Source organism: Fringilla coelebs (assembly GCF_963513975.1).
Source record: "Fringilla coelebs genome assembly, chromosome: 1".
In the NCBI taxonomy this organism is placed as follows: Eukaryota; Metazoa; Chordata; class Aves; order Passeriformes; family Fringillidae; genus Fringilla; species Fringilla coelebs.
Genome location: NC_140028.1, coordinates 95,321,037 through 95,594,805, shown reverse-complemented (window position 1 = coordinate 95,594,805; position 273,769 = coordinate 95,321,037). Strand labels below are relative to the sequence as shown.

The 273,769-nt window shown below is 39.2% G+C and overlaps 4 protein-coding genes across 10 annotated transcripts; 3 read left to right on the top strand and 1 right to left on the bottom strand.

Moving 5' to 3' along the window:
- Nucleotides 1-35,995: 35,995 nt before the first annotated feature.
- On the bottom strand, nucleotides 35,996-62,279 carry BRD9 (bromodomain containing 9). Of its 7 annotated transcripts, none has more exons than XM_084204184.1 (18): nucleotides 62,179-62,279; nucleotides 61,048-61,268; nucleotides 59,297-59,429; nucleotides 57,589-57,649; nucleotides 56,536-56,680; nucleotides 54,540-54,650; nucleotides 53,580-53,755; nucleotides 51,484-51,573; nucleotides 50,494-50,626; nucleotides 48,574-48,649; nucleotides 47,177-47,272; nucleotides 46,284-46,416; nucleotides 45,383-45,494; nucleotides 43,743-43,781; nucleotides 43,242-43,313; nucleotides 41,860-41,962; nucleotides 39,935-40,102; nucleotides 35,996-39,190 (listed from the first exon to the last, which is right to left on the bottom strand). In XM_084204184.1, exons 1-18 carry the CDS (start codon nucleotides 62,249-62,251, stop codon nucleotides 39,090-39,092), a joined length of 2,043 nt encoding a protein of 680 aa, XP_084060310.1. In that variant the 5' UTR covers nucleotides 62,252-62,279; the 3' UTR covers nucleotides 35,996-39,089. The 7 variants fall into 7 exon arrangements, with proteins under 7 accessions (XP_084060310.1, XP_084060311.1, XP_084060312.1 ...); XM_084204185.1 differs by having other exon boundaries at nucleotides 53,580-53,695; XM_084204186.1 differs by having other exon boundaries at nucleotides 53,580-53,692.
- Nucleotides 62,280-62,725: 446 nt separating this feature from the next.
- Nucleotides 62,726-75,009, top strand: TRIP13 (thyroid hormone receptor interactor 13; the record flags this gene model as incomplete). Its single annotated transcript, XM_084213663.1, has 13 exons — nucleotides 62,726-62,817; nucleotides 64,375-64,540; nucleotides 64,842-64,971; nucleotides 66,675-66,730; nucleotides 68,426-68,516; nucleotides 69,738-69,810; nucleotides 70,743-70,806; nucleotides 71,061-71,147; nucleotides 71,928-72,034; nucleotides 72,675-72,828; nucleotides 73,010-73,122; nucleotides 74,257-74,326; nucleotides 74,896-75,009. The coding sequence occupies 13 exons, from the start codon at nucleotides 62,726-62,728 to the stop codon at nucleotides 74,989-74,991; spliced, it is 1,299 nt and encodes a 432-aa protein (XP_084069789.1). The 3' UTR covers nucleotides 74,992-75,009.
- A 7,507-nt stretch (nucleotides 75,010-82,516) lies between these two features.
- Nucleotides 82,517-215,935, top strand: LOC311154451 (collagen alpha-1(XV) chain-like; the record flags this gene model as incomplete). Its single annotated transcript, XM_084206981.1, has 43 exons — nucleotides 82,517-82,663; nucleotides 86,027-86,100; nucleotides 101,075-101,157; nucleotides 138,846-139,393; nucleotides 142,972-143,046; nucleotides 143,465-143,557; nucleotides 146,360-146,486; nucleotides 147,748-147,866; nucleotides 150,609-150,737; nucleotides 151,317-151,343; nucleotides 152,571-152,633; nucleotides 156,184-156,261; nucleotides 157,917-157,979; nucleotides 159,707-159,832; nucleotides 163,523-163,585; nucleotides 165,645-165,680; nucleotides 166,755-166,907; nucleotides 170,761-170,829; nucleotides 173,164-173,208; nucleotides 178,234-178,296; nucleotides 179,189-179,224; nucleotides 179,318-179,401; nucleotides 184,394-184,459; nucleotides 186,272-186,307; nucleotides 188,819-188,881; nucleotides 190,853-190,930; nucleotides 191,051-191,086; nucleotides 195,034-195,087; nucleotides 195,211-195,270; nucleotides 197,154-197,222; nucleotides 197,585-197,626; nucleotides 199,962-200,007; nucleotides 200,859-200,948; nucleotides 203,830-203,879; nucleotides 205,593-205,703; nucleotides 207,062-207,206; nucleotides 210,516-210,580; nucleotides 211,591-211,719; nucleotides 211,887-211,946; nucleotides 213,127-213,186; nucleotides 214,091-214,276; nucleotides 215,270-215,385; nucleotides 215,719-215,935. The coding sequence occupies 43 exons, from the start codon at nucleotides 82,517-82,519 to the stop codon at nucleotides 215,933-215,935; spliced, it is 4,080 nt and encodes a 1,359-aa protein (XP_084063107.1).
- Nucleotides 215,936-232,495: 16,560 nt separating this feature from the next.
- Nucleotides 232,496-266,854, top strand: TGFBR1 (transforming growth factor beta receptor 1). The gene is made up of 9 exons (XM_084201070.1): nucleotides 232,496-232,692; nucleotides 239,711-239,962; nucleotides 240,346-240,588; nucleotides 246,573-246,803; nucleotides 253,866-254,033; nucleotides 254,539-254,695; nucleotides 260,332-260,456; nucleotides 261,092-261,222; nucleotides 262,547-266,854. The coding sequence occupies exons 1-9, from the start codon at nucleotides 232,605-232,607 to the stop codon at nucleotides 262,670-262,672; spliced, it is 1,521 nt and encodes a 506-aa protein (XP_084057196.1). The 5' UTR covers nucleotides 232,496-232,604; the 3' UTR covers nucleotides 262,673-266,854.
- The last annotated feature ends 6,915 nt before the right edge of the window (nucleotides 266,855-273,769 follow it).

Sequence of the window (273,769 nt, the reverse complement as noted above, 5' to 3'; positions counted from 1 at the left end):
AATTGTCATCTCTCATAAGAGCAAAATCAATGTCTGCAAATTGATCTGCAAACACCTCCAAGTCCTTCTCCCCAGGGCTGCTCAAAATCCCTTCATCTCCCAGCCTGTATTGGTACTCAGTAGTGAAATGAAAACGTGTTTTTTATTGTATGTTCTTTAACATACAAACTCACTTCTACAATACATATGTGCATACACATATGGACAGCTACGCAGATCAGTACAGCCAGAAACACTCAGCACTCACACAAGCACTCACAGCACCAACAGCCTCATCTTGTTGCCCTTTGGCTAATCAGGATGAAAGTGTATTATTAGGAAATATATGCTCTGTACAATGTGGATTCCTCCAGTAGCTGACCTGAGATACTCAGTCTACCCCTGGATCCACAATGTGCCCCACTGCTGTACCCTGGACAAATGAGCTCCTAAGACTTGCACTCCCGCTGTATTTGCTCTTCGCTCGTCACCCACAGACACTCACCATGGTCTGCTGGAACCTGGATCCGATCTTCTCAGCTGCTGTACCTTCACAAATGAACACCTCTCCAAGGGCTGGTGCAGCCCTTCTCACTCACGTGCACCACGGTTCTCTCAGTAGCTGGGCTCAGACACGTAACTGGCTGTGGATCCCAGGTCACACACTTACTGGCATCTGGACACACTGTTCCCCACAGTCCCACTCCAGCTGCTGGTACAGATTTCCTTGCATGCAGCAGCACATAAACATGCACACTGCTGATCTCTCCTGAGCAAGCACCACCCAGTATCTTAGGCCCTCCTTCCAGCCTGGATCACTGTTGTCCCTAGCTTCTTCCCACACATGTACACACACACACACAGAGACACATGCAGTCTCTCAGCTGACCTTCAGATTTTACATCCTCTCCATCAGTTGACATGGACTTCTTGGTCCCTTTGGAAGTCACCTTCTCCAATTGCCTCACTTTCAGAGACATACTTCCTTCCCAAGCCTCTTAATCTCTTCTCCACCTAGTTTGGCTCGATATTTGCACTTTCACTTGGTCCAATTGCTCACACCACAGACACACATAATCCCTTATCTGCAGGGCAGTTGTTGGTGCTTGTTTTTACTCGCTTCAGTCCCTTCAGTTGATGACTCTGCTGATTTGCAAGCCCTATAATCCCTTGTCCAATTTCAGATGCTGACTCTTAGACATCCATACAATCACATCCACACAGAACAGAGTCCACTCATTTAGGATAATAGTTAGAAATGGAATTTAGGAAGAATGCGGGACAGCAGGTGATCATTGGGTGCAGATCATGGCGAGACAAGTATACTGCCCAGCAGCCTGTTTACACATGGGCAACTGCTTTTGTCCTCCTAGCCCTCTATGACCCATTTTCTCCAAGCCGAGATAAGCCCTCCCTTCCTCTGCCTTTAGTTTTATCCCCTACACCAGCCAAAAGACGTCTTGTGTAATTCTAAGATTCCCTGAATGTCAGGGGAGGTTCAGACTTGATACTTGGAAACATTTCTTTACCAAGAGGATGGTTATTCCCTGGAACAGTCTTCTGTGGAGGTTACTGATGCCCCGTGCCTGTCAGTGTGTGAGGCATTTGGAAAATGTCCTTAAAAACAGTTTTAACTTTGAATCAGCCCTGTCACAACCAGGCAGTTGGACTTGATGAACATTCTATTCTATTCTATTCTATTCTATTCTATTCTATTCTATTCTATTCTATTCTATTCTATTCTATTCTATTCTATTCTATTCTATTCTATTCTATTCCCTTGCATCCCACAGTGTGTGTTATACCCTCTAGATAGTGTTGCCTTTTGCCCAACCTGGAAATGAAACTCAAGATAATTTTAGTAAGGAGATAATATAAAAGGGATCTTTATTTGAAGGCCTTCAGGGGCAGTTATGGAAAGATGCCCACAAAAGCCCACCCACCCTCTCCCAGGGGTGAGTACATTTTTACAGGTCAGTATAATGGATAAAAAATACCAATTAGGAGGGCAAGTGGTGATGCCACTTCTCTGGAGCCCCCCTTCAGCACTACTTGTACTTTGTCCATGAGATGTATCTGGAAGAGTTGTTTTGAGCCTTGGTTCCCAGGAAGAACCAAGATAGCATGGAGCCTTGTACCCCCCAGGGCTTGGAGCTCTGGAATTTGTTTTGTCTTTCTGCTTAGGGAAAAGCCACCGAAAATTACTGGGAAAACCAGCTACTAATACAATAGGTGACATAGTTACAAATATATGTGTGAAGAGTACAGAGAACATGTAAAATAAAAAAAGGCAAAACTCAAATGGCATCAATTGTAGCCCTGACTTCAACTCCTAAGTTTGTCTGGAGGACCTATCCAGAATCATCTGGTGTGTTTCAGAGCTAGATGATGACCATCAGTTCTCTTTTGTGACACTGCTGAGACTGGGACAGGGAATCCTTCTTCTGAGCTCCCCGTAAAGGTGAAGGTTCCCCTCCTTGATATTGTTGTTCTGTGCTAAATTGAGCAAGTCGAGATGAGCTTTTTTATCAAAGAACCTAACAACACTTAATTTCTGGTCACACTTTGAAGGCCTTATATTCTCGGATGGAGAGGATTTTAGAGATTTAATTTAGCAATTTAATTTAACAGAATTTAGTAATTTAGTTCCCAGTCCTGGAGTCCTGCTGTTGAAAATGTGGCATCATGAAGTTTTGGCAAAGACAAATGAGTCACAGAAATAAATCAGTAATACCTCAGGCCATATATGTGCTGCCAACCTAATCCACACCATCCTCCTTTCCATCCTTCAGTTCACAGTCTACCAAGTAGCTCCCTCTCAAGTGGCCAGGATAGGGATGAGACAAAATGTTGGAGCCTTTGTTGAAGATGTTTGTATTTTACACCTCCCAAACTAATTTTTAGAAAATTCTAGTATAAAATCACAAAAGCCCATTTTTGGATTATCCGTATTCGGGTTACATGACAAGTTTTTGGTAGCAAGCAGGCTACAGGGGTGGCTTCTGTGAGAAGATACCAGAAGCTGCCCCTGTGCCAGAAGGAGTCAGCTCCAGCTGGCACTGACAGACCCACTGTTGGCCAAAGCTGAGCCTGGGGGCAGCACACAGTGACCGTGTATTTAACAAGGGGAAAAAGTGCTGCACAACAGCAGCCAGTGGGTGAGAGGATGGTACAGACAACTCTTCAGACCCCGAGGTCTGGAGGGGAAGAAGGAGTAGGAGGAGGTGCTCCAGGCACTGGAGGAGAGATTCCCCTGCAGCCTGTGGAGCAGCCCGTGGTAAGGCAGCTGTGCCCCTGCAGCCCATGGAGCAGACATCCACTGTGCAGCCTGTGGAGGATCCTATGTCCAAGCAGGTGGATGCTCCCTGAAGGAACCTGTGAACCAAAGAAGAAAAAGCCCGTCCTTGAGCTGGCCTCTGACAACACCTGTGACCCATGGAGAGGAGCCCATGATGAAGCAGGTTTTCTGGCAGGACCTGTGACTCCATCTGGGAACCCACACTGGAGCAGTCTGTTCCTGAAGGACTGCACCCTGTGGAAAAGACCCACACTGGAGCAGTTAATGAAGAATTGCAGCCCATGGGAAGGACCTGTGTTATATAATTTTGTGAAAGACTGCCTCCCATGGGAGGTACCCCATGCTGGGGGAAGAGACAAAGCATTAAGAACTGACCTGAACCCCTATTCCCCATCCACTGTTCAGGAGGAAAAAGCAAAGAAGTCAAGAGTGAAGTTGAACCCTTGAAGGAAGGACCAGTGGGAGGAATGTGTTTTAAGATTTTGTTTTTATTTCATATTATCCTACTTTAGATTTGCAATAAATTAAACTAATTTACCCCCACTGAATCTGTTTGGCCCAAGACGGTTATTACTGAGTCATATCCTTACCCTTATCTTGAACCATGAGCCTTCTGTCACATCTCCTGTTGAGGCAGGGAAGTGGTAGTGGGATTGGTGAGCGCCTTGCAGGCTAGCCAAGGTCAACCCAATGTATTTTCACACTGTCTTAATAAAGTAATATAACTTTGGGTTCATCGTAATCCTGTATGGAAATTAATTTCTTCCATATTTTAAAGCAAATTTGGCAGTTCTTCTTTGTCTGCATTTATTTTAATTTTTATCTTGAGAATGCCATGATTGGGTCCTATATGTGTGCCTTGGACATTTTTCAGAAAATGAAATCATGTGAATGCCATCATGTACGTTGTGGATTTCTACAGCACTCAGTACACTTATGTTACATAATCCAATTACACTGTTACGAATAATTCCTGAGAGTTCCCAGAAGCCCTCTCTCATCCTTGCACAAAGAGTGATTTTTCTCAGTCCAGAGAAGAATCTATTCAGTTGTACACTGATGAGACAGTAGTGCTCTGCAACAGAACAGGGCCTTGCAGAAAATCCAGAGAGTAGTCGAGCCCTTGATTATCTCAGTCTCCTCAGGAAGTCTATTCTCTCACAAGAGAAAAGACCCTTGACCACAACCTGGAGATCTCACTATCTTATCCTAAGATTAGCTGCATTTCCCCAGGAGGCTAGTACACAGTACAGCTGTGTTTGTAGGCTGTTGCTGCGGATGAAGGATACCATCTTTTCTTCTCAGCACAGCCAATTGTGTGCATCCCATGAGACCTGACCTGATGATTTTTCAGTGTGACCTAGCATTTTAAATTCTCTTTTGCTCTTCTAAACAGACTAAATGACTGATCAAATGTCATTGTCTCTGACACACTCTCGTTAAATACTCCCAAGCTACTGCAGCAGGAGTAGATATCCTTAGAACCCAGGAATGGAGCAGAGGGCAGGCACTGCATATAATCTGGGTCCCACTGGGACTTTCAGAGTACAAAATTCATATTCCTAGAAACTGGAGTTTAAGGATGAACTTTCTTGCCTCTCGTCTGATGGCAACAGATATCTTTCTACAGAGAGTAGAAAGCTTGCTCTACCTTTTTCCTTTCCAGAGCTACACAGAAAGTAAAGCACAACCAGATTTCGTGTTGAATTCAAGAATATTACTGATTTTAATTAACACTGCAAAAAGAACACAAATCTATTCAAAACAAAACTGTACATATTTCCCTACTTCATTCTCTCCATCAACTAACATGCCAACTCTTCTGTTTCAAGACAAAGTCTTCTGGAAGGGATGCAGATCTCTTTCCTGCATTTGACGCAGCTTCTTTTCAAGCTTCTATACTTACTGCCCATCTCTGTTATTTTTATGTCTAGCGTCATAAGGATTTTTGTTCAAAGGTTTTGTTATTTTAAATTTTTTTTTGCTACTTCTTCCTTTCTTGCCTGGTTCTCCACAAGACACAGAATTCTTTCCTGCTTAGACAGCTTCTTTGCTAATACATTAAGCCAGTTCCACCAGAGTTGGAAAACTTTGCGGGCAACATTAGTTCCCAGATTGAGAGACGTGATGTAACGGTGACAAAATGTTAGATTACATAAATCTTATGGTACTCAGTGAATCAGAAGACACATCCTGTCTTGAGCCAGAACTGGTAAAGAGTAAATAAAAGGATTTCTTGAGCCATCAGGCCTGGATAGGAAAATGTATCACCAAGATCACATAATTATTATTAAAGGTCACTTTAGTTCATTTGTAAATTTCAAGTATGATAAGTTTTAATTAGAAAACTGTGTGAATCAAAGAGCATTAATTTGGTTGAAACTTCCATCAAAATTATGGAGTAATTCTGAAATGCCTAGTCGTCACTTCATTTAGAAAAATAGACGTCGTTCAGATTTTTCCTTGTTTTAATCACTTGGTGGAATAGTTACAGAGACTGAAAATCCATCAAGCCTCCTCCATCTTGTGAGTATTATGTACAGCTTTCCAGGTTATACCAATAGCCATAAATAATGTAATTTGTATATCTAAGTGCAACATACATATTGTCAATATGTTATACTATATTACACACAGTCAGTTTATGTACAACTAAGAGTATAGTCATAGTCACTTTTCAGAAGGGCAAAACTAGCTGCCTGCCAGATACCCACTAGCAGTGCAAATGTGTTTCTAAATATATGAAATTTCAAGGAATATTTAATTGCTTGAAGAGTGGGGCGGAAGTTCAAATTGGTAGGCAAGCATAAAGAGCTATTCTTACACACAGAAAGTTTGATTTAGGACATTCTGTATTTTGCTATTTGCAGTCCTGTAACATTGTATAGAAGCTAATCTGACTATATTTAAGGAATCAGGACTGCTCATCACTTTTACTGAAATATAAATTATTGATAAAATCATGCAGATATGGAAGCTGGACTGCAGGAGATGTGCACATCTATTAATAAAATAACTTGATCACTCTAACAGTACAGAGCATAGTCCTACAAATGACTGACCGTGATAAAATTTTCATTGCTAAGCCTTCCCTCAAAAATTGTAATGAAAAGTTAAGTTGTAATCAGAGCTTCAGAAGCTGTAAGGTTTAAAACACCCTTTCTCACTTAGTCTTCTCTGTTGCACATAAACCCTTTTTGGGAGAACTCATCACATGATCTTTCTCTCAGATGGAATGCTGTTTCAACTTCTCTTACAGTCACTTCCCCAATGCCCTTCCAAAAAGTTAAAAATTAACAGAAAGTAGGACAATGCAGAACAGCTGTAGGAAAGGATAAACTTTGCAGCACATCCAATGCTTTGGATCACGATTTAAGAAACATGGATCCCACTAGTGTATTTTGTACAGGCTTTCCATGGAGAAGCTACCAACATTCTCAGTTTCCCTCTGCAGCTATTTTGCTCACATAAATTTGGGATAGTTCATTTTACAGTAAGGAACTTGAGCAACATAGACTATTGTAGCACAAAGTCATTACGTAAAGGAAAAAAAGTCTTATTAGGAAAGCATTCAGGGATATAAGGGTTAGAGGTTTTAAGGACAAGACAGATCTTTCATCCACTGAATATCTTAACTCTAAGTGACACTGTAGTTAAAGCCACTGACTTTGTAGTTGAAGACAACACATTCAAAAGCCAATACCGCTAAGTATATAGATGTACTAAATATCTATATTCCATATAATTTCATACAATGGACAAAGACTGAAGTACTTGCTGAAGCCTTAGTAATTCTCTGATTTCTTTCTTCCTCAGTTAATCATTGAAAAACATTTTGTTGTCCCTTTTTGGTGGTTTATTCAATTTATCATGTATAGTCCCCTTTTCACTTTATCTTTGTTAACATTTTGTACTCTTTTCAAAGCCCTAAAATACTCTTAGGAGGGCATATAAATCACACTTCTCTTTTTGACAGGAGGGGAAATGGCCAGGAAGTGGAACTGCATAGAGGGTAAGCTGCAGTGAAGCCTTGCAGTTAAGACTTGTAAAAAAGCTTGATGAAATTTATATGGAAATGGCCATGCCATGCTGTTTCTGTAGTGCAAGGCTTTTTCAGCACTTATGTGACCTACATTTTCAAATGTTTCAGGAGGAGCTGGGAAAGTCGAAAGAGGAAAACTTTAGCAAGACTGACCACAGAGCAGAAGCTTTCTGAAGAGGTACTTGCAGCAGTTCAATGCTGGAATCTGAGACACTGAGTATTTTTTTGTTCAGTTTAGCTTTAATTACTTTGTGTCAGCAAATAACAAAATATATGAAGCATAGCTCAAAGTCACCTATTTGTTCATCTCAAATGTTGCTGACTGCCCCTGGCACTAGATTCCACAAGTATTTTCTTTGGGTGAAAGGAAGAATTCTTTTACTGTGACATTTTTTTAACAGACAACTGTTAACAAGTGTTCATTGATTAGGAAATGAATTGATAAGAGATGTAGATTTGTGTTAAAACTAAATGATTGTTATCCAAGCAGCTACCACATGTCATCTTATTTCTTGTCTAGAGAAAATAACATGAGCCTATCCAACAGACTTATTTGTGTTACTTTTTTTTCTACTGGTGTTAAGACAAACAGATCTTTGTCAGAGCTCATCTGATCAGTGTGAATATGTACTGGCACCATAGATGGATTTATTGAAGCTCAACCTAAAATCAACATGTGAAGTTCTAGCCCCATTAAATTTAAGACCCTTATCATTAACATAAAAGGAGATAACATTTGATTTGCAATTCCCTTACTTCTCAGTTACTGTTACTTTAAAAATATTGGAAAACTCAGATTAAAGCCTGAATAAATGAAACCAAAACAAACCACATCAAAACATAATCTTTTCAGTACTGCTTAAGACTGTGGTTCAATGTGAAACAAAGGGTCAAATACAAAAAAGGTTCTCAAATTCTGAGCTGTTTTTGATTTAGGACTAATATCATATTTGGTCACTTGGTGCTTATTCCCCAGAAGCATCTGAATAGTTGCATCCCACTCTTAATTTAGGTCTTCATCTATTGCAAATAAAAACCAAGCAATTAGAAAATATGAAGTAAACAGTCAACTAGAGTAAAATCTGATTACTTTCTGGTCAGTAATTATGATTAATACAACGTTTTCTAATAGTCAGTGGAATTGGAGGCTGTTCTTTCCACACTAAAAGACACAGGCACATGCTCTGTAAACTTTACTGAAGCTGATCAAGTTATCCTTGTATTCAGGTGTTTAGATTAGACTTCTTCAACTTGTCTCACCACTGTAACAGGATGTCTGAGTAGAGTATTTGCCCACATGTCAAACAGTAAATTTTATACTTTGATGTGTCAAAGTACTGCTACAGGTAGGTTATTTTGTGTCAGACTATGAATGGGAATGCCTGAGATAGGAAAAAGCACTCTGCTACTTCTACTCTAGGAATGTAAAACTCTTGTGGTGAACAAGAACAAGTTAGTATAAGGAGGAAAAGAACTCAGGCATTAAAATGGGGTTTAATCAGGCATGCATTGCTGGAGGACATTCAAAGCCTCAAATGCTGAAGTATAGTCCTTGCTTTTTTTTTTTTTGGTGGTGGGGGGAGGCTGCTGTGGTTTTGTTTGTGTTTTGTGTGTGTGTACACATGGAGCAGCCATACAAGTCATGTCAGACAAAAAACAAAGCTACACTGGGGATCGGGCTTCTCCTAGAATAGTAGTCTCAGTTCACATATAAATGCTCATGGTTGAATGATTGCTAAAATCATGTCAGTTGAGTTACTCAGAGCAAACATGATGTGTTTTGTCAGCTTTGCACTTTTACATTGGATGTATATCCTATTTAGGAGAAGAACAGTAACTAGTTCTTTGATTGCATCACAGAGATGCGGAACGAAAATACTTAATGTGCCACAAGGGGAAAAACTCCACAAAAATCAACAGAAACCCATCCATTAGTACTAAATTATCAAACAAAAAGCCCTTCAACACTGGAAATTCATTCAATGCTTCTACACTCTTTTGTTACAGTAGAAGAACTTCTAATATGAGCCAGAATAATTAATTTGTCTCATATGGCAAAGAGATGTGAAAATATCTGGAGTTAAAGGGGCAGCTTCTTCAGGTTTTTAAGGATGTCAAAGTCCCTAAGGCAGTTGACTACAATGTACTCAAAGCTGTGATTTAGCAGCTACCATCTCAACAGAGCTCTAGCTCAGTTTCCAAAGCTCTGGTTCTGTGAATTGTTACATTCATAAATAATTGGCTTAAAATAATATTGATTTGTTTTATTAAGTATAGATGGAAAATATTTTTTCAAAGCACTATTGGTCTACCAGTTGGGTAAAACAGAAAAGTGCTAAGCAAAAAAACAAAATGAAATACAAGTTAAGGGTTAAAAAAAAAGCATCAGGCATGATAGAGAGTAATCTTTGTGAAAATTATTTGGTAAAGGTTTACAATGTGTAACATGGTCTACCTTTATTCCCAACAAAATAAGCCTTCAATAAAGGCACTAAATTTTGCCCTGCCATTCTTCATATATTGAACTACACCCAGAAGCAACTAAAAAAATCTCAGGTTACATAATGACTGTCTCAGAACACCTCTGTCAGTCCATATCCAGAATAGTATTTTATAAAATAAATCAGAGCACTGTGTTTCATGGCCACCAGTCTGATAACCCAGTCTTGTGCTTCCTCTGATGGCAAAAAGTTTTTTAAAGTAAACCACTTCTCTTACCTTTTTTGAGTCAAAGGGGGAAAAAAGCACTGAGTGAAAGAGACAGAATTTTCCACTATACTTCTGGGGGCAAGATACAAAAGCAGCATTGCAGAGAAACAGAAATATTGGGACTAGTATGAATCATGTATGAATGCAAATACATAACTAAACACAGAGAAGCAAAAACAAACAGCGAGTGCTGGTAACACCTAGATCAGTGGGCGTGTTTATCCTGCCTGGGAAACCACTTGCTTTAGGTAGAGGAGCTGGTGATCCACATTGCAGCTTGCATGAGCAGGCACAGAGCTGCACTGTGCTGTGCTGCACGCCCAGCAAAGCCTTCAGGCTGTGCTGTGCTGTGCACACCAGTGTGGCCCCCAGGCTGTGCTGTTCTGTGTGTCCCCATCTCTGCAGGGTCACTTCAGCAGCTGGCCGCAGCAGAGGAGCCTGCAGACAGCTCCTGCTCCACCTGTACATCTTTGCCCATGTCCCACAGTGCAGCCTGAAGTTCTCACCTCAATTACCTTCAGGAGTAGAGTTGCTTATTTGTAAGTATATTATGAATTATCTTGAAGGACCAAACTCTGTCCAGAGACTGTATCTGCACAGCATGCTGTGCCTAAGTCTGCCCAGGGTCCACCTGACACTGTGTGCATGTGTTCTTCTCAGCATCTGAAGGGACAAAAGGTTTACTCCCTATCTATATTCCTGGTTTTATTCTGTCTTATTTATTCTATCTTCTTAAAGCTGCTTTTTTATGTCAGGTCTTTCATACTGAGCTGCAGAAGGTGCCCTGCACCTTCTTTCTAACCTCATCCACACTCCATACCTTGGTGCAGAACAGCAGGTCATCACAGTCTCAGCACATAAGCATGCAGCTTATCAAGATATCTAATTAGGCAAAGAACAGACTATTGTTAGAAAAGGAGGCAAAAGGATAATTAATAAAACTGTAATGCTAATAACACTCAGAGGTAAGACATGATGAAAATAATGAACAACAACAATAACTGTGAACCTAAAAAGGTACAAAAAGTATGTTCAGGAGAATCAGGATATGGTTACTGATAATGAATAATCCAGGACCACACAGGATGTATGCTGAGGACTTAGTAAGCAGTGCCCCTTGTTCTGCTATGTTGTGGTTTAATCCCAGCTGACAACTGAGCACCAAGCAGCCAATCACTCACTCCCCTTCCCCTTACCCCCACACCATGATTGGGAGGACAATCAAAAAAAGATGAAACCCATGGGGTAAGAACAGTTTCATAATAAAAATAAATTTAAGTGTAAGAGTAATTAATAATAATAATGAAAAGCGAGATAACAAAAAGAGGGAGAAGAAATGAGAGAAACAAGTGATGTGCAATACCATTCCTCTCCACCCACTGACTGTTGCCCAGCCCATCTCCTGGCAGTGATCAGCCCCTCCCAGCCAACTCCCCCAGTTTAAATACTGCACATGACATTCTGTGGTCTGGAATATCCCTTTGGCCAGTCTGGGTCAGCTGTTGTGGCCCTGCTCCCTCCCAGGTCCTTGTGCAGCTCCTCACTGGCAGAGCACAGGAACCTGAAAAGCCCCTGGCTCAGGCTGAGCACTGCTGAGCAACAGCTGAGCCACTGGTGTGTTATCAACATCAGCCTCACACTGAATTCAAAACACTGCCCTGTACCAGCTACTAGGAAAATAATTAACTGTATCCCAGCAGAAACCAGGACATGTTGCCAGAAGTAACCCTGGCCACACCACTTGAATATACACAGCTTGGTTCTTCTGACAGAATGAGTGAAATATAAGTGAGTGAGCTAAGTGAGATGAGCTTTAAAATAAAAATCACCATCCCATTCTGTATGGTTGCACACAGAGTTTTCTTACATTATATGCTACCTTAATTGGTCCTCCACTGAAATTTGCCAATTTAGACATAACAAGATATAATAAAAAATTAGCACATATCCCCAGCCATGGAGGTAGGAAAAGAGAACAGATCTAACTGTGCTATACATGAGGGAGTGTCACAATTAGAAAAAACCAAACCGGTTTCAAATCATGGACCAAAATACAGCAACAATGGCTGCACCATTCTCTTCTGGCCAGAAGCGTGCCTGGCCATTCTAGTGAACAAGTATAGATTGGAAATCCCAGGCAGTTATTGCATGATACCAGCCACAGTGCCTATACAGATCTGTTTGAACAAGAAATATAAATATCTCAAGCCATTTCCAACTTACTTCTCTTTTAAATACATAAAAAACCCTTGATAGCAACATGAGAAAGCTGCATTTACAAGAGGATGGATTCCGCCTGGGATGTAATCCCAAATTCATTCTCTCATTTAATTTATGCTGAATTTCATTCCTAATTTACTGGTCAGCTTCCCCATCACCTCTGAACAGTTCACTCCTTTGGATCAAATGGGAATACATTAGGGTACAAAGGAGTATCAGAGCTCTAAACTAAATTTTGGAGGGAAAGCAAAGCTGCAATCAGCACACCAAAGCAATAGAGTACCAAAAATCTTGGCCTGAAATGAGAATGAAAAATGGCATGGAAATTAGCACTTTTAGAAGAGCTTTTTAGCTTCATGTGAGAACACAGAATGGCTAAAAGCTCTGTTCTTGAAAACACTTCCTCCCAGTGCCATATTATCTGCCATTAGAAAAATCTATGCTACTTTCTCATAGGAAACTATGTCAGAGAATATGCTGAGTTGAAAGGGACACACAAGGGTCATGGAGTTCAACTCCTGGTGTATTTAGCTATTTAGCTAATTATGCTGATAATTTAGCATAATTTTGCTAATCAAAAGTTATGAAATAGTAAAATCTTAGCAATGAAGTTGAAAGCTGTTTTACAGAAGAATCTGAGAAATGCAAAGCACCACCCTAGCATTTCTCACAGGAGCTTGATTTCCACAACTGTTTCTCTTTAAAAGTCACAAAAAATTATTTTACAGACATATTGTTAATAGTTGCTGCATTATTTGCAGGGGAATTATGTAATTTCTATTAAAGTTTCTCAGTTGTTCTCTCACACTAAAAATATTCACAAGACTAAGCTTAAAATAGAGTAAAATGAAGTTTTAGGTGAGAACAGACAGGCTTATGGAGCCTGTTCTAGAACCAGTGCCAAAGTGCCCTTTAAATTGGAAATGGAATCCCCTCTTCAGATGTTTTTGTACTACTGGAAAGAAAAAGCCGCAGTCCCACTTATATGTAGGTCAGAGACCCTCAGCAACCTGACAGCAGGCAAATCCTCTCTTTGTGGTTGATCCTTTGGGTTTTTTTTTTCCTTTGACCCAACTCCGAAGTGGTTCGAAAGCACATTATGTCATACTCTAAAGCTGCTGTTCCAACAAACTGTTTGGCTGCCAGTCTGTGACAGTCTGAGTCCTTCCCAAAGGCAACAAAGCAGAGAATATAATCTGCTTCATCATGCCCTCAGCATACTAATGTTCACTAATAAAATAAACATACAAACCCATGCTTATTACTTCCCCACAGAACTCCTAAAAAACCACCCATTAAACCCACAAAGACAACACTGACTGCAAGGAGAAAGCAGCATTTTTCTCTCACACATTGACTTGAAGGGGGTTGACAGACCTCAACAAAGTTTTTCTGTCATTTCTGGGAACAAAGAACATGCAGTGTGGCACAAATCATAATAGTTTTGTCAAAGATAGTGTGAACAAAAATTTTAAGTAAAAAGTGGAGCTGGGAAGTGAAGAAGTATCTCACATGGAAAAAAAATAGAGTGTGCTTTACCACAACAATATCTCTTCAGATAAACCCACTTGAGGGCTTTAGACACTTGTACAAGATTTATACAGTTCTTTATAGAACAACCCTTTATCAGTGGACATTATTATAAGAGCGTTCTTTTGGAAGTCTGCATAATCTTTCCAACCAGTCCTAGAGGGATGCCCATGAATGTGTCTGGAAAATCTTGGGAAAAAAAAGTCAGCAGGTGTGGAGGATAGGAGAGAAGAAAGTAAATTACCATTGTCAAGATTGCTGTATTTTCACCACAAGAAATTAGCAAAAATAATGTGATATGTTCACTTTTCAACCTGGTACAAGTTCTCACCTTGTTTAGTTGGGTAAGTATTGGTGTGAAATAGGATCCACTTCTTCCCCTTTAAAATATGGATAGCTAAAATTTTAGACATCATTTGAAGAAAGATGTCTTGCTCTTTTAGAGCTGTGAACTTGTTCCAAGATGAATTACACAGATCCTGCTTAATCATTTTTGTGCTGTATGTCAGGAAAAATATCAGAACAAGCTTGCTTGTTTAGTTTGACAAACAATTCCTGATAAGACTAAGAACTGGTAATGTCAGCTATTTTTAGCCGCATCTGTACAGACAGGAACTCTTTTGGAATTTAATTTGGTAATTTAACTCCTCTGTTACCATATTATTTGACACAGGATTGGTTTTAAGCAAGTGGACCATTTTAAAGCTAAGGATTTTAAAGCAATTATAAGAACTTAAAACTTCAGTAGCCTTCTTGCAGAATTGCTACTTTTTGATGGTTGTTCTTTCAACTCCACTTTTTCAGAGGAGTATTTTTTCAAAGACTATGACTACTGGTCACTTAAATTTTAAATTTACCTTTATATTGCATACATACAGCTAAGAGAATGTGTGAAGTTCATTTACAGGCATTTTATATTAATCTAAAACAGGAGCTTGATAAGTCACTGATACTGGTGGAAGCTGGACCCTATACTTATCCATTAAAGGGTTTTTCTTTCGAGTCCCCACCGCAACTGGGACCATATGTAGGTCACATTATGACTGTAGCCTGTTATTCATCCCTTCAAATAGGTTTTAGTTGTCCAAACAAATGGAAAATCAAAAGGATCAATGGTGCCCTCTAAATGAAATGTGCCCAGTATGGCAGATGCCCAACTACAAACTTACTAACAGTCTGATACTATCTGTCCTTTAAAGTGATGGTATGGAGGTGATAAACCACCTTAACTCAAGTGAAGAAAGTCACTTCTTGGAAGGTGACCAGCACATGACAGCTGCATCATAGTTTTTCTTTCCTGGCCCCGTGCTTTGACATAAGAAGAAAAAAGAGAAAGCACAGCCAAAGAGGCATAATAAATAAATAAATAAATAAATAAATAAATAAATAAACAAACAAACAAATAAATAAATAATTCTTAACAGCCATTTCTAGAACATTTACTACTCATGTAAAAACACAAGAATAACCCTGAGATTGTCTTGTCACAAATAATTAATTTGGGGCCAGTATGCTCCCAGAACAGAGGAGCACTAGGAAGGTAACTGGATGTTTTTGAAAATCTCTTTTTAAGACAATATCTTTCAAAGAAGGCTAATTTATTGATGAAAATTCTTTATGACAAGGCATCAATGCAATGAAAACTTGAGAAACTCATTAAAGCATTTTTAATCAAAAAATCCAATCTTAAAAAGGCTGATTGCATGTGTATTTCTCAGCTTTATAACAGCCCCAGTCTTGTTACTTCAAAGTTTCAAGTACAGTGCATGTCACTGCACTGAGGGATTATAACAAGCCAGGGAATTTACAGCCCAGACTAACAGCAGTGGGATTTCTTTGGGAGTTTAAAGCCCTTTGAGCTGTTCTGGTCCTGACTGGTGGTAGAAAAAGAAATAACAGCATGTCACATGCATCTAGGCAGCCACATAGCTTAGAATACAGCCAACAGCTGGACTAATGAGGTCAGGGAAGGATTGATTCAGCTCATGGATTGTAAACAAGATTTACCATTGAAAACAATGGGATATAATTACCAAGTAAAGAAAACTAGAAGTGCAAAGGAGTATTTTGGTAACTCGTGAATAAACTTGTGATATTTTCTCCAACCTCTGATTTCTTTTCCTCCAGACACAGGTGTTAGTGTGTTACTTTCTTCCTTTTTGTTGCTTTATTTGTTTAAGATAAAAAGCATCAGGATTTTTGCAGGAAAAACTCTTGCTTTCTTATTTTCTGCCGTTCTTATTAAACCTTTTGACACTAGTTAATCAGTACCAAGGAGATGTTTGAGCCAACTGAGAAGGAGCAGTCTTCTCCCACCTAGTAGCATAGATAAGGGCAATGAGACGTATCATCCAGGTGTCCAGTGACTACATGGTTAAATGGCTCATGCTTTTAATGCAAGACACAAACAGCCAGCCTTGTTCTAAAGAGCAAAAGCTTCCCCTTTCTGCAAAGACATTGTTCTTACAGCAGCAAGTTATCACACTGAAGGACATGTTTCCCCTAATTAAAGTCAATAAAATGAATGCAAGCAAGGCAGGTTTTCATGTCTACCTCTCCAATGAGTCATTCATGGGTTTAGCAGTTCATTAATGAAATCCACCATCCTGATGATTACATGAGCTTCATAAGATCTTTTTCTCTGAGCATTAATTTTCTGAGCTGGTTCTAATCAGATAAGTAATGAGGGTACAGTCTTTAACCTTGTTGTCAAGAAAAGCAAAGATAGGCAGACCGTAACCATGAGACAGGGTTATACGCTGTGATATCAAGCACCCTAGCAACAGGGATCTACAAACAGCAGCTGGAAAACACATTCTCCTTGCTATTTCTCTGAATTATTGTGGGATTTTATACCGAGACTACTGCATTCATTTAGAAGGATTTTTCACCTCCCCTCCCCCATGTAAACAAGTCTCATTACAAAGCTCAAAAGACAAATATTTCAAATATAGATGAACAATTTGCACTTGGACAGCTGCCCTGTAACGATGCAAGAGAACACAAGGCCTTATCTCTCTTGGATAGGGAGTGATGTCAACAGTAGCTGTGTTAACAAAGAGGTCAATAATGACTAGTAAACATAACCCAAACAATTGAGTAAGTGAAGGGTAAGCCATCAAGGGCTGCTGCAGAAGAGAGGCTAGTGCTTTTATAAGGCCTTTTAAAAAATTCCTCATTTATTTGTTTCAGAAACACACAAAGCAGGAGCAGACACTAAGCTGGACTCTATTTTAATATCATAGAGAAATTGTCATTATCTTTGCATACATTGCACAGTGGTCCAGTTCCAGACACTGCTCGGTAGAAAACCCCAACCATTCAGTTGAAAAGACTGTCAAACCGGTCTCTTGGAAGAATAATATCCCCAGCAGCATTTTATGAGAGACAGTATGTGCATACACAAGAGAAAATTAGCATTTCTACTGAGCCAGTAAAGGGCAACTATGTAGAAACATACTACGAGCTAAATAGGTCAAAATACAATGCACCAATAAACAGTTCATTAAAAAATCCAACAAAACTGTAAGCAGTTATTTGTTTGCTTTCAGGTCTCCCTTGAAAATTTTGTGAAAATATTTGTTAGCTGGCAAATTTTACTTCATGATAAATAAATATTTTTTTTACTTCTTGATAAATAAATCTTCCTTCTATGCATATTAAAACTACATATGCTCCCAGAGGGTACAGAGCAAAGGCAACTTTTAAGAACAATGCTAAAAGATGTCAGGGATCCTCATTACTGCTCTGATTATGGGCTACATCTGAAGGCTATGAGAACTATTCATAAGAAAAACTTGATGAGTCTCTATTAAAACAAGTATTAATAAATGTCACAACTGAAAATAACACATCTTCATTTTTAGATTTGTCTGTCTTCTTTAAGGGCTTTATCAATTAAATTGTTCAGTACTGCACTTGCCAGGTGCCTTTCTTTATAAATTAAAAACAACCTCTAACAGTTGCCATGCAAAGATGTTTTGACATCTATATGACACATAGCTTCAAACTGCTGAACACACCTTCTTAATTCAGCTGTTATTTGGGTGGCTGTGGTTTAAACTCATTCTGGAATGATAAAATCTACACTTCAGTGCCTCCATGTTTCTTTACAAGCTCTTCTGCTTTTATCTAGTTTCCAGGCAATATTTCTGAAGCAGAAGTGTACTATGACAAGAAGACTGTGAACCAGCTACCACTAAAAAATAGCCTTTAAAACCAGTATCTACTCCATCTCAGGATTTTTCACCCAAATTCTTTAAAGGTGCTCATTATTTTTTGGGTTGTAGAAAACATGAGTGCTATCAGTTGAACAACAAACTTATGATTCCATTATGTATTTACTTGAGATACTGCCAGAAATCCACACCTTGCACTAACAGATCTGACTCACACAGTACATGGGGAAAAAAAAAAAAAAAACCAAAAAAATGAATGCATGAAAAAAAATTATCAAATAAAATTTCATTCTAGATGTTGAAAACAAACACATTAGTAATTTCTATAAAAATAATTAAAGGAAAAGACATTAGAAAAGGAACTTATATGTTTGTTCTGTTGTTGTTGTTGTTAATTTTTAAAATAAGTTCTTTCCAGTGTAAACTGTGTCCTTAATCTTAGCAGATCCTGCATGAAATACTGCAGTTAACCAACCACCACAGGTGTTTACAGCAAATACTTAGCATATTTAAACAAACATTGACAGCAGTTTTCAGTTCAGTGAATATTCCAGCCACTTAGAGCTTGGCAGAAAGCCCTGTCAAAGCAGATACAAAGGCTACAAAAAGCAGGGCAACACAGAAAGTACAGTTTTTGCTTACATTCCTTTGGCTGTTACATGATCTTAGTCGTGTAGTAATGGTGTAAATATATAAATAGACATCAAAATGGTGACAAAATTAATCCAACTCCAGACCCTTATCCAATCAAAGTGGCTTGAACTGAGAATACTGAAAGCAGTCTGTCACCTGCTGACAAATTCTGTGCACCTCACTAGCACAAAATGTGCAAGTGACTTCTGCACTGATTGTTCCCCAAAACAGCATTTAACTGGGGTTAATTAGGACTTGCTAATCTTATCAGTTTTGGAAAGACAGTAGAACATCAAGGAATTAAACATAAAGGAAAGACCCTGCAAAGTAACCTGTTACTACCTTATTCTTAGTTTGATACCCTCGGATCTTTCTCACTGAAATATCCGCTTGCTCCACCCCATTCCACTCAGCCAGCAGTTCTTGCCCATGTATGTGGCAAAAGTGACTGATGACAGGTAAAGTGTTGCAGAACCCACTAAAACTTTTAATGCTACAAGATAATTTCAGTCAACAGTTGAATGGTCAAAGGAGGACAATTGCTGAGGAGACTTCCCTGTCTGACCATCCAGGAGCCACTCTGGCATCACCTAATCTGGGACCAAGGCCCCTTTGCAATTATACCCCCATACTCCCAGTCAGACCAGGATTCCTTAGGGGCTCAATCCCAGGTTTCCTCTAGCAGAGTCTCTGATGCCCAGATCATTAAAATAATTAAATCTTGGAGCAATAATGAAATAACAGTTCAAGCTGAGTGCCTCCAGGAAGGGACCCTGAACAAAGGAACCCCTGGGCTTTTATACCCTCACAGTCTAAACATGGCAAGTCTGGAGTCATCAGCTCCTGAAGTGTCTCTGAGTGTCCAGTCTCCTGGCTGGGCCACAGGTCCCTGGGCAGGTCATGGCCTCTTGCCTGGGGCTTTGGCAACCCAGAGCCCAGCCTACAGCTCCAGCTGCAGCTGCACTCCGAGCTGTACTCCCTACACGAGCACTAAATGTACTCCTCAACACACTGACCACTAACAGCTCCCCATATTTTAGGCATATTTAACACAGCAAACTCTGCTATTCATCTGGTGGTGGTCTGGCTGCAGACAACAACATTTAACGTGGGAGAAAGATGTACAAATCTATTCCTTCATTCCCACAGCAGTTACTTCCCAAGTTATAGATACTGGAACAGATCGCACATGAGTCCCTTGCTAAGAAAAAGCAAACAGAAATGTCTACTTCTGGTCCCACCAATATTTCATCATGGAAAGAGCATCATTATTAAGGCAACAAAGCTTGTATGGCCCCATGATCACCCTCTCTCTTTTACATGATGTTTTAATGAGGCTCAGGAGAGGCTGAAATGGCTGTGCTGGTACTTAAAGTCAAGCAGAGAAACCCAGTATGTATCCTCATAACACAGAGGTTATGAACCATTCCCCTTGGTTCCATCACCATACGTGTTTGGAATATAACAAGCAGCAGGAAAAATGGCAGACTGAACTACAGGATACTCTCAAAGGTGCCTGATGGCTCCATAGTAATTTTGTAATTGCAAGCTCTCACTACTTTGACAAACCCTCTTCTAAAGTAGTTTACACTTACTCTGATTAACTCTTAATTTATACTCAAGACTGTGAACTGAAAACCAGCAAAGCATGTGGTTCTTGATCGACAGCAAAACAGCCCAAACCAGGGCTCAGGGAAGTGGACCAGTTGCTCCCTAGCCAGCCTTCCTACTATTCAAGTTCTTAATTAATGAAGTGCACTAATTTAAAAGTGCATTTGTACCTGCTCAAAGCTCTTACTCATTGGGAATATCAATCATCAAAGTGCACTCTCATTTCAGTGTGGGCCAAACTACACTCGGTTTAGGTGAGTGTGCATGAGCACACCCACAGCTATCTCAGCACCCTTCAGGCAAAACTGGAGACAGCCAAGACAGTTCTTATCTTTTACAGCAACCCAGGTGACAAGAAACAAGTTTGGCCACTTCTTTACACAGACATTTGTATTCTCCTGGGGGAACAATGCCCCACTCCCCACAAGCCACATGGAATTTACAGGTGAACAAAACAACACTGAACCAGATTGCCGACTACAAAAGGAACCTTTTCCTCTCAGAATTCTGTTTGCACTACAGCAAAATACCTGTGCAAGCACTTGCTGCAACTTCAAAGTTAAAATGACATGGTCTAAATTGAAAGGGCACTTACAAAACTTTATGTGTGGGGTCTCCAGAATGAAGACTTTTTCCCAAATTAAGATTTTAATCTTGAATCGGAGATCTGGGAAGAAAAGAGTTCACTTGTTGCCTTGTAGGAAGACTATGCAAAACCTATTATAGTTCCACTGGTTTAAAATATGTATTTTTAAATGCTGTCATGAAAGCAGAGTTCAATGTTTTGCCACTCCTTACATGGAAGCCTTCTTTGTGGTTGTTTACGTCTCATTTTAAAGCAATTTTTCATTTCTGTATGTCTTGGACCAGGCAAGGTAGGAAAAACTTGATATAAAACATACAATTTCTCTTTCTGAAAAAAAAAAAAAATTGTGAAACATTTCTTCAATTTAACAAAGGAAATTTCAAACATTTGCCAATAACCAGGTGCAAAATAAAGAACTAACAAACAAAAATGTATCTTCTGAGATTAGAAAGATTTTGTTTTGTTGGAATACCTTTGTCATGAAACAGTCACGACAGATCCAAGAACAGTGTTTTGGAAAATACCACTGTAGTTAAGTTGATTGCCAGAGCTTATCAATGCCTTTCACTTTCTGTGGTATGAAGTGATTCCTTTAGGCTGAGAGGCTCACTGAAATCTCTTGCATGGGCTAAAAAAGTGTTTCCAGGCCGTGCTGAACTCAAGGATTCTCTAAATCTTTCCTGTAACACCACAAAATACACATTATTTCCCCTGCAGTGCTGCTACTATTTTTTTTTTCTAGTAAGAATAAAATCTAATCTAAATTTTGAACACAATTTCTGAACTTTGTTCCAATTCTCTTTTGCCAGGATGCAAGAATGCTTTCACATTTTGCCCTCTTCCTCCTGCGCTGCAGATACTGGGACAAACTTCTTTCTAAGCATTGCCCCCCACAAGGCCAGTGCTCATCATCAAGGCAGCCAAGAAGAATATTTATGCTTGCATCAAACCATCTTGGTGCTGTAGGTACAGGGGCAAAAAAGCCCCAGCAGACTTATGTCACTTAATTTTGTGACTGATATGTTCAGCTTCAAGTTCTCTGAAAATGGATTTAACACCTTTCAAACACTTCTGTTAATACCCAGGTGATTTTCCATGTTTCTCTTACCCTTTACCAAGAGTGTTTAATTGAAGATAAGAGTATAGTTTGACAGTTTCAAACCTGTTTTTTAACACAGAAAATGACTAGACATTTTGTCTGCAGTTTTCCTTTGTAGCTGTAGACCTCTAGAAATTATTTTTCAGACAACACCTAACCTATTGAAAAGCAAATCTGTTCTTTTCACCAAAATACGGGTATGTGTCTCATAAAAATGAAGTAATTCTCAGTCTACCAGAGACCCAGTAACATAAAAACTGCCTATCCATTATTTCAATTCTATTACTGTGTCCTCATTAAATTGCCTCCAAACTGGCTCGAGATTTCCCAATGGCCCAGGAGAGATTGAAGGCAGCTGTTCTAAGGATGAGCAGAGTGGGTCTAAATTGCTCCCACAAACAGCAAAAGGAGACAGTGCAATATGGGGCAAACCTGTGGCTAAGACCTGGAATGCTTGGCTTCGTTTTCCTGCTGCTTTTTGGGAGACAAGGATACTAGGACAGCTGGCAACTACTTGCTTTTTCCTTACCCTTTCCTTGCCATGTCCTATTCCTGTGCCACTCATCTCAGCTGTTCTCTCAGCAGCAGCCAAAGGACAGATCCCCAAAGACCAGAAGAGAGAAGGAACAGAAATAAGGTCAGAAATGTTCATTACAAGAAGATATTCAGAGAGGTACACTGCGTTTTTCTTTAAGATTAAACTGTTGAAGAAAGTGTAATGCCCTTTTGTCAAAACCAGTTGCCCACTAAATCTGTTGTAAATATAAAAGTTTCAATGCAAGATCTGGACACTTTCCCTCCAAATACATTTACCTGGTCTCTCCCCCTAGACAAGAAGCTGCAGCATTCTAGGGCTAGGACTAGGCAAGGCTGCTGCTTTACTGAGACATGTATGCTGAATGATAACAATCCAGGACATCACGTCCAGTCTGCAGAAGGCTTTTGTTCTGATTTTTGGATTGCTTCCATGGCAGGAAGTTGATTCAGTTGTTGCATTAGAGTTTTCTCAGAATCACTATAGCAACAGAAATAAAACCTTAAAGCAATTAAGGTTTCTGGTCTTATTAAAAATATTCATTGCATTATTGTTTTGTGCAATGATCACGAAGTTATAATGAGATCATGCACATGTTTCCTACTAGTTTCATTTCAAAATGCTGCATCAGTTTAAGGAAAGAAAATACAGATTGGTTATTTTTCTATGCCATGTAAGGTTTTCCTTTCCTGTAGCACATAGTTGAGAGCAAAATAAAAGCTGAGCTTCATAATCTTGTCAAATGTTGAAAATAGTTATTTTCTTCCTCAAGCCTACTGTAAACTGTATTTACAAAAACAGAGTGCTATACTCTGGAAGTTAAACAAAATCACAGCTTACAAAAAAATTCTACCATCCCTACCAAGAAAAGCAGTATTTGTCTATCTCTGGCTTCAGGTTTTAACAAAGTTAAACCTTTGGAAAACAGAAAATTGAAAGGGATGTATGGGAGTATATTTACTTTTAAGAGTCAAATTTCATTCATTCTGTTTAATGGAAAAGAGAGTACCAGATCAATTCATACAACTGGAACTTTGCTTTAAAGTTACATTTCTATTTAAATATCAACATAAAACCTTCACGTTATCTAACTGAAAAGTAAATGTTTTTGATTTGCATCAAATAACAATGATAATAGCAATGTCAATTTACAGTTAATCTAAGATCTTGCTTTTTCCTCTTCCCATAAAAAATAAACACTAACAAAATAAAATAAAAATGCTCTAAACCCCATTCCTTTTCTGTTTGAAATTTCAAAAATTCTTCTTCTTCTAATTAATGAAGATTAATGAAACACTAATAAGTTAAAAAAGAATATTTTGTTGATATATTTCATATATATATATTTTTAAAATTAAAAATTATATTTTAAAACACACATGTATATGCTGTTTTAGCCACATATTTATATAGAATTCTAAGCTTACATCTTGACTTTTCCTACCAAGTTTGTGTGTTGAGTTTTAGTGTTTTGCCGTACTGCAACTGGAGATTTTCCTGAAAATTTGTCATACCAGCCCCAGATTTAGGTAGCAGTTCAGCAAGGAAGACTTAAAGAGCTTCCAATGCTCCTGTATCTCAAAATCAACAAAATTGGGATGTATCAGCACTCAAGAGCTCTAAAACTCTGATTTCTAGAAGGAAATACAAAATGACAGGGAATTTTTAAAATTATTATTTAATGACAAAATAATCTGGAACTGATGGCATGAAATCCTCAGAACAGAGTGAAAGTCATAACAATTAGGTTTTAAAAGATCATTTAATATTAATACGTTAAACTTGGAAAACAAATGCTTATAGTTATGGTTTCGTGGTTTGTTTTATTCACGTCCTGAAGAAACTGAACACTTTACTACAAAAAGTTTGTTTAAATTCTGATTTGGTTTAGAAATGTAAAAAAAAAGTCATGCTTTCTGCTGAGTTTTCGTACAAGTGTGTGGGACATGTCTAAATCTCATGTTAAATAATTTAATTTATATCTTCTTCTCACTCTCTCACCACAATCTACACCCCACTACCACCCCACTTCCTTAAAAAAATAAGCACTGTCTAAACTGAAACTTCTTTCTTCATGTTCATAGATCAGGAATTGAACAAATTAATTTGATTTTGTTTGCTATAAAATGGAAATTGATATCAACTTATGTAATCCAACAGTCAGCCAGTGAATCTATCCGTTTGGGGAAAATATTAGCAGTGCTTAGTTAGCTTCAAACATCTCCATATCCCGTGTCTAAAATACATTTGTTGCATATTTTCAAATAAAATACTTTTCCCAATTTGGACTGTTCAAGACCATAAAAATACAGAGCTCATTAAGACATCTTAGAAGTAAATAGGATAAAAATTTAAAATAAACTACTGAGGAGCATAAATTACTCAGAATATGGCAAAAGAAATCTGGTGGTAAAATAGAAAATGACACAGGAAAGATGAGCAATATATGACAGTCTGCAGCTGCAGCTTTCAAGATACATATCTGCAGGTTGAAGTATTTTACTTCACTTGAATATTAATGAAAATTATCTTATCTACCTTCAAGCCCTGACATTTTACTCAGTGACCAACTATTCTTCCTTGCTGTTTAGTTTCTCTGACCTTCAACCACTGTAACTGATTCAAACCCTCTGGCAACAGGAGAAGGATCAGAGGACATGACCAAAAGAATAATTATCTCAGGGAGTATATAAATAATGATTATTGTAAAAAAAAAAAAAAAGCTTAGCACAAAGGGCACTGAAAGATATTCTTTGTGTGGACACATGAGTGGATCATCAGGTTATATGCCTTGAGGTGACTCGTGGAGTGCAAAGCCTTCTGTGGCAGCCAGACCAGCCCTGGGGAAGTGGGTTCATGGTTCAGCCCAACAGGAAGTATAAAACCCAAGCAAGTGATAAAAACCTGTTTTAATTTGTGCTCATTTTCTCTTGTCCTGTCAGTAGGGTGAGAAGAATCGGGTCCCTCTTCTTCACTCCCTCCTGTCAGATAATCACACGCATTGATGAGCCTTCTCCAGACCAAAGAGTCCCATCTCTTCCAACCTGAGGTGCTCCTATCCCCTCACCATCCTTGTCAGCCTGTGCTAGGATTGCTCCTGGAAATCCTCCTCTCACTGGTACATGGGGAGACCAGAACTGGACATGGCATTCCAGATGTGTTTCCCCAGCACTGACAGAGATGTTTTATGCAGCCCAGAACACGGATGGCTGATTTAGACATGAGGGTGATTGCTGGCTTATGGGCAACGTGTAGGCCACCAAGGATGCCAGTGTCCCCTCTGCAGAGCTGCTTTCCATCCAGTGGGCTTCCTGCACGTACTGGTGCACGGGGTCATTCCTCCCCAGGCTGCAGGATTTTGCATTTCACCTTGCTGAACCTCATGAAGTTCCTCTCTGCCCAGTTCTCCTGCCTGCCAAGATTCTTCTGATTTGCAGCATATCCTTCTGGTGCATAACCCACTCCTCAGAGCTACTACATATCACCTGCAACACTGCTGAGCTTCTCCCTGTCCCAGCATCCAGACCTTTAATGGAGATATTAAGCAGGACTGGGCCCAGTATTGATCCCTGGGGTGCACCACTAGCAACATGCCTCCAGCTGGACATTGTGCCACTGACCACAACCCTGTTCCAGCACTTCAGGACCTTCCTGTTCACTTTCTCTGTCCATACCATGTCAGTTTGTCTACAAGGATATCATTTGAAAGAGAAGGTGAGCAAAGCTATCCCGGATTATTGCAGAAAATGAGCAATTTTGATTGAAAACCAAAAATTCACTCGTAGGGCAGGCTTGTTCTTAGCTTAATAAAGCTCAGAGCTGAAGAACTTTAGTTTCATCTCATAAGACATTTTCAATAATATGCAGCAACCCTGCACATAAATATTACCAAGTGAATAACCTGAGAACTTGGAGAGAAACCCGTAAAGCAAGCAATGACATTTCTGAAATTTTGGTACAGCTGGCACCGATCTTTTATTTGGAACTGGCTCGATCTTTAAACATTAGAAATTTTCAAGAAACATCTCGTTTCAGTCTGATTTCATACAGCACCCCTAATGGCACATTGGTTTCCCTCAGCTTTCTGCTTAAGGCTACAAGATTGCATTTCTAGGTGGAAAATATTTTTACATAGAAAGCACCATAGTAGTATTATTTTTTGAGTGAGGAGTGGTCCCAGTGTAGTAATAAATACACTATTTGTACAGGCAATTAATTTATGACATGTCACAGCCCAAGAGTGAGTAAATGCCTTTGAAGGACACAACAGCCTTTCTTGATTTCTTAATGATGATTTTAGGGGCTCTAGTCTGCAGGTAGAATATCGATGCAGGGTGCTCCCAGCCAGGGAAATAACATGCTCTGACACCATGATTCAGAAGGCTGAACAATTGCTTTATTAAGCTATACTATTTTACAGTATATACTATACTCTGTGCTAAACTGTATCATACTAAAGAAAAACCCATGACCTTTTCCAGACAGTCACGACACAGCTTTGACCCAATTGGTCAATCAGCCCTAACAACCATCACCAGAGTCCAATTAACAATTCCCTTCTTTGGTAAACAATCTCCAAAACACATTCCACATGGGCCAAACAACAGGACCAGCAAGTAGAGATAAGAATTGTTTTCTCTTCTTTCTCTGAGCTTTCTCACTGCCTTCCCCAGGAGAAATCCTGGGAACATTTTGCCTGCTGCTCTCTGTGGAGAGAGCTGCAGCCACAGTAGAAAACTGAACATTACTGCAACTGCCATGACCCACATTGTAGAGGTCATACTCTTAAGAGACACTAACTGATAAAATTTTCAGGGCCAGAAAACATTAAATATGGCAACATGAGAAAAATACCTGTTGTATTTACCAGAACACTGATAGAGTTCCTAAATTGAAATCTAGTTCAGAAACTGCACTAGTCTTGTTAATTTTCAGATATTCAGTGTACCAGTAGTACCAGCCAAGGGTAGTGAGATGAGGCTGCTTGGCAAATTGCAAAAACCTAAGTAGCTGGGCCTCCAGAAGTACCTGAAGTAAACAGACAATAATTACCTACTATGAGGTGTAAAAAGGTCCCGCTCTAGGAGGCTTGTGTTGTTACTATTCCCTTCCTTTCCTTCACTTTATAAATTAATAGAGCAGTCAATTTAATCAGTGCTACAGTCTGACTACAGAAGTGCCAATCCGCTTCTAGAGAGGAATAAAGAAAAAAGCTTTCATTTTAGAGTAGTATTAATCAAACTCTACCGTACTTATAGTTCGCTTACTTACTGCTCTGCAAGCACATTGCTGTGTTGTCTTCCTCTCAGAATTATCCTAGGAAATCTTTAGCAGCAAACTACAACCTATCATATCATTCAGAAAAAAAGAGGTGTCTCAAATTATCCTTCAGAACTGGATACTGTAAATGAAATAAATCTCCAGCTAAAAACAATCATGTATTTTTTCACAACTGCTACAGTTGTAGGGTTTTTTAATGCACTAGATAGTGCTTGATTGTGTAACAGTGCGAAACAATTTTAAATAAGTGCAGGTGGTGTTTAATTTTTAAGGGGGATTCACAGCTAATACTCTACAAAACACAGCTCAAGTTTACTGAGATACTAATACCTACCTCCTAGGCGTAGGGGTCAAAAAAAAAATAATCTTGTGAGCTTTAAATTAGAAAACAGAATGTGTTTCTCTGATTTATCTGCAAGCCATAAAAAAGGAAGTATGCCTATATTTTTCCATCAACTAAAAAAGCATTAATGGAATACATCTCTACTCCTCTCTCATGAGACTCCATCTTGTGCACTACGTCCAGGTCTGGCGTCCCCAGCATGGGAAGGACATGGAGCTGTTGGGGTGAATCCAGAGGAGGCCACCAAGATGACTGGAGGGATGGAGCACCTCTCCTGTGAGGAAAGGCTGGGACAGTTTGGATTGTCCAGCCTGAAGAAGGCTACAGGGACACCTGACTGGGGCTTTCCAGTACCTAAAGGGAGCCTGCAAGAAAGGTGGAGAGAGACTTTTTACAAGGCCAGGTAGAGATGGGAAAGGGGGAATGGCTTCAAAGTGGAAGCAAGTAGAATTAGATTCTTTGCTGTGGGGGTGGTGAGGCACTGGAAAAGGTTGCTCAGGAAAGATGTGGATGCCCCATCCCTGGTAAGTGTTCAAGGCCAGGTTAGATGCAGCAACCTGGTCTAAGGGGGAGTGTCTCTGCCCATGGCAGGGGGTTTGGAATGAGATTATTTTTAAAGTCTCTTCCAAGCCAAGCCTTTCTAGCATTCTACAATTCTATGAAATTATAGACATATCTAATTTCTTTAAAAAAAACCCCACAAAATACCAAAAAAAAAAAAAAAAAAACCACCCCAAAAAACTAACCAAACGAAAACATGTAAAAACCCCCAATACACAAAACACAAATAAGAGCAGCAAAAGAAGTACTTTAACATAGAGAGTCATTTGCATTATTCTTTGCCTGAAGTCCACACACATATACTGACATATATACTGGCACATACACACACACACATGTACATTGCAGGGTTTCATTTAGAGCGTGAAGATCCACTAACTCAGTCTGTGAGAAATGATGTCTGCAGCTTTATGGTTTAGTGCAAACATCAACAAGCCTTTCTGTGCCCATCACACCCATAGGGTTATAGCTTCTTCAGTTTGTTTCATCCTTAAATCAAGTTACAAGGCTGTCCTGAATCACTATAGGAATACTACTGCACAGCACCACAAGTCACTGCAAGCCAGTTTGTTTAGTAGTCAACTTTGAAAATGCTGTAGTCCCTGTGCATCACTGACCACGAGATGATTTTTTCTGAAGCCTTTCATAGCACTTCTGGCTGCAAAATAGCGTGGTAAGAACAGAATGCTAGAGATAACCTCCTCTGTTATCTCAGTTGCTAAGCTATTGCTTGAGTCATTTAACAATTCAAAGGCCAGTATAAATATTTATATTTTATTAACATTGGCCAAGCCCTAAGACAAAGGAAGCACCTTAAAACAGAGAACCTAGAGAAACAAATAATTTGAAGCAGAAACTTCATATTACTGCTAAAGAAAGGTTGTGCACACATAAACTGTTCATTCATTCATTGTCATCACCCAGAAGATTTTGACTTTGTTTTAAAGGTAAAAGTGAAAGTTAGTTCTCCCAAAGTTAATCACTAATTTTGTCCATCAGAAACAGTGTTACAAGTTTGCTGTACGTCTTACATCAGAAGCAGTTTGACCTGTATTGTGTGAGCTCAGTGGGACAGGTTTCACACTGTAGTTCAATGACCAGGAGATGAGAACAAAACCCTCAGAACTCTGGCTCTGAGACAGCAGTAAAAGAACAAGAAAATGGAAAAGAACAACAACCCAAAAACCTTCAAAAATATTGAAAGCTTCAAACTGATTGTTCTCAAAGCACAAAAGAGCCTTTGTTAGAGCTTCATTTAGTATATAATGGCATGGGGAACTATTGTTTGGAAGATCTGACGCTACTTTCAAAAGGTAGAACTTCTTTCTGCCTGATAAATGGAGTGCAGTGTTTTTTGTTCAGAGATTTCAAAATGCAGCGGAACTATTCCCAGTTTAGGGTGCGGATGTGTAACTTTGGGGTTATTTACCTGGATTAACCAAACTGACAAACAAACAGGTGACCTGGAACCGGCTTTCTCTACCCTCAGTGGTGCCCACCCAGCTTGGCTAAATGTATATATGCAGCAAAAGGCACACACCCAAAGGGTAGAGGTCCAAACATGGCCAAGGAAATATACAAATCCACATGATCTCAAACAAATTTGAGGAGTTATCATTTCCCTTCCAAGTGTCAAAATGCAAATTCCAATAAAATAATTTCAGTTCTGCCTTTACACAACATGGCAGAAAAGGGTGACTGTTCACTGCTATTTTACCAAATACTTACTCTTTTCTCTCTCCCTCCTCCCTACATTTTTTTATAACAGCATGAATTGCTTTCCACAGTTTTACTCTTTATTTGATTTTTCAAATATCAATCCTTTAAATAATGGCCAACCGAGATTTTTATTACTTTAGGCAACTGCTGCTCTCCTTACATGGAGGATGGGCAGTGAGAGAGAAACACCATCTGGCTGTTCACAAGAAAAATTACTCAAACTCTTCTGAAGAGAAGACCAAGGCATATCCTGACCTGTTTTCCATATCAGAGGTTCCTAATACAGCATCTTCTCCTCCTTTCTCTTGCAGATATTTTCAAATTCTTCTGACCAGCTTCCTCATACTGTTCATAGTCTGGCAATAGATAGAACACTCTAGATACCTGCAGCAAATTTTGCCTCTACTTAAATAATTTTCTCTGTGATCAAGATTTTGTCCACCATGTTGTTAGAGAAAAAAGATCTAACAAGATACAGAATATATAAGATACCATTTTCAACTATTTGCTGTTCATACAAATCTTGTCTGTGGACCTTTCACAGAATATTATATTTTTTCTGTATTAGATTAGCATCCTTCAGTAGAGTGAAAAAAAGACAAATATCGCTCTTCAAAAAAAAAATTGCATAAGATATATAACAGATGTTTCAATCAGATTTTAAAGAATGAGTCCTGTAAGCAGAGATTTTTAGATCCAATATCATGCATACTCTCGGTATAGAATACAGAAAATTTTCCAGTTTTCTCTATATAAACCAAATGTATACATGAAGTTACAGGCAGTCAGTTTTAGCTTTGTTACATTACATGCATTCAACATTCAGCTAACTTAACCTTAGAAGTTCAAATGTCATATTTCTTCTGCACCCATGCTAAAGGCAAGATTGAAAGGCAAGTAAAAAAATTATACTTGAAGATTTGCATGGCTCGAGGAGTGCTATTATTATTACTATTATAATTTCAAAAAGACTTCCATATATGTTCGAGAAAATGAGACAGAACAAATATTGTATAGTGCAGGAAAAATGCTGGGGGGGTGAAGGAGGTACATCCCAACCCATGCCTAGTTGATACATTCCATACCATTGTGACTAAACCACACTGCTGAGAACTGGGGCAGGATGAGTGTGATCTCCTGGGGCACAAACCCAGCAGAGTTTGTCCTAGTCTGTGTGTTTTCACAAGGCGCTGGGCTCTGCTTAGCTGGGTAAATGTGAACCCTTGCTAGACAGAAATACAGAGCCTCTTCCTACTTGCAGGACTAGGAGGACCAGGGAAAAGACAAGGCTTTGAATTAAACATTTGCTTGAGAAAACCAATTCCATCAGATCACTTTTGTACTTTCAAGTCCGTTCTGTAGTCCCTGCTTTTCAGAACAATTAACTCCAAATCCTAATGATGAATTAACAGTATTCTAAAACAAATCAAAGCCATTGGTACCTAACTTAATGATATTTACAGATAAACCAGAAACAAACTGGAAGCACTGTAAGAGCTGGAAAATCCTGAAGTTTATGTGGAAGGGAAGTGAAAATTTCAAAGCTGATTTCTTTATAAACTACTGAAAAAAAACACTTGTGAATTTGGCCTTCGTTTAACAAGTATAATAAAAACATGACTAAATTTGAGTCAGTTTCAAGGCAGCTACTGATACCGCAATGGCCTAATTCAACACATAAGAGAGTGTGACAGATTCTAAAAAAATTTGTAGAGATCCATAAAACAGATAGAAGCAGTGCTTTAGCCAATTTTGTACCTTGAAGCAGCAACATTATTTTTAGAAAAGCACTTCTAAGCATTTAATAGCAGAATATCATCTCTCTCCTTGTGAGTATACAAATTGTAGCAAAAGGTTGCTTTAATAAAAGATACGGGATGTTATATATATATAATGATTGTACATGTATGAACAATTAGAATGATTATAAAATTTTATTAATATGGCCAAAAAAAGGATAAAAAAATATAATATCCCTAAAACCTTGAACTTGTTTCCTTAATCTAATAATGTATATATTGTCTTTGCAGAGATAAGTACTGATTCTTGATGACATGTTCATGTTTATTTCTGTCAAAGACTGGAACAGAATAATTCAAGTTTTTCTTAGCACATTTTTCACTGCAGGGTAAACTGTAGCAGAAACAGGGTGAGAAAATAAGGTGATGACTGGAAGACCAGGGATGTGTTAAAAAAAGTTAAGAAAGCATCCAATGTATTAATGACAAAATTGCTCAAAGGAGAACAAACTGTGATCAAGTATGTGTTCCTTCTAGCATAGTTTTCTATCAAATTACTTAAAATGTTTTTTTTATTGGGTAAGAGCTTCAGTATAAAAAGAGAAAATGAAAAAAATTATCCAGCATAGCCTATCTTCTTCTTGTGCAAGTTAGACCTATGTTCATTTTGCACCTTTCCGTCTCACTGGCAAGAGTAGATTTTCAATGTTAAGAAGGGACAATATTTTTTTCAAAATTTTTAATGCATACTGACTGAAAGCTAAATATCACTCTCTACCCTTTCTCAAGTTTTAGGTAGTCTGTGACATGCCACAGAAATGAGTGGGTTGAAAATCAAATTATTAGTATTTGGAATGAATTAATCCTCCATTACAATCTTCTTTCTTCCACATTTTTGAATCCTCCTCCCTGGAATCAAACCTAAATGTGGCAAGGTCAGCATGCTTTCTTCAAAACAGAAAGTAACTCTACACTCTAGAAAACCCCTCATGCTCCATTTTCTTTCCAACTCAGTAGAATTACATGCTAAGAGAATAATTTACTATTAAATGCTCCCTAATATTCAGAAGTAGATGAAGAGCCTTCCTCAGGTCATTTCTGGGCACTCCTTACAATTCTTACAAGTCATTAACTGGTACAACGAAGGCAGAGAAAAAGAAGATGCATGAAATACATTAAATGTTTGCAATAAATTGTTACTGCAAAAGCCCAAGAACAAAGTTACACATGAAAGCTGTGCACTCTTGGTTCATAATTCGCCTCAACTCCTCCAAAAGTGTTCCCTCCCTGTCAGCTTATCTCACCCTCCTTCCCACTGCTTTCTTGGCTCTTTTGCTGCAGCCATCTGAGGAACCTTTTTTCCCTGGAAGTTGCAGCATAACCACAGCTTCCTGTGAATCTCCTTTGGTCATTTTTGCTTGGTTCGTCTTGTGCTAAAGAACACAAGGGCTGGTATTGCCAGAGCCCCCAGAATTCCATTGCCAACCAATCCTGGCTGCAGAGGTGTTCACGAGTCGTGCAAACAGCTCCTAGGAATAAGATGATCACTCTGCAATGGTTGTCCTCTAATTCCCCTCCTACCTTTAAGTCCATCTGCCTGAAAAAACCCAATGTAACAAACCAAACAAAACCAAATCAAAACAAAACACACACACACCTGGAACATTGTTCAGAAAAAAAAAATTAGTCATGCTAGACTTAAACTAGAGGACATCTCTTGTCCTGATTAAAAACTGAAGTGTTTTACAGCCAGGAGAGATAACACATGTGCAAAGCTGAAAATAGTTGCCACACCATGTTTTTGTTTTGTTACCATGACAGCAATTACCAATATTTTGAAGAGAATGACTGCTCACTGACACAACACGAGGACAATGGGAAGGTGTGTTTTCTTCACTTAGTCCAGGAAGTCTCATTGTGTGCCCAAATGCAATTATTTCCTATGATGTCTAGGCAAAGTTATTATTCATCAGAAACAGAACCACAGCTGAGCTGGAGAAAAAAAATCTAATTAAAAAAGGGCCAGTGTAGAGATACAGAAGTTTTAGGATTTTGCCTCTTCAAATATTTGCTAAAAGAGGCAGAAATTTAAGGAAAAAAAGTCACAATATTTCTTGTATTTAAATCCTCTATCAGCTAGAACATAGAAACACTTTGGCAAATAGGTGAGAAATGCCTGTTTTGGCTGCCTTTTCTTTTATGCCTTTGTCAGTGTTAGAATGGAAACCTCTTACTACGCTTTACAGCTACATCATCTGTCATCTCTTCCAAGAATTCCTGAACAAGAAATGCAGCATGCTGCTGGATTTACAGGTCTCTGTCTTCCTTTCCTTGATCTCTCCAGCGTTGTAAATGGTTATGGGACACAACACAGCTGACACACATGTCCTCAGCTGATAATACAGAGAATGCAAATGACAGAAAAAACACAACTGCAGGCAGATCAGAGCTTCAGCAATGGTGTTAATCATCCATAAAGGCATGATAATCATCAGCAACCTGTTTTTTTCCAGGGTATGTTCAAAAGAAGCAAAAACAGGCACACAATTAAGACTGCTTTCTTAAACACATTGCAAAAGACCTTAGGCATTAGATCTACAGCTGTGCTGACTGCTCAACCTCTGTTTCAACAAGAACTACAGTGCTGTCATAAGAGTGCTCCAATGACACCGTACCATTTCCTAGCAACAATCTATGTTTTGTACATAAAAAAACGAATGAAATACTGCCTATCAGTGTTTTCTTTCTCATTATGCTGTTAAACCTTTCTCCCTCTCCCACGTAAAATGAAAAGTCTTATTTGGACATTATGCAGAACTTCAGACTCTGCTCTGTAATGTAATGAACTGCCAAAGAAGCAAACCTAATATAAAACAAGGTATTTCATGTTATCCAAATTGACCCTTCTGAAAATCAGCTTAGTTCATAATTCCATGAGAGATTCACCAAGTTTTAATCCTGCAATGATGGACTTAATACTCCATAAGCAAATGGAGAGCCAGGCATTCTGCTTCTCACAGGGCTGTTCCTGAGGGGTCTTTCCTTGCAGAAGCAGCATCTGGTCTTATTTTCTGAGATTTATAGTAATTTCTGATCATTCTGGGAAAAATCATTCAACTGCAAAGCATCGCCCCCTAGCTTCCAAATATTTGTGGCTCTTCTCACTCTCCCACCCCTTTCCCCTTTACTTGCAGCCACCACTTCGTGTCTTCAAACACACAATTCACATTTACAGTTACATACACGCACACCCTCCCGCAACACAAACCCAACTCATCTACATAAACTGAGTTCTGCAACAGTCAAGTGAAAGTTGAAATGCACTAGGGATAAATGTCATCCCATGGAGACACCCTAGCCTTCCTTGTGAGGTGGATGGGCTTTTTCTCCCCTCCCCTTAGCAGCACACAGACCAGCATTTATAACACATATTCCAAGAAAGATGGTAGAAGGGCAGAAAAAAACAAACCAGAAAAAGCAGCGCATTTCCGTCCATGTGGAAGCAATGGTGCGCAGACTCCAAATCCTGCTGTGGCCAGGTAGACAATCACCAGCAAAGCAACAAACACAAAAACGAGTGCCATGGTAAGAACCAGCCCTTCAGTCTGGAATGTAGGGGTGGAGAAATCAGGTTATTTCTGCTGGTCAGCTGTTCAGGTCTCATCTGCATAAATATCTCATCATAGCAAAGCATCTGGCAGAAAGCAAAAGAACTACATGGCTTTAAAAATGTCTCTGTGCTTTTTCCTTTTTCTTTTCTAATAAAGAGCAAGGAAGGAACAACAGAAAGATTTTTTTATTTTTATTTTTCACCTAACATTTTCAGGTAAATTCTGTCCCTGTACTTGTGTATCTCAGATAATGGAATAAAGTTGCACCATGCTGAATCCTTGTTTACAAAGATGTTTGCTATGTGTGCAATACAGTCTCAACATTCCCTTTGCTGCCACTGAAGATGACTGTGCTAAAACATGAGTTCAATGATAGACATACAAAAGAGAAAAGAAAAATCACAGTTATTTAGACCACTTTACATTTTCATTGACATATTTCGAAGTTGTGGAAGAACTGATCTAAGACTTCTCTTAACATTGCTTACATCTTTAGTGCAATACACTTTTTCATACAGCAGTTATTAGGGGGAAAAATTGAAAAAATGCATTTAATTTTCTCAATTTTTTATAGAAACCCTGGGTTAATTTTACCAAACAGCCTAGGAATTTCCCCTCTGTTTCAATGGCAGCATATTCCAACCAATGGGAACTCAGCATAAAGTTAATTGACATATGGTGCCACCTAGCTAGAAGATGTTACATGTTATGTATTACAGATTTAAACAGGGTGCCAGGGACACAGAGTCGTCTCCCAAATGAACCAAACAGGAAATATCTATACAGGAAGTATCAAATACACTAGAAAGGAATAGTGTTTATCTTGGATTAAATAAATAATGATATATGTTATAAAAACTCACAGAACTAAAACAAGTTTTTCAAATTCTTAGTATTTAAATAGGACCATAAGATTAGAGGCCTTCACTGGTTAGTTCAAAGTTTTTCTGTGTGTATGAATTTACCACCTGCAGAGACAAGAGCAAGTAAGACATGGCTTAGGGAATTTTTTTACCCTTCAATTAAGTAAGGAAAGGACAGGCAGATTTCTTCTTAAGGCTTTTCTTCAAATAAACCAGAATCATTTGGAAGATGCAACAGTGTACCACTGGTACAAGCATAGGCACATACACCAACAACAAAGAGGAGCAAGAGATTCTCTTTTAGCACAAGAATCAGTAAAAATGCACTGCGACAAACAAGTGACTGAAAGACATTACTTCAACCACTTTAAAATTTTAGCCTTTTTTTACCAGAGACTGCAAACTCAAGAGTCCAATCTTTCTATAAAATTTAGAAGAATGAGATTTCTCAAAGAAACATGAAAGCTTTTCTTGTGACATTTAGTGAGCCTAATCATGTGTCTCAGTACATTCAGCAAACAGGTTACAAGTCAATGTCTGCCACTTTTGAGAAGGCACCACAGCAAAAACATTTGTATTTGCTTCCAGGAAGAAGTTTTGTCCTAAAAGCATTTTTCCCCTGGGGAATGGCAGGGGCCTAGTGAAGGGATTGTCCAGCATCCATGGAACAGCAGTTGGAGATTGCTGTGCATAACTAACATTGCTTAAGGGCCAGATAGGCTGAATAAATAAGCAAACCTTCCTCAGGCACAAAGTGCTCTCTGCTACAGTAATGATGCAAACAACATCCAGCCTTTTATACAACCAGCTCATGGAGCCCATAAAGGCTGATCTACAGAAATTCACAGAGTTTGAATGCATTCTGCTTGAAATCCAAGGTGAAGGTATAAAATCAAATACTGCACATTATTTCAGTTTTCAGTAGTAAACACTGCAGCTCAAAAACCAGAACAAACCAGCACATTCTTCTAGAGGGGCATTTTAAACATTCTCCTGTGGAATTTTATTCAAGAGCTAAGGCAGGCAATTCAACAGCAAGTGTTTCAATAAAGATTTTCTCACCAACTGTAACTATAATTTAGAGTCTATTACAGGAATCAATTTATATTTACTGTATGAGAAATCAGACTTACTAGAGATCAAAAGCATGTTAGATTTAAAGACACTTTTCAATTGAAATAGTTTTGGGAAGCTGCAAACCGACACAAGGCTGGGTGTCCATGCAAATCCTCGCCAACAACACTGCCACAGGGCAGCAGACCATGTCACTTCCAAAAACTCACAGCCATGATGCATCAGAACGCAGGAGCGGCAAAGGAGCCCAAGCACAGTGCCACACACATTCCTAACAACTCCCAGACAGAAAAACCTCTCCATGTTCTTTCTTCAGCACTCCCACTTAGAATGAAACGATCCTCCTATTTAGAATTTATCAAGACTTTACTACCAGTTATCTGACTTCCTTAATGTTTCCTAAAAACTGAGAGGTTACTAAAACTAAATGGTTTTTTTGTTTGTAGCTACATGTGGCAGATGAAATTAATCTTTTGAAGCAGCACATGAATTCAACCCAAAACTCTCTAGTATTTCAGACTTAGTATAAGGAAGCAAACTTCTCCCTGGCAAGAACAACAGATTTGCTATACATCAAAACTGCTTTTCTATTTTTATTAATATTTACAAAATAATGTCAATTCATAACATTTGTCTGCTTGCAAATAGCAATAGTACAAAACCCCTCAGTTTCAGTATTGATGTATTATAAAAGTTTTATTTTGGAATTACTGAAAAGCACACCTCATCCAGTGTTTTTTTTTTTTACCCTATGAGATATACACATCATATTAAAAAATACAAGTATTATCTTTTCTTTGTGTTTCAAGATACAAGGGATCACAAAAATGTACATCTTTTTCAAATCCAGGGTAGAAGTTTTGTAAATGAGCATTCTACCAGAACTACCAAGTACTGTTACTCTCAAATTAAATGCTCTCTGCAGTGATTAAAAAAAGATTTTAAAATATGGGGAAATGTTTAAAACAATTTCTACAGATTATTAGCATTTGGAGATGGAAAACACAATAATGATGCCAATTCATGCAGTTCTTTGTGCTTCCTTGGAGACGTTCAGGTCTTAGCCTGAACAGTGGATAACAGAACAATTATCTACAGAACTAGTTGATAATTGTACTGCAAACATTTAACGACTGTTGCCATGATTCTGGGACTATTATCACTTTTCAGTGTCTATAAAATATAAATTTTTCTAACACATTATTTGCTGCTTTTCAGTCAAGATTCACACACCAGTAAATAACACTCTCCCTTAACGAACAAAATGAAAGCAGTTCTTGGCACATTGCTAACAACATGATGCACTAATTAGTTTGGGGTTGGGGTTTTTATATGTTTGCTTGTTTAATCCTGTATACATGATAATATTATACAGCAATCCTCATAGAAAAGAGGACAAAAATGCAGTTTCTGTCATGGACAAAAACTTTATAAAACATAATACAATTAAAATACAAAATAAATATAGTACATGTCAGATTAGTTACTAGTAGCATTTGAGGTTTCTGGAGACTGAAGAAATTCATAGGGATCATGAACCATGTCTTGCTGTTCTCCAACACTCAGATGAGAGGGGCTTCCTGTTGAATGTGGAAAAAAAAATTAAAACTTTAAAAGTACAGAAAAAATTAAGAGATATTTATACATATAAGCAGGATGGTTATTTCACATGTTCCTTTTAGACTTTTAAAGTAAGACAGACATCTAAGTGATATTTAAACAGGAGATTATGAAAAAGAAATCACAAGATTCTTAGGAATTTAAATTATTTTTGGAATAGTAATCATTATGCTATTACTCTGAGTTAATTATACAAAATCCAACTGACTATCATGCATCCAACATCTTCTACCTTCTCAGAAATGGTACCAAATTGTTAAGCAGTATGTTATGCTATCATCCTGTCTTATCACTGAATTTTACAGTTGACAATTAAATGCTGTTGTAGATTCCCACTTGTTACTTGCTGAACACAACTATGCTAAAGTAAAATAATCATTATATACTCCTTAGTGCAACTTGAGGGCATCAAATGCAAGTGCTTATAGGAATTTGCCACTGAATTATCAATTTACTTCACAATTACTTCAATCACATCTAATCAAAAAATAGGAAATGACAATTAGTGGTTTTAGTTCTGGGGTTCAAAGTATGTCTTGTTAGTTATCTCTGCCAGGCATATTTAAAAATTAAAACATGATCAGTCAGCACACTGTTTTATCAGAGCAGTTTTCCACAAAGATTTATATAAATTACAATGTAAGTTTAAACCAATTCCAAATAGAACACAAATACTGGAACTTCTGTGACACAGCTAACTGTACCAAGATGATGTTGGTCTCTTTCAGAGGTATTGGAGAGGGAACTCAAATTGGATGATGGCCGGGATCCCACTCTGTCAGCCTGAGCTTCATGAAGGTCCTGAAGCAGTTTAGTTGTTTCATCTAGATGTAGATGATTATCATCATGATCAAGCTCCTTCTTCACTTTTCCTAAGAGCCACCAACCAAAACCCGTAATTAGCACATGTACATTGACCCATGAATTACCAAGCCGCTATAAAAAAGTTCTAAAGTTAATCAACACAAGCATTGTCTATACCCAAATTACCTCAATCTTGCATTTTCCCTCGCATTTCTAAAAAGCAACAGCTGCAGACCTGTGCAGTATTGGAAGATGAAGGAAAGTGCCAGAAGGAAATGGCTGAAACTGAACTGACTCCCGGTATATAAACAACTGCAAGAGCTTATTTTGTCTCTCTTAGCTGTGAAATGCCAGATATGTACAGACTGGCCTGGGTTGGAAAGGACCTTAAAGGCCATCACGTTCCAATCCCCCTGCCGGGGAGAGACACCTTTCACCAGACCAGGCTGCTCAAAGCCCCATCCAATCTGACCTTGAGCACTTCCAGGGACAGGGAACTCACAACTGACACAACTGTGTCAGTGTCTCACCACCCTCGCAGTAAATAACACATTTAGTTTGTGGCAAAACAGAGTCAGCAAGCAGATAATTTAAATATCTAACTCAAAATACAGTTAAAACAGAACATGGAGGCAAAGACATCCCTATCACAGAAGGTTCTAAGAACAATATCTTCTCCAGCTACATTCATTTTGTAGTAAGTAGAAATAATTTGTGAAACTGGAAAGAACTGGACGTATGTACCAATATATGCTATTCTTTCATATGAAGACCTAAAATTAATATCCTCAACTTTAAACAGGAAGATAAACTCCTTCCCTTCTCTTTCTTTAATGTTAACTTTGCAAGAATTATGATAAGAAGTAATTTCATAAACTCTCTCTGGAAGCCAACTAATCCAGCAGTATGATTATTTACAGAAAGGACAAAGAAGAAAACATAAGCAGCTTTCAGTAGTGCATGAAATTTATAGTCATACTGATATGTCTAAACATTATCTATAAAATGGATATTTATTCCTTTTTTACTGAACTGCAATAAAATTAGAGTGAGACAGCATAATCAGAACTTACAATTGCTTTTCAAACTGCACCTATGTGAGAAATTTGTAGAAATCTATTTTCCCTTTAAGCCTTCAATTAGTTTAGTTGTGTTTTATAATAGATAGCTTGGCCTCTTTCACATTCAGAACTAAAAGTACCTTAAAACATAAGCAAGCTGTTTGCTTGGATGACCATTTTGAAGACATTTGACTAGCTCAGCTGCCTGCAGAAATGGTAACAATACCTGTTGTGGTATTTACAGGATAACTATCAAAGGCATGTATTTGAAACAGTATCCAAATTCTTTCACACAACTGAAGATGAAGTCTATCCAGTGCCAGAATTTTCTTCCCACTTTTGTTTTGGGATATTCCAAGTAGCAATATGATTGGCTTTCACATACTTACCTAATACTTACCAAGTTACTTTAAAAGACATTATATTAAGCAACATAATTTCTGAGTGGAAACTTCACACTGATTCTTAACATTTCTATTACTATGAACACAAGAAATACAAGCAAAGCTATCAAAATAGTGAGGTACAAATACTTTGTTTTCTTCAGTTGTACAGGAAAAGTTAGCTTGTCTAACACCTGGATGTCTCAAAGGAAAAACAGAGCAAGGTTTCATTTATCAGCCCTAGACTTTTACCGTAGTCAAGTGTGTATTTATTACTACTTTTCAAACCCTTTTTCTAATTTTAGCAAATCCTGCTGTCATTTTCTCTAAATGGTACAACTAAATTGTAACATATAATGTCTTGTATATTTAGCTACTTACCTAATGAACTTAACATAGAAATATCAAGAGATACATCTGAATACGGCTTCATGGAGAGAAAATCCAAGTCAGAAGTGTTACTGTCTCCAGCAGATTCTCCAACCTATTAAAATACAAGAAACAGGAAGATTAGCAAGAGTGACAAGCTGTGATGCTAACTTCTCAAAGTTTAATGCACAAATCCATTCTCCCAGAAGTGTCATCTCAACATCTGAGACTGGAGCATCCATACACATCTTGGCTAACCTGAAATTCAGAGACAGCTAAAAAAGATTCCTGGACATGAGTGGCCAGGGATGTGCTCAGTAGTCCAAGTCTTTTATCTCATGATCCAGGACTGCTGAAACTCAATTACACACTCAACTCATCCATGTCTCAAGGTAGAACCCTAGCAGGTGGAAGTATTACCAGTGTGCCTCATCTTCTCTGTATGTGAACCCCGGATTTACTGAAATTTTGCATACAGTGGGCCTCCTTCTTCACAGTATCAGCTGGAACTGGCTGCTCTAGTATTTTTCCTATACATTTGGATAATGAAATATAGCCTACACTCTGCAACTCCTTTTCTTTCCACACCCATTGCAATATTACTAACGTAATGGCACAAAGGGAGAAATCAGAGTCACTAAGCTTCAAAAACTGTTCTAAGGGAAATCTCTGAGGATGCCTGATCTAGCAGGAGAAATGAGACACTCAGGTAAACATACAACCAGATATTATCTTTTAGAAAAATGAAAATGAAACCTAGCATGTACATGAAACAACCAGTCACCTTCTAGAGAAATTAACACCTTTCCACAAAACATAAGGAATATTTATAAAACTATGGTTTTTTTTAGTTGCTATAATGTGATCAGTATAATTTTTATGTGAATTGCATGGAATGTAGTGTGTGTTTTCTGTTGTCACAAATAATTTGCAAGATAAAACCAGTACCACTTACAGAAAGATTTGATTAGTAGCTGTAAAAGCATAAGATATGCGTTATTTACTCATACTTTCTAACAGACATATTCAATGGATATGGTAAAACTGATTAATATTAATGGGTTTTTTCCAATTCTACAGCAGGATAGAATTGGAAACCTCAGATATTGATCAGCAGATCATACTGAACCTCAAATATTGATCAGCAGATCAAGTATCTTTTTCATATTCCTATGTGAACTTTCTGCCTCTGAGACTTAGTTATGCATGCTGAAATAAGCTGAAGAACAACAAAGCCACAAATGAAAACAGACTGAATATCAGAGAATTCATTTTCAGTACTGCAACCTTATTCCAGATAACATAATTTTAATATTCTACCTCAGATTGTGCACTGAAACAAAATAATGTCTCAATACTACCTTTTTGTTTCTGTTCCCCCCCACCCATTTTACCATAATCTGTTTGGAAGAATCCAGACACGTATTGCGCAATTTGTGTTCTTCTTTTATAAGAACTGGCAGAACCTAAATAACAAAGAAATACTTTAGATCTTAGCATTTCATACCTAATATTTACTAAGGATGTTCCCTGAGAATGTTTGTATAATTTATGGTTTTCCACAATGAGGTCCTGGGCCATCACAGAAAACTGGCACATTCTGTGATGTTTGATTAGAACCTTCACAAAAAACTAAACACCAGCTCTTCTCTAGGGCAATCATATACAGTCATGCCAACAATTTATAACTAACCTGGACAGCTTCTCCAGGAATAACCTAAAGCCTCTCCTTTCTCATTTACTCCACTTATCAATCTTTTCTGTATTACCATACAGAACAGAGGCACATTAAATAAAATAAAGAATTGGAATGTTGCAAGCTCAGAGAACGTAACTCTCTCTACTTTAAATGCCAAAACACTTTTCCTGGTTAAAAATCCCAGCAAGTTACTTACTTTAACTTCATCCAGTGGTTTTACTGGGATGTTTCGCCTCTGGAATGAAAGAATACCAATAACTGCTTATACTGAACACATGAGAAAGACATCTTTCTTGTACTATCTCAAGTATATTCAAACCACACACAAAAGGAGGCTAGAGACAGCTAACTTTTTTCACATATCTGTAACATAATTAGAATGTTGTTCTTAAATATTTTAATATTATGCATTTTAACTAATCTTTGAGTCCCCTTATACTATTTCTTCTGCTCATAAACTTTATATTCAAATGCAGCATCTTTGTCATTACTTCAGTAACTTCTGATCACAAATCATTCAAGGCTCTACTTCCAGAGATACTGATTCTTACTCATATGCAGCAGTATATAAATGCTCAAGCATAGAACACCATGTATATGGACCACTGAAACATATGTAATTGTGTAAAATCAGTGTATATCCATATATATCACAACTAAACAGCATTTTCAAGTGTAAATAGCCATTGACCATTTGGAAGGTCCTCAGAAATTCTCACCTGGAACAACACTCATGGAAAAACATGGTAAAAGGCAAAGGCACAGTTTATTTTAATGTTAAATTGACTATGTTGCATACACACATTTCTATATGTAGAAAAGTATTCAAAATATTGGATTTTAACTTTTTGAACTAATCTTTTACATTCCTTCCTGTTATATGTACCATCTTTGTCTGTAGGGAAAAAACACCCAGAAAATTCTAAAGGATCGTCAGTGCTTTTTATTCCACTGTCTCCTTATTTCCAAACACCACCCACCCTACTCCACTTCTAAGTCTGCAAAGATAATCTCATTTCCACCATGTCAGGAATCCTAAGTACTTTCCATCTTCCCAGCCTGCCTCCCTTTCTTTATTCTTCAGTCTTTCAGAGTGTCAGCATTTTAAATAGCAGACAATTCTTTCAAACGAAGACTGTCTTTGAAACTGAAGATAACATGAAATTTATCTTCAGAAAATTTGCTTTTTTTAAGGTTATTTTGTCTTGGGAATGCAAACATTCTCACTAGAACCATACACACTTCTAAGAAAACTCTCTTCTCCAATCTTAGCATGCATCTCTTCAGGAAAGTGCTTTTGGAAATAAGTTAAAAGCTTTTCCTGTAGACACATTACATGAATGCAAAATTTAGCACTGGGGGGTAACACACACCTGGTACAGTGGCAATTACTCCGTTTTTTAACTTTACTTCCATTTTCCAAATAACTAATCCTTCCATGAGAAATATATTTTGCTTTTCAACTAAGAAAAAACCCAAAACTTTAACAAAAAGATTGCAATGTAACTCAGAAGTCTGTATGTAAGTCATGACATTGAGTGACAAGGCTGCCCAAACTCCATCCAGTTGGTTGGACCCTGCTATGCTGCATCTCCTGTTTCCTCCTTTCTACAGTCACATAGTGAACCACATTGGAGAACTGATCTAGCCAGAGGAAAGGATTCCTCCTTCATTGATTAATTCAGTCTCTAATTTGGTTTATGGTTGCTTGAACAGCTAGGCTTGCACTGCTTAAACTGGCAGTGGAAAAGGAAGCATCGCACACAGTACTAAAAAGCCAATAGGTTCATTCTTATTCTGATGAATTTGTGACACTTCAGTGCACCCAGGACACACCTGCTTTAGCTGATAAATAATTTTGGAATGGTCACCACTAGTGATCTGGTCCAGAAGATCATCAACTATTTTCTTGCTGTAACTTCCAGCATCCTTCACAAATTCTTGTAAGCTAGCAGGAATGGAGATAAGCATTACAGAAAACATTTACTTTCATAAAAACTACTTCAACTTAAAATGTTTTCCCAAATACACTGAGTTACATCTACATTTTCTTTTTCCTTTAACTCTTTTATGCTTCTTCAGGAAAGTAATTAAGGTCGCCAGGACATAGAATTTTTCTTTTACTTTAATAGTAAGTAGGTTTACAACTTGTTTTTCACAAGTACCAGTAAATTTTGTCTTGAACTATCATTGATGGTAGAGTAGTGGGTTACAAAACAAAACACAAAAGGATAAAAAGCTTGAGATTATTTCTCTCCCTCTAAGATCAACAATTTAATGATAAATGGCATTTTTCTTTTCAAGTAGCATTAACTCTTTTCAAACCCACTGAAAAACATAATTACTTTAAAGCCACTGAATTATACTGCTTGCCTTTTAAAATTATTTACTGCTGGGTAACACTAAATCTGTGGCAACCTATAACATACTGTGGTTAAAGACCCTAATAACGAGACCCATAATAACCTTGCAATAAAATAGAAAGCTTAAAAGGCCAAATGGGAAAACCCCTGAAAACTTTCCCCACCTCCAAAAACACAAAAGCAAACAACCAACCAGAAAAAAAAATACCATGCCAAGAAGGATGAAAGCTAGCTTCAAATTTTATAGTGATTTATTTTAAAAATAAGTTTTAGAAAAAAATCAGGATTTGGAGGCTCTTAGTTGAGATTTAGTTTAAATTGCTTTGCAAAAAATTGCTATGAGAAATTAGCCTTCCTAATGAGGAAGGCCTTACCTTAAGGCACACTGGATCCCAGTTTCATCACCATATGCTGAGTATAGGAGCTCCATCTCATCTGGTTTCAAATCATGAAATATAGAGTTGTTTTGCAAGGAAGGTGCTGTATTGGCACTGGTAAGAAAGGTTACTACAGAGGTAAAAGAAACAACAAATGATTAGCACAAGTGTCAAAGATCACTTGGGAAAAAGAAAAACCAAAAGATTTTATTTTCTGAAACAGATACAGAAAGTGACATGTATTTTTTCCTCCTACTGAAAGCAAGAGCAGCGTCTCAAAGACACTTCCAGACTCTAAAATCAGCACTATTTTAACCATATAAACAAACATACTTATACTACTGAAAAATCAAGAATTAAGTTATCCACCCCACTCCGAGAAGAAAAAGGTTCACAGTCACATTCCCTTTTATATTTCTACATTTTGTGTGCATCTACATGTTGGTTGCCAGTCAGTTTCTGGACAGCAGATTAGAAACTATTCAAAACTGTCAACAATACCAGGAAAAAAATCCATAGTCTGCAAAATCTTTGTCATATGTTGCAAAAATGGAAATGACTGGAAGTTGTTTTTCAACTGTAAGCGCAATTACTATGGAAAAACTATTTCCCCCAGAGGAAATGGACTACCATTATTGGAAATCTTCTAGTGTGGCTATAACACTAAGGTAAAATATTAATACATAAACTGCTAATTAAATTACGTTTAATAAGCAAAATATTCAATTTAATAAAAGCTGCATTCTGCTGTTAATGGAATTATTATATATTATTAAAATAACCAAGCGAACTTTCATAGTATAAACAGGTATAAACTGAAATTATTTTATATCAAGTAATTGCTTGAACATTAATAAACACAAAGTTATAACACTGTCTTTGGTAATTACCTTTATTTCTTCGTTCATCTTTGAAGCCCAGTGTAGTGAAGCCAGGTAATAATTTGCTTGACAGTGAACTCAGATCCACTGGGTGAGTTTCTTCCTCTAATAATTTGATTTAAAAGAAGGTTTAGAAAAGCATTTCATGTTTACAATTTATGACAAATAATTAGAATTTGCTATTTTAGAGCTGTAATTAACATAAAGACCACATGTTTTTTAAACTATATGTTAAGAATAGGTACTCTAATTCAGGTTCTCCATTTAAATTTCAACCACAAGCTATAAATATACTTCCATGTCATATTCACAAGATCTATGGCTTACTTAAGTAATTTCACTTTTAAAGTATACAGCAGCATCTGTAATTATTTTAGTAGCTGATTCACAAACCTTCAAGAACCAGATATTACTAAAGTGATAAAAGCAGTCTCTGGCAGTCTCTTATGTTGACCAAGTAGTGTTTGTTTATAGAAATCCATTACCATCACTCTTTAAATTTTCAGTAGCATAATTTCAGAGGCATTAAATCCCTTTTTTGCTTTTTTAGAAATAGGTAATAGCCATGAGCAGCCAAAAAGCTAAATTTCATTCCAGAAAAATTTACTACCAGATGAAAAAGAATTTAGCAGGCCTGCGTCTCTCAATGTGATCAGTCAAAAGCATTTATATATTCATCAGTGAAACAACAGGAAAGTTGTGAAAAAATTCTAATCTCAAAAGGTGCAGAGAAGGAAGTGCTAAATCAACGTGACACTCCAAAAAATGATGACATTTTATTCGTTACAAATTTTCAATACTTCTGCATCTTGAGCTTGAAATTAAAGCAAAGGGAAAGCATTAAACAATATAAATAACATAACAGTAACAGAAAAAAAAAGATAAATTATCAAGGAACTAAGGAAAAAAAATTGAGCAAAATCTCAAATTTAAAACTGAAATTTAGCTAATGATTGAAATTAGGTTATAAAGAAGTAAAAGATTATTCTAAATTTGCATCTGTGCATTGCATATTTACATAGAATTGCAGCATCTTCATTCACCTTTTGTCATTAGGTATTAACGCTACAGTGTACTTGCAGTAAAAGCTTGTCTTCCAAGCTCTTTATAAAGTTGTAGCAATGTGTAAGTGCTTATAAGGAGATATTTTATCTTCTCACTATTGGCATCAATAAAACAAAGCCTCTGAAGAGCGAAAATATGGAAGGCAAACAGAAACACCTTTGGGGTGTTTGGGGAAATGGTTTGGAAAGTTAATTCATGAAAATAATAAAAATTTTTGAAAAATTAAAAATAATTTAAAAACTCATCTGTACTATGCAGGATCTGTATCTACAGTTAAGACTTCAAAATCTGTTAGAACATTCAAGACTAGAAATGTTTGCTTGAAAGAGTACGGCTTTTACCTTCTGCTTCTGGATCAGATGAATTTACTACACTAAACAATAAAGTTCCATCTCCATTTTTTTTCAGATAACCAATCTGTGAACAGAACCAGAGAGATACAGGAGGAATCATTCAAAACTGTTCACACTCAAAGAAGGAGCTGCCCATTACAGAGAAAACTATAAAAAGCATTTGTAACTGTATTGCACTGCACTTTGGTATTCCCTTTTTCATACAGAGAACCTTGGGTCACAACTATTTAACACCACGTAGCCAGTGTTTCAAAACAGAACACTTAGGAGGAGAAGGTCATAGATCATATATACAATGCCCTATTCATCTTTCTAAGTCAGATCTAAAGTTTTCACCCAAGAAAACCCAATTCCATTGTCATTAGCACAGAGCCAGCCTTTCTGACTGCGAAGTCCAGAACACACATTCTTTTTAGAAGCAGAGCTCTAACTCCTATCCACAAACTAAGTCACTGCTTTTTTTCAAATATAGATTTAACTGCTTGTTTTCATGTCTCACCCACAACCTTCTCAAATTAGAAGTACTTTTATTAACACACTACCAAATTCTTGAAGAGGAAGAAGTGCTGTGACAGACCTACTGAAGCAGACAAGCACAATGCTAAAGACAGATATGAAAGACAACAGAGCACACCAGGGTCTATAAAGATAGAGCCAGAGCTAGTGCAACAAGCAAAGCTAATGTCAGAAACAAACTACATATGAACTGAGAAAAAAAATCACCATAACCTCTCAATATAAAGGGAAAATGAAAACTGTTCTCTCCCTACACAAGTATTAGTAAATACTTCTGAGGAAATGAACAACAAATCTCTCCTATTGTTTTATATCCCACTCCATCTGAAAAAGTTTAAAACTCTGTCCGTACAGGAGGCCAAAGCTAATATTGGCATATAATAAAAAGAGAGGTGAGAGGTGCTGGAAAGAGAAGGAACAAGAACAATATCTTCAAGTGATGGCAAAAGTGAAAAATGGCTGAATTCCAAGAACATGTCAGGGTTACACAGACTGTGTGGGACACACAGTGGGGCTGTCAAGCTGACTTAACAGCCTTAGCAACTAAGAGCTGCACACCTTGAGAAACTTCCTTGAACAGTGCAAAACTGACTGCATTAGTCAATGGTATTGCTTTGAAGAGATTTAAAAAGCCACTCTTACTTTGGAGGCTTCAAATGGACTTCAATTCTAGCAAGTCCTCTCATTATCCAAAGAAACAGAAATACATTTGAAACGAAGCCTTTACCCTTTACTCTCTGCAGTTTTATTTCATAAGCCAGTTGAGCCTAAATTGACTGCATAATCAGGGCCACTGCTCAAGAAATGGACATTTACGTTTGAAGACACACCACCACTTTTGCTTCAAAGTTTCTTCTTTTTAAAGAGGTGGAAAATGCAGATGTGGACACATCCTGATTCTTTTCTCGACTGCAGTGACCACTAGAGTGACCGATGAGAAATGGGAGCAAAGGTGGGAATAAGTCTCCACAAAATTCAAGGGAAAGAGAGTAAAGGTATCTCAGTACAGACTTCTAGGGAAAGCCTGGAGCATTCACTCCAATCCTAGCACAAGGAAATGAAGGAATTCACCACTATCATCACAGACTTAAAAAACGCACAGCTAAAAAAATTGATCCTTCAGAGAAAACTGCACCAACAGCACCACCAAGCTCGTCCTTGGAAGAGCACAAAACCCAAATACATGGAATAACATCAGCATCACATTTAGGACTGTAAAACCTGCTATCTAAACCTAGTCAATAAAAGATCATTGTATTTGGTACTCATGCTACAGCTGACAGCTATTGCTTGTAAATAGCAGCCTAACAGTAAATCCTGTTTCCTAACGTGAAACAAAGCATTCAACAGTCAGGCACAAACTGGAGCTGCCAACTGCCATGTGCAGTAGACCTTGCTGTTGGGTAGATATCGATTGATCCTATCCCGAGCTTCATCTGCTGCATGTTCCACTAGTGCCAGGACATGTTCTTCAGCAGTGCTGTCTGTCAGGCTGCATGCATTCCCCTCAGGTTCAAAAATGCAGCTAAAAAAGAGAAGAAGAGGAGCTGTAGCAATTAAAAGCTAAAACAAAACAAAGGGCTGAATTCTGGCTTTGCTTAATAGAACAATCAGTCCCACTCTTCTCCCAGTGCCAGTCTACTTCAACATTTAAGTGGAATTATAATCATTATACTCATATAATCATTATAATCATATTATGAAGTTTTGCAGCAGAAGCTGCGAACAACCAAACTACTAACTTCAAAAATTTAATTGTTTCTGTGTCCAAATGAAAAGGAACTATAAAATGAAGTACAAAACAGAGATTGGGAATAAAACTGGCATTAATACAAGGTGAATGCTGTATGCATCCTTAGTCTCCCACATGCATGTATACGTTATCTTCAAAAATTGCAAACAGGAAGATGCAGAAAATAAATTATGTAATGAGAGATAGAAACTGTTGCTTATCAGAGAAAAAACCCAACAGGCTGCATTTATGATGATTATGTCACATAGCTGCTTGCAGAAGTAGGACCCAACTCCCAGTCTAAAAGGGAGTCCTTTAATTCCTATGTTTTTAGTATTGGCAGTTAGCATTCCTAATCTGTATCAATCACAAAACTGCTTGTAACTGAAATTACAGAACTGAACATTTATCTTTTAGTAGATCCCTTTTCGTTAGAGCTCCAAACCAATAAAATCATAGCAAATAAGCATACCCAAGGATGGAACAGGACATAGCTATCACATAAAATCAGAAAAAGGTAGTATCATAAAGAGAAATGTGAAGATATCATAGAATATGGCAGTCTTCATTATATTTTATATATAAAATAAATGTGGTAAATCAAAGTATTTCAGGGCATTATATGGACATTAGACACTAGGGCCAAACACCTTAGGTACTGGGTAGAGCATCTCCTCACACCAAATCCATTTCTCTCTCCTGGGTTATCTTCTTCCATTTGCTTAGCTAAGAATTTCTCTCTGTATAGAGATTCAGATCCGATACACAAGTAAGTTTTGCTATTAAAGACAATAAAAAGATCACAGGATCATACTATTACGAGACAAACGGATTATACTATTTTGTTTCATTGAAACATAAAGAAAGGGTGTACACAGCAGGAAACTCCTCAACAACTGGCACTTTCTATCACACAGTACAGAATACTGAAAGGACAAGAATTTTGAGAGAATGTTCAGAAGATTGTAACATCCTAAAAAAAAATTTTCAAAAACTATTTAAACATTAGGATGTTCAAGTGATCAAGTCACTTTTTCCTCTGTATAGAGGTCTAAGCTGCTTTAACACTTTGCAAGCATTGACTTCAACTCCTTCCCTGTGTGTAACCAGGAAATATGAAGGCAAAAATATCTGCTATTAGGTTTGATTTTCTACTCTAAAGGTCTTATTCTTCATCAAAAAATACAATATCTATCCTACAGATGCAAAAATACAAGTATTTAAAAGTTCACGTTACTTAGGAAAAAACTAATTTCAACTACTAAAGTTACACAGATATTGACAGGAACAGAAAAGTAGATTTATACTACATCTGATTGCTGATAAACTGGTACCAGGATAAAATTAAAGGTCATAATTTTTAACTGTCTGATCTGTATGTAAATGTAGATGGCAGTCTCAATTTCTTGTTCTGTGACAAAGAACAAAGTTACTCCTGTGGCAGAGTTTATGCAAGAAGCAATGTCGGACATCACACATACCAAATTATTTTGTCTTCTAAAAAAAAAGGAACAACCAAAAAGCAAAGCACCTTGTTTACAAAAAGGTGTTTTCAGTTGATTTCTATCCACAATCCATTAAACAAAGGACAAATGATACGTTCTCAATTCTCTATGATACAGTAACAGATTAGTTTTAGAATAGCTTCCACCACAGATAATTACTGTTTAAAATTATTTTTGAAGTTATATGCTGCAGTCTACTACTTCCAAAAAACCCCTCAATTGGAATACCATTTCTTCCATCAGCAATAAGGATTACAAAAATGCTGGAAGTGTAAAAAATGAAAAGTGGCTAATGAGAACTCTAAAGCTCACTTTAAAAAAAACATGAAACAAGATATATTTCACTTTTTTAACTTTGAAGATTTAAAAAGAAACCTGCAGAACATATCTACATGATCAGATTATTTACAACATGACTAGTGATGCTCTGGTGCAATATTTTTTCCCATAAAATTCTAGCTGATATAATGCTTTACAATTTCAATTCACAGTCTATCTTTGGATGCCTATGCAAGAATACTGAAAAATATAAGTTGCTTGTATATCGTGGTTTCTGCTAAAATCTCATAAAATAAATTGACTAAATTCAGATTTTAAAGAAAAATATTAACATTAGATTTTTGCTATAAAAATATGAATTTGTGACATGGGGGTACCCATTAGCTGGAGGATTACTATTGCACTAGCAATGTATTTTACCGAGAAGTTTAATAAGATTTCACTGGGGAGATGCTATCATCTGCTCCATAAATAATCTCCTGTACTTTCATAACCTGCCAGACAAGGTTAAAGTTAAATAAAATCACTCACTGATCTGGGGCCACTTTGCCCTCCTGGGAAGAACCTCTTACATTTTGATGAGGCTACTTTAGGAGAGGAAAAAAAGGAACAAAATGCAAAAGGTATTTGTAGCTATATCCAAAATAACATTTTAAACCATCATGAGAAGAAACCACTCATTATTTAATACAGATATAAAGAAGAATTAAAATATCTCTATAAATATTAATTTTAAGTGTTTGAAAGAATATGCAGTCATCTTTTGAATTGTTTGCTTCAAGTTAGGAATCACTGGGTTATTAAACAAGTTCTATAAATAAACAAAGAAAATACAATAAAATTGCCCATTTATCCTATGGACCTCAAGGAAAAATGCTGAGTTTTTTTCCTCAGTTCTTTCCTGCTGTGTAATACTACAAAAGCTGCAACAAACCAGTAAGCATGCCTATTAAAACCTTTACCTAATAACTTCTTTATTTTGCTTTTTTGATTTCTTGGTAGTCTCTGCTTGTACAGGAACAACTTCAGGAACAGGTTCTTCAACTGCTGTGTCTTCATCACCCAAAAGAGCTGCCTGCTGAGAAAAATCCATGTCCTGCATAAACGACATGCTGCGCTTCAAAGCTAACAGCCGTTCCTAGAATCAGAAAGGACAGAGCGGCAGGGACTTAACCTTTCCCTCATAGCCAAGATGCTATGATAATGGGATGGGATGGGATGGGAATGGCCATGGCCTTATTTTGTTCTTAATGTCTCGTTTCCAATGGCGATGCAACATGATTTGGTCATGGTAGCATGGCATCAGAATTTCTGCAGCCCAACTATCAAGAGAGAAACAAACAAACAAACAAACTGCATATGCAAAAACAACTATTTTACACAAAACTTACCATCACTGTAACACACACGCGCGCGCACACACACACACACACACACACACACACACACACACGTGCACACACAGACCAGCTCACAAAAAACCTTTTTTTGACAAGCCAACAACTGTATCTGAGTAAAAAGGACTTGTGTCACCTCTGAAAACTCCCCAAGACCCAACACCTTCAAAAATTAGTGCTTTCTTGTTCACACAGAAATAAAATTTAAATGAGATCTTGGTTCCAAAGTTTCAGCCAGAAGTAGGATTGTTCCATAAAGTTCAATATATGTGGATTCAACTGCTTCCACTGAAAGAAGCTCATACAGACTTCAGTGATGCAGGTAAGGTTGAGAGAGAAGTAAAAATTACTGGGTTATAACAAAAATGCCATCAAGCCCTTAAATACAGCAGCACTAGCTGGCACTGCTGTAATTCATCACAGATGGATGAAACAACGTTTACCATTGTTACTTTGTTCCTTTTAAGTATGATAACATAAAAAACCCCAACATTTCTGCTTTTTTTTTTTTAATAGGTCTCTTACTTTGCTCATCATCTTAAAGCCTGTGTGCAGTATCTTCTTGGCTAGCTTGTAGTAAACAGTATCTGGTCTGTTGTAAGTCATTGCATTATCACACATCAGTTTAAAATCGGCCTGTAAAATACAAATCAAGAGAACTATAAACATTTCAGGTACTTTGTTAAATGACTGGAAGATACCACTCCATCTTGGCAGCTCTTTGAAGAACACAGTAATATTCTAGGAGCACGCTCATGAACACAAACCAAAAGCAGAATTGCAAAGGTTTAAGCCTCTTCTACCTCTCCGAGATGCTCAGTTTCTTTTGGAACTGGCTTTTGGTTATAAAAAACACTCTCTTTCCTGAATGCCAAACATAACACCTTCTCTTTAACCAAGTGGACCAAATGGACCAAACACTGGACCGATCTACCAAGGTGACATTTTTACAGCATTACAAGCCCTCTGCCTCCAATTACCAAGACTATGGCAAAGACAGAAACTGAGAAGGTGACATGGACGAGCGAACTACGGCCCAAGAAGCAGACAAAGAAGGGCATATCCAGTGACGGCCTTTCAAGTGCTGCAGAAACAGCCAGTCTTTTGCTTGCCCAACTTTGAAGCAGACCCTTTTTTTCCTGTAGCAAAACGAATGAGTGTTCTGCAGAAATTGCCCCTCTTTTAAATGCAGGACAGAGTTCTTTCAGACTCTACTCTTAGACAGATCATTTACTGTCTTGCGACTTGCCTCAGCTAGTTATATCAGACAGGTCACCTTTTGTTTCTGAGATTAAAAACCTACAAACTTCATTTCTGTATTAAGGTTATGGCTCTGTAGTTCTGTGTAATTAGGTACCCTCATGTATCTAGAAAGGGAGTCCAATTCCTTTTCCACTCTAACATGGGCAGACTTTAAGCAAACTACCTTCAACTACCAGAAGAAGCTAAGTCCTTGAGGAAAAAAGAATGTCAGTCTAAAAAATACAGCAATTTTCTTTTTTTTTAGGTTTCTATCCCACCAGTTTCAATACTGCAACCTTGCCTGCTACTTAACAGTCACAGAGCTCCCACCCAAACTTCCCTTTTAAGCTGTTGAATAAGACAACCCAGCAAGACAGAATTTAGAGACCTGAAGGCATTGCTGATGGCAATGCTATCATGAATCCTTTCTCACTATTTCCTATAAATCTCTAGAACATATTTAACAAAACAGAGTAATAATCTTTGTCAAAGTATCTGTAAGAAATGTAAACCATTATTTGCTCACCTTGCTGAACCTTTCAAAAAAAGAGATTAACCCTGAGAAACAAGCCAATGCCTCTCTTGCCGAGACTACCATCTTATCAACATCAGTCTAGGAAAAAGCAATTCCAAAAGCTGCTAATAATTCATGACCTTCACAAATCAGTTAAGGAAAATGCCTCTCCTTCAGGAGCTAGCAATACTATGAAAACATTTCTTACTGCACTGTCTGTAAAACCATGATGCATCTAATAAATTATTACAGCAATAACAATATGATTAATTACTAAGTTAAGCTGCAAATAAACTTGCCAAGTAAGTTTCTGCCAGAAGACAATTTCAAATGAAGTTATATAAAAACCAGAATAATTAAAGATAAAAATATGTAATTGCTATTTACTTGTATACAAGATGCTCTGGTATATCTGCAGGTTTCTTGCAGACAGGGCCAAATTACATTTAAATCAATCTAACAAGGCCTAGATTAAAAAAAAGACAAAAAAAAGAGCTCAGTGGCTTAAGTCTGTGATAACCTTACTCCTGTCGAAGTTTAGCAGCGTAAATTCCACAGAACTTTAGAAGATCATCTTGGTTTCCATAGTAATTTATAGAAGATTGCAGTAGAATTTGACAGATTATTTGTAACACACTGAATATACAAAAAAGTGCTCAGTTCTGAAAAAAATGAGCATTAAATAATGTAACAAAGGCTTCTACAGTTAAAAAGAATCTTCAGTTTCTTACTAGTTGTGAAATATCTAAATCTTTATTAATTCACCTTGAATTCAGTGACTGATTTGTATTCATTTGCTGCAATTTTTTCCTTCATTGTACCAAAATCCATAGGGTGTTTTATTATCATGGAATATCCAGGAGCAATGGCATCCGTGACTGGAAAAGCAAAAAACCCATGAGGATCTTTCCTAAAAATAAAAACAATAAATTTAGATTTACAGCAGCAAACAAAACAATGATTGTTTTTGCATCACATTAATAACACAACAGTACTACTAAAAAAACAAAAACCACTAAAAACATTCTCATAAAACAAATGCATGTTTGAAAAATTTCCTGATAAGGAGAGCATTGTGATTTCACATATGTAGACTTCTTTGAAAAAGAAATTGTTGAAAATTTTCATTAAAATGTCTTTCAATTCAATTCAATGATCAAATGATCAATTCAAGCTAGTTCTTGTATATTTTCTGTGTCTATACACTCCAACTTGGTCTTTTGGCTTCATTGAGGAAAAAAGCTCAATTCTTCTTGTTCATAAGGTCCTCTAAAAGTAAATATGTTTAACTTTTTAAAATTGGTTCCAAAATCAGCTTAATGATACAAAATAAAAAAGGAATGTTTTTTTTTAAACAGGAGGTGCAGGTTTAAGAAAACAATAAAATAAAAAGCCTCTCCCAATTTAGAAGATTATTAAGTAACCAGGTCTAAATTTGCTTTGTATTTGACAGTGGACACTGAATAAAAATTTAACTAAAACAGTACAGTCTTTTAAAGTAATTTAGAATTATAACTGGCTTTTAATCCCTAAACTAAGTCATTAATATCTAATAAATTTATAACGGCAATGTATGACTTGCCCAAAACACTTATTTCCCTGCCCAATGCTAGAATTGCAAACTTGGTAATAATTATCCTCAACTTATCTTCAAAAACAATCAGGTCTGACACAGTTGCAAAGGTTAACAAATCTCTTACAGTCAGTTGCCAGGCACTACTTTCAAACAGAAAACCAGGATAAGAAGTTGCCAGGTAACACATATAAAAATGCACCAGACGTGGCCAACACAGCTGAAGATACAAAAACATTTACTACCTTTGAAGCTGGCGAAGGAAGTGTTCCAGTAATTGCTGGATTGGTGTGCTCTCATTTTCAGCTGCATTTTAAGATGAAAACCCAGATAAGTGCAATGAAACCACATACGCGTATATTTTTAAATTTAAAAATATAAGTACCAGAGAGAAAATCTCACTACAAGAACAGCTTGTACTGATGTGAAGCTGACTGTATGAACACAGATTTCAAAGCAGAAACACATCAGATATCTAAGCACACAATACCTATTTCTTCTTCCTTTATTTTCTGAGCTTTTTTCCTTATCACATTAAAACCCAGTACTCATTAAGTCAGATGTAGTGCTGAGTTTAGCAGCTCTAAGAATATGTATTAATAAGATTAAAATAATTACGCTACATATTTCTGCAGAAGCTGCAGTTGGGAAATCCATATTCTTACAACATGCTTGCTATGCAATTTTCATGGTTTCTTCACCATAAACCCCATGCAATTCTATAAACCTTTCAATCACAGAGTGACAAATAGATGCAGATTTACTGGCAAGAGAGGTAACAATTCAATTTCACTTCCTGTACAGATCAAACAACAAACACTACGTGTAAATGACCTGTTACTTCAGAGAGACTGGCTTTAAGTGACATCTGAAACATTAATGAAGCATCAAGATTTGAAAATCCAACTCTCCATGATAGAGGAAAGAAATTTCCTTTCTTAAACAGAATGGGTCAGGTAATTTATATGCATTTTACAACCAGATGAAAAGAGAACAATAATGGGAATAGTTTTTATCTTACCAGTTTTTAAGGCTCCTGACTACCCAGAGACATAAAACTCTGACCTGAAAATTTCAGTTACCTTCTCAGCTGATGGCCACTATTCCTCAATTTAATGTGTGGTCACAATTATAAAATTCCTTGGGATTACTTGACTAGACAAAGGACAGTGTTCCAAAGACAAGACTTAAATATTCCTAATGATACAATTTCTTGCTACTAGGTTCCATTTTCAGGCTTATGTTTAACTGAGATCATGATGTACTTGAAAATTCTCTAAAGTAAAGGCTTCCTCTGAGCAATGCTGAGTTTTAATTATCAAGCAATGGCTACAGGCAGAAAAAGCGAGGCAAAATCTGAAAGGATCAAACATGCAGAAGTTGCCACATACAACTGACAAATATTTTGGCTGGTAATAAGAATTAAAGAAGCTTTGTAAATGAAAAACATGGCTGGTATGTGGTGTCTACAGTCTTCAGAGATACACTATCACAACTTCCTTTCCATGAGAATAGAGATACTAAAACTCCAGGTAGGTTAGAAAACAAAAAAAGGCAAAAACAACACCTAAGAAGTCTCCACAAGAGTTTTTTCCCTTGAACTAAATGAAACCTAGTTTCAGACACTCTGATCACTATGGTGTAAATGCTAAGGAGAAGGAATTCGGGGAGCACTACGTGCAATAACATGTTTGTAATGAGGTTTACCCTGCAAGGAACAGAGGCCAGCGACAGATGTCCTCGGCAACATCAGTCACCTGAAAAGAAACCTACTAAAACATGGAAGCACCAAGAGGAATATTGACTTTTCAGATAGCAGAAAGTTCTGGATGTTGGAAAAAGTAAAGTTCCTATATTTCAGTAAATCTTCAAGAAAATTTTACCTCTGACAAAAGCTTTGTTTTGTGTGCTTTTAAAAAAAACCAAAATAATTTAATATTTCACACTGTTCACCTGGCTGAGTTCTGCATGCTCTGACAGGACGATCTGGAGGAGGTTCAACCTCCACCTTTTTCCCAGGATCAAAGTCATCAGTTTCTCCTTCAGTGTCACATTGTTCCTTCTCCCTTTTCCTCTTTTTCTCTTCCTAGGACATCAGAGAGAAGACATATTTTAGAGGGATGTACTTGGAATGTGCAATCCCACACATCAAAAGGTAAGAAACAGTGATGTTTTTAATTTGGAATACTCATTCAATATCCAAGTCACAATACAGTTTAAACAATACTGCATAAATTTTCACTATCACTTTTTCAATTTTCTTCTCCAATTAAAATTGTTCATCTTTTGCTACTTTGTATTTGATACAGTATTGTTCTATCATTCCTGCATGTTTATTAAGAAGACAAATTCTGAAGCTATTTATATGTAAAACTGCATGATAATAAGATACACCAGAGAGCAAGGAAAGTTAATTTACTATTGAGTAAAGATCAATCTTTGGCTCTGCTCTCATCAATGTATTTTTGTTGTTTGTCACATTAAACAGAAATGAGTAAAATATATGACAACTCAGCCGACAAAAGAACCATAAAAATCAGTGGTGGCAATTAATGATCTCTTCCTGATTTCGAAAGCAAAGGCACACTTAAGTCATTCCTGAAATTCCACAATCATTATCCACATTTGTCCAGAAAAGCACACTTTCATTAACCTTCCTTAGACTATGGTTTTATTACTTAACTATTCATTAGCTTATTTTGAATACATTAACCATGAAGTTCTGTGAAAAAAATCCAAACAACTCCCATCCCACAACTCAGTAAAGGCAATTGATACTGCAAAATCTTCTATGAAGGACAGCTGGCTTTGCTACATTTCAAGTCCTAGCCTGAAACATCTGCACTAAGAAAATTGTGCACTGTCTGTGCTGTATTTAAGAGCTTCTGAACAATCCTATGAGATCTGTCACTTCCAGATGATTTTTTTGTTAGGCTTGTATTACCTGGACAGATGTTAGCCACAAACACACAAAGTAGCACCAAAAAAACTGTCACACAAGAACAGTAAAACTACGTGACAGGAAAGAATTAAAAAAGCAGAAACGTCAGAGAACCATTATTACACAAAATAAATACTCTTAAAATTGAATTGTACAAGTAACTGTACTGTCAATGCCTCACTGCTGATTTTAAACAAACTCCCACACGTTCAACACAGACAACTAAGGTTACCACCCTACTTGCTACTAACAAAGTCACAAAGCCCAGCACACAGGTTATTCCAAGAGATAACGATTTAATGTACCACAGTATTCAAGAGTTCAGAAGCTGTTTTGAGTAAATATATCAATTTCAACCTCCAGTAACTTAGCACATCTTCAAAATGTAAACACAGCCTGGATTTGAAAAGCTGAAAATACCCTCCCTAAAACGGTAGCAAAACATGTTTGTGACCAGGCTAAAATACAAAAGATCCAACTGAAAAACAGAAACATTCATTCAAATAAGGCAAACAAATAAGGAAAATTAAAAGTAATAAGAAGGAAGCTTTTACTTTGCTCACAGAATCATCACAAAAGGTATCTCCTGTAAATGGCAGAAATACACCAACTCACATACAAGGGTTTTCTACATTTCTGAAGTGCTATCTCCAGACAATAAGCCTCTTGTAACAGTGATTTAAACAAAGTTCTGCACCAGATTTCAGACCTGATTAGCAAGCATGAAGGCTGGTGTGCCTGAATTCTAAAAATCACAGCTTACCTTTCTCTTTCTTCTTTCCTCATCATCTAGATGTTTTTCTTTTTCCTTCTCTGACTTTTTCTTCTTTTTTTTCTTCTTTTCTTTGTGTCGTTCTCGCTCATGATCTGATCTATCATCATAGTAACTAGAGTCATGCCCTGACCCAGAGAGTTCAGTGACTTCACTGCCTCCAACTTTAAGAACCAGCTTTAAGGGTTTTTCCAAAGGCTTGTCCACATAATCTAAATTAAAAAAAAAAAAATTAATAAACGCACAGGGAGCTAACAGCACACAGCAATTACATAATCAGTCTCAATTAGGTCAGAAAAGCCCACTGAGATAAAGTCCAATCCATGACCAAACACTACATGTCAACTAGACCATGGCACTGAGACTCACATTCAGTCTTTTCCTAAGGACCTCTAGGGACAGTAACTCCAACACCTCTCTGGCAGCCCATTCTAATACATAATCCCCCCTTTTGTATAGAAGTTCTTTGCCAATGTTCATCCTGAAGTTCCCCTAGTGCACCTTGAGGCCATGTCCTCTCATCCTGTCAATGGTTCCCTGGGGGAAGAGGCCGAACCCCACCTGGCTACACCCTCCTTTCAGGCAGCTGCAGAGTGACAAGGCCACCCCCGAGCCTCCTTTTCTCCAGGATACACAGTGCCAAAGCTTCTTCTAGAACTATTGTTTATAAGAATTCGCTGCAAATCAAAAATATACACAGTACATTTGGAAAGAAAAACAATAGCTAAGGCTAACAAATCCAAGCTAACAAACAGTCATTCTGCACGCCTTACGTTGTGATGTTCCACAAACCTGGAAAACATAAGGAACCGGCTCTTCGGCCTCCCCTAAAAACGTCGCAAGGTCCTTGCAGAGCAAGGTGAAATTAAGCATCACTAGAGCACCGCGGCGACCGGATCCCCTCGGGAGCGGCCGTGGGAAGCACGGAGAGGCTCCGGCTCACCCCGCACCACCCGCCCCGCGCTCCTCGGGCCGCCCCCGCCGCCGGCAGCTCGGGCACTCGGAGCGAGGTCTCTGCCCAGGCCCCCCAGCCCGCGCAGGGACGCAGGGCCCCGCCGACAGCCGCGCCGGGGGAAGGGGCGGGCCCGTCCCGGCTACAAAGAAGCCCCCCCCGGCCCTTACCGCTGTAGGCGGTGGCGGAGGTAGAGCGCCATTCTGCCTTCTCGGCTTTGTGCTTCTTGTGCTTCTTCCCCATGGCGGAGCCGCGGCCGGCCCCGCCGGAAGCGCTGGGGCGGCCGGCCCCCCCTCCCCGCCCGCCGCAGAGGAAGATCCGGGTGAGGGGCCGGCCCTGCCTCGCCCAGCGCGCCCTTTACAAACTGCGGCTGCCGCAGTCGGTGCCCGTGCCTGCGGCTCGCGATCCCCGGCGCGTCGCTCCCGAGGCCGTGCCTGCCTGAGGTGATTCCCCGTCCCCAGCGCCGAGGCGGGAGCAGCCGCCCGGCCGTCCGTACGCGCGGCCGCGCTCGCGGCGTGTTCCCGAGCCTGCGGTCGCCATCTCCTGAGGGAGGGAAGTGCCCGTCCCGATCCTGGTCCCGATCGCGTACCCGGTCTTTGCGGGGGGCGGTGTGCACCTGGACGGGGCACCGGGAAAGGGCCGTCCGTGCCGTGGGCGTGTAGCAGGCGCTGGAAGTCGCTTCTCTTTGGTATCGCTTTTCCCCTAGGAGCGGGAAAGATGGAAGACGCTGCTGGAGAATTGAAGCAAGCGCTCCCAAACGTGTGTGACAGCGTTCAGATCCATGTGGAAGTTCACCAGAAGTCGAGCAGGTCTCTGATCAGAGCATTGCTTGCTGCCACTTGTGGCTGTTTCCTCTCGGCCGTGTTTCCTCCAAGAGCCCGCGGCTCTGCCTTCTCCGCTCTCCCGGGAGTTTCCTCACCTGTGTCTTTTCCTAAGATTGAACAAATACACTTAACTCAGTTTCATCTTGTGGGTCATGTCATCCAGTCTCATAATGAAGTTGTTGGCCACATTCTGGGTTTGCCCCAGTTTATCCTTGTCTCTTTTGTGTTGGTGCTCACAACTGCTCACAGTACTCCAGATGTGGTCTTACAAGCCAGTGGATGGAAACACTTGCTTTGCCAAATATCTGCAGGCTTGGTAGCACAGCCTCAAATGAGGTTGTCATCATGTATAGCAGGGACACACTTGATTTATTGCCAACTTGCCCACCAGTACCCACATGCCCTTTTCTGCTAAACAGCATGTCATCCAGTTGGCCTCTGATCTGTTCTGTTATCTGGGCAATGGATGGAGAGCTAAGATTTCATGTTTACCTTTGCTGAACATCAAAAGTCTCCAGTCAAACCGTATTGCCAACCTGCAGAGGAGCCTCTGAACAGCAGCCCTGCCCTCCAGAATACTGAAAGCTCTCCCTGCTTTGGTGATATCCATAAACTTGATGCAGTCACTTTCCATCCCATTGTCAAGGATGCAAAAACAGTGCTGGTCCCAATGCTAACAGCACCACACTGCCTTTCCCCAAGTTACTGACAGCTCTGCTTAATCTTTGTACTAATCAGACCTCTGAGTTGGACAGTCCAACCCTCCTTGACCATTTATCGAGTTCTTATCTTGCCACTTTGGATGTCTGAAGGATATGGGACCGCATGTGCGAGGTGTTAGAAAATCAACTTGTAAAAAACTGTACTATTTTTGCCAGGCTTAACAGAGAACTGAGAATTTGCACTGGTTCTAGATGACTGAAATTGCAAAATTAAGTTAAATCTTCAAATGGTATTCCTTTTCCAGTAGTTTTTGTCTCTTCTGGAATTCTCCCTATATTATGTCCCCATCTTGATGTTTCAGCTGTCTAGAAAGTATAATGGAGCTTCCAAGCTAAGCTTACCAAATTCAGTCTGTGGCTTGGCTCTGAGTCTGGGTTTCCTGCTGAAACACAGATTGCATAACTGCTTTCCATTCTTGAAGTCTTCTAGATGTCTCATTCAGTATCCCCTGATATGACCTCAAGCAGAGCAAATGGTATTATTTGGATTATATCTTTTAATGCACAAATTAAAAACAACAGTCCAGCTTGTTGCTTTTGCAGACAGACTGAATCTTGCAGGTTCTTTTTTCCTGTAGGATGTTGGAGGAGGGTTGAGTGGGTTTGGGTGTTTATGGTGTTGGTTTTTTTTAAGGATTGGGGGGTTGGTTGGTTGGTTGGTTGGTTGGTTGGTTGGTTGGTTGGTTGGGTTTTTTGGTATGTGTGAGATAGAAGCTGTTTTCCATGAAAGCCTCATGTATGAAATAATGCTTTCCAACACTAATTCAAATTGCCTTATAAATGTCAATGCCATAAAGTAATGATGTTTCTTTCTTGTTAGTGTGGCCAAGAAAGAAGATGTTAGGATGAGTGTCTTAAAACTGTTGAACAGACACAACATTGTGTTTGGTGATTACAAGTGGACAGAATTTGACGACCCTTTCCTTACCAACAACGTGCAGTCTGTGGCAATTGTGGACACGGAGCTGAAACTGAAGGACAGACAGGTATTCCTGGTCAAGAATGTGCACCTCTGTTTATGTGCCCCTGAACTAGTTGTAGGTGTACTCGTGGTACCCTAAGGGCAGAAGCAAGACAAGGTCTACAGGATGATGTAGTATCTCTTCTTAGGCTGACTAGTATAACTAGGAAAAAGTGGCTAATTTTTTTTTTCACGCTTATTAAGGTCTGAAACAGATGTAGTAGGCTTCAGAGATAAATGCCAGCTGAGAACTGTGACTTTCTTTTGTTCATCTAGCTTTGAATAAGAAATATGACAGGTAACAAATCTTTTTATGTTCATTCTAGCCTATTGACCTGAGCACAAGCAGTCTTTCTCTTCATATTTTTCATCTGAATGAAGAAGGACCGACCTCTGAAAACCTGGAAGAAGAGAATGATGATATCACTGCAGCTCACCACTGGGTGCTACCAGCAGGTACCTGTGTGGCATTTCTCAGAGCTCTAGAGCAATAAATAAAATATTACAAAGGCTAAAAGTGTTTATAGTTACCTATAAAGGTACTATTTGTATTTCTTGTTTGTCTACAAAACAAATATGTTTGGACTTTTTCCTTTGTGGTTTTGACTGTCGTGCTGCAGATGATTCCAAAACACATCCTTTATTTCTGTAATATCTGTGGATGTGTGGAAATAACTGGTCTTGTGGTCTGAAACATATAGTCATAATCAGAAGCATGCACGTTTTTAACACTGGTGGTTGCATTCCAAGTTTTATTTAACTTGAAGACCTACAAGAGGCTTACCACTTAAAATATTCATTTTCCAGAGCCCACTGCTGGGTTCCAGCCCCCATGACAGTACTGCTCTTATACCTGAAACAGACAAACAAAGTAAGGAGATTTAGTCTTTGTCTTCTAGAGAGGAAAAGTCAGGCTTTCCTCTGTGATAGAGCCAGACCTGCCTGTTACTGTCTTGTGCTTGGGGAAGTTGGATTCTCTGCTTGAAAGGAAAAGCACAGGTGTGAGCTTTAGCTCAGAGACACAGTAATTTTGAAACATTTCCTACTCTTTCCATGTTGTGAAATGCCTAATTATCCATTACATTAGTTTTCAGGAAGAATTAAATCTGCTACATTGACATTATTGTCACGGTGTGCTAAAATCAGGGTTACCCGGCTCAGCAACAACGGGTGTGACTGACCCCCTTTCAAGCTCTGCAGAATCCCAGCTACCTGTAGAGGTTCGGTGCAGGAACAAAAAGTTCGGGTCCTGGGGTGGAGCTGGGGTGGCTTTGTTTGGTGGTAATTTCCCTTGAGTTCAGGACTCCAAACACCCAAGACCTGGACTCGAGGTTAAGAGGAGTTTTTATAACATTTCTTGGGAGGAGGGGCAGGGAGTGGCTGGGTAACAGAAGAACTGACACTTAACCAAACTGAATAATAATAAGAGAGCAAATCTGAATTTAGAAACATGAGATACAAAATGGGGAAACTGTGCCACTCCAAAGGCAAGGGGAGGACAACACAAAGGGATTGTAAAATCACAAATTAAATAGTGAGCCTGCCAATAAAAACTAAAGAAAACACACTGCAGCAATTATTGCCACAATTTCATGGTTTATAGTTGTTCAGTCTTTTATGCTTTTCTTTGCTGAAAGTTAGAAGCCAACAGCTAGGAATGGTAGATACTCAAATGACAACTTTATGTTTTTATGCATTATTCAGCTATATGTTTTTCTTGGTCCTCTGCATCTTGATGTTAAAAAAAAGGCAAACTTGAATGATAAAATTTGCCTTAGAACTCTTCTCCTACCATTAGTTTTCATTGCTCCCTTGGTGAAATGTAAGTTCATCCTCTACTGAGAATGGAAGGAATTATATTTTTCATTTCATGTTAAGAAATTAACATTAATTTCTCATCACAGTTATTGGAGGAAATAGAAGCTGGGAAACTGTTGAATTTGTCTGTTAGAAAGTGGTATTTGCATTTTGAGAAAAATAAGTTGAAAAGTTGAAAAACTTTTTTTCCCCCACAGATGCTTTACGTGCTTTCATATATGTGTTCTTAATTCTTAATTAGAGTTGAGCATAATTTGAAAACTGTTTTGCGCTGCAATGATGAGGTACAGGTTTCCAGATTGATTTATACTAAACCAGTATATAATATATTGCTTTTGCAGCTGAATTCCACGGCCTTTGGGAAAGTCTTATCTATGACACTGAAGTAAAATCAAATGTAAGTTGGAAATGAATAACAATTAAAATTACTTAAGGAGAAGTAAGAGTTGAAATTAAACCTTTTCGAAGTTTGCTGCGTTCTGTGGAGATATGGGTGCAGGCTGGGCAGAATGGAATGGGAGTTTAACTTTGTTTCTGCCAGCAGCTAAACAGTTAATGGGCTTGGCAGTAATGTCGGCAAGCACGGTTAATGTTCATGCAAATAATTGTTCAATGATTGGACCAAAGCTGAGTGCCCTTACACTTGAATGCTGGCAAGACATTGGAAAGAAACAAAACACTTCCCCGGGGTCATTTTCTAGCTTGAAGATCCTGTGCATTCATCAGAGGTTGTGATGATAACTGCCAGAGCTTGTAGAACAGTAATACTGTAATATGAAATTTAGTAATTGTGATGCAAATAAAACCCACAAATAGTTTAATTCAGCTTCTAACTGAAGTTCTTGGACACAAATAATTAATTCATTAGCTTATTTGTAATACCATAGATACAGTATTCTCACTTAAGTCTCTACAACCAAATACAGAAAAGCAAACATTCCAGTGATGGTACTTCTTAATTTATAAGGTAAATATCAATTAATACATCCACATTTGTGTAATTTATGGAACAGTTTTCAAAGTCATCTGTGAAAGGACAAGGCTATTTAATTAGACTTGCTGGTGTACTATATAACAGCAAGCTGATCACTGTTGAGTGTAAGTGTATATGGGTAGAAAGAAATGGTTGCTTTTAATGGCTAAAACTTCAACTACTACCATAAACTTGTGATAAATCTTCCTTCTTTAAACCATGGGAATGTCTGAGCATGTTTTGTTCTATGGGTTCTGAAATAGTTGCTGTGAATTTTCAAAATAGCACAGGGAGAATTTTGACAAATAATGTGGATTAAGTTCAATTGTTTTTGCTGTTGTGTGATTGCTCCATCTCAAGCATGAGATATTGCACGAGCATCACTGTATTGTCCCATCAACATGCAGGAATCTAAAGCTCATTACAGGTAGGAGCAACAGAAGATAATGTGGTATTAGGTGCTATAGGTAAAAGTCATGATAGATTCACACCTGAAGTTCATATTCATTTTATTGAAAGAGTTCTCTACTTCCTAATTCTAGATAATTCTAAAATGAAACTGCAGTATTTTTAGAAGCAAGCATTCCAGGAAATAAATGCAATTTCCGTTATTTGGAGCAATGAATTAATCTACGAATTCCTTGTAGGAGTAAAAAGGATTCAGTAATTCAGTAAAAAGGAAATAAATGTGACAGGAAATGCTTTGTTTGGTGGGCTAACTACAACAAACTGTACAAATGTATAGCTGTACAGCATCTAAACAGGATCCAGAATCTGAGTCTTTGATTCTCTGTGCTTAGGCAGCTTGTGTTTTATAGACACATAGTACGTGGGACAATGAAAAATGAAATCCATTTTCCTTCCTTCAAGCATTTAATTTATCCATTTAAAAGTTCCGGAACTTCATTTGTGCCAAGTACATGCTATTCTTATTCTTGAGGGCAGGACAGAAATGAATTCCCATGCTTTGCAGAAATAAATTTCACTAAAAGAGATGAGCTCTTTTTTTTGTTGTTGTTATGAGTACACAATAGACATCATTAAAGATTGATTCTATTTGTGGTTATATTTGCTGTTATGTCTCTAATTTGTGTCTTTCTATCTGTCCTCTTCATTTAGTTACTCGATTATGTGACGACGACATTATTGTTTTCTGACAAAAATGTTGACAGCAACCTGATATCATGGAACAGAGTCGTTTTGCTGCATGGTAAAAATGATCTGTTTTAAACCAAGTAGATACACTGGCCAGCTGTTTATACTTTCCTTCTGAAAAGACTTGTACTGCAGTCCTATGTAGTGAAATGAGGTGATATGAAAGCAGCACCTCAATAATACCAATTTGGATGAAATGTAATGCTAGAGTCAAATCAATGTTCACATATTCTGTTTTGCATGATTTTAAATTCTAAAGCTTACAGTGCAGTGACAACTGGATTTCTTAATTTTAAGTGATATTGTTGCGTTTTTACAGAATGAACAAAAATAATGCAGATACTGAAGATACTAGGAGGCATATATTAGTTAAACTTCTATTACAGTACAAAATATTTTGTTAGCTACAGGTTTTTAAAAACTTTGGGGAAACTGGGTAGGCAATCTGTGTTGTGTTGTTGACACTATGCTCTGTTGCCAACTCTTGCTAGTTTAGTTACTGTTATTTTAGTGAAGCTGAAATCTTCAGTCAGTTCTAGCTTACTGTGGAGGTTATACCACAAACGAGATTAGCATCAACTGAAGCCATTTTCTTGCAAAGTGCATCTTGCATTGATTTTGTCATCAAGACTGGTATTCAAAAATAAAAGGTCATAGTGGAAATATTTGTTTGTTGTACTTAAGTTACAACTGTCAATTTAGAAGCTTCTTTTTTAGATGTTTTTGTTTGAAAGACTTTATTTCAGACTCATACTCTGGTAACTGTGCTTGTACTTGCCTCTTTGGAGGAAGTCTTTGTGGCTCTTCCATGGGATATTAAGTCAGATCCAAAAGGTTTGTCTCAGAGTATAATTCTCAAGATGATCTGGATTTCCCCAAGGAAGAAATTTCTGGGAGAGTGGACAGCTGATCAAACTGATTGTGATATGTTTCTGTTTTCCATGTTAGAAGAGTGTGTTTCAGGAAGATACAAGTTTGAGCATAGCACTGATTATAGAGAATGCTGATGAGGTTTAGCCCTGCAGGGGTGATACTGTTTGCTTCTCTGGCTATTGAGTGTTTTAGCTTTATAGTGTCTGCATACATGTAAAATCCAGCATTAGCTCTAGTCAAGGAAGCAATTTCCTCAAAATACTCTGGTGTAGACAATCATTATCTGCCGTGATTTTACTCTACAATTAGTGCTGTAGTGAAATAAAGTAGTTAAAAATCTGTTAGATGTCATTAACAATCTAATGCAGACTCTGTGTAATGTATGGATCTGATTTCAAATCAGGCCCTCCTGGAACTGGAAAGACTTCTCTCTGTAAAGCATTGGCTCAGAAGCTGACAATTCGACTGTCATACAGGTGATATTTTTTTGGAAATTTTTCACTTCAGCTTACTATACTTGGTTTTTCTTTTTCACTAGCCCAAGTATATCTCATATTTAATTTCAAGTAACTTGTACTTAGTGCTAATGTGTCTTCTTTTTTATAATACACCAGGCTAGCAATAAAATTGATCTGCTGGACTGATTAGGATATTTTAAGGCCTTTTGAAATGTCTAATTATTTGTCCTGGGTGTGTAAAAGACATTCCAGTGGCAGTACAGTAATTTTTGCCCACTTTGTACATCATGAGTAGTAAAGGGCAGAGGATCAAGGAGTATTTTGGTTTTTGTAACTTCATGTTTGACAGAGCCTGGTTTTATTAGGCAGTGATTTTTTTAAACTAATTCTTTTGTGCTTGGATTGTCTGAATGCTGCAATCTGCAGAGGTCAGTTTGTATATCAGACAGGTCATAAGAAATAGCCTAAAAGTTCATAGCAATTTAACAAATCTATATTTAAAAACAAAGTCATATAAAATAAATGGTGTAGCATAAATAATGTGTAATTATTGGCATGATCTGACTCTAGTCCAAACTGAACATATGAAAATCATAGGCTGTATAATGTGTGGTTGAGATACTTTGTCACTTCTTGCTATACTGAAGAAAATCTTACACAAAGTGAAGAATGAGGCAATTATCATGGTAAGAGTTACTTACCTGTTCTAATGAAGAAATTCTAATAGCAGTTTAATATAAGAATTCTAGTTACATTTTCAGCAATGTGACAAGTTCCAACAACAAAAATAATATTAGTAAAACATGTATTATATTTTGAAAGGTAAGTAATTTAAAGTACTAATCCAATTCCAGGGTCAGAATGTCAGGAAGAAGACTTACAGAAGTTAATGATATCTCTGATTTTTATTTAGAATGGAGTTGATACTTCTTTTTCTCTTCCTACTTTAGGTATAGGTATGGACAGTTAATTGAGATAAACAGCCATAGCCTTTTCTCTAAATGGTTTTCTGAGGTATGTATTGATGTACCTAATAAAATAAACTTCGTATTTTAGAAATTACACTGTAACTATTCTTTTTAGCTTGTTTCCTAAATATGTGCACCAGAGATGGTTCACAGTAATTAATATGTTTGAGAGTGCTTAAAGAGAAGTTTTATTAGAAAGTTGTTTTAAAACAACCCAGGCATTTACACCTTTGAATATGGTAAGCCCTATAAAGTTGTGTGGTAAGGAAATAGTTACATATGCATATGGTGTCTTTCTAGAGTGGCAAGCTTGTAACCAAGATGTTCCAGAAGATCCAAGAGTTAGTTGATGACAGAGATGCCCTTGTATTTGTACTGATTGATGAGGTATGATTCTAATAGCATCGTTGTACATAAAATATAGCAGAAAGGAGATTGATGGGAAGGAGCTGCAATAGTGCTCATTCATAGAGAACAATAAAAGCACATTTACGCTATTTCATAAGCTACATGATTGTGCAGATTAGTCTTGACTGCTGCAGATTTGAGAGGTTTGGAAGGACCACAGTGCAATTTAGCATGCAAATTCCAGCTGAAAATGAATTGAAACCTTTCTTGGTGGAATTTCCCTTCCTGCTGTATGTTTACAAGTGGAATATTGTTTTAAACTTCAAAGTAGCCCAGATTTGTATTATTTACATTTTTTGTAAAGCTCTAAAAACCGTGAATATGGTTCAGTTCATTGTTGTTAGATTTTTTTCAAACTTGCATACAAAAGCAATTTAGTATGTATGTACCTTATTAGCTTTTTCATATTGGAGTTCCTGTGGGGAATCTCACTCTAAATTCAACCTATTCATTATTCTGGTGGTGTCCCATTCCTCCACCCCCAAAATTTAAAATGCAAACCAGCCTCCATTCTGCTGTCCAAAAAGGAATTCCCCTCACTACACTTTGCTTCCTTAAGATGCCTTTCTTTCTCCCTGGAAATTCCTACCTCACAAAAGATTTTGGAGAAGTTTTACATAGTAGGCACAGGAATCTGAAGGTGTGTTGTGTGGGTTACCTGTTTGCTGCCAGGACTCCGAAAGTGCAATCTTTTTGGGTTTTTTGCTGTTTGGTGATTTTGTTGTTGTTGTTTTGGTTGACTGGTTTGGGTTTTTGTAGGTGGAAAGCCTCACAGCAGCTCGCAGTGCCTTCAAGGCAGGCACAGAGCCTTCAGATGCTATTCGTGTGGTCAATGCTGTACTGACACAAATAGACCAGATTAAAAGGTATTGTTTGCATATTATTGCAACAGCAAAAGGTAATTGACGGTTTCAGTATTCCTATTCCTGCTAAATTTCAATTCCTACTTGAAATACTAAACCAAATTAATTAGTGAATTCTTTGTTCGTGATGCTAATCTTGAAAAGAAATAGGAGTAATTCAGCAGAATATTTTACGTGTACCTGGGTGGACAATTAAATCTATGGACAGTATGCTTCCCCTAAAGACAGGGAGAGAAAAAGGACAGACATCATGATGTCTGCTTGGAGAACAGACATCAAAATTGAAATGTAAAATGTTGATTAAAGGTTCACATTTACAATTCTTTTCATAGTCTTTTTTGGGTGTGTCAGAAACTATGCCAGTAGGTTCTAGGTAGTTACCATCTATCACTTCTGAAATAAAATTAGAGGAACTGTAGACACTTGAGAAACAGCTGAAGGAAAGAGACTATGCATTGAAATAGTCTGGTGATAACTGGCCAATAGCTTCAGATCATTTAATGTAATTCCTGATTGACAAGAATGATGTGACAGTTTATCACATAAGATTATTTGAAGCATAAGAAGGAAGGTATCAACTTGCCAGTCACAAAAGGAGATAAATCTTTTACATGTGACCTAAAAATCTATTTTTGTCTTGAAGGTATCCCAATGTAGTTATCCTGACTACTTCAAATATTACAGAGAAAATTGACATGGCCTTTGTAGACAGGGCTGACATAAAACAATACATTGGACCTCCATCTACTGCAGCAATATTTAGAATATATCTTTCTTGCCTGGAAGAACTGATGAAGGTAATCCTTGAAAGCAGAACTGTAAAATGCCATGTTTTAGTAAATTTTGCGTTTTAATCATACTTCCTAAGTAACAAAAATACGTAAATTTAATTCCTTTTTTGTATTTCCACTCTTACTGTAAAATTTAATTTTGAATGCATTTATTTTTTATACAACAGTGTGTAACTCTTGTTTCTAGTGTCAAATAATATATCCTCGACAGCAGCTTCTGACACTCAGAGAGCTTGAGATGATCGGCTTCATAGAAAACAATGTGTCAAGGTTAAGCCTTGTACTGAAAGAAATCTCAAGGTAAGATTCTGAAATGCTACTTTTTCATACATATATACTGAGTTATGGAATGATGTGTAAAAGCAACCAAATTTCCTAACAACTGGAGATCTGAAACAACTCAATTTTCTTCTGTTTGGGGTAGTGCAAAAACCTTCAGGGGACAAAAAGTGGAAGCAATCACAGTTTACTAACATTTCTTAGTCTCAGATCCGGCTTGGCCTAGTGCTGCTTCTGGTTTGTGCTCTGCCATTTGAAGTCCCCTTGACAAGCTGCTAGCTGGATTAGCCTTAGTTTTCAGTGGATGTTGGGAATTGTAATGTGCCCTAGCAGAAATAGCATGTGCCTTAGGTCCTGCTAAGAAAGTGTGTTGAAATGCCTTGCCATCTGCTAGATCAGTATTTAGCTTGGAAATATAAGTGGATAGAAACAAGGGGGAAAGGAGTAAAGTGTAAATAGATAGTGTTGTGGTTTGCTGAGTATGCTGGTAGAGCAAATGGTCTTTCACTGCAGCATAACAGTTCTTGAAAGAACAAAAAATATGTTCACATTATCAAGCAATGTTTTTTTCCAAAGTGCTGGTCTCTATGGAACAAAATAATATTCATAAAGTCTGCAAAGTGTGGTTTTTTTCTGTTCCTGAATTATGCAGTCTTAACCAGTGAGGAGTGAAGTAAAAGCAAGTAAGTTTTTCCAGGCACAGAGGTTTGCATCTTATGTACACAGAGCAGTGCTTGGAGAAGATGCTAACAGATACAGAGTGGGTGCAGTGAAGGAAACTGTAATGGTGGGTAGAAGCAATACCCTTAATGTTCTGCACTCAAACCAGTTTTTTTCCCAGTCCTTCCAAAAGTGGTTGTGTCCATACCACCCCCCAAACTCATGAGATTGGCACAACGATGTGAAGGGCCTGACATAAGCATTGGCAGGCAGCTGTGCCTGTGCTGGTGCTGTGTACTATGCTGTGTAGCCTCCCACAAACAGAATTTGTCTGTTCACTCCCTGCTCCTGCTAAAAGAGCTGCAGGTGACCTCTTGAATTGTCATCTGAAGTTCTTTTAGAGCAACTTAATGGAGAAACACAGAAAAAAGAAAGGCCGCCTTTTAAGAGTGGATATTTAGCATTTAAGCAGCACTTGTCTCTCTTTTACTGCAGAAAAAGTGAAGGTCTTGGCGGCCGGGTCCTGAGAAAGCTTCCTTTCCTAGCACACGCACTTTATATTCAAGTAAGTTTATTATATTTAAGTGAGTTTATTCTGTTCATTATATTTTGGGTTGAGTTTGAGACAGGCAGGAAGACATCTGAACACTGCCTGAAGTGAAAGATTGGTCCAAACCTCTCTTTTAATCTAAACTGCACTTGTTTCTGCAGCTTTGTAGACTGAGACAATTATGTGTTGTCCATAATTTAGAATGGGATTGAAGAAGACAGGTGGGATTGATCTGTCCAAGAGCATTCTACTTTTAATTAAGTAAATGAACATTAATATTGGTGCTCTTATAATTTCTTGCTGGGAAAAAAACCCCAAACCTCTACCACTTTATAAATAATAATCTGTTAAAAACCCTTTTCTAAGCAAATATGCAGTATTGTGACTGAAGACTTTGCACAGGTTGATTTTGACTTTATTGTGCTAGCTGATTTTAAATAAACTTGCAGTTTGGTTTATAGCATTTTGCAATTTTTGTAACATGAAATTAAAATATTTCTCTTTTAAATACTGTGATTTGTATGTAAGATACTATGTCTGCCTATTGCTGTGGTGTATCTAACAAAATGTTCTCTTATTTTCAGTCCCCCAGTGTCACAATGACAACTTTTCTTCAGGCCCTTTCACTTGCAGTAGACAAACAATTTGAAGAAAAAAAGAATCTTGCAGACTGTGTGTGATACGCTGCTGTTTTGTAGTCCATTGTATTGTTATATTTTTTATAAAAGTTGTGCTATTTTTATGCATTGGTAAAATGAAATGCATTTTTATGCATTTGTAAAATAAAATGCACCTTAAAAACCTGGAATGCCTCATCTGGTTTTTCAAAATATTCATTAATAAACAACTAAGGAAGTTCATAACATATTTTTTGAAACCTTTATTTCAAATGTCAATAAAAGGATTGTAAATGGTTTTTGTTTTAAGTCAGTTTCCATCTTTTGCCATTACTGAAAGTGGGCAGGCTTCTGTTCCCTGTTTTTAATCACCAACTTTCTATCCATGCATCTGAAATTACAGGCATGAAACTGGGAAGAATTCAAAATGCTCAGCGAGAGACCAGATCTTTCATACTGACATCTCTTTATCTTGAAATTGAATATAAATTATTATGGGTTTTAATTACATCAGATTCAAAAATTTAAAATCAGGAGATCATGTAATTGTATTTTGTAAAATTTGGGGTTTTTTTTATGTTTTTGAAAGGATGTGAAGCACAGTGGACCATGTTTTCTCCATGAAGTGTAACTACAATATTTTATCTTTAAATGAAAATATATTTTGGTTTTGTTTTATAAAAAAGAGAGACAGGGACTTTTTTACTGGAGTGTGTAGTGATAGGACAAGGGGGAGTAATTTTAAACTGAAAGAGGGTTGGTGTAGATTAGATATTTGAAAGGAATGTTTTGGTGTGGGGGTGGTGAGGCACTGGCACTGTTGCTCAGAGAAGCTGTGGATGCTTGATCCCTGGAAGTGTTTAAGGCCAGGGTGGATGGGGCTTTAAACAACCTGTACTAATTGGGAGGGCCCTGCCTATGGGAGTGGTGTAAGTTGGAACTAGATGATCAAACCATTCTATGCTTCTGAATGTTAAGGGATCTTCCAGAATAGTTTTTTTAAGAGAAAATGGAGAGATTCAAGTTGGTGGTATCCAGTTCAGAGATGCCTCCTAGCTGTTGGTATTGACATACTTTAGTATTTTATTGCTTCTTTGTTTGTATCTTTTAAATCAATGTTATATTATACATTCATAAAAAAAAGTATTTTTATCCTGAGTTATAGTTATGAATGAACACTGGGTTAAAAAATTGAATTATACCTGTGAAGTTCTATTAATTTTTCTCTCTTAAGCCTAAGTGTCTGTTCATTATACTACTTTTGGAAATAACTTGTTAAATATTATTTGTATCCACCCCACAAAAATAGAAGGGAGGTGGGCAGCAGGAGAGATCTGCTTGGATTGTTTTACAAATTTCCAGGACTGCTATAAGAAAAGACACATTGGACATGAGGAGTCCTCTGCGTAGCCTCCTCCCCTCAGTCAGTGCTACTCCATCCCACACTCCAATGCAGGAACCTCAGCTCTCCTTTTCACAGTCTCAGTGGCCACACATTAATCCTGTTTTCTTTCAGTGCTCATTTAATGGTCATGTGGAGGGATTAGTCCTCTTTTCCAGGTATAAAATTTTTTTTCAAATATAAAAATAAATTAAAACTGCAATCTTTTATCAAAAACAATAATTTTCAACTTTGTCATTAGTAAATTTCTTTTAATTCTGTTCAAAACCACTAGATGGCAAAAACGAATCCTTGAGATTTAGCAAGTCATGTGAGAATGGGAATGCTGACTGAAAGTTTCAAAAGCCCTAATGAGCAAGACTTTGGGGCAGCGAAGATGCCTCTTCAAGATGTAATGTAAGCTGCAATGTAATGTAGCACCATAGTATTGCTCTGCTTGGCCTTACAGAAAAATTTGGGAATTTAAAATGTTTTTCCTAATAAAAGGGAACTTGCAGAATTTGATCCAAAGATGAAAAGCAGTGAGTTCTCTATGCTGCAGCAGAAGTTATTTTGTAGTGTACTTTCACCATCTCATCCACTGGCTGGTGGGTTTAGAAAAATGTCTGGGACCTAGATCACTATAAGCATAGATGATGAAATACTGAGCCTGTTGAATGCAAAGACTTTCAGCATAAGCACATTAAAGTGTGGGATTTTAGAAGAGTTAAGTAATCCTGAAATAGAAAAGTGAAAGCTTTTTTCTTTTTCTTGGAAAAAGCAAATATAGACTGAGCAAATAAGCTGAGCACAGCTTATTTTTATGAGCTGTTTCCATGACTAATGTTTTTCCATGCAGTGAAAATTGTTCATTTCTGATCCAGATCCTATGACATGATTTTAAAAATTGGGGTAGAGGAGGTTGAAGACAGAAGGATTTTATTACCCAATTTTTTCACTGGAAATTATGCAAAGACAGTGATTTTTCTACAATTTATTTCAAAGGTGAAATAACTCTCTGAAACTTTGAACCTGCAGAAATACTAATTTCCAATGATCATACTTTCATGGGTCTCTATGGGTGCAGCGTTGCACCTTTTAATTCTCAGTTCAGAAAAGGATGAGAGCCCGGGGTAGGAGAGGTAAGAGAACAATAGGATGATTTTAAAGCAAACTTTTGGAAATCAACAGAGGCTTGGTATTGCAATCAGCAATATACAGCAAGCTAGGCTGGGGAAATGCTGTTTTCCAGGAAAATTATCCTTCTCTCAGATTTCTTTTGTCATGGCACAGAAATAAGTTGTAATTATTAGAACCACAGAAATATTTGTACAGAAGTTTGCTCTGGAATTCCAGCTCTGAAGTGAAGAGATGCCATGGAAATATCTTGAAGGAGTTTTGCTGCTGGAGAGAATGATCATCAAATTAATCCATCTGAAGTAATCACTGATCATTAAATAGGGTATTTGCCTTATTCCAATTGATAATCTCTGAGAACTAACACTAGGCTGGTGGTCAGCCACCTAAGCAATCCAGATATGAAGCAAAAATCACTCTGCTCCCAGGGAAGGCCCTCATCCTAAAACTACACAGCTGTGCTTCCATTCCAGAGGGCTGGAGAACGACACTCGTGGGTGTCACTGTGGCTTAGGATCATCACAGCAAACGCTGCTTGGGGGACTGTGGGCTGGCACTTTCTCATTCTAACAGAGCTCAGCATTATCTTAAATATGCAAGAACCCTGCAAATATGTGGTCCTGGTGTTAAACCAGGATTTGGGCTCCACAGCCTGGGGAGGACCAAGAGCAAGGCAAAGCAAATCACCAGCTGAGGACACTCTGTTACAAGGACTGTCTGGTTTTGACCATCTGCTGCCAACAAAACTGCAGAACCCCATTTTTTCAAACATCTTGACATCACATAGAGCTATATTTCTATATTGCTCTATTTCCATATTGCTATATTTCCATGTAAAATATTGCTATATTTCCATGTAAAATTGAACTTAGAATTACAGATAGATCAAATAAACCAACTACACTAGCTCTGAACTTTATGTGTCTTTCAGACTATTGAAGGCTTATTGACAACAATAACTATTAATCAAATTCCCTGCATACTTAGATTAGGATATTCTTATAAAATAGGGCATTGGTGGTGAGAAGTGCCAATCAGTGTTGTCACTTCTCATGTTGAGGGAGTTGGACAGGATGACTTTTGCAGGCCCCTTCCGACCCAAACTGTTCTGTGATTCTCCAGTCTCACTGAAAGACTGAATATTACTGTGAGGTTCAGGTCATTCTTTTGATTACATAGAGCTTTGCAGTAGGGCTTGGTTCAGAGTTTCTAGAGCTGTCCAGTAAGAGATTTTGCTTCAAAAGCTTTTGAGATTTTGCTGGCTTTCCTTTTGTTATTTTCTTGATTTTTGTTTTTTTGGGTTTTTTTTGGTTTTTTTTCCCAGAGTAAAGACTAACTCTGGAAGAACAGCCTTTCTTTGGAGGACTGGGAAGTCATCAAATGAGCCTTTCTTTAGAGGACTGGGAAATCATCACATTAATTTGTTAAACATTTTGATTAAACTCATTCTAAGACATACTTACTGCACAAACACAATTTCTGGGACCTGTCATAAATAGAAGTGCACCAAAAGGGGAACAATTCCCAGCTAATATTCCCTGCTAGAAAAAAAAAGTGTCTAAGGGGACCAAGTTTGTCTAAGAAAGTAGGCCCCAGACTTCATGACTGTAAGACTGTCCTGACAGCTCTTCTAGCTGAGTGAAATGTAGAACAGACTTTGAAACTAACTCAAATATGTAGCTGTTTAGTAAGATTTGTTATTGCTTTTTTGAGACTTTCCAGTTCTACCAACTATTTTCATAAATATATTTTATTGGTATAAAGCTGGGGGGTCGATTCAGTTTTTGGAGGGCAGTTTAAATAATCTTGCCTTTAAATTCTGTCTAGTCTGTAAGTAACATGTAAGTAACTAGTAAAGATACTAGTGTGTACTGATCTATCCTTCAGCTGAAGGATTCAGATAGAATGTGAATTCTATTCACATAGAAGATATTCAGATAGAGCCTGTGTACTCATCTTCCTCAGATTGCAAAGAGCTGTCTATAGGGTGGGGTTAGAGACTTCTGGCAAATAGCTTTAAAGTAATAAAAGGTTGGTGATGGGAACACCCCAAAAGCCTTGATGGGTTCCAGTCCTGAAAAGCTCCTGTTTGGAGCACTTCAGTACTTTGCCTAAGTCCCTCAGAGATGCAGGAGACTATTTCTCTGTTTATCATTTGGTGCCAAAGTCAGGGTTTTTAAAGAACATTGGTCCAAATACTGTGACTGTCTAAAAGAGTTTTCTTGCAGCAAATTTTCTATAAGCAGCTGTTTCATCTATTTAATCCATCCACCGTAAAGCATCTCATCTGAGCTGCTCTGGATGCTTCTCTTGCACTTCTAGTACAGGGAAGACTTGAGCTTCTACAGGAATGTAACTAAATGACAACAGAAGAATTGCCATGCATGCACAGAGAAGCTATTGGTGTCTTTCCAGCTAGTACCTTACTTGTGTGGCTTTTGTTGCTTTCTGTTTCTGCAACAATTCAGTGTATCTCCTCACAATGCCATACAACAGATAAGTTGTATGGTCTTATTTCAGTGTTTAAAGATCTGTGGCACCACCACTTGGGTGCCAAATTAAAAATTAATTTCTGTGAATACCAAGGACTGCAGTATTGAAACACACATTTACAAATAAAATATGATAAAGGGAACTTTGATAACATTTCCTCTCCCCAAAGGCATAAACATGGCTGAACAGAAATCTTAAAAAAAATAAATTCTTCAGCATTCTAGGAAGGTTCTTGTTCAGCCCAAGGAATTATGGAAAGCACAATCAGCTAAATGGATAAGAAAAATGATGTGGCAGTACCTCAGAAGTTGTACAACATCACTGGAAAGTGCAGAAGAGAATTTCTGCACAAGTGAATAATTCATTGAAGCAATAAATTCTGAGATCATTTTTGTGAATAATTACTGAGATTGCTGATACAAACCAGCAATTTTCCCATGAAGGTGATAATTAGGCAAAAAATGCATTTACACAAGGATATATATATATATATATATATGAGACTCTCTCATAGTGGTAATCATACCGTGCAAATTAAATTAATGACTACAAGATTTTTCAATGAGAATTTGCAGCTTAACTATTTTAGTAAAAACCCACCAACTTCAACTTTGGATAATTATAATTATTATCCTTTCTCAATAAAAGAATTTGGAAACTTGACAGAAAAAGCAGTTTGACAGCAAGGCTGGAGCCTTAGGGGGAATTATAATATTACTTTGAGAATTTTGTGTGGGAGGTTTAACATTTGTTCTGCTTTCCTCTTTTCTCTCAGGAGTATAAAACAAATATTGGGAATGGTGCCATGGGAACTAGAACAGCATTTGCTTTTCTGAAAGCCCTCTTTTTTGCATTAACCTGCTGCCAATTATTACTCTAATTTTCAATTATTTGTAGATCGAATAATAAATACAATGCAGACCAACACTTCTAAAATGTAACAGTAAGTTATGTCAAGTTTCATATAGCTAAATCACTGGAACCTTTGAGGAGTGTAATCTAGCTCTCAATGGAACAGAAGATTCATGTTGACTCCTTTGACAGGGAAACCAAAAGTCAGATTCAGTTCTCCTAAAGTTTTTATCCTCCAAATCTGAATTTCATTATCCACATCAGGGCTTAGTCCTTTCTTAAGACACTAACTATGAACAGGTTTCTCATTAAAATGAAAAAAAAAAAAAAAGAAAATAATTAGAAACAGAATTGGTGAATTTTTCTTGAAGCATTAACTTTTTGCTAAGGCTTTGATCAAAGAAATGAGAAGACAAGAGCAACAATCTTTGGCTTGGGAGAAAAAAAAAACAACACACAGAAAACAAAACAAAACAAAACCAGAAATAAACAACCAAACAGAAAACCACCACAAACCAGACACCAATTTTCTTTTTTTTTCTTTTTTTTTTTTTTGGGAGGGGGTAGTATGTTAGAAGGTAGACAATTTTTGGCTCTCCTTTTGGGGGAAATCCTGCTGTCCCAAGCTGCCAGAAGCAAACCTCCTGCAGCTGCATGTGCACACATCCAGCCAGAAGCAGGACTGAACCCCCATCCTGGACTGTGGATGAGGCCCCACATCTGGAGTCCTGCCTGGTGGCACCAGCCCCTTGGAGCTAAATGCAGAGTAATGCCACCTCAGATGTCCTTCATAGTGTGGTGTCTGCATTTTGAAAAACTTAGATCTCCAAGGAACATAAGTCTGCCTGCAAACCTGCCCTGCAACTGTTACAATTGTTTAAATACTTGGACCCTTGTCTAATGTACAATCTTCTCCACATCCTTGGCTAGATTTGAAACCTTCTGAGGGCAATTAGTCAGATACATAAACGGGAGGTGATCCAGGTTTCATCTCTGAATGTTCATCCTGTCAAATAAATGCAACTTTTTTTTCTTTCCTTTGTTAGCTTTATTCTTCTTCTACCACTTCTGTCACTATTCTTCAGTTTGCCTTCAGCACCTCAGTAACAGCATAGTATGGTGTGTATAGATTCTCTGTTACTGTTCCCTTTTTTAATCACCCACATTTATTAACTGGGAAGCTAGAGTGCTCAGCAAGCATTTACTGAAGAGATTAACTAAGTTGCATTTTATAGTATTTGAAATACTTTTCATTGACTTGCTGAAATAAAACTGTATGTTTACTGTGAATATTTGCACATGGCTTGTTACATTATTGTTTTTCAAGCTTTATTCAACAGAATACTAAGTATTTTTATAAAAAGAAAATCAGATCATGTCATTGATATGTTTGAGCTGGATCATTCCTAGTTTTATAATTGCCTATGCCTGGCCTTGCTACTGACTGTTAAGTAGTTTTGAACAATTTATTTAATCTTTATCTAAAGAGTGCTGCAGCAGTATTCCCATGAGTGCCCCTTCTCACTGATGCCTGTTACAGTCCAGCCTATCACAATCCCAGCCTGGATTCTGTGTTTACCTCACTCCAAACATGCAATGTATACTTCCCAGAAAAGATCCATTTCTTTATGGCTGTGGATGGGCTTTACAAGGACAGTTTCTTGCTCCAAATGTCATCTTCTGAAGGACATATAAAAGGCAGGCTTGGTATTGGTCTCTCTGCTCATGGACCTCAGGACTGCATGTTGGCTGTGTGGTGAACGGCCCTTACCTTCTTCAGCCCCTCCAAAAGCCCCTGTGGAATCACAGACCCTTCCTGGAATTCACACTGTAAGACTTCTGGATGTCAACTGGTCCAATCCCCCGCCCAAGGTAGGACCAATTTAGGTCAGATTGCTTATGGAGCATCTCCAAAGAAAGAAGATTTGAAGCAATTAGCCCCACTACCTGCTGCATTTGCTCACTCCCACACCTACAGAAGGGCAATCCTGGACCAGGTTCTTGCAATTAGTTCTCAAATACACAGGTCCTTGCAAAGCTGAGGCTGTTGAGATTTCACACAGGAATGGAATCTGAGCCCTCATCACCTGCAGATTTTGTGCCCATGAAGGAGATAAGGAGATGTATTCTGAAGGAAAATCAGGGAGCTTTATTTCACTCTTCCTTACCACGTTGTGTCTGTACTACCTGAGCTGCCAACTGCTCGGCACACTCTGATTCTGTGTCCTTTTCTGACTGCATTTCTCCGTGAAAAGTCCTTGTCTCAAAGCAATCATGTATATGTTTTGCATGTGCACTCTTGTGCTTTTATAGAGCTTCTTCTTAGTCCAGGAAAGAGTTTTTCTCCAGGGTAAGCCAGGACAGAAGCAGAAGGAAGATGTAATGTCTTCTAATGCTCTTTAAAATGCCCTCTCTGTCCCTATGCAAAGAAAACCCGTAGTTGACCACTACTTATTTCAAGATGAAATCCAACTCTTAAAATTTAGTTTGGTTGCTCTTTCTTGTATTAAATCTTCATTTGACTGGAGTATGACAGCAGAAAGGTACAAGGATACTGTTAACAATTTAATCAACATATTTATTAATAATATTGAGTTTATTCAACAACATCAATCTCTTTGAAATGATTTTTTTCAATTCTTACAAAAATTGCAGGAAGATTTGTGTTCATATATAAAGAATACAAAGACTGCTACTGCATTAAGAAAAAAATATTTGCTTTTTTCCTATTGAGGTTTGTTCTGGAAATTCAGAAAGTCTAGATCCTGAAAGTATATCAAGCCACTGTGAAGTGACAGAATAAGTGGATGTTATAATAACTACAGCTTTAGGATATTGCTTCTGTAGATCCCCAGGAAGAGCTGATCTATAACAATCACCTTTGTTTTATCTCAAGCACCAGTGATATTATCACTGCATTTCTTGACTGAATGACTCTGACTCATGGATTTTTCTGATCCCAAACACCTGTAAGAACAAATAACTAATACACAGTATACATGGGGGTGAAAGCCATTTATGATTTTTAAATATGATCAACTTTTTCCAATTCTTAGCTACATAATAAAATATATGACTATTGTAATAAATTATGCATAGAGTTATACATAGGTATAGTGACTGTGTATATTTTATACATGGCTAACACATCGTGTTGAGCAAACAAAACTGCTCTACTCTGTGCACTGCTGGCATATTTAGTACAGCTGCACATGTGGTGTTTATTCAGACGAGCCAGTAAATTCCTATATCCTTAATATTCATATCAAGAAAATGTGAGGCATTAGCTGTAGTGAAAGAAACCTTCTGTTTATCTGCAGGCAAGCAACTCTCACGCACGGCTTTGCTCCGGTGCCTCAAAGTGATCCTGGGGAGAGCAGATTGCAGTAGGAGTGTGTCCATCTGCTGTAACCTGTTTGATTTTTCAGAGATCTTTCCTTTTTCTGTCATAGACTACACACTGCCACAGAGACCCGGGAAGGTGGGACTAGGCACACTTTTCAAAAATGTTTTTTCCAACTACTTACAGATTTACTGGACATGAAGAAATGATCCATAGTTATTTACTCATTTCACTGTGCTTATTCAATTTGTAAATATGCAGTGCAAGATGAAGTACTAGCTTGAAAGAATCTGCTTAAATTGGAATAAGTTTTCTGTTGTTTTCCTCATTTTGTCTCATATGTGGGCAGAGTTTTGGGCATGATGGGCTTCTTGTGGTGTTCAAAACTGGTAAAAATAAAGAGAGCAAATGGTCTTTCCATCCTTCTCCTGCTGCCCCTGGCTGTACATCCATGCAAATTCTTCTTCTGGTTCTCAGCTTTCATGCTGTAAGCCAAATGTTCTTACTTGCACAGCAGAAATGAACAGAATAACTCTTTGCCAGTTTAGTAAGCACACTGAAGAGTCATGAGCATGAGAATTGATGAAAAACCATGGACAGATTTGTACTGATGGAAATTTCATTTCTAGGCTTTGGATTTCACTTAGGCTTTTGCTTCGGAGCAGTTGAAAGCAAACTTAGTGCTGACTGTCATAGTCTTGCCTATCTGCTGCCCCTGGCTGTGAATTACTGTCCTTACCTTCCACCTGACTGGCCTTGCTCTTAGTCTTCAGTTGCCCAAGTCTTTGAGAAACTACACGTGTTGAAATTTTCCTGCTGGCCTATTCCTAAATCTCAATGGGGCAACTAATATACGCAGTGGTAGTGGAAAGGAAATTTTGTGTGCCAGCTTGGCTTTTCCCAGGATACAGCCCTGAATGTGCTCATTAAATTCTATGAAAATTTTTGCTATTACTTTCCTTAATCAAAAATAAAAAGTTCACTAAAAGCACACAACCACTTTTTTTTCAGTGGAAAGCAAATTAACCCCCTGCAAGTGATTCCTCTGCCAGCGCAGAGCTTATTTAAAAGGCTTCATAAAATTAATTTAACTTCTCCCCTTATTTTAATGAAATAAGAAGTTTACCAGGGTTCTGAATACCTCCTTCTGAGGCGTGAACCAGATGTTTGGACATGTCTGTGTACTATTTCTGTGTAAAAGGTGAAAAAATGGGGTGTCACAGGAGCCGTGGTCTCTTCCACAGCCACCCTGTGCGCAAGGGAGAAGTCACTAGGACTACCTGTACCTCTCACTGATGCGAGTCAGCAGGGGCCCTAGTCCTGACCCCAGTGTTATCCTTTTGCTTTCACAGTGCTCTCACATCATCTCACATTGCCCAGGGAAATAACAAGGAACTGTATGTGAAGATCTTGCTTTATCTTGAAAATTTTTGCTCACTAGTTTTAGTCAAGGTAAAATGGTGTTGGCTATTTGAATCAAAACTTTCAGTGATGAGATGGGAGTCACAGCCAAAGGGTATCAGATTGTGGAATAAGCAATGCAAAGGGGTTTTTTGGTACAGTTAGAACTGCCACAAAATCCTGTATTGTAAATATATTTTGGGGAATTCTCTTCCGCTGACAGGAAATTAGACTGAAGAGTACTCCTACTTTGGATAATACTTTAAGCATCAGATAAAAGTGTTAAAAAAACCCAACACTGATCCAGAGTTATTACTTTGGAACTCCCCCAGGTAAGAAAGAACATAGATTTTCATTCCAGCAATTAATTACTGGTACATTTTCCATGTTACAATTAGCATGACTAATTTGTTTGCAGGTTCAGTTTTTGGAATGTGCCATGGGATTTTGCGTAGAGCAGATTTTCTATGCCTTTGTGTCACCCTTTTCAGATCAGAAATGGTAAATTTTCAAGATTAAACAGGAATGGGTTTCAAGTTGTTGCAGCACAACAGTTTCATGAGAGGTAAGTAATTGTTCAGAAACCTGAATTCTTCTTAAAAACAACAACAACTACAAAAAAAAACTAAAACACAACCCAACCCTGCCCCCCAAAAAATCCCAAACCAAAAACAAAATAAAAAAAAAACACAAACCAACCAACCTACAGAACAAAACCACACACACACAAACACACAAACAAACAAACAAACAAAAAATAAAATAAAAGGAAGTACCGAAGTATAGACAGTGATTTCTATATAGTGGAGAGCATTATCCATCCCTCTCAGGATGTCCTGTTAGTGTTGAGGGCCAACGCATGTAGGAACATATAAATATTAAAATGACAAATGAGTCTTACTCTTGACAAGCATTCTCATTAGTTCCACACAAGAAATTTGTTAAAATTATTTTCCCTAAAATGATAAACATCTTTATGCAGGCACTCCTAGACCTGTTTAAGTCTGGTTTATATTCCGCAGTGTAATGAACTTGCAGCTGAGACAGCCACAACCACACTTTTAAAATATTTTAGTTTGAGTGACTGCAGGCACAGCTTGTGCTGCATTCAAACTACGTGTCAGTGCAGGAATCCTGGAGCAGACATTGTCTGCTGCATTTCTGGCACAGCCATGTAATGCCATCACCAGCCTCCAACTCATACCTTTGACTCCTGTCAACCATTCCGTGTGAAATGTGCTTTAAGCTGGAGTGGAGGAAGTCACTGCCCAACAGCTGTGTGGGACTAATTATTGGGATTGATAAAGGGAAGAACTAAAGGTGGAGCACTCACAACAGTTTGGGGAGGAACAGTCATGGGAAAAGAGCTGGATAAGGCAGAAAAAAGGGACTGGTTGTGTGTAAATAGATGTCTGGTCCGTCTGTTTTCCTGGCCATGCCTTTCTCCTGGTTAATGGAGTCAATCTGTGTGGATGAGAGTGCCTGGAGGCTTAGGTGGCAGGAAATGGACTTGAGACTGTTAAGTCTGAGCTGGATGCTGGAGAGACCAGAGGGTGTGTGAGTTGGCTGCTGGAGTGAGCAGAAGGTGGGGCTGGGGATTGGTTGCTGGCAGGGCCACAGAACTGGACCAGCTGTCGGAGAGAATTGTTTGCATGTGTGTGTCCCTGTGTGAGAGGCAGCTGAAAGACCAGAGGGTGAAGGGGACAGCAGCTGGACAGGCTGCATGTTAGGGTGGGCTTCCATCCTCATCAGTCACAGGAAGGAACAGGATGGTGCTCCTTGGGAGTGCTTTGTGCTCTGTCCGTGTTGGTCTGTGTGGCTGGCCAGGTGTACTCTGATATTGTGTAAGCTTCTGTGTTCTGGGGAGCACCTGCTCAGCCTCTCCACAGGCAGGACCTGGGGAAATGGCTCTTCTGCCTCTCTTGGGCTTGATCTGGCAACCCCTGACAGACATTCATTACATTAAACTCCCAGAACAGTCACACTGTGAAGTGATTTTTTCTCAGTCACTTTTAAAGGAGGAGATAGGAGTCTGAGATTGAGGACTCCAGTTAGTATTCTCAAGGAAAAAAAAAAAAGTTAATATAAAGATTGCTTAATGTAAAATGTTTTCCTTTTAGAGTTTCATAAAATCAGGGCTTGGTTAAACTATTTTTAGCATAAGGAGAATTAGTGATTCCTAACTGTGCTTTTCTCCAACTGAATTTCCCCAAAGCAGACATTTCCCTAAAATATCCTAACATACACATATTTTGAATTCTTTGACACATTTTCAGCTAGTGCTAATGGAGACAGAATTGTGATGAAATAGCACAGGTTTTTTGGAGTCAGGGTAGTAACAGGAATAGGAGCACAAATAGCTACATCTGCACTGCAGCCCAGAGACTGAAACCCCCTGATCTTAGGTAGAGCTCCTGGTAGAGTGAGAGTGAAGGTCCCTAATGAGGCTCTTAGAACAATTAATATTCTGGGTTCACTCAAAGCTTTGACCATCTGTAACATTTTTGCAACAAAGCGAAGGGAAAGTTTGCAACTAAAAGAACAACTTGAATGCTGAAGAACTTGGCAGTACTGCCTTCTCCTCCACACTCGTATTATCAGAAGCTGCACACTCATGTTGTGAGTAAAAATCATTTATCTGACAACCTAATGCTTTAGACTATTGAAAAAAAAATCAGAGGAAGCACATTTATATACATTTGTTACTAACTGTAAACCTTGTCCGTGTCGCTTGGACATCTCTCTTCATCTCTCTAATTTTCTTATGTAATTATTTGGTTTATTTTGACTTAATAAAGGACTCCTTACCACTATCATCTCTGCTATCAGAAATGATGAAACAAAAGCAGAGGTCGTTGTACTTGGTACTTAAATCACTTAAATATTGCATTTGCTTTTACATAATGTTACTATTTTCTTGTAGTTCTTTCATGTGTTTAGCTTGATTTGTCACCGTTTTGGGTTTTCACTGTCACATGAAAGGAATGAGCAATTTAAGGGCAGACTGACAAAGGGACAATAAATCCCTGAGAAAATGTTACTGAGGAGAGGAAGTTCATCTGACACAGTTGCCAAGAATGATGCAAATGAACATCTGCATTGGATTATACTGCTTCAGAAAAGTTAAAATGAGTCTGTGCTAAAAGAACCTTCTGTTAATCTTACTTGTTTTTTTCCATTTCTCCTTTGTTTATGCTTTCTTGGAGCCAGGGAAACACAAGTTTCTTCATCAGTGCAAACAAGTGCTTGTAAAATCCCATTTTACTACATGGTAACATCATGGCTGGTTATAAAAATTGAAACAATGCAAAACTTCAGGTGTTTTTTGGCAAGTCACCTCCATAAACACAAACTTTGCTTGACAGATCCCTCTGCTCCGCAGCAGCAGCTGCCCTAGCCAGGAACCAACTGACTCAGTGCCCTGTCTCCTGCTGCTTGTAGCACTTCTAAAGGAAAGGGAGAAAATTCCTCAGCAAGAGAGCAGAAGCTCTGTGACCAAAACAAAGCCTTGATCAGTGTAAGGACTTCACAAACCTGCACAGACTCTCTGTCACTTTCACACTGGTCACACCTCACCAAATGCACTCAGCTTTAAATTAAACATTCAGCTTTTCCTGCTGTTTGCATGTTCCAAACGTGTGCCAAAAAAATCCAACCAAGATTTTTTTCTTTACTGGTTTATTACCAGCTATCAAAATTGTCTCAAAATAAATTCTTAACTACTTTTGTAAGTTCCCACTTCTAGTCTGGGCATTTCCCACTGTTGCCTTTGCAGGTGTAGCTGGTTGATACATACTGCTCCATTTTTTTGGGCAATACTCAAGAAAACATAGAAGCTGGGCATGGAGGACAGAAGTATGAAAGTCTGAAAAACTAGCAGTTTGTGGTTGTTAAGTCTTCTGCTTTTGTTGTTTGTCTTGTTTTGTTCTCTTCCAAGAAGCAGAATTATAAATAACTGCCATGCTTCCCTTTTGGAAAATCCAAAATCTAAGAGCCACTTCTCCCTGTTTCACTTACAACTATTATTCAGAAAATTATCTTCAGCTCTTGTTTTTCAAAATAAATTTTTCTTGGTTTTTTTTGATTGATTGTTACATGTATCACTTTAAACTGCTGTTTGTTTTTAAAAACTTTGAGATTACCTTCAGTCTTGGAAGAGAAAAATAAATATATCTTCTCTCTTTCTCTATTGCTGCACAGTGCAATATCTCATGCATGATCCTGACTGATGTAAAAGTACCATGAGCAAAAATATATTTTTCCCTCTTTGACTTCCTCTTTGCAAAGCATACAATCCTTTTCCTTTCCTTTTGTCAGTGTTTTTGGGTAACCAGCACACCAAAGCAGTGGGTTTTACATAGTCATTGAGGAAGACTGGGGGTTTGTGGCTACTCCAGCTGGGCAAGGCAGTTGGAGGAAAACCCTGAGAACCAAGTAGAAGGTTGTTGTGTTGTGAGGGTGCCCAGGACGAGGTGAGAGATGAGAATTGACTCCAAGTCCTCAGAAGGCTGATTTATTATTTTGTTTTATGATATGATATATTATATACTAAACTATACTAAAGAAAGAGAGAGGATACATCAGAAGGCTGGACAAGAATGAATAATAAAAACCCGTGACAGACTCAGAGTCTGACACAGCTGTACTGGGATTGGTCATTAATTAAAAACAATTCACATTGAATTGTGCAATCAAAGATGCACAATTGGTAAGCAAGCTCCAGACCACATCACAAGCAATCAGATAATTATTGTTTACGTTTCTTTTCTGAGTCTTCTCAGCTACTCAGGACAAAAATCCAAAATCCTGGCGAAGGGATTTTTCAGAAAATATCCTGGTGACAGAAGGTGTATACCCATCCTTCAGGGATGATAAAAGCAGAAGTGTTGTCAGAGATCTTGACTAGGCAACAATATGAACAGGTTAGCTTATCCTTATAGGCAGGGAATAATGTTTGATGTCTTGAGGAGTGGCTGACACTGCCAACACATTGACACCCAATTCCTGCCAGAGCAGGAGGTATCACAGTGTGGCAGAAGGACCACATTGCCAGGTGGATCTCAGGTGTATCTCAGGTGTATCTCAGGTGTATCTCAGGCCTTCTTTCAGGTGTTCTGTTCATTTAATCCTATCACATAAACACAAGCAGAAACTTGAAGCATGATAATTTAAAATTGATGAAAAGAAAACACTGGAAGGGAATGATAATGATTTTTTCCCATTTGGGAGTTGACTAGACTTCTAGAAGGGCTTGAGGAGTGTGCTGTGTGTGTGCTGGGGAGAAGTGCGTGTTGGTGTGCTTGGCATTCAGAGTACTGGCTCATGTCCTTAAATTATTTGTATTTGTTCAGCTTTGTTTAATTAACTACTACTATTTCCTACCCAGGTTGTCTTCCCTAGGTTCTGTTATACAGAAAGCTAAAATAATTCTACAAGGTCTGATAAAAAAAGTTGTTGAAAGGAATGAAGTGGGATAGAAACTGGGCTTACAGCTTATGAGAATATGAAGACAGAAGCAGGGACTGGGACCTGAAAGAAAAATATGCTTATAATTAGGTGTTACAGTGATGGAGTGGGAAAGGAGGGTGAGACTCAGGGCTGTGGGAAATTAATACATGCTTGTCTGCACTGCTCAGCTGCTCTCTGGAGCAATGAGGTGTGAACACAGGCGATTCAGAACAGACTTACTGTTCATGTAATTGGTGTTCAGGTATTACAAGACTCTCTGTTAGCTGGGGGTAAAATACAGGGTGAGTTGGTTAGCACATCCTGATTTGTGTGTTAAGCAAGGAAGAAAATAATGATAAAGTATTTTGTAGCTAAAAGCCATCATAAGTAGAACCAAAAAGCCAGAGAATGTTGGCACATCATTAATTAATTTACTATTGCTAAGCAAAATTTTAGGGTTTATTATTTAGGAAGCAAACAATGCAAAAGAATTTGTATCATCAAAGTGCAAGCTAAGCTTTTACAGTTGTTTGTTTTTAACCCATGAACAAAGTAAAGCTCATTGCATCTCAGCAACAAAGGGAGAAAAAAAATATGAACTTCTAAGATGATTCACTAACAACAGCCACTGCAATTAGCAGAAGTAGAGTCTTGATGCACAGGCAAAACAATGTAGATCTCCTTGGCTAATGTCAGCCAAAATTAGTAGAGTAGAGCTGTCAAAGATAGAACTTTCCTGTCCCCATAGCTGTTCTCATGGCTTTTGTGGGAATGAGAGCCTCCATCCCACCAGACCAGTGCTCCCACTGTTACAGCAGGACTGCACTCAGTGTCTCTTCTGAACACAGGCAGGCCCATCAGGGTCCAACACTGCTCAGAGAGCTGCTGCAGCACAGCAGACCAGGCAGAAGGTGTGCTGGGAAGCAGCATGTGCAGGATGTGAGCTGATCAGCTAGAGGATATATGATGCAAATCTCCAGGAAATCAGGAAACATGTTCTGCATCTCTCTGGGGACAGTAAGGTAAATAAACTTATTCTTATTTATCCAAATATGTATTAGGGAATGCATCGTTTACCTGGCTAAAGCACAGAACTGCTTTGTCACTGGTAATTTCTTCTACTTAATCTGTGATTAAACCTTTAGACAATTAAATTTCATTTCAAGAGGTAGTAGGTGAAAATAACCTTTCAATTTTAAGTTTGGTGGTGATAGCTTAGAGTCTGTTTTGACAAAGATCCTTAGGAGTCTTTATTATATGAAGTCTCTTCATTGCATGAAGTATGCACACAGATGCAGCCAGGCTTCTCTGCTCCCTGGTCTCTTCCCACTGCCCTTCCCAACCCTGTTGTTATCAGTGCATTGCTGAGAGCTGTTTAAGAAGGATCACCTCTAGTCATAAACCTTGTGTGAATATTCCTGGCAGTGCTGAACACTCCTTGCTGCTGTGTCAGAAGTCATCTGCTTGTTTAACTTGTGAAAGAGGGTCTCTTATTACTTTTGAGTAGTTTTGTGTAAAGCATCATTGGGTGTGTTTGTGTGTCAAACACCTCTTCCTAAAACAGAAACAATGAAAAAAAGTCAGACTTACAACATGGTGTTGCTCAAAGCTTGTTTTGCCCGCATCATATTTTTTTAAGATATAGAAATAACTGCATTTTAAATTTTGGTTAAAGAGTCCAAGTACAAGTGTGGGTAATGTGTTTATTTCTGTCTCAAAAGTGTGGGTGGTAGCTATCCTGTAACAGTCACACACAGCATAAACACACTTTGTGTCCTGCTGGCATTGTGTGTTTCCTTTCTGCGGTACTGAAATGCCCAGCTTTTCTCTCCCCTGCTCCCTTAATGACCAATCTCACTGCCTGTGGGCAAATTTCAGTTTTAACCTCTGCTGTCTTCTCTTGAACTGGCATTCCAGAGGTCTCACACAGAAAGGGATCAGGAGAAGAGAAATCTCAACTGGAGATTGGCAGATTGGACAGGATTGGCAATATGGGAGGCAGAATTTGCTGTATTTCGAGGGGAGAGGGAGAACAGCTCACAAAATTGCATGAAAATAATCTGCCACTTGGAATGCATTTTCCAAAAATACATGGATGAAGCAGAAACAGACATACTTGGATAAAAGAATGAATTTGTCTGTAAAATTTGGTGCCAGACTAAAGTGGTCATATACTGTCCTTAAAGTTCTTTGACAGATGAATATCTCAACGCTATTCTTGCAGAAAAACAATTCCATTCTCTAAATTGAAAAGTGGAACTTAAGACAAAAAAATTGTCATTTTTATTTAAATGGTGCTTTGCTTTGAACATTTTTAATGGCTCTTTAGCCTTAAAAATGGATGGTATGGATTTTCTAAACATTTTAAAAAAATAATTTACCAACAGAATAATTTAAAGATTATTTGAAAATGTTTTGATATTTTCTACTTTTGAGCATAATCAGCTCTCCTAATCCTTACAAATTTCTTCCAATTTTAAGATAGCTGGATATCTTAATTTTCTCTGAGTAATATAATGGTAGCTGAGCTATTGGATAAAGGAGATTTGAAGAGGGAAGAAAATGTCTTTCAAAGATCTTTGACACTGCTATGCTGTGTTGGCAAATAAAGCTACCTCCCTGTAACATGGAGCCTTGTCACTTTGAAAGTGAAATTTTGGGTTAATCAGAAATATGTTTTTTAGACACAAACATGAATAGATCATCCTGCCAGCAAATGTAGCCATCATATTGAGAGCACCACACACAGTGGCCTTGAGTGGCTTTTTTCCACTGACAGCTGGTGAGAGCTGCGCCTGTTAAACTTCATCAAATCAGAAACTTCTGTTCTGACACCTCTATTATTTGAAAATTTTATCACAATATGTGTTGGGATTTTAGTTTTAATTTATAGCTTAGTTACACTTAATATCTTATCTTTTATGTCCTGGATTTTGCTTACAACTTATAAAAAGTCCTAAATTCAAAGCAAATGTATATTAGGTTAGAGGAAGAAGAAGCAATCAGCAAAAATATAGTATTCCCTCCAGTAAAGGTGTCCAGATGCTGAGAAGTTACTCTAAGACCTTGTCCCCATGGCCAACACCAGAGTGAAACCACCAAGACTAGGACCCAGAGGAACAGTGAAAAGATGAGCATAACATCAGGAAAGGGTTAGAAGCTAAGAAAATGGTGTGTATTCGATTTTTTTATGGTGTTGCTGCAATTACTGCATCTTTTCCTATATATTAGTACTCTAGCTACTTTATTTTCCATTCTTCTTCTGCAATAATTAGATGAAGACTAATGGTGATCCTTCAATTAGGCTGTCAAAGATTCCATTATATTAACAATCCCAAAAGCACAGATGGTTGAGGGGGGAAGGGATCTGGGAAGGAATCAGTTCCTTCAGTCCCTTCAGTCCCTTCACCCTCTTTGTGGCTCTTCATTAGACTTTCTCCGTTATGGTCACATCCCTTTTGCGCTGGGGAGCCCAGAACAGGACATGGCATTCCTTGAGTGACCTCACCAGAGCTGGGCAGAGGGGAAGGACCACTTCTGTCAACTTGCTGGCAGCAGGAATGGCCTGTAGGCCATCCCACAATGTCTCCATGATTGCAATAAGATTGTCGCCCTGCAGATGCACACAGACCTCTAATTCATCATGTTTATTCCCTGTGTTGTGTACATGCACTTCTGAGAGCATCCAGAACCCAAAGGCCTGGATTTTTCCAGTGATGTTGCTTTGGTCACAAGCAAATTCTGGAGGTGTCCCTGTTTAAGTCTTGATTTCTGTCTTTGTGACAACATTCACCCCATGCCTTTTGCTCATCAGCCCTACCACCCCAGTCTCACGGGACTGCTGGTAATTGTCCCTCCATGGTCATTCCTAGTTTAAACCCATGAGAGTGCACTTGATCCCACTGTCCATGTCACTGGTCCAGATGTTGCACAGCTCCAGTCCCAGCACTGACCCCTGAGGAATGCTACTCCTCACTGGTCTCCACTGAACCACTGACCATCTATTTGGGTGTGACCATCCAGCCAATTCCTTATCCACTGATCCTTCAAATCCATGTCTCTCCAGTCTAGAGACATGGACATCATGCAGGACAGGGTCAGATGCTTTGCCCAAGTACAAGCAGGTGACATCAGTTGCTCTTGACTTATCCTGTCCATGTTATAGTGATGATTTGCAAAGCAGAAATTTGAGAAAATAATCTAACGTGATAAAGGATTTGACATTTGCATCACCTTGTGGCTGGCTTAAAAAGTAGGATTTTACTTTTCTGAAAACCCTACTTCATATAAGCCAGTGGGAAGAGAGGTTTGTCCCAGTACAGAAGAGCAGGATTTTTACAGGTTTATCTCAAGGCAGTGTCAAAAGTAATCACTAAGGTCACTCTGGGTCAAGCTCTATAAGTATTTTTACAAGACAAATATTTGAGTCAAGTTAGCTTGCACAGAAGGGGAGAGGGATTCCAGTGAAGGTTTTGCTTTCTGCCCCCTGTGACAGGCCATGTGAGCGTGTGTGTGGAGGAGAAAATGTTGCTCCAACTCAGCTGCACATGGAGACAGACAGCAAAAGTGCTGCATATAATTCTTTCTGGGTTTATTCATATAAAAGGAATGTGTGACATTTAGCCTGAATGGAGCCTTTCAGTGCAATGCATGTACTTAATATGGTTAAGACTTATTTTTTAAATATGCTTTAAAACGATGTACCCTTCTGCTCATGATAAATTAATTTAGTATACTAATAGGATCAGTGTTGCCATGTACACAAGTTTAAATTACAAGCAGAACATCTATTTATGCTTGGTTTTAGAGTTGTCCCACATGCCCTGCTGAATAATTTCAACTGCTTAAACAGTTTGTAAACACTGACTTAGTGTCTCATGCCAATACCAGAAACTTCACCAGAAACAGTTCTGCCATTTCTGGAAATTACAATTTTTTTGTGAGTCTGTCAAATAATTGGTTAATATTTTCAGTGGTTTTTCATTTTAGAACACAAACTAAAAAATGGACAGGGGCATACTGACACTTGCAAGTGCCACCAGAAATATCCTTTTTCACAGCATAAACTGCTTGAAATATTAGAGTGTTGCACAAGTCTTGTTTTGCCTATAGGTTTCATGGATGCTTGCTTATAACAGAAATATCACAGAGTTTTCCTTCTTCTTGTCAAGCTGCCTGGCAAAAAACTGAGTCAGAGTTTGTAGAGGAGAAATATATATGCCTAAACATTTATTTTTGGTGTATTTGCTACCCAATATCAGGTAACATACCAGCTCTTCCCTTTCCTTCTGCTTCCCAACTGGCTTTTAGTCATCTCAGCTTTGTCCTCACCTCTCCTCAGCTTGTTTTCCCAGGCTTTTCACTCAGTCTCACTCTCCTCTTTTTTTCTGTATTATGCATCCACTTTCCCACTCACCTGTGTGCCCAACAGACCTTGTCTCTTCCTTTTCAAAAATCATCTCCCCATGCAAGTATTGATGGAGGATTCCTTCCTTTCTAGGATTTCCATTGCAAGCTTCAGGTCCCTGATTCCTCTTTGCCTTCTTTGCCAATCAGCCCCCGCTCTGGGAAAGATTTAACATTTTTTTCCAATGCTTTTTATAGTGCTGTGAGGAAGGGATAGAGTAGGCAGAAAATCAAATTAATTGAAATTAAGTACTAAAGAACCAGAAAATGCCAGAATTCTTTTGCTATGTGGCCTTAATTTGTACCCATCTGTAGGGTTTGCTACAGTCCTGTCTTCAGGTACATAAATTTACACTCTTACTCCTTCAGAAGTATGTACTATAATATGCTTTTTTAGATTTCTTTTTCCTAAGGTGCTTTGTTTAAAGGAGAAAAATGCAGAAAAACAGATACTGAATCATCTGTTAAGCTTCTGAAAGTGTATTGCCAAACCACTGTGAAATTATCTGTTTAGCAGCTGATCATATTCAAAGCCAAAATGTCATTCAGAGTTTCTGGATAAATTGATGCACCCTGCAGTAATCCTAAGTGAGTACTCAGACTGACTGGCTTTTCAGGAAGCCAAGGCACAAGAAATGACTCTGTGAGTGAACAACTTGTTAAAAGAGAGGTAAAATTTCAGGAATATAGAGGCAGCCCTAGCAGTAGAGATTTGTCACCACTGAAATTCTTCATATATTGTCCCGCCTGCCGTATCATAGTATCCCATAGTAAGGATGGGACAGATTGCAAAGAATTCCAAAAGGATCTTCTAAGAGGGAATAACTGTAGAATTAAATGATAGATTACATTAATTTCTACCATTTGTTATGAATTTATTCAGAGGGAGGAAAACCCCAATTGCACACAAAAATATATCTAAAGTGCAAATTACTGAGCTTATGGGAGTTCCATGAAGATGTCATCTTCATGGAAGAAAGCACATCAGTTGTCTTCCTCACCAGAAAAAGGAGAGAGTACATTGCTATGTCACTCAGGGTGTCTTGGGATCACCTGTGTTGTGTGCAGTTATGATTCTCTTGACTCCACCAGAGATCAAAAGTTATGTCCTAGAACACAGAAACTGTGAGAAAGACTAAAAAGATCACGAGAGGTGTGGAATGGCTGCAGTACAAGAAGCAGCCAAGAAAGTTCACACTTAGTGCAGAAAGAAGGCAAGTAGGAAGGGTATATATATAAAAGAGGCCTCTTAAGTTGCAAAGGGCATGGAGACAAAAGGATGGTCACTGATTTGGTGAACCCTATTCAGTACAAGAACTCAGAGACATCAAAGAACATCAGCAGGACCTAAGCTGAAAACAAAGAAGAAGAGACTAAGAGACTTCTTCATGAAATACACAACTGAGGCATGGACCTCCTTGCCAGAGGATAGGGTAAATGCCAACTATTTGTACATGCTCAGGAGAAGTCTAAGCAAAAGATAAATCTTTTAGTCTTTTCTAGTATGGTTCTTGACTCACTCAGGCCTGGGTCCAGACTGCTTCTCTGACACTTACTTTGCACAAGAACATTTCTAGGAGTCTTATATCCTTCAATTATCGAATATAGAAATGTGCAGCTAAGAAATTTGTGTTGCAGTCAGCAGGAAAGAAAAAAGCACCCTCTGATGAGGAATAAAACAACAGCCAGCCAGACTAATTCAGTAAATGGCTAAGAACTGCAACAGCAGAATTGTGGCCTGCCATTTGGAGTCTTAAGGAGTGCAATCAGTTGACAGAGCTAGGGGAAGTAAACAGAACTTCTGCCTGGAAAATGGAGACTTTTAACAAGAAGGAAAACACCAGTTTAGTTGAAGACAGCTGGACACAGCACTGAAGGAAAGCACAGATGTCCTAATTCAAAGGAGTCCTGCTGTGTTTGAAAAAGACGAGACAAACAGCGAGGTTAAAACGGAGTGGATGTGTACAAATGTCACTGCCCTTGTGGGGAGAAAGATGTATGTGGGTAGATGGATACAGCAGACACAGAAAGCCTGTACTTCAGTAATTCTGGGGCCTACAAATAAGCACTGGATATGCAAGAAATCCCAGTGACCTACAGCAGTGGGGGTAATAAACTGTTTGTATTTAGGGATTCCTCCGCAGCCGTCCATCCAAAACTAATGGACTGCAGAGGTCAAGAACATACTCTGTCTTGTTTTCCTTTATCCAGTGTTGGATAATGATGTTGAGCACTGGCCAGATATCCATGTTAAAATGTCCAGCCGAAACTAAAGGCACTATCAGCAGCATTTCATGTAGATCGTTTGCATGAATAGCACATTACTTCCTTCATTTCTATGGGTTTTCTAAAACTGGAGGAAAAATCCATCCAAGAAGTCTTTGCTGTGTGTACTGTAAAAATTCATTACAAGTTTTATAAATCTGGAGACTGCTTCTATATTTGTCTCTTAAATATGTTAGTCCACCGTAAGATACCAAGACAGACATATGTTTGCCATATATACTGGATTAAAACTCCATTGCAACAGGAAGGATTATGCAGGTAAGCCACTGACATTTTGTGGATAGAGAGACAGAAAGTTCCTTCTTTCCTAGCAAAGGAAGGAACTGAGTTAAAATATAGTTCAACAGGACTAACAATGGCTCTTGGTAGCTGTTGCTAAATATTAAACCTGAAAAAAAAAAAGGGAAAAGTGGAAGACTAAGTCAGGCTTACATACATACATACTTACTTGCATATATAAAGGCATTTTACATGAATACTTAAAACCTCAGTATTTTCTCTTAGGATAACATATATATAGTGTTATAGGCATAAAGTATGATTTGGCCAAATGTTACAAACACTGTTGCTGTAAGTAGTGTGGCTGGTGGTAACAATGGGAAAATTTCAGGGAGAGAGAAAGCAAAAAGATAAATGATGAAACATTTTTAAGGCCCTTATACAGTACTATGGGTCTGAAAACAGGGGGGTTTTGGTCCTCTGAAGAAGATAAAACTGTGTATGTTTATATTAAGACACTTGATTAAAGATAATTTGATCTCTTCATTCCTCGTCCTTGTGGAGAAGGTGGATAGCAAATAATACTGGTCTGCAGCTTGGTTAAAATTATACCTGGAGAGATCTGACCTGTTGTGATTTCTAACCAAAAAGAGAAGTCTGGAGTAGAATCATTCTAGATTTTAGTAGAATAGCAGAATATTCTAGATTTTAAAGCCCTAATCTCTGTATTTCCTATTTAACAAAATGTAAATAAATAAACTAGCAATCAAAAAACTCCACAACAGCAACAACAAAAAGCCACTAAAACAACCCAGTAAAAACCTCCCCCAAAATAGCCAAATAAATACCATCACCCCCAAACTCAATCATTTTATTCAGAGTAAAATGAAATTTTTCCTGATTTTGTTTATTGATTGGGACTGTTCTTTCATTACTGAAAAAAAAAATTGCTCCTGTCTGTCTTCCACCTCCCATCCTAGGTACATCCATTTTTAATTTTGATTCTCCTAAGGTGATCTTCAGCACTTTTCAGCCTAGATCTACCAAAAGCCCAACTGGTCTCTTTCTATACACAGAACTTTCCAAGCTCTCTCCTGCCCCAGTCAAAAAGTGACAATTGCAGACTTTGTTAAACATCTGATGACCTAAAAATTGTCAGATTAATTTCAAGCATATCCTTGCAGGATTTCTTCCTTGGGCAAGTGCTAGCTTTGTAGAGCTACAAGTGGAAAAAAATGCTTTTTATTGAGTTAGGAGGGAGGAGTGAAGTAACACTTTTAATGGAAACTATTAGAAATGCTCAGCTACAGGATCTCTATAGCAGACACATATATGTGCAGCTGCTGAGGTAGGGACATACTCTCAAACTACATGCAGGGTGTAAATCTCTGTAAAAATGGGTATTAAACTTAGCTTGTCAGAGGAAAGGCTGTACTTCAGAATGTCTCTGTAGGTGACAAAATCTGTAAGAGAGTGCAGGTGTGAATCCCAGGCATTGGTTGCCATTTAACTGCTGCTCTGTCCTGCTCATACCTTCAAACTTGCTTCTGATGAAGTTTGGCTAAAATGGCAGGAAAACGTCCATTCCATATAAGAATTTGCATCACAGCCTGTGTAACGCTGGGTGGAAGGAAGTTTGAGGTTGTATTTTATTGAATAAGTGGAGGCTATGAGCAGGCAGGAGGGGAAGCTGGAGAAGCTGTGCTGCTGGCTGTCAGGGTACACAGCAGTTAAAGACAGGGCTGGGTAATGACAGCGCTGGGATGGTGTGCAGCAGTAAGGGGTGTCCGTCCATAAATACAGTAGGAAGTTTTCGGCAGTGGTCTGACAGGAAAGTCTACACGGAGTCAGATTTCAGAGCTGGAGCAGTGAATTGCAGTGAGTGAGTCACACAGAGAGCCTGAGTGCTGCCTTTGTTCCACTTGTGTCTGAACGTTGGAGGCGAAACGGCAGGCTCCAGTTTTTATTAACTTCTTATTTTCACAAGCATAAAACTCATGTGCACTGCACTTTTTTCGCACTTAAGTTCTTTCCACTGACTTTTAGAAAATGCTCTCATGGTAAGAACTCTTGCTTCTAAATTTTACTTTTTCTATTTTCCCCCCCATGTGTTTCTGTGTTACACTCTTTGGTCTCATTCTTCCCCCACTCCCCCTTTTTTTTTGGCACACCTGCTCCAGGCATGCCTGGTGGACCTGGGACTTGTCGCTACTGCTCTTTGGCTTGTCAATCCGTGCTGGTGCAGCAGCTCAGATCATAGAAGGTAAGGCTTCTCCAAATCAAGTTTATAATTTGAGAGTAAGTGTGGATTTTATGATTTGCTTTCCTAATATGGAAAGAGGCTCTACCATTTCAGATCTTCATTTTATCTGCTGCTTACTGTTCATCATTTCACATAGGAAAGCTGCTGTGAGTTAGGAGCTCAAATTCCCATTCATTCTGGATGAGGGTAAATAAATACATTGGTTCTCCAGCTCTAAGGCAGCCTATCATGACAGCTTTCTCAATATATCTTCAGAGTTAACAGAAAGAACTTTAAGGAAATTCAGAATACTGCATGTTTTTATAATTAGGATAGATAGATGAGTCCCTGTGGGCGTATGAGGAATGTGCCAGGCATGGTGTGAGTGCAAAGACATAGATGTGATGCTCCTTCCAGTGCATAGAGATTTCTCCTGGTAAAAGTCTGAACAAACTGGGATTTTCTAATCTCTTGAGTTAAATGTTTCATTTTACCAGTCCAGTCTTCATGGACTTTCAGTGAAAAGTCTTTTTGTAATTTCAGATCATACGTTCTTGTAACACAGCCAAATTCCTCAGCATCTCCGGAAGGCGCAGCCTTACATTTAACTAGTGAGAGAGAACACTGATCTAAAAGTTTACATGCAATTTTGAGAAAAAGTTCCACGTCTTACTCTGCCATTAGGAATGGTGATATTTACACCAAAAGCTTTTTTAACTCTCTTGCAAAACTAGCTGGCATTTGTTATGCAAATGACCTCTAGATAACTGTGTGATAGGAGTATTAGAAAGTATTGATGGGAAGTGGATACCACACATGAAGACTTTAATGTTACTCAATGGTTTTTCCCTTTTAATTGACACTGTCACAGATCACTGACACTTTGGCATCTAAAAGCCAAAGCCCCAGGTAGTTATTTCAGTAGGAGAGAAACCCACAGATTAGTTATCACTAAAAAATGCTATCAGTACAGATGAGAAATATGTAATGCTGTACAAGTAATTAATTAAGGAAACAAACAGGAACCGGCTCTTAGAATTAAGAAATGTATATCTAAATGGTGTCTGATATATAATATATTGTCTATCCGCTGGAGACAGATCTGTGGCATCAGGAAAAAGTGTTTTTCTTGAGCTGATGAATGACAGTCCATGAGAGAGATCTGGACAGGAGAGAACCAAATTTTGGCAAACACAAGTAAATAATCAGAAGATCATTAGAGCTGCAAGTAAAGTGACAAAACCTGCAAATATTTTCTTGACACACAACTTCTTCTTTGGTGGATCTATGCTTGTTTCTATTACCTGAAGTTCTGGGTTTTTTAAATCTCCTACATGTGAAAGTCAGATCAGATGTCAAAAGTAGTGTTGTTTCTGGACAGTTTCTTCCAGTTTGGAATTTTACTGCTGCTGGAAGGGCTTCTAACTGTACCATGAATGAAGACCAAGGGAGGTTATGGAAGTGTCCTAAGATCCCTGGAGACTTAGACACTGCTCTGGGAATATGTTCCATCATGATTGTCTTGGCCTTATATTCCCTACTCATTTATCTGTTAATACAAGAGTTCCTGTTCCCAGATGTTTACTAAATTTTTTCACATATGATTTTTAAGGGCTTGACATAATGGGGGTCTCATGCTTTCCATTACACAGCACCTTTTCCTAACGCTTGATTTAAATTATTTCATCTTCTGAAATCAGGTGTTGAATGCCAGAGACAGAAATAATATTCCTCTCCTTCTGGTGCTGCAAATACATGACTAATAGAAATTCTACCTGCAACTTAAGAGTTTCATACTTTAAACCTTTCAGTCTAACTTCTGGAGAAATAACCTCATTTTCCTTTCTCTCAAGCTCCTTTCAGCAGTAGAGTGCCCAGAAATAAACTGTGTATTTAAGATGAAAATGCTTGGAGACGCAGAGTGATGAATTGTCCCTCTGGTATTCAGGCCTCTTGCTGCTAAATGTATGCTTCATCCAGTGTCCTTTTGGTCACTGGCTCCTTCTAGGTTACTGCTTTCCAGGATTCTCCAGCCCTGTGACTAATGCTGTACTGCTTTTCTGAGCCAAGCTCTACTCTATCTACCCATAGCACAGATGGGTATCTCTAAACTCTTTTGAATTAAATAGAAACTGTGAATGAGTAAGTGGAGTTTAGAAGAACAGCACAGGTGCCTTCTGTTGTACCATTGTGCTGGCTACATGAAAAAAGGAAAAAATACCTTGAGATGTTCTTGAGTTGGTTAAATAATGGCAAGAAAATTGTTCAGGGATTGAACTATTCACTGAGGGATGGGGAAGGGGTAACTCATTTTTTACAAACCTGAAAACAAAGCAGTGACCTTCAGATTTTAGAAAAATTTGCCATCTTTGCCTTCACCATCTTTGTCCTCTACTTTTCCCCAGGGGAGCACTGAATTGTGGAGCAGGGTTGAGAGTGCTGAATAAAACAAAAGCCTCAGCAGATGTCCAGCAGAGGGCTTGAGATCTTTTATGACTTTGTGAGAGACACTAGAAAGACTAGTAAGAAAATCTTCATCGGTTTCCTATCAGGAACCATGCTTTGACCAAATCTGGTTTATTTTGAGGAAATTGTGTAGTTATGATTATTTCCTACATAGAAAAAGGGGAGGAGGCAGGGAAGAATGATGGGAAGTTGTCATTCAGATGACAGTCTTTGAAATTCTTTGAGAACTTCTGGGCTCTACTTTAGCTGTTCAGCAAACTTGTGAGATGTTTGGTCTTTTAGTAGAAGAGTTGCTTTCATTTCCAAGTCCTAGAATTTCTGGCTACTGCTTTCATGGTAAAATAAAACAGCAAATTAAAAAAAAGAAAGTATATAAAAACTTATATTTGAAGTAATGAACAACAGGTTGTGAAACAAATATTTAAAATTTTGAAATATTTGGTTCAGAACTTTAAAATTCTGCTGCATGGTCTGCAAATTGTTGGGATTTGGTCATTACTTCAACAAAACTTTTGAGAAATAATGTGACCTTGCTTCAGAGTGAAACTGAACAGGAGTTCTGAAATCTCAGCAGTTTCTCTGAGTTAGAATGCTGAGTTTTACTATCTCTGTTGAAAGTTTTTAGTCCATTTCACTGCAGCTAGCACTGCACATGTGCAAACAGGTAAGAAATAAAATGCTTTCTTTCTCTTCACCCAAATGGAGTGTTATTTGAGCCATTTGTAGTTTTTCTCTTGTGTTCACAAAAATTTTGCAAATACAGTACCCTATTCTTCTTGGGTTTGTGCAGGAGGACTGAAGATATGTTGGTGTCTTAATGAATTACCTCATCACTTCTCTTTTGTTCAATTGACAATTAAGCATGTATCTATTTGTTCATAAAAGTGTGGTCTGTCCTATTTGCCTGGTACTGCCTTGCAGTGCATGTACTTGGCCCTTAATTATGCTTGATAATGTATCTTGATTTACACTAATTACCCTGGCTGCTTTTAACATGTTTTGCTTCTTCAACAACAAATTAAGCTAGTGAACTGAAGGTAGTCAGAGCAAAGCTTTGAACATGCTGACACCCAAACTGTGGACAGATATAAAGTTAGCAAATCTCAATGCTAGCCCTGCTAGACTCCTCCCTATGACTTGCTCTAGCTTCTTGCAGAAGTGACATTTATTTTTGTAGGCTATCTAGGCATTTATCAGTGTTTCTCAGTTCTTTACAGTCAAATCAGTGCCTGCATTTTAAAAAAATATTTTCAAAATGTTTAAATGTGTGTGGTTCTGCAGTTTATGTTACGTTTATGAGCTCTAAAAGAAGCTTTACAAATTTCTCATTGACATCTGGGTTTTATTATTAGCCAAGCTGAACAGCTCTTTCTTGGCCTAAGTAACATGCTTAGCTATAGTTTACATAAAGTAAATATTTGTCTCTTTCATTGGCCCTCTGTACACAGAGGCTGTCATTAGGCTGTTGACATAAACTTTGCACTCCTGACCTGCTGAGTTTAATGGAGGAATTGTGAATTATTGACTTTCATTGGCTGATGATCAGCTGGTGTGATTCTTACAAGCAGAGAACCGGAACTTCTCTTCACAGCAAACTGACATCATGAGTGTAAACAAACTTGTCTATGCATCCAAAATCTTGTTCCTACCAAGTAATTACTGTATGTGCTCTGAGTGTCAAATGTGTGCAATCACACGTGTGATGAGGATGGCTCAGTCCATTCTTTCCAAAGGCAGGACACAATTACAGTGATAATAAAGCACAGTCATCCTTAAAGAGAACTCAGATGGCATTGCAATCCTCTTGTAGCAGAATGAGCATTTGGACATCATCAAACTGCAATTGAGCCTAAATTGAATGAGCCACTGTGATCCTTCAGGCACGTCTTCAAGCTGTAACCAGCTGTTGTGCATGTTTTCAATGTGGAGCTGAGCCTGATTTCATAGTTGATAAAAAGACTTTCCATGCAGAACACAGTAATTTACAATAGAAAATCACTTTGTTTCAGTTGGGGTCATCTCTTTCAGTAGCCAAAGAGACAGATAACACCAGTAGAACAAACCTGACTTAGAAAATTTGTTCCATTCTGTCACTTTTCTAAATGGATTCTTTTTCTATGTAACACTCTCTACATGTTAATTCTCTTGGACAATAAACTACATGCTTCCTAAGCCACTCCACCAGGCAACAGAAGACATTTTTTAGCTCTTTATTTGGGGCCTCAGAAGAGGAAACCAGCTGGGGTGGATATAGTGTTATAATGACTGGCTTCATTTCCTCTCTGGAGGCGTCCTTGGGCACACTAGCAGTCTGGAGCGAGCCCTTGTTTCCATGATCTTGAATAGAACTCAAAATCACATTTGTGCTTGTGTTTGCCACTTGCATTTAGATTTGAAGGATCATTTCATGAGCATCAGGAGGAAAGATTTGACTGTATTACTTACGTTTGGTATATTCAAAGGGTTCCAAAGAACACATTTCTAATTCTAACGTTAATTATGAGATCAAATGCTTGTTTTGGAAGATGTCTGTCCCTTTGGTTGAGATTTCTTTCCCTTTCCTTGGCTGTGTTAGCCATGGATCAGTTTTGTTTTTCTTGTAGTGGTGTCTCACACTTGACCAAATTCATGCAGTACCTTTGCCAATTTATGCAAGTGTGCCTTGGCTAGAAAGACAGTCAATTTTACAGTTCGGTGAATTCTGATTGCTTTATTTAGGCTGTCATTAATGGTAACTATTGAAGAGAGTATGTCTATTTATCATCATTAATTTTAAGTCCTCAAACAATCTTTTCCCATTTGGCCAACCCACACGATTACAGCAGGTTCATTAAACAACAAAATCAAACAGCAATTTAGACTGTGGTTAATTCTCTTCATGAAACCTTCCCACCTCTCACAGCTCCTGCTCCCAAACCTAAAAATTCATAAATGTTGCAGAGAGTCAAATACAGGTAGAATTCTCCCAAAGAATCAGTAAAACGAGCAAACCTCAGTTTTCATGTATTTGCACATGAGCAGCGTGGAATAACAGATGTATTATTCAGGATACTTTCGGGTCAGAAAACCTTGGAAAAAGCAACTGGCGGAGCTGAATGTGTCCTGAAAAATAATTGCAGTGTTTAAAATCATTTGTGGCTGCCTTACAGCCCAGTCTGAGAAGAACTGGGGTCTGTACCAAGTTTTCCTGAAGGGTTCTGAGAAGAACCAGGGTTTTCTGGGGGCATTCAAATGTGTTTTATTCTAAACATTCAATTGCTGGAAGCCTAAATCTGGTAACAGTGATTCAGCAATGAGATTTGAATATCAACTGCCCCATCACTCATGGTCTTTCGCTTCATCTTTAGTACAGAACACAAAATATTAACCAGTAAGGGCTTCAACCAGTTCATTCTATATTTGGGAACCTCTTGGGTTTTATGATACTGTGTCTACTTCCTCTGCTGCCACTGAATCCACTTCTTGCTGTGAAGAGTTACTTATAACTGCTCAGGTAGCATTGAATTCCAGTCCTATTTGTAACATACCTTCCTCTGAACTGGGAAATCAGAGTTCTGTACATAGCCATGATGTCTGGCTCTGCTTCTTTGGAAAGCTGAATATAGCTTTTGATTTTTCTCTCTACTTTTTTGGTGGTTGGTGGCCAAGAGGGCGTTATAGCATCTGTCATTACTCATTGCATTTTATACTCGCTGCCCTTCTTGCAAGTGACACACACAACCTAACTCAAGAAGAACAGAACCCACCCAGAAATAATTTTAAATTTAGTGCTGCCTGCTAAAGAGTAAGTGGATGACTCTTGAGAGGAAAGAATAGTGCTCCGAGACATGCTTCAAAATTTCCTATAAGCTGGGATATTTTGAATAGCCTGTAACTGGGGTTTGCTGAAAAACAGTTTCAAAACATAAACCTGTGTGACATCCATGCTCTGATTCATCTCTGATGGTACTTCATATAAGAACACTCAAACAGTGAAATGAAACATATGAGAGCTGGAAACAGGGTCAGGTAGCGTGGCAAAAATATAGCGACACTGTCTGAGAGCATGGGAATGAGCTCAGGAAAGTCAAAACCCATTTGGAATTAAATTCAGCAAGGGAAGAGAAGAGCAACAAGAAAGGCTTTTACAGGTATGCCAGCAGCAAAAAAAAAAAAAAAAAAAAGATTAAGAGATAATGTGGATCTGCTGAAAAATTAAATGGGGCAACGAAAAGATTTCCCTCCAGGAAATTAAGCCCCTGAGCCAACCGGGAAAATCTGAAGGCATGAATTCAAGTCCTCCATTGAGGCAGACTGAGAGAAGGGACATTGAAATCAGTTGGATAGCTGCAAGTTTACAGGACCTCATGAGACACATCTGTGAGGGCTCATCTAACTGGCTGATATCATTGAGATAGAACTCCGGAATACAATCTTTGCAAGACTGTGGTGATCAGAAGATCCTATGAATGGAAAGAAATCCAGTGTCACTCCTATTTTCAGGAAGAGCAAGGAGCAGGACCTGGGGATCTGCAGGCTGAGCAGCTGACCTCAGCTCCTGGGAAGGTGTGGGAACACATAATTGTGGAAAACATTCTAGTAAGAACAGGGTGATTCGTAGTAGTCAGCACAAAAGTGGGAAGGGGAAAATCTTGCCCGGGAATCTCATAGCCTTAAGCAATGAAATGACCAGCTCAGTGTGTAAGGAAAAGACAGCTGATATTTGTGGTCTTGTTTAAGACTTTCAGCACTATCTCCTTAACACCCACATAAATAAACTCTTGAGGTAAGGATGAGATGAGTGGGCAGAGATGTGCATTGACAACAGTGTGAGCCACCCGTGCTCCAAGGGGTGTAACCAGCGGTATGAAGTGCAGGCACTGGGTGCCAGCTTCCGCTCCATCAGTGCACTGCTCTGTGGGGCACACTGAGCTCCTTAACCTCCTCATTCACAGCATGGGCGATGTGACTGAACCCTGAACATCTCATCTACAACCCGCTCCCATAACCAAGAGTGATCCCTTCAAAAATTTTACAGCTTGAGTGCCGGGGCTGCCAGAGCCCAGGCTGGCTCTGAGGACTCCGACTCAACGCCAGGAGGGGGAACTGCCTCGGTATGGGGATTCACCAGAGGCAGAACCTTTAGAGCCACACACAAGCCATGACAGGGACCAGGCAGAGGAGAAAGGAGGAAGCTCTCCTTTCTCCAGGACTTACTCCAGCTAAAGAGATCAGACACAAAGAGCCCGGGGCACTCCTGTGCAAGGGGTTTTGTTTAGAAACAGGTCAGGGGGTGGATGAAAACAGCTAACCAACAGGGAATCCTCAGGGGAGCAGTGAGGGGATTACATCGAGGGTCTGGGATCAGTTGGGGTGGGAGGGTGGAGAGGATGGCTCACATGGGCCAATGGGGCTTCCAGGAGTCAGGGAATTCCAAAGGGGTGCTGCAGACAGGGATTGGCCCGAGGTTTAAGTGGCAGAGAAGGTTTGGGAATCAAGGGCTGGGATGCCTTGACAGGCAGGGAAAGAGCTGGAACGAGGGGTGGGGAATGGCATGAAGGTCAGCTTTGAGGGAGGGTAAAACCCAGGGGTAAACCAGCTTGGGGAGAACATGGGGGTACAACAGAATGAATCATTTAACAAGGAATCAATAAAATAAATTTGAACCACAACACTTGAGCTGTGAGCCATCCCATGGGAAAAAACAGGCAATTAGAAAGAGCAGGTCTGTTTGAGGTTGAAAAAGAACTGTATAGCTTTTCTAAATTTATTATTTTCTCCTCTTTGACAATACCAAAGAAATGAAACCAGGTGACAGTATGTATCAAGCCCTTTTTTCCCCACCATTATGCATATGCACTGTATCATGGTATGTTTGATGTCTTAATTTGATAACTAACAGCTCTCAAGCACACACTGCAGGTACAATATTTCTTGAAATGTATGAATTTAGAGTTGTTGCTGCTTGTCCCTGGGTTTCTTTCTGTCCCATGGAAGATGCCTGTCTCAGCACTGCCATGTTGCATGAGAAGATAAATCTTCAGGTGTAAAAGAGTTGTTGTGGATAATTGAAACAAATGTGCTGGTGGCTTGAGTAATTATTAGGCATTAATGTGTACATGGTGGTCTACAAAGCAAACTGTGGGGAAAATTATGCAAAACCTAAGGCTTTTCTAGGAATCCTCTCATTTTTGGAATTCCTAACACCAAAACATCCATTGATCAGGAATCCTTCTTGCCAGTGCTTTGGCTGCCTCACAGAGGGAGGTGTGAGGGAGCACAGTAAGGATTTTCACTTCTGCCATCCTGCTTTGGTTAGCTATGGACCATCTTAATACACTGAATCACTTCTGTGAATGTGATGCTTTTTTACTCTCAGAGGGCCAAAGGCTTAGCTTTTCTTAGTCTTCAACTTTCCAAAGGCTGTTCCAGTTCCATCTGTTTCAACACTCTGCCAAACCAGCACAGCTCTTGACTTGGTAAGGCAGAACCACTCATCTGTAATGAATGCTCCACAGTCGTGCTGCTACTTTGTGGTGCTTGTGGGTGTGGGTTTACATGACTCGAACCCTTTCATGCTTTTCACAGTAAAAAACAAGCAAACATTTCATCCTGTTCAGGCTAGCCATGAGTGTGGTTTAACCCACATGGTTTCATTTCTGTCTTTAGTTTCTTTCACATGCGATTACAGGAAAGTTATAAAAGACATACTAGTTTTGAAACTTGTCTCAGCTGAAAAAAATATGGTTCTTGATCAAGAGAACCTATTAGTTATTGTAGTGAAATGGTATTAATGTACAGACACTTACCTGAAAGAGTTTTATTTTTCAGTGTTCTCTAAAGCATGCCATTAGTGTATAGCTCCGTTTGTCTTTACCAAACAATACTTGACTGAACTCAAAGTACTGCTTAAGGTGGCCTTATCATATAATCAAGGCTTTGTTTCTACATGTATTTTTGTTGGGTTTTCTGTATGTTGGATTTTCAGGGCGTTTGGGGGGTGTATGCTTTTGTTCTGATGCACTTAAAGTGAAACTGAAATCTGTCACAAGATGCAGATCTGACAAATGAGCACCACATGGCAACATCCTGGTCCAGAGATATGATGAATTGGAGAGTGGGGGTGGTGTGTTCAGTGCAAGTGTAAACATTCATAAAATTTCAAGGATGCTTCCTCAGTGGAAAAATAAACAAACCACTGCTGACCTGAAGTATTGCAGCTCATTTTTTATACTTCTCTTACAGAATTCCAAAAGACGGGATGGAATTGTGGCAATTCTGTTACTGCTTTGCCCACATGAGCTTTGACTTGTTCAACAAAGACGTTTTCATTAAAAAAAGGAAGTGGGGGTAAAACTGCTGCTCCAACTAGGAGTTAACAGAGATGCTCCCAAGTATTTATAGTATGAGTGTTAAATGAATACTTGCTTACAAGCCCCCTGATACACTGAAGCTACTCATATCTTAAGTGTCCTTTTCCAAGACATACTGTTTCCAGACACATTGCAGAATTTCCATTAGGATCATTCAAAAGAAGAAGCTACTGTCTCATTTAGCTCCCATACAGTCAGCCAAACAATAGTAAATACATTATTTAGTACAAATGCCTGAAACAACGATGGGGAAAGCAAGACTATCTGCATGAAAACCTTGTCTTGTCCTCTGTTCTGTGTGTAATTACAGTACCATAGCCTACATGGAAGTATTTTGGAAATATTAACTATCCCTGTGCGTGTGATATGTTTATCTGATATGAACAAAAGGTTTTCCTGTTTCTGAATTCTTAGCTCTGCTGTGTTTTCTTCATGGATGGATTTCTAAACCTAGATCAGTGTAACATAAACAATGCAGATTGAAATCATGAAGGAAAATTCATGTGGAGCAGTCTGTCAGAATGACACCATCATCAAAGTTGACAGGTGGTGTTTATTTCCTTACTGAGGAGGCTGTGACAACGGTGTGCCTCCAACTTCTTTCAGCCTTTCCATTTTTGATTCACAGTATGTAAAAGGAGCAATCTTTGCATTTTGAAACCAGAAGAGGCAGGGAGACACTCAACACTTGTCTCCACATCCTCTTGCATCTGCACAAGGTTCGGAGAGGAACTTGGTCATAACACCTTTATCTGTCCTGAGGTGGAACTGGATCAGTTTGACAGGCTTCAGATGGTTCTCTACCTCTGTAATGGACATGAAACAAAGAGTTCTCAACTGCCAGTTTACTTAAAATACTTCTCATAAGTTGTAGGGAAAGCCTAAAGATTGAGGGTCACATTCACATTATCTGTGGGTTTCCCAAACTGAACCTGTCTTGCTGCAGTTTAGAAACTTACAGCATTCTTCATCTGAAGCTTTTTGTTAGGCAGCTAGAATAGCCTGCAGTGTACAGCACTTATTTCTGACAGCCTCTCTCTCTCTCACTTCATTGGTGTATCACCATTTTGTTAGCTGTTCCTGTTCAATATTCTATGATTGTTGACTTGCAGATCCTAGGTGTTTTTCTTAACAACTTCAACCACCCTGTACCTCAGGAATTTTGCACTCTTGGGCAAGGTGATGGCGTGGTCCTCATCATCATTTTTTGAATGGTGGTAGAGACAACAGAGGCAGGCTCTTCTTAGAGGATAAAACAGAGCAAAATAATAAGTAGCAGCCAAAACATGTAACAAAGGAAATTTTGTTTGAACAAGTGGGGAAAAAAATCTTCACCATGGCAGCAGTTAAGTCCTGGAAGAAGTTGGTGAGAGGATTTGTTCTTACAAGTATTCTAAACTTGACTAGATAGGGCTCTTGACAACATTATTCTTCAGGATAGCCCTGCATTAAGCAGCACATTGGATTAGATGACTTTTGCAGGGCTCTTGCTAACTATTTTTTCCTGCGATATTTAAAAAGAGAACTTAAAATTGGGTTTTGCACAATTAATTTGTTTCTGAGCCTCATTCTCAGTGATGTGATCACAGAAAAGGGCAGTCAGAGATGAGGAAAGGGAATATAGTTAATGCTAATAGACCTGGATTGTGCTTGGCTCTCAATCCCTTGCTATTTGTGAGGCTTGTTTGTGAGCTTAAGAATAATCAGAGACCTGATAAGCTGTTAATACTTATACCCAATAACCCTATGGAATCAAATTAACCTTTTCCACTTCATATGCTTGTCTAAAGATAGGTCAAAGGATATAGCCTTTTCATAATCCATTTTTCACTTTTTCCTTTTCCCCTCTTCCCCTTTTCTCTTTTCCCTTTCTCTGTTTTTATTTCTCCATTTGCCTTTTCCTCCTCCCTTTCAATTTCCACTTCTGTTTCTCATTTTGTTTTGTTTTGAAGTTCTTCAGAATGCTTTTGGGAAAATAATCTTGGAGCAGAACACAGGAATATGTTACTGTAACCTTATGATTTCTCATCTTTCTTCATGGTTCTGCTGATGGCTCTTTAAACAATGCTCCTGTCCTCCCTTTCCAGGAGAGTAGAGGTGAAAGATTTTTGAAATTCATGTGCCTTCTTGCTCTCTGACCTCTCAGGGACTCACGGTCAGGCAGGCTACACTGACCCCAAACTCTGTGGTCCATCCTTCTCTGCAGCTGTTTGTACTCAGTATCAGAAGGACCCCATCACAGTGACTTTAGTCACAAACTTCAGCTGTTTGGGACAGAGGCAGACTGTACCTCTGCAGTAACTCGGGCAAACCTGCTCTTGTCCTGACTGTGATGGCATTTGGTCCTGAATTATTGTCCTTCTACTCATGCACTAGATAAACACTCAATATACAAAGTCTCTGATTTCAAGAAATACTTCTCAAACCAAAATAGACCTGAGCATGGACACGTGTCTCAAGACAGAAAATAAAAAGCTGTCATATTAACTATATGACTAGCAAGACCAATGTAGTACATAGGAGCAGCTGCATTTTTTTGATGCAGTTCGTCCTGTTTGCATATATTTTGATTTTTGCAATACAGAAGAGTATTGAGAAGAATTTCCCTTCTGTCTACTTCCAGGACCTAATTTGTTATCTGGAGTTAGTTATTTTAAACTATCCTACTCTATCTGATAGGCTTGCCTCGAATTTAAAAAAAAATCCAGACACAGAAGACTGTCCTAAATGGGCCAGAGTCCTAAAATATCAGTGACTCTGTGAGCTAAGCTGTGATTTATTGTTCTTATTCTGTGTCATTCCTGCTATATGCATGTCACAGAAAGTAGCATTCTAATTTAGGATAATCACTGAACATTATGAAGGGTTTCTACCCACAACATTAATGGATATTTTAAACTTAAAACCAACAATGAGTCCTTGCTTAAACTGGTGTTTTATTTAGCTCTTAAAAGCTAATCTCAGCCCTGTCGGATCAAGGCTTGAATAAACAAAAAAGAGTATGCTGCAAGATCAAGAAAGCAAACACATATTTCTTCCCTTAGAGGCCAAAATTCATAAAATGCAGTAAAACCTCACTCAGTTGTATTATCATTGTCTATACTGCTTTCTCCTCATTTTAACTCAGAAACAAATATATCTGTTCTTCTTTAACTGGAAGTCATTCTGCTGGAAGAGACTTGGATCTGGATTAGTTGTGATATAAATCACTAATAAATTCTTAGGTGTATTTCTCATTATATAAAGTTTTACACACATGCCACCTTACAAAAAGTTAGTTGGCTGAATTCTGTCTTTGCAGAGTACAAATTGCTGCACTTAAAAAATTGTTTGTTTCTTCTTATTAACCTGATTACACATTTTTCTCTAGATACAAGAAAGTTTCTCTTGATACAAGAAAGTTTTGACGCTCTATTACATGAATATATTTTTTCATTCATGGTTTTTCTTCATTTTGAAGCCATGTAATGAATATATTATGCTCTAAATATATACTTGGGAAGATGTTACTGTAGTTTTCATTTCCTTGATAGCAGGTGTAGACTGTCAGAGAGCACCAAAGGCAGGCTGCTCTGCAGTGGTCAGGGGGCAGGAAGCCAAACCTCTGAACAAGTGACCTCACCACCAAGGACACGGTTCCACAGAAAGAAACAAAGCAAAATTATCAGAGTAGGTTTGTTGATGGCAGCCAAGTTCAGCCAAGAGTCTGTATCATTGCACAAGTCCACAGGGATGAGGAAGCCAGAAAGTCAAGCCAGGAATACAAGTTTTTGGGTAAAGCTCTGGGTCTGAGTCAGCAGGACTCAGGGCTGGCTGGACATGGACTAGCCAGCTGCAACACAACACAGGCACGGACCAAAGGCAAGATCTTCAGTTCAAAGGCAATGGCCAAAAGAAGGAGGGAGGGAAAGCCCTGCTGTGGCTTCTTCAAACTCTTTTTACAGGGAATGTTAATGCATGAAACCTACACTGCCACAGAGCAATGAAGTTTCTGTACCTGCTCTGGAGGTGAACCTCTTTGTTACTGAGTTGTCTTCAGATTTTAACATGTAGTGGAGAGCACTGTCTTGGTTTCCTGTCTGGACACAGAATAAAAAAGGTGCTCCTGGCTTTTACTACAGCTGAAGTGATGACATACTGGATGGTGTCTAAAATTGTCTCAGAAAGAGTGGTAGTTACAGTGCAGGATCTTCTGCTCCAGACTTTCACTTCGGAATGTTGCCTTATTATTAATCATTATTAATGCCTATTACGTGCCTTTGCTGCAGAGAAGCAATGGTGCCGACAGCAATTCTTGTCAGATGGAAATGGCAGAAGGGTCAAATCTAAGCCCTAACAGATGGTCCTGTGAGATATTCCTGAAGCCTTTTGAACTTTGCACTGCTAGAACTTTGTCTCACCTGGGTATGGAGGAAGGCTTGAGAGGGTTTGTGCTGCAGGGCAAAGCCCCACAGTCTCAGAATCTCTGCTGGTCAGAGTGACTCTGAGATACGTACAAGCCTCTTTTTCCCAGCCTGGCAGTCAAAGAAGGAGTCAGAACTCTTCTGTTCTCGTTCTCAAGGTTGTTTATTGTTTCTTATCTATAAAATTCTTTCTCCAACCCACCGAGGTCTGTCTGGCAGGTCGGGTTGAGGCACCCTGACCGCCTCAGAGGCAGCCTTGCCTTTTATACTAAAAACTACATGCACATTATTGACAATAACTTCCCAATACCTATCACTTGTGATATCACTTATCACAGTGAGCTTCTAATCAACCAATCTAAAAGTGCCACCATCACCCAGAAGATGGAGGCTAGGAAGAAGAAGGAAAAAAGACAATGCACACCCAAATTCCTCTATCTTGGGACCCAGAGCCCCCATTCTAAAAACCTCAAAAATCTACTTTTCACCCTGTGATAAATCCACTATCATTCCACTTAAACTTTCTTGACTCGTAATTCTTCATATAAAGGTTGTTAATTGTTTTTTCCATGGTCAAGATCAGAGACACAGATCCTGGGCTCTGTGCCAAGGTCTCCGAGCCCCCTGACAGGGTCTCAAGTCCTCCAGGGCAGCCAGAGGAATTTCCTGGGTTCCCACACCACAGTAGCACAGGCATTGTATGATTTGGAGATTGAAAATCTTAGAGATGTCCCTATGCAAAACACCCTCTTTTCCACAGCCAGAAGTTACTCTGTCACTGATGATGATGGTGATGATATGAAATCTTTCTGGATCCTGGGATTCCCTGCTCCATCATAGTTTTACAGGACTATTTATGCTTACACACTGAGAAAAAATATGCCAATTTGCCAAAGCAGAGAAACAGATATTTTCTGAATTTTCAATGCCATTTTAGTGATTAAAAATAATAATGAATGTGGTAACTAATATAATAACTTCCAAAAAGAAAACTTAGAGAGACCTGTGTGCAACTCATAATGATTTTGGGGTACCATAACCTATCCTTAGATGCATGATATTTTGTCCAGAGAAAACCATGTTGCCTTCTTATTAACAATAATTTGGTTTTAGTTTTGCTGCCTTGCATTTGTTGTTTTAATATGGTCAACAGCAGAAATTTAAAAGATGCAATGGCATGTGCTGCTTGAAAACCTCCTTTCTAGGCAGACAAGAAAAATAAAGGTGTTTTGAAATTCTCTTTACTCTGTCTGACAAAACCCAGTGGCCTTGTGGCAACTGCAAAACCTGACGTATTTCAGAGATCAGTTTTGTCTGTGTTCATGGTGTCTTTTTTTCATGCCAAGGGTACTGACCAAATCCATTGTAACTGTGATTTATTAAACTGTACGTTAGGAATAGCATATGGGAATGGCCACATTGCTCAGAGAGAAATTGCTATTTATAACTGCTTCCAGCTCGCTCTTTCTCTGTATTAAAGCATTTCATGCTACAGCCAACTGTTCAAACATATAGTTCTGTGTGTGTAGAACACTGACACTTCGAAGTCTGGATCATTTCAAAACACACTGTCCTCTGCTTTCTGAACTCAGTATTGTTACTGGCTTCTTTTTCCCCGATTGTTTTGAATTTCAGCCAAGCGAGGGCAGTTTTGCAGTAATTGAATGTAGCTCTTCTACAGAATAGTTGATTGCAATGTGTTGTATAGAGAAAGTAGTTTTATTTTCTTGAGCATTTCTGTAACACCTCTGACCCCTGGCCATAAACCAGCACATTGGTGAGGGGATGTGCTCCATGTATCCAGAGTGAAGATACACAAGTCTGACACAGAGGGCAGCCATTGATCTACAGAGATTAATGAGGGAAAACTGCCTTCGGATAGCTGTCAACTTCCAAAAATTTTTGGTTGCAGCAGATGGTCTTGGGTTACTGCTAAAGGAAATGAACATTAATTTGGATAAACTAGATGCTAAAATTCATGCAACAGCATGATTTTTTTTTAAGGACTTTTCTTTAAAACAAGGACTTAATTTAAGACATGGAAAGAATACAGCTCTTGTTCCTCCAGGAACAAGCTGACCAGTAAAAAGATATAAGGATTCTGCAAGATTTGAAGGATTAATTTTCCCAGTGGACAGTGTACTCCAGAATTACTCATTTTCTTGCACTCTGACTTGGGCACCAGCCACCACTGAAGACTGAAGCAAACAGATGTCTTGTGAGGTAGCGAGAGGGTGCCTTCTTTGTTGCTGACAGAGTATGGCTCCCTTTGTGCAGAAAAACAGCTGGCACCTGCTGAGGCTGTGCTAAGGATTTTATTTACGTCTTTGACTTCCACTGCAGTCCAAATTTGGTCCAATTGCTGCTGGATATATCCTTGCTGCTGGATATATCCTGCATTTGAAACTGTGCCAAGGCCAAGGGAAACCTGCTATGATTCAACATAATAAGGGGTTTTAACTTGTAACTTTGCCTTCCTTAAAAAGGTTTATGCTTTTCCCACTTAAAAGTTTCACTACAGAAAGACTGCAGAAGTGAGATTAAGATGCAGAATCTTCTTTCTCTATATTTGACTCTAGATAAAGTCAACATTTGCTTTTCTTAGGCATTTCTGATACTCTTGAAAAAGACAATAGCAATAATAATTGGGGTTTCTTTTTAATGCAAAGTGAAACATTGACATTTCCTCAATAATTTTCCCCCACTTATTCTGTAAGATATGAAATGTTACTAACATTGGAAATGTGATCCATCATCTCCCAGTTCATTTGTGACTCCAGAGAGCCCAATTCCTACTCCCGTGTCAGCCACAAAATGGAGATTTCTGTATTATGGAACTGTCCTGAAGCCTTGAACTTGAGATATCCACGTGAATTGAAAAAATCAGTTACAATTTTGTCCTTGATTTTACTTAGCATGCCAAACCCATCTAAAGAAGCAAGATTGTATTTTGGCAGAAGTTCATTGGCACTCACATGTTTTCTAAAAATCTTTAATCAGTAGGCTTTTTAAAAACTCACTTCATTATGAAAATCCTCCTCAGAACAATTAGGAAAAAGAAATCTGAGCTATGGACCTGAATAGCAGGAGTATTTACTGTAGGGGATGAAAACTCAGGCCAGCTGGATGCTGAAATGAATACAAAAGCAATGGAAAACTGGAGCCAGAGGGGTTGAAATCTTTGCTGTTTTCTGCAAGCTTGGATCCTAAACCAGCACATGGTGTGATAAAGCCAAAGTAGCATCATGAAGACCCAGCACTGCCTTGAAAACAGAAACTGCCAGAGAAAAGAGTAAGGGCAGATGGGATTTACTGAATGCTGCCAATTTTCTTTCCAGCTTTGCCAATTAGTGACTGCAATATGATCAAACTGTTGCAATCTATGACTAATGAGTGGTTCAGTCATTCTGTGCTTGAGCTGGAAATGTTCAGTAGACACAGGAATGGTGTCGACAAAATTGGTGTCAAGACACTTGGGAAGATGGCTTCATTGCACAACAATTAGTGGTTGTCCAACATAATTATGAGTGCTTTAAAAAAATTGCTATTAATTCCATGGATGAATATGGATTCCCTGCTGCATCAAACACATAACAGAGAAAACATTTTTTTTTAGTGACTGGGAATCTTATGTATACTGCTAAGATCAAGAGGATTTTCATAAAAGGTATAAATCAGAGAAAACATTTTCAACCATCTATATGGAGAGATTGTGAATTTGTTGCTAAATTTTGTTTTCAGAAATTCTGATAAAAGTTTGAGCCTTGAGGAAGAAAGGAGAAAAAATTGTCTTAAATGAAAAATTTTATAAATATTAGAGAGGAATTTTATTTGACCAGTCATGAATTTTTCTATTTCTAGAATCTGCAATGAAAAACGACCTCATGAAATTTGCCAAGTAACTGATTCTTTGTGTTTTATTAATAAGAAGCATAAAGATAACAAAAAGTCTGTAAGATGTCATTATCTGTGTCCCTTAGCTGACTTATATGGGAAGTGTGAAATAACTGGAAGAATTAAGAGCTGATTTGTCCTTCTACATTATGTAAGAAGTTGTACAAACAATTTTAATTGCATTCAAATGAGATAAATGTGTCATGTACTGCAAATTACATATATTTTTTCTTTAATACTAAAATGGCCATAGAGCTTGATTCAGGAAGCCTGGACAGGATGTTTGGATGTTGTTACTGCTGTATTTGTTAAAAGAAGCTATTCATAAAGCAGGTAATCAAAGGGAAAACATTCCCATGATGACTAAAAAGTAGACAAAAAATACATGGACCAAAGGCATACCACTGTCAGTGTTTCCATAATTTAATCACAATATTCAATCAACCAGAATACTCAAAAGTAGAAAATTGAGTATGAGAAAGACATAGACCTTCGTGAGTGTGTCCTGAAGAGGGCCATGGAGGTGATCAGAGGGATGGAGCACTTCTCCTATGAGGACTGACAGAATTGGGGCAGTTCAGCCTGGAGAAGAGAGAAGCTTTTATGGCACCTTCAATAATTTTTAAAACAATCATACCACAGTCAGACACTGAGACATCTCCCAGAGCCCCTGTCTCTCCCTTGCCATATGCTAGGTTCCATAGTAAATCCCAGTAGCTCGGGGTGGGTGCTGACAGGCAGTTTGGTTTATCTCAAGAAGGTAAATTCTTGCCAAGCAGTTTTGCTATACATTTGCTAGGCTCACTGCTGGCTTTTCAAAAATGACAACATATGCTTAAAGTGCAGAAGTAGTCAGAGTATTGTAACATCAAGACTTGTTTGGAAAAATACTTTGCAATGTTTTCAGTAAGATTCTGCAGGAATTCTGGGAGTTGCTAGTTTAAGAGCATGTATTTATTAATGTTTGCCTCATTTGTATAATTTTATTCCTCCATGTGCTTTCATTAATCTTGTTTCAAGGATTAAAACATTTATAGTTTTTTTAAAAAAATACTTGCCTGGTCATCTGCTCAGTTTTATTTTATCTGTTACAGGTCACAGAGGGGTATCTATTCTGAGGCTTTTGAGATCATAGCTCTCCAAGACTATCTCTTGTATACCAGCAAAAATCCCATATCATTTAGTAAATCTAATATTGACTGATAAGCTGTCAGCAAGATAACAGAAAAATTTTACTCCACAGTCCTTCTAAAATAATAGCATTGGTGAAAGAAAAGCTAACATAAATGCTATTAAAGTCTGTCATGATTTGCTTCTGCAAAATGTTCTGGACTATATCACTTAGAGTGCTGTTAGTATATACAGACATATCAAGCGTGTTAATTATAAAAAACCCTCCCTTGCTGCATGGAAAATATGATCCATTCCACAGTGTGTATGGTGAGTGATGAAATAAAAGTCAGATTTCCTACTGGTTGCAGTCAGATTAAAGAATTACACAAGGATAAATCAGTTCTGTGAGAAGCACAGTGACAACTGGATCCACTATTACCCCTTATCACAGAGCTGGACAACCTGTGTCTAAGAAACATCTATTTTACTAACTCTTCACACAAAGGTGCTTTTTCCTTCCATTTTAAATAAAAACTCCCTTGGCCCTTAGCTTTACTTTTGAGGGAGTTACTGCTGCCTGTCAGTAGGATGTCTGTTAACTTTTCACAGTAATGCTGTTGGATAGGATTATTTTGCTTTAGCTATAAGAAGCTTTGCAAGAAGTGAATTTAATATAAATTTAGCCAGAAAATACAAAACTGTGTTGTCAGGAACAGTGAGGATATCACCAGACCACAAAGGAAAACTTTATCATCTTTTTAAAAGCACCAAGATGCTCAGCCTTTTAAATACACCACGAGTTTTGATGGTCCGAGACTTGTTTTGGAAACTCCACATTACTTTTCTAGTAATGAAATGATCATGAATAAGAAAACAGGCACAGCCACAGCTCAGGAGAGTATTTGAGTGTGTCCCTGCTTTTAGAAACAAGAGTACTCACATCTGTGGGGTGATGTCCCAAAGGTACATCCCTAAATACCATTCTGAACCAGCCTAAAACACACCATCCTGCAGGCCACTGATGCCTTGAGAAGAGGCTTGAAAATATCCAGTATCTTCTGAAACTGATAGAAGCACAACTTGGCAAGCTGCTCTTCTACATGTTCCAGGATGTTCATATTAATTATTAGGAGGGAAAATACCTGGCAAGCAGAGCCAAATGAATGTTTAGGTGTTAGTAGCCTTGGCATTTACCATGCCTGGATTTTCACAGCACTCCAGGAGACTGCAACATCTTCCAGGTTTCCTTTCCACTGCAATCCCTATTCACCCCATTTCCTAGCATTTGTGGCTTACAGCTCCCTCTCACCACCACATGCTTCTCTATAATCTTTTTGTAAAGGTTTCTTCAATTCTGTCTAAAACTCTTCTGCTCCACCAAGGTTTTTCTTAAGTCTTGTTACTTCCTTGGGCATTAAAGTTTGTGAAATATGGTCTCAGCATTCTCACAGTGGAGAAAATCCCAGTAATATTCACAGTGACCTATCAGTGAGTAATGGCAGCTACAAAAGATTATTTTCTACCTGTAAAACAAAATAATGGAAATGTAGTTTGGAAGGAAAGGAACTCTGAAGATCATCTATTCCAACTTGCCATTGAAATTATGATTATTTTTAGATCAAATGAGCTTTGGCTTAGACTGGTTAGCCTTGAACTTCCTAGATGTGATGGGCCTACTTGGAGATAAGTATTTTAACCCTTCTAATGGGTTCGTATACATGGCACTCCCTATAGCCTGGCAACTGAAAGCAAAACATCATCTTTCTTGGGAAGGTGGTTCTGCAAAGCAGCACTGGCAGTGTCATCCTCTTCTGTTGCTCCATTCCACCCTGATATAACACTGGATTCCAGAGTGTGTTAGAAGGGTTTGTACTCTAAGGCCAAGGAAGAGGTATCTGGTTTTATTATCTTCAGCAGTTCCATTGTCCGCATTGAAGAAATGGGAATGAAAAATGAACTTGCATTTTAGATACATAAATGATGTAATTATTTCAAGAGAACTTACTTTTATTCTGTAATCAAATATTTCTACATTATCTACTTATTTCACTGGCATTAGATAACAATTTATTGTGAAATGTGTGCATGGAGAGTATATTAAATAAGCACAAAATTCTGACTGCTTCTAAATATGATTTGCAAAATCTGTGCTTAAAAATCTGAGTTATTAAATGTGATTCTAAAATAAATAGTTTTGCTCCTCACAGCCTCTTATAACCCTTAGCATGCTGGGAACAAATGAAGTGTTGCTTCACAAAAACATATTTAAAACATGGCAGTGGCTCCTTTTTTTAACAGATCTGCACCTAGAAAAACATCTTTCACAAACTGTGAAGCAAGACTGCTGTAAATTAAACAGTAAGTCCATTGATCAATGTAAGGAATGGAAGAAATTCCTATGGAATGTAGGAAACTCTAGAAAGAGAAAGGTAGCTACTGGAGCACTTTGTACAAAGAAAACAGTCAAGCAGTGTGTGCTTTGAAAAAAAATCCCATTTTCTTGCAATCATGATTTGGATCTGATGTTGATCGAGGCATTTAACATTTAGATGATATGTTTACCAGATGATACTTTGCTGGGCTTCATTTTTTGAGCAAAAACACATTTTGTCATAAGTGAATCTGTTTCACAAGCTAAACAAGAAATTTCCATCCATTTTTACCATTAAAATGAAAACTGAGAAATTAATTTTAAAACTGGTTGTCAGGAGCATGGCTGCCATAAATGTGTATGATGAAATTATAAAGACATGAATAAAAAAGTGAAGCAGGATTATGTTTCAGTGTCCAGTTAACTTCCTTCCTCCTTCAGCTTGGGATCCTCTTGGAAACTGAATAGAAAAATGTGCCAAATATTCAGTAGTAATTTCAATTTACTTTTCCCTTGCTCTAAATTGTTAAAAGTTGAAACTAAATGTGTTCTGTAAAGCACTGTTTCTTTTCTGTAGTGGAGAATGTTTAGTTCACTGAAGAGAATATATTGGGAAGTATAATAACGGAGTAACACACACACTGTAAAAATCTCCTGTGGATTTGGTTATATTTCACAGTTTCTAACGGAAAAGAAATTGAAAGAAAAGACTGAAAATCTGTCAGCCAAGTAGAATAATTTCAGCAGTCAAGACCCAATCCTCTGAAAGAGCTGAAGGAGTTATAATTTCACCTATAAGTAGGTCTCAAAATTGGGCAACCCAGTAATATACAAATTTACACATTAATTTGAAACACATTTGAACATTAAGCTCATTAACTGAGTTCAAGACTCAATCCCATGATATTGGCTCTACAGTACCAGCAAGGAGACAAACAATTCCTGGCAAACTGTAAAGGCAGACTCTACAAAGCTAAACTGGAAATTTCTGCCTTAACATTAGGTGACGAGGATATTTTTATACAATTGCAGAAACCTTGGAATCTAAATTTATTGTATTGTTAAACCATGCCAGAATTACAATCCAAAGACATTAGGCATGGCTTCATGTTTTATTTTACAATGAGATAATTTATATCAACGCATCTATTAAAATAATTATTTTTGTACAAGAATCGTGTTGCACTGATTTCATCAATTAAAAAAGGCCAATTAAAAAAAGTTGTAGAGCAAACGCCAAATGGGTGCATGAAAATAATCACAGTCCACAAAGTATTTCCAATCCCTCTTGGGGGATTTTCTTTGGCCTGAACAAAGTCTCCTTTTTACTCAAAAATGGCACAGTCAGGTAATTTTATTGGTGATTACAGTAAGCAAAGGCTTCAGTCCTGTTAGCTGTTAACAACCCAACAGTGAAATAAATTTCCAAAGGGAAGTATGGTTTTTTCCCATTTGTCTGTGGAGGGTATGTGCTTTGTTTTTCACTTTTCAGCATATTATTTCTCTGCCTTCTGTCCACTATTTGTGGTTGGGTTGGGTTTTTTCAGGAGAGAAAACCACAACCCTTCCTACTTGAAGAGCTCCACATCTTCATGTTTGTTGCATTTGGGTACAGGAAACGTGACAGAGAAGTAGGCTTTTGTTTTTATTCTCTTCCACTGCTGGACTAAGTACAAATACAAGGACTCATTTCAGACTTGTCTCAGCGGGAATGAATGAGCAATAAATATCTGATTTTTAGTTTGGAATATCTATAGCTGCCGCATAGGCAAAACTGGATCAAGCAGCATAGGGCCCTGCTGTTAGCAAACACTTCACCAACTGCTTCCAAACTAGACTGAGCAGCTCTTGTTCAAAAAAAAAAAAATCTGCTACCACATACTGCTTTAATGTTTATGGGAATTCCAGAGTGATTGCATAATTTGAATTAATTTGTCACACTTCCATGTTTTGTTCATGTAGTGTCAGAAAGAAATTTTTTATCATTATATAGTGACAACAAGATAAGTTAATTTTTCATAAAAGTGTATTTTTATGTAGAAACGTGTCTACACACACATGTACCTCAGCAGCTTTGATCAACTAGAGAGTTCAGGCTTGTAGGCTTTTGGTGCATCACCTGCTATCCTGGTTAACTACCTGAGCAGTCTGGCTGTTTGCACAACAAGATTTATTCAGTCTTTGGTTTTTAGACAATTTTTCCTTAGCGGCACATTATGTTAAATGACATAACAATTATGTTAGTAAAGTGATGCTTCCAAGTGGGAAGTCAATCAGTGGGTCTTTTCACTATGAAAAGCATTGAAAGTAAAGGACAAAAAAAAAATGGGGAAAATAAATATTTTATAGTCCATTTATAGGTTGAAGGGGACTTCTAGAAGTCATCTGGTCTAGTCTCCCTGCTCACCTGTTGCCCAGGATCATGTCCAGACCATTTTTTAATACCTTCGAGGAAGGAGATTCCACAAACTCCCTGCATAACCTGTGTCAGTGTGTAGTCATCCTCAGGGTGAGAAAGGGTTCCCTCATGCTCAGAGGGTTTCCTGTGTTTCAGTTTGTGCCCATCACCTCTTTTCTAGTCCATGAGCACCACTGTAAAGCGCTTGGCTCCATCCTCTTTCCATCCTGGCTTCATGGTTTTATATAAATTAGTAAGATTATGATAATGAGTCCGATCTGTGTGTCAGATCATTGGCACTTCTTTGAGAAAGTTGCCTCTTATAGCTACAAATATGAGAGACTTCAAAGGATGCAAGCTCTCTTTTCTCTAGCCACATTTCCTCTGGAAAACATATGTGTGAGTGCATGTAAAAATATGAATATATATAAAGAAGCTCTGTCAGGTTCTTTACAGCTCATTCCTCCTTTGCTTGCAAGGAGTTCTTTGCTACATCCTGAAGTCTTTGACCCTGTGATCAAGCCAATAGATGAGGGCACCACTTTCTCCAAAAGTGTTTATGAAGAAAAGTCTTAAAAGGAAGGACGATGGTGAAAACATCCATTCTTTTATATGTATATGTATTATGTTGCCATTCAAATACAGCACTGCTTCATAAGTAGATTGTTTGTTACTACCAGATCTGCCATTAACTGTGTCTCTAAGTAGATATTACTTTTTATAGTTATTAGCAGTTGCTATTAACCACCAAAAATTGCCAAGTAAGATGGATGTGATAAAGATACTGACAGTATTTCTGGTATTCCTTTTGAGCACTGTTTTTTCCTGCTGATCAGAATGTGCATCTTTCTGTTTGCTCCCTTTCAGTCTGGCACAGAACCTCTTCTGGGACACAGTTCTAGCTGTCTACTAAGTGGTTTTTAAAACCTGTCTTTATTTTCTGGCCTACCAGAACTCCCTAGGTTACTTCAGGTCACTGCAGATGTTCAGATTGCAGATATGAGAGTGTAGCCAAATACATTAATATCTGTGTGACTTTGGCTATGCGGTCATGTAACAGAACCACAAAATTTCAGCTGCAGAAAGAGACATCCTGTCAGATCCAAGATAAGCCTCTTGCCCCGTTGAGTCTGAAGTCCTGTATTTGCCTTTTATAAGCCAAAATAATTTTGTGATTCTTTTCCTTACTTCAAAATAACAGAAGAGCCCCTGCATATGACCTCACAGGCTGTATCAGCTAGTTCCTTGGTGTTGCTCCAAAGCAAGCAATGCAGCTGCCAGACAGACCACTGGGAACTGACCTGGCTCACAAGGAAGCTAATCCATATGGAAAAGTTCTTGGGGATGGATCTTTCAATCTCTGCATTGCAAATTTCAGCGTTCTGTTTATACCCCCTGCGTTCAGCTGCCGTGATCATGCCAAATTGGAATTTATGTTTCTATGGAATGTACTTAGCATTTTAACAAGAGTGTGATGATTAAATAGGAAAGTGATGAAATAACTGATGCCTACAAGTTTGGGTTTGCCATCAAACATGTGTTTCCACACTTGCAGTCTCAATTTGGGTATTGAGAGTGGCTGCTGTATTATGTAAAATTGTCATTGCTGTACTAAAAGCAACAGAGCTACCATGATTCATCCCATGTGAAAACTACTTACACTTCTTTTTTTGACTGTATGTCCAGAGCTCCTGAGAGTCAAAAAGCTGTTTAACAGCAATATCTTTTCCTCAGTTTTCATAACTGTTTCAGGTTTAACCTATTACAGCATGATTCTGCTGTTCTTTGAATACTTTTTAATACTGCTGAATTTTGTGCACAGAGTAGCATGTACAGAGAAGGTCAAAGCTCACTGAATGCAAACTGAAGCCCTAATGTTCAGCCTCCAGGGAACGAACCTGAACATATTGAGGTTTTTGTCAGCAGGATTTGTGATCTATGGATGCCAGAAGAACAGGTTATCTCTACGATTCCAGAGCAGTCACGTTAATTGCCACATGCCCAGAAAAGTGTACGTTGGTATTTTTTGAAAAAAAAAAAAAATAGACCATATAAGAATAAAATTCTTTTCAAAGATTGATAAGGGGGAGGATAATTAGATCCTGTTCACCTTAAATTTTCTTGATAGGTCTGTGAATGTAAGTAGGGAATGGGAGACAGAGTGGGAGTTTTGGATGGTTACTGTGACATTTTTGTTGACAAGAATGTGGACAGACTCAGAAGAGACTGAGGACTTTGGTGCCTGTTGGCTTGTACCAGCTCATTACTGCTCACAGGTCTGGCAGTATGTGCTGCATGTGCCAGAGAACAAGATTAAGCTGTGGTACGTTCTCAGGGAAAAGGGTGACAGCACTGCCTGTAAGATTTGTCATAAAGCCTGCAGTTGGAAAAATGCCTCCTGAAGCTGCAGCTCAGCACAGTGGACGGCATGTCTTTGTCCAGTGGTTTTGCCAAGAAGCTGCTAAACAAAGAACAAAGATGAGGTGGTATTTGACTATATAGGGAATGTTGGAGGAGGACGGTGATTCCCGCTGATGGTGGAAGAAAAAGGAGGTGAGAGAAGACAGCTGAAAGGTCTGGAGAGCTCACTGCTTGGAACATGGAAAACACAGCCTTTAGGCTGCGTGATGCTGTAATTTCCACTACCTGGTGACTTCTGTTGGAGTCTGACCCACCAAAAGGCATGCTTTAATTCAGCTCTAATTAAAATTTTACGCAACATAGTTGTCCTATTACTAACACACAGCTGTGCTTATCATGAGTGAAACTGGTGCAACCAGAGTCAAAATACAAATGAAGGTTCAGACAGTGAAAGTACAGAGCAAAGCATATAATCAAAGCCAAAAAATGCCAATAGCATTGTGCTTTGTTGCTTATTATGTGAGTTTGTGTTTTTGACTTTCTGAATCTTCGGTTCTAATGGGCATTAAGAAAAACACAATAAATTCTAAGAACATCACTCATTCTTATCACAACACTAATGGCCTTGAGAAAGTAACCTTTGAAATTTAAGCCAAAAGAACAATATTTTGTGTCAATCAGCTTTTTAAAAGCAGAAGGCCAATATGCCAACACATTTTAAATGGATTTATAAATATTGGGTGCAGATGTAAATCAGCTATATTTTCCAAGTTAGGAACAGTATGCAGTTAAGACTTCTCTGGGAAAGACTTTCAACTGCATATCAAGTATCAAGAGCTAAGAATTACTGGTGTATGCTACTTTTATCTCTTTCTCTATTTTCACCTCTTGTCTCAAATAACATTTGAGTGAACTAAAAATATAGTATTTACCAAGAATAAGACTTCTTCTAGTCTCTAAATACTCTGGAGGAAATGAAATTATTTTTGGCCATGCATATGTAAAACATAATATATTCTCTGTGTGATTTTAAAAAAAAATTCTTTTCCCCTCTTTGTTCATACAGCTTTAAATCCTGAATAAAATACAACAGATGTTTCAGTTATTCTAGACAGAAGCTATTGATTAACTCACATTGTATACAAGCAGTGGAGAACTGCTCATGAGGGCAAGAAGCTGCCCACGCATCAGAATTAGATCAATAATTCTGCATGATAGTAAACCTGTTAAAATTAATGTTACCAAGCTAGAAAATGTATTATCTTCTACTTCCCTTTGAGTCAGTGTTCTTATAGCTAATTGTGATCTGTCAATCTGGTCTCTCTGATTTACTCACCAGGCAGTGATCAGTGATGTCACAGCTAGATAACTCAAGATTTGATACATAAAGATCTTATTTACATACTGGATCCTGACTAAAACTGAACTGCATTTCTGGAAGGTCTCATCAATGGGGCTGTTCCAGTGTTGCCACACGGTTCCTGCCATATTTCCATGGAAATACACAAGAGAAATGCAGCTTTGAATCAGGGTGAAAGGTTGTTTCATCTCTCTCAAGTTTCTCAACTTGTGATGATTGGTAGACAAGGAGGAGTGAAAAGGGGGAATACATGCCTGAAAATCCAGCTACACCATAAGGAAAGACTCCTGGTCATCATCTATATAGAATAACCCATTTCATAGCATGGTCACTTTCTTCATGATGCCTTTTTGGAAAAAAGTCAGCAGTTTATTGGTGTTCCACGGTAGTATGTCAGTGAAAAAAAAAATTATAGATCTTGTTGGTAGAAGTGATTGATGTTTTTTGAACTATTTGACTGAGACAGCAGTGAGTAGGTCTATATCTGAGGCTTTTATCTGAACTTCCAGAGTTTCTGGTTGTGAAAAAGTCCCAAAAACATGGATAATGTAATGTATGAGGCTGTGCATATTTGAAGCTGTGTGAAAGTAAAGTCACTGTACGGCATTCTCCATCTGTATGAAGGGGGTAAAATACCTATATCCAGCATCTCATTTTACTTCCTTTGTCCTCTAAAGGAAACTTTTATATTCTTCTTAATAAAAATAGCAATTCCTCTAAAAGATACTTGGCAAAATATTTGTTTATGAAGTCAGGTAGCTGAAACCAGATTTGCTTAGTTTACTGTTGCATGGGACCATGTGTGAGGCCCCTAGTGGGAAATCTGTGGTTTGTAAGGAGTAAAATTTGTTACTCCACTGAGCTGAAAAAAAGAACCCATTATATTTGTGTTTAAGAGGATATCTGCAGGCAGGTATTACAGGGATGCTTTGAGTTTAACTTGGTTTCACTAGGAAATAATGCACACATTATTGCAGCACGTGTCTGTGCAGTGATTTCTGAGTCTGATTTGAGCCCGAACTTCTATGCACCAAATCTGACAAAGACACAGAGGCCTGATGGCCATTAAATCCTTACAAACTTCATGGATCAGGAACAGAGCAAGGGTGGGAAACATACTTGTGTCTCCACTTAGAGAGGGACTGTTTGGAAAAACAGCATATTTGCATAAGATGCCTTAAATGCTGGAAAAGCTTTAGTGAGTGCTTACCCTTTCCTGGCAACAGAATCCAATCATAACACAAAATTCTAGGAATTTATATCAAGTAATCGTTGTAAAACCAGAAGGTCTTTCACTTAGGACTTTAGCCAGGATTTCAACCTAAAGCTTTTTGACTGGAGATGACATTTTTATGATATCTTGTTTAAAATCAATCAACTTTTTTTAAAATTCAGTGTGTTCACTGGGGAAGGGCAAAAAACCAGGAGCATAATAAAAGCATATGTGATTTATACTAAGATATAAAAGTACTGTAACACAGCTCTTGGGAAATGAAATTCTTGGGAAATAAGAAGATGGAAAAAGAAGGATGTTGGCTAGATTTTATTTCTATGTTTTTACTGGTGCATTCATGCTATAAAAGCATTTATCTGTCAGAAATGTTAATGTTCAACACAAGACACTTCTAGTATTTACTGTTCCCATATCATCTAGCTCACAATTGGTTTTTAACTTCTCTGAATCCTGTTTTTTTATAAATCAAATCTATTAGCTACTAAGTCCAATAGTGTAAAGAATACATAAGAATATATTTAGAAGGAAAAAAGGAGGTTATAAATATCAGGTGCATAAATTTAAAAACATATATGAAAGGGATGCTCCTGGAAGACAATAGAAGTCCTCCTGAGGACTGGAAAATGAAACATTAGTAATAGAATATCGACTTCTGTTGCTTAGCATAAAAGGATGGAGAGCTTAGTCACCTGAGAGAGACACACTGTCCACCAGGTCTCAAAGTGCTGTGGAAGAGTCAGGGATGCATAAAAAATCCTGTATTGTTCATTATTTTACTGGGTTTATAGCCCCTAATTTTTAAAAATAAAAAACAACAATAACAAAACCCCAAAACAACAAAGACCAAAACAAGAAGTCCAAAACATAACCTCAATTATTGCAATATTTATATTTTTCTGTTGTCACCTAGTCTGAACTGGAATGAAGTGGTTTTCTACTCTCAGCTTAGCTGTGTGAGGAAGGTCTTATAATGCTGTGCTTAAAATCTGATGCCGTGTTTTCCAGCATTATTGGAGATGATGCTTGTCCTTGGGTGCTCTTGGGCAGGGTCTGCTTGCAAGAGCAAACTGCACCCAGCATACAAGGGCTCACTGAACATACAGACTTTTACTGTTGTGATGGAACAGATGTCCTGACAGTGGCGTGGGCAGGGAGCGTGACACAGGCACTGACGATGTACATGATTGTCAGGAGCAGGATTTCCTGGCAAGAGAGACCTTCCTGGGTCATTCACAGTGTCAGAGGAAAAGCAGGAAGGCATGATGCTCATGGGAAACACAGGGAGAAGGCAGTGTGCAGGTCATTCAGGTGTGAGGAGCAAAGGAGCATTTCTGGCTGAAGGTTTCTAATTTTCATTGAGAAAATTGTAACTCACAAATCCCTCCTGTCCATATCTTTCTTATGCCCCTATTCTATGACAAAACCTTGCAGTGGAGGCAGGGTCTGGCAAAGACAGCAGGGGCATCTGCAGGAGATGCTGATTAAGTGCTCTCTATCCTCGCTTCCCATTCAACCTCTTTATATGGGATGAGAATTTATATTCAGGTCAGTGTGCCAGACTATGCCAGTGTCTGTTTTTCCACATTTGGGCAGAGACTCTCTGCTGGCATGTACAACTGTTAAATCTAAGAGCATCAGCTCCCTCTGCCAGAATTTTAAAAGTGAACTGTCTTCATCATCTTAGAAATACTTTTTTTTTTTTTTTTGCATTGGGGGTGTTGATAATTTTCTCCCTTAAAATTCAAGATAAAAAAAGAGAGAGGGAAAGAGAAAACAAGAACAGCAATATAACTCCCCCACCCCCCAATCCCCCCAAGAAAATACACAGAAGACAATGTACTTTGTCTGATTTTCAAGGTCATTGTGAAAGAAGAAGGGTAGCGTGATAATTCACATCTGCTTTGTTAGACGCGTAATGGAAATTAAAACATCCTAGCTTAGATGCTGCAGAAGAGCTTGCACAGCAGACACTGACACTGGTGATTCATGAGCACTGTCCTCCTCAGCCAAAGCTCCCATCTGATTTATGAAGCGCTGTGTTGCTTCCTAGTGGTGAAATGCAAAAGCTCCTGCTCTCCTGCAGTCCTTGGGGGCTGCTTGTCTCTCTAGCTGGCAACCACACTGCTCACTCACAGTCACACACGTGCATCACCACAGGCTTTATTTCATTTATTTCAGAAAGTCAGTGTCCAGCCTGGTCACAGGTGCCTGCTGTTGAACAGCTGCAATATTTGATGCAGACTCTGTAAATCTTACACAGGTTAGCTTGGTTGAGTTATCTTTAGGAGTCTGGATGTCCTAGCAAGTCTGAAAATCTTTTTCCATGAAGGGCTTCTGTGCTATTTGCCTTTGCTTTTTCCACTAATTCATATGGAATATATGGAATATATGCAACTGTAAAGAAAAATGTCTTGAAATTAATGGGCCTGATACATCCCCAAAGGATTAGCATGAGAAAAAGGATCCTTTTCACAGGTAATTAAATGGCTCTAAAGGCCTCATAAGTAGAGTGCGAACCTGGCACGGTAGGAGTAGAGCAAGTCCATGCTTGCTTTACAGTCCTCACTGTCGGGGGGCTGCAAACTCAGAAAGAGAAAAAGGACTCTGAGTTTCCAGATAGTGCTTTCAGTCTCTTGACCTGGTTAACAGCTCAGTTAGCTTTGCCTCACCACTGGAGTTGAATGGCTGAATATTTCCCACTTTTTCCTCTCATTTGTTTGTAAGGAAAGAAGGACAATGAGTATTTAGTGTATATGCTGTATTTTTTATTATCTACTGCTGTGGCTCAAGGAAAGCAGTGCGTTTAAAACATAGATTTTTGTCATTATAGGAGAACAGTTCATTAAGTACACATTAAAAAGCCTTGGGTTTATGTACAAAAAAAAGGTGCCCAAAAATATGTAGAAGGTCTTCTAGAAGAACCACTGACAAAACAATAAGAAAATAGTGCAATATTAGATCAGGAAAAAAATAAAAAAAGGAAAACCAGAAAAACTGATTGTATAGAAGACAGTATGTTGTTGGTGGTGGTGGTTAGTTTGAAAGCATTGAAATGAAACATAGTTTCTCAAACAAGATAAAAGGGGGACTGGGGGGAGCCCCCAAACAGTATTTTGTGCAAAATAGATGTCTATTTAATTAACTATATTAAAGCTCTTTCGCCCGGTAGAGGGCAGGATGGCAATGACGTTAAAGCAGGAGCAGGGGGAAAGTGTTGGGAAGCGGTTTTCTCAAAGGAATGCCGGCCCTGCTCTGGCGTGTCAGCGAGCACCCCAGCTCCTGCTGGCTGCAGCCTGACCTCCAGGTGTGCAACACCACCAGGAAGCGCTCCTGAGGTTTCCTGAGGCATCTGGAAGGAAATGCTGCAGCCTTTAATACCAATATATTCTATCCATGTTTTCCAACACTGTATTAATGGCAGCTAAAAATGTGTCCAAGCAGAGCCAGTGCTGTTTTTCCTGGTAGCAGCAATGATGCTGGCCTCTTCCATTTCATGCAGCACATCTGGGACTGTGTTACAATATTCCCCTTCTTTTTATCTCTGCAGTACTTGATTAAATTTTATTTGCTAGATGTGGAAATCCTTCTCTGCTTAATGGTATTGCTCTAAATATTTCTTGTTAGTTCAAAGTAAAAGCACTTTGGCAGCAGGGAAGAAGTAATTCTCTTACTGCACATCGTAACTGCACTCTGTATAAAATAATGTTCTGTTACAGTGACAGCATCTCCTTGAATGCAGAGTAGAGACAGCAGAGGCACTGCACCACTGAGACAGAGATGGTTTCTTTATGCTGCTGGAAAGGGAGCTTACAACCTGGAATTTATCATAATTTGGATGGGAAGAGGACAGGGAAGCAAGGTCACCTTGGCTCAAGTTTGCAGACAGAAAAGTGCCTGATCTTGGCTGCTCTGAGCTTGGTTTGGATATGAAAGCCCCAGTAGAATATTGCTTTTATCTCATTTCCTTAAAAGAGCATGGAGAGGAGCTGCCAGCAAGGCTCATGCAGCAGTGGACAGCAGTGGAATGAGCTGTTGTTGCACAGGATGAGACTCAATGACCATGGAGTGAATGGAGTTTTACGGGCATGGGCCAGGAGCAGCTCCAATTAGGGTCTGAAGAGGAACAGGGGGAAAGTGAAGCTAGAAACAAAGGGAAAATAATAATTTAATTCAAAAGCCAGCGCCCATCCCACTCCCATCTGTGTAGAGCCACACAAGCCCTCCCTTTAGTGAGTTAAAACCAGCTATCCTAGTCTTAGCAACAGAGGGGTTGACTTCTTATATTTAGCAAATAGCAACACACTAGAGCATGTTATTTTGACCCTGATGTACCCATCATGGTTCATTAACCTGGAGCAGAACTGGGCTAAATGTGGCAGCTGATTTACCCGAATAATTCTTAACAGGCATTTCTAGCTAAAAACATAATAGAAAACCTAAATGGGACAATCCTTAAAATATCAGCTGGATGAATATTACTGCTAAAGTGTCAGTGGTTGGGGCCAAATACAACAAACAAACATCTGTAACTTCAGTCTTTGGATTCATGTAGTTGAAATGTTCAGCTCAAGCATCTTCTCACAGAGAGGAAGGCAAGAGCAGTGTGTTTGTCTTGCAGTAGTGTGATTATTTGGGTTGGTCTGACCACACCACTGCCAGTCGTGTTCTTTTGCACAAAGGACTTACCAATACTTCTTTTTTTTTCAGACTCAGAACACGGGAACTGCATATTTTAAAATTAGGCTGAGATGGGTAATTCTGTCTGTGTCAGAGGTGAGGGCCTTGCCTTTGAACTCTGCTTCTATTTTCTAGTGGTGAAACCGTGGATAAAAGTAGACTGACAAGCAGTGTCCTTATCTGTAACCCTGTAGCCTTTGATTCTGTTGTGGTAGTTTCCCAAAGTCTGTGTGACAGTGTGCTTTATGCCACCTTTGAAGTTAGGTTGTGTTGAAGTGAGGTGTACCAGAAACGGGGACTGTGGGCATTCCAGGTTTTATATGAGAGAAAACACAAATACCCTACTCCCAGTGAATAATCTCGAGTTTTAAATTACTATTTGGAAGAAAATTCTGGACTCTATCGTATTCCTGGAGTAGCTTTTGATGTAGCATCCTGATATAGCATCTTCTCTGGAGAAGAGAAAGCTTTCAGGAGACTTTATAGCAAGTTCCAGTACCTAAAGGGGCCTGCAAGAGAGCTGGAGAGGGACTTTTCCCAAGGGCATGTAGTGGTCAGACACAAAAATGGAAGGGTAGGTTTAGATCAGATGTTAGGAAGACATTCCTTACTTACAAGGGTGGTGGGGCACTGGCACAGGTTGCCCAGAGAAGCTTTGGATGCCCAACCTCTGGAAGTGTTCAAGGCTGGGTTTGATGGGGCTCTGAACAACCCGGTCCAGGTGTCCACGCCCATGGCAGAGGGGCTGGAAATATTTGGCTTTGAAGGTCCTTTCCAACCCAAAGAATTCTCTTATTCCATTTTGCAGCTTGATTATCCAAGGGTTTTGCACTAGGCCCAGCACTGGGGCTACCCTGCTCCATGAGGGAAAACATGAGGAGGAGGCAACCAGGATGACATAACACAAGTGCACAGCCCAGAGGCAGCGCTGCGGGTGCCAGAAACTGCACCTGAAAGGAGGCTCCTGACCAAAAAGTCACAGTGTAATGACTTAAATTATATGAATGAGGACCTTTCTCTGTTTCCATTCCCTTTCATAACATATAAGCAGGGTGTTTGTGCCTCAACATCTAAAACAAATGTAATAGGCCTCCAAGCAGGTTGTTTTTTTTTTTTTCTTTCCTCTACTTAAACCCTTGTAAGCAATGAAAAAGCATTTTAGATCCCACAGATTTGAAATTCCACCCTGCCTAAGTAATTACATCAAAAAACAAGGAATAAAAGAAAAAAACCCAACAACCTACCATCCCTACCATTGTAGTCTGCAGTCTTGAAACACTCCATACACTGACCTACTGGATGATTTTTACTGCACACTGGTGCTTCTCAAACAGTCCCTGAAGCTACTCAGTGGGAATGGCCAGCTATCAGCAAATTCCATAACAATTCCAACTATGACAGACAGTAACAAATAGTAACAAATGCAAAGTACAGCACAGCTGATAGCTCTAAATTATAAAAGCACCATCCCAATTTACGGGGTTATGCTTGTTGAGCTAAAATACAGCTGATGTTAAAGCTGCTTCTGTAGTACAGCTTCCAGTGCCCCGGGTCTAGGAAGCATGGATAAAAATGGGACGAATTCTGGATTCTCCCCAATATCCAGTGCCTTAGTCATGTTTGAAACAAAACTATTCTTATGCAACATAGTTCTCTGCTGGCTTACAGGTACTTAAAATAGCATAGCATTTATCTATTTGCGTAAGGGAATAAGAGAGTATTTTTATTCTAACAATAAATGGAGCATTAGAGACACATAAATTTTGTCAGACACAATTGAAAACCTGTGGCTGTAGGTCTGAATTCTGCTTTTAACTGTGTCTCTAGGTGCTCATAAATCCACTAAGAGCTGGGTATGAGCTGTAAGCATGGAATTTGGCGGGACACTTCTTGTTCCATTTTGATTTTCTGCAGCAGATAGGTGCAAGCTTCTACCCCAGACTCTTCCTGTCCCTTCTGACTTATTTTACTCAAATGAAAATTCCTGACTCTTTGCTGTCTTTGCTGCCACCTTTTGTTTGTCTCAGAGGCTAAAAGAGCTCGTGTTTGGGGCTCTGTCTGTGACTGTTGGGTGACTTGGGAAACTGCAACTGGACTGCAGATCCACACATTGTGTGGGGAGAATGGATGGCTCCTTCCCAATCACTAAATCTTCCCTTGAGAATGGGAAATGTGAAAACTACAGTTGCATTTATTGATTTCTCTCCTAGGATGCATCCTGCTGTCCAAGCCTGATTCCTGAACATCTTAGATATTGCCCATCTCCTTTCTTGGTTGCTTTACCATGACTCTTTGGTTGTAGCTTTGGTATCAGTGTACAGTTCCTACGTTATCCCTCAAGATCACTTCTTACCCTTGTGTAATGGCTTATGTATTTTGTTTGTAGTGCAGGTTTCTTTATGTGTTTGTATGCGTGAATAGGAAACAGGACCCAATATTAGACTCACAATCAAAATATTGTTAGCTATGTTTGGCCAGAAAATATGTATATCCACTTTTTAAGCTGTTGGGAGTGGGGGAAAAAAATCTATCTGGCAAAGGATTTAAAAGTGCCAGAGGGATTTGGTTTCTGGATGAGGAGCTAGTTTTTCTAAACAAAACATCTATACTTTCAAAAATATTTCAAGGCAATAGTTTCTGTATGAAGCACATCAGCCTTTTTTTCAGTTAATGAGCTCCCCTTGGAAGTGCTCCAAAGGTGTGTGGATGTGGCAGTTGTGGACATGGTTTAGTGGTGAACACGGGTGGGCTGGGGTAACATTTGGACTCCGTGATCCTGGAGATTTTTTCCAACTTTTTTGATTCTATGATTATAAAGTACAGAGAATAAGATAGGTTAGGATTTATTTCAACTGTGCTATCTCATCTTTGGCACAGGAAGAACATTTTACAATTTCTTTGCAAAGCCATTTGTACAATGGAAAACCCTTTGCCATGCATATTCCAGGCTGGTACTGCATATGAGCAATGAATAGCAGAAGTACATTGCAGCTGAATAAGCTCTCCAACTCTTCATTAGAACCAGCTTGCCAGTTTACAGAGCAAAGAATAGGATTCTTTTCTTTTGCCTGATTTTAATCAGGTATTTCAAGCAGTTTTTCATTTTGCTTGTGGTGTTCAGATGGACTGTCATACCTTTTCCATTAATGATCCATTTGGATTTATTCAGCCTATATAGCTGTTATGGTCACAGGTAACAGTAATTTTAAAAATTGAAAGAGGATTTCTGTATAGATTCAGATCTGAATTGGTCATTATGATTAAAAATGTTATCTTTTCTTGCTTGCTTTTACTTCTTAGAAGAAGAAAATTGGTAGCTGTATTTCTGGTATGTTGCTAGAGTGTGCCTCCCCAAAGTTCTAGTTAAAATTGGGCGCAGATACTTAGCTATTGTCATTGCTGCTCCATTACCTGGTAGGAGTTGTCTCTCTGGGCATGTTTGGCAGAGATACATAATTCTGCCTTTTTGCCAAGGCGTAAATACTCTCCTTTTAAAACTGAGTTTTGGTTGCTGAACAGTATTTGTTATGTATGCGGTGCAATTTAGGAGATAAATGTGAAAATAGGGCATAAATAAAATCTAACCTCTGTTGTAGACATAGGTAACTGCAAGGGATAAAGCAAACCCACTGTAAATTTTAGCGTCTTTGGTGAAACTGTGCCATGATGTTTGTAGAGAAATATTGATGTTTTTTTGAGAAAAAAGGATATCATTATATTTAAGAAATCAAATGTTGCTCATTTTCCACTGAATTCACTATGCAAGCACATTCAGCATTTTTTGCAGTTTATGGACAGCTGAAGTAAATATATGTTGCAGGAAATACTTGTTGCTGTTCAATTTCACCAAATGTTTACACGTGCCTTCCTTTAGCATACGAGTAATCTCCGTTAGTCAAAGGACAAATGTGTACATAGCTAAATGTGTTTAAGCACTACCTGGACTGTGGCCTGAAGTACCAGAAGTATGTCCCTGGTATAAAAACACTGCATTTCAGCTTTTCAGGCCTTTCTCAAATCGTGTGAATCAAATGCGCTCTGTACCTCGAGGACAAATAACATTTTTTTTCTCATGTACAGAACGAGGCTCGAAAGGACACCTCGACCTCACGGAGTTAATAGGAGTGCCTCTTCCTCCTTCTGTCTACTTTGTCACGGGCTATGGAGGGTTCCCAGCTTACAGCTTTGGTCCTGATTCCAACATCGGCCGGCTGACCAGCGCTATCATTCCATCGCCCTTCTACAGAGACTTCGCTGTCGTGGTGACCGTGAAGCCAAACAGCGATCGCGGAGGAGTGCTCTTTGCAATAACAGACGCCTTCCAGAAGACAATCTACCTGGGGCTGAGGATTTCACCAGTTGATGACAGCACCCAGAGGATAATCATGTACTACACAGAGCCTGGATCCCATATCTCCCGAGAGGCTGCTTCCTTTAAAGTGCCAGTGATGACTAACAGGTGGAATAAATTTACAGTGACTGTTGAGGGAAGTGATATTGCTCTGTTCATGGACTGTGAAGAGTATCAGAGGCTTCAGTTTCAAAGGCCTGCTCGAGCCTTGGTATTTGAATCTGGCTCTGGCATATTTGTTGGCAATGCAGGAGCCACTGGACTGGAAAAGTTCACAGTAAGTGCTGTCTGATAACCTCGGTGTTTAATGCATGTACTCCCTACACAAGAAGTCCTGCTTGATGTGGTTATATCCCAAGTGAAGGTCAATCTTACAGCTTGTATTTTCCATACCTACCTAGGGTTTGGACAGTGAAGTTATATAACCTCTGGTTTAATACACAAATGTTCTGAGAGCCTCAGAATTTTATTAATAGTCCATATATTAAGCCCAATCTTCAGTTTGAATATTAGAAATTTCAAAGTAAATATGTCACATAATTTTTTATGGCCTTTCTAAGAAGGACAGATTTCAGATAATTAATTTTCTAAATTTCTGAGAATACTATTAAGCCAATGATTTAAATTCTTATTAGTTAGGTATTCATATTCAACATCAGAAGGAGAATGATGTCATCAAAGGTAAAGATAGTTGGAAGATAAGGGTGTATTTTTACAATTTATTTGTTATTTGAAGCTTATCAGGTGCTTTAGGAAATAGAATGCACCAAAACCACTACAAGAAGGCTGTCAAGCCTTCTTAGATTGAGTGCAAGCATCCTTTCTGCTGCATCCTGACTGAAATTCTTAGCCACTGAGAGCAGACACTGTGTGTGAGATCAACTCTGTCAAATGGAAAGGAAAATGTCACATTTTGTCTGTCTTATTTTTGTATTTCCTGTACTTCAGAACTTGTACTGTGTTTTGTGAGGTTAATGTCTCCTCTAAATTAGTCAAACAGCAGCACAAAACAGAGTGGATCTTTTTCTTTAGGGAATAAAGATGTTCTTTCCAAAATTCAGGCATACTGGCAGGTTGTGAGCTCCACCTGGTAAGCAGCAAGTTTAATGTACTTTTATCATTTGTCTGACTAGTCTAAGCACCTAGAATCACCTATATGGATTATCAGGAAATAAAGGGTGGAAAGTGACATGTAGCAAAACTGCATGTTGGTGCTACCTTTCTTAGGCAAGTAGGAGGACTGGAGTATTGTGAATGCCTGTGAATCACTAAGTAGGATTGAGAAACATTCAAGAAGAGGAAACCACTTTGGTATCTGTCTCGGTTTGAAAAAGACAGGTGTCTGCTAAGGAAGGCAGGAGCTTCCCCTGAAATAAAATATGTAAACCCCCCCTCCCTCTGAATTGTTATAATTTTGAAATTAAGGGGCTCTCAGGCAAAGATACGGGAGCAAGAATAACAGTTCTTTATTAGGGAAGAAAAGAAAGAATAAAATAAACAAGGCAGTAATACAAAACAACACAGACAGAGTCAGGACACAACCTGACACCCTGTTGGTCAGGGTGTTGGTAGCAGTCCAATTGGGATTGTGGCTGCAGCCCTCCTGCAGTGACAGGTGTGGTTCTGTTGGAGCAGTGATCCTGCAGAAGGGTGTCTTTTTCCTCTGAAGGCCCAGTGGTGGTGTAGATGGGCTTGGTCTTCCTCTGGGAATCCAGTGGAAAAGAAAGCTGCTCCTCTGGGAATCCATTGGGAAAAGGCTGACTGGTGTTCCAAATCTCAGATTATATCCAGGTAGGAGAGCTTGGCTCCTCCCCCTGGGCAGAGCATCTCACAAGGGGATGATGTGATTCTATCAGTCATGCAGGGAGGCTCAATGGTCCATAAACAGAAGATACCTCCCTGGTGGGAGGAGTGGTTTGTAGAAGAGATAAAGAAAAACAGCCCAATTAACAGAAGATAACTGCCCCACCTCTAACAGATGGCAATAGAATACAGACCCTCACCCACATGTTGAAACTCAGAACATTATCCCACCTGGAAAACACATGCGATGATCACTTGCTGAGATGATCAGCAATAAATCTGTAAATATGATGACAGAAATGCATGGTGGATGACACTGTAATGCATTTCCACAGAAACAAGCTGCTCTGTATGCTATATCAAGTACATAAATTTCAGCCAATACTCTGAGTGCTTCATTAGCACTAATTGTGACTTGTAGTCTAGGTTCTCGTGCCTTTATTTCTTCTTGCATCATATGTCACAATTGCTTTTGAGTAGAAAAACTAAATGCTTGAACCTCACTCAAACTCTGTTTCTATGCCAAGAACTGTTTACATTAATTGCCCAAAACAGAAACAAATCATAGCAGATTGTGCAAATGAATAGATGTCAGATGTTGGTTTGCTCTGGCTAATGGGAATTCATGTGTCTAAGGCTGTGGCTGTCAGACACAAAGGGACATAACTATCATCAGTTCTATTGAAACCAAAGGAAAATCTAGCCCTGATGCTTGTAAAGAAAAGAAGAAACCAGACAACAGCCAAGTACAGCTGAATCACTGATGATGCCAGATGCTGCAAACTAGTTTTCACAGGGAAGGCAGCAGCAGCTACGAGACCCAGAGAGGGAGTAAATATCACATACCTACCACCCCTATCATGCAGACTGGTCCATGATTTTTCTAGTTGGAGGACTCGGCTAGCAATAACACTTGGGAAACATTAGAGCTCTCCATTTTGCTTTCTTTATCATCCAGGGCCACAGATTAGAGCAAGAGGAGAAAAATGTGTTCTCCAAATGTGATTCACTTGTACTGTGAAAAAAAATATCACTTCCAGGATGCAGCTTGATTGGTTGTGCCTCCTTTCATGTATGATTTTTCAGTGAACTGTTCAGTCAGTCTGACATCATTCAATATCTGAGTTGCCCATCAAGTTTTGAGAGAAATAGGATGTTGAGATTACAGAGTTATGGCCTCAGAAGTCCAGCAAACTCAGGAGGCACTAAGCACATGAGTTTCATAGTCTTCAAAGGCAGATAAATTAGAGGATTTTTAAAGATAGAATCAAAAATTTTATTATTTTCTAAAATATTCTAGGTTGTGTGTTATATGGAAACAGGTTCTCGACTTGAATATCTTTGTGCTCCAATATGCATCATGTCTAACTCTGTGAGATCTTGTAATAAGGAAATAACACCCACATTTCTTAAAGCACTTTGAGTCTTTGCACAAACAGTAATTAAATGTTTTTAAATGAAATTGCTACTGCTCCTTTAGCATGTCAGACTGAGAAGTACAGTTTGTGACTCTGAAAAAAGAAACAATTATTATCAGAAAATCCATCTCCTTTATTTCCGTTCTGGAAAGTTTTAAACTGGTTTCTTCCTGACTCACTTTGTCACTTATTGGGGACAAAGGGACTTATTCATCCCTTCCCATCCTTTGTCTCCATTTTTAGGGTTTTCACATGCCACTTCTGGAGCTGCAATGCACTTCTTACGTAAAAAACCCAGAGTTTTTTGCAGTGTGACATAATCCATAATTCTTCAGCTGGGGCACTAACAATGCAGTGTGGTGATCATAGTGTCATTGGGACACGACAGTCATTATGTTCCGGCAGCTTCCGTTTGCTCTACATTTTGCAAAAGAAAAATTTGTGAACATATTTTTATCTTAAATTTGGATTACTATCATGAAATTTTATACTTTAGACCATTTATCCAGTAAATCAGAACACAATTTAGGGCATTTTTTTGATTTGTTTATTTCCCACCCCTCCACCCTCACTGCCCTTCACACATGCTACCTAAAATATTACTTCCTTGAAATGTTTTTGGTGTTCCATGTAGGGCTCCATTCAACATCTGACAATCAAATCTGACCCAAGGGCTACTGAAGATCATTGTGAAGATGATGACCCTTATGTAAGTATTCATATAAACACTACCTCAGTGCCTCAGAAATTTCAAAGTAAATTTCCATTTGACATCTTTCATTACACTAAATGTGGAATTTTTTTTCTTGGAAACGTTGTATCATACTCAAAACAATCTGTGGGGTGGATTTTGTTTCCTGTACAACCCTCAAACCTATTTTTTCAAAAAGTATCATTTTGTTTTGTCTAAAAGAGCTTTCAGGAAATGAACTATGGCTTTTATTTTTCTGAAGGGTCATTTTCATGGAATGCTGTAAGTATTGAAATAAGTTAGTATCATAATGACACAGAGGCTTCACCAGTCAAAAAAAGGAGCATTTTTCTGCATTAAATAGACAATTCCTTGGAGATCATGCTTTTTTCCCTGGCTTTTATGAACTTCCTCACAATAATTGGGTTTTGCACAGGCTTCAGGGGACAGCAGTGGCAATGGCAGCATTCAAGAACATGACAGTTCTGAGGCACAAGAAGCCCTTGCACCTTCCCGTCTTCCCATGAGGGTAAATTTATTTGATTTATCTACTTTAAAATTCTGTTTTAATATTACTCTTTTAAAGGGTGGGGTCTGGATTTGATGAATAGCTTTGATATTTGGCAATTTCCAAAGGCTCCCATGAGTACAATGTGCACCCATCCATGAGAATGATTGCACAGTGCCAGATAAAAAATCTGGTATATTTGACAACAATCAGCAACCAGATCTTGGGAAGCGATCCCAAGATCTTGGGAAGAGTATAATAGAAGATTGGGAAAGTATATCTGACACTTCCTGGGAACACTCTTACTCTCTACTAACTTTTATCTCAGGAAATGCTTGCACCAAGACTATATGTGGTTAGTAGAACTCATCTGAGTCATTCATCCTTGAATTTCTTGCTTTGTTGTTTGGGATTTTTTTAACACATGAGAATTTTACCGTCCTCTGATTCCTGCTGCATAATTCCTTAGATAATTTAATGACATTTAGATAATTTAATGCACAAAAAGGTTTTGTGCACCTTTTTCTTGCCCTTCTGAGCATGCTGACTGCAGCTCTCATTTGGGGGTTAATTGACTGGATAACAGAGTAAACAACTGTTTCTTACCACTTTTAGAGATTTCCAACACATTGTGTCCTCCTCAATTTTTGTACCTTAAATATTAAGGTACAAAGGCTTAAAGCCTTTGTTTTATTAAGACTTAAATGTTAAGGCTTAAATATTTTAGTCCATTCCACACAATGAAGCTTTCCATGCTGCTTGTGTCGAACATTGTTTTTTAAAATACAAGTTCTCGTTGGTTCTCCTTTAGAGAAAATCAGTTGTCTTCTGAGAAATGTCTTCACAGAAACTATGTTCACATTTGTCTGATATTGTACACACTTCACTGTTGAATCTTACAGAACCCATAGGCAAATACTTTCTGGTTGTGGTCTCCTGTCATTCACTTACTGTGTTTCCAACCCTTTTCATACAAAGACTTCCATTTTAGTCATATCCACTGCTGAGCTTCCCAAGAATATTTTTCTGCAAGAATTTTAACTCTTCTAGGGTCTACATGAATGGAAGAAAACCTTTTTTATTTCTATTATAGACTTCAAATTCTCTGATCCCTCTTTTTATAACTTAAGTATTGACCCAGCCTCCTGCTCCTGATGTGTTTGAATAAAATTTTATTAATTTTTGTCTTTTACATATAGCTCACCAAACTCATTTTGGCCTGCCTTGTGCTTTGTGCAGAGTCACAGACAGCTGAGTTTGAAAGGGACCTTTGAAAATTGCCCTCTCCTAGTCCCTTTTCAAAGCAGAGCAGAATGCAGCAGATTGCTCACTAAGCAGGTTGTTCAGTGCCACTTGGTTTTGGATTTCCTCAAGAATGGAGACTCCACAGCCTCTCTGTTTCAATGTAGATTTTCTCCTGACATATAGCCTGAATTTCTTGTTTTTCAATATGCGTCCATTGTCTCCTTTTCCTTCACTGGCTACAGAGAAGGCTCTGGTTCTGTCTTCTTTACTCCCTCTTACAAAGATCTTCTACACATTGATAAGATAATTCTGAGCCTTCTTGAGGCAGTCCTTGCTCTCCCATCTTCCACTAAGGGATCAAAAGACAGGCAGCTGGCCCCAGCTGGTACTGCTGCGTGGGGTAATTCCTCACTGGATGCAAGATTCACACTTTACTTTTCCTGAATTTTTGCAGCCAGGTAGGGTTTTTCCAAATGGCAGCAAAATTGCCCTAGTGCTTGATGACTCCTCTGCATTTTACATCACACCACAAAATTTAATCCAGGAAATCTTACTGTGTCTTGACTTTTTCTCATTCGGATTAAACTGTAGCTCATTCAGGAAATATGTCTAGCTTCTCTATCCAGAAAAATATCCATTCTTTTAGCTATTGTTTTTAGCTTCTGTTGAAGAATCTTCATAATTACTGCACTATTCAAAATTACACACAGCAATAGTAGAATTTTTGGCTTTTATTCCTCCTTATGAAAGATGTGATTCAATCCCAGCTGGCCACTAAACACCACACAGCCATTTCCTCATTGCCTCACTGTAGCCATGATATTTTCTGAAAAATCCTTTCCTTAGGATTTTTTCTCCTGAGAAGCTGAGAGGCCTCAGGAACAAAATGTAAATAATGATTTTTTTGCTGCTTTACAATGCAACAGGTGGATCTGTGATTGGTCTCACGTGGTTGTTTCTAATTAATGTCCAGTCACAATCCAGCTGGCTCGGTCAGAGACAAGCCTTTGGTATTCACTCTTTTTCTATTCTTAGCTAAGCCTTCTGATGAAATCCTTTCTTCTATTCTTTTAGTATAGTTTAAATATAATATATATCATAAAACAATAAATCAAGCTTTCTGAACATGGAGTCAACATCCTTGTCTCTTCCCTCATCCTGGGACCCCTGTGAACACTGTCACACGCCACCAGTGGGACGGGCATAGAATTGGAAGAGAAGTCAAAAAACCCGTGGGTTGAAATAAAGACACTTTAGTATGTAAAGCAATACTAAGCTGAAATGAACCAAGGTGGAATGGACCAAGCCAAAGGTCCTGCCTGAAAATACAGTCTCTGACAAGTGCATGTTGCTTGTGGTTTCCTCCCTCTCTATGTGTTTCTCGAGTGTACATCCCTTGCTTTGGAGGAATGGATCCCAAAGGCACTACAGTGTTTTTTCTCAGAATTCTGGTTTGCTTCACAGATGTGGTAGCTCTGATGACTGTGCTTTGAGGAAGGCAATGTAGTGATTCTTCCTTTAAAACATGTGATAAGCCTTTACTCTAAACTGTTCTTTGGGATTTTTTTTTTTTTTTAGCCTGAAGATACGTTGGCTGAGCCAGTGGAAGCCCCCCCAACCATATTGGCTTATTTGGAAGAGAATGATTTCTCTGGAAATCACAGATCAGAAGAAACCTCAGAAACAGCTAAATTTAAAGAACAAGGCACTGCCTCAAGTTTTGGGGCTTTTTTTTGGGGGGGTGGGGTCGTTTACATTCTCTGGTTTTGAGTCTGTCATTTCCCTGTGTATGGAAAGCCACTGTCATATTTTGAGTGCTGCCAGGAAAGAAAAATCCTATGGTTTTGGACATCCTGTGTGCCAGAAAAGAATTGGCACATCAAACATTTGGTCTTTGAAAGTGCAGTTTGTTAAATTGCAATTTATTAATAGCAGCAAAGGTAAGGGGTAGCAACTACAACCACTGTTCAAAACATCTCTCACTTCTCCCTCCATATAGGGGCTTATCTCAGACTCACTGTTGTTAAACATGCAGAGAATGGATTTACCCTTCTGCAGTGTGGAAGTTTCAGTTACAGAATTGTAGTTCATATTTTAACATCTTTTTTTAAAAGTACTTGTATTAAACTAAGAAAGTGACCTGAGGAGCTGCTGCTGTGACAATTTAGGAAAAAAAAAATAAAGTTCAAGTGTTAATGAAAGGAGAAAAATCTTCCTCGTCCAGCTCAGGTTGGTGAGAATCATGGCACCCCTTGAGCCATACCTGTGCAAACAGTCCTGCTGGCTCTAGAACCACACAGCACCTTTAAAAGGGTTCTAAGATGGATATTTATTTAACCACTTGTACAGTAAAGCACAGCCTTTCAGTAAAACTGAATCCTGCCAAGGAATAAACAACTATTTATTACTCCTATTGCCTGCAAAGGTTGTGAATGTGCCTAGAACACCCATGGGGTGTTTTGGGTGCAAGTGTAGGCAGCAAAGCAATGAGAGCAAACATAATGCTGTGAGGAATCCTGTTCTCCACTGCTAGGAAAACTTCAGGATGCTCCTAGAAAAGAAGAAAAAAAGCTAAATATACTACTAAGGCCAAAGACAATGTTGCTATTTTAACTCCACACATACTTCAGACAGTACCTGTTGTAATTAATTCTCATTTTTTTGTGTTACATGGATGACAAATAGGCAACAATTAGACTAGAGCTTGAGGAAAACATGATAATGCAATACAGTTCTGGATATTAAAATGGACATGTTTTGTAATTTTACTCTCACCTTTCTCCTTTTTTTTCCTTTCTTTTAAAATTTTCAAAGTTGTAACATGACTAATATTAATATTTGGAATGTATTTTAGTCATAATCTGAATAATTCCTTTTTTCATAAAACTAGTAGCATCTGTCTCTGATAAATACCTCTGAGCAGGTTTTGTTTTGCTGTCTCATTAATAAGTGATTCTTTTATTTAGATGTAGCTGTCATGGAAACTGGACAAAGCAACAGTGAGTCTACCACTGTCACACAGAAAATGTTAAGAGAAGAAGATGGCTCTGGTGCTGGTGTTTTGCCAGAAGTCAGCAGAGAGGAGGTCTGTATAACAGGTGGATCACATGCCTAATCTTTTAGGTCCAAGAACAGGAAAATCTGGGCTTTGAAACATATGGTATTTGTAAGGCAGTGTGTAACCTGGATTCTGTGTGATTCTAGAAATTGGAATTACATAGGTCACCCATTTGAAATCCTGTGAGCTACTGGAATACTTGCTCTATTTGTTGGTACGTTTCTAAATAATCATCTGGCAGTACATTTTTATTGATTAACATTCCTACTTCAACATCCACCACAGATTTTTCTAAGCAAAAAATAAATAATGACCTTTCCTTCCTCTTGCCTTGAGACTCCTACATCAAAAAGTAATTCTTTTTATTGCTTGAAACTACAGTCATGACAGCTTCTTTTTACCAGTAAACACACTGTGTCATAAATGACAGAAATTTAACATAAAATTTCCACATTGTATGTGTTTAGTTCAAGTGTTTAAGGCCGCTTCTTGCAGGGTCTTCTTGTGTTCTTGTGTTTACTGTGGTAAAATATAGCAGGTGGTGAAATATTAAGTTGAGGGTCGACCGTTGGAGTTGACACAAAGAAGTTTTAGTATTTGTTGAAGAGCTTCCAAATATAATTCCTCTAACATTTTTATGCCTGCATTCACATTTTTTTAAAGCAGCAATTCTAATATTAGTTTATGTAAATAAATAGATAACCCAAATATCAGATGAACTATTACCTTTTCTTTTTTTTTTTTCATTTTGGGCCATTTTTCTTAAATAAAAATTCGGTCTTGATTTAGGAATTGTGCCACATTAAGCTTAAATCTGTTGTGACAAGTAGTTTTGCTACCAACTGATCTTTAAAAGTTTTCCTTAAATTTATTTCAATTTCTACATATTTTTCATTACACAGACACCCAAGATGATTATATATTATAATAATGACCAATCATTTACAAAATAATAATTTTAAAGAGTTGTTACTGCCACTTCTCTCTGTTTTTGCTTCGTTTCATGCTAGTTATCACTGCCCAATGCTCCAATCTCTCCCTCTGCAACGCCTCCTGTCCTTCAGGAGCGCCCGCAGCACTTCCCAGTTTGGAATCATCAGCAAACTTGCTAATGATGCATTCAATTTCTGCATTCAGATCACTGAGAGATATCTTGAACAGAACCAGCCCTGGAATGGAGCCCTGAGGAACACTGCTGTGACCAGGCACCAGCCAGATGTGGCCCTGTTCACCGCAACCCTTGAGCTCTGTCCTTCAGCCAGATCTTCACCCAGTGCACCATGAACTCACTCATCCCACAGCTGGAAAATTTGTCCCAGAGGATGCTGTGATGGACAGCATCAAAAACTTTACAAAAACCTAGGGAAATTACATCCACTTCTGTCTCTTCATCCTTCGTGTGGGTGACTTCCCCACAGGAAGATAGCAAATTAGTTCAACAGGATTTTGCTTTGTGAACCCAGGCTGAGTGCTCTTGATAAGTGCAGCGTTCTTTAAGTGCTTTTCAGCGGTACTCAGTATAATCTTCCCCTTAATCTAGCCTGAGTTCAGGCTGACAGATTGGTAGTTCTGCATCTTCCCTTAGACCCTTTTTGTAGACTGGAATAACATTGATTATCTTCCAGTCAACAGGAACCTGCCCAGACTCTCAAGATCTTTGGCAGATGATTGAGAGGGGTCCTGCCATACCATCTGCTACCTCCTTCAGTACTCGAACACTGAATCAAGAATCCTGTTATCTCATTCAGGCTAGGATCTCTACCCACAATCTAAATGGATTCTCTTCTAACACTTTTCCAGATGGAAAAAAATTCTGTAATTAGTAATTAGTGCAGATTTAAAAAAGAGAATTTCCTGGTCTTTGGGACCTTTCCTTTAGGCAAAACCCAGAAAGGTCTTTTAAAAAGTCGTCTTACAGTTCCTTTGCTGAAAGCTGTCATGCTCTTAACTTGAAAATGCTTTGAGAGTTATTATATTTCATCCCTCCTAGATTCATTAGCTGCTAATGGAACTCAAAATATTTCATTGGTGTTTTAAAATGTGAGTAAATTCTAGTGCTTCTTTCAAAACACAATCCCGACTTACGTGTTTTGTTCTGTATACCGGTTTTTCATTTAAATACGTATTAATGTCCAAGCTTCATTCCTGGAAGGTTTTGTTTTGTTCCTGGAATATTTGAATTATTCCTTTTGTTGTTATTACTTTCTCCTGACCAAATATTAATATTTAGCAATATTTTAGTCTTTCTGTCGTCCATTTTCACTCTTTGTTATCATTGTTTCATCTTCTGCCGCTCCTTATCCAATATGTAACCCTCCTTTGTTAGAGTCGTGGATCTTGGGGAAGTTGGCTAAAAAGCTCCAAAACATATCTTAACTCTTGCAATTTTTTCCCTGGCAGACTGAATATGTGAAAATATGTATTTTATATGTGAAAATATATGAAATATGAAATATGTGAAAATATGTATTTTTTCAAATCTACACCATTGACTTAGGCTGTGCAGATTTATGTGGCTATGAAATTAGACCATGGTCATTTGCATCTAGGTAACCAGCTCGGAGAGCAATTTGTTTTGGTTGCATGAATGATCTTTAACATGGATTGCCTTTGCTGAATGGAATATACAGTTTGTGTGGTGCCTGTCAGGTTCTGACTGCACTGAACAAAGCAAGGGTTGGAGGAGAAAGGGAAGGGAGGGGCCGCTAGAGAGAGAAATGGGGAAAGTAATACAACACATTTTTCATATTTCACATTGGAATTACTCAGGGCCAAAAAGGTCAGGAAGAAGAGGATGGGTCCACAGAGTCTCTAGGAGGGTCTGGAATAGAAGATGTGGAAAATAAAGATCAAGGACCTCCTGGATCTCCAGGGAAACTTGGGCAGCTTGGGCAGCCTGTGAGTATTTTCTCTCTGTTGAAAGAGAACGAGTATTTTTGAAAGGGTGATAGTGATCCACCACGCATGCATGGAGAGCTGGAACTGCCCAGCCTTGCACACTGTCACCAGTTACACCTCTATGAGATGGGTTTTAGCCCAGCAGCTCAGGAGGGTCCTGCCTGCCCTGCACACATGCTGGGGCAGGGGCCCAGTGACAACCACCAGAAAGCGAAGGCAGACAGCTGCTGTGCCAAGGTACAAACATTCCCAGAGCAGCAATTCCACCAACTCCTCAGGCAGTACTGCAGCACCCTCCAGCTGTCACCTTTGAGTGTGCACAAAGGTGCAGAACTCACAGGCCCCCTTCAGTGGCTTCTCTACACCCAGGATGTTTCACACTTCAGATCCTTGTGAACTGTCAGCGCAAGATGCACGAGATTAAAGAGAGGTGAAAAACACTGCACTGTGTTTGATATAGTTCTGGTTTGTCATTTTGTCACTGCATGGCACATTGCAATGCAATTAATTGATGTTGTCTTTTGTTACTTCTATGTTACAGTGTTTTATTTATCTTTTTAACAAGATTTTCTATTTTAGGGCATTCCTGGTAAAAATGGGTTACCCGTAAGTACTTTTTATACCTATTTTGGTTAACTGAATTAATAAAAGCACAACATTTTTTGTGAGGCTCTGCTACATTGAGGCTTAAATAGCAAAGTGTTTTCTTTGTCTCCTCTCTTTAGAAGACAGTTTTGGTGCCATTGTTGTCACCCTCAGGTTGTTAAGAGAGCAAAATTCAGGTTTCTAAGAGAAATTTTTGATTTCCTAGTTGCAAAGAAAGTAAGAGGCATGGCATGGCATGGCATAAGCAGCTGTACCAGGAATTCAGCTCTGGTGGGGCTGGCTTTTTTTCCAGAGGGGAATTTCAAAAGGGGACATACTCAGACCCTTTCTAGAGGGGTGCTTCATAGACCCTCCATAGATACATCCTTCCATATTGCCTGCTCCTAACCTCAGCTGCAATTAACTTTGTAGTTAATTGAGAGTACTTTTGAGTTAATTGAGATGTTCCCCTCACCCCTTTACTCTTGTGCAGTAATTCAACTGCACCTTCTGTTCATCATTCCTGCTTTCCTTTCTCTGAGTTCCTCCACTTTACCCTTCTCTGTCACTGAATCCATAAGCAGCCCCACTTTATAATAGCACTGACTTTAAAGCTGGTGGAGTTCTTTCTAGCCAATGAACAAGCCTCTATAGGAAGAGCATATGCATATTGCATGTAGGTGATAGGAAGATGTAAAGAGGAGTAATTTGGAATTCATTTGACTGGTGAGGTTTAGAATGGAAAATGGGGTGAATCTAGTATACCACATTGCCAGTCAGAGGCATATCTTCAGGAAGGATGCTAGTTTGTAGAAGTTGAATAGATTCAAGTTGGTTAAGGAAAAAAAATGTTTTAGTAGATGGTGGGAGCAGGCTTAAGTTAATGGTATGATTTTGTGCACTCAGAGCAGCAGCTGGCAGTAGTGTGTAACAAATATTACAGTTTTAAGAATCCTTGCCATCAGTGCTATGGCACTCCTGTTAGCACTCTGCCAAATCCAAATGCAGCCTGCAGGTGTTTCCATCTGTATCCCCCAAACAGGCTTCTCTTCTCTGTGGGAAGAGTAGGCACATTTTCTGGGCACTGCCAGAGGCATTCTTTGCCAAGTCTCTTACTTCTTCCCACTGTATAAACCAAGAGTTAGAAAGAACCTAGCACCATTAAATCCAGCCTCTGCTGCTAAGTGTACAGCCTGTTCAAGCTACATGCAAGAAAATGTCTAATATAAAAAAAACATTTCCTTTTAGGGTAAAAATGGACTTCAGGGGTTACCAGGACTGAAAGGAAAAGCAGGCCCAAAGGGTGAAAAGGTATGTGTCCTGTAAATACCCAACAATCAATCAGATACAATTTATTTTTGGACATGTATTAATTTGGTACACTCTGAGAATCACAGGAAGAATTTAAACATCCTACTGTTCATTCATGAATGGCTGGATGGCACCACACCAGAATCATAAGTATTTTTCAAGTATGTGAATAAACTTCAGCAGTAGAAAAAGCTGGGCTTTCACAGAAGAGCTAAGGAAGATGTATCGAACACTTAATAAAGAAAAGTCAATTGTTGTATATAACTGCTCTGGGCAACTTGCTCTACTGGCTAAGTGATTTAACAGAGGCAGTATAATCATACTACCCTAAGGAAATGAACATAATTGAAATAAGAGTTAAACCATCTGAAGTAACAGCTTGTATCTCTTCTGAGATGAAGCGAGATGTAATGGATTCATCTATTATTAAAGTACATGTTATACACAAAATTGACATACAGATAGCAAGTCCAAGTGTCAAATTAATTAATCCCTTTCATCTGTTTAACAAAACAATACAGACTTCACAAATTCAAAAACATGACCCATATAAATCTTAACTCTTCAGATTAGTTTGAAATGATCCAGAATAATTTTAAAGGTAAAATTAGTCTCCAGTACAGGAATCAGGTAACGAGATTGCATGGCAACCCCCCGTCTCTATGTCCAGCTGTGACAGAAAGATGTTGAGCAGAGGGTTCTCACAAACTGTAGAGAAGTGGAGGCATGTGGGGCAGCCAGGGAGCATCTCAGGTACATCATGATGGGGACACCCTTGCTCTCCTCTGGGACCTGTCTCAGGTAGGTGTTCACAAAACCAGGGAGCGTGGAGACAAGCAGGAGGACTCACAAGTCCATGCACAGTCACAGGGCTACCAGCTCTCAGAGGTTACAGAGATTGCTCTCCACAGCAGTGCTGCAGTGTATGGATGCAGGCCCTTCAGGAAAGATAGGCTGGGAAGGCAGATTATCATTAAAACACTCTATCAGTTGTCAAGAGGTGTTACAGGCACATAAATGTCGTTTGACAATTAGCTTTCTAGGCTTCTTACAAATCTGCCTTGGTCCTTCTTGTGACAGAGTTATTTCTAGGGTACTGAAATAAATAATTCATGTGTAGGAAACCATAAAATCAGTCAGGATTCCTTTAATGAAAACAAAGCAAATGGAAAAGATGCCAAGATTATTTTGCAGCTGCTACAGCTGCAGCTCCTGTTAGGTGACCATTCCAATCTTAAGCAACAAGTGCTATACCTACACTGGCTGATGGAGCAGGCCCAGGAACTGATTTGCTGGTGGTTCAGACTTGCAGGCAGGGTCCCTGACAATGTTTTGGCCTCACTCAACTAAACCTCACTCAGACAATGCCTCAGGCCATCAGTTCTTGACTGCTCCCATCACGCTGCAAGATGAGACTGAGCATAGGCTGTGCACTCCTCCAGTGCCATCCCAGTAAGCTTTCAACTTTCAAATACTCATGCTGATGGATTTCAGTGTGTCTGAAGTTATTTCATGCAAAATGCACAAAAAAAGGTGCTCAAAATACCAGCTTTGAACATGCAGGGCTAAAAGGAGTCCCAGAGTCAAGTACCTATGGACTGTGCGCCCAGCCAGTCCATTCCAGCTAACCAAAGGCCATCCAGCTTTAGTTTATTGATCAGAATAGCCATCAGAAGGAGAAAATTCTAGCAGCAGGAGAAGCAGCTCAGCTGTAGAGAGCAAAAGTTATACTGGAAAGGAAAATACTCCACTAGTCTACTCCCAATTACTTTTATGTCTACTTTAGTAAAGACATCTTAAGCTTAGATTTTCATTTAAAAACTGGATGAATATTTTCAAGGGACACTTCAAAGAGACACTGTGTGAAGTTAACAAAATAGTGCTAGAAATCCTAATGATAGTTTCAAGAGCACTGAGGAAAGCTGACAGCTTCATAATCAGAGCTTTGTCTTGGCAATACTTTAAACAGACAATTCCTGCAGTAAAAACAGGACAAATAAGGCACTGCTCTGATCCTCTTTTATACACGTGAATTATTTTTAAATTATCAGTTGTTCAGCAAATTGCTTCAATATCCTAATCAGTATGATTTCCTAGGCCTGGCTGTGTTGGTAGGGTGACCAAAGCTTAAAGAACACACAAACATTTATAACTGTTATGCTGTCTAAAGACAGTCAGCACCTTTTCCAGTATAACAATATCTAAATTTCAGGAACAATAGTAGGATCCACCTCCCTCTTTCTGGTTCTTCTAACTGAAAACAGAAAGCCAAGAATGAATGGGCACTACATATCAGTGGAGAATGGGGAGCTGCTGTCTCTTTTCCACCGTGGTCCATGTTCTGTGTAGAGATACAGCCATGAGATGCTCCTTGGGAACGGATACAGTCAGGCTTCCTAAAAATGACCATGACCCCAAATGTGATATCTGGGGGTTTTGTCTTCCTCGCAGTGCACACAAAGGGGAAGAAATTGCATGAAAACAAGCACCAAACAAGCGCTGCCAGGAACTAATGTAATAGTCATTGGAAAAAAGCGAGGATGTGTTAAAATGAATGAAGAGCATCTGTAACTGAACATGCTGGCAGACAGTGAAAATAGCCCCAAATTAATTAAACACATTCCCTGTGGATATGACTGAAGTATCACTATAGGAACCATTTGACAAAGCTGCAGGGAACAAAGAACTGAATGAATACATTTATCTAATGAACTCTCAGGCATAAAGAGCAAGTGACCAAGAGACAGTTAAAAGTCAGTGTTTGCTGCTATGTAACCAAATATGTGAATTTATAGAACACAATTTAAATGCTCATAAGCCCAGATAGCAAATTGGCAGGTTAGAGGGTAAAGCACAGATCAGTGGAGGCAAAACCTCCACTCTTGGCTCGAGTGAAAAATACTGGACTTGAGCAGAAAAATTGTTAAAAGTCACAAACATCTTGAGCTGAAGCAGTTCAAACTACAGCAAAATGTCAGAGGTGATGTAAGAAAGACAAATTATAAGAAATGGTAGTAATTATGAGAGAAAATGGCACATATTTGAACAGCATCTTTTATTGTGTTGGCAGTAGATAAAGGCCAACACACAGAAGAAAAATCATGTTATGGTAGTATTGAAAAAAGCATTTGAGAGGTTAGCAATAAAATCAAGACATTTACAGATCGAATACCATGGTGTGACCACACTGACTACATTTTTGGGGTTTTTTTTTGTGTGGGGTGAGGGTTCATATATAATATACCCTAAAAATGCAAGATCCACGGCTAACCCTTACTCTGGCAAGACATAAGCACTGCCTAATGCTGTTAATGCTGCTTGTACATTTTCAAATTCATTGCAGAAGTTTGAAAAGGAAGAATTCTTTCTTCCACTGCCAATGCAAAGATCATGTTCCTTGGGAGCTTGTCTTAGCAATGAACGAAGTCCAACCCTGCTCACAGCATCTGAGCAGCCACTCTTGTGACTGGAAATCCACACAGATTGTAGCTAGTGCTTAGAGTCTTTATATGGCTAAATCCCTGCTGATTTATCCTAATTCCCATTTCAGGGTGATCCTGGTGAGGGATTGCCAGGACCCCCTGGACTACCAGGACCCACAGGACCATCTGCTCCTTCCAGAGGATTAGTGAGTATTTGGGGATCTCTGTCAGTGAGCTCAGCTTGCCACAGAGGAATCCAGGACTAAATAGAAGGTTTTCTCTGGGAAAGTAGCCTGGCTGCCGCAGAGATAATCATGTTTTCTAAAACATTCATGCAGAAATGCAAATAAATGTCTGACTGAAGTGTGTGAATACTGCAAGCTACATAAACACCCAGTATTCTAATTTTAAAACATCGGTGGATGTGTGTGTTCTCCTGCGCAAAAGCAACAATATATGGGAGAACACGAAACAAAAATTTCCAGAAAAAGGCATTCTAAACTTAAATTATTAATTTCTTTCTGCTACTGAACAGAGAAGTGGTTTGACAGTCAGTTATGTTTGCTGTCATTAAATACTAGAACACATACCAGCATGATGACAGTGTTTGTCTTTTGAATGTTCAGTGCTCAGGCAATGTTAAAGAATGAGTTTCAGATCCATCTCACTGCAGTGCTTGGACTTTTCTCACTATATCCATGAGGATACATGTGCACGCAGCTGAAGAAGGAATCTGGCCTGAATTTTGGGTTCATGGTGTGAGAGCTGATTTTATGCTTAGACATAGTTCACCACTGACACCAGTGGAAATCCTGGGGTGGACTTTTACACAAAACCATCTGTCACATTGGCTATCGTGAGTGTTTAACAAGAGAGTTTGAAACGTATTGCTCTGGCCAAAATGGATTATATGCTCCCCTGATTTAGTCTGCTCAATTAAGCCAATATATCTGTGCAGCATAAAAACAGATTAACAGTGTTCTGCTGCACTACTGAGCCTGCCCTGGTGCTGACTTCAGGAGACCAGCAGGGCATCTCCACATCCCTAGGACAAGGTGCTCCAGGCCAACAGTTTTGCCCAGTCAAAGTCACTTCTACAAATGTGGCAGGGAACACCAAGTCCTTCCCTGCCTTTACTTCCTTGCTCTCTGTGACAGGAAGTTTCAAGGCCTTTTATTCTGTAGTGAGGTGGGAGAAGTCTCAGTGCAGCCAAGGAATGCATCCTTAACTCCCAGGCATTTGAAACATTAGCTTTGGTACTGTGATAACTTATTCAGGTAGTGCTCCTCTCTGTGCTTTTCTTTGTAGCCTGCAAAATGTGCACAGCTATGAAACTCACCAAACACTAAACACTAAGGTGTTTTTTCAACAGAAGGTTTTAGAAATGGCTTCAGTATATTGACTTCTCTTTATAAAAGTCATCTTTTTGATTCCTGTTGTAGTAATCTCAGAATTAGACTTTTTAAAGGAGGGATGCATTGTAGGAAACTGGGGTTATTTGTGAGAGCTGCATTTTGGGATATTCTTAATGTTGACACGTACCTCTCTGAAGGTAAAATTTGTCTGAGATATTACTTCAGTTCACTTAAACAGTCTCATGGCATGTGTGTCCTGCAGGACAGTTATCCCTGTGCTCATAATGCACCTGCAGGTAAGTACAGTGCTCAGTGACTACAAAAGAAGATGGTATAAAACACCAGAAACATAAATGAAACGTTTTTGTTGTACTATAATTTATTTTACCAGTGACAGACTGCTGTAAGGATATTGATGATATCTGTATTTCCAGTTAATGTCAAGTGATATTTGCATTTGTCATCTTTAGAAGCAATAATTTAAAACTGAATTCTCCTAATTTCAGAATAGACTGGAACCTGAAGAATCGGGTTCTGGAGATACTGACAGAGAGACTGAGATTTTAAGGGTAAGAAAATATAGATATTTCTCATTATAAAGAGTTTTATTTTACTCATGCAGGTTGTAGAATTTATCATAATGCAAGTTTTATACATGCTTCATTTACAGCATCTAGAAAGGATTTGTAGGATTTCATTTCAAGGTCAGAAAAGGCCAAAATGCTTGTGAGTGGGGAAGAAATATGAGACAGGAGATGGCCACCAAAGAAATAATGGCAAGAGGACTTTTCAAAATGAGAAAATGCTTTTAATCTGACAATGAGAAGATGGAGAGAGATGGGAATCATAGATTCATGGAATCACAGAAAGACCTTAATGTCATCTTGTTCCAGCTGCCTGCCTTGGGCAGGGAATCCTTGCACTAGACCAGGTTGCTCAGAGCCCCATCCTCGAATATTTCCAGGGATGGGGCATCCACAGCTTCTCTGAGCAGCCTGTGCCAGTGCCTCACCACCCTCAGAGTAAAGAATTTCTTCTTAATATCTAATCTAAATCCACCCTCTGTCCGATTGGAGCCATTGCCCCTATCCTGTCACTACAGACCCTTGTAAAGAGCCCCTCTCCTGCTCTCCTGTAAGCCCCTTTTAGTCAGTGAAAGGCATTAGATGGCCCTAGTCTTTGCTTTTTTCAATTTGGAGTACCTGTTCTAAAAATAATAAGTGTATCTGTATGAAATGCTTTATGGAGCAGTTTTCTGGTGAACTGAACATCAGTAACACTGCAGCTTTCTGAGTTCATTCATAGCACACTGGAGGCCTCTGCTTTGCAACACAACTAGCAATATTTTTCATTCTCTCTGGTTGGTTTCTACCTCAGGACTCCTCTTCTGTTTCTTTTTACTCAAAAGTGCTTAATACCTTATTCCCAAGGCCCATCAGGAGTCAATTGCCACATGCTGAAAGTTATTGATCTCGCCTAATTTCGGAGCCTCTTAGATGCCCTTTGTAGGTGACAAGGCAGGTCAGTGCCCTGCAGAAGGCTCTGTTGTTCACTGCACTGAAAACCCAAGATGAGCCTCTTCCAGATAGAATCCTGTGCATGGCCCCAAGTCAGAATTAAAGATTTCCTGACTTACAGTGCCATGGCCCAGAACTTCAAGCTCTTTGTCCCTGCCAGCTAATGCAACCAGTAACACAGGTGGACTTGGACATAAGAGGGAATGTTTGCAAATGTACTGTTCCTCCTAAAATAACATTTTGCTCATTTCATTCCATTCATTCAACTTAAATACCTCTGCTCATGTCCATGCAGGATAGGTCTGTAGAGCAGAGGCCAGTTTTACAGCACTAAGCAGGTCTTGACCACGAGTAGGGATTCTCAGTGCTCCAGCAATAACATGGAGAAACCCTATGAAATGGTAGAGAAGAAAAAAACCAACCACTTCCCTCTGTACAATGATGGTTTCTTCATGGTTAGGTCTCTTATCATTCTTGGGATTTATCTGAGATCTCCACTGGGTTACAGAGAGCTGACACAAATTTTTTGGTTTTCAGTGTTTCCATTTCAATGCTATGAGGTGGCACAGTTCAGAGAGCAGGGGTGAGGGAGGTCAGTGTGACCCTGTGTAAGGGCACATCTGTGAAACCAAAACTGGGTCTCAGTGAAGAAGAAGTGGGGTGGAAACCCCAGCTGAGTTTTATGAGCCTGAACAGTCAATGTGAGCTTTTTCCTGCTCCATGTATATCGAAATGAACCAGGCTAGGATAATTTCTAACACTCCTGCTGATTTTTCCAGGGTCTTCCAGGGCCACCAGGCCCGCCAGGACTGCCTGGTCTTCCAGGAAACCCAGCACCTGATTCAGGTGTAGGACCTCCTGGGTCACCAGGAGAAGATGGAGCTTCTGGGGAACCAGGCCCTGAAGTGAGTACCCTTTTGTGAACAAAGCTTGAATCTTTGCAAATTTATTCCAAAAAAAGAAAAAAAGAATCTTTTTAACCGAAGCACAGCACTAATGTACATTTGGCACACAGATACTGGTGAATCTGGACCAGAATAAGTAAAAATTAAGAATGCTTTTGCTAACACTGAATAAGATTAAGTATCAGTTTTCCTGCGTCACTTCCAGCAAAATGAAGTTTGCTAAATCACTTATATAAGCTTCAGGGAATTTGTAAAATAAACCTGAGTTTTCCTCTTTCCTCTTCTATCCTTTTCTTCAGCTAGGTAGAAACACTTATTCCTCTGGACATGTGAAATGTAATTCTACTGTAAAAAATGTTGCTGAAGTTCAACTTGCAAATAAATTCTCAGTGAAGTTGTTTTTTCAGTGAAGAAAATAAAATTTTTTAGCATTGAACAGCTCTAAAAATCCTCTCTGGAATGATGAGATTAGCTCAGTTGTTTGGAGCATGGTGCTAATAAAGCCAAAGTTGTGGGTCTGATCTCTGTGCTGTCCATTCATCCAGGAGCGGCACTCGATGATCCTTTCCAATTCAGAACAATCTCTCTTTCCATATATTTACTAATATGGTTCCCTTATTCCCTACCAACCATCTGCCAGCATCAGTTGTTGTCAGGACAAGGTTTGTTCCAAGGTTTGTCCTGTCCATCACACAACCCTCAAAATGAGTCACCTTTTCTGCACCTGACAAGGTGTCATTAGCATATATCAAGGAACTGTACAGTGACAGGGGTTAAAAAAGAGATCTCACTATCTCTCAGCTGTTTTGGAGGGGTTTTTTTGAGGATAACCAAGTTGGGAGTTGATACAAAATCTAAAAAGTGTTTGGCCATCCAGGTGGAAAGCAGCATCTTTTGTGCAGAAAGAAATTAGGAACCTGAAAGTCTTAATATGGGATTCAAGAGTCAGTGCATGGGAAGCCAAGGAAATCCATAATTCTCTGCATCTACTGATTGTTATATGGATGGCAGCATAAAATAAAATAGTCTGAAATTCTGACCAGATTCCATCTAATTGCTAAATTCCCAACAGCACTCTTTTTATATTCTGAACCCAAGATGGATCAATTTGTATTGAGGATTAGAAATGGAATTTTAAGTTAATGCATTGGCAAGTCTTATAAAAAAGACAGTTACCCTAATGTTTTATTTACTGCATTTGATAAAGTGCAGTGTTAGATTAAAAGGTTCTCTATAACAGATTCTTTGCAATTCAAACTGTACCTTCAACTTTCCTGACTGTGGCTGTTTCATTATCCTTAGAATACAAAGTAATTCAAATGGTCTAGGAAATAGTACTTAAATTTGCCATAAAAGAATAACGTAAAAAGGAATTAAATTTAAAAGGAATTAAATTAAAATGGAGAAATAAGTATTGATTCCTTTTTTTATTTTTAAAAATTAGTGTATTCCCTCTTGTGTAATTTGGGATTTCACAGGCAATAACACGAACTACTTGTAGACAGTCAATTTTCTGATGCAAGAGAAACCATTGTTTCAGAATAGTTCCTGGGAAATGTATCTGTTAAAAAAGTAGAAGCTAAATGTTAATAAGACTAGTAAAGAACATTTTCAGAAGACTCAATACCTGCAGGCTGCTGAAGGAAAACTCCAGCTATTAAGAATGCAGACCCATGCATTCCCACAACTTCAGATGACCCAAGAAACTGTCATTCTGCTATTCAAAGATTTGCACACATTTGACACTCTGGATAAATGAAGTGAGTTCAATTCCCAGCAGAAATGTTTTGGTTGGGAATCCTCATTAAGTATCAATTAACACATGTGTGTTATTAAGGGTTTTCAGCTGTGAATTCTAACTCCAGAAGACCAGCCAATCACTTGAAGTTGGGGACAGGCTTAAGTCCTTGCTAAATCAAGAACTTTGTGATGCAGCACCTTTTCTCTCTACAAACATGTCTTAGAAATGTTTCAGTAAAGGCTGCATTTTATAATGGGAAATCCCCCCACACAAACTGCTTCACAATGCATTTTGTACTGATATGGGATTGATCTGATTAAATGGACATTTTCTAAATGCTACATGAAGTTAAGTTGACTCATAGCATTGTATAGGGATAGTTTCTATCACAATTTTTTGTTTGAGGTAGCTCACAAATGCATTAGTATACCCTGATGAGAATAACAAATGTCCCAGCATTGCCTGCTAGCTACATAAGAGAGACTATTCCAAAGCTCTTCAGGAAATTAGCAATTTTAGCACTATGAAGCCTAAAATTGCCAAGCAGTAGAGTGGAAGTAATCAGTAAACTTTAGAATAGTTATTGTTCTTAGCTCAACCTCTTTTCTTACTCTCTTCTGTCTATGTAATCATGCCAAAATACAATATGAAAATGTTTGAAACACACTGAAAATATTTTTGATTATTCTCAACATTTAAAAAATCCATTAGTCACTCTATGACTTACAGTGCATCCAAAGAGCAAAAGCAGAGTTGGAGGGACAGAGAGAGCCAGAAAAATAAGGCTTTGTGATAATTCTGAAAGCATCAGAGGGAAACAATGTTTTCTGTCTGCTTTGCTAGCCATTTATATCCTTCCCCAAAACTGATGAGTAAATAAATATTATTTTATTAAAGATCCCCAGAGGCCAGAATACACCCCTGTAAAAGTAGTCAAAGGCTTTCAGGTTTTTTTTTTTCAATTTTAAAAATATAGGGTCTGAAATATGCTTGTTACCTCTCATGCATGTCTAGTTACTGTGGGCTTGACTTCAATCCCTGTACAAATTTATTGGTTGACCTTGCAAACCAGTGTTTCCCAGCCTGCCTGCTCACTCAAATGCATGCAGGATACAAGGCATGGATACAACACCAGAAACTGGGTGAACTTACTAGACACTTGTCAAGGCAAAACTAACGTGAGGTGTCATGAACAACACGAGCGCCGTCAACCAAAGCAAAGTGGCGGCACCTTTTCTTCTGCAGAGGGACTCTGGAGGAGCCCTGCTCCTGAAGGTGTAGGAATGCACCTCCAGGCTCAGCTGCCCAGGGACACCTGGCAAATCCAGTCTGAAGAAGCCAAGTGCTGCCCCACCTGGGGAGCTGAGGCTCAGCCTCAATGTTCCCACGTGAGGATATCCCTGGAGTTTTATGGATCAAGGTCTCTGTCAGCTTACGGGCTTTTCTGTTTGCAGTTACAGCACAGAAGTCTCCTGTTTCACACCATTCCCTCTATATCACAAGTGCTTTTAGTGATTCTACCACACAGAAACCCTGGCCATGATTTTGTCAATACCAAGGTTTCCTCAGCTGGGTCTCATCTAGCACTGACAGTGTCAAAAGTGTAGATAACTGAGGTGCTGGGGATTTCAACCCCATCGTGTCTTTTACAGTGTTCTCAAAACCTGCTTGGATAGCACCATAATCTCTCATGCCAAGGTTATATTTACAATGTAACCTTATAATTTATGATTGTTGTATATAGTTCATCAATTAAAATACATTAAAATACTGGTTCGATTCAAAGCCAAGCTCTCAGAAGACAAGAAATAAAAGTGTTACAGCTTAGTGGTGGCTACACATTGGTCTTTCATAATGCTGTATCATCAGTTGGTCCCTGATACTTATACACATGTTCTAGAAATCAAGCCCTCAAGTGGCACCTGCTTTAGATTTACTGTCATCTACAGGGCCCTCAAGGTCCTCCTGGCCGTGATGGAGTGGCTGGCCCACCAGGATGGAAGGGAGAAAAGGTGAGTTAAATGTTTCTCTTGCTCCTACTTCAGTGCAAAATCTTTATCAATGCTAGGCTGTAAAAATCATAAGCAGTTGTCCCTGCAACACAATAGCATCTGGCTTCAGTATTTTTTAATGGACTCCAGATACTGATGGCTCATTAGAACACATCTCAAATTCAGAAATCCAGAATTTCCTGTTGGCTATGGTCTCATTTTCTGATGCATGCCCTATTGGATATGCAGTATGAACTGCTCTGTTGTGATTTGCCACCCAAAAACCAGTGGTGACTGGGCTCAGACAGATGAGTCTGGAGGGGGAGAGAGAGCTCCAGTCAGCCCAGCCTGGCACAGAGTGACAGCACATGATATGACAGGGGAGAAGAGTCTGAAGGAGCACAGACCATTTAAATTGGCAAACAAGAGACAAAACCATGGCCCACACTGGCTGGACACCAGACACCCATCAGTGAAAAGCTGATGGGTCAAGATGAGGACAGAAATGTCACTCAGCAATTACTGTCACCCGCAAAACAGGCTTGACTTGGGGAAATTAATATAATCCATTGCTAATCAAAACATCATTTGAGCACCATTTTTTTATACCCCACTTCAAGAAGGATGTAAAGAAAACAGAGAGTACAAGACAATTTCGTCCTCTAGTGAGCTTCAACAACACACCTTACACACAAGAACTTGAAAGTAAATTCCCAAGTCTACATTTTAAGCTCACACAGTGCAACAGAAATGAAAAGGCAAGTATTAAATGGCCAGAATATTGATTTATTTTTATCTCTGGAGGTTCTGAGTCGTGATATCAAAAGCCTGAGGCTGGTAAAAGTGCACACACATGGGAACCAACAGCCATGCAGAAAGTGCAGTAAGTGTGCTGCAAAGCAGGCACCTGAAACCCATGTCCATTGTAACCAGAGGTGTGTGCTCTGCATGGGGGAGCCTAAGAATAGAAAAAGTCTACCTGAAATAAACTGAACATGAGTCACATACTATAGGAGGAGATTGATGGGGAAAGAAAAGCAATTTAAGATAAATTAAATTTCTTTTAAAATCATAATCTTCTAAGAAAAGCACTACAATATTTTGCCTCACTGAGTCTGTTTGCTGCATTCTGTATATTTGATAAAAGTTCAATTAGAATTGAAGCACTATGTATCTGCATCTGTTCAGTACAAGTAGGAGTATTTTTCAATTTTTACTACTTTTTTCTGAAAGCCTTGATTTATTTTATATTGCAGTATCCATTTTGTTTTTATTCCAAATTAATCCAGAGAAGACAACAAGAAAGAAACAACAGGATGCACTGAAAGTAAATTCAGTTTGTTCATGGAGTGACATTTGACATGGAGTTTAGCCATTGCTTTTAGGAAAAAAAAAACATTATCATATTACTCCTGCTGCTTACTCATTTTTTTCAGACTTTATTCAAGAAATATTTCTGCTGAGTGAGTAAGGACAGGAGCTTGCCAACATAAAATTATTCCACTAGATCCAGAGCAATTTTGAAAATAATTATTAGTGTGCATTATTATTGTCTTTCTGTCAATTTGGTGAAATAGAAATGGAAAAAAGCCAGTAGACAAATAAAGTGTACAAAAGCAAACATTGATGAAATCTTGATTGCAGCAGAGGAACCTTAAAATCTTCCTGGTCATCACATCCTAAGTTTGGAAGGGTGCCCTGGACACCTTGAGTGGGACCAGTTTCCAGTTCTGTTATAGCCCATAAGAATTTTGACATTTATGTTCAGAAGCATGAGGATGTGACCTGCAGTGTTTAATTCTCTGTGCTCCAAACCCTTAAAATCTGCAGCAATAATTGAAATACTAGATTGAGTCCAGTCAGTATACCAGACCAGAGCAATTAATGTGTTATTGTAACTCCTGACTTGCAGTGTTTTCTTTTTAACTGAGAGGTCTGATGTTTCAGATAAAGGGCTTCATGTACAGGACATCAAATGAAACACAGAAGTCTGTGGGCATTTGTATCCAGGAAAAAACCCATAAATGTGTTTTTGTTGAGTAATGGTCCTATTCTAAGTGCAATTTATTTTCTTTTACAGGGTGCTCAAGGTCTTCCTGGTTCTGCTGGTCCAAAGGTAACAGAAAAGTGTCTTTATAGAATGACAGTATCACTGTGATACAGCACATTACTGAAAAGGGCTGAGAAATCTTAGAGACTTTTATTATTGTGTAACTTAAGTTTCTCAGTTCATGCTTCCCTATGGAGAGTCCTGTAGTCAGGTAACCCCAGCTGGACACAGCTCTATCACTGTCCTTCCAAGAGGGACTGGGGAGGGAGAATAAGATGGAAAACAGCTTGTAGGTTGAGATAAGGCGGTGTTTACTAAAGCAAAAAGAAAGGGAAAGTTTGCAGGTGTATAAACCAAGAGAAAAACAGTTGAATCTCTACTTCCCATCAGTGAGTAATGTTCAGCCACTTCCCGGGAAGCAGTTGCTCTGGAAGGCAAATACTATAAAACAGCAAATGCCCCTGCTCCTCCTCTCTCCCACAGCTTTTATGTCTGAGCTGACATCATATGGTATGGAATTTCCCTTTGGTTAACTCGGGTCAGCTGTTTTTACCTAGTTGGGTCCCCTTCCAGGGTGTTGCCCACTCCCAGCCCACTGGATGGGAGGAGGGTATGAGAGAATTGTTAAAGAGACAGTGCTGATGGTGTGCCAGTGCTGCTCAGCAGCAGGCAAAACACTGGTGTGTTATCAACACTTTTCAGGCTACCAATGCAAAGCACAGCACTGTGAGGGCTGCTGGGGGGAAAACAACCTCCAGCTCAGCCAGGACTGACACACAAGATCAGCAGGTTGAGAGAGGTGATCCTCCCTCTCTACTCTGCCCTCTTGAGAGCCCACCTGGAGAGCTGTGCCCACCTCTGGGACCCCCACCCGGCACAAGGAAAGCATGCACCTGTTGGACACAAGTCCAGGGGAGGGCATGAACATGACTGGTGGATGACCTCTTCCTGGGGATGTTCAAGGCCAGGTTGGATGTGGTTTTGAGCTACCTGGTCTGGTGGAACACGTCCCTGCCCATGGCAGAGGGATTGAAACTTGATGAGCTTTCCAGCCCAAACCATTCTGTGATCCTGTGAAGCTACTTATTTGCCTTTACTTAGACAAATTCAGTATATCAACAGTCTGAATTTTTATTTTAGGGTGATACTGGAGACACGGGATCAATAGGCCCCAAAGGAGAAGCTGGCCCTATTGGATCTCCCGGAAAACCTGGACCACCAGGACCTCCTGGGCCTCCTGGGCCCCCTGGACCTCCCGGACCACCAGGACTAAGTTACAGCTTGGGATTTGAGGTATTTTGCTCTTCTGAAGTTTGTTGTAACTATGGATATATTTCCTCCAGAAGAAAGACAGTGTGATCACCTGTATATTTCACAGGTATTTAGGTCTGAATTGATGACATAGTAATTCATGCTGGAATGAAATTTGCCAAGGAGCGTAAATACAGAGACACATGTTGCTCATTTCTGACCTCATGGTCTGTTCTACTTAGGACAAAGATGTTCTATTGAAAATATAAAATTGCAGATGATACCTTTTCTACTTCTGAGAATAATACCCTCATCACTTAAAAACATGAGATCAAGCCAGCTCAAGATGAGTTTTACATATCATTTCAGAACTGCTCATTTGGATAATGTTGTTGGAGCAGAGAGTGGCTTTGCAGTAAAGAAGGGCAAAGGAAGAACACTCAGGTTCAAGAATTAGAGCTGCTGCATTAGCATCTTTGTGAAGAGAGGCCAAGAAAGTGTCATTATCAATACTCATATTTGTGTCTTCACTTTTTTCTTCCTTATTTTCCATGCATTTTTCAATTCTAATTTACCTTTGTGGTTCAGCAAAGTCTTTCTAGAGTTTTTTATGTCATGGGATAGAATTGAGCTGGCACAGTAACTCAGGGTAGTCTTATCAGAGAAGTAAGAGTGTTTGACCAAAGTTACTGGCCCTCTGTAGAATGGCAGCAGTAAAGTGGTGGTGTTTAAAAGATACCAGTTTTCATGAACTTTTCTCTTAGTATCTACCCCACCCAACTCTTTTGTATTTTTCTTTTCTCTACTCTACAGACACTTTGAGGTGTCACAGACGTGACCACTAGTGCTTGTTTAGAGACCAAATTTGATTTCTAATGTCTGACTGAAGAATATTGTACTATATACACTACTGGTTAATAATCTCACTGATGTCAGTGAATTTCAATGGACAAAAATCTCTCTAGCAGTTCACAAGTTCTTAATTGCCAGCACTGAAGTTGTTAGCAAGAAGCAGCTTGAAGCCTAAGCAAACAGTCCTTTGCCTTGTCTTAGGCACACTACACTGGTCCACAGTCTCCCTGAATAAATATCTAATTGTCTCAGAATGAGTTAAGGATCCCTGCAAGTCACATCTTCATCCCTGGTCTGAGTTTTAGCCCAGAATGGTGGCTTCTCCGACTTACAGTCATCTTCTGTGACCTGTGAGGACCCATTCTTTGAGAGATTCTCCACTTCTCACCATTAGCACTACTTGAGTAAAAGGCAATGTGCCCTTATTATGTCACCAAAGAGTTCTCCTGAAATTATGTGCTTAGGATCAAGCTCTGCCACTTTTAACACCCAAGTCTCAGAGGAGCAAACTTAGCAGATGAGCAGGAAAGGTTGGAAACTGGGAGTCCCCACTTTTATGGATGCAAACACAGAAGGATTTGAGCCCTAACAGCAGTAACAGAGTCTTGACTGGCTTCATCTTGAACTTTATCTAGTCCAAACAAAATTGGTATGATTGTCATTTCCCTGAGAGGAATACTACTTTAAACAGGCTCGCTAGCTGTAGCTGATCTTTTGGATGCCCACCCCTGCCATCTGTCGAGGCAGCACCGTGGTCTGCCAGTTTGTTAGGGTGACACTACCTTTTGCTTGGCAGTCTGTTTATTGCAGTAAGGCTGTTTCTGCAAAATACTCCTGTTAGCACTTGTTAGCATCTGTGATCAGCTATGTGCAAAAACCAAATGGCATGGTGTTTGCTGCCACTTATGCTTGCCAAAAGAACAGTTTGAGCTGCAGAAGGTACCTGGTAAACCCATTAAAAACATGCAGATGTCAAAAGAGATGATGTGTTATATAAAGCAGGCATCAAGCACTCTCTTAAAGGGAAAAACAGACTGGCACAGTGCAGTCAAGGGAAAGGGCTCAGAAACACAGTATGGTTCACCCTCCACAGTGAGAGTTTGCTTAAACAGGCCAAAGAGAATATGAGGAGATTTTCTGTTGGTGATTGATACACTGATAGCTGATGGAGGAGGAGTATGAAAGTCTGAATAACATTAAACCAATCTCAGGTGAAGTTGCACAAAAGGTCTCTCACCTTGGTCCCCCAAAAGGAAGGACCTGATTCCAGCTGTGCACTCCTTCTGCTTCTCTTACTCTTGTGGAGCTGGCAGAAAAGGTCAGAAGAACAAGATCTCTCTTTTTCAGTGGAGCCAGTCAGATGATGTTTTCCATACATTGGTGTTAAGCTGTCATTCAGTAGCTGCTGAAGGTGATCCAACTGGTGTCCCACCCTTCCCCTTACACCATCTCCTGAGCACACCACAGCTGGGCTAGGCTGGGCCATTTCAAGTCCCTCACTGGCAGAAAGCTAAAGGGGCCAGCAGTGGGTCCTCTAAACATGGTAAGCTGACACAAGGGCTTGCTGTCACAAGGAGGTGGTGGTTCTCCTTTGCTCCTCTTCCTTCCCCATCTGCAGACATTCCTGGCACATTCCCACCCTTCACATGCACTAACATTCAGTATTCCATCAATTCTTCCACAAGCCAATTTAATTTACTAAAATTTTAGAGAACACTCGCACCCCAAAAGTAGGACATTCTCTGCCCTTTTAGTAACCTAAAGGAAAGTGAGGGGATTTAACACATAATGCTGATGTTGCAAATGAAGGCTGTATGGCTGTGAGTAGGGAAATAAAACAAAGATTAAGATTTTCTCTTTTCAGAAAAATGAAACAATTAAGCCAGCATAGCTGCAGCTAAATTTGCAGCTAAAACCAAGTGAACAGTTCCCTGCTGGCATGGCTCATGCAGATGTTTTGAAGAACAGTCTGACGAGCTTGGACTAGGCACAAACCAGGGGATAGGAACATGAGAGGTGCTGGGCCTGAAACAAGTAGCTATGGCAGCCTGCAAATTTATTTCTTTTCTGCTTTGGAACTGGCAGCTCCTGCTTCTGCCATGTATCTGGAATGTCATAGAACAGTGAAAGCTGGAGAGAGGCTTCTGCTTTCTTGTATAGTTTCCCTGAAAACTAAAAAATCTCCATGGGAAATAATAGGTAGTCTGCTCTCAAGGACTCCCACTACATGGAGTTTTCTGAAGTTAGCAGAGGGCAATGGAAATGGACAGTGGGCTGGAGCAGATGGCCTGTAACAAAAGCCTCAGGGAACTGAGCTTGCTTAGGCTGGAGAACACTTAACCTTAATCTCTGTAAGGTTCCAAGGCCTGAGTTTCCAATGCCCTAGACATCCTTATTGGAATTCACTGTTGACATTGCTTTTGACAGGAAGCTGGGCTAGGCAGCCTCTGAGACCTTTCAACATAATTAATCCTACAATTTGATGGTGGAATTTTTTTCTGCTCAATTTCAGAAAGCAGTATTTTAGGCAGGAGCTCAATATTTGACTGTAAGAATTGGGCAGAACTTTTGTTGATGACAAGTGATTGCTGCCTTTAAACTGCAAGCTCTCCCTGCCTTAAATCAGTTCTGGTAACCCTTACTAGTCATTGGTGTTTTAGTAGCTGGGTGACAGGTAAATGCTACTGCTTAAAAATGTGCTTAAACACAGTACATACTGTCTCACTTCTGCTTGATGCTCTTCAACCTGAAGTGCTGGAGCAATGGTGTCAAGTTGGCAAGACAGCAAAGACCAGAGTCTCTGTAAGGAAGACCAGCATGTTTTTACCACATTTCAGCAAAGCCTAGCTCCAGAACATCATCCATTTTTCTCTGAAAAAAAAGTTAATGAGAAAAGATTAAAATATTTGTGTTCAGTATGTTTCCAGTTTTTACAGAACTTCAGAAAACAGAGGAGCTGGGAAAAAAAGCAAAACAACACAACCAGGAAAAAAACCCAAAAGATAAATTCTCAAATTCTGTAGCATTTTGTCTCTTCCATTAGGATATGGAAGGATCAGGTAGCATCGACCTGTTAAGCGAGTCGAGAATTCCCAGACCAAGGGGACCAAAGGTGAGTTTTGGGGGAGGGGAGTATAATTTGTTGCGGGGTTGTTTGGTTTGTTTTGGGTTTTTTTCCAAACAGAGGTTTCCTCCATTCTGCTTTTTGGGAACATATAGCCCCAGTCAGCTGTAGAGTGAGAGTCACCACATTGAAATGGATTCAGTTGCCCTAGAATGTCATTAAAATAACTGCGTCCTCCAAAGGATCTGAATGGTATTTCTCTGACACCCCATTAGCTAGTGATTTTTTTTTATTCTGCTCTATTTTTGAGATATCAAAGGGTGAAATCAGGGTTTTTATGTTTTCTAGCTCTCTATTTCTCCCTTCACCCTAACAGATTCCTTTCTCGCATATGAAGGTGACTCACACATATGAAGATTAAACTGAAATGTTATAGTTTGACAAACAAAAGTGCATAATACAACTTTTAAACTAAATTTTTTTATCAGTAACGTGGAAGCAATGTCACAAACAAAGGGATGCTTTTTTCTCCATCACTGTATCTCAGGAGATTTTTTTACTAGTGTGGGCCACTTAAATCATCAAGTAGGGAATATGGGAATATAATCTATCAGTACCAACCAGATCATTTGGATTTATTGTCATTCCTAACAATAGAAGGAGTTCCAGTGGTTTAGTCTGGCAACAAAAGGAGACAAAGGCACAATCCAGCAGCTACCTAATGGGTCTCTGGGGGGCAGCTGCAAGAATGGTGAAGCTGAGCTGTTCCTTGTAGTGCCAGATGGTGCAACAAGGGCCAGTGGTCACAATTTGCTGGTTGTGATGTTCAGGCTAAGCCTTAGGAGAGGGCTGTTCACTAAAAGGTTGGAGCAATTGCCCAGAGAGGTGCAGAAGGCACTCCTGTCCTTGGAGTGATCGAGGCTTTGCTGGACAGAGACACGGCTGAGCTGATCTGAAGCTGGTGGCAGCTCTGCTCCAAGGGGGTGATTGGATTAGATGGCCTCCACAGGCTGTACAAAATCCTCTGCCTGTGATTCCATGAATCATCAGACACCAACTGAACACTGGAGGCAGGAGTGACTTTGAGCATCTCTTTACTGTGTTGGTTTAAAGTACTAGCAATTGTGAGTCACTGAGGATGTAGCTGATAGCTTAGAGAACTTTGCCCCCTCTTACGTCTTTTCCTAGATACTAAAAATAGTACAAAAATACAGTTACAAAAAAAAGTATTTGATCTGTTTGCTGAAACAAGGAGGTATCCACAAGCAGGGCCAAAATTCCGCATTCTGACCTGCCTTAGTCACAGCCTTACTCTCACACTTGGTTTTATAACAGGCATTGTTTCCAAGTCACTCCGCTATAAATATTCAAAAAATATCTTGTTGCAGTTGAACAAAATTTTCCTGTTACCGCTTAATTACTCTGCAAAGTTTGAGTCAGTACAGAAGACAGATGAGAAAAGGAGATTAAAAAAATAAGAATTTTGCTGAATTATGAAAATGCTTTTACATACTTACTGGTACTGCACTATGAGCCATTTACACCTTATCACAACTCCAGAGAAACCAGTGATGTTTAGGTGAACTGAGAATCTGCTTCAAAGGGGTTGAAACTCAAAACAGCTGCTAAGAAATAAATTACATTTATTGGCACTGTCTTTGTATCTGTTGAGATTTCTAGTAATCTTTTTTCAGAAAATAGCAATTGGGTTTTGAAGGAGAAATATAATTTTTTTTTCTGACAGCTCAGCTCTCGTTTCCAGGGTTTCTATTTTTTTCTTCCACAGATCAGTGTAAAGTTTCGTTGGTGTTTTCTCATTATTTAGCAGTACCATTTCTATCTGCCTTCATATTCCAGATAAAGACAATTCAATCACTTTGTCAAATTTCTTTCTCTTCCATTCAACTTTCCACGATGTCCAATAATGAACTGCTGTCCATTTTACCATCAAAGAGCCATAATTGTTCTTTACAACCCACGTCACCATATAGAGATGAGAGGAATTTGAATTTCCAAATTATTTTTGAAACAAACCTTTTGGGAAACTGCTTTTAAACCTAGCAAGTCTGTGGTGCCTCTTAACTGGTAGCATATCTTAATTTTAGCCAAGAATGCAAATTCAAAAATTTGTAAGCTGTTGAAAGCAATACATCACAACAAATGCACTTGGACAAATTTATTTCCAATATTTTCTAATATGTATAGTATGCAGTGACAGCACAAAAGTTGTATTTGTAAGAAAAGGTGCATTTTATTGCTCTCTGTTAACACTACAGGTCTCCAGCATTGCTTTTGGAACAGTCTTGGTAGTGAGTTATATTTTTTTTTCTGAAAAAAATTTATTTTGAAATGCCATGTGAATTTACTAGTAAATTTTTATAGGGTTCTGCAGGAAGACCTGGACAGCGTGGACCATTAGGACCAAAGGTAAAAACACTTGAAAGGTAAACTATATTGCTTTAGCATTTTTTTTTTTTTTTTTATTTCTCTCTGCCCAGAATTTACCTGAGCATAACAGCTTTCCTTTAAGAATCATATACTGATTAGGCTGGGACAAATTTTGTTCCCATTTACACCGGATATCTATGCAAAATGTGTATTATTAGAATTATTTCACATCCAACAGGAGCAGTGAGTAAATACTAACTGGGCTATTACATTCCATCACATCTTTGTTAAATTTTTTTTGGACATCTGGCAATTTCTCTTTGTTGCTCATTTATACATCACTCTGGTCTCAGAGAGGTTACATGTATTGTGCTGTTGAAAGAGAAATCTGTATGACGAGGCCTTCTGATCCCAGAAAGTGATAGGAAAACATTCTGGAAGGTGCTGTGGGGAAGAAGGGAGGAGCAATGGCTACTTTGCCTTGGTTTTATTTGAGCTTAGAAGTGACTGAATTTTTCCACTTTGATGCTGCTACTGGTTGTGTAACCAGTGAGGAAAAAAATGGAGAGATGAAAAATCACAGAAGAAAAGGGCAGATTTGCAGAATGGGTCCTTAGACAGGAAGAGGCTTTTCCTGTTCCTATGTAAAGCTCGACTACCACTCAGGTTAGCATGATAACACCTTAAATGTGAAGTTAAAGAAATTTAAAGTCTTCATTGCCCTGGGAAATAACAGCAACATTGAAAGAGCAGGAAGTGGAAGATGAGAAGTGACAGTGCCCATCCTCTCACTGTGAAATCTTCATCTGAACTTACCCCTGGCATGAATCACTGACTGCCAACTGCCAGCAATAACTGCAAACACCTAATTCATAGCACAACAGCCACCCAAGATCTGGCCAGCCCCCTCTGTCTAAAGTCTGTACAGCTCAGCTTCTAGGGCTGAAAAAAGTCCCTCCATAGTGCACTGCTCTTGTTACTGCTGGAGCACATTACTGATGAGTGAAAAAATCACAATTTGCACAGCACGGGTTGGTGAGTGATACTGCAGTGGACTGGCAAGAATAGATGTGCTCTCACGTGATGCTGCTCTGTGCACGTGCGTAGGTGCCGAGTCTCCACCCTGAAAATACTTTTATTTTTTAAGAACTTATTCTCTGCCCTTAGCGAGAAATTTTGTTTCAAAGAAATTCTGCTTCACAAATATTTCAGAAATTGGGGTAGCCATATTCCTAGGATTTAGGAAATGGGCTGGAGTGGTAGAGATAGTCATAAACCTTGGCCAAGAGACCTCACCATCACCTTGGTTTAATCAGGAGTCGTTCATCCCCAAGCTACAGGAGAAAGAGAAAGGAACATGCTATTGCCTGATATCTTAAAAAAAACAGGTATACTATGGCAAAATTAATATAAAGTGGTTATAATACACTATCATTCTCATGGGGATGAATTTTACACCCACTTTTCATGATTATAAATGACTTCACTAGGCAACAGTGGCAAAATACAACAACCACCCACTTCCAAAACCAAGAGCTAATGCATCACGAGGAGTTGAAGGTATAGCTCTGTTTCGTGCATCCTTCATCCTCCAAACACCCCAGACAAGTACAGCTGTCAGAGAAGACTAGCTATGATCAAATTTTTTCTCTTTCCTAGCAAGTAAGCATGGATCCAAATTCTGCTTTCACTTTTATTAGTATGAAAAGCTGTTTTCATTAAAAAACAGTCTACAGTCTTCATACACTCTTGAATATATGAACTCCCAAAAAGCAGTAAGCATGAACATAACATTTGAGGAAATGGCTGATTGATTCCAGTTTATATTCTCTATCTTCAAAGAAATGAACTAAATTGGATGTTCTCTGTCTGTTACAAAATTGAGGAACCGTGTCTGCTTAGGGCTAGAATCCCGCAGGATCAGTCCCAAAGGTGGAGCAGCGCAGTGTTCGTTATTCCGCTCGCGGTTTGACACAGTGCAGGGTAGGTGGAGAGAGCAGCAGCGTGAGGGGACTGAGTCAGCTGGTTTGGAGGAAGAGGAGAGTCCTTTGTGGGGGCAGGAGGTCGTGGCTGCAGCGCTGGAGCTGGGGAGTGTTGCCATGGGCTGATCGCAGGCGCCAAAATGAGGCGTCAGGAAGGTGGCTCGGTCGACACTCAGCAAAAATGAGTCGTGACCACAAACTCTTCAGATGTGGGTGGCAACTGGGTGGTTAAAATCTCAGAACCAAATCACAAATGTATGCTGAGCATCACTTTACCAAAAATACGCCGTATTTTTACTAATTGTTTTACTCCATTTGGTTCCTTTGTTTTTAAGGATAGTAGCATACATGTTTAAAATCCTTGCAATTACTGCTCACTTTAACACTTGAGCCCTACTGTGTTTCTGTTTCAGGGAGAAAGAGGAAGCATAGGTCCCCCAGGTTCAAAGGTGGGAAGTTTGTTTAACCTGGTCTAAAACCTCGGTTGTTTCTTTCCTCTGTTTCTTTTCATCTCTTCATGCACTTAGGGAATGCACTTAATGAATGTTTCTTGCTCTGTCAGCATATTAAAGCCCAGGGTGGCTTCACAAACCCCTTTCTCTGGTGAATTGTGAGTATCAGGAGCCAGTAACCTGGTGCTTAAGACTTCTGCCTAAAATGTTAAAATTGTATCCAAAATTCCATCTGAAAGGTGCTTGTCTTCAAAAGCATCTGGCAAAGCCCTGCCCATTTTCACCAGAAGGAAGATAAAAATCAGCAAAGCTTAGACAGAAAACTAAGTTCCACGTGCCTCTGCTCCTTCACTTGGTGGTGTGTAGCTCTCACCCCACACCAGAGCACCCCACAGGTCTGTGCTGCAGTAGGAGGCTCATGTCTGTCTTAATCCCTGCCTGCTCTGCTTTGAGCTCCTCTGGGAGCCCTCCCCAAAACTCCTGTTTGGGACTCTGCTGCTCCTTGCTGCTCCCTCTCTGACCTGAGCGTCTTTTGCAAGCATAAGCCAGCAGAGAGCGCTGATGTGACTCATAGAAATTTTTTTTTAATAAATAAAATAAAATAAAATAAAATAAAATAAAATAAAATAAAATAAAATAAAATAAAATAAAATAAAATAAAATAAAATAAAATAAAATAAAATAAAATAAAATAAAATAAAATAAAATAAAATAAAATAAAATAAAATAAAATAAAAATAAAGTAACCTTCTCCTGCATTTGGGACAGCCCTGAAATCAAAATTTATTCTAGGAAACAAGATAAATGCAGTTATGCTTGCTGAGTATTTACAAGAGTATTATCACAGTCTTCTAGCAGCATCTGCTTGTTTATTTTTTAAAAATACCAACAATGTAGCAGGACTCTTCTTGCCATAAATTCCATCTGCTGTACATATTATCAGTGTTGTCATTTCACATAGATATTTGTCAGCATGATAATTAAAGCTGATGCATTGACACACAGGACAGTTGTTTAACTCTTTATACCAGTTTGAGACTATAGAATATTTTCTTTATTGTTCATACATGTCCTTTCTTCTGAGGTTCTTTTTCTAGTAATTATTGTTGTTTTATGTGAGAGTGCATTTGAAATATGTGTATATTTTAAGTGGAGTGACTACAGGATATTTTAAAAATAAGCAATTTATCCCTTAAACCCTCAAACTAAAAAAAAGATATTTGTTTTCTTGTACCTGAGCAATGAGCTACATTCTTAAAATATGATGGGAATTAGAAATAAGGATGTCTCTGGATACATTAGTTGCAATAAAACACTTTACCTATCCTGAATCTTTTCTTCCCATTTAAATTCCGTTAGGAAAACAAATAGGAGAAATTATTGAGCATTTGTAATGGTAGGAAGCTATCCTGCAAGTATTAACGTGCCTGAAATGACAACATTCTGTTGCAGAATGGCTGTTGTTCCAAGGTTATTTCCTCTGCCCATTTACCTTTGCTGCAGATAGATACTTATAATTTTCCATAAGCACTTGAGAAACTTATTTACTGCTCATGCAGATACCAAAATCCCAGTAGCTGCTTTGATGCCTAAATTCCATTAGCAATCAGACACCTTTTATCCTGTCTATAAAATTGTTTATAAAATGAAGAATAGAGTACTTCAGAAATCATACTTCATTCCTGACCCATATGCTTCACTGATCACTGACAAAAACAGAAATAGCAGTGACAATGTCCTTTCTTAATGAAGCAGGCACATTAAATCTCTTATGGTGGTACTTTTAAAATACAAAAAAAATTTCTTCAAGCAGAGCTAAAAGTTGGAAACAAAACAGTATTTTCCAAAAACCAAAACGAAACAAAAAAATCCCCAGCATATTTTAAAAAACCCTCAAAGCCAAAAAAAAACCAAAAAAACCCTCAGAACCACATACAAAACAAACACCCAAAAAAAACCCACCAAAAAAACAAGCTAACAAGAGTAATTGGTCCCTTGGATGAATCATTAGGCTGCTCTGTGTCATTTCCTTCGCTCTTCCATATGATGCGGAGAAAAACAGACGCAAAAAGTGTAGCTCACTGTTTATCTGCTCCTTTAAGAATTTAGAACCTTCTCTTATCCATTTTTCTCAGAGGAAACTGCATTATCCTTAGTGCCTGTTTTTCCCATGGAGCAGAGTAGCTGTCAGACCCCAGCAGTCATTTACAGGCCTGCATTAGAGCAGAGCAGGGGGCGGTTTTGCCCCACATACTGACTCCCGTCTACATCCAATGCCAACGTCTACATCCCTTCTCTCCCTCCAGCTTGGGAGTCACTCAACTGAAGGGTGGAGATAACTCATCAAATGCATTTTGAGGGAAAGTAACAAAATTCACCCTTTTGCTAAGCAGGGGTGGAAGCAGTGAAAAACGATTGAGGCTGCAGGGGAAAAAAAGCCCTAAGCCTGCTCTGGAGAGGGGGAAAGAGCAGGAGGAGTGGAGAGAGATGACTAATGAGATAATCAGCCTCCCCCAAACCTGCCCACCAGCCCGTTCAGAGCCGTATCGTGACCCTCCCCAGTGGCAGCCTCCTGCTTGTGTAAAACTGAATGCAGTTTGGAGAGAATAACTGAATGCTTTTCGTGGCAGGGGGTGCCGGGCACAGATGGAAAACCAGGCTTTCCTGGCATTTCTGGCCAACCCGGAGAAGTGGTGAGTAGGGCAATCATCCTCTCTGATCACTGACACACACACTGGCTGCCAAACCTACCTCTTACAGGTCAGAAGGATCAGCACTTACTAGCAGAGTGTGAAGAGCTGGGGCTGTGTTTGTCCTGCTTAATCTGGAGCATTTACCTCAGACAAAAAACACAGAAGCAGAGTGTACCTTGCCCATGCCTCCCTCATCAGTCAGAAGAGATACAGGCATCTCCAGAGGGTAGTTCTGATTCCTCAGTGCTCCTTCTGCTTTTAATTATTCAGAAATCATCTCTGCCTTTAATTAGAGGAGAGCCAGCAGGCTCATAGGTGATTTTAATGTGTTTCTCATGCTTAAGACCCTCGAGGATTACAGCGTGCTTTGCTTGGGAAGTCCCACGGCTCATCCCCTGGCGCCTTCCTCTCACTCGTGCCAGACAAGTGTCTGCATTTCCAGCACAGGGAGTTCTACAGAGGGGCTGATCAAGCTCAGAAATAAACTGCCTGAAAGATGACAGTTTAGCTTCCCTGTCTTCTCCTGTCTGGTCCCCTGGGAAATCCTGGGCACAACTGATGTGGCTGATGCCGGAAAAGGACAGCACGGCCAGGGATGGCTGATTTCAGTGCAATGAAAGAAAGGTTCACTGGATTAATTCCCAGCTAATGAAATGTTTTGTGCCCATTTGCTTCTAGTCATCTGTGAGCTCTGTCAAAGTTCTGGGAAATACTTTTAAGCATCAAACCTTCAGAAGATCTGAGTTGAAACTAGTTGGCCCCATGTGTGTTTTAAGGGAGCTGGGAATTGATCATTCTGTACATGAAATTCACTGCTGTGATTTTCGTGAAGCAAGAGAGAGCACATTTCATAATTTTAAATGCGTTTTTTTTTTTTTTTACTTACCTGAAGGGTCCAAAAGGAGAGAAGGGTGACCCAGGACCTCGGGTGAGATTGTGTGGATTTCATTGTTTTCGAGAAATCTATGTGAAATCTAGTGCTTAGTGCATGGGTTTTCCACATGTAATGCCTTTGAAATAGGGTGAGCCAGGACAGGATGGGAACAGTGTTGTGGGACCACCTGGACCACCAGGACCACCGGGACCAGTCATAGCAATACCTGAGGTAAGTGTACATGTCGAGCATTGAGGTCTGTAACTCCCCTTACAAAGAAGAAGGCACAAGCAGTTAACACACTGGCAATTCTGCTGCTCACATTCAGGTCATAAGTCTATTCCTCAAAATAAAAAAAATCTCAATATGTCTCTGTATCAAATTATTTAGTTTTGAAAATGTTAGATTGGAAGAAATTGGGTAAAGAGCTTAGCTACAAGAGTTGTGAGGTCATATTGAGCATCTCGCACAAACTCTTCAGGTGATTCTGCAGGAGTTGTGAACATGAAATAGAAACCAACAGGGAAATACAAAACTGGGAATATTTAACACAGCAAAGCACCTGAGGCACAGCAGTGTGTGGGGGAGAGTCGTTTCCTGATAGTTGTCCACCATACAAACCAGAGCACTGACTCTGGAAGCAACAAAGGATAAAATAGTAGAAGCCCATAAAAACTCTCCAGTATGCTTTAGATGCAAGTATATTTTCAGTTAGTTTTGTTGTGTGCACATCAGCCTTTGCAAAAACAGTACTACATGCAGTAATGAAGGCTGGAGGTTAGGATGAATCCCACTTGGAGCTGACAACAAAAATCTTACTATTTGGCCTGGTGTAACATTAAGATCTGGAGGAACTGTGAGTGACGGCAGGAAACTTCACCTCTGAGAGGTGGAGGTGCCTAAAACAGCCAGACATGTCCACAGGAATGCATATAAGGGCAATAAGGAGTGTTTTGTAATTGCCAGAGAAAATGCCCAGCTGAGAAATCTATGTTAAGGAGAGCTTGGCAACATCATTATCACAAAGCTAAACTACACATAACCTTTTTTGACTGAAAGAACTGGGCTTTCACTTAGGCTTCTGCTACCAATAGCAAATATAGCATTAATTTTCATCCCATAGGACACATCTCCCTTCCTAACTGAAGTGGCTTTTTCTTTACTGAATTTACTGGGAATCCATGCAGAATCTTGGATCCTGCGTCTTGGATGAGCAGGATTATAGACTCACGGAAATGTTGGTTGTGTTCAAACTCCTGCTCATGGTGGGACTGTCAGCAGCTCTACACTTTATCACAATTCTGTGGAGTTTCTGGGGAACTGCTCAGTAGTTGTGAAAGAAATGCTGATGTAAAATTCATGTTCTTTCTCACAGCCCTGCCACGGTGCCACTGTGGGACCTTAACTCTTATCAGTGACTAAACAGCTCTGTTTGCAGTAAAAATGAACCTCAATATGTTGCTCCATAGCTCATTAATACTTGAAAAAAAACCACTGGGACAGCCTCAGAGTGGGGACAGTACATATAAAGAACATAAAAAGATTATTGAAGCTGACATAAACTAATGACATTTGCTTGCTGGAGGCTGCATGGCTCCCTACATGGGCTAGTCACAGTCCACACATCTGTCAGACATGTAGCTGTGTCTGAAGAAACCTAAAGTACATCCTCTGAGTCCTCCTGATTCCCTGTATGAACTACTCTTACCATGTATTACAGAATTGTATAGAGCCTGGTGGAATCTGTATTGCATTAGGTGTATCACAAGTCCATAGAGATTCCCATTTCCTTCTCTAAGTACTCTTGGGTTTTAGAAGTAAGCTCTTTTTAAAAATTGAGAGCCTTTATGGCTTTATATACATTTGTAATATAGGTGTTCTGGGGAGGTACAGCAAGAGCTGTCAAGTCCTCTGTATTTTTAATCAGAAGATTCGTGTACTGGATTTTGATACAGTTAATTAAATGTGTGGGGAAGTATACGTCACTTTGTATGACATTGAATTCTTCCTATTTCACAAATGCTTGTGTAAGAACAGGACATTTGTTTGCAATAAGTTTGCTGAGATAGACATTAAATTACCCAAGTGTGTTTTGTTGACCCAGTCTCCCATCTTTCATAGTAAGCTTCCAATATGGAAAAGAACTATTGCAAGCAGACCTATCAATTGCAGTTGGAATTGCAGAACTAAAATAAATATCACTGCCAGCTGTTGTAATGTGGATATTGGCTTGATGTGGGTAGAGCAGCAGAGATCAGTGATCTGAGTGAACCACAGGGCACTTAGAGAGATTACTGTCCAGGTCAGGGTCATTCATTTAACCATTGTGTAGCCAAGAACAATACTTCCTGGGCTACAGAAGCCCAAGACTTATCCATCAGAGTTGGAAGGAAGTTTTCTTAAGAAGGGCTGCGTGGATACAACTAAACCAACTTTATGTTGCTTGACAAAAAAAATAATCCAATAAAGAGTTAGTTCAGTTTCAGCACCGTTGAAATATTTAGAGCTGTGGCTCACCAGTCAGGCCCCACCAGTAAGTGTCTGGCTGATAGCACATTGATCAAGCTGCACTGAAAAGTGGACCTTGATTTCCTTCTCATTTCACCTGGCCCCTATGTGAATGGAGGGGATTTAGTTCCTTCAAGAGCCACTTCTCATACCATGAAAATAAGTGTTAGGGGAAAACTGAGGTCTGCAGTGGAACCTACCCATTTCCAGGCTTCTGCAGTTCCCACCAGCAATGTGGGTCTCAGAGGCTTCCTGTCCTTGCTGCCTCCTGTCCTTGCTTGTGTTGCCTCCTGTGATTAAACAGGAAGTCTGCTCTGAGTCATCATGTTTAAAAAAGTGCCCCTCTGTTTGCTGCTGTTTGATATTCCAAAACACTAAAATCAATATTTCTCATCCTATATTGGCTATTTCACTCTTTCAGAACATAGTTGCTGATACTCAGTGCATTTTCATGAATGGAATCGTGATAACCAGAAAACCATAATATTTGTTGCTATGATTTTATCACACAAATTTAGTTTGGTATAGTACAGAAGTAATTTTGAATAGAGAAATGTTATTGGATTTAAATTTCAAACTTTCAAACTTTTCTTTTTGGCTGGCACTTTTCACCCACAGTTTAGGTACAAGAAACAAAAGTCACAAAGAAAGGTTAATGCTGCGGGTGTAAAGCAGATGTCAAAAGATTTTGTTCAGCCTGTTCTTTCTATAATTCTGACAAGGCCAGAATTTCTATAATTCTGACAAGGAATTTCTATATTATAGAATTTCTATAATTCTGACAAGGCCTTTTGGATGCAAAGCTGTAAGTTTACTTAGAAACCAATCCAGACAATCATCCTAAAATATGGAAAACAATGTTGTCCTTATAATTGTAATTAGCAATTTCTGAACTAATTCAATGTGTTGAAGAGTTATATTGCTGGATTGTTGTTATTAAAGCTGTTTGCACATCCAAACCCAATGACAAATAATTATATACCTGGAGGAGGTTGTGAAGAGTGCAATCTTTTCATCACTCTTCTACCTTTTGGTTTTGTTTTCAAATGTTCTTCGGCATTATGTAGAGTTTTTCCAACCACAATTTCCATTTGCAGATCAACTGTATGTGTAAAATATACAATGTGCCTGTTCCCAAACTCAGCAAAGCCTTTGGGATTCTTTTCACTGACTTCAATATAGTTTGGATTGAGCCCAAAAACAATGAATAATGAGTGATTCCACAATGAAAAGACCATGTAAACCCAGGGCTCCTGGATTTCTGCCACCAGATAAAACAGAACAATCCCAGCAGCAGGACTCTCTTATTACTGTCATTAAAGTAGCAGCCCGTGTCCTGTTCCTTTTCTGGGCTGTGTAAAACTGGAAATAGAGTAGGACCAAGGGCACCATACTATCCCTGAAGAGTGCAGCAGAGTTCTTGCAGCCTGGGAGATGGAGTGCTCCTTGTAAGATCTAAACCCTATTTTTACTTGACATTTTTTCCAGTGGTTTTTGTAGAACACGAGGACAGGGAGTAGAAAGAAGAACCCAGTAGAAGCAGCAAGCTTTAGCTGTATGAATTATTCAACATGACCTCAAAGTACAGAAAGCTGACCATACACTGCCATGCTCAGATGACAAGGATAGGATAGGATAGGATAGGATAGGATAGGATAGGATAGGATAGGATAGGATAGGATAGGATAGGATAGGATAGGATAGGATAGGATAGGATAGGATAGGATAGGATAGGATAGGATGGGATGTGTGATCTGGATTAGAAAAATAGTATTCAGAGACTCATAAGAGTATTGGAAGTGATCTCTGGAGGGCATATGGTCAAACCTCCTATTCAAAGCAAAGTAGTTTCAAACTCAATTCCTATTCATAACAAATGTTGGAAAAAATTGTGGTCTGGTCATGTTGATCTTCACATGGTTGCAGGCAGTAAAAGAGGCATTCAAATCTCACAACATGGGCTAAATCCCTGGCACCTGAAGGCATGCCCTGTCCTGGCATTGAGGAGAGCTGGACCAGAGCTCCAAAGGTCCCTGTCCACCTTCATTATTAGGATTCTGTGATCAAATTATGCAGAAATGCCTGGGCTAATGGGGAGCTCACCAATTCCAGGATAGGAAGCAGTGCAATTGCCCTGAGCTGTTCAGACATCCTGAGACTCGGTGCTGGGTGGTGCAGGAGTTGCTCCACATCACAGTTTGGGGTTCCAGGACTGTTTCAGACACAGCAGTGCCATCAGTGCTGACTTAGGAATCACAGCATGGCACTGCATGGTGTGATGCAGACATGTCCAGAATGTAATTAAAACTTCAACTCTGCAGCAGAGGATGAGTGTGCTCAGACTGATTCACCATCTTAGAATGCCAGTGACACACTGGAGCATAAAACCTCCATTTGATCTTTATCTTGCTGAGATATATATAATGGTTTCAGGCTGCAAAATTTGGTGTCATAGCTTTCAAATTAAAAACGTGACTCAGTTAATTAAATTTCTGAAAGCATTCTGAGATCTTTGCAGAATAAATGTAAAATAAATTCTAGGTTTTTTTATTCCAGATGTATAAAGAAAATTAGAAGTAGAGAGCCTTTTCTGTCACCTTATTTATTTTTGGGGGTCTTTTTATAGTTATAAAGAGATAACTTTACATTTCTAAAAATGTGTGTGTGCCTTACATAAACCATTTGAAATAACCTGTTCCTTAACCTCTTTTTCAGTCGCTTCTCAATGACACAGATGGAATTTCTAATTTTACTGAAATAAAAGGACTCTTTGGGCCTCCAGTGAGTATACACTGCTTTATTAAATCTTCAGATTTCTTCTTTTGAGTATCAACTGGAGATGAGTTTCCTATATATTAGGATTGTGTTTCTGCTAACTTCAGCACCAAACTCTGCAGAAGTACTTACAGGCAGAACTGAGCTCTGGGTGAACAAGCTACTTTTACACGTTTGTATGGAATAAATTGGCTTATCTCTGATTCTGAGCTATGTGCTCAGAATTATAGAAATGTAGAACTGTTGCAAAAATAGAGAGCAAGAATTACATTTCTTCCAATTTTTTTCCTTCTTGTTTTTCCGGTCACAAAGCATTGGGATAAAAAGTATTTTGCCTGGTTCTGCTTGAGACTTCAACTAGAAATGCTAGGCTCCTGTGTGTGAGTTTTATCTCACACAGGTTATAGCTATGAATGAAAAACTAGGAATTTCATAAGAGAACAACAGATGTGAAATTGAAGTTCTCTTCTAGATGCAAAAAGTTCAGTCAAATACTTGAAATCCTGAATGCTTCTTGAAATCCTGAATGCTTCTTCAAGTTCCTAGGACTGGATCCAAAGAGAAATCCACCTTTTCCAGTCATGGAGTCTGTTCAAACTTGCCCAAAAGTGTACAGCATGTTGCAATTTGCAAAATCTTACCCACCACAAATTAAGAACCTTACTTTACAGCTAGTTTCATTTGTGAATTCTGGTTTGTGTATTTTATTTTATTTGTTTTCTTGTTGGCGAGCACAGTGATCTCCTCCGCATTAAATCCCTGATAAAACAAGGAAAGTCAGAATGTTCGTAGCCAATAGCAGAAATTCACTGTACATAGATTAAGTTTGCAAAAACTTTGTATCTTGTTATTACAGCTGCCCCAAAACAAATATTTACTGAATCTGTCATTGAACTGGAAACAGGGGCAGTATTTCCAGCAGCAGCTTGTAACCTTTTTCTGTTAGCCTAGCATGGCTCTTTCCTGCTGCTAAACCATAGGACAACTTCATGTTATTGTGGCTGCATCCAGCCATGCTGATGGTAAAAGAGTTTTCATGGAGGAGTATTTTCATGTATTTCCCAAAGACCTGGTTCTCCTAATCCCTGGACATAATAGGATGCCAGGACAGTATGGGTCCTCTTGTGAGAGCTCTGCCGCAGTACTTGCCAGAGGTAATTCAAACCTTTGTTTTGTGATAGATGTTAGAGTCACATTCCCACATTCCCACAAAAAAGAAGCAGGTCCTGTAGCTTGAAGAGCAGTTGCAGTGAGAAAGATTTGAACCTCAGACTCGAAGCTCTAACCCTAGTCAGGAAACAGGTGCACTCTCATAGTGGATGGGGAAATAAACATTCTGCTGATCTGAACCAAAATTAAAGTGTCTCTCTGCAGTTACCAGAGCAGGGCAATGTTAAATGTGCCCAATACAAATCCCAGTCTGTGATTCTGTTCACAGCCTATTACACACACTGTTTTCTATCCAAAGACATCCAGGACCAAAATGGGAAAGGTAAGCGGCTCCTGTGGTCTCTGTGCCAGCATCTGGAAAAGATTCAGAGGAGGCTGAATATAGTTGCATGCCTTTCATTTGTAGAAAATGTCATCCTTTTTCAGTCTTCTCTGGATCTCTGCCTCACCAGTTTTTGAGAATAAATGCTAAATTAGAAGCATAGGGTGTTGTGGAGGTTGACACCTTCACTGTCAACTGAATGAAGTTCTTAATTCAGTAGCAGATGAGTTGATATTCACAAATCACACAATGGATGAAAAATGCATATTCTGTTTTGCAAGCCTATGATATGTGTTTGTAAGGGTGTGAGTTTTTTAATTTTGCAGGGGCCAGATGGCAAGCCCGGTCTACCAGGATTTCCTGTAAGTATTAATTGCCTAGGATTTAAATGTATTTCCTAGGATTTTTAAGTATTTTTTAATATAGTTTAATATTTTTAAAAATGTGTATTGTGTACAATTTGCATGAAGTCTAATAAATTTTCATAGAGGATGCTGCAGGTCTTAGGAAGTTACCAACCAAGCTAGAAATTTATTCTGTCAGAAACTAAGTATATTCTGCTAGGCTCATCTCAGTGTCAGTTCTGTAGTTTGAATCTGCGTGTAATTAATGGAAAATTACTGCCTAAGGGAAGCCTATGCCGTATAGGAGAAACAAGTGGAACAAATGAAATTCTAAAAGTTATCTGTGTGTATATGTATGTAAGTGTGTTATTCCTCAGGCTTTTTTGTCACCACTACGGAGTACAGGAAAGCCCTATAAGATGTTCCCTTTTTATTTTATCCTTTAGGATATATTTATGATTTTTCATAATAACATTCCAGGGCCACCGTATAAGCACTTCACAACCATAGTACCAAAAGGTGCCTTTTGCTGTGCTACCTACCTGTTGCACTCAGACCACCATGCAAACATGTATAAGCATCTTCCTCAATGACTTAGACATGGGACTTGGAGGGATACCAAGTGTGCAGATGATACAAAATTGGAGGAGCTGTTAACTCCCTCCAAGGCAGAAAGAGCCTGCAGAGATACCTCCATAAATCAGGGGGCTGAAGCATCACCAGCTGTACGACGTTCAACAAGGGAAGGGGGCAGATTCTGCATCTGGGATGGTCACCCTGGTTGTGCATGTTGACCAGGGAATGAGATGCTGGGGAGCAGTGCCAGGGAAAAAGACCTGGGGTCCTGGTTGATGTCATGGTGAATCTGAGCCAGCAGTGCCCTGGCAGCCAGGAGGGCCACCCCTGTCCTGGGGGCACCAGGCACAGCACGGCCAGCTGGGCAAGGGAGGGGATTGTCCTGCTCTGCTCTGCATTTGGGCTACCTCACCTCGAGTCCTGGGGACAGTTTTGGGTGCCACAATGTGAAAAAGACCTTAAGCTGTTAGAGAGTGTCCAAAGGAGGCCTGTGAAGATGGGAAGGGCCTTGAAGGGGAGCTGTGTGAGGAGCAACTGAGGTCATTTGGTCTGTTCAGCCTGGGGAAGAGGAGACAGAAGGGAGACCTCACTGCAGTCAACAACTTCCTTGTAAGGGGAAGAGCAGGGACAGACATTGCTCCCTGCTCTATGGTGCCCAGTACAGGACCTGAGGGAACGGCCTGAAGTTGTGTCAGGGGAGGTTTAGGTTGGATTTAGGAAAAGGTTCTCCACCACAGATTTGTTGGGCACTGGAAGAGGCTCCATAGGGAAATGGTCACAGCACCAAGCCTGACAGAATTCAAGGAGTGTTTAGACAATCCTCTCAAGCACATGGTGTGACTCTTGGGGTGTCCTAGGCAGAGCCAAGAGCTGGACTTTGATGATCCTTGTAGGTCTATTCCAACCCAGAATACTTTGTGATTCTGTTATTTTTTGGCTTATGACTTCAGATAGTATTGTTCTAATTCTTGTGTTCATATTCTGTGTGATGTGATGGAATTACTTTTCCTTGTTATGGTTGTTCAACCGTTCAGAGCAGGCATATGGTCTCAGGATCCTTTGTCTATTGCCTGAGAACAATTAAGCAGAAAACTGGGAAAGCTGACAAAAGATGTTAACAAAATGCTGGCAAATTGCCCAAAATTCCACAGAAGGTTGCTTGCTGAGTCCTGAGCATTGTGGACTGCAAAGAAAGGGGAAAAAAACTCCTTAGACATATATTTCATTTGAAAAAGAGCTGATAACTTTTAGAAGGTGCTCTAATGAATTCTTTGTCTCTGTCCCTTATAAAATTCCTACAGACATGAAACTACTATTCTTGATCTCACCTCATGTCTTTTATTTATTTCTTGACAAATGCAGAAATTATGTAGATTTGAGTTTAGATCATGGTGGGTAAAAAGATTGCTTATGAATGCTCTTGGAAGGTTGTAAAGTACAATTTGATCTGATGGGAATGCTTTCCCCACAAAACAGATAAAGAAATAATCTTGTTATCAAATTAAAAAACTCTATTTCATATACTATTTTTTTTCTTTTTTTTTTTTTTACTGTTAAAAATACACCTTCAGAAATTCTGTTGAAAATCAGTCTGGCTGAATGATCACGGAGAGAGAGAGGATTGAGTACAGAAGAAATAGAGAATTTTAGGTTTAATTTCCATTCTTATTAATGTTTGCATATTTCCCTTTGTAAATGCATGTATCATCTACACCGTGATAAACATCAGGTATTTTTCATTTTGGTCTTTCTAAAAGGCTTTCCTTATGTGAAATGTGGTTTAGGGAATAACTTTATTCAGAGAGCAATTTAGTCTTGTAAGAATTCTTAGACTACAACCAGAGGGATTTAAGTTCAAGTTTGCCAGTAATTAAAAATGACATTTAGTAAAATAGTTTAGTTCCATATTGTTCATAATTATCACTATGGGTTTATGTACTTCTTTTTGCCTAGGGCCCTCGGGGTCCAAAGGGTGATACTGGTTTGCCTGGATCACAAGGACCTAAAGGACAACAGGTATGAAAAAATGCATAGGGGAAAGTATAGACTGAGAAATGTGTTAGATGACAAGTACTTAGTGACATTAAAAGTTAATGATTCTAATTTTTGTAGGAATTGGGATTTTAATAAGTTCATGTGAAAAATGTACTAGGGGGAATGTGAAAATGCTAAATTACATCCCCTGATATAATCTTACCAAGAGCTAATCTTCCTGCCCCAGTGTTGAAATTCATCAGTGCAGTATGCACTTATCAGGTTAAGTCTCTTTAAACATTAAACATGAAGTGACCTCTTCTTGCCAGCTGATTGTTGTGCTGACACCCTGGGATCCTATCCAAAAGCCCAAATAAAAAAAAAGATCGATGTTTTCCTCCTCCTATGCCAGAGAGAGCTTTGCCTACAGAATGAACACTGCAATTTTCAATTCCCAAATAAAGTTTAAGACTTGAGGCGCTCTCTCCATAGGATTCTTTCTCTTGTTTCTTCACAAAAGGTGTGTATTTTATAGCACTGCTGAGGGGGTACTAAAGACGGACTCTGTCCTTCTGTAAAAACTGCAGCTGTTCCAGTTTTTTCCCCTTCTTATCAACCTTCAGGAAGCAGGGGAGAGGAACATCCTATATATTGGGGATGCCAAGAAAGAAGAACAAAACCACTTTTTGCTTATTCTAAGTAGCTGAGCTCACTTTCTCACAAGTAATAGGAAGACTTGGAAATGGTTAATTATGGTTTAAATGGGGTAGCAGATGAACAGCATTGTCATTGCTCAGAAGGAAAGCTCTCAGGCCATAAATACCAGTCCCTGCTTATCATAAGGTTTCCTGTTCTTATACAAAATGCATTAAAGGATCAAGCTCAGCCTTAGAACTAGTTGGGTGATTTTTGGTTTAGGTTGTGGAGGTTTTTACTTTAGTTTTTTTGGTTGGTGCTTTTTTTTTTTTGTTTGTTTCTGGTGTCCACACTGGCAAGAACCTAAAGCTTTGAAAGCATTTAATTTTGGACACACCAAAAACATAGTGATGTATCTGATGGTGTTTCTGAGCTGTGAACACCAAGCTATGCTCAAGAGTGAAGTTTGGGAACCCCAGTGAAGATGTACAGACACCAGTACTTAAAGGATCATGAAATTCAACCTCAGGTCCATAAATTCTCACAGAAGATAAAGTCAGTGAAGCCAACCAAGTCTTAGGAAGACTCCAAGTACCCAAAGTATCTTCAGGGAGACTTCAAAGACTCACAACAGTTTAAGAACCTGTGAGAAGAACTGAGTTACAGCATCTAGACTTCAATGAAAGGTCTATAACCTGGACTGTCATTTTAATCAGCTATGCAATTGCTAGCTTCAAGCCAGATTTCTTCCATGATATCTTGGGAAAGATGCTGTAGCAAGCTGCCTGAGGTGGGAAGTGGAAAGTTACAGCTGAATGATCCAGCCTGGGAACCATGGGCTTAGCACTGAGAAGTGATAATTCGTGGTGGTGGAACAGAGGGTCACAGTTTGAGTGCTGGGACTTGACCTTCACTGAAGTTAATGAGGTTGCATCGTGCAAGGCACATACAGAGACATAGAGCACATTCATGCTTTCCTGATAATAAAATCTGAAAAATTACTGGTCTATCAAGATGGGACATTTCCAGCAGGGTTTGCTGACCATTAAACTGATGATACACAAGAAGACACCAATAACCTGTCTGCCTTTGGCAGAGACCTTTTGTGAACACAGCATGTTACTCTATGGAGAGTAAAGAAAAATAAGAACTTATTCTTCTCAGGGAGGTATTTTTAGTGTACTTTATTACGTTTTTAGAAAGATATCTCTTTTCTTCCCCAGAATCAAGATTCACCCTACTCATACAGATATCACTTTATGTTTGATATCACAGCATGACTAATCTGTCATCCTTCAAACAAAAGTAATGCTGCCTTGACTTCTTCTGATTCACTGGGAACTGCTTTGTAAACAGCAATTACTCTGATAATTGCAGGGTGAAAAGGGAGAACCAGGAGCTATCATTTCTGCTGATGGATCTTTAACTGAATTATTAGGAAGAAAAGGGGAGAAGGTGAGCTAATACTGAGTTGTGTTCCTCCAGAATTATTTGGTGGCCATGCTATCAGCCACCTCTGCTAGACATTGCAGGAATTCTCCTTGTCATTGCTCTCTCTGTGTTCGTCCTCAACAGGGCGAAGCTGGACTGATGGGACCAGCGGGACCAATGGTAAGATGATTCCAAAGATGAATTGGTTTTTATTTTTTAATTTTGCTTTGGCCTTACAAATATTAGTAAGTGTAAAGGTAGTGGGGTTTAGCTTTTCTTTCCTTCTGAGTAGGGATGATAAGGAGTATTTGTGTTTCAGGGCCATCAGTGTCCTTCAGAAAAGAATATTTGTTACATATGTGGTGCTGTAACTGGTGACTTGATGCAGAGCTTAAATTCCTGGTAGAACAAATCTGTTACTGTCTAAGCTGACAGTGAAATATCATCAGAGCTGGAAATTTACATGATTTATGACTCTGAGTGAACTGAGCTTGTTTAGCTCTGAAGATAAAAGACTGAGAGGAGCTCTAATTGCTCCCTGCTGCGGCCTGAGAGGGAATCACAAAAACAAAGTCAGGTCCTTCTTCAGACGTGCACAGGAAAACAACAAGTAAAAAAATCACAAGTTGCAGCTTGTGACACATATAGATATAAAAGCAAAAAGTCACATTAAACTTGATTACACACAGAAATAGGTGCCCAGAGAAATGATGGATTCTGGAACAAGGTGTTGAGTGGCATGACCTAACCTACAAGCCCAACATTCAAGTTTGTCTTATAAGCAAAGGGTTGTGCAAGAGGATCCCTCTCTTTCCACCTAAATTATTCTCTGTTTATATGACTTACATTAAAACAACTAACTGCATCATCTCAATTTCTGTCAATTCCAATAAACTGCAACTGCATTGGATTCTGAGAAAGCTGTACACCGGGCAGTAGAGTAAGACCATGTACCAAAATCAGGATTTAGAAGCCTCTTTCAAGTATTTGGTCTGATACTTTTGACTGGACATGGAAGGTTGTAAGAAAGCACAATAAATTAGTTATTAAATAAGAGCAGTTGCCCAGACTCAGAAGCATTAGGGTGCCAATTTCTTCTAGTCTAGTATTTGAAAAATCCAAGGATGTCAAGGATGTTTCTTTGCTTCTGCTTTTGATGTAGCCTGGTCACTGTTGTGCCTTAGTGAATGTTAGTAGGGTGTTGACATTTCTGCACACCAAGGTGAGTAGGAGATTTTTACATCAGTTTCTGTAGCCTTCCAAAGGGGATAACTGGGTGTGCTGAGTAACTGCTTTTTTAATTACTGTGTATCAGAATACCCTGAGGAGGCTATCCTAACTTATCAGAAAGGATGTTCCTCTCCTTCTCCTTGTATGACTGCAAGATGATCTACCCTTTCGACTTGGCACAGAGTAACTTTGAATGAAAGTGGACTTCAGAGATGATCTTGTGCACACCACTGCCTGGAGCAGGTCTCTTTAACTCAGGAACTTGTCAAATGAAGTTTTCAACAACTCTTAGGGTAGAAATTCCACAACCGTTCTGGGCAGCACATTTGGAGTAAAAAAATTTGTCCTTATATTTATTTGGAATTCCTGGCTTGTGTTCACTGCTACTAGCTGTGCATCCTGCATCCAGTGGACATGCCCTTTTCTTCTCAGCCCCAAACTTTGTGTTTTACATCTCCTTTTATATGGCCACGAGTTGCTTCATACAGTTCAGCAAGCAGACAAGGAAGTTCTTTCCAGCACTGGTGGGAATGGTTACACTTCAGGGAAGTTTGGCACATGGGGCCTGTCTCAAGGCTTTGCTCAGCCAGTTCCCTTCTGAGCACAGAATTCCCATTTGATCATTAGTGCTAATGGGGTGATACAATTTGGTGCTGTCCATAGAAAAAATCTATCTGTAATTAGTGTGAGGCCTGTGCACCCAAAACATGGAGACTCCAAGTGCTGCACTGGAGACTCTGACAGGTAACTTATTAAAGGTTTTAGTGCAATGGCTCTGTTCCACTTTGCTCCAAGAGAGTCCCTGGCCCAGGAATGACTTTGAGGCAGTAGGGGCACTCTGATTGTTCCTCTCTGCTCTTAGACCCATACACAGATTTCCAGAATTTAAAGTCAAACCCCTAGGCACTGCTCTGCTTCTCTTTGAGACTTCAGCTGGACAGAAGGTAGGATCACAGGAGCTAGGAGCACAAGGAGCTACAGAGAAGTAGCAGTTGGGCAGATGAGAGCTAGGGATAGCCAGGAGGTCAGTACAATTGTTAGCAAAAGCAGAAGAAACAGATTGGATCCAAGCTCCTGGCACCAGAGAAATGAGGATCTCTTACATGCTGGGTTATGCCATTCCCTGTGGGTGAAGGGCTGCTTATCACTGAAGTAGAGACTTAGTGAGAGCCTCAGTGTCAGCCTGCCCAGATCTACTGTGCTGCTGTAAAAGAAACTTTTGTGGTAAGCAAAACTCCTGTGGCTTCCACGCTTCCTTCTTTCGCTTCTAGCTGTGACTGCTGGTTTCTCTCAGGGAGCTGCTAACACCTGACAGGCTGGGCTGGCACTTAGGGAAAATAGTAAAGGTGGCCTCAGCTGAGCCAACTCTCACATTGTTAATGTCTGAAATCCCAGGTAAAGCATGGGATCAGACACTGCTCTTTATTTAAACTGAAAAAGAAGTCTGTTTCTAATTGTCCTCACTGATGATTAAAGTTCAGATTTACATAATCTTTAAAGGCTCAGGTACCAGGGAGTGAAATAGGAAAATGCTTTTGCATTGCTTTTTTTTAACATTTTGGATTGCTTTGTTTTTCCCCCAAAACCTCATTACTGGATGTTGTATCATGGAAAGGTGAATTTTGAAATTTTGGGGCAAAATGTTGAAATTCACCAGCAATCTCTTGCCTGATTGAGACATGGGCATTAACTTTGATCACATGAGTAGGAATTACCTTCAAACAGGAAATAAAATAGAAGAATAATAAAAGTAGTTTCAGCTGACATTAGTGAGTTTAAAATTCTGATTACAATGGGGACATTATAAATTAATATGTTCATATAGTAACTGCTTATGAATTTCAGGTCTAATCCAGTTTTCAGTTTCAGCAGGAAAAAAATTACAACAATTAATCCATGAATTTCAGGTAGATGATAAGAGATCTTCTTCATCAGATTAATTTTTCATTAATGTACCTATCACTTTTCACTGAAAAGATATCATGTGAAGGGTTAAACACACCCACTGTCACATGTCAGCGGTATCTGTGTGAGATCTACAGACAGATTATTTAACAAGTAATGCAAGAAGGAGTATCTCAGCATTTCAGCAGTCTAAAAAAAGGAAATGAAACCAGAAAGGCTGACAAAATGTAAAGAGGTTGTCTAGACCCTTGTGGTTTCAGTGAGTTTCAGGAAGCTGACATCAGTTGAAAGTTTGTAGATCCTCAGATTTGCTGCTCTTTGTTGATCACTTGCAGGCTGCCTAGAAGCTGCATGCTTACAAATGCCCCATCCTAGGGGATCCATAGTCCTGGACCACCTTTCCCAGACAGCCTGCTTGTCCCCTCTTTTTGCAGTGGCCTGTATTACTTGTTAGAGCCTGGTGAGTCAGTCAAACCTGTATAAAGAAGGAACAATTCTTTTTGACTATCAGTCCCATGAATCCTCAAACCCAGGCTGGTGAGAGGCAAGAAGAAGCCTGGCACTGTGAGAATTCTCAGGCCAATCCACAGATATTTCCTCATAGAGCCTGATTCAAAAATAATTAGAAATAAAAAAGGAAAAAAAAAAAGAAGATTAACAAAATATATATATCTCACTTCCTTTTCTTTTCCTGACTGATGCATTTAATTTTTCTTCAATACATGGTGAGTCAGTTTAGAATTGCATGCCCTGCAAGGGTCTGGGAATTCAGACTTCATTTCAGATAGGTGGTCTTTTCCAAACCAGAGCTGTTACATGCAGTCCTCAGCTTCTGAGATCACTCAGCAGAGCAAGCAGAGAGAAATGTTCTGTGCAATCACAGGCAATCACAGATGATTTTTAATCTAGATATAAAACTATATTTCTTATTATAAATAATCAAATATAGGTCAACAAAATGGGCCATAATCACTTTTTTTTTTTTTGCTCAGGGACCAAGAGGACCTACTGGACCCAAAGGAGAACTTGGCTTCCCAGGACGCCCAGTATGTATTGTGCTCTCAAGTGGGATAAAGTGGGAAAGCTTGCTTCTGACAAGATATATGACATTTATATCTGATAAATAATTATTATTATTTATAATAATAAATTATTTCTACTTGTTTCAGGGCCGTCCAGGACTGAATGGACTGAGAGGTGTGAAAGGTGATCGAGGTGAAGCCGTTAATGTAAGTTTTTTGTATTTCAATTGGTTGAAAAATAAAATCTGTTAAAATATGAAGTCTGATTTATACTGGTCCCTTTCAGATGATGATGGGACTGAAAACCTGAAGTGTTCTAGAAATTATTGTGTTTGCTATTTTTTCCTCTCTAGCAGCAGTCATTGAAAAGTCAGCTCCTGGGTCTGTCTGGGCAGTTCTTGCAGATACCCAGAGTTGTGTCAGCTCCCAGGTGTGACAGTTATGTGTGTCACTCACTGCTACCATAGCAGCTTCAAATTGCAAAAGATTTGGAATTCCAGGGTTTTTTATATGTGTCAAGGACTTCCTGATCCAGGCCACCAGTGTGATCTCTCATGATGTGAAGATACTCCCACAGGCTCTGACCTTTTCAGCCCAGGAACAAACAGCACTTGAGCACATCACAGGGAAGGGTTATCTACCTTACTAACAAGGAGATGCTCACTAATCCCTGCTACCTGTGTGCAAGTATCCAAAACAAAACAACGACCTCTGCACAGGTGACAGCATATTCATGCTCACCTACAGCCTGTAATTGTGGAATGACAAGTGATGAAGCAAGCTCCTGCTGCTGCAAGTTGTTCTTATGAAAAGATTTCAGGCAGGTTGTCTCGTGGCAAACATTGAAACTGGACCACACAAGAGCTAGCACTGCTGAGCATAGACAGCAAGCTTCACAACAGCAGAGTCATTTGTGTGGTTGTTCTGATGCCATGCAACAATCTGTGCTAGGAAGATTGGTACCCATGCCACAACAGCAGCTAATGCTACTTCATCTGCATCAGAGATAATGCTGAAAAAAAAATTACAAGGGTATGTTACTGTGCTAGCATAAAGTCAGTATCGCTGTATTTGAGATTTTTTTGTAAATGGATTCTGTTGTAAGACGCCTCTGGTTTTAGTTTGTTCAAAAGAAGAAAAAACTATGGCCCACAAACTGCAAGGCACAAGTGTCTTGTCCATCTAGACAATAAATATAAGTGAGATGATTCTGTTTTATGTGAGTAGCAGGGAGACTGAGAATTGCTAAGTATCTTTGCAGAATTATTTAGGTATCTCTACAGTAAAAAAAGACCAGGTACTGGATGTGGCTTACCCCCTAGAAGAAGGTATAAATAGAAATATACTTCCTAGAAAGTGAAAACAGACAAATTAGACAAATTCTAATTGGAAGAAAATGACAGGAAAAATTCCTACCCACTGAGAGAAAATATAAGAGTAGATTTTCCTTTCCTCCATATCTTCAAAAAATATTAAAGTTCATTTTCTGGACTGAGTGCCTTAACCACACAAAAGCTATTGTAGCAAGCATAACTGTATGAAGTACACCAGGCTGACAGGTTAAAGGAAACTAGCAAACAAAGGAGGTTACTTGTTCTTAGTAGACCTTCCTGAAGTGCTCAGGGAAGATAAAATCTAATGGATCTCTAATTCTTGATGAGATGACATATGTCACCATACAGAAAGTTGAATTGATGTGGACTGAAAGGTGAACACAGCTTTGGCCAGGCTTTCAAATGACACAGTTAAGAGCTGACATTCATTTTTTGTAAAAGGCAGTCACACCCTCAGTCTAGCAGGGCTCCTCAGGGTTGCTAATAGCATGTATGTATCTGACTGGCACTTGAAAAATCCTGAATCTCAGCAGTCTTGAGAGATCTAGATCAGTGTAGAATACCTAATTTTCCTTGGGTGGGAGATGCCCTCTTTAATTTGATCCAGTATGCAGTGCTTTAGGTGTTCCAGTTTGCAGTTGGGGTTTATTGATACACTCTTTAATTTGATCCAATATGCAGTGCTTTAGGTGTTCCAGTTTGCAGTTGGGGTTTATTTTTGTCTAATATCTTCCTTCGCTCATTTTCTCTTACCAGGGCCTTCCTGGCTTGCCTGGGCCCCCAGGACCCCCCGGACCCCCAGGACGAATTCTTTATATCAAAGGAGTAAGTGCCCCTGGGCATCAGGGACTGGTTTGCAGCACAAATCTAGTGCTGATCTAGAAGCAGTCTGCAAAAGGAAACACCCAAACTGTTTTCAGTCTGCACAGCTCACTGTGGGTGACCTTGCTTGTGTGCAGAGCAAAAAGATCTGTTGAGCAAAGCCACTGTCATGGAAGAGTTTTGCCCCCGTGGCCCCGCCGAGAGGGACATGAGGACAGACCTGGCAGCCAGCTGGGCTTTCTTCTAGGGAGGTGGGGGTTCTGTTTCCAGGCTTAGCCTCATCATGACTCTTAGGTTTATGTGGTGTGTTACATGCTGTATCATACCTATGCTCACCAAAGTAATTTCCCTCCTGTTTTCAATAGACAGTTTTCCCAGTCCCTCCCAGGCCTCATTGCAAAATGCCAGTAAGTGACAGATGCAGAATCTGCCCTCAGCAGGATGCATGGCCATGACAGAACATAACCAAAGCAGCTGTACACCTAAACACCATAACCTTGCAGCTTTTCTCCCCCTGCCTTCTGCTTTGCACCAGGGATGTGTTTTACTTATTCTTCAGGATAACAGATTTTCAAGCGTTTAGCCATTTATGAAAGCCGAACAGAACTAGAAACACTAGACTCTTTTGCTTAAAGTACTTTGATTACTTGTTTTTTTTCTAATACTTTTAATGCCTTTCAAAGCTTGTGTTTCCATAGTTTAGGAGTTGCTTTGGGGACCTGAATGTGTATGCATACAGGTACACAGATTTTTTAGATATATGTATAAATACAGTCCCCATGTTGTTATGTCTTTAGCTGTTTTTAATTTCCCTGTCCAAAATGAGATTTGTTATGTGTTTCGTTGTGGCATGAAAGATGCATCAGAAAAGAAAGATCATGTTCTTTATTTGACCCTCAAATGCACTCTGTCCACATAGAATTGCAGCAGGTGAAGATCTGCCCCTCCTTTTCAAAGAGCATGACAAAGCCTTCCTCGCCTTCAAAGAACCTGCAGTTTCACACACAGTATGAAAAGAAAGGAGGTGGATTTCATATTTTCAGAATGTCCTAGTGCAATTTTTCTTTAATGAATTACAGAAATTGCATCCTAGAATGACTGGTGAAGATAGTTCAGTCCTGGAAGTATTTCTCTAGGGCAATATCCTATTGTTGAGCTGTGGGGTATGTATTTGGAAAGGATTCTCTTTGGGAGCCACAGTCCACCCCTGAACAGTGCAGGGTTATACTTTTCTGTCAAACAGCTGTAAAATCTCCAAGTAATACTGTGCCTTCTCCTCCAGTTTTCATCCCAGTTCTTTTTCACTGATTTTAGAGAAACAGCTCTTGACTTCCTCTATGCTAAATATATTGATACTCATCATCACCCTGACCTTACTGCTGAAAAAAATTGCATCCCAGCTTGTGATTTTTTTAGGAATTAATGATAAATAGCCATTGCTCTATGGTAATTTGCCATTTCCACAGTTTTGGCCTACCACCTCCACACATCATTTTTTTACCTCTTTGAGTTTCTCCCTTTAATCTTCTCACTCCCATTGTATAACACTGTAGTACATCGATAACATATGTCCATAATCACACACATGTTTGTCAGCCTCACTTCTGAAACCTGACTGGATGAGGCACTGAACAACCTGCTGTAGTTGATCCTCCTTCGGGCTAGACAACCTCCAGAGACACCTTCCAGCCTCCACTCTCCTCTGATTCCCTGTGGGATGAGTCAAACAAAACAAGCCTATTTTCTCTGAATTTCAGATAATAATAGCCACTTTTCCAGAAGGTTAAAATCAGTAAAAAATAGCACTAACTTTACTTTAACAAGTAATAGAAACGTGTTCTTGTAAACATCTCTTCATGCCCCTCAGTGTGCTGGATAGATCTGTCCTACATTTGTGAGTAATCTCCTGAACCTATCCAAGTTTATAGATAAGAAGTCTGCTGTTCATGCCTACATTAATGGGTGTCGATAAAGAACCACAGACTGAACCCCACCAGTCTTTCTTCATGGGGACTGAACTTCTGGAGTTAATGGAGCCATCCATGTGAGTAAGACTTCTATGGGCTGATACTACAGGATTAGCCAGATGCAGCAACTTCCATTTTTTCATACAGTTGCTTGGTTTCCTATAAATAGTGCTAGAAAGTACCAAGATTTCCAAGCACTGTGCCACATTTCAGTTCCTGCACTGTCCCTGGTTTGAAGCCAGGCACAGAGGTAGGTAGCATGCCCACTGTTACAGGTAGCTGGTGACAGAAGAGGAGAGACTGGAGTAGCTTCTGTCTCCCCACTGTGGTTTCAATGCATCTGGAGCACAGGTTAACATCAAACAGAACATAGCCCTGGTCTGATGAAGAGAATTATAAACACAAGCTGTTATCTCACAGTCAAAAATCAAATCCTGCTTCCAAACACACTATTGTAAATTCAGAATTGCTCTTGGAGAATGAGTTTTCTGATGCTTCTCTGGCATGACCAAGAGTAGAATTTGCTGATGCCTCCAAAACGCATGATGTTACCCTTTTGCTGAAAGCATGTTGCATGTCAAAGAGAGCATAATCCTCATAAAAACTTGATCAGCTAATACTCAGACCCTGTCAAACTGGAGATAAGATAGTGTTGTTATAATATTTACTAGCATGCAAACTTGCCAGGCTTTTCAGTCACACAAAGTAATGCATTTCCATTGATTAATGTTTATGGATGATTTTTAATAGATTTCTTTGATTTCTTTGTCTGAAGGTGAACCCTCCCTATCCTGGAAATCAAGAAGTTCTTAATGATCATGGTGGGTAATTCTTTCCTTGTACCTTGGTTTAAATAAGTTCTTTTTTTTTGGTGGTTGTTGTTGTTTTTGTTGTTTGTTTTTTGGTTTTTATTGGGAGGGGTGTTGGTTTTTGTTGTTTGGGGTTTTTTTGGTTGGGGTGGGAGTTTTTGGGTTTTTTGGGGGGGAGTTTGGTGGGGTTTTTTGGTTGGGCTTTTCATACTTAAGAGCTCTTTGCTTTTTCTTGATTTTTGTATAAAAGGGAAGGGAAGGGAAGGGAAGGGAAGGGAAGGGAAGGGAAGGGAAGGGAAGGGAAGGGAAGGGAAGGGAAGGGAAGGGAAGGGAAGGGAAGGGAAGGGAAGGGAAGGGAAGGGAAGGGAAGGGAAGGGAAGGGAAGGGAAGGGAAGGGAAGGGAAGGGAAGGGAAGGGAAGGGAAGGGAAGGGAAGGGAAGGGAAGGGAAGGGAAGGGAAGGGAAGGGAAGGGAAGGGAAGGGAAGGGAAGGGAAGGGAAGGGAAGGGAAGGGAAGGGAAGGGAAGGGAAGGGAAATTCAAGAACTGTTTCTGCATCTGCTCCAGTGAAATTCACAAATGGAAAAATAGAACCAGGTCAGTTCAGAGGGTCTTAGGCCGGGTGATTAGGGAAAGGGGAGTAAAAGATTTTTGTGGGAGAGATTGTCTTGCACATGTTGGGGTTGCTCAGAGAGTACAGTCAGGTAGCCATTCAATGACCCTGAGTGAGGGAGGCATCGAGGGACAGGAACCATGTGCCCCACATATGTTGAAAAGTCTGCTCCCACTTTCAGTGGTTTGGTTGTCACTGCTACAGTCTCTGCTGTTTTCAAGTTCTTATGAATTTGTGATGCTATTTATGGCAGGTGCTAAAGCAAACAGAGATTCCTGGGGACTGCACAGTTCAGCACACTTAAAAGGAGAAAAGGGAGACAGAGGTGCTCCAGGACCACCAGGTATACTAAATCTAATATGTCATTGACATCCTGTGGAGGAATATGTGTCTATTCAGCAATTCAGCAGGATACTTGGATACTTATCTCTGCAGCCTTACCTGACTAGAGATTTATACCAGTGTTCACTGATGAACTGACACACAGAACAGCAAAGCTCAGAATGTTATCTAAAATGTCTTCTGAAAAGACAGACTGCACATTTGTGAGCATTAGGAATGTGTTTAGTATAAGTATAAGAATAGATATCAAAATGTAAGTGGCTGGTCATGGATATTCTGACATTTTAGAAGGACATCATGGGCAATTCCTGAGATATCATTTTGTGTCAGTCTTTCTGAGCCAGTTGTGCTAACATCCAGTGCTTCACATTTCAAGGTGATACACCTGTGCATTCTGAGTTCAAGGCAGTCAGTTGTTGCTGACAGTCCCACTTCTAATAGGAGGTGGAAATAGATTATTTCAATTTCAACAAATTTTTTAATATTTTCTGATTTATTTGTGAAAATTATGAAGAGTCTGTGTGCACTGAATATTCCAATTCACTAGCAGTAGCAGCACCATAGGAATAGTTCCGCATGCAAAGATTTGCTTTCTGTATCAAAAAGTGGATACACTTTGCTAATTCTTACAAATTCAAAAAAAGAGTTACAGAAACAAGCATCTGTTTGAAAAGACTGTAATTACAAGCACTTCATTTTCTGTACATTTTTTGAAATCTCATCTACTAAGATAAGATTTTGATCAGTGACAGAAATAATTTTAAATAGAAAATGCAATATATTGAAGTAGTGTTGCTATACCATATTTATAGTCATTTTTCTTTAATGCATTGATAATAACTGTATTCTCCCCATATGATAACTGTATTAACCCCTCACAGGATCTACATGGATATTTCTGTCTTTGTTCCAAAGACATAATTCTGCTGACTGAAGACAATGTTTTGGTTATTTTGATGACAGCACATGTTTGTTGTGATAAAATCAATTTTCCTGTCTTGTCCTCATTAATTTTTATTCTGATCCAATATCTTAAAATAAGCAGTTAATGATTTCCAGTCACCAATAAACTTTTCAAAAGAAGAAACAATAAACTTTCTAAACAGAAAATAATAAAATTTTCTCTTCAGTGCTGGCTTATCTGCCATGAACATAACTGTTCCTTTCCAGGTTCTGTATTGATTGCAAATTATTGTCTTAGAAGTATTTACTTACCTGTATCTGATGATTTCAGGTGCTTCATAAGGACAAGATTATGAGAGGATTGTTCTTAAGATTTTGCTGTAAAACTGCAGCTAGTAAAGGATGGTGAAAATAACACAACAATTCTGGTTAAACTGAAAACTCAATTTACTTTTCTCCTAAAATAACAGAGATTCATTCACTTGATCCAAAAGATGAACTGGCTCCAATGTTTTCTTCAACATTAGGTTAAAGCATGCTAACTAAGACCAATGCTGTTGCTGCTTTAAAGAATATTCCTATTTGGTTTTTGCTTAATGATGTAGTTGCTAAAATATTCTTTCAACAAAGCAGTTCTCTAGTTCCCACAGGTGTCCCCATAACCACTGACAGGGAAAACATACAAGCCAGCAGTTGCATAATTAAAGTACAGGAAATTTTTCAAAACCTTTTCTGAGGGGAAGGTGGCTGAAACCCTTTCCACGACATTTGTTGAGTTCCAGGAACCAGAAAATCTTTTTGAACTCTGGTATTTGTCCATGCAGTGGATTTATTTTTGCTTCTCACTAAATGTCGCCTCTCCAACCTTATAAACAGGGTCTATTAATTGATAACATGCAAAAATATGAAGCCCACACAAAAAGTGTGAGAACAAACTCAACAGACGTGGGCTTCACCCAGACCTAGACTACTTGCTAGAAAGACCTCAGACAGTGCTCAATGTAGAGATTAATACTAAGCAACATGTGAGAAGGACACCTGCCATTCCATTCCACTAGTCCATTCCCTTCCCCTCACAAGGATCAAGCAGATCATGGCTGCAAGCTGGTATTGGTAAGGTTGGAATAAAATCCAAACATGTGCCATACTGAGAATACTTTTCTGCCCCACAATGTCTGCTTGATTTAATTTTATCTGAGGTGGCACACTGGGAAAGGAGCCCTATGGCTGGCAGAGGGTTGGGCCCAAAGATCTCAAAAATTATTCATTTGAAGGAAATGCATTGAACTGTTACAGGAAACTGCAAAATAGGGTTTTTTTTTTTCCCAAATATATACCAAGCAGATATTTGAAGGCTTTTTGAACCTTTTGTGCTGGCTTGACAGCTTGGCTGACCAACACTGGCAGACAACATTATATGTTATATTGGTTTTCATGATATTGGTTTTCATTGCAGAAAAATGTCAAGGAAGAGTTATTGCACAATTGTTGCAGCACAGCAGCAACACTCTCTTTCTCTTGTCAGCTCTGATACTGTCTTTGCAGGAAAGATCACACATCTACTGATGGATGACCCCACTACCAGCAAAACATGCGAAAATCTTCTCTTTTACCTTGGCTTGCATCAAAGGGGTTAACATGGATACTTCTCTTTCACTCCTCTTCCCAGCTGCTATGTTTTCAGAAAATTGGGAAATTTTTGCATTTGAGCCTTGTTTGCTTCTGATTTTTCTGAAATCCCAATCAGATGCAGAAGTTTTTAAGGTGGAAGAGTGTCAGACAAGGCACAGACAAGATAGGGTGTATAAGTCTTGCTTTGTTAGGGAACCAAACTAAAAATATGTTTGATATAAAGGTTAATGCCATTATTGTAAATAGTTTTCCTTTAAACTCCTAAACCAGTAATACCAAAAGCGGTGCTTTTAAAAAGAAAATTACAGATAATTATTGTACTTTATTGTATTTTCTTCATTTTTCAGGTCCACCTCTGCCTCCATCATATTTCAGCCACTTTATTAATAGCATAAAGGTAATTATATCCCATTTGTGTTTGAGTTCTGTTAAGCTTTTTTTAAAGTGTACTTTACTATAAATTAAGCACAAACCAATGCAACATGGTGAAATATACAAACATAAGGGCATCAGCAATTGCAAATTATATTCATTTCTTAAACTCTAGCTACATAGGCAAGTGTATTACAACTATAGAGATAGCAGTTGTCAGAGGTCTATAAAGATTACTTTTGAAAGAAGCTTTATTACTGAGGCTTTTTACCTTCCCAGTGGTATTAAAGTGAGTCATAATTCACTGTTACCTAACATATTTGCCTTAAATGAATGCTTTTGTTTCCATGCCAGCTCAGGTGAAAGACATCCATTACCTAAAGGGCTTCTAGAACACTGGGTGAGGGGAAAGGGGTGGAAATCACTTCCATGTCATGTTATTTATTTTTTAAGCCCACTGAATAAAATTAAATTATGGAAACCACTTTTCCTGGAAGCTCTTACAGCAAAGTATACCCATACCTTGATTTGTTTAGTCTCTTTCTGTTCCATTATTCTCTTGACTGTTTCAAGTGTAAAAATTAATAAAAATATTATATTATTTTAAATGTTTTTAGGTGAATAGGGCTCTATCAGTAAAAGAACTGAAAAAATGTGAACCAAATTATCATTTAATGATGCTACCAAAAGTGTTATGCTGACAGTCTCTTGGAAGGACTCTTAATGCTGCCTGGTTTTAGGATTTTATTTCTGCTTGGTTGAGTACACCCAAGTTATTCCTATGGCATAAAGTGTCCCATGTATGTGGCAAAGCTGATAGGGTTTCTTTGACCTTACAGTGTCATGTCTGTAGCTTTACAGATTTAGCTGCCAAGAACTCATTTTTCATCTTGTTCTTCCACTCCGCAAAATGGCCTGGAATAAACAAACCTTTTGAGTTTACTGGGAATCCACAGAGACTAAAAGCCAGAGGAGGAGCTATACATAGTCATGTCCCCTGGCTGTCTGCAGATACCTGCCATTCTTGCTTTGCCCTTTGCCTCTTCTATCCACAGGTTTATTTCTCAGAAGCCTGAAAAAAGTCGACCAAAAAAAAATATTTGAAGGGAAAAAAAAGCAGACAAACAGAAAAAAAAAAAATGTGAGAAGGAATGTATAAATGCTGTGGCTCATCTTGCACAGATACCTAATAATGTAGTAATTAAATGCTGCTCCTTACTGATATTGCTGTGTTTCCCAAACTAACTGATAATCAGCCATGCAGAACAGAAGACATACTGTTTCAAGTGTCTGCAGTTTTGTGTGGTGTCTCTTCTGTTATCCTGGTACACACTCCCACCATGCTCTGCTCACTTTGACAAATACTTTCAAACAGCTGTCCATTCGATGTCAATCTTGCTTTGGTTTTTCCTTGCTGATGGAGGAAAGCACAAAGCCAGGCTTTTATGCCTCCTCCAGCTCTCTCTTCGCCTCCAGCTACAGCACTGAACAGGGTTTTGCTGGGCAGAATAGCAGGAAACAGCAACAGAGGTATTTTCTCTGCCTCCACCAAGCCCCACCTCCCCTAGTGCTTGCCCTGAGTGAGCCTTGCAGCCTCAATAGAGAAAGTGATGTTAAAAACATTTCAAGCAAGTGCTTTCCTTTACCAAACTCAGAGATTTCAGGTGAATTTAAAAGTTCAGTGCATGTGTTCTGGTCTCACTTCAGCTCAACATTTTAAAATACATTTCCTTCAAAGGGTGAAAAAGGAGACAATGGAGTCACTGGGGTAAAAGGAGAAAAAGGAGAACCAAATGGAGGGTTTTTTCTGACAGGACCTCCTGGACCACCGGGAAGACCAGGATTAATTGTAAGTCATGCAAGTTGGAGAATGGGAATATTTGTGACTACCCATTTAGAATTAATTTAGAAGGCACTAAAAAGAGACAAACATTAGGATTGCTAGGAACTATATAAAAACTTACATGCTAAGCATTAGATGAATAAGAGAAAATGGCATTAAGTGTAAACACAGACACTTCACTACTGTGCATAGAATTACTTTGCTATGAAATACTGACATAATGTTGTGCTCAGCTATCTCATACAGCTACAGCAGTACGTAGATCATGCTATTAACAGCATTACAAATCAAAGCAGCATGTATAATTTGTGATACTACTACTTATACGCCCATAATAACAAAATAAGCCATATAAAGTTAGTCAGAGGCTGACTTGAAAATTGCTCGCTATCTATATAATTAATCCTAATTTCCTAGTAATCCAAAAACATGACTGAAAAGACCAGTGTGTTGCCATTTGGACCATTTCTATAAAATTCAACCACTGCCTACTGTCTACCTTTTAATTTTATCTTCTGGCAATTGCCACCACAGCTGCTTTGGAATAATATGCACCAATTCTTTGGAACATAGTTTATCCCTGGGATCTGGCAACAAATACATGCATTGCATTCCTCTATTGCCATGTCTGTGTCAAGATCCATGAATGAATGGGCCACAGCTGAGGATTAAGAGTTAGGTTAGCAAGAGCACCCCTAAAAATCCCCCTGGTTCTATTCCACTTTGCTGAGAACCATGTCCCAGTTTAGAAACTGTTCTACTGGCACAGCTGAGCTCTCCTTGTCCAGGGTCCGATGTGTTCCATGTCTGCAGGATGGTGTGAGCGCAGGGAGCAGAAGTCCTCCTCAGTCAGGCTGAGGACACACTGCTAAACTGGAAATGAAGGGAGCTGTAGTCTTTTTATTCTGCAAGTCTGGCAGCTGGAGAGGTTAAGGGCTAACATTTGATCACAGGAGGGAGAAGACAGCACCCGTCATGAGGTGTACACCTTGCATAGACACACTTTACATTAAAGTTTTCCACAAACTCTCTGAGCCCATCAAAGCAAGCAGTCTCAGCATGAGCAGAGCAGAGATCCAGGACTTTGAGAGCACTGTTGAGAGTTTTGCAGGTATCAGCTGCACAGGGGTAGGTATGAGATTTTTCAGAAACCTTTCTAAAATTTAAATCCTTGACTTTATTTCAGTATATGGTTAAAATTTTCATTTTCCATTATACCCATGCCTCCTTGGAGAAGATGACATACAGACTCACGTCTAAATGGTGGTGCAGTGGCAGGCACCTGGCAAACATTGCCACCAGAGATGGTGGCCCTGCAGCAGTGAAACCAATACATTCAAGGAAATACTTTTCATCACTGACAGGGACCAAAAGGGGACTCAGTTGTTGGACCCAGAGGACCTCCAGGGTTACCTGGCCTACCTGGCTTACCAGGTTATGGGAAAATTGGACCTCCTGGCCCGCCTGGACCACCTGGACCACCAGGCCCCCCTGCAATATATGGCTCAGGTGAGCTTTTCGGTGTATGTGCAAGTGTACAGCCACATCCTACAACCCACACAGGACCAATTCTTTCACACCTGGCAGGTTGTCCCACATGCCCACCCTGTCTGCATGCCTGAGAAGGTTGTTCCCCACTCTCCCTTCACCAGTTTCTCCTGGGGGGGAGTTGGAACTGAGAGCACAAAAGGGACAATTTCTCTGCAGACAGTTTTCACTGACTAGTGCCATGGAAGTGCTCTTGGGTGAAGGATCTTGCTGTGGCTGTGGCTGGGAGGAAATCTGCCTAGTAGAGATAGGTTACCTTGACTGTTTTGCAAAATCCATCAAATTGACCAGCTGGCTAAATCTGGGACAAAATTCTCCTCTTGTGGGGAATGGAATTAAATCTAGCTGGTGGCCAACACAGAGGGATTTTCCCAGGGCTCAGTATTGAGTCCAGACTTATCTAGTATCAATATTCTGGGCTCAGGGATCAAATGCACACTTTAGTGAGTTTGCCCCCAAACTGGGCAGGAAGGTTGATCTGCTGAAATGTTCTACAGATGGGTCCAGACAGACTGAGCCAATGGGCCAAGGTCAGCTGTGTGAGGGTCAGCAGGGCCAAGTGCCAGCTCCTGCATTTCCATTTGCGTCACAACAACCCCATGCAGGCTGGCTGGAAAGCTGCCCAGCAGAAAAAGACCTGGGGGTGCTGGTTTGATGAACCAGTTGATGAACCTGAGCCAGCAGTGCCCAGGTGGCCAAGAGGAGCAATGGCCCTGGCCTGTATCAGTGGTAGTGTGCTCAGTTTTGAGCCCCTCACTACAAAAATGACATTCAGGCGCTGGAGCGTGTTCACAGAAGGGCAACAAAGCTGGGGAAGCTTCTGGAGCACAAGTCCTGTGGCTGAGGCAGCTGGGGGTGACCTTATCACTCTCCACAGCAGCCTGAAAGGTGTAGCCAGGAGGGGCAGTCTCTTCTCCAAGGTTACAAGCAACGGGACAAGAGGAAATGACCCCAAGTTGTACCAGGGGAGGTTTAAATTGGATCTTAGGAAATTTTTTTTCACGTAAAGGATTGCCTCTGGAACAGGCTGCCCAGGGAAGTGGTTGAGTCACCATCTCTGGAAGCACAGCCATGGCACTTAGGGACATGTTTTAGTAGCAGACTTTGCAGTTCTGGGTGTTGCTAGTGGAGTCTTAAGGGTCTTTTCCAGCCAAAGTGCTTCTCTGATTTTCTGGGGCAAAGGCAGTACCCACAGCAGAGTTCAGGTCTAGAATCAGACTGCTGGAGAACCTCTTCTAAAAGCTAGTTGCTATGAAAATGCTGAATAGAATTGGAACTTCCGGTTGCTTACTCTGCCTTTAATGGTTTTCCACTTACTGGGTTAGAAAAGGAGCAAAGTGCCACAATCAGTCACATCAAGAGAGGTATTTTGCAAAAGGTGACATCAAAGGGAGGATGTGGCTAGAAATCAGGTGTCACAGTTCAAGATATTTGTGCTTTTGACTCCTTTTGGGGCACAGGTTTCCTAGTGACAAGCCTCATGCTGTTAATGTCCAGCCTTGGGTTCTGGTGGATGGGTTCTTGGGCTCCTCTGACATTACTTGGCAGGTGTGCCTGAGAAAATGACTGATTCCTCCCTCTAGGATGTGTGACCAGCATGGGAATCCAGCCAGGTAAAACCAGAGCAGAGCACTATTTAATCTCAGCTGAAGATGGTGTACTAGTAGAAAGGGAGACTTTACCTGAATAGAGATGCTGTGACAGAGATCTGTTCCTCCTAAAGTTTTGACAGTTCTAGCAAATACAGTTCTCCATTCCTGAGAACAAACAATTAGCCTGTTTTCCCCCAAGACCTGTGCTTCCAGTATGCTAGTTTGGGGAGAAGATGCATCTCTCTTCAATTTGTTCTGTCTGGGTATTTCTTAAACCTGGTCAGCCTCATTTATACAACAGGTGAGACTTTCAGTCTGTCATCCAGTAAATACTATTAATTTAGTGCCTATCAGAAGTATTCATCCTCTGAATAACATTTGAGAAAGAAAAAATCCTTAATATGTTCAGCTTTGGTACATAGGCTTCATGTGAATCAGCCGCTGACCTGCAGCATCCATGAAGCCCATAAAGGTCCTCAGGCCTTTTCCTGTGTAATTTACATTAAGTACTTCTGGATATTAGCTAAGAGACCCAGTCAGACAAAACAAATTATTACTAGTATTCCATCCCTATACTTTCATTTATGCTCTCTGCCATTAGTCTTCATCACCCTCCTACACATTTTCCTCTTTGCTTTGTAAAAGGGTTCTTTAGGCAGCACACATTTTACTAAATGTTCAGAACAGATGTTTATTTATTCCTTATCTTCAAGGTTCAGTTATCTCTTTTAAAGCTATTACTATCTGTAATTGTGGAGTTCACATACTGTAGTATGGAGTTCACATATTGTAATATGGGGAAAGAGGAGTAGCTTATCTGTAGGTAAATAGCTATAAACACTTCTGAGAGCTGACCTCCTCCCCCTGCCATTGGCATGAAGGACCTGCTCTGGAGTACCTTTGCAAATGCCTCAGTGCATAGATTCTTCTTGCAAAAGGTGATTTCGAGCTTCCTCTGGGATGCACAAAACCAAACAAGCAAGGTCCTTTTGTTGAAGCTCCTTACAAACAACTTCAAAGCTCCATTATCATGTCATGCATTTGCAGAAAATGCATGCTTTTAGTCTTCCATATCTTTCAATCTTTCCTGCCTTAAAAGAAAGAAGTTTTTACTCCAGAAAACAGCTCAAGATGAAGAAATTCACTTTTGGATTAGAGACAGATACTAGGTACCAGGTGGTGTGGACTGCAGCCTTAATAGCCCAAGTTCATACCCCTGAAGAATTTCTTTTTTGCTTTGTAGCACAAGCTGAGCTTACACACATGAATATTTCATCTAAGGAAAAGTAAATTTTTGTTTGCCTTTAGAACAAAAGATGTTATGACTCCCTCAAAGCTTATATGGGCAGAAGCAAAAAGTTCTTCCTCTTCCATGTGCACTAGCTAACAGAACAGCAGCCTGGTCATTTTAAGTGGGTTTTGTTCTTCATTTGCAGTTTCTACAACAGACTGCAATCTGTTGGCCTTAACCTCCCAAAAAACAGAGAAAAGGCTGTTCCCTCATTGCTTCTAAAAAAAATCCTTAGAATGTATTTTCTGTAGTTGACTTGAGCTATTCAGGACATGACTATGTCTATTTAAAACTTCTGCTGCTCCTGGACACCATCACTAAGTCCTTTCTTTCTTTCTCTCAAAAAAGATGACCTTCAGCACGTATTGTATGCTTATTTTTCTTTAGCAGCTGCAATGCCTGGGCCACCAGGTCCTCCTGGAGAGCCAGGGTCACCTGCCACCAGGAATCTGGTAAGAAAGCAAAATAATTTTCTTCAAAAATTTTCTTCAAAACTTTTGGTAGTCACTGGTAGGACCAAAAGAGGAGTCAAAGTTCCATCCTGTGTTTTTATTTAGTAGAGTGTTTTATAAACCACATAATCTTAAGATGCAAACTGTAGATTCCCCCTAGCAATTCTAAAATTGTTGTGCCAGAGACTACATGTAAATTTATTTCCTTTTCTTATATTATGAAATTAATCAAAATTGGGTCTAAGATATCCATTAAAAAAAAAAAGCAGCTAAGGCAGAAGTCTTAGTAGTTTCCTAATTAAGAACTCATTGTTTCTGTAAAAAAAAACCAAACCAACAAATAAACAAAAAAAAAAAAAAACCACCAAAAAAACACACACCAAAAAAGCCTGAGAAAACCACCCCCAAAAGCCCTATTCAAGGTAGCAGGGGGCATTCATTGCAATTCTCAGGGGAGAAACAAATGTTCAAAGTCTGATGCCCCAAGACAGAAGACTGTAGTTGCAGGCTAAGAGCTATTGTCTCAGATAGAAGGTCTGAGCTTACTTAGGTCAAAACTAAGATTAATAAAAAAATGTACAAATCTGTAGTAGGGTCTGCATTATTTATAAAGCATTCATATGCCTTCTGTCAATGAAGAAATGAGAAAAAAATAAAGTGAAAGTGATTGCACTTTCCTGAAATTTGTCCCAGTTTTAAACTACTACAGTTCTCTTCTGAACTCTGCCATTTTGACCCAGGATGCTCAATTGTAGGAGTGCAACAATCTTCACTCTGCACAAAATTAGTACAAAATTGCTGTCGTTCTACTACAATCCACAGAATGAGGATGCTGGTATGGCAAAGTGGCAAGATATTCATATTACTTTATGGACTAAATTACATAAAACTGACTTTATGAGCATTTCCTGCGGAAGAAGCCTTGACATTTATGTATCCAAATGAGACTATTTAACTTGCAGAATGTTTTATGTGTCTGATGAAGTATGTTTCATTTTCCTATTTGACAGGTTACGACATTCCAAAACATTGAAGGCATGTTGGAAAAAGTTCATTACGTAGCAGAAGGTACACTAATCTATCTGAGGGAAACCAGTGAGGTTTTTATCCGTGTTCAGAAAGGATGGAGAAAATTGCAGGTACTATTGCACTACACCCTCATCTTTTCCAACTCCCTTCCTCACAATGAAGGTGAGGGACATATTTTTATAGAGGGAGAGAAGTGTGGGTACAAAGTCTCCTTATTTTGAATTCAGAACCTCCTGAGGATACATTTTCGTTTTAATCTCCTTTTTGGTTCTTTCAGCTTGGTGAACTAATTCCTATCCCTGCTGACAGCCTCCCTCCTCCAGCCATATCAAGCCATGTAAGTACAAAATACTGGACTGTGGAAAACTGAGTCTGGGTGTGTGATACCCTTGGCAGAAGTAGTGTGCAGATCTCTGCACAATGCGATTTTCCACCAAGATTTGTCAGTTCAAAATAAGCATCCTACCACTACATAAGCTTGCAAATTGATTTGTTTGGACAGTCATCTGTTTCCAGTATCTTTTGAGATTCCAGACACTAAAGACACTAAGGCAACATTTACAAAAAGCAGAATAATGTCAGCAGCCCACAAAAAAAAAATCCCAAAAAGCAAAAACAAACAAAAACCCCCAAAACAAAACAAATGAGACCAAAAAACAAACAGAAGGAAAACCAAACAAAAACCCACAAACCCACAGAATTCTGTTTCATAGGCCTGGAATCAGTCATATTAAGCCCTGATTCCCTTCAAGGAAGGTCAGAAAGGGGTTTCTGAAAAGCAGAATTTCTTTGAAAGGCTATAGTCTTCTATTCAGTGTACCACAATCATCCCCTGAATGTAGCTTACCCCACAGAGGGTGCTCTTTAAAGGGTGCAGAGGGTGCTCTTTAAAGCCTCAATTGTTAGTTTGGGCCTGACCCCATTCTGCAAGTTATTGTACCAGCTTGCATGTGAATATGCTGTCTGTCCCAAAAAATTGTGGGAGGGTGAAAACCAAGAAATGACAAAAGGAATAGGGAAGGGTTTTTGGTGACAAGTTAATTGATCTGCTGAGAAAATGAAAGGGCAAGAGAGTGCAGGAAGGAGCAGTAAGAAGGAAGATAGCCAGAAACAAAAAAAAAGTTAGAGTAGGTCAGGGAGAACTTCACCTAGCACACTGGAAAAATGTCTAGACCTCAAGTTACAAGAAATTTTCTGCAGCCTCCAGTTGACACCACCTGAATTTCCCAACTGCTCCAGCTGGTGGCTTGTTACTCATACTTGCCATGACTAGAGAAGAAAACTGCTGCTCCTGAAACAATTAACAGGGTTGAGAAGTGTTTCCACCCATTACATTTTCTGTTTTCACATCCTCCTTACCCTTTCAGTTTTGATTTTCCTCAGCTGCTTTTCTGCTCCTACCAAGAGCAGGCTCATTTCATGCAGGACTCCAGGTGTGATTAAATATTTATTTTAAAAATTACTGAGTATGTAAAATTCTGATATTTAACTTTTTTTTCCTTGTGTTTGAATAACAGGGATTTCAGTCTATTCCAGCATTGAGACCAATATCAAATATGAACAATGGAAAACCAGCAGTGAGTATGAGATTTGTATTGCAGCTGCAGAGCCATGCTTTGCAATGGGACAGTGTGCATCTTTAGGGACAGTTGTGATATTTGCTCTTCAAACTCAGAGGTTTTACTTCAGAAATTTACAAATACACTTTTTTAACTTATTCAGACATCTCAAACACAATTTTAAATTGTTCCCTCCAGATCTATTTTCATCATCACAGCCCCTTTCCCATCTCAAAGGAAAAAAAACTCTTGACTGAATTAGGAATACCTCTTCACTTAGTGATTGTACCTGCCATACAGAGTAACTTCCAAACTAACAGTAGTGCTACAAATAATTAAAATTTTTGTTACAATTATTACAATATTTTCAATCATCATGGTGATGCTTGGCTTAGATGGACACTTTAGAATTTAAGCCTCTATTTAAAAGAATCAAATATTTACACAAAGAAAGCGAGGTAACTGACATATCTAAAAAATGAAACCAGAAAGAAAAAAAAAGGAAAAATGTGTATTAGTTCTTGCATCTGTGCTGCTTAAGCATGCTACTTCTTCTATTTTTAAATGGTACCTAGTCACTTCTTATTACTTTTTCCCATGTTTGCAGGATCTGTGATTTTGTTAATGTGAAAACTCCAAGATTTCCAATTGAAAATATTAGCTGCTTCTAAAAGGTTTTTATTCTTGGAAGTACATAATCTTCATGGTTTCCTTAACATTGAAAGATAAATTCATATTTCTGTGAAGGGTCTCATGGCTCTGAGAAATGTAACATTATGGCAACAAATAACTTTCATACCTGTTATGAAGGATACGTGTTCTGTGCTGGCAGGAGGAGGGGGCACTGTTTTGTTTCCAAGATGTATCTCCCTTGTGTCATAAACTTTTTGAAAATGGTGCCCTTTCTTCTTTTTTCTTCCAGCTGCATCTAGTGGCTTTGAACTTCCCATTGTCCGGTGACATGCGAGCAGATTTTCAGTGTTTTCGGCAGGCCCAGCTTGCCGGTTTGACATCCACCTACAGAGCCTTCCTCTCATCACACCTGCAAGATCTGGCCACAGTTGTCAGAAAAGCAGACCGACAGCACTTGCCAGTAGTGAACCTCCAGGTAAAAATGGGTACTTAGGGCTTGTTTTCTTAGGATAGGCCGTAGGTTCCCCAAAAATCTTGGAAAACAGCAAAAGCACTAAGTTTCAGCCCAAACTGAAACTGAGTTTTATAAGGAATATATGAAGCTTTGCTTCATATTTCACAGCCAGATTCAGGAAATAAAGAAGCAGTGATGAAGTTATTATGCTCTACCTTTCAGTGTGATCATAGGATAAAATGCCTATTTTCCTCATTTCGAAGAAAAATGCAAATTCTGTGCTTAGGCATGATGTTGGATATACCCCAATGGAACTGAGAGGAGAGTCTAGAGCATGAGTCATTTTGTGGTCTCATATAAACAGACACACTCTAAAAGTGAGGAAAACAAACCAAGTCTTTGTAGCATTGGCTGGCTCCCAGGACAGGCGGCCAAAGAAACCTACAGGAATAACACATGATGCTTGGAACACGTTGAACGGATGCTGCTCTGAAGTGCATGCAAACATAGAGCCTTGAGGGAAACTTGTGAAGACAATATTGTTTCAACCTTGACTGGAAAAACTCAAAAGCAGTTTGAGAGGAAGCCAAATGCAAAGGTTTTGCCCTGAATGTTTGCAACACTTTTCACAAAACTGTGACCTTAACAGAAGTTCCAGTACAACCTATGTCTATATTTTCTCTACAGCTACAGTAGTTATGAGCAATGATTCAAACAATGTCTTAGGAGGAAAAGGACAGGGAATAATCAAGCTGAATTTTTGGAGTGACAGCAGAACAGAGAGACAACTTCCAGCCAAAGACATGGACCAGACAGATATTTGCATAGAGTTGACTGACAAGACAAGTTTGTTCAGGAGCATTATGCAGAAACTGGTGTGAGAGATGAAATCACAAGGGTCCTTAAATGCAGATAAAATTTTCAGTTTCCAGATAAGTCCATGAAGGTAGACTTGGGATTTGGTATAGATTAGGGATTTGTTTGTTTGTAAAAGTGGCTTTGAAATTTTAACAGGGAGAAACCCTTTTCAGTAACTGGGAATCTATATTTGATGGAAATGGTGGACAATTCAACATTCATGTACCAATATACTCCTTTGATGGCAGGAATGTCATGACTGATTCATCTTGGTGAGTTGACATTACCATTTATATGTTACACGTAAGGGGTTTTTTCCTACTTTTACCAGATAGTAAAAGAAATAGTAGCAGTACCTTGGGCTACTAGATGTGTGATAAAAGTTTTTCCCTTTCTTTATGCTATTTTTATTTCCTTTTTATGATAGTCTAGAAATGGGATATCAGATTGTGTTCTCCTTTCTTTCTCTCCTTTCTGTCTCCATCTTTACCTAACCACTCTTTGCTTCAAGCACAAGGAATGCAGATCACCACACACACAGGTGTGTAGTTGAATAAAGCAAAAGAGAGTTTTCCAGTAAATAACTTCTTAACATTACCTTTCAGGCCCCAAAAAATAATATGGCATGGTTCAACTGCAAATGGGATCCGACTGGTTAGCAACTACTGTGAAGCCTGGCACACAGCTGGTATGGGAGCTATGGGACAAGCATCGCCTCTGAACACAGGGAAACTTCTTGACCAGAAAGTATACAGCTGTAATAATCAGTTTATTGTTCTCTGTATTGAAAACAGTTTTGTCTCTGATCCCCAAGGAAAATAATTCACCTGCTGCACATAGGAATATTCCATTTGACGACAGAAAAAGCTGACACTGAAATTTCGTTTGTAATGATGTAAATATTTTAATTTTTGTAATTGCACATTTCAGGAAAAAAAATAGACAAAGAAAACATACCTCAACACAAACCACATTCCAGTTAGGTGGAACATCCAGTGCACACGACTGGCTTAAAGCCCTTACTTCCCCTTGAACCCCATGCGGTTTGAAGCTTGCCAGCAGTTAACTCATGTTCTGCCTGAGCTGGAGGTCACCTAAGGGCATGAGCCGAGTGTGGTCTGTGAGGAAGATCCAGTAGCCTGCCTCGTAAGCAGAGTGGCTCAGCAAGGCTGCTGCTGCTGCTGCTGCTTCACAGCTGAGAAGCTGCATGCTCCTGCTCTCCTTTTCACTCACGTAGATTTTGGATACCCAAGGCACTGCTCGTATATACTCATATATACAGTGAATACTGGGAGGCTCTTTTGCCTTACAGAGCTCACATTTGCAAAACAAAGCTTTAAGAACAAAGGTACTCGCCTCCTCTGAGTTTTGGTGGAAGCCGAGTACCTGACTCCTGTAAGATTGTACGGATCTCAGCCTGGTGCTTACACAGAAATATAGCAGCTCCCACATCTTATTTCAGCTTTTCTCTTCGCAGATTCTAGGCATAAGATTTTATTCAGGAGGAGTAAATTTCACATTGACAAAATCTGGTCTTTATTTTGGTGCTATTGTTACCAGGAAACCTGAAAGCAATGTTAATAGAAAACATCCTGTTTAACTGGTAGAACTGAACAAAGCAAATGCAGACAAATGAACCATCTGACCTTTATTTATTTCATTGCATGTTAGAGGAAGTCATTTCCTTTTGTGTCAGACTGACAAATGAAATATGTCTCTCATGGTTTCTTTAAAATGGGTTCTACACACTGTTATCCCACTAAGTTATATGTAAAGTGATTCTCCTTTTTGTGAATTTACCCTTCTGGCATTCAAGTAATTAAAGAATTGTTAATATAAAATAACTGAAACAATGATAGGAATGATCAGGAAATTGTAATATTCTTCACTAACAGTATCACCATTATATCTGAAGTCTTTTGCTGATATATTTGTCTACTGTATATTTTAAGCAACATATTTACTTACGTTTTATCAGGCAGTGACTATGGAGGTCAAACTCCACATTATCCTTTTTTTAAAGATTTTAACAAGAATCTGTGTTGGAAATACATGTTCATTTGCTGACAAAAAGAGTACTAAATAACTAGACAGCTTTTGTCAACAGACAAAAGCAAATTACACTTACAATACTAAAATGATATAATTATACAACTAAATATTTTGAAATGCAGCTTTATTTTTCCAATTGATATAAAAACTTATTTCCCATGGTCAGTTGAATGATATCTTCATTTTTTTTCTGGAAAAGCAAAAAATGTAAATTACTCCATTATTACAACTTGGTAATAAGGCAAAAGCCATTTGTATTACATGTAAAATGTATGCATAACAATTCACTGAACTCTTTTATAGTCAGCTTTCCTAAAATACTGAGCCACTCATGTGCCAAATTCCTCCAGTTCACAGAGCTGGAAGAGTTATTTATGTACAGCAGGGTTTTGCTCTGAGTCACAGAAGGATCATGGGGGGAAAATAAAATGTTTTTACCTGCTTCAAGCAGGAGCCATCTACTTTTAATCCTTTACAGGCCAGTGGGGGTCTCTGCTTGCAGCCACTCATCCACATCGGTCCCCACTCTTCCTCTCCCGAGCTCAAGCAGCCCTCAGGAAGCTGGCTGTCCCTTTGCCTGGAATTGCAGTGACAAGAGGTAGCAGGGGCATGGGATCACACAGAAGAGCTCTGTGAAGGGGGACGAGAGAAAACTAATAAAAACATGCAGGCTTTAGGAGATACTGAGCTAGAGTTTAAGTTGGGTCCAGCAAAATGCATCCGGAGACCTTTGTGCCAGTCCTTCTACAGAGCTAACCCATCTCTGTAAGCTGAACAGAGCTTAGCAAGGAACTGAAATGGTTAAGCACCGTCAATAGGTTGTTAAAAAACTCTCTGTGTTTGCTTCCCACCTCTAAGATTAATCTGCAGGCCGCAGCAATTTATTGCACACCATTTAACTGCATACAGAGCATGAACTGTGCACCACCTGGGCTACTGTGGTGCTGAGTTCACAGGCTTGCTCACATGCCAAGGGAGATCCCTTTACCAGAGAATGGCATGGCACGAGAGGCCTGTTGGAAAGATGATGTTTCCCTTGGGGAAAACAACAACACCGCACACTTTTTGTCAAAACCAGTGGTGCTCTTTAGATTCCCTAGCATAATTGAAAAGTAAAAATAATATTCATCAAGGACATGACAGAGAAAAAAATTAGCCCAGTACTTAAGAATAAATTAGTTTTCTCTATCAAAGGAGAGTACTTTTTTCAGCACAGTTCCAATACAAAGGTCAGCTGCACTTGAGGAAGAACGTCAGCTAATTCAGGTAAGAAACTGTGTATAAGGCAAAGTAATCACCAATAGAGTGCTAGAGCAAGATTGAAAACAGTAACTGCACAAGAAATCAATGTAGCAGTCCAAATTGTACTGAACTGTGAATAGCCCAATATCCTGATCTGGCCCACTGGTTTTGTTAGCAGTAGGTAATCAGCAGGTCTTTTGTCCTTCTCAGTTCAGGTATCTTTTCTCTGGGCAATCACAAACCATGTCATGTTTCCATCTATCAGTAGCGTGCTGCTCTGCCCAGAAGAACAGCAGTGAGAGGAGCAGCTTCTCCTCCCATTGCTGTTCTAATCAAGGCAAACCTGTGAATTTCTGCAGGGCAGCACATACATCTCAAGGGCCTGACAATTAACAAAACTCATTTGGGTGTAACCAAAGACTGCCAGCCTTGTTTTTGAGCTGTGCAGTGAAAGAAGAAAGAGTGACTTGCAGTATGTCCCGTCTGGAAGATTCCACAGTTCCTCTTCTTTGGCATTGAGATTTAGGTATTACTTCTGTATTAATACTTGCAAGTCTTGTTTTCACTCCAGTACTCTCCAGAAGAAGAGAACCTGTCTTCTAGATTTTTAAAAAATTAGATGCTAGAATCGCAATTTCTTTTTGGTTTTCAAGTACTGGGATTAATGCCATGTATGCATCTTGAAAAAACATCTGATTGGGGTATGGCTTTTATTTGCAGATCTGATACACAGTTTGAGCCTGCATTCTAACAGTTCCTCCCTGCTGTCTCTCCTTTATGCATCAACAATAGCTTCCCAGAGGTAGAAACACTTCTAGATGAACATCTACTTAACTCCTTTGATACTTTAACCTGAACCTGGCCTCTGTTTTTTAACCTGTCAGAGGCCTACTATTTGCTGCATCTTAAAAAGCCTATTCTGCACCTTGGTGCAATTTCACTGTTACCAGTTGATCTAAAATTTTTCCTATCATATTCCTTTCCAGTGTATCCATATTTAAAAAAAAACCCAAAACACCATAACTCCACCCTGTTCTACTCCTAATGATCCTAATTAATGGCTCTATATACACACAGCCTAACCTGGAGGTGCACCCAGAGTGGATTTCTCAGCTCCAGCAGTAGCAGACTTTGCAGGAGGGAGAGGGAACACAAAGTCAGAACATCTCTTCACCCTGGGTGGGCAAAAGAGAGTAATGGAATTACAGACAGCACAAGCTGTGGGAATTTCTACATTGTGCCAGTTTGCCTGGGGTAGAGTTCATTTTCTTCACAGTAGCTGATATGGGGCTGTGTTTTGGCTGTATGCTGACAACAGTGCTGTTAACACAGAGATGTTTTCGTTCTTGCTGATCAGGGCTTACACAGAGCCAAGGGCTTTTCTGCCTCCCACCAGTGAGGCAGCTGGGGGTGCACAAGAAGTTGAGAGTGGATGCAGCTGGGACAGCTCACCAAAGGGCTATCCCATATCAGATAGCATCATGCTCAGCACATAAAATGGGGGAAAGAAGCAGAAAGGGGGAATAATTGCAGCGATGGCATTTGTCATCCCATGTCACCACTCAACCACTCCATTCTAGCCCTGCTCTCCTGGATATGGCTTAACAATGCCCAAAAATGGGAGAAGCAGTGAATTAATTCCTTGTTTTTCTTTGCTTGTTGTGTGGTTTTTGTTTTATCTATCAAACCCAACCCGTGAGTTTCTCATCTTTACTCTTTCAGTTTTCTGCCCTGTGCCATCCTGCAGGAGGTAAATGAGCAGCTGTGTGGGACTGAGGTGCCAGTCAGGGTTAAGCCACAACATACATACAAAATCAATTCAGCATCACATCCTGGTGTTGATTGGAGGTGACTTATAACCTTCCCTCAGCCTGTCTCAGGGATGCTAGCAATGCTTCAGCAGAAAAGGGGGTGACAGCCCTGTTGGACCTTACAAGAAGTACCTGAGATCACATCCAAATTTAAGCAAGGACGATGATGACATTGCCTTTGCAGGAAAGATAGGTTTTGTATCAAGCACTTTGAATGTGTTTGCTATTGGAGAAATATTATCTCCCCACTGAGTTAGATGGGTTGGTTTTAACAACCAAAAAATGATTTGCCAGTATTTAGCTTTGCTCTGCAGCTATATATTTTCACATTGCAGGCCTCAAGGTTTCAACTGAGGCTAGTCTCATCCCCAAGACTAATACTGTACTAGAAAATTATCACAGTCAAGGCAGAGCTATTAGCAGAAATATCACATCTGACCGACAGTTGAACTGTTCCTTGACACAGTTGTGGTCAGTGCCATTTGTAACCCTTCCAGACACTTTAGGGATGCTTTACAGGGAGAACCTGTGCCAAGAACTACTCTCGTAGGTAGCCTGAAAGAGCCACCCTATTTTGGAATAGAAAGATTTAATTGTATTCACTGGTGCTTAAGCGTTGTGCTTGGTCTCAGGGGTAACTGGAGTCCTCATGCCACTGCAGGCCTGTAGGGGGACTGCAGGACACACATGTCTGATTGCCCACAGAACACACATCAATGGCTCTTTATGTCTTTTTGCCAAATTTAATAAAATACATTCCTCCTGCAAATAGTCTCCACTCACGTAAACCCCATGTCCAGACTGTGTTCATCAGAGCACCCCCTAAAGCCATCATTGTCCTACACAAACGTTCTCAAGCTGTGTATAGATATATTGTGTCATTCCATTATCCTCACCTCTTTCAACACTGATGAGCACCTTGATTAAAGCATGGATTGACTGTTCACAGAGCTGGGATGTTTCAAACACCTGAGAATTAAAGGCTACTGATGCAGTCATCCCGTACAACTGATAACTACCACCATGACGCCTTCAGTAACAAACAGGGCAACACAAGACATTTGTTTATGTGCTTTACCCCAGCCATCAGGTTTGTGTGCACAGCCTGCCTGTTAGCACTACTGAACAGCCTCCCATGCTAGGGTCAGCAGCGCCCTCTCAGTGACTTTTCAGAGTCTGGAGGTGTGCTGAGGTTCACCTGAGACACAAAACATGACTTCCTAGAATCATCCCAACACCCTTTCAGCCAGCCTACAAGAAGCCTCCCTGATACTTCGAAATGTGAGGCTGCATCCCTTGATCCTATACCATATTAGAGTAGGGTGAGTGGCGTGTTTGAACTCCTGTGTTGACTAAATTCTTATTGTAATGTTGACCAAAACCAAGCCCAAAGTCATATTACATTTCCTTTTTTCAGCTGAGTGAATTGGGAATTGTTCATCAGCTTCATCAATGAAATTTCCAATTTGTTGATCCCATTATTTTGAAGTGGAAGTTTCCGTCCAAGAAGGTATAACCCAGTGGGCTCTGAACCTCCACAAGTCCCTGGGTTTGGGAAGTCCCTAGGGTACATCTGTGAACAGGTTGTTTCAGAAGTATTCACTACTGTACTTCATTGCCATTAGTTCTGCCTACAGAGTAAGAAACTGACTTGCTCTCAGCAGCTTTTTCCCACACTATTACTTGGCAAAGTTTCTCTATCATTATAGCAAAGCTGTTCTTAAACCACAAACTTTTCTTGGACATTTTCTGTTCTTGATCTCAAACATTCAGGATTTGGAGGTAGTCTATATCAGGAAGACACATCAATTTTGACATCATACACTCATAAGCCAAGGTCTTTTAAACATATCCTGAGATTGTTTGCCTCTTCTGCTGAGATATCTGGAGCCAAAACCAATATAAGAAGCTAATTGCCTCAAGAGTTTCAAAGAGCGCACTAAAATTTGCTATGGCAGAGATCTGAGTAATTAAAACATTTACCACTGACACAGCTTAAACTTTGGGGGGTGGGAATGGAATTTAAAATGGTTTTCATCATGCAGAATTCCCGTCTCAATCTCCATTTTCATCCAAATAAAGCTTACAGAAATTCAAAAGAGCGAATATAGGACTGCTATGTGTGCAAAGGCTTAAAATCCAGCCAAAACTGATGCTATGCATTAATCTACCTGAATCAGAAATGGACATACATACATTAAAAACTTTAGAAAAATACTTATTAAAAACCAGAATTCCTCGAGATTCATAGTTAAATGTTTATTCTCTATCTCTCTCCTCACTTTACCGTAGCTTGATATGTCTTAGAATAGTAGAATAATTTAGATTGGAAACGGTCTCAGCAGGTCATCTAATCCAACTGCCCGCTCAAAGTACAGCTAAGCTGACTTCAAAGCTCAGTCTTCTCAAATTGCAAGCAAACAAACTGAAGGTGCAGCAGTGTGCTCGGATGTCTACGCCTCCATCTTGAGAAGGCCAGAAGTCGGTATTATGTGCCATGATTCTTTTCTGTTAGGTCAGGAAAGTGTCCAGCTGATGGATAGAGGTGACTGCCGCCAAAGTCAGAATAAATTTGTGTCTGGGCCTCTCAAAATGTATCTCCTGATGGAAGATCTCTGTTCTGACAAAGGAAAGGTTGAGGGAGAGAGCAAGATGAGTTAGCAGCATCTAACTCAGTCACCTCCTAATGTGCATGCTTTTTTTTTTTAAAGAAAGTCAACTCTCCCAGCCTAGCTACTGATGGTATATCAGAGGACACTGCAAGCCTTGGGCACACCTTTGCAAAGTCCTGTTCTCAACTGAGTGCTATAAAATGACAGGTAATAAGTTACTCATTCCATCAAAGCTACTGAATCACGTTATCTTTCTTACAAAAACCCAATTGTTCATCACCAGGAGAAAAGCTCAGGGAAACTGATGATAATCTAGAGGAGGGATCAAAATAGTCACAGCTGTGTCCTGTTGTACTGGTACACTCAGTAAGACATAAGGTGAGAAGGGAGCAGGGTGAGACAAGTCAAAAGGACTGGGGAGGAGGAATAATGTTCTGAAGTTGTGGTGAACTCTATGAATGAGAAGCTAGAAGGAGAAATAGAATTATCAGCTCTGTATAGGTTCTATTAACGGAAATATGAAGGCAGTAAACAACACAGGCTACAGTCAGAGCTATAAAAGGGAGAGTGAACTAGGAGGAGGTGATTGAGAAGGGCAGCCCAATTGAATCTGATAGATGTCAAACACAGTGATGAAAAGGATTTATGTATCCATGTCCAAGATTCATGGTCCTCTAATTTCTCCTTGACAACAGGTAAGACATCCATGGGCAACTGCGCTGCCATTGACACTTCAGGCTATTAAAGAGCAAGAATCTTTCTGTAGTTCATGAGTAGGAATCCAGAGCTGTTGAAGTAGCTTCAGTAGGAAAGACCCTAAGTAGCATTCCAAATATCCTTAGCCTTGCAAATAAAGTCTGTAAGCACAAATTACTTGGGCATTAAACCTGTATTTTCCACTAGAGTAATGTGTCAAAATGTAACAGCTCCCAGGAATACTTCTGCAGGAATACCCTGATTCTAGATAGAGTCTATAAACTATGTGGAGAGATTGAAGTTTAGGCAGCCTTGCTTTAAAATGTCCTGTTAATTTTTAAGTATCTCTCTCTACATTGCACAGAGAACTTAAGCACACAACTGTAAAAACGCCACAGTGGCAAGACTTTAGCTGCTTAATCTAAATTAAGTTACTTCTAAACTATTAAAACCTATTTTAATCAAAGGCTGGTCAAGATAAGAAGTAGAGCAGTGACTTGTTTTTACAAAATTAGAGCCTGCTTCAAAGTTGGTTCTACTTCATAAGGAAAGATAACTTCATAGGATAACAACCCACCTACTCAACTACTTCTGGGAAAAAATGTCAGTGTCCCAGTAAAGTACAGTGATAGCTGTGACTGTCCCTTTCAAGCCAACTTGGAACCATACAGAGAAGTTAACTGGAAGATGAGGTTAGGACAGTACAGAACAGGACAGGAACCTGATGAGACCCAGTTATTCCTTTGCAGTTTTTGATAGCAATGTTCAAATACACAGGCTCAAGTGGTCTATGGCAGTTTCCTTTTCACAGGGTTTCTTCCTCATTTTGCTCACAGGAAAGCAATATCCAGAGAATCAGGATTACTCATCAAGACATGACTAAGGCATGGTGTGGCCCAAGAGAAAGGATGATCTCATGTTTGTGGCAACACAACAGTGCCCAAAGGAATGCAGTTCTGTCCCTGATTCACTCATGGAGGAAAAGCTCCACATAAATAGGTCTGTTTTAGAGTAGGTGACAGATAGCGTGGAGTAGATCAACAGGCAGTGCCAGGCTAAAATAGACTAAAGACAGTTCAACCAGACACAAACATCTTTGAGCTCCACATCCTGCATTCTTCCTTATGCGCACCCTCAAAATCATGGAACCCCACAGAGAGCACAGTCTATCAAAAACACCCTGTGAACTAAAATACACTTGTTCCTTTCTGACTTTGCTCTTTGATTTGGTTCCTGTGGCTAAGACATGGGCAAGTGTCAGCAGAAGGGAGGGCCAAATCCCATAACCTCTCAGGCTCAGAGAACAGTTATCCTGCAAATGCTAGGAAGCATCTCTTCTCAGCTAGGCTGTAAAAACAAACTAATGCTGCTGTGTTTGTGGGCCAAGCAATTTCTGAGAGTTGATTCAAGTGGAAACTAAAATTGTATTTAAAAAACAATCCCAGTCAGTCTCTAAAATGTAGCATTTACGCAGTCCTTTGACCTTCTGCAAAGTTCTGAGAAAATATGTATTCTGGAAAAAGACAAAGCATTCAGCTTCTCAAGAAAATCTGGACTTCTCATGGCTTCAACTACAGCTACAGAAGGAGTAACCTCCTCTATAAAACTAAACTGCAACAGAATGATACACAGATATACTCTAGTCTTTTGCTCTACTGAAATTTGAACATTACTGGGGCTCTGCATTTTCTGTCTTGTAATACAATCATTCATCTTGGCCAATTAGTTGAACTGAAATTATCTCCTTGCCAAAGAGGGCTTTTCCTTTCACATCTTTTACTCTTCTTTAGATCAAATAAATATATATACTTACTATCATTATTTCCAGTATTCTTTTGGCAGAATAATCCAGTGCCATGATGGACATGCTCCTGATCTTCATTTTAAATGCTCTCTTTTTTTTCCCTCCTCAATATTATCCTGTCTTTAAATTAGGAATGCATTTCTCTTGTTTTCTGGCAGCAGTTGCTTTTAAATATCACTGACAACAGGCAGTTGTGTTGTGCAGGTGTGATGAAAGTTCTTTTGCCACTACTATTGTAGAAGTTCTAGGATATTAGTTTATCTAGGATCTCAATTTAACATGCTTAGTTCTCAAGAGAGACAGTTTCTTCAGCAATCTAGTATCCAGACTACTAAGACTTCTTGGGTAAAAGTCAGCCTTTTCAATTACACTCAAGGGATATGGCTGATGGAAAATGACCACTGTAATAGAGAAACAGAATTCTTAGAAACAGAATGAAGTGATTGTTATTTGCAACCAGAAAAATGTTGTTCAGCAGAATTCCCATGCTAATTCAGGCCTGAAAGCTGCATGAATTATTATTTTTATATAGGTCCAGTGTCAAAATCTTCCCTCTTAATAATGTCACTTGGAAATGTAAAAATAACCAAAGACTTGCACAATCTCAAAACTACCTATTCTTGGAAAATAGTTAGAAACTTGACAGCTGGTAAAGAATTAAGTTCTACAAATTATTTCCACCATTTTTCTCATCACTGCATAATTTGTTATTTTATTCAAATAAATCTTTAGCCTATTTTTGTCTTCTTTAGTTTTTATTCCTGACTATGTACAAATTCCATTACATGATTTAAAGGAAAAAGCACGTTTTCAGAACACATTACCAAAAAATTGCATAGAATTTTCTTGGGACTGCTCAAGGCGCAGCACCTTTCGAGTGAACTCTAGCTATTGATTGCAAATAAACAAGTGAAAACTTACAGGAAATACTGCTTAGAGAGACTACAGCAACAGGATTTTGAAACAACCTTGTATAACATGAACTGTGATAGAAAGTTTAATGCTATCACCTCAGGCAGCCTACAGCCACATGCACTGAAGAATAAGAGTAGATGGGGAATATGTTTCTCGTCTAGAAAAGCTGCAGCAAAGCAAGCAGTTCCTATAACACGTGATAAAAGAACCTCTCTTTTCTCTTATTTTCAGCTTGCAGGGTTAATATATCAGTGTCAGGAATTAAATTATTTTAATTTTAAAATATTTAATTATTTAATTTTAATTAGCTAATTAATTAAATGTTATTTTCCCACCTCTTTCTTTTTTATTTTATTTTTATTCTGAGTTTATACTCTATCGAACAAAATGTTGTTTGAACAACAAAGTGAAAGTTTTATTTTAAAACTTGATTTTTTGAAATTTTTTTTTCAGGATAACTGATATTTAATCTAAGTTGTGATCTAGGTCCCCAAAATTAATTTTGAGGTCTTAGCAGCTTGTCACCACAATTCCTACTTCCTACTCTAGGAAATTTCTTGTCTGTAATGAGCCTTTATTCCTCCATGGAAGAAGAAATCAAGCTTGTCAACACCACAGTATGCCTGCCTGCTAACGGGTACACAGAGAATTACAGTAAGAAAACCTCATGATCTGTGCATTGCCAGAACGCCATTAACTTTTGGTAAGTTACAAAAGGTGCTCCTTCCCCACTCTAGGCAAAACTGAGTCCAGTCTCTGGAGGAAAATTACTTTCCTTGATAAGCAGAATGATATGCATTATCACTTGCACCACCAAATTGGAATGGGTAATATCCAAGCAGGCAAAAGCTGTGCCTCCCCGGGAAAAGAAATACCCTTTCATAATTAGAGGCAAGCTCCTGTAACACATGTATCCTTTGCTGCAGTTGGAGGTGAGAGGCCCCTGTCATTTCAGAGTTAGCAGAGTTACAGAGTTACTTCAGCAATGGAAGGCCTTCACACAGATAGTTACAAACAGTCTAAAGTAATTTCCAGACATGGCTGATGTCAGCCTTTTTGCTTCTGGCAACCACTCCCTAAGCTACCAGTCTCCCTAGTCACTGCTGCGTTTAGCAGCATGTCTTGGGCTGTACGCTTCTTCCCTACTTCTATAAGACTTGGGCTATACACTTCTTCCCTATTTCTATAATACTTGGGCTATACACTTCTTCCCTACTTCTATAATACTTGGGCTATACACTTCTTCCCTATTCTATAATACTTGGGCTATACACTTCTTCCCTACTTCCAGCATAAATCAGACCTCTCTGTAAGGAGAGGTACAGGCAACACCACTCTCTTTGAATAGATCGTGCCTGATTTCAAGTGAACCTGCACCAGGACACATGTAATAAACCAGCTCAGCAGCTGATGGACTCTACAAGCTGGAATGAAACACCGAGTTTAAGTGGTTTAATTGTTGTCACCGAGATCTGCTTAAAGAACTTAGGACGCTATGTGATGTCCACAAATCCGTTATCTGTGAAGCAAGGTGGGTGTTAGCTGCAGGGATCGAGCATCTGCTTCCCCATGTGGTGCAATGCCTGGCTGCCCAGCTCATAACTCTGGGATACAAAGTGTTCCACAGTGAATTAAAAGCAAAAAGGGCTTCATACATCTTAAGCTGTAACTGGCCAACAGTTAAAGGAGATGATTAACTGGGTGTTCAATAACTAAGATCTCACAGTATTTAGTTCTGGAAACACTGATGAGTCAAATCAGGCAATGTTTATAAGGGTTATAAAATGAGTAATTCTGAATGTTTTATAAAGCAATGACTTCAAAAAAGTGATTCCTTTTACATGTTATCTGATTTAGAAAGATCACAGGCCTTTGTGAAACTTTCTGGTTTGTGTACATACAGAAACTGCACACTAATAAGCACTTTGGTATTTTCTGTCCCAGTTTGAGTAAAACAGTTTGGAAAAATCAAGGGCTAGGTGGGGAGGGCAAAAATCAAGGACTAGGTTGGGGTTTTCTCAATAACTTATTCTATTTTGGTAAACGTTACACATTCAGTACTTTTCCTCTTGCTGAGTTCCTTGGTGAAAGTAATTTGTAAGTATCATGATGCACTGATGGACTCATGTCCAGTTCTTCCAAACAAACATAACATTTAGCTACTTACCATGGATAGAAAACTGTAAAAATTGAATTTAGTGCTAAAGCAATAAAAATAAAGGTGATTTAATTTTTATTGCTTTAGCACGAATTGTGCATACACTGTGAATGATTCTTTATTGCCCTGATACAGTACCTCTTACACCAAAAGACAAATAAAACTTTTAGTCATCACCATTAATACTATTTCCTATCACACTTCCATATATTTTTAATTTAAAACCTAAGGAAAAAAAAATTATTGGTGTCCATTTGTGGAACTAAATCAGCTTATAATACAAGAATATTCATATCCTTGATCTGTCTCAAAGACCAACCTATAGGACAAATTGGTTTGTGTAACTGTCTCTCTGTCCACTTGTCCCTTTCCAAAATGTCTTTCATTTCAATGCCCTACATAGTTTCTTACTTTGTGGAGCACAGAGTTCCAGTAGTACAGAGTTCTATCTGAAACTTTCATGCAGTTGCAATTCTTTTGTTTTCCATCTTCCAGAAGAGAAGAGAAAAGCATAAGTAGTGTTCATACACTGGCATTAATTTTTGCAGAAAATAAAAGTAACACTAGGTAAAGAATAATTATTTCATTCTCTATCCCTGTGGGTGCTGCACATGGGTATGACTGTCACATTCTAGTACAGAAGAAAGAAATTAATCAGTGTTTAAATTGCAGATATTCCCTGTGCAATAACCTGATTTACTCAATGTAAAAATCAAGGATTTTTCAAATCTGTCCTGCCAATTTGATGATTTAAACAAATCTCATAAATCCAGATAGTTTGGGTTTTCTGTGTCATCTTGCTTTGTGCTCTACCTTGCATTTAAAAAAATATTACTTTTGTTGCATATTTCTATAATTGGAATATAATTATGTCATAAATTCATTAATTTATTTAAAAAATGAGGCTAGGAAAAAGAGGGGGTTGCCTGTTCTTTAAATTTATGTCCACTGATGACATTATTTCCATCCTCAGTAAGCACTGAGGATTGCAGTTCATAAGAAGTGCTTTTAAGGGTTCCTTTATAGGAAATACTGAATAATTGTATTTAATTCATCCAGTTAAAATGTCATAACCATACATGCATTGTTTTCTATTGAACTTGGCAAATTTGTACTGTGAAATTGTTTTTTCATGCTATTTTGGCAGAAAAAGGCCAAGCAATTATTGCAATTTTGAAGAATCTGGGATCACAGAACAGTTATTTTCTCCTTAAACAAAATGTCACTTTACAGAAAGGCATATCTTGGAAACTGTTTTACTGACTGTGTCATTGTCTGACTTAGCCTCACTTGACTAACTAGCATGTTTAGAAGATGAAAATAATCAGATGCAAGCATCAAGATCTCCTCACTTTCTTTGGATTGGCATTCAATTTGTTTGCAGAAATAATGATTTAAAGCTTTTCAGGCCATAACTTTTATTTTGCAATTTTTATTTAACTGATCCATTTTGCATAGCAAAAAAAAAAAGGCAGATTCTGTTGTTACCAAACAGGACATGTAACATGAATTACTTTGCATCTCAACCAGAGAATCCAACCTCTCCTACAGCCCTCCTAAAGATGCCAGGCACTGCCCAGATGAGCAAACCCCCTGCTGCACCAAAAGCAGTTATGAAGCTCATGAGAAGGAAGGGGCAGGAATGTTGGAATTGGGGGAACTAACAGCAGAAGTAACAGTGGAAGAAAGATGATGGAAAAACACCAGGATGAATCTTACAGTGATAAAGGGGAGCTAATAGGGGAAGGTGCCAACAAGAACAAGACCCAGATGTCTACCAGAGCCCATTGAATATCAAAAGTCTGTACCATAATCAAAAGTTCTTAGACCCCGCCTTAATCAAGACCAGAGAAGTTTTAGGACTTAGCAGTCCTAAGAATCTGGAGACGTGGAAGCATAGCAAGAAATGGGGAGGTTCTGGACATGCAGAACCCATTTTGGTAGCTTTGCTTCTGGCCCACGTTTACTTTGGCTTTTAAATCTAACTTACATAAGATCAGAGAGATCAGGGGATCAGGACAGGGGATGACATAATTTTAGATATTTCTTCTGTAGTTGTCTTTACCTCATGAGTGATACAAAAGAAGAGTGAGGCCTGGCAAAAAATATTTCCTTTGTAGTGGCACTATTGGAGGTGACCTGAATCCACCTTAGCTAGTGAGTTGCTACCTGCAAGTTATTGATTTATTTTAATTTTTCTGTGTCTGTCAGCCAAATGCCACTCGGGATGTTAATTCAAAAGTTCCCCATAGGACTGAACTTGGAGCCCTGAAAAAAATCCTTCACCATGCTCTGCTTACTGCTCCCTGTCTTCCTTCAGAAATATAGTCTGTGACACATCCTTAAACCCAGGAGATCTGCAATGGGGAAATGAATAGTGGAATTTTTTTCCCCTGAGCATATAACTTCCTTAATTTATAGTTTCAATGCTCTATATGAATTTGAAAGGTGTCTCAGGATTTGAGCAATTTAACTAAGTCCTTCAGTGTTTCTTTCTGATGCTAATGTATTTATTTGAGGATTAGCCCTCAAAGTATTTCTACATATGGATAACTAGGAATGTTTGCCTGGTGTTGTCAGCTTCAGTAGTTCATTACAGCATGAATCTATATCAAATCCAGACATTTGGTTCAACATCTGTCATGAAGTGCATGTCATTAAAATGTTATTTTGTGAGAGAAAATATAACTAGGATGTGTTTATGTATGACACTGATCATTTTTCAGAGTGAAAGGGGAAGAGAATGAATTAATAAATATTTACCTCACTTTGAACTATGACATTATCAAGATTCTTATCCAGGTGAATTGTACTGTAGGAGAAACAAGACTTCTTATAAAAGCAGAGTTGACTGAACAGCTGCTAGTAAAAGGGAGGCAGGAGACCCGAGTGCCATGGCAGTGAATGTGGTTCTGGAGGGTGGGGAGAGTGCTGTCCTGAGCACTGTGAGCTGGGAAGGCACCGTCTGGCACAGACAGTGCACGGGGCTTGCAAAGAGCGACTGCAAGTAATGTGAAAAACACCTCTGATCTTCGTGACATGATGGGAGAGTCACACTGCATGCAAAACAAGCAACAAAGGGAGTATAAAAGCCTATGCTGAGACACTCTGAACTGATTCAGGATCTGGACACCACAGTCAGATATTGGAGGTGGTGCAGCGAGTGGATTCCCAGAGCAAAAGGTAGCTGCTGGGAGAGTGGTTACCTGATCCCAAGAGGGAAGAGGAGAGCCTCTCCTCCTGCTCTGCCACCCGTGCAATGCTAATAAAGCTGTGGATACAAGTCACAACCTCAATCACTGCCATTTTCTTCACGAGGTACACCCTGGTTGCTCCACGTTTAAAGATTTAAGGTGTACCTCAGACGGGTATTTGGACTGCGCGAGTTTGCTTCCAATTCCCAGTTAATTCCTGAAGTTACCTGCAGACTCCAATAAGCTGGCAGCTACACCTGCCGTCCGGCCCGCTCTTCCCTCGCACGGGGACACAGGCTGTGGGCTCAGCGCTGTGGCTCCGGCTCCGGGATGGCGGAGCGGCCGCAGGACTGGCCGCGGGAGGGCCGGGCTGTCCCGTGCCGCCGGGAGCTGCCGCTGCCCCTGTGCTGCCCTCCCGCAGCGCCTCCCGAGAGGATCAATTCCTCCGCTATCGCTCCTTTCCTCCTCTCCGGAGGCAACGCGAGGGCTGCCCACAGGCTCCCGCACCTGCCCTCCAGCGGGCCCGGTGTCCCCGGGGCTCCGCAAGGCAGTGCTGCCCGTGGGTCCCTCCCCGCTGCGGGCAGCGCTTCAGCCGCTCGTCCGGGCGCTCTCGGAACGCCCAGAGACAGGGCAGCTCCAAGCCGGCCACCCGAGTCTCTTCGGGGTCCGCGCCGAGGGAGCGGAGCGGCCGCTCTCCCCCCGGGACACCCCCGGCCCGGCCCGGCCCTGCCCTGCCGGGAGGGGGCGCCACCGCCCCGCCCCGCGGCCGCGCGGGTCGCGCCCCACTCCCGCCGCCCGTTGTTGTCGGGGCTGCCCGCGGCCGCCGGGGGGCGGGGCCGGGGCGCGGCGACCAATCAGGCGGCGCCGCCGCCGCCGTGTCGGCGGCATTCGCGGCCGGAGCGGGCCGGGAGGGCGCACGTAGCGCGAGCGCCGCGCCGGTCCCTGGGCGGGCGGAGCAGGCGCGCGGCGCGAGGCGGATCCCGGCTCCGGGGAGTCGAGGCCGGGACATGGCGGCGGCCGCTCGGCGGCCGCGGCGGCGTCCCTGGGCCGTGCTGTGCCTGGCCGTGGCCGCGCTGCTCTGCCCTGCCGCGGGCGGTGAGTGCGCGGGGGTGCGCGGGAGCGGAGGGAGGCAGGCAGGCAGGCAGGCAGCGGTCGCGGCGGTGGCGCCCGGGGTGGGGTGTGGGGGTGCGTAAGGACAGCGGCGGGGGGCGACGGGTCCCCGCCGGTTCCTTTCAACAACATGGCGGAGGGGCCGGCTGGGGCGGAGTCACCTCCCCCCCACCCCCGGTGTCCGAGCCCGGCGGGGACCGCTCGGCCCTTTGTTGGCCGAGAGCGGCGGCGGCTCCGCGGGAGGAGCAGCGGGGAGGGCTCCCCTCAGCCCCCGCCGCTACTTCCTCGCCCCCGCTGAGCAACGCTTCGGGCGGTGTCTGCCCTGGGTAACTTTCTATCCCCATGTCTGCCCGGGTGGGTGCGTGTGGCCTTGGCCCGCGAAGGCGACTTAGGTACCTGGAGCTGGCGGAGCTGCCCCGTCTGTCTGTCTGTCTGTCCACCAGCCCCTGAGAGCCCCCCGGCTCCCGGGCGAGGTGCGCCAGCAGTGGCAGCCCCCGGGCCGCCGCAGGGCGCTCGTAGCAGTGCCCGGGAAGAGCGGCCGGGCAGAGACGTGTTGAATGTCCCACGTCGCGGAGGTGACAAGGGGCTGCCCCCGCTGTGCTGCACGCCGCAACACCGTGTGCCGCTGTCGCGGTGGTGGGGGGACAGGTGAACTTTTGGTCCAGCACGCCCTAGCCTGTATTCTCGGCGAGGATCGAGCCGTGTGGAAATTAAATCTTTGGGTGAATGTTGCACAGCGGAACGGTTGTGTTCCTCCAGTCTCCTGTACCTGTGTTTTCTTTTTTGTGGGAGAGCTTTGATATCAGAGCCGTGCTGTTGCATTGGAGTGCTTAACAGCCTTCATAAATGGAATATTTGGGTAGTTTCCTTTTTTTGTTTTGGTTTTTTTAAATGTGCAAGTTGTTCTGCGGTTACCAGTTTGGGACATATGGCCTAATGGATTGTATCTTGCTTTGGGTTTTAAAGAGGAAGTGGAGAAGCACAACTTTTTCAGTTACAGCTTTGAGACATCCCTCAGTCTGCATCTATACCATGCTGTACATAATTCAATCTAAAATGGAAAAAAAAGTTACTTAAAGCATCACTTGCTATGCTAACATGTTGTTAATCACCCATATTCTTACTGAAAGCGATGCAAGATCTCTGATGTGGAAACAGTGAAATAAGCTTAAGTTACCCATGGGTTGTTCTTGTATTCTTGAAAAGGTGCGACAGGCTTTAATAATTTAAAGCTTTCTTACGTAACACATTCAATTTAGATGTTGAAGGAAATTTTAGCTCAATTTGAGCTTTGAACTTTTTCCCTTTTAATGCCTCCCATCAATCAACAGCTTTCCCTTAATCTGAGGCATGAAATTAAGGTCTAAAAGCTTTGTGTGAAAACAAGGCAACAGACTTCCATACAAAACCTTATGGGTGGAAGTGGTGGCGTACTACCTTTTGTTTAAAAAAAGAGAAATCCTCTATGTTTAATGGAATCAGGAGAAATCCAGAAATCCATAACTCATCCAGAGGCCCTGGTATGGGTAAGGCAGTTAATTTGCCTGAACTTTGTGGTCTAAGTTGATAAAGTAATTCAAGGTATGATTTGGCTACTGGTACTTCTTATTGTGGGTTGACAGAAGTTGGGCATTTTCTGATTGCTTCTGCTGGGGCTGTTGTGCAATGTGCTGATATTGCTGTGTGGATGAGTCGTCTTGCGATATGGTTTATACGGAGGTCAGGCATGTAATGAATCCCAGCAGCTAGCTGAACAGTACAGCAGCCTTAATTTTTAAGACAGAGTCTGAAAACAAGCTTTCTGGTTTTCACTGTGTAGGCCATAGTTTTTAGTCTTCTGAACTTCTGGGAAGTCACCGCTTGGAAACTCTTGTGTTCAGACAATTGCTTCTAACTGCAAATAAAGATAGCAATCTGATTGATATGGTGGAATAAATTTAAAAGTACAAGTAAAGATCTTTCTGTTTTCATAATGCTTGTAAAATTATTATCTGGGCCTTTAATTTTAGCTTTCTTCAATTAGTTTGGTGGTTGTTTTTTTTTTTTAAGTGTATTCTTCTACCAAGGAAGAAACAAATTGTTACTGTATCATGCTCTAAGAGGCATGAAACTATCTCTGGGTAGTGTTTTGGATAGCATAAGAAAACTAAAAGTGCCGCTTAGCACTTACATTGCAGGGAGTATAATATCACTTTTTTGAAGTTGGGGTTTTACACAAGGTTTTATCGTTACTTACAAGTTGTGCGTACTTAATAGTAGTTTGTCTGTTTTCTTGAGTGTATCTCTTTGACAAGACCTGCTGTTTGCTGGAAGGAAGTTTTGCTTAACAAACACGGGTGAAATCTATGTGAAAGTTTTCCTGAAAACTTGATACCCAGTGCTGTTACTTTACAACAGTGAAACTTAATCAGTGCCTTTGTGAGAAGAATGTGTTAGTGAAGGTCATAAATTATTGTGGTTTTAAAAATTGTACCTATATCCCAGATATTTTAGGACGTAGGCTATATTAAGACATAAGATATTTTATTTTATTATCTTGAGCTAAGAGAGCTCACAGATGAGTCAGGTGTATTGTTTGATGGGATTGTCTGAATTACAGACTCAGAAGCTGACATTTGCACTGTTATGTATTACACATTTTTTCCTTTGGCAAGTTTTATTGGACAGGGAAAGAACTACCAGTGAGCATTACAGCCTTCTTGCTCATATCCCTAAAAATCTGGTTTTGTCTCTTGCACATCACAGCCTTTCTCCTTTATCCCTTGAACTTCTGCATCTTATGGAACAGAAGTTCCATAAGTGCTCTTCTCTGATGAAGTTCTACTTTCTGGTGAAATTTTTGCTTTAAAGTTTATATTTTCCATATAGGAACATAATATTACAAGAGAAGTGTCTTTTTCAGCATAACATTGCTTTTAGGTGCTGCAACTATTTGTCTTTATTAAATTTGTAAAGCAAATATATATATTATTTCAGTATTAACAATATGAAATTGTTAATTGTTTGCAATAAGATGTGAGTTTGAGGGTTTTTAGAGCACCTCATAAGTTTTAACTTCTGTACTGCTCCTTGTTAGCATCCTTTGGAAGATGATGTTTCAACTTACAATTTCCAACTAAAAATTCTTTGGCTGAAGGTGCTGTTCTGTGCTGAACTGTCTGGTTGAAGTAGTGATTCAGGACGTAAACAAGTGTTACATAGTGATTCATAGTGTTTTGTGACTAAAAAGTCTTTCTGCAATTTTCTTTCTTCATAAAGACAGCAGATACAAAAAAAAAATAACTGTTTCAATAGGTAACAGTCTGGTTTTGATACAGATTTGTAAAAGTTAAGTGGTTAGAGTGCACTTAATTCTCTGTTCACATTTTGTATATAGTATTAATATCTGAGCTCCTGGGAGCCAGCTGATTTTAAGTCTTGTCAAGCTGAATAATTTCAGGGTTTCATTTATGCAGCCAGCTTGCTTTACTCTCACTGGGGGCTTTCCAGACTGCAACATTCATACAAGAGAGACTTGGTAAAGGAAAGGCAAAACTGTCAAACTCAGAGTCTGAGCAACTACACAAGTAGTGGTATTCAACATAAGATGTTAATCTTGTGGTATGAGATATGAGAAATATGCTGTTGATAAATTGTATGACATGATAATGTCATAATGCACACCCCCCACTTTCACAACAGCATTGTCTCACTCTTTCTTTTAGGGTAGTCAGTCTCAAAAAGCAGAAATTACTATGTGGAGTGGTAATGGTGCAGTGACAAACTGCAATGCACAAGGCACTACATTGCTATGTTGACCCAATTTCTGCTCTTGGGTATGTCCCTGATTGTATGACTTTCAGTGCATTTGTTTAGTTGTTTGTACTGTCATTTCCCCAACCTTGTATCATTTAAACAAACATGAACTTTCACTAGTTGGTAGTGGAGTTTCATGCTAGTAGTTCCATCCAAAAACTGTTATAATAATTAAAAAAAAAAAAAAATAGTTCTCTGCCAAGGACAGACTTGATTGAAAACTTTTTTACTATTCTTCAGTAGTTTTGAAAGTGCTTTTTGTGGTAGTAGAAAGAATTTGGTGTTTACCAAATGCATGGAAATATGTTTTACCTGAAAGATTACTGGCTCTGGAAGATCAGCTTATATCAGAGTTGTCAGTTTCTCATCCCTTTCTGTTATCATTCCGTACTAGAAATGTATGTATTCATTAAAGTGAGCATGGAGATCTGACTGGTTTCTGAGTTTTTAAAATTACTGTAACATTACTTTGAGAATAACAGAGACTGCTTGGACGAAAAGCAAAAAATTCTATCTTCAAGAGGACAACAGTATGGGATTTTTTTTTTCTTTTATATCAGTTATAAGTGAAAACACTTCCTCATAGGAATTAAGTGATTTAATTATAGTTGGTCATTGGCACCTCATGCTGATGTTAAATCTCATCTATGATGTTTGTGTAGTTGTAGTTTATGTTCTTTACACGCAGATAACTGGAGAATGAGACATGAGCAAGGATATTCCAATTGCTTATTTTTGCCTCCTGGTATGGATTGTTGCTGAAGATGCTGAATTAGTCTTCCTTTCACTAAAACGTGGGAATTCTACTGTTACTTGCTCCAGTTGAAGTCATGAAGAACTGTTAAGTGGCCAGAGTAGGAAGGAGGCTGAAGCATTTTTAACGAGTTGTTTTGTTTGGGGTTTTTTTTCAGAATGTGTCCACTAGAGAGCAGCAAAAACCTGTATCCCTAGAAGCTTTGCTATGCAGCTGATAAGGCATTGTTTTCCCCTCTTATGGGAGGGGGAGAGTAGAGTAGCTTCAGAAGGGAGAGGTGATTTATTTATGCCCAGGAAATCATTTCGATGTGTGTGACAATGAATTGTGTCTTGTCAGGAGACGAGAAGATAGTGGCATCAAACCAGAACAAAAGTGTGAATTTTATCAAATTGCACTACGTGGGAATTCTATAGCAAAAGAGAGATGGTAACAAAGTGAATGAGGAAGATAGGGTACAAAATGCTTCATTTAGTCATGGTTGGAACAGTGTGTCTCTACAGCTTCACAAAACGAGGAAGATGAATAAGTGTAACAAGGGCAATCCAAATGTAATTTTTCACTTCAAGTAACTTGGCCTCTGCACAGTGACTTGATGTAAATATATCTCACTGAGTATCTGTCTCTTGCTGTAGGCATTCAGATGCATGTGCTGTTACGATGAGTGACAATTACTGTTTAAATAGAAAAAAGTCACAGATTAAGCAAGTGAAATAAAGGTGTGCTCACTTTAAAAGTTGAAAGAAATAGTGTGTGTAAATATTTTAGGAAATTTTTAATGGTTTGAATAGATTGGTAATTTATGCCTGAACAACTATTTTTCAAAGGGCCAGCAACATGAAAATAAATTTTCTTGTAGTTAAGCTCTGAATAATAAGACTTTCCTTACTTCCCTGATGAGGCAGGAAAAGATGTGCAAAAAGTGATGCTGTTGAGCTTTACCTTCCTGAATGCCAGTTCTGGTTTCATCTGCCTTCTAATTATTTTTTTCAATAATCTTCATAGTAATAAAAAAATCTAATCCCATTTGTAGGGTTTTCTTCTTCCATTTTTCTGACTGGTCTGTGTGCTGGTGAATCTCTCTGAAACAGGGTTACCTTTCTATAGTGGGTCCTAAGAATTTGATCAAATCTCTTCAGTAACAGTAGGAAATGATTGGCAGTGGTATGGTTTGATTCAAAATCTTGGGGGAAGGGGGTGTTTTAATAGAATGTTTTTCAGGATTCAAACTTTGAGATTACATACATATGTATTTGAGATCAGATTGCCATTTATTTAAATCCATGATAACCAGTTTTAGCGAGGGCTGTAAAATCTAAGGCAATCCATGTGGTTATATTAAAATCTTGAATGTAGGTGAAATGCCAGATTTCAGATTTGGAAGAACCTTTGATTGCCACCTGTTAATCCTCATCCTTCTGGTGTGAGTTCTTGTATGTAGCCTTGAAAGAGACTATTTTTATGGCTCAGGACACTTTTTGGTTTTTGATCATAAATGTTGAAAATTTTTAATCTGCCTAAGTTCTGTATTTTAATGTTTCTGTGTGCATGTACACAAGTTCTAGGCCAGCTTTTGCTCTTCACGGTTGAACAGGTGGATGCAAGATGTATTGATACTTTCATTGTTGCTCCTGCACTATTTTCTGCATGGCTTTGGTGCTGTAAATGCAGGAAGGAGTGCGGAAAGAAATTAGAAGTAGTAGTCTTCCTTCTCCAAGAACTTCTGCAATGTGAAGAATGAAACTTGATCATCATAGGGTGATTAGCCTGTCATTCCTGCTTCCTTCCCCATGCCCTCTCCTTTACTAGTGCAATTGGATAGCTTTAGTAAATCATCACCTTGAGTAATGTAGAGAGTGTTTTCCTGTGGCTTCATAAATTACAAGTCTAAACCACATTCTGCTTCTGTGAAAGAATCGTGCAGGGTTTGGTTTTTAATGAGAATTAAGCTGATGTTTGCCCTTTTGGCACAGAATGGAAACCATCAAGTAATGCATAACACACCAATCTTGGGTAACCAGCAGCATCTGATTTGTCACTTACTCAAGCTGTACCTGTGGTTATTGTTGAAAAAACTGGCATTATTTGTATTTGGTTTGAAAATAGCAGACTTGCATGCAGTGTTGTTTTGAAAGTCTAGAACTTTAGTAGGAGGAACTGTAGTGGTGCTTCTTTACCTGCAGAAGCAGCTAGGATTTTAGCCTTTGTCTTTTAATACCTTACTGTATAAAGAGAGATGACTTCAGATCTAAATTTTACTTTCTTCTCCTCATCTCCTAATTTTATTGTCTCACTAAAAGGCCTTGTAGCATTGTTTTTTTAGTGTTGCTGTTCTGCATTTATGTAACCAAAACAGCCTCCTAGCATTCTGAATTTTTATTTCTTTAGTCATTCAAATTTCTTCTCAGCTCAGAACATGTACCAATACTAACATTAATTTTTTTCTCAATACAGAATTGGAGTGTTACTGCCAGCTATGTACAAAAGACAACTTTACGTGTATGACAGATGGAGTATGTTTTGCCTCAGTAACACGAACTGCAGACAAAATAATGCGCAACAGTATGTGTATAGCAGAAATTGATCTGATTCCCCGAGACAGGCCATTTGTTTGCTCCCCCTCCACCAGAGATGGAGTCCATACTGTGTCTCATTGCTGTAACACACCTCTCTGCAATAAAGTAGAACTTCCAATTCCAACACCAGGTAAGGGGGTTGGGATTTTTGCTCTTTTGTTTGTTTGATTTTTTTTTTCATTTTTTCGAACAAAATTCTGTAAGAGTGGAAGTGTAGGTAAATTTGAAGGCCTAAAGTACACCTTAGATTCTGTAAAAACAATTTCATCATATTTGAACAAGAGTTATCTTCTGGGTAGGGATGTTAGGGACAGTTTTGAAGACTTAAATTAAAAGTGTAAATAAGCACGTTGCTTTTGTCCTTTTTAGTACTTTGATTCTGAAAAAAGTTACTGTGCAAAAGCTTTAACAAATGCATTAAAATAATTTGAGTATGGCTGTGGGATGCCATAAGTTTAGTAGAATAAAAGGAAATTAATGGAAAAGGAAATATAATTTTATTTTAACTTTCAGGTCCTACTCCAGAAAAACCAGCTTCTAACCTAGGACCTGTGGAACTGGCTGCTGTCATTGCTGGACCTGTCTGTTTTGTCTGCATTTCACTGATGTTGATTCTGTACCTTTGTCATAATCGTACTGTAATTCATCATCGTGTGCCAAGCGAAGAAGACCCTTCATTGGATCGTCCCTTTATATCAGAAGGAACCACTTTAAAGGATTTAATTTATGATATGACAACTTCAGGCTCTGGGTCAGGTAATGTGACATTTCTAGTAGTAATTACTTTGTGCTTAAGAGCCTTGTAAGACACCTATTTTTTTAATATTGTCAAATCTACTTAAACTTCTAATTAACTGGAGAAAATACTAGAAGAGCAACTTCCATGTACATTCAGTTAATATCAGTGAAGATTCAAGGTATGGAAATAAGTGAAGAAAAAGAAACACTGAATTGTTGCTGCCCTTCGTTATTCTCAAAGTAGCCTGATTTATATCATATAAACTATAATTCAGGAAATATAGCAGTCATCTATCGTAAATGTTTTGTGTTCTGTAAGGTTGTCATTTACCTTTTTTGTTCTGTACAGCCTATCTAAACAACCATCTTCTGTGGTTTTTAGATAATTTTGTAAAGGGTATTTTTAGCTTTAAATTGAAAAAAAAAAATGTACCTATTGGTGTATGAAGAATATTCTGAGTTAATATTTTAGCCAGTTCTTTCCTTACAGAAGATATTTTTCAATTGCAAATAGCATTTCTGTATATAGAATTGATACAGTCTGCAGACCATGTCTGATGAATGTCTGTCCCTTGATTTTGTGGGTTTTTGTTGTAATTCTGACTTCAAAAGGTGTTGCTCTGAGAAGATGAGGCATTAGTCTGTTCACTGCATAGAGTTTCAGCTATTTTAACTCTGACCATTAATTGCTTATAGGATTATGGTGGTCTGTGTCATAGAAATGTAGTTAAATTGGTGTTGTTAGGGGATGATGTGCCAGGTAAATCATCATAAATCAATTGATCTTTGTTCCATGTTAGGGAGAGAGGAATAATATTGTGTACTGCAACTTTTTACCAATGTTCTACTATATAAAATTTAAATAATTTAATACTGAAAATATTTCCTACTACTTGCAAGCATGTGTCGAAACATCCATGCCCTTTCAGAACACTTTCTACAAAGAAAGACTGGTGTTTGATTCTCAATTGCTGTATCTTTTTTTCCCAGAACTGGAAAAAATTTAAACAACAAAACCCAAGCATCTAGGTTGTTTTTCTTTTCCAAGGACAGTAACTGGTAAAACTGTTTAGAGTCCATTGCTTTGTCAATTAAAATTATTGTGACTTGCTGAACATGTTTAAAATTTAGATCAAAAATTCATTTTAGTCATATCTTTTCTGAAGCAGGTGAGTTTGCACTAGGTATGTAGGTTATGTTTCAGCTGAGAAAGCTTTTGTGTGTTCAATAATATTTGATCCTGTTAAGGGTGAGTTGTTCTCTGGTTAGAAGTGGAGTTTTAGTAATTTGTATTCATATCAATTTTCTCATTTACTAACAGGAGTGGCTAAGTCAGATAATGAAAGTGGTTAATAGAATTTCCAGTATATTGGGCTAGAGCTTGATAAATGCAAATGCTGGACTTAGGTCTCCAGTTATGTTTGTTCTAGGAGGGATATGCAGTAGTCAGAGATATAGATAATATAGAGGAGTCAGTTTTCACTTATTATGGAATCCAGAAAAATTTGTTATGTATAATTGTTGGAAGTGTAACACTCTCTACTTAATGTCTGCAGATCTAGACTTTTCCTAAGGAAGGCTGAAAACAATTTCTAACTAAAATTCAAATGTAGAATGTCTTTTCATTCATTATCAGGAATAATACTCTGTTTTTTCTGCTGGCCTTCTTACCTGTGGTGATTCTGAGCCTCTCTTTTTGTTTGAGAACTCTGGAAGTGCTCCTTCAGAATAAGCTCTTGAAAAGCAGAGAATCCAAGTTAGAAGAAACTTACAATTATTCCTCTGGAGCACATGGCTAGAAACTACTGACCCTTCCCTTGCCTATTTGCAAGTTACTCTTTAAGTAAAAGGCGCATGCTAGGGAATTGCTAAGCTTTCACAGCTGAATTCAGGGCACTCAGGCTGGTCTAGACTCCCAGAGCACCTGACCTACTATGGTATTTGAGCATTGGCTACTGGTGAATGCATCCAAGGAGCAAAACCAGCAAATGTGGTTAAATTTGAGTTATCCCTAAGGGAGCCTCTTCACTAATTTGCTTTTGTGCTTGAAAGGCTGTAAAACAAGGCTGAATGTTTCCTTAAAAGGAATCTTTTAACTTCAGCTGCAGTGAGTTCCATGTTGTTGAGCTGTTTGTAAGACCAGTATTAGCCTTGTGTAGTGTTGTCTACTTCACTTTGATTAGGGCAGTGAAATCGGAGATGCTTCAGGTATTTACTTTCTGTACTGTTGGCATTGTGTGTATTTGCAATGACTGGTGTCACTTTGTCTCAAAATTAGTCCATCAATGACTACACAAATTCACAGTGGCCTAGTGCTTGAATTGATAACTTTTGGGTGTCCTGAAGTATGCCTGCAGCATTTGAATCTCATTTAAATCTGTATTTTAATCCAGACTTTGGGTACAGCACATCTAAAGTTGAGAACACTGTACCTTTATGGAATAAACTGGGGGTAGAGAAAAGGGTCTCCAAAGGGAGAAAAGTCAGAGCTGCTGAAAACAGCTCTATTAAAACAGTGCTTAAGCCTGTCAGAAACGGAGCTCTCTGAAAGGGATGATGTTGGGACAAGAGGTTGCCAAAACACAATGGAAATGTACAAAACAGGCAAAATAGTCCAGACCCAAGAGGCACAGCTAAGGAAGTGTTTTGTTTGGTGATACAAAAGCCATGTTCTGCTCTTAAATTCATGCTGAGAAACCAGAAGAGCTCATAGTAAAATAAAAAGGATTCTACCGATTTTGTTAATTCAGTATTCTCTGATGAGAAGTGTATCAAACAGGGAAATAATCAGAACTGTAAAAATGAGCTTCCTATTCAGACCAAAAGGAAGTAGGATTCATTTGCTACAATGATGAATGGTACGCTGCTATTATTTGGTCTTGACTTAACATTAGTGTTGCCATGTTGTTCCATGACAAACAAGACCTGAAATAAGGAGATATCCCGTGAAAGGAATTAATGAAACATCTAAAATAGACCCTTCTGGTGAAGCTACAGCTTCTAAGAGAAGGATTTCAAAGCCTTTTGGAGCTGAGAATGATTTTCAGATCATGATGCAGATCTCTAAATATCAACTACATATTGTATAGACAGATGGGGACGCCCATCTGTTACTGTCTTAACTCACAAATGACGAAGTCACTTAGTTACAAGGGAGTAGGAAGAATTGCCTACAACGAGGAGAAGCTTTGGATAGTATTGGTAGGCGACTTCCAGCAAGAACTTAAGCTATTTAGAAATCTAAAGGGTCACAGAAATCAATGCAAAGTTGAGTCAGTTGAAGTGAATATAAAGCTCCTTAAAAACTATTTTGCAATTCATACAAACTTGAAGGGGGTAAGATTTTTCACAGTTCATGGAATGGGTTGGTTTTTTTTTTATTACTCATCAGAGGAAGTCTTCTGTGTAGAGACTTACAAACAAGAACAAAATTCTAGCAGCTACTTTTTTGGCTACCTGTAGTGCTCTAGAACTTACTTCCTGGATTATCCAATTTAGTTACAAACTCCTTATGCATTAGAAAGTCACTAAACTAATCAGAGTACACTTAATATATAAAAAAGAAAATTAACTTTATTTTTTTGTTAGACTTCAGAAGGATTGAGGACACTTTATGATACAAGTAAATTATGATGAAGGTTTCAGGAATAAGTTGGATGACCTAAATACAAGGTGTCAGACACTGAGTTGCTGTTGAAATTAATATGCGCTCAAATTTTCTTGTTCTCCTGATTGGCAAACTGGCTATCACCTTTCTTCATGCACAGTTAAAAGAAGGTGTATCCGAGAGCTTAGAGTACAGTTGTGCCCAATGTGTATGTGAAAGGCTGAGGCTGTAGCTGTCTCCTGTGAGATGCTTTCCAGGCAGTCTGGTTTACAGTACAGCAGTTGCTGAAGTTCCTGGTGATGCAGGGCTGTGTATCTTCTATAGCAAAATGAGGAAATTGCTCAGTTGCAACAGGAAGTCTGTAATGAATTACTATGAATACAAGATAAATGTGGATGCCAATCTTCTAGAAGAAACAGTAGTAAGGGAAAGATTAGCTTCAGACAAACAGAAGCAAGTTGAATGTTGTAAATATTGTAAAAGTAAATATGGGAGTAAGTGGATAGATCACAGTAGGGCTTTTATCCTACAGTGACATGTTAATGTGCTGAATGGGAGTTTGTAATTTGAAATTGAAATGCATTTTATCTAGAAAGTTTAGAGGTTAGTATATGTTTAGCTGATATCCTTGGACATATATGTTAAATAAGGAGAGATATCTATAAAAGGTGCAGCAAGTTGAGAACAGTGCATCTGAAAGTGGGAATATACAAAGAGCTTTCTGATACAACTGTATGGCCTATCACCCATTTCAGGTACACAAAATCAGCTTGTATTTGACAAATGCTTGTAAATTTTGCAGCAGTGTATAAATTCTAAGGAAGAAACTTTCTCTGACCAATCAAGTAAAATTTGACATTTTGAGGGTTCAGTTTGGTCCTGTGGTTGTTTTCATCTGTCCTCTTCTGCATTTCAAAAGTCTATCCATAAGGAATAAAGGTTAGGCTTCTCAGAAGAGCCTCTATAGTTTGGACATGCAGCACAATTCACCTGAGGAGACTATTACAGCAGAAGTTTTAACTTTCTCAGTGGACATTATTACAGCACTTGACAATGATTAAATTGCTAGTGTGGTGTATGTTTTTTTTCCCTTCCTGTCTTCATGTAGGTATGTTGTCAGCATAGACCATGCAGAGAATTCCTGTAGGTCTAGAATTTTTGAGGAGCTGTACTGAAGATGGCAGTGTTTTAAATTGCTCTTCTCAGACTGAGACACAGGCATGGCAATGCTGCCAACCAGATTAGATGTTCTTCTAGTGGGGCTGTTAGCAAAGACTGTCCAAAGGTGGACAAGAATTAATTATCTGAGTATTAGTTGGGATTTATTTTCTATAACATAAGGAAATGCAGGTGTTTGGTCAGATATTGGAACAACAATTATCGAATAACAGATTACTTTGTAGAGTGTTTGGTTAAAGTGAAATAATCCTATACCAAAAGAGCTTATCGTAAGCAGATAACCTGGCTGATGTTTTCATCCTGCAGTGTGGTATCAGCGTGGAATCCAGTGACAAGCCCTGCAGTTAAAACAGGAAAGATTTAAAATAAACAAACCCAGCCTGGTTGAGGGATGCCAGTGCTGCTTGTTGTATAAAATTACTGAAGGGTACTGAAGAGGTGCTCTGTGTTGAAAGCACGTAGATGTTCCAAAGCTATAAAACCTTGATGAATGTAAACATTTTTCTCAATTATAATTACAGGGAGATGCACAAGAATGGCCTGTAAAGCAGGAAACTTGCATTACAAGGTTTTCCTATTTTACAGTGATTCAGGATTGCTAAGATGCTATTGGCACACTTGGGCATGAGTGTGGATTTTCAGCAGTCAGTATTACTGATAAGTGTGGTTTAACTAACTTATAAATGAACTATCTAGTGATAAGCCAAGTAAACTAACCAGTAGCAAAAGTGCTCTTGAAGTGCTTTGCCAGGAGAGTTATGGGCAGGTCCTTTTTCCAAAAATAAAGAAAAAAACTCGGTTTCATCACTAACAAGCAACCAAAAAAAACCCCTAAACCTGGTCCTGCCTGCCTCATCATTGCTTTTTTTTTTGCATTTAAATAAAACTTTGTTGCTCAGCAAGTGACACATTCCTAACTGAAAGGAAGTTTGTGTTGTGCTTTTGACAACCATAGAAGTAGTTTGTAGCATAATCTCAAGGAGTACTTGTTAGCTGGCCTTTTAAGGGTGAAGGCAGAATCTTACCTATGTGCTTGCTAGCAGTCCTCAACGAGCAGTTAAAATCTTAAGAGAGTATGTTCATTCTAAGAGGAATAATCTAATAGAAATAGGATCTCATATTCAGTGTGTGGGATAATTATTAATTCTGTAGGCAAATGTAAAGTATTTAAGGCAAATGTAAAGTATTTAAGGCAAATGTAAAATCTTCTTTTTAGGTTTACCTTTACTTGTGCAAAGAACAATCGCAAGAACTATAGTACTTCAAGAAAGCATTGGTAAGGGTCGCTTTGGAGAAGTCTGGCGGGGGAAGTGGAGAGGAGAAGAAGTTGCTGTGAAGATCTTCTCTTCAAGAGAGGAACGGTCATGGTTTCGAGAAGCAGAAATTTATCAGACAGTTATGCTACGCCATGAAAACATTCTTGGATTTATAGCTGCAGACAACAAAGGTTGGTGACACAATGACTTCGTTTTGCTGATTCTGGATCTGGTCAGAATAGACAATGCATGAAGGAAAAAAATGTTGTGAGGATCCATTTAACAGTAGCAAAAAATAGTTTTGTTACTGCAGAAGTTCAGGGTTTGGCACACTTTTCATAGGTTTAACAAAGGAAAAAGTACATGGTCTCTTTTTTCGGAAGAATATGCTTTGTTTAAATTTGTTTAAAATGCTTTGGTATCAAAAAGGAGATGGCTTATCCTATGAGCCCACACATCTGCTGAATACTTGTACCTGTCATTACCTCATAGCCTAATAATATAGATGTGTGGGACTGAAAGAGATCATGTCTCATCCTGTTGTCCTCATATAAAGTAGGAGGTAGAAGATTTATTCTTAAGGCTGAGTTATGAGACATTATTCTTTTAGAAGTCCAGTTAGAAAATCTATTGCAAAAATTGAGTTAATTATTTGTTTCTGGTAGCAAAAAACTATACCTGCTTCCTGAAGCTTTCCTTTAATCATCCAGTTAGAGGAACCATTTTTTCAACTTTGATTTGCTGTGATTTTGGATAGATTAAAGTTTCTTGGGTTTTCCTGCAATTCCAGTAAAGAGCCAAGAATCTGACAAAACCAAGTTTTGAGTTTCTTTCATTAAGGGGAGCTAAGATATTAAAATGCTGTTTCATTCAGTTATTTTCGTCTGAATTTGCATGTTTCATCACAAATGGCATTTGACTTCTTTGTGAAGAAAGCATTAACAGAAAATTCTGTCACGTTAGGGAGGAGTCAATAATTCACACACATGCTGAATTTTTAAAAGGGTCTCAGTTTTGTGGGAAATACATAAATTATTTTAGTGAGGGTCAAATATATGCGTAAAGTTCTTTTTAATTACCATTAGATGAATTTCCAGTTTCTATATAAATCTACAGAATAGGAAGAGAATCCAAGAGATTGTGCAGAGCACTTCTCCAGAAAAGGTTGTGTAAGTTAACTTGCTCCTAACAGATGTTTGTGCAGCTTTTTATCCTCCAAGAGCTTGCACATCAGCACTATACCAGGCAATTTCTCCCTGCAGCTTACTATGCTTACCATGAGAAACTGTCTTATTTTCATGCCTAGAATTGTATTTGGTATTACCAGCACCTGCAAGAGTGAGTTTTCTTTGCTTGGCCTAGGGGAGTAAGTATCTAGAGCCTGGGTTTAAAATTAGACTAGCTGTATTAAAGCCATAAATGAAGAGCTATTTCTGCAGAAGCTTTAGTTTCTATTTCTCAGTTAAAAGCATTAAAGGATATATTGCAATACCTTAGTTGTAACTTTTCACAAAATCATCTGTAAGTATACCAGTGTCTCATTTTGCCTGAAACCTCAAGGTAGTTTGTCCCAAAAGTACATTTGACTTCTGTGAAGAGGAGGTATGAGGAGGGTTTCCTAAATGGGTGGGTTCTTAAAATAGTTTCTTGCTTGCTGGTTTGTGTTGCAGATGCTATAGCATTTGACTTGGTCATCTTTAGTTTTTTGTAATATAATATAATGTGATATGAAATTGTTTCTGTTTTTTCTGTTAATATGCTTTACGTACAAAGAAGAAATCCTTAACTGATAGGTCATGGCATTATTTGAGGTTTTAGGTCTTCAGGGTAAGGCTCCTCTTGTACTTTATTGAGAACTAGTTGGTGTCTGGTTTTTGAAAAATAGATAAAAATGTGTTTTGAAAATGTCACTATTCTTGACTGTGTTTTCTAACAGTATTGCCATCTGAGCAGAGGCAGAAATCTATATTGTTGTTTTTAACCCATCAGTGCAGAATTAATTCATAGTATAACCTTCTACATTCTCTCAGCATGGAAATATGTGCACACAACTTGTTCCCTGGGCTACGAATTGTCCTGACTATTGAAGGAGGTTAATACTTCAATTCTTGTTTAGAGTACTTCAGGCCACCTGTATCCCATTAAATGAGAGAACACAGAGGGACCATTATGGAGGTAGATCTCCCAGTTATGCAGGTGCACTATCATGGTACTCCAAAAGGAGAAGGTGTATCACAGCATGGCTTTAGAGAACAATGGCTTATAAATACCTAAGTGTTCCAGTGGCTTAAGGAGTAGTCCTCCATTGTAGATGCTGGTGCTAACTGATGAATGTTCATGCGGTGCCAGGTGCAAGATTATGTATTCGTTCACAGCAGTAATGTCTGTGGAGGGTTTGCATCCATTTCTCTGCAGGGCTGACTTTTGAATGTATTCAGGAGTTACTACAGTCTAGCTGGAACGCACAAAGTCATTAGACTGCAAGAATCTTTGTGTCTGAGGTACTGCAAAGATGACTGCAGAGATACAGGAGTATTAGTAATTTTAAAATTAGCAAAGGACTAGTAAAAGAGCTGTAGAACCAAGGCATGCTTCAGTTCTTGCTGCTGCTGAAGGTGTTAATAAGGTCTTTTCTCCTACCTCAACTGCAGTTTTTCACAACTGCTGAGGAACATGTAGTGTAAAATTGGTGGAAGGGATTCCTTTGGGTGGGAGGGTGTGTTTAGATTAGAGCTTGTGACTGAACTGTTGCTTTCACTCCTTTTTCTACTACATTCTTTTGACCGTCCATGTGCCTTAATGGCATATTCTTCTTTTCTACTTCCCCAGACCTGTGTCATGTTCAGAAGGCTACAGGAGCTGGTCCAATCTGTCTGCTTCCCATTCTGTAATCTACTGGGAAATAGGTGCTACAGTGAAGGCAGCTTGAGGGCTGAGAAGCAATGAATGATTTTAACTGCAGTTGTGGTCTTCCTGACAAGCTCTTCTGTGTTCTGGGTAGCTCTTTGCATAGTGATTCTATGCCAACTTCCAAATTCTGCTAGGTTAGGGATGTTTTACTTTCAGGGCCATGTGTTGTCTTGTTTTGTACCATCTAAACACACAGTGTTTTGTGCATGGTTTTTTGTGTTGTTCTTTCTAACCCAGTTACTTGAAGGTGAAGTGTATCAGAGACTACTTAACTGTACTATTCTAGCAGCAGAAGAGTAGCGTCAGCAACCACAGTTCACAGTACTAAAGGTTTCTCTGCATTAGCTGGATATAATCTTAACTGTCTGTAGGCAGATTAAAATAAGGTGAAATCTTGCACTGCACACTTCCAGATAAGTTTATGCACTAAAATACCTTGACTTCTCCATTCCTTCCCCTTAACTCAAAGCACATTCTCCAATATGATAGTTTGTTTCAGTCAGAACACCTTTCACGCTAAGTAGATCCCCAAAAGTGATGTTAAATAATATGCTGCAAAGAAATGAGCAGAATTCCTGATTCTTGAGAAGTAATATTTCAGTCATTTATGCTTTTTGAAGCTCTGGCTTTAGCCTGAGAAGGAATCTGCACAGCTCAAGTGCTTTTCATCATTGAGTCAGATGACTGTGTCAACATGACAGAGTCAAGCTGTTATGCTAACAAGACACCAGTCATGCTCTAGTCACTGACAAAAGTGCTATCTCCCTGAATATCTCATTTCTAAGAGATTTCAAATTGGAGATCCCATCTGAATCTGATCTTTTTGCTTTTTCCTGTTGTTTTTTTTTTAATATTACATTATCTGTGTGCTAAGTATAAATATAAAAAGGGCTAAATATCTGCTTTGAAACACTTTGCTACTTAACACCACAGAAAACATTTTTGTTTTACTAGTGTTGATGTGAAAAAAAACCAAACACGCTTTTCACTTAAGTGATTCCAGTCAATTGAATTGTAATTGAAACTTGATTATATATTTGATACAGCAATTGTATAAATTCCTTTCTTCACGAGTCAGCTCTACTAAGACTGATTTTGCTTGAACATCAGTAATGTTTTTCCCAAACTGTAATCAGTCTCCTGACAACAAATCTGAAAGTGTCTTTTCTCAGAATTTCAGTACTTATTCAGGGTTAAAAATTAAAATCTTTTACTTCTAAGTGTTCTTGGTGGTATAAAATACTTTGATTTCTTGAAATAGCTGAAACAACCAGAATTAATCTCTTAAATATGTTTCCAATAACACATGTAATTTTTTTAAAATTTTGAATATTCTGAAATTGTTTGAGATTCTTGATCATTGTGAGTTCATAAACTAATTACCTAATCATGGAAAGCTGGGCTATGTATGTAATTACTATTGTGTGTAATTACTTTTTCCTACCTGATAATGCAAATCCTGTGATTGAAAGCTTCATGGCAGATGCTATTTACTGTGCAGCTAAAAGTACTCAGGTATTTTACAGGTCAGGTTAATTATTACTTGGTAATAATCAACTACTGTCGACAGAATAAGAAGGCTTAAATTTATTGTAACATGTTCTGCTTAGAGTGCTAAACAAATGTATGGCTTGTCAAATATAACAAGGCAAGGAAAATATAGTAGGTCCCTTCTGATAGCTGGACACTGGACCTATTGCTACATTTCAGCTTGCCTGCAATTATTTACATAATTGGTTTCGATGTAGCACTGTCCCTTCTTAAAATCTGGTTGAAGGGTCACAAATATGGCACATAATAGGAAAGAATCATAGTTCTTCTCAGACTGGATGGTAGGCCCAGCTTTTATTTCTTCTTTGGAAGGAAGGCAGAGTTTGAATATTAAAACTTGCAGGTAATGCATAAGATAAAGCTGAATAGAAGAGTCTGTAACCAGCAGCATATTCCTCTCTTAGGAGGAAATGTAGTGTTAAGAGGGGAGGAACTTTATGCAAAGGCACCTCAGTCTTGAATCAAAGCTGTGATAATTCTTCAAAAACTGACATCTTTTGTAGAGCTGTTTGAACACAATGGGTCTGGTAGACTAATTAAAATTAATTTTATTTCCCTCCTTACAGCTAGGTGTCTAGTACAGACACCTGCTGAGGTATCCCACTCCTAAGAAACAGGAGAAGAAATAAAATACAGGACCAAGTAATGAGTGTGTATGATGTTAATACCCAGGAGAGGATTATTTCAGGCAATGTAGGGTCATAACTGATGAAGCAGTAGAATAAAATTGAGTGAAGAAAATATTCTCACATGATACGGTTAGTTTACTTGGAATTTCTGCGGCTCTTTGTGTATTTAAGAGCATCTCTTCTGTGCCTGTGAACTCACACCTGTTTCTATTGGTTCTGTAAGACTAGTTTAATGAAGCCAATACAGTTGGATTGATTCCTCAGAGATCATCACTCTCTTAGGAAAAATCACATTTAATATTATACTGAGCTCTATGAGTTTGTGCTTGGATATTGCCAAGTAGCAAGAGATGCAGCAGTTCTAACTAGAACATAATTTAAGATATTTATTTAAAAATTAATTTCCTTGTTCCTTTTTTAAAAAAACAACACTTAGGCATCCCTTGTGTTGACATAAAAGACTCTTCCTGCATCCTGCAGCAGTAGGAGCATTTTACCAGTCTTGTATAGGTTGGAGTATGTGACTGATTTTTTTTTTTTTTCCTGTTTAAATGACTTAGTTGAGACTATTCTGTAAATGTAGTAAGCCAGAGTTCTCTTTCCATTATGGGAATTGTTTGAGTGAATATTAGTCCTTTTCCTACCCTGAAGTATATGGAGGGAGGCCTTTTAATTTTGGTGGCTTTTTTGATTTTTATCTTTTATTTTTAGAATTTTTTTTTAATGGCATCACTGACTTCCCTAAAAACATCCAAATAAAATAAAAGGGATGTTTGCAAGTTTTCCCACCCCCACCAAAGTGTTAAGTTAAAGATAAATACAAGTGTTTCTGTAAAGGTGGCTTCTGTCAATCTGCAGAGCAGGTGTTTTTTTACTTCTGGCATTTCTAGACAAATGTGTTGTTTGAGAAGTAAAAATTTTTCAGTATGTTTGCAATACAAAGTAAGTTCTGAACTTCTTTCCCTTTTTCATGTTCTTCATATTCTTGAGCAATCTTTAGGGACTATAACATAATGAGACATCTTTTTGGCTTGTGCCAAGCGTTCTCACTTGTTCTGAGAGAATAGGGGCTATATAATTCAGGCTAGGAGTCCAACAGATGTCTTTTTATGGGATAACTGCTCTTCTAAAGAAATGAAAGAGTCTTCTGTAAAACTAGCTGGCTATAGAAACACTTTTCAAGTCTGCCGCAGGAGAGGTGGTTTTATAACACAACAAAATTGGAAAACCTATTCAGTGGCAGGGTTGCTCTTTCCTAGGTGTATTTCTACTTCTTCAGTAAAAAATACTTTTGCTCCTCTCTTGATTTGAATTCCTTTGATAGTCTTTTTTCTGTGGCTTAAACTTAAAGGTATTTTGTGTCACTCCTTTAATAATGTGAACAATTAAGTTCTTATATGTCATTTGTATGCCTTGGGATAGCTACAAATGTATTGTGGCCCATCTTCTTGTTTGTCATAGTTCAATCAAAAGTCATATAGCAAACTGATTTCCTCATTGTTTTTTGCTTTCTTTACCCTTGTGCCTCCTGGAAACCTCCATTCTGGCCAGAAATTTAGAGGTCATTGGGGGTGGGATTTAACTTTGTGTCTGATTGCTGCTTGTAAGCTTCTACTCTAGGAGGAAAAATCCACTGTGGGAATTGTCTCCCAGGCTCATAGGTTATGGGAAGACTGAAGGAGTTAGGGAGCAAAGTTTGAAACGCGCTTTTTTTTTTTTTATGGTTAGCCTGGACAATATTGTGCTAGACTGATAGTGATGGGATTAGTTTTGTATCATGCATTCAGCACTGTTCCCTGTGCTCCACTCTAGTAGGAAACCTAGGGAACAGTGAGACCTGGCTAATACCCTGAGCAGTTCACCCTGAATATACACCTCAGAATTATAGTGATATCAGTTTTCTATGGTTTGTGTTTTAATTTAAATACAAGAATACTCACTAAGCTTTTCAGAAACTCTCCCATGGTATTACCAACTTTTGCAGAGGCATTAAAATGTTATCGGAATAGAAGAGCCTAAGAGATTAATAGTAAGAGTCTAACTTACAGAGGTTACTTGCAGACCATAATTTGCACTTTATAAGTGTTGTATGGAAGTGGAACATATTGTTTATTTGTCCTATGTGTGTGTATGTGTGGTATTCATGCCAGTTTTTTTTTGCAGACAATGGTACATGGACTCAGCTGTGGTTAGTGTCAGACTATCACGAGCATGGATCACTCTTTGATTACCTGAACAGGTATACAGTAACAGTGGAAGGAATGATAAAATTAGCTTTGTCCACTGCCAGTGGTCTTGCTCATCTGCACATGGAAATTGTTGGCACGCAAGGTAATCTTAAGATTATTCTGCTTGTCATGTGGATAGTACTGGTTGTTTTTTTGGGGTTTTTTTTAATGACACATAAGTAGCTCATTCTACTCAATGATTATTTCCAACTTCACAGAACTTCTTAAAAGGCTTTTTGCCTCTTTTTCTCTGGTATTTTGATGTAACAATCCTTCCTACAGAATACCTGTTAAAAGGCACCAAGTAATGGTGCATGTAGCATCTTCTTAACTTTGAGTTGAGACAATGTTTGAGTACGATGTGTGTGCAATAAATACTCACAGGAAGAGGGAAAGCAGCTAATGTGGAGTAATACAGTAAACATGAATGGCTCTTTCCTGAACAGCCAGACAATCTACAATGAATGATTTCAGGAGGTATCCTGGTGCATATAATGTGTCAGAACTGGAAAGAATGCTGTTCCTTCAAACAGAAGCTTGCACCAGGCTTTGAATAAAAGGAGGTTGGTTTGGGATTTTTTTACAATTTCTATTTTTTTCCCTTATAGGCAAACCAGCCATCGCCCACAGGGATTTAAAATCAAAAAACATATTGGTGAAAAAGAATGGAACATGCTGCATTGCAGACCTGGGATTGGCGGTTAGGCACGATTCAGCTACAGACACAATTGACATTGCCCCAAACCACAGAGTGGGAACAAAAAGGTAAAATCATTTATGTGATGTGTCAGGAAACTTTTATGATAAAATGCTTTGGTTTTTCTTGTCCCATGTAAATTTGTGTTGATAGAAAAATAAGCAGCAGGAAAATGTAATGGCAGATAGTTCTTAGGCACTTTCTTGTCAGCTGGTATTTTAGTTAGGTGGTAGACGCTTAAAAAGCATATTTCAATGTTGGCTTGTATAAAATGCTGAAAACTTGTTAAGTATTGTAGGGCACAAATACTAATTAAAACAATTAAGGGACTTCATGACTGACAATTTTAAAGACTTCAGCGCTCTCTTTCTTCTTCTTGCCATGTATTGCATGGAATTGTTACTTGCAGCCCGATCAGTAGTGTAAAATAGGATATTGATAGTGACAGTAAAAAGCTGCGGTTGTCAGTGTGAAACCTGTGTGGAAGAACATACAAGGTGCAGAGTCTTGGAATCACATTTTAAAGAAATACAAGAAGTTGAAACAGTCATCTTTGTCATCTAATGCATAAATAGGATCTTAAGTGGATGAGTCAATATAGCCTTCTAAAAGCTTTTTCTGAATTTGGAAATACAGGTTTTTCTTGCCCCAGAAGAATTCAGAGCTGTTTAACTGAGTCAGCACAAGTGCAATAAAACTTACTGTCAGTTATTTGTCATTAGTGAACCTTCAGGCAATAATAACTGGAAGCTATAAATAAATATCCCATAGTAATCCATGCAGCTATACAGCCCACAGAGATAGCAGCACTAACAGTGAACCACAGCAAGCATTTTGGATGTGGGCAACTTTTCTTTCTTCTGATGCCTGTAGGTTCAGTGTTACGTCAAACTGGACTTTGGACAATGCTCATAGAGAAATGTGTGACAGCTAAGCCCATATGGCTTAGAAGTGTTGGAGAAAATTATGTTGATGTTGTCAGTTTATATATCAAAACCACTTTTTTTTCCATATCCCTTAAGTAAGCAATACTGCGTTAGGGGGGTTGATTGGGTTTTTACAGTGAAATAGGATGGTCCTTGAGCTGTGTCTTTGTGGAAGGGAAAAAACCCTTAAACATTGCTTTAAGGCTCAGTTAACCAAAGCTTTTAGAATACGTACTGAAAATTTGTTTTACTGACATGTACACTGCTGAAGTTACTTTTTTCTAAAGTTCTGCTGTACTGGTCCTTTGCCAATTTTAAAAATACCATACAAATAGTCAGATAAGATTTACTTTCTGAGCCACTTCTAAATTGTAAGGAACTGAGTATTATTCCTTCTTAGTGTCCAGTAGCAGGCTTATTTCAGAATTCATCATTGCAAATTTAGCTGCATGCAGGGTGCACACCACGTGTGATTTTGAATTTTCTACACCTACGTGCAAAGGAAAATGATGTACAAATCTAATCTGTTACTTTCTTTAGTCTGGTCACTGGAGAAAGCATCCTTTCAGCTGTGTTTGCAGATCCCACTTACCAGATCTTTTCCTGCACAGGCATTATTAAATTGCTTGTTCATCTGCCTTATGCTTCTTCACAAGGGTAAAGCTGTAGCAACTCTTGCTTGCTGCAGTGGGGCTAAATCTGTTTCCCCTTTTAAAGACATTAGTCATTTCTGCCTCTGAAAATTGCTCATTCTTGTGAAAGGCTTAGACCCTTCTTCCTCTTGTGCGTTCTTAGGTAAGTAACTCTGTGCCTCTGATTAATTTTTCATAGTACAGTTCAAGTCTTACCTGTTCAGTGACAGTTTTAACACCAACTGATTGCCACTCCTGGTACCTCTTCTGCACATGGAAGCTTTGTGTACAAGTTCAGGGAGATTTGATGAAGTCTGTATTTTTCTAATGATTGTCGTAAAAATGTATGTCTAGGGAGCAAACAGACTTAGTCTTGTGTAAATGATCAAGGTGTCGAGTCAAACTGATGATCCCTCCTTCTGACTGAATTTTCTGACTTTGTTTTCTGTTCAGAGGCTTAGCTTTACCAGAGGGGTGAACTGTGTGCTTTCACAGCTCAGCCTGCAACATAAAACAGGGAATGTAAGCTTTAAACTGAGAAGGAATTAGAATCTCTCTCACTCCCTGAGGCAAGTAAAAATCCCTCATTCTCCTCCTATTTTTTTAGAAGTGTTGCCCAGCTGTTACTTTTGATAGTTCAAATAGGTTGTGTTTTAAAAGAAATTTGGCAGCAAATTCTTACCATGGGTGCTTCTCAGAAGTTTACCTAAACAAAATATGGGTAAAATTCTACCTTGTAGAGTATAGGCTTGATGAAAGGAGATGCCGCACAACATTTTGTGTACGGGTCTAGTTAATGACACAAAGCTCCCTATATGTTGTACAAGAAATTTAGACAACTAGTACTGAGCTTTTAGACTAAAAGAGATGGGAGAAAGAGGTCAGCAAGCACCCAAAGTTTGGCAAGACCATGCTCAAGATACTTCATACCCTTCTTTGTGGACTTAACATTTTGGTTTTGGATGATATTGAGGTGCAGGCCTTGCTCAGAAGGTCGGAGTTACTCTGTGAAATAGTTGCTCTCTCCAGAACCTAAGATACTGCTTCTGCCAGGCAATGCATTTCCAACACATAAGCTGACAAGGAAGTGCCTAGTTCTCTCCCTTTTGCGTAACAGCCATGAAGTGGCTGAGCTGCTGACCTTGCAACACAACCTCCTTGCCTTTTGCCTGTCTTGTTCCAGCAATAATCTCTCAGCAGTCATTCACCATTCTGTGTCATGGAAGCCAAAGCCAATCTAAATGCATTGATGGAGGACCATGGTAAGAGGTCAATTTGCCAGTGGAACTCACATTGAGGGGGATTTTTTGCCACATTCAGGCCTCTTGTGGTCTTTCCTGTTAAAGCCTTGTTCTTTGGATGGTTCACAGAAGTGAAGACAATCTGCTTTAGTGCTTGCTTAGTGTTTGTGGCTTACATCTTGCACCATGGTTGGGGTTTCTAGTTGTTGTTTTTTCAGGTCCTTCACTCTTTTCATCCTCATGGCATCTTAAGGTAGATGAAATATTCTTTCTGCTAGGCTCCAAGATAATAACTTACAGTGTCAAGCACGTGAAGTACCGTAAGAGTATCCTGTAATGCAGAATCCTTGGAGAGCATTAAGGTATTCACCACAATCTTCCATTCTTGATTAAAACATCTTTGATATGGGTGGACCAGAACAATTTGAGCCTCATCCGTATCAAAGATTGCAACAATACTTAATACTCCACTTCCATTCAATAAATACTGTCAAAGGGAACCTTACTCTCAACTCAGACAGTTGTCCTCTGCTTGTGCTGTGTTTATTACATGTGAGGAATTTGTATGCCTTCGGAGAACTCTCATCTCAGCAAACTTTATTGAAGTTCTGGGTAGCTCAGAACAAATGCAACTATTTGTTACAATTTTTACGTATCTTGATAGCCCTTGCTTCCTTGTATCTATGTAATTTCTGCAAGAATTTCTGTAGTACTGAGGGAGTCCTGAAGTTTCTTTAAGGAGTGTCTTACATTCTGCCTACCGTTCCTAGTACTGGGAAAGAAAATCCTACAGTGCTGTTGATTAAATGAAATGATGTTTAGGTCAGTAGCTCTTGCAGTAAGGTCTGCACTGACATTTTACTTGGCATTCCCGTGTCAAGACTTACTTACTCACTAAACAAGGTAACAGCCATTTGGATGCCATGACTGGTTTTCTGTCCTTATTTCTTAAGGGAAACTTTGTTGCAGATGTTTCTCCTTGCAGGAAATGTGGGTAAACCAAATTGATGAGCACAGTTGTTAATTTGTAGCCAACATAATTTAGTTATTTTAAACAAAGCGTGGTTTAGGGTGGGATTGTAGACTGTATGATGAAGAATTAGGTACTGCAATGATAGTGGGCCTTTGTTAAGAAATTTTAAACAGTGCTGGTTTCTTAACCAGCACTTCTTGTCTATTCCTGCTGTAGGCTTGTTAGGGGGTATTTTTAAGTGGCTGCTATGGTTTTTCATATTACAGGAACTAGGGCTTCCTCTTGCCAGGTGGAGCCAGGTGTGTTCTAAAGGGCTGGGGCTCTGTTCATCTGAAGCCCACGGATGTGGCTGCTGATTTCTTACTTGGGATGCAACCAGTGATACGCAGACACATATAGTATGGATAGGGCTGATTATACAGATTGCTGTGCACCATGTGCTGTCTTCAACACCCACATAAAACACTGTCAGAACTTGTATAAAACATAACTATAGACAGCCAAGTCTTCTTCCTTCTCTTCAGCTGATCAGGATTGAACTTCGTTAGTGAAAGTACATACTCCCTTCTGCAGCCTCACAACTCCATGCATGTTTATGAGCCCCTCAACCATCCATCCAAGGCTTGCCGTGTCTAATACCCTTTCCTGAGCTCTGTGGATCTCATACTCACCAGCTGGGTTAATGCACAGCAGCGAACAGCTGATGTATGCTGTATGATGTATGCCCACCTGCATGGATTCCCTCAAATATCAGCATGGGCTCTTGTCCTGGCAAATATCCCTGCCTGGGCTGCCTGGGTGCTGGCTAGACCAGCTTGAAGGTTGCTAGTTAATTACAGTCCTGCACAGCGGCTGTGCAGGGTTGGAGAAATGCAAATCTTCTTGGCCAGCCCAGCAGCTGGTGCTCAGGGACACAGACCTTACAGCCTGTGACTCCCACTCCAGTTGCTGGTGCTGAGAGACCCTTACTCTGTTTTCCTCATCCCCTTTCTCTGCTGTAGCTGGTACATGTAAGCTGTGACCATGGAGCCTGTGATCCATGGTCTTATTTCAGTAGCTGAAGCAGACCCACTCATTTGTTCCAGTTGCTGGCACCAGGGTTTCCTTTACCTTCTGTCAGACTACAGAATTCATTCACAGAATGACCGCTGTGTAGCTCCAGATATGTGCTCTTGCCACCTGCGGATGTGCTCCTAGGACCTGTAGTTCCCCTTCCAGTACTGATGTTGAGCCCTTCCTTCTCTCTAGTTTCAGCTTCATCCCTTGTGCTGCTGCAGTTGCTAGACCTGAACAGACTGATTCCTGCCTCCAGCTGCTGACACAGTTCTTAGAGAGCACGTGCACATGGGCTTGAGAGTGAGATTGCACAGAATAGTTAGGATGTAACGAAATAGGATGTACTGGTGAGCATGTGCAGACTGGCAACCTTTTATGCAGCAGGCCCTTTTGCTACCCTTTTCTATCTGTTGCTGCACTTCTATTCCCTTTGTCCTGAACATTCCTTGATAAGCATTGCATGGTTGCACAGGCCTTCCTTCAATATCCTCAATCCTTGTGGTGTTCTTCCTTCCCACATATTAGCAGTTACAAGGTCCATACTGCACCTCTATAAAGTTATGCCTGGAGTTTCTTAATAGCCTGTCAATGAAGAACTGGAGACTTCCGGTCTATGTCACTGTCTCAGTTGTGCCTTCTCTACCAGATTTATAGCCCTAGTTTGTTTCACATTTTACTTATTCCCCCTATTTCTTTGCTTGTTTCTCTACTTATCCTTTTACATTGAGTTGTCTCTGATTGGATAATCTTAATGAAGCAGATTTTTCTTATATCTCCTTTTCCACAAAAATACATTATTTTGTATTTGAGCTGATCAGTAGTGCTGAATTTTTTCTACTCATAAGTGTTTATGAATTTTTTTTTTTTTCCACACAGGTACATGGCTCCTGAAGTCCTAGATGATTCCATAAATATGAAACATTTTGAGTCATTCAAACGAGCAGACATCTATGCAATGGGATTAGTGTTTTGGGAAATAGCTCGGCGGTGTTCAATTGGTGGTATGTGGCAATCTTTATAAAATGGGACATATTAAGGAATTATGAGGAACTCAAACTTATTCAGGTTCTGAAAACAGTTAGCTCAAAAAACAGTGCAAAGTAATAGCCAGTTGATCTCAGACTTTCTAATTGTTAATCCTGTAAATGATAACTGGTCTATTCAATCTCTTTCTAGATTGACAGACCGTACTTGTTGAAGAAAACAGGAAAGATTTTTTTTCCCCAAATATTTATGTAGAGGGGAGAAAAGGGGAAAATTTAATACTCTTGTGAGCAAAAGGCAAACAACACGAGACCTAGCTATAATGTGTTCAGATCAATCTATATCTATTTAAAATTAAGCATGCTGTTATAAATCATGTGCTCTGAAGAAGCATGTTTTTAGTATAGCATGTGAAAGATTTGATGTGGCTTATATCTCTTCCAATTTTATAAGTTTTAGATCCTTGAAGGGTAATGTAAACACTCCTAAGGTGTGGTTAAGGATTTTAATTTCTTTGTTTGTCAGTCGTTGTGTTGTAACTTTAAAAAATGAAAACCAAAAACTAGTAGGGTACTGATAAGGAACACAGTAAAAAGTGAAGAAAACGTAATCCAGTGTTAGCTAAAATAAAGCTATTTTCAACCTGTTACAGGAATCCATGAAGATTACCAGTTGCCATACTATGACCTCGTTCCTTCAGACCCTTCTGTTGAAGAAATGAGGAAAGTTGTGTGTGAACAGAAGTTAAGACCCAATATTCCAAACAGATGGCAGAGCTGTGAGGTATTAACTAACCTTGCTAAAGCTGCTTTAATGGACACTAGAGCTTTTAGTGATTTCAGTGGCTTAAAAATCACGCTTATTGTTGAAGGGAGAAGAGCTGCTTTCAGGAGAACTTAATTTCATTCTAATCATTATGGTTTTATTAAAAGCATTGTTCCTTGGTTATACACAAGTATTTAAATGTAATTTCATAAAAGTTAGGAGCTAACTCTGCATGGAGGATTCTAGGATCCTTTCCCGTGAAGCATAGATGATGCTATTATAAATTACAGCTACTCTGAATTATATTATGCAGGAAGCATCATTGTAAGTAAATTGTTCTGTGTCTGGCTGGGATTGAGCCAGCATCCTTCATAGGCTGCACAGTGCTGTGTTTTGGATTTGTGACCAAAGCAGTCTGATGGCACACTGATGGTTTAGCTGTTGCTGAACAGTGCTTGCGCTGGCATTCTCTGCTTCAAGGCATTCTCCATTTCTCAAGTAGGTTGGGGGTGGACAATAGCATGAGAGGGAGCCAGGACAGCTGATCCAAACTGGTTCAGAGGGAATATTCAATAGCATTGCTCTGTCACAACAAGTGACAGCTTCAGTGGGCTGCAGGAGCAGTGAGGTACTGATAAGGATGAGGTGCTTTGGACTGAGGAGGGAACCTGGGTTGTGCCATGTGTGGAATGAATGCATGGCCAAGAGTTGGGCAAGAGTGCACAGGAAGGAGAGAAGGGTGGTGAATGCAACAAACTGTGAGGCAGGTAGTTATCAGGATTAAAATGACTGAGGTAATACAGCTTTCACGGTACTTTGGAGCTGTTACTTTATTTCATCTGCCATTTTTATTTGCTTTGTTACAAATAACATGTAGAAGGACTCAGATTTCAAAGAATGGCTGTCTGAAGGATAAAAAGACTTCAAAAATTTTTAGAATCCTTGCAGAGCTTCAGTTTGAGGAAGATAGCTCATGAACTTAATTGGTATGCGTTGAAGTAACTCCTTAACAGCAAGCACAATTAAAGAGAGTGTATTTTTGTCTGATGTGAAAATTCAGAAAACAGTTACAGACAAGCTGAAAATTTTTCATTAAAATATTATTTTCATGCGCCAAAAGTCTGCTGGAAAATACCAAGTTTGTTCTACAGTGTTTAGAGAGTTTTACTTTTCTGTAAATAAAGTAAGTTTTTGTTTTCGTTTTTTAAACAGTACACTCTCCTATGCACCTGTAGTACTAGTAATGGACTTCAGAAATGCCTGGAGAGTCCAAGGCAGAGCAGCAGTTACATGGGCTACAGTGGAACAGCAGTGCACCTGATGACTTGTGTTTCCTTTGCAGGCATTGCGAGTGATGGCAAAAATTATGCGGGAATGCTGGTATGCCAACGGAGCCGCTCGGCTGACAGCTTTGCGCATTAAGAAAACATTATCGCAACTTAGTCAACAGGAGGGGATCAAGATGTAATCCTGGATTTGCTACCGAAGAACACTGTAAAAATCCCTATCTGCACCAGAGTGGCGTGTTAAGAAGGTTAATTGTTCTACCTCACTGGGGGAACAGAAGGATATTGCTGCCTTTTAGTACTTCATAGGAACGTCACTTATTAGGATTTTTGTGGATGTGCTAAACAGTTGTGTTGGGTCTTTCTGTGCACTATGAACCTCTTTCCCAGGTTATTTACAAAACATCATGTACTATTCATTAATCTATAATTTTTTGATTTGGGAAGTTGACAGCTGGTCTTCGCTTGTTAACTGTGCTAAAAGTAGGAGGTCACTTCTAAAATGAAACTGGTTTGCTATATTGTTCTACAGTGCATTGATGGCTCTTAAAGCAACTTTATTCCTGCCTGGTACATTGACTACTCTGAACCACTGTCTCGATTCCTTGATTCAGATTGTGAATGTACTATTGGAGTATACCTTGCTAGCTATTAAGGTAGTGCATCTTTTGGACTCTTACCTTGACTTACAAATTGACCTCATTCAGTTGTGGGAACATAACTTATGCAACTATACTTTATACATGATTACTGGGTTTTTCCACTTTTTCAGAACATTACATTGCCTTCAAAATAGATTGTATTACACCAGTAAGTGCCACTTTTGAGTCTTTTAATGCAAAATAGTAGGGATGTACAAAGCCTATGGTACTTTTGGTTTCAAAAATACAAGTTAAAAGTTGTTCCTTTGCCTAGCTAAGTGCTAAATCTCATTCAGTGCAGTGAGTACATTCAACAGTGAGTACATAATTGATAAAATATCTTCAGTTTTACCAAAATCTGACTCTTGAAACCACTGTAGGAGTTTTAAATAGTGTAAGCTAGTAAATTCACTGTCATATTTTGTAATTGTCAAGTTATGAGTCATAATTATGTAGGAGATTTTTTTTTTATCAAGTGGTACTTCTAAAATTCTTGAAGTACCTATCTACTTCAGAAAAGTAGCAAGAAAAATTAAAATGCTAAGGGAGATTTTGCTTCATTAAATAAGTATGAAAAGCATATTTTCTGTGCAGTTCTGCTGAGTCCTAAGGCTCAAAGAACAATATTTGCGATTACACAATGATTAAATGCACCTGTCATTAGAGAAAAGTTATTTGGGCTTTTGTACTAAACAGTTCAAAGCTGCTTGTAAGTTTTATGTGCATGTATGTTGTGTGTGCCTCATACACAAAGTGGTGAGCCAGAGAAGGCGGTGAGCTGTAGGTCTTTGGATACAAATATCAGAGGATTCCAGCAATCCTCTTCATTGTTAGAAGAACAAAGTTTATGGTGACTTGTGTTGTCATAAGAACACAGAAGAATATGCATGGCTTTAGTCAAGATTTCCCTGAGTTTTTAAGAGTACCACAATATTTTCACAAACTTGTTTAGAGATTAAATTGCTTCCTGCCCAAATGTACAACAAAAACCTGCTGTTACCAGGATATTTTTTTAATTGCAATTTTTGCAAGAGTCTGGTTGACCTTTGTTTTCATTAATGTCCAAAACAGTCATATTTCAGTATGTAAATGTGCCTGGTAATTAATATGCTGCCTAACCTGCCACTCTTCAGAACACATCAGTGCCCATCTCATTACACAACAGACATGGCAACCTTTAACTTAGCTTCCTGCTCATCCCTTGGCATAGAGAGCCCACTGAGGCAGGGTGGTTGCTGGCAGCAGCACAGTCGAGCTTCTGTGCCATGGTGATGTGTGGCAGCTAAAGCAGGAAGAGGAATGAGGCCCAGGAAGAGGCTACATGGGTGACACAAGCCTTACCCAAGAAAAGCCTTAACTGTTAATTTTTGTTTATTTTTGTATTCTTACTGCTTGCTTGGAGATGAGTTTAAACTATGTCAGAATTACAGACCTTCAGAGGTCAAACTGCAGATAATGAAATGCTTTTGTCAACAACAAAATGGATGAGTTTATTCATACTAGAAGACAGTATGCAGGAGAAAAGGGAAAAATAAGAGAAGTTCTTAGAAACCAATTAGGCTTAAACATACATACAGCTGTCACACTTATGTTTGGCATTATCTGACAAGCGAGGCTTATGTGCTTCAGGCCTCTGTCAATCAAAGCCGGATTAAAAACTACTTCATGTAGGTATTTTAAATAAAATATGCCTTTGTGCACGTGGACAGTTGTGCACCACAGTTTTTCAATTAACTGTTCAAAAAAAATTTTGAATATAACATAACTCCCAAGCCTCTCTTCTTGGCAGCCTCTCTAGCAAGTTCTATGTATCTGCAACATACTTTAAAAAAACAGGTCATCATGAAAATAGGTCAGGGTCTCCATCTAATTTCAAAGGCTTCCTAGTTAACAATTGAACTTTTTTGTTTTGTAACTTTGTTACATTTCAAGTTTTCATAGGTGTCCTGGGGTCCTTGCCATAGATACAAATGGTACAGCTCCTACTTCAGAAATATCAGGCTCCTGGCATGCCTCAGATCTCTACAGTAATTTTGGTGGTGTGTACTGTAAACAGGAGTGTTTACAGTATAATTAAATAATTTTTAGGGGCTCTTTTAGCACCCACAAAACCTTATCAGCAAAACATTTAATTTCCTAAAATATACAGAACAGTTCTGTTGCATTTTAGAAAGGGTGTACAGCAGCTGAACAGCCTCATGGCACACGGATGATTCTGTCAACAATATAACTGTGTGTTATATTGTATAAATTCTTCTCCTGCAAATCTTCACTCTCCTGAATTGCTCTTACTTTGTTCAAGATTTAGCTTTGTAATGGAAGCTTGCAAAAACAAAGCACAGAAGGATGCTTGACACTGTGTATGACCAAAGGAACAGTGTTTTAGAGCAACCTTGTAATTCCTATTGGGCTGCAGAACAGGAAAATTCTGAATAGAGCTATATGTATCCTCAGTTCTGATACCACAACTTCAAGCTTTGTTCTTCTTTTCCATTATATGAACTGAACACCTTTTACAAAGGCTGTGTCTGTATATATTATGTAACTTTAAATGTTACCTGTGTAAGATCATATCTTATATATATGGACACAGGTACACATAAGTATTTTTTAAATTAAGATTGTAATATCACCAGATCTGCTCTTGGAAATCCAGGGGGACCAAAATATTTTAGCATTCAAAATATTAATTTTGTATCATTTCAAGTATATACCAAAACAGTTTCTGATTAATACTGATGCAAATGTTTATTGTAAATATTACATACATTATACATTCACTTAAGTTTTGTGGATTTAATCAACTTTACATTTTAGTAGCATTGAAGCCTCAGTTTGGTTTACAGACTTGTGACCAGATGGGTATGGACATGGAGAACAGGGAGCATTGGAAATAGTCTGATGCTGAAAAGCCTGAAATGTCATTTTTGAAATGCTGGAATTCTTCAGGGACCTTCCAACCTTAAAAGCTGGAATTCTGGGATGTTTCTCAAGCAGACTCTCCAAGTATGACACACTGTCACTCTCCTATGGTTCTGCTTGTAATCCTAAAAAAGACTTTGTATATAAGTAAAGATGTTGGTATTGACTGTCTGGGGACATGAAGGTGTCAAATGAAGTAAGAGGCTATTCTATTTTTTCAGTAATGGCTCTGAGTGTGATTGCCATGAATTTCACCTTTTAGTTAGTTCCTTGTTATATTGTGCCATTGAAATGATTGCTTGGTGTTAATCATTTTGTGTTTAAAAAACAAGCAAACAAAAACCCTTCACCATATCCGTTGCTTTAAACTCAAATTACCTCTTAAAAGACCAAGGTACATTTACCTCATGTGTATATAATGTTTAATATTTTTCAGAATGTTCTCCAGGTTTGCAGTTACATGTTTCTAGAAATATGGGTATTACTAAATTTACAACTTCAGTGGTACTAAGTGTATTATCTGGTGCCCCAAAACACTTTATTTTCTGTATTTTATTGTATTAGCAAGTTTGCTGCTTTGTCACTGTAGCACCTGCCCTTACATAGCTGTGTGGATACTGCCTTGTAAATTTTACTTTTTGGATGATTTGAGGATCCTGTACAGATGAGTGTCACTTTTTTAAACCTTACCAAATTGTGCATTTCCCTTACATTTCTGAAAATATGTATTGTATTTGTAGAGTATACATTTCAATGGATTGTAAATAGGACAGTAGAAGAGTGGATGCTTATGTTAAGTGCTAACACTACAGTAGAGAGATTAAAGCAGTGAAAATAAATAACTTTTTTCAAAATGCACGAGTTGTCTTTCAGAACAAGAAGTTGCAGGTACATACAGGTTTGTGTGCAATGTTCCTACACGCTAATATGTGCGTTTATTGTGAATTCCTCTCCTCAGAAGGAATTTCTTCTAGTACAGAAATGCTGAAAGGATTTACTACTGCTGAGGCAATCCACCTCATCTGTGCTATGTACATAATGCTAAAGTGCCTGCTCTTCCTTGCCTCCTACAGTAATGTTGGTTTAAGAACATTGCTGGTGTCTCTCATCTCCTGGACAAATTTAGTAGTGACAAGTTGTTCCTTCTCTACATTTATATTGCATAGAAATAACATTTAGTCTATTTTAGTCTGTTTAGGCAGCTCAGCACCTCAGTGCATCCCATAACAGAAAGCAAAATCTGCTTGTGTTGGAGTGGAGTATTTCTGTGCAAAACTCAGTTTCAGGCTGGTGTTACATTTCTGAAGGAAAGTGGATATTTAGACACAACAAAAATAGGACATCTTGCCCTCATATAAGTTTAGGTTCATCCTTCAGTTTTGGCTCAGACAGAATTACCAAAAATTACTACTTTCAGCAAACTTTCTCCACAATGGGAAGCCATAAGGTGTCCAGAGAAAGCCTATGGCTACATCAAAATACTGCATTCCTTTCAAATGCTTTTACAAGAGCTATGATTATTTTGGTGAGAACACATCCCTCTCCCATGAGTGGCTAAAGGAAAGGGGCTAAAACTTTGCTACCCCTGCAAGCAACCAAAACTCAGTAAAATCCTGAATCCCTCTACTGCATTTACTAGTAGAGGAAATGGGTAGACTGGGACTAACACAGCAATGTTGCTGTCTACCAAACTTAGTTTTCATGAAGTAGTTTTCTCTGTTTCATGCTTTGAGGGCCTAACTGAAAATTCAAAAACCGCAAACAATTACCATAAGTAACTTAAATGTGAGGATGTTTTAGGATCGTTTTAGACGAGACCCTGAATTCAGGAGATCTGCGTGCTGGTTTGGATTGCAAGTCAGCATAAAGAGTGGCAGACTTTCAGCTGGCTGTTTTGCACAGTATAATTATTTTTTAATTTTTAAAGTGTGGGACTTTTGAAATAAATTGTTTTTAATATCCACTACAGCCAAAACATACTTTCTGTAGGTGCAGCATAACTAAGAGTACATAAACAAACCACTTCTATGCAGTACCAAGCAAGTACTATAAATTTTCTTCTGTCAGTTTTTGTGACATTGGTAGCTGATGCAAGAGCGATGTATGTACCCAGTAATTGTAGTATAGCATAAGGGTGGTCCTGGCAGAAATAGATTCCTTTTAAATAGGAATCAAATTCCAAATTTCTCACTCAGTGCTCTTATTAGCTATTTTTATCTATCCAGCTAAGCCAAAATGTTTTAACTGGAACTAACAGTGTTCATTGTTTTGCTGAGGAAGGGTAACTGGACTCTCACACTGCAAACCCCCTTACCAACATGATGGGCTGCTGGGGTTTTGAGTCTCGTAGTTCTGACTTGGAGTAGCTGGAGTTGTCCCCAGGTCTTCTAGGCTAGAAAAAAAAAGAAACATTGGCATAGCATTTCCTTTGTCAGCTTGCAAATAAAATTTTAAAAAAGTGCTCGAGAAACCCACACCCTTAAGTCTTCCTCAGAATTTCTTGAAAATAAGATTTAAATCCCCAGTCTCTGAGGTGCATTGGTACCTGAAATCATTACCTCTCTTGAGAAGAAAAAAAAAAAAAAGCCAGAGCAACCATACTGATAGGTTCCTATGCAGGATTGCAGTGTTTATTGTATGAAAAGATTTCTCACTAGAGATGAAGAGTCAGCATCCTCACAATGTGTTCCTAATTAGCTCAATTAGAAAAATGAGAAGGGCTCTCCCACCTGCTAGTAGCAGAAAAAATGTGTAAGCAGTTGAAGAATCAGGCACATGATACTTGGTTTTATAGAATATCAAATATATTTATGTAGATTTTTAAATGAGGGGCAAAGAAGATAGGAATATGCCTTTATCCAAGCAGGATGCAGGACTTGAGGGATGTACAGTGAAGGAAGAAAGGACAGGGAAAGGGAGAGGTTTAGGTGACCTGGAGAGGAGTGAGCATGGGAAAAGAGAGGAATAAAGAGATAAAAAGAGTGGGTCATATATAAATAGCAGACCAATCAGTGTGCCGGTCTCTGTGCCCAGCACAGCCTCTTCCCTTATTTTTAAATCCCTTCCTGCCTGAGGAACTGAGTTCTGGGGCTGCAGGGATGTCTGAGCACAGCAGCTGGAGCCAGACCATAGCGGGGAGGTCCAGTGGGTCTGTGGAGAAGCAATGGGAAGGACCAGAGTGAGCAAACTGGAGCGTCAGCAGCAGGAGCGTGGCCACAGGTCACGGGTGCCCGCGTGTCTGCAGCGCCGCTGCCAGGAGCGTGGGTCAGGCACCAGCGGCTGGAGTGGGACTGAGCTCCAGCCCCAGAGCCAGCGAGACTGGGACTGGGGCTGCTCCTTGCGGGGTGTCTGTCTGTGCCCCTGAAGTCGTGGGGGTCCTTAGTGTTGGCTGTTCTGATCTATCCTTATGTTCTGGTGGCTCTGCTTTACCTGCTAATGTGGACAAGCAGTCACTTGTTTTCCATGAGGATTTGTGGCCCAGTGCACTGGCCCAGGCCTGGCTCTTGTAGCTTGGGCAACAGAAACTTGTACATCCAGAACTGGGCGTCACTCTTCTGATACTTGACATTGGCCATCAACCCACAGGGACTAGGAAACATTACTTTATTGCAGTATTAAATTAAGTATCTAAAACCCAAGAAAGCAAAGGCAATAAGTAGCAGTCTTAAGAAAAAGTGTAGAACAAGAGTTGGTGATAAATTCCAGGTTGACTGTATTGTAATGACTTATATATTGCTCTGGACTATTAATAATTTGCATTAATGAAATTTTTCCATTTCCTTCTATGCTATGGGAAACACGTGTGTGTAGTCCCACTGCTCAGACTCTTAATTAGTACAGGAATGAGGTAAAGAATGGCAGGAATTCTGTGATACTACCGTTGCTGTCTAATTCTTAGGTGTTTCCAAAGAGCGGAATCAAGCTGCGCTTTCTTCATTATTGCCCTCCTGTGACTTGGACTCTCTGGCCTACATCTCCTTCCATGAAGAAAGTTTTGTTGCTATTACCAGAAGGGTCAGTGAGATTCAGTTCTGAACAACTCTGGACAATTCTTCATGGCAGTGAGCTACCTTGTTCTTACCTTTGTTCAGGAAACTGTTCTGCCTATGTTTTTTTTTCACAAAGATAACTCTTTCCTGCTCTAGATGACAGAAGGCTTTAAATTCTTGTATTGTGAGACCTGAGCCCTTGCAGAGATCCTCATTTCCATCTATCCAAGTCTGAAAGTCTTGAAAGGGACTGTTGGTCTCTTCACTGCAGTAATATTGTCAAATTGCTAATTTCCATCTCTTGCAAAGGCTCCTTGTGCTGAGGCTCTCATGATTGCAGGCATGCAGCCTCCTAAGCCTCGTATCATTGCTGGTAGAGCAGGTAAGCACGGCTCTTTCTCAAAACCCTTGGAGGAGTATTGAACTTCTCCCTTGCTGGAGACACTCAAAACCCACCTGGACACATTCCTGTGTAACCTGCTCTAGGTGACCCTGCCTTGGTGGGGGCTTGGACTAGGAGATCTTCAGAGGTCCCTTTCAACCCCAACAATTCTGTGATTCTGTGAACTTCAAGAAGAAGAAGAAGAAGGGAATATTGCAAAGAAAAACATATTGCAACTTTTTTAACTTCTTCAGGCTGTGTTATCAGTATGTGCAATATGCTCACAGCCTCTCTCCTAAAGTCCATCTCTTCTGGTTCTTCAATTAAGAGGATGCTTGAGAAGGAGAGGTGGAGGGTTTGCTGCCTTTACTGTTGCTGCAGTTGCAGGAGGCTTGAAGTACAATACTGAGGAAACTCATATGCTAAAATTTACCTGAGAGCTTGCATACAGATAATCTGAGTGTAAATGTACAAACAGGTAAGCCATTTTAAAGAACAGTTCCAGGGAAGTAACTTGTCTCTGTTGATCATTCTGCTAGTCTTTGAGTTCTAGCTCAAAAGCAATGGTTAGGTTCTTAATGATGTCTTCCTTTGAAATGATGTGTTGCTGCAGCCATTGTGGCAGTTTCATGTAGCCAGATGTGTTTTGCTGTTTCCTCTTCCAATGATGTTGCATTCAGCAGCTGAAAATATTTTTAAATTGTTTTAAAAAGAAGTAATTTATGCTAAGGCAGTATATTTGATACCCTTCAAATTAAGAACAGATGTTTTCTTTAGACCATTTGAAACCTGGATGAAGTTAAAGAAACTTATTTAATATGTGGTTCAACTGAGAAATGTTTAGATATCACTGTTTTTCACATCATGCCGCTCATTTGTAGAAGCTGAATGACAGCTTGGGTTTTTTTTTTTTCATCCAGTGGATCTTCTCTGTTGGGAATAATTATCTTGGGATTTCTGTGTTGCACTTTCTGTGTATTTAGTGCTGTAGTATGGAGAAAGACAATTCCAGCGCTCATCTTGCTGACTTGCTTACTTCACCCCTCTGTTTTAGCTAATGCAAAATTCTGCCTGCTGTCATGTGTTCTGAGTCACTGGCACTCAGCTCTCCGTGTATCCACACCGTTCCATTTCCTACTCCATGTCAGAAAGCCACTTGGAAAGCTGGAGACAGTTGCTTTGGTTTAGTTGATTTGAAAAGGTTCTTTTTCTCTGAAATTTCTCAAGGTTTTCTTGCTTTTTGTACAGCCTACCTCTTTACTGGGGACTTTAGTGAGACATTTTACCCAGCAGTGGGTCTCCCCTTCCTTGAATTCCTACCATGATTGTGGATGAAGAGAGAAGAATTCTCACAGACCTCTCTTGACATGAGCTCCCCAACTTGTGCACCCCTGCACACAGAATACTTCACACGGGGTTGTTTTGCTTTTGCTTTTTCCCCTTTCTCCTACAGATTTACAGAGTGAAACATCTCTGTTGTGTGCTTGAAGTTTGCAGAATGAAACATCTCTATTGATACAGACTGTGACTCCAGCATCCTTAATGTTCAAAGCCTCTGCAAGATTTTTACACATGCAGTTCTAAAGTGTACACTAAAATACAGCAAACTGTAATGCTCTATTTCTTCTGTATAATTTTCTGTTCAAAACAAGGTGTGATTGCAAGATTCATGGGGTGACTTACAGAAGTAGACCTCTGTATTGTTTATGATACCATCCTGGAAAATATCTGAACTCAAGCTAGATAAAATTCCTTTAATGAAACTGCTTCGGTGGGAAAGGAAGGAGAGAGAAGACTAAAGATCATTTGGTGTTATCTGGGGTGAAATGATCATTACTGTGTTATCCTTATTTTAACTGTAAAAAGATAGGAAGCTGTTCTGCTTGGAATTCTTAAAATCTGTGCTTTAAAGTATTCTTTTTTTATAACAGCCCTTAGAAAAACCAAAAAAAGAGAGGTAAAAATAGAATCAAATCAAAAGACCAGTGATGTCACTTTGGAGCTCGTCAGCTTCAATATATACCAACATGTTTCCTTCAGTGTCCATCTGCTGGACATGATTGCTAAGGCAGCTACACCCTGGGATAAATATGAAACTTATGAGAAATTCTAATATCTATAGACCTGGGTTGGTTTGAATTTCTCATTTAGAGGTTCATACAGTCCTGGGTTATGACAATTCTTACACACAGTGACTGAGCTCCTGAAGATTCAGATTTGATCAGGAAGCAAGGAGATTTAGAAGAAATTTGAATTTTTTTTCTCTGTACTCCTGAAGGTTTTAGTTGCAGCCACATGCCTTATCTAAGTGATACTGGAAAAGTTAGCTGGTCTGCTCAAGGCAAAGACATACTTGTGAAAAAGCAGTGGTGTTTAAGGAGCTTCCAAGACTAGCTCTGTGTGACTGATTCCTGAGGCAAAACTGCTCTGGCAGGGGTCTGGTCACTGGGGGCCGTGTGTTTTCATGCGGTTGTTTTTCCTTAAAGTCTTGAGCACAATTGGAGGTGATGTATATAGGCCAAAGTTCAGGAAGGTGTCATCTCTCCAGTGACTTGTTTACTGTGTCTAAGCTGGAGTGCAGGAACTTTATAAATTATTACAGATGTTTTACTTTTGAGTGACTGATGAGGTTGTGAATCAATCCCTCAAATACGGACCCGTGTGCTTTTTCTGGCTCCCTCCCTGTCAGCCTCTTTCAAACTATATCTCCCTAGATGAATCCTGACATTTGGAAAGTAGGAACTACAAGTCCTTACAAAGTACGTGACTGTGGGCCTGAAAAAGGTGGTCAGGCTGAAGGGACATTGCTCATCTCAGCTTTCACAAAGTTTTCTCAGACTTTGCAGGATTGACAGAAGAAAACAAAGCTGATTCTTAAGCAAAGATTTTCATGTCAGGCTGTTCTCAAAGAAATGCATTGGAAAATTTCCTAAAAAGCAAGGGAGGTTTATCTGGAGTCAGAGGTGATCACAGAGAAGATAAGAGATGAGATAGTTTTCCATCACTCGCTGTTGCTTAGGCACAATTTAATGTGGATTGATGGCTTTTTACCTGGTCAAGTACCTTCACTCAAGTAGACAAATATCCATGTATTCACAGGTGAGACAGTGACACACACCCTGAGAAAAAGACTCATCTCTCTTCCTTAAGGAAGGCTTGGGAGTCACCTGACAAGCTAAAAATAGAGAGAAAATCGTAATAGGTATTTTTAAAGGTCTAATAAAGAAATGGCTGTGCAAACACACGAACGCGATCTGATGCAATAAAATTTCAAAAGGCATGGATATGACAAATCAAGGATGAAAATTCAAGGCTAAGAAAGTGAGAAAGAAAGAAACAAAGCTG

Coding starts and splice junctions, on each gene's coding strand:
- TGFBR1 (XM_084201070.1), top strand. CDS start 232,605: ATGGCGGCGGCCGCTCGGCGGCCGCGGCGGCGTCCCTGGGCCGTGCTG. Junction 232,693..239,710: donor GCTCTGCCCTGCCGCGGGCG/GTGAGTGCGCGG, acceptor TTCTCAATACAG/AATTGGAGTGTTACTGCCAG. Junction 240,589..246,572: donor AACTTCAGGCTCTGGGTCAG/GTAATGTGACAT, acceptor TCTTCTTTTTAG/GTTTACCTTTACTTGTGCAA.
- BRD9 (XM_084204184.1), bottom strand. CDS start 62,251: ATGGGGAAGAAGCACAAGAAGCACAAAGCCGAGAAGGCAGAATGGCGC. Junction 61,269..62,178: donor CTCCGCCACCGCCTACAGCG/GTAAGGGCCGGG, acceptor TTTTTAATTTAG/ATTATGTGGACAAGCCTTTG. Junction 59,430..61,047: donor AGGAAAGAAGAAAGAGAAAG/GTAAGCTGTGAT, acceptor CTGATGTCCTAG/GAAGAGAAAAAGAGGAAAAG.